The sequence below is a fragment of the Patagioenas fasciata genome, chromosome 2, assembly GCF_037038585.1.
Source record: "Patagioenas fasciata isolate bPatFas1 chromosome 2, bPatFas1.hap1, whole genome shotgun sequence".
In the NCBI taxonomy this organism is placed as follows: Eukaryota; Metazoa; Chordata; class Aves; order Columbiformes; family Columbidae; genus Patagioenas; species Patagioenas fasciata.
The window spans coordinates 141,697,965-141,986,322 of NC_092521.1; the positions used below are offsets into that span (position 1 = coordinate 141,697,965).

General features: G+C 38.9%; 5 protein-coding genes and 1 long non-coding RNA gene across 17 annotated transcripts in view; 2 read left to right on the forward strand and 4 right to left on the reverse strand.

Moving 5' to 3' along the window:
* The first annotated feature begins 19,378 nt into the window (after window positions 1-19,378).
* Window positions 19,379-105,060, forward strand: ICA1 (islet cell autoantigen 1). Of its 6 annotated transcripts, none has more exons than XM_071805105.1 (16): window positions 19,379-19,519; window positions 34,412-34,449; window positions 36,967-37,138; window positions 39,046-39,118; window positions 40,641-40,764; window positions 42,968-43,166; window positions 67,667-67,792; window positions 67,985-68,083; window positions 75,677-75,771; window positions 77,787-77,836; window positions 81,418-81,480; window positions 81,587-81,628; window positions 85,389-85,670; window positions 90,791-90,886; window positions 92,651-92,786; window positions 104,929-105,060. In XM_071805105.1, exons 2-15 carry the CDS (start codon window positions 34,433-34,435, stop codon window positions 92,770-92,772), a joined length of 1,560 nt encoding a protein of 519 aa, XP_071661206.1. In that variant the 5' UTR covers window positions 19,379-19,519; window positions 34,412-34,432; the 3' UTR covers window positions 92,773-92,786; window positions 104,929-105,060. The 6 variants fall into 6 exon arrangements, with proteins under 6 accessions (XP_071661206.1, XP_065688211.1, XP_065688210.1 ...); XM_065832139.2 differs by lacking the exon at window positions 104,929-105,060 and adding an exon at window positions 93,422-93,589; XM_065832138.2 differs by lacking the exon at window positions 104,929-105,060 and having other exon boundaries at window positions 92,651-93,589.
* A 1,324-nt stretch (window positions 105,061-106,384) lies between these two features.
* On the reverse strand, window positions 106,385-163,143 carry GLCCI1 (glucocorticoid induced 1). 4 transcript variants are annotated; one of them, XM_065830629.2, is made up of 8 exons: window positions 162,189-163,143; window positions 142,388-142,539; window positions 133,596-133,682; window positions 126,358-126,471; window positions 123,197-123,349; window positions 116,265-116,475; window positions 110,342-110,462; window positions 106,385-109,296 (listed from the first exon to the last, which is right to left on the reverse strand). In XM_065830629.2, exons 1-8 carry the CDS (start codon window positions 162,643-162,645, stop codon window positions 108,948-108,950), a joined length of 1,644 nt encoding a protein of 547 aa, XP_065686701.1. In that variant the 5' UTR covers window positions 162,646-163,143; the 3' UTR covers window positions 106,385-108,947. The 4 variants fall into 4 exon arrangements, with proteins under 4 accessions (XP_065686701.1, XP_065686700.1, XP_065686704.1 ...); XM_065830628.2 differs by having other exon boundaries at window positions 126,358-126,474; XM_065830632.2 differs by lacking the exon at window positions 110,342-110,462 and having other exon boundaries at window positions 109,072-109,296.
* Window positions 136,892-138,190, reverse strand: LOC139827442 (uncharacterized). Its single transcript, XR_011737980.1, has 3 exons — window positions 137,470-138,190; window positions 137,092-137,156; window positions 136,892-137,002 (listed from the first exon to the last, which is right to left on the reverse strand). It is a non-coding gene; the product is annotated as an uncharacterized lncRNA (long non-coding RNA).
* Window positions 163,144-193,740: 30,597 nt separating the features above from the next.
* UMAD1 (UBAP1-MVB12-associated (UMA) domain containing 1) lies at window positions 193,741-274,159 on the reverse strand. Its single transcript, XM_065831521.2, has 4 exons — window positions 274,075-274,159; window positions 266,150-266,267; window positions 211,230-211,315; window positions 193,741-195,349 (listed from the first exon to the last, which is right to left on the reverse strand). The coding sequence occupies exons 2-4, from the start codon at window positions 266,229-266,231 to the stop codon at window positions 195,092-195,094; spliced, it is 426 nt and encodes a 141-aa protein (XP_065687593.1). The 5' UTR covers window positions 266,232-266,267; window positions 274,075-274,159; the 3' UTR covers window positions 193,741-195,091.
* Window positions 274,160-274,189: 30 nt separating this feature from the next.
* Window positions 274,190-278,111, forward strand: RPA3 (replication protein A3). The gene is made up of 4 exons (XM_065831298.2): window positions 274,190-274,347; window positions 274,567-274,641; window positions 276,958-277,066; window positions 277,564-278,111. The coding sequence occupies exons 1-4, from the start codon at window positions 274,249-274,251 to the stop codon at window positions 277,644-277,646; spliced, it is 366 nt and encodes a 121-aa protein (XP_065687370.1). The 5' UTR covers window positions 274,190-274,248; the 3' UTR covers window positions 277,647-278,111.
* Window positions 278,112-280,148: 2,037 nt separating this feature from the next.
* Window positions 280,149-288,358, reverse strand: part of MIOS (meiosis regulator for oocyte development) — a 13,569-nt gene continuing 5,359 nt past the window's right edge. For 2 of the 4 annotated variants that reach the window (XM_065830993.2, XM_071805109.1), the window contains 7 exons: window positions 288,005-288,174; window positions 286,760-286,825; window positions 286,000-286,158; window positions 285,085-285,237; window positions 283,524-283,728; window positions 282,399-282,528; window positions 280,149-282,165 (listed from right to left, as the gene is read on the reverse strand). In XM_065830993.2, the coding sequence (XP_065687065.1) occupies window positions 282,069-282,165; window positions 282,399-282,528; window positions 283,524-283,728; window positions 285,085-285,237; window positions 286,000-286,158; window positions 286,760-286,825; window positions 288,005-288,174 (980 nt within the window). In that variant the 3' untranslated portion in view covers window positions 280,149-282,068. Of the gene's footprint in view, window positions 282,166-282,398; window positions 282,529-283,523; window positions 283,729-284,029; window positions 284,245-285,084; window positions 285,238-285,999; window positions 286,159-286,759; window positions 286,826-288,004; window positions 288,175-288,358 lie in introns of those variants that run through there. The other 2 variants (XM_071805110.1, XM_065830994.2) reach the window with 2 other exon arrangements.

The following is a 288,358-nucleotide window of genomic DNA, read 5'->3' on the forward strand; positions in this document are numbered from 1 at the left end:
AAGTCTCCATCATTGGAGATACTCAAAACCCAACTGCCTGAGCAACCTGCTCCAGCTGACCCTGCTTTGAGCAGTGGTGTGGGCAAGACAGTCACCAGAGGTGCCTCCCAACCTCAGCCACTCTGATGCTATGAGTTCAAGAATCCTTCTAGACAATAACTGATAGCTACTCTACTGCAAGTAACTGAAAGGTATCAGCATCTGGAATGCTTGCTTCAAAATATATGTTGCTCTGAAGGAACATAGGATGTGCTGACATGGAGACGCAAATAGAAAAACACAACTATGAGCTTCTCTGGGATGCAGAAGGAATTCAAAGCTATTAATTATGAGCTGCTAATGAAGAACACAGTGCTGGATGAATTTCTTCAAAGTTAGTATTTCTGCTTGCTCTAGCCCGATTCTCAAGTGCCCCTGAGTGGAAGGAGCACAACAGAAACTTGGAACGAGAGAACTGCCATATGTTTCTGTGTTTCTTCAACAATGTTCCAGCTTTATGCTGAGTTATACAGGCTTTCTCAGGAAAGTGCTCTCAAGAGAGATTCTTTTTTGGGGTTGGGGAGGGAGGGGATGGCAGGGATAACTTGTGGGGTAGGGTTTTCAAGGGCATCTCTGGGATTTAGGAAACAAATTTACACCAGAAATTGAGAAATGGGTCATCCTTTTCTACAGCTGAAGATGAAAATGCTTAGCACCATATTTATTCCTTATTGCATATGACTCTTGCAGTGAGATCTACAATTTCAACTGTGTAAGACCATGCGTCATATCCTCACACTCCTGGAACAATAATAATCTACTGTGGTCTCAGCACCCCAGGTGCTTCTGTCCAGTAACTCTCTGCTTTAGGAGTCACAGACATCCAGGCCAGCAGCATGTATCAGGTAAGAAACATAAATTCTCTGCTAGAAAATAATAACCAACATGGTGAGGTTGTCAGGTGTCCTAAAATGGTGCAGTTCTGCAACGGCAGATGATGAACTTATTGGGATCTTTGCACAGCATCAGCAAGACTGACTTGCTTCTTACCTTCTTTTTTCACAGCATCTATAGCATCAGCCTGAACCAATACTGTTCTCTAATCTTGGCAAGTTGTCACTGAAAACTACACAAGGTAGGAACTCCATGAAGGGCCACATATTTTGTACCTAGAAATAGGTTCAAATCTTCAGAGTGCCTTGCCTCCATCCTAACAAAAATATCTTTCCTTTCACTTCCATCTGGGAGTCACAGATAGCAAAATGTGAATGACATTTAGTACCCACATCCTAGACTGCCGAGCCCTAGAAGAGCAGGACCCATAAGACCACTTGTTTAGTCCTACTTTATCCAGTCACTGGGATCTATGAACCTCAAATAGAAGATGAGGCAGGAATAAAAACAGCAAAAACAATGCTGTCTGCCAGGTCTGCCTGTCACAGATAGGAGCTTCTTTAACACCATTGCAGAGCTAACAAACAGAAGGGACATTCACGGCATGCACACACTTCTCAGGCCCAACCCCCCCGCCCCCAACTCTTCTCTCTTTGAAAAGCCAGAGCTCTTTGCATCTCTGCCTCACCACAGCTTCAGTGATGCTCAGTTGCTTTGCTTCCACGTTGATATTTCACAGATTCTTAATAGCCCCTTATTAAAACAAAAAGTACAGTTTCATACATGCTAATCAGAAGAGCTTGTTAGCTCAAGGAGTAGGAGGCACAGCCCCACAATGAAGCAATTTTTGCCAAAATACCTCAGTATTCACATTGGCAGGTGAAATATATACTTCAGGACAGGGTAATAACAAAGTCATATTCACTTGCAAGGACATCTGATTATACATGGCATATAATGAATTTTTGTTTAAACATCTGAATGGAGTGCCTCTGTATTAAATGCTATGAAGGGATTAAGCCAAAAGAGTCATGTGGCAGTGAATCAATAAGAAAGATAAAGCACAGTCATTTAGGCCCCAGTTTCCCCCAAACCTTAGATTCAGCTGCTCAGGCTTCATTTACATTACCACATCTTGTGCTTCGGCTATTAACAACATACTACATTGTGACTGGCCTTTTGTGGGGACACAAAAAGAACGAGTGGTCACAAGGAAACCTTTGTGCCTCTTCCACGGTTGCACAGGAGAGCCAGTCCCTGCAGTCCACAGCTGTATGGGGAGTTTCGGAGTTAATAATGCCAGCAGCAGAACACTTTTCAAAGGAAAGTGGAGCAGAAGGGAGGGCAGTTAAAGCTCTGCTCTCTTTCTTTCACATTAGCTACCAAACTAAACAGAGGGAGTTTATGCTCTACCCCCACAAAGGAAACGTACAAACTACTCGCCGTTGGAGAAGTCCTTTCCCTGACACGGAGACTTTCCGTCTGCCCTTGAGAGCTGACAGGCACAGCGCTTTCAGGAATTACCAGCGCTGCAGTGCACCTGCAGCTCCCCCATGATTTTGCTGTGCCCTTGCTCGTGTTGGGAGAATAGGCAGCACACAGGATTTATGCACATCCTTCTGCTGGATTTATTTATGGTATTTTTAAGCACTGGCCATATGCATGGTGCTTAATAAGACATAAGCTGTACCTGAAAGAGATTATTTGTTACATATTCATTCATTTTCTGCCTCAAAAAATCACAAGGGGTATTTTAAAAGGAATAGAAAAAGTCTTATTCACCCTTGAATCAGAGAATCCATCAGCATGCCTAACTAGCCAATTTACACCACTGAATTTGTCCTAAATGTCAAACTTTAGGAATGAACAATCTGGAAAGTTAGAATTGGAAGCTCCAATTTGAGTGTGGTTTTACTAAGGAGAAGCTTACGGTATGTAATAGGAGCTAGGAGCCCCACAGAAGAATTGTTCACAACCTACACGGGGAAAAAAAAAAATAAATAAATAAATTGAGAAACAGCGGATGGTGCTAGAAAAAGAAAATTCTCATGATGCAGAGAGAATTAAAAAGGCTATTTTCAATAAAGCTGGATGTGTCCTGCATGCAGAAAATGCATTTGTAACCAAGAGAAACAGCCAGCAGGTGTCAGCCTTGCTTTGTACAACCAGCCTCTCACTGGTTCGCAAGCAAATTCTTGCAAATTTGTTTGATCTTATTATTAATATTGACAGTAATTTTCTTCTGAGGAGTAACAGTTACACAAGTTAACTGTGTTATCAAAGAAGTCTATATCCAGCAATGTTTATATAGGTTAACATGTTGAAACAGCTGTTACCATAGCAACTGGCGCATCAGATGGATTATAACTCAGTGAATGAGGAGACTGGAACAACTTCCTGATGAGAAATTCAATTAATATGCCAGTATTTGTAGGCAGAAGCTAAACAGCAATTCCTCTGAGTAGGCAGTCACATTTTACATATGATGTTTTTCTCCAAAAGGGAAATGCTGTCCATAATACCTTTATGCTTCCTTCATGTTTATATGTTTATATGCCTGTTTTCAAGGCATTCACTTGAGAAACACATTTATTTTCCTCACACCAAACTCAAACTGGTGAAATGATGTATCAAAAATGCCTGGAATATAACTTTTAATATATGGCTTTATAAAGACAAAGTGCGGTAACACACTCGGTATGCTAAGGATGAAAAAGCCCAGTCCTTCTGCAATTTAGTTTCTGAAAGGGTCCTTATCTCCTGCTGCGCTGCAATTTCCACAGCACTCTGAATTCCCAGGGATGCTGCCAGTCACTCTGAACCTTGTTTGTTTGTTTCTGGTGTTCTTTTCTGGTGATCTTTTAAAGCCACCCCCCAACTTCCCCGTACAAGTCTAACCCACAGGAAGTAGTTGTAGGAAACAGAGCAAAATTGTGTCTAAGGAAGACTCCTGACTCTTCATTTTCTTATCTGCTTTAAGCTACGCCGTAATTTGACATAGGGACCTGTAGTAATTTCTTCTGAGATCCCCAAGTCATTTTTTGGGTTATCCTCATATGAAGGTGTCCTTTGGGTCCCATACTTCAAAACCCTTTAATCTGCTTTAACCACAAAAATCTTCAAATGCTAGTCAATAACCAAGCCATCTTGTTTCCATTTGAGAAAGAATTGTAGTGTATGACTCAGATTATTTCCTTGGTCTCCTACTTTTTTATAACAAATGCATACAATGAATACACACAAACTTCTCAGAAGCCAGTATGAACGTATACTGGAAGGATTTCTCACTTCTAAATTTTCAAGTACGGATTTCCACCTTATCATGTGCTCAAAAGAAGCTTCCCTCTCTCTCATAGGACTTCTACCCAGGACTACACTTATCATTTCCCTTGTTCTCTAGTTATTTTTATTTTCCATTCCTATTTATCTTTAGGCAGACAAATTGATGCATCACACCCTGCATTTGTGGTCAGTTTTGAGGCAAGTACCTTTGGCTGCCCAGCTAAAAATCTACTTGGGCTGTGTCCAGCTTAACACTGTTTTCTACTGATTTATTTATCATTAAAAAAGAGGAAAATTCACTGGTTTCCTCATTTCAAATAAAGCAGAAGAAATTGTAGTAATACACACCCAACAATATTTTTGAGGTCAGCCAACAAGCACTACCATCAAGCAGAGTGATACCTTTGGTCACACAAGGTATGGCCAAAGTAGATGTTCATATAAGCATATACTCAACACAAAGCTTGATACTGTCATGAGTAAATCAGTGTCATTATGTATCTATATGATCTCTGAAAAATGTGTTTTTCTTTGAGTGTGTATATTAGTGCCTTCTTATCACCACAGTTCTGTGAATTTGGAAGGTTTTCTATGCAGCCACAAGTACTAAAAATAGCCTTTCAAATTGATCTGTTAAATTTAATCAGTGGACATTACAGTTAGGTGGGATCAAGGGGCATGTGAGAGACAGGTCAGACTAACCAATAACCCACTGGATTGAGACTCAGCTGGTTGAGACTCGAGAGACTTGCGTTCTATTTTTAGCATTCTCACGTATGATGGGACTACAGTTAAGTAAATTCCTCTCACTATATTTCTGTTTATTTTCTGCTGCCCTTTTTTCTGTCTTGCTCGTTAAGATTATTTAGAGACAGAGATTTCCTTCCATTTTATTTACACTGTGTCTACACAGAAGAGACCATATATTGTCAGGACGTCTGAGCACTCAAGCAATGCAGTTATTCTGCTAACAATTATAACAGCATTATTATTAAATCATGGATACCATTCACTGAAAAAAGTTTTACAATTTTGGACATCCATTCTCATGCTTTATTGATACTTTAATTATTTTTTTACAATGTTATATTAAATATTTCCTGAAATCAGACAATTTTTGTCTGAGTTTCTTTTTCAGTTCCCTTTATGTAATCAAATAACCAGGTTAAAATACAATGAATTTTTAAAGAAACAATTTCAAAATCTAGTCATATTGGGATTTCATGCAGGAAATTGCTGTTTACATATTAGAATGCAGTAAAGTAGTTGTCATATTTTAATGTCAATGCAGCTTCACCACATCCAAATTTACTGACCTTGGAAGTGAAAGATGTTTTTTTTCAAAGACACAAAAACATATGTGAGTTTCTTACTATGCAGGTAATTATCACAGTATCACAGTATGTTTGGGATTGGAAGGGACCTCAAAAGATCATCTAGTCCAATCCCCCTGCTGGAGCAGGAACACCTAGGTGAGGTCGCACAGGAACGTGTCCAGGTGGGTTTTGAATGTCTCCAGGGAAGGAGACTCCACAACCTCCCTGGGCAGCCTGTTCCAGTGCTCTGTCACCCTCACTGAGAAGAAGTTTTTTTCTCAAATTTAAGCGGAACCTCTTGTGTTCCAGCTTGATCCCATTACTCCTTGTCCTATCATTGTTTGCCACTGAGAAGAGCCTGGCTCCATCCTCATGGCACTCACCCTTTATATATTTATAAACATTAATAAGGTCACCCCTCAGTCTCCTCTTCTCCAAACTAAAGAGACCCAGCTCCCTCAGCCTTTCTTCATAAGGGAGGTGCTCCACTCCCTTAATCATCTTTGTTGAACTACGCTGGACCCTCTTCAGCAGTTCCCTGTCCTTCTTGAACACATGTAATTTGATTTCTTCATTATATAAGACCAGAATAGAAAAAAGCTAGATGAAACCAAATATGTGATTCTGGTGAAGATAAATATTTTTCTACGATGTTGGCAACAATACTAATGAATTAGAGGATAAATGTATAAATTCTAAGTACTTTCTGGGCATATTTACACCATGCAGTCCAAAGACTGTGAACACAGAGGCAGCAGCACAGCTAAGTAGCAAAGGAACCAGAGCAGTATCAAGCTGCTATGAAAATTCTGCCTCTGTGTCAACTTCTTTTATGAGCTTGGAGGCAAGGCCATGCCTACAGGATGACAGCACAGTCAGGCATCACCAAGTATCTCTCAACTTGGTGCACTAGACAGAGTTTGCACACAAGCCCAGGTCAGTATGAGACTGGGCATTTCTAGTAAGCTCCATCCTTTCTACATATATCCAAAGAAAGTGGTTTTGCTGGGCTGATGCTATGGAATACCAGCTTAACAAACTGACAATTACTAGCACTTCCTACTGTTTACCAAAAGAAAAATCAGTGTTGCTGTCTTATACTCGCTTGTTCTGATCAGCTGAAAATGCTCGACATAAGGTAACACAGAAGGTCTGGCAAAATTCAGGCATTTGCTAATAGGCCTCTTTAACCAGCTGCTTAGAGATTTTTGCTACATCACTACAGGACAAAGATCTTTCATCATCTGCTGCCATTTCCTGTGCTGTAATTATGAATCTTACATCTTGACATAATCTATGGCTCCATCTCTCGTCACTCTTTTTTTTTTTTTCCAATTAGATGTTTTCCAAGATTTAGTTTCAGAAATTTGCCAGTATTTATGGACCACACTTTTAAACTCGTGTAAAGTTATGTAGGTATGGGGCTTTTTCAATGACACAAACCACAGTAAACCTTTAGATTTGCCCTGGGAGCTGGTTACCTAACTGTTCTTTATGCCTCTGAAAATATCCTCTGGGGCCCTGTGTTTTCTTTTCTAATTACTTAAAACAGTTTGGACCTGAGCCAACAACGTTCATTAAGAGCCACTCTACCAGGTTCTTCATGTACATTTCAAATGTCTTTATAAACACCATTCTAGCAAGGGCAAAGCCAACGTTACAAAATCAGCTTTCCTTTGGACCAGTCACAATCTCCTCTGAATTAAATAATTCCAACCAGAAATGGAATACAGTCAATTATTTTTATAATATTATCATTTTCTATTTTCTCTCTGTGGTACCTTGCATATGAGAATCCAAAGCACTGTAATAAAACTCAGTATTCCTCTATAGCTCTGCAATCTAAAATTTATATGAGATTTACATTTAGGAAACACTGCTACAATTAATGAAGTCCAGAGAAGGTGATGGGAATATTTAAGGAATTCTGACCAAAGTAGATAAATGGGTACTCTTACAGCACAATGTTAATAAAGGTAATAAAGTTAAAAGTGAGTTTTATGGTAAATGGAAAAAAAGGTAAGCTTCTGTTTTAAAGTGCATTTCTTCTCACAAAAACAGACAAACTGGCAGGTGGTGTGATGAAAAGGCTAGAGAAAATCACCAAACATATCACAAGGCTCTTAGATAAGTCACAGAAATAACCTTCTCTCTGCATTGGGTGTGCATCTGACCATATGCAGTGTTCCAAGAAGACTACGGCAGAATCACAGGAGATTCAGAGAAGAAGGAAAGAAATAATGGAGACAAGGAGTTTTACGAAGGGCGACTGAAAATACTGATACTGCTTTTCTTAGAAAGGAAATATACAAAAGAGTTACAGTAAAGGCACTTCAATTCTACCTCCTTGTATTCCTAAACCTGTCTACATACTAGTGATACCAGAGTTATTATAATGATCTAATATGAGTAAGAAACAGGTAGAAGTAAGCCAAATTCATGGTAATGATGAGGGATCGGGGATCAGGCTGACATCTATATGTGACCTGCAACCAGCTCCTGTACAGCTTTTTGCATCTTCCCCTAGCATTGGTCATGGCTGTTAGACACCAGACAACACAAAGGTCCTGTCCAGTAGTGCAATTTCTTTGTTCCTTTAGCTAATGGACACAGTCTATGAAAAAGTGAAAATGGGCATATTTCCAAAGCTATCAAACTGGAGTCGTTAAAATGAGGAAACTGCAGTTACAACATCACTCAAGTCTGACTGATGTTCATTCCTGAAAAACAGAACTTAAAAGTCATTCATAATGCATCCTGCTTCTCTGTTCAGTGCAGTCATTCCTTCCAGCTCTTCATCTCCAAAATGCCTTGGATAAAACCTGCAGGAGCTAAAAATAACAGCATTAGCTCATCACCACACTCTGGTCAATGAGTTGAGTAATGCAGACCTTATGAAAATGTACGTTTAGAGCTCTTTCAGATGAGCCGCATAACACAAGCCATTAAACACAACTCTGTTGATCTAATTTCATTATTTTCAGCAGACTGGAGTTTAGAAATTATGAGCTCCACTAATGAATACCAGCCACAGGGAAAAATAGCAATAATTTACTTGAAAACACCTAAGATGAGATGTTTGTCATTATAGATAAAGCCTTACTATAATGTAAGTCTACATTGATGCAAAATACTCATAACCTACTTTTGTTTGAAGAATCAATGCACTGAAAACTGAATAATTCTTTCACACTGATATACTATTGCTTTCTAGTGATAAGGTTAGAGAATGATATCTTTCTGGAAAAGTATACAAGATAATAAGTTTAAACAAGGCCAGAATAGTAAGTTCATATTTGTCTGCTGAAATAGAAAGAGGACTTTTATACACTATAATTAAATAAGCCATTTTTTTCAGAAGGCATGGAGAGGCCTAGCCATACAAAGCAATCATTTCCTGACCACAAAACAGTATTATTTCTTCTTGGCAACAAAGGCCTTATGGAGTTTCCTTCTTCAGTCACAGAAATTAATTTGTAACAAATGAAAATTCATGTTACAAGGATATACTGTCTCTAATGCCACAACAGAGCACCCAGTCTTGCCTCCCACCCGTGCAAAGTATCAGGACTACTTTCAATCAATTCCTACTGAACCCGAGTATAAGCTTTACCAAAGAAAGACCTACTGCCCTCTTTGTGATTCTCCACACTGCAGCCACACTTGCTTGACACATTAAGGATCACTGAATGTCTTTTGACTGTTTTGTTGTTTGATTTTTCTAGCTTCATGGGTCAAATTCTGGTTTCAGTTAGAAACATATACCTGAAATTCTTAAGTCCATTCATTTCACATTTATAGCAATGTAATAGAAGAATTTGGCACTGATGTGATAAAAGAGAAATAGTAGTGTTTACATATTTCTGCAGCCCTGAAATATATGTATTTTTTATGATAAAGTTTGTTCTGTGCTTTTGAGCAACATAAGGTAAATTTGTGCTATTTTCTCCAAAGGCTATACTCAGTTGACATGACTGTGCCAATGGAAGTAAAATAGTGGCACGACTCAAGTTGGTGGAAAGACATTTAAATGAGTGCTCTTTGGAAACCTGTCTATCGAATCTGACTATACCTGTGTGCTGCATAGCCATTTTAGGATGCATTATGTGGTAGGTGCTCTGCTTCGTATCTTGAGTGTCAGGCAGGGCATAGCAGTGTTCAGAGATTTGGACCATGTCATTGATTCATAGTTGTATTAAACAGGAATAATGTTCCTACACTTAAAGCTATTCGTCATAATTAAGTCATTCTGCAGAATAGATAATAGGCATTTCCCGTATAATATCTGTCCTGAGGTAAGTCTACATATATGCATCTGCTAGTTAAGACACATACATGTTAAACCCCTTTCTCTAGTCTTTCAAGATGCCCCTGTATGGCAGCTTTGCCCTCCTGTATATCAGCTGTTTCCTCCAATTTGGTGGCAACCATGAACTTACTGAGGGTGCTCCACCCCATCATCTGGGCTATTAATGAAGACATTAAATAATGTCAACCCAGGATCAACCTCAGAAGAGCTACACTAGTGGCTACACGAATTTCAAACCACTTTAAACCACTGATTCTTTGAGCTTAGTGATTAAGACAGTTTTCCAGCCACATTGTAAGCCACCCCTCTCTTTAATTTGGCTATACATAAGGATGCTATGGCAGACTTTGATATAAGCTTACTACAGTAAAGGCACGTAAAATCCTTTGTTCTTTCCCAGTTACTAAAAGGGCCAGTTATTTAATCACAGAAAGCTATTAAATTGCTCAGAGATGATTCACCTCTGGCAAATCCATGCTGGTTGTTCCTTATTACATTCTGTTCCTTCAAGTGCCTGGAAATGGCTCCACAATCTTTCTGGAGACTGAGGTCAGGTTGAACAGACTGCACGTCTCTGATAACCTTCGCTGCCCTTCTTGAAGACAGGTGTGATGTTTGCCTGTTCTAAGTCATCAGAAATCTTCCCCAGTCATCACAGCCTCTCCAGGACGACAGATAGCACCCTCTCCATGACACCAGCCAGCACCTCATCCTGTCCGATTAACTGGTGCATGTTCAGTGTGCCTAAGCGGTCCGTAGCCCAGCCTTTCTCTACCATGGGCAGTACCTCCCTCCCCACAGTCTGCGGCAAGCCACAGGTATGTGGGAGGCCTGCAAGCAGATCTTGCCAACAAATACCTATAAATGTATTTAGGATGGTACACATTCTCCTGTAGCTCCCAGAAAAGCCTTATAAAGTTCGGTATAAAACCAATGGGAAGGGAAGAGGTTTTTAATCTATTTGGTTTTATTTGCCATATTTTGTAGTGCATGTTTGGTAAGGCTAAACAGCTCAAGGTCTTCGACACTACTCAACTTAAATATTTGGTTCTGCATTGTTTTCCTGGTTCAAAAGAGAAATGCTAACCTGAGAGATGAGGTTATAGGCATCATAAATGTATCTTGGTTTAGTCTGAGTTACAGTATTAATGTTTGGTTTAGGTCATTTAGATTACATTCATTTTGGTTTTAAGGATCTCAGGACAAAAATATTGCTAAAGGACTGAGCTGAGCTCACTGGGCCTGAGATTAGCATAATTTTAATTGGAAAGGACCATCGAGCGCAACCATTAAATTACATAAACAGAGGACTACCGGAGCTTGAACCAACAGTCACTGAAGTCATCGAAACTTTGGATTAGGCCTGTAGCTCCTGAAAACAATGTTTAAGGGACTCAAACTCTAAATTTTTACTTAGCCACAATGAATCTAATCAGTGAAATTTTTCACTGTGTTATTACTTGCTCATCACTATAATATATACTGTCAAATACAAAAAAAAAAAATAAAAAACACCATAGCTGAGAAATTGTTAACTGTATTTTCAAAAAGGAAAGATAGCACTGGGGTTGTGTTCCTCTGTTAGAGCAGCTAGGTGTGTAAAATGTTTGCCTTTGTACCAATGAGTAGGCTACTTAAATCTTGTATTCTAATATGTAGAAATAGTAAATAACACATTTTTCATTGCTCAGATTGATTGGGAAGGAGAACAGATAGAGCTCTCTTCTTTACATTGCATGGGAACAACATCTTATATGGGAAGTTATTATAAAATGAGCTGTTGGTCTAGACCAGAGGGAAGCAAGACCATAACGTGTCAGAGGAGAGTGTCTCAAAGGCACAGCGTCTTCAAGATGCACAGATTGCACATCACTCATGGATCAAGGCTGTGCTGAAAGGAACAGTCTAGCCCTGAATAATTTATTTTCCAGAATTCAGTCTAATGAATTCTTGTGCTGTAGAGGCAACAGATTAGAAGTAGAGCTGTGAGAATGACATATTTTGCATTTCCAAATGCAAACGAATTTAAAGCTACCAATAATATGTATTATAAGACAAGTTTTATCCTGATGGGAATTGAAATGAATGAATTAGGATCCCCTCCAAAAAGGATGTGATAATGGAAAAGCTGACAGGTCTTTCAGTGCAGCAGCTCAGCACAGTAAACTATTGTGGTACAAATCACTGAACTGATCATGAGAAAATAGCAACTTTTAGTAGGCTTTATCTCTAGAAGTATTAAGATGATCCGCATTTTAGATAACTCAAAATGACAATCAATCTAGTGTGCTTTCATAATAAACAAAAATAATACGATTTCTCAAAAATTATTTGGATATTTTAAGTCTTTTTACTAACGGTACCTGTGGAATTTAAAAGCCTTTTTCAAATCCTGTAATAGAAGAGAAGCTGAATCTCAAGATTTTTTTTTAAAGTATATTTTAAGTAAATGTTGATCTCTCTTCAGTAAGAATGAGCTGAGCCACAGTACATCAACCTAGTAAGCAAAATGGTTTAATTGCCCCAAGATATTTACCTTTGTTAAATGTTCTGAGGATATCAAAACCCTTCTGGCAGAATCAGACTGAAGATAATCTCAGGAGTAACATGCAGGAAACCTACTCATCTTTAGTTATGTGGAATACACATATATGTGATAGAAAAAAAAGAACAGCACAAACAGAAAATATTGAATCTCTGTGAGAGTACAGCTTGTCTCCTGGGACAAACGATCCATGTTGTTCCCAAAAGAGGAAGGGAAAAAATCTTTGCTGAATGAGAGATACAGCAGTATTCTGAAGAATAAATACTTTCTCTATTAAAAAGAACACTCCAACCTTCCTTTTTTCACAGTTCAGCTCAATAATATTCCAATGATGAGGTGAAGTGCTTTTCAAAAGCATAGTATTAAAAGGGTTTGAAATCTAGAATTTTCGATAGTAATTGGTATTTTCGATCACTTTAAAATAGAAAAATTTGCCTTACACTTTGTAAAACAAGTGGTTTGTTTTTCAAATGCAAAGATGTAGTGAAGTTGGACTAAGCAGTATTTTCAGGATACCAGCCTCCACAGCTCTTGTTGGAGCAACCAAAACCAAAATGATTAGTAAATATATTTCCGTCAGACAAGAGATCTCAGGATATTAGAAGGTGAAACTTTACCACCGTTCTGTTCCTCAATTTCAAGCAATGCCACATTTTTTCTATTAGACTGTAAAAACACCATAAAGTCCTTATGTCATAAGGAACTGAAAAAATATCATCTATGTCAACATGGTTATCTTGGGACAGCCAGGTCAGGTTGTCTTGGAAGGTGAAGAGATTATGCAGCACTGAAGGATCTGATTTAACCTGTTGAAATCTCAGAGATTATTTAAACCATATATTCTGTTTTACTTCCATTTTATCACTAAGAATTCTTTGGCACATGTGACAAAGGTTTATCAAACTTCATTTTAGTTTATCTTGAAGCAAATATCAGAATACTTTACCAAACTGAACATGAACATATTTTGGAAAAAACAAAATCTTTTATATTATCTACAGTTTGGATTGTTGAGGGTGCTCAGTAGGAACCTGAGATACCAAGCCATAGTCTTACTTGGTAACAAATATCTATTAAGGATCATACCTTAAAAAAAAAATCAGTAAGTACATATTTTAATAGAGAAGTGTTTACATGACCCATGAGTAGTTGAAAGTAAATCAGTCTCTGCAGTTGCTTGCAATAGTTAATGTTCTACAAGATGTTGTGGCGTAGTAGAATTACTCTCATACTTCTGGGAATAAGCTGTATCTAGACTTCACAGCATAACAGCTGTTAGATTTTTTTAATAGACTTTCATCCTCCTAACATATGAAATGTCCCCAGGAGAGCTCTAAAAATGAGGTGACTCATATTCTTAATGGACAAGAATATTTTAGTATCATTGTGAAAATATTATCTTTTTTAGATTGAACAACTCTCATGAACACACCAAAGGGAACATGGTACCAACCGAGAGCTTCAGCCTATATTTACTCTATTACTGTTTTCTAAAGAATTGAACTTATAAAGAAAAAGAAAAAAAAAAAAAAAGAAAAAGAAAGTGCTGTTTGGTTCATATTGCCACTATGCAAATCTATTAAGTGAAGAACTATTTTGTTGATCTGACCTCTTCCCAAAAATTTGTATTTACTAAACACAGTTTCTGTTAGTACTCTGTTCCCTTTCTATCCCCAACCTTGTGGAAAAGCCAAGAACATCTTAGGAATTTCCAGCCTCTGAAAACATTGGAAGGAAGTTGAGATGGTTCAAGGCAGTTGTAAATCAATGCAAGAACCCTTGGCCAGCTCTGCCATAGGCTTCTTTTGACAAATCATTGTAGCTGTTTGTGTCTCAATTTTTCATTTACAAAGTGGAAGTAATGATCCTTGTCATCTCTCTTCCATTTTGCAGTTTCTTTCCAACCATAAGCCTCTTCGGGAAAGAAATTGCTATTTGCAACATGTATGTATAGTGGCCAAAACTACCGGATTTGGGTTTGTACTAGGATTATTTAATAATACTGTTCCATACTTCAATAAATTCATAGCATACTGGATTGCTTACCCAAGTCCACAGCAGATGAAGATAACCTCAATTCAAGTACACCTGCATTTCAGAATACAACTGATGACTGAAGGTTATGTTTATGCTTAAATTAGTATTTTCAAGTAAACACTTAAAAAGGAGATTTTTTTTTTCTATATTGGTGTTCTCAGATGGAAATTAGTGCAAATTGTCACCATGCCATTTCTCATCTTCCTATGGTCTATGTGACTTTATTAAGGATAAACCTGGTTCTTAAATGCCTCCCTAATTCTCTAGTGAATATCCACAAACATCAACTCCATCTAAACAATGGATTAACTAACACAGCTCTTTTGATTCAAAACGTCAGATATGAAAAATAGATTGTCCCTCCACATGCTCCATCCCTACCATTCAAATGAACAGTATTTGCCAAGAAAGAGTACTTTGTGTGCTCTTTGCAAGACTATCTAAGGAGCTTGATAATAAGGGAGAGAAATAATATAAGGTCGTAGAAAAAAGTACGGTAACAACAATATTGTGACAACCAGACAAGAGGAAAGAGAAGTATTGAACAGCTCACTCCTCATGAATTGCCAAAAAGAGTATATTAACATCCACTCGGATAGCAACATTAAAAGTCAGGACTTTGGACAATATCTAGAGTGAAACCAATCCTGCACACACAAAAACCCAGGCAAGCCCTTGTGCTCACAACTGTTTTAAGTCCACAGAAGTAAAGGAAAGTAGCGAGGAGTAAACATCATGAAAGCTACTATTACAGGCTGACTCCTATTTGGCAAAGTTTTGGTCCTACCTTAATAGTCAGAGGTGCACCACCCCAATCTGGAACACTCTAATTCTAAGCCTGGCTGTCCTTTCTACAGCTTCACTATCCTAGAACATATTCTCCAGCTTTTCAAAGCAAAAACAAATCATTAATTAATTTAATTTCTGAAACTGCCAATAGCCTAAAGCAGATCACTAAGCTGGAATCATGTTTATCAAAGACACAAGTGGCCAAGCAGTCCTTATATTAACATAATTTCCTCACCTGATGATTAGAATAGGCCTATATTTGCCTCTCATTAATCTGCTTGTAGGAATATAACATCCTGCAGAGTCTGGATCGCAGTATGCATTGCCTCCTTCACTTCATAATGTTAATTTCACAAAAGAATATGTTCTACTTTACAGGTCTGTCATGCAAACAATACAAACTAAATGCCTTTTAGTGCTAAATTATGTAACCATAGAAATAAATACCAAAACAGTAGAACACAAACTGAAGAATTAAACAACATTAAACTAGATGGATAATTTTGCTAATTAGTTTGAAAACAGATTAAAGACTGAAAAGCCATTTATAAACTTCAGTGGTGTTCACGACACTGGGAACTGTCTAACAAGAAACATAAAAGACTAGCAGATTGATCGGAGAACACAAAAAAGACTGAAAATATTCATGTAAGGGACTGGATGAAGTTTAAAGAGAGCATAATTTCCATTCCCATGAAGTCCAAATTGTGAACAGAAACTTGAACAGTCAGCAACTGTGTCCATGAAACAGAGCATGAGATGTTTGTACCTCCTTATGTGGACAAGAAACAAGGGGCAAACAAAGCATTATGGGAAGATTTAAAAATATTCTAACGTGTGAAACTTCAGCCATCAATTAATAATAATAATGTTACAGTCCAGGGAAGATGAGAAACCCTCAGTGTTGTTTATGGGATATCTGACACTATGTAAATTTCTGAAGCAACTAATTCACAGATACATCTAAATGAGGAATAGAATTACAGCACATGCAAATCCTGAGGAAATAATACACAAACAGAAAAATTATCATTGTTATTACTTCAACTGACAAACAGATCACTATCACTGGGCTTCCAAAATACTTGAATTTCTAGTTTACTCTCCCCTACTTCTGATGGTTTTCCTTTTTATTTGAATTTCTTTCTTATTACTTAAAGAAACATAATAACCTAGGTTTGGAGGAAAAAAGCCCTCCACACATTTGTTAAGATTATATTCTATAGATAGCACAGAATGTAGGAGAATGTACCAAATTAAGTGTCAAGAGGAGCATATCCTATAGTATGCTGTAGCAGTAATGTGATATAGTAAACACGACTCAAAGATGAGTCTCACTGAGTCAACATATGATTCCGATCTTTATTTGTCCTCACAAATGAAATGCAGCTGGGGCAAAGTGTAACACAGACTCAGACACAGAAAAGATCTTACAAGAGCACTAACATTTATTGCTAGCTCAGTCTTAAAAACCTCTAGGTTTGTGCGATTTAGGGCTGGGAAAGTCAGTTGTCTGCTCATAAAATGTGACATTTCCAACAGTGGTGTGGTTAACAGTTACACCTCAGAGAGCTGTACTTTATGTTTACTTGAATCTTACAGCAATTTTGACGATGTTATCCAAAGAATCTCAGTTTACCAGAGGATACAGATTTCAATAAAATAGCAAAATTGGACTTTTTTTTAAGGTCAGTGGATCAACTGGTTAGTTGATTTAAACAACTGGATAACTTGCTCAAATGGGGAAAAAATGTTAGTGACAAAATGAATGTAGCACCATGCTTCAGGGTGTTTGATGCACCCAGTCAGTTCTGCCAAAGAACTACGCTTGTGAAACATAGTAATACACCTTATATCATGCATCACTTGCAAAAGCTGTTTTATGTAGTTACATTTCTGTATTTCTGCTGCACTAAAAATATCTCCATAGGAGATAACAGAGGTGCTAGAGCAACCAGATGGCACTTGCTTGTATTTATAACATTCACGTCTGGTGATAAACTACATGAAACATGAGAAAAGATTAAGAACTGCCTGCACTAGAGTGAGGAATAGAGGTTTGAAACTATTTTTTTAAGGTTATATAGTAATCTCAGCTAATCCTTTAAGACATTAAGCTGGACAATGCTAGAAGTTGTCTGTAACTTGCAGAATGTTGGCCTCACATAAACTAGAAATGAGCTAACCTCAGTCCCTGATTCCAGGTACATTCATACACACACTTAACTGTTGGCAAAAAAAATTGTTCCATTATTACAATCAAGGTTTATTCAGAACTATTTGCCTGCCTACCTCACCCTGGTACAACTAAGAAAAACAATACTTTTAAATTTACCAAATAAAATGTCCCTTTGTGTCTTGGTTCTGCTCCTGAAACAGTTAAAGTACTTCCTTCACATGCTGTGAGATTTTCTTTTTTTCACCCTCCTCTAGAAGACCTGCACACGTAAATGCCATTAAAAGACAAAATGAGTTCTTCAGGTTCACTTATGAAGAAAAACTACCAAAACCCAATGCCAGACCTGGCTGAAGGGATCCCAGATCCTTATCCACTGCAGAGAGACCTTTTGTCACTTACTAGCACCACTTCCCTTTCGAGAGGTAAGAAGTAACTCCATTAACATTTTTTCCTCTCAAAAATGGTAACATCTTGACAATCAGCTAATATCTCTAATGCAAGTATTTATACCTGAGCCAGTTACTCTCTTGTGGCCAAGAAAACTCATGTCCAGGGAATAATTTCATTGGAAAACAAAATAAATCAGATAATTCATAGTCTTAAATGCACCTTTTTCTCTCTATTTGCTCTAAAAAGAGCTCTAGCTGATCAGCACAGCTTAACGGTGTCTATAGTATAACACCTAAAGGCAAACAAAATATCTAACATCAGACTTTCTGTATGCCCAACTTCCAACAGCTGAAGTGTGTTATACCTTTTTCTGCAAGACTGAGGACCCCATAAAGAGATTTGTCTGCTATGAAAATATTTGCTCACTGTTACTGTATTTAAACACAAAGACTACTCTATTAGGGTTTCTGCAACTCTGGAAAGAAATCCTGTATTTTTTGCCACAAACCCATTCTAGTTCAGCAGTGCACCATCTGCACTAAGTACACCATGCTCAGGTATGACCTGCTGCTTGTGGTCACATCAGTGCCAATTAAGGAAATTATACAACTTCCCAAATCTTACCTGAAATTCCTCAGGCTATACAGCCTTATAATTAAATTAGCCCTTTTGTGTCTCCCAGTGCTCTGGGAGTGCATGCTTAGCTACCTACCCATTAGGATCCCAAGTCTTTTTCAGAGCTACTGTTAAGTCCCCACTGCTGTGAACATCTTGCATTTTGCTCCTAGATGTGCAGCTTCCAGTGAAGTGGTTCAGTTTCGCCTCGCAGAAGCACCAAGACACCGACATGAGCACTTCAGACCTGTGTAAGGTTCAACAAATGCCCCGCTCCTGTCCTCATTTCCACTCCTTCTCTCTTCCCTCTGCATTTTCTAGAGTTCCCTCCAGTTCACTCTTCTTCAGCCCTTTCCTTGGGCCCTATCTAATCGACCTCATCTCCTCCATTCCCGCTGTCATTTTCCACATTGTGCTTAACCTGCTTCTCTTGTCATGCACAGTACAATGAAGCCAATGCTTCCCCGTTTAACTGGGATAACTTTTTCACCTCGTCTTGCTGCTCCCGTATTTCTCCTTTTACCTCCCCCCTAGATGGTTTTCAAATGCCACCTCTGAACTTTCCCCCTCATTTCAAGCTCTGAAATCAGCTTAAAATCCACCTCGAGTACTTAAAAAACAGCTCTCACAAAATCTCAAATGACCCATTTCTGATTTGAGCTCAAAACCGAGACTCTCCTGATCCCCTTCAATATTGACACCTGCCTGCTATGCTACAGGGCCTTTTTCTCTAAGTTTCCACTTCCTTGTTAAGGCAGCCAAAACGTTTTAATATTTCCTTTATGCCCCTCGTGGGACACCTGCCCCAGCAGGCTGGGGCTGAGAAGAGCTTGAGGTTTTGATCGAAGCGGTGAGGGGAGCACCATAAGGGGCAGAAGCCGGGGAGACCTTCTCGCCGCCATCCCCTCAGGCCTCTCTCCGAGCGCGGCCGGGGAAGGAGAAGGAAACGCGGTCCCGGCCGAGGCCAACGCCAGGAAGCCGGCGTCCCCGGTCGGCTCGGACCTGACAGCCACCGCCCTCCCGCCTCGGGGGCTGGGCGGGCGGCGGCGGCTCCGCCCCGCTGCGGGGGCCGCCCGCGCCGGCAGAGGCGGCTCCGTTCGCTGCTGTGACGCCGGCGGCGCTGGAACACCTGGCGGGGCGGTGGCGGTGCCTCCGGCTCAGCCCTCCCCTCCGCCGCGGGCAAGGTGAGTGTGGGATGGAGGGGACCTGCTGGGTTCAGTGCCGGAGCCTGCCGGGGAAAACGGGCTCTGCCAGCAGCTGCTGCGGCCGGTGTCGGGCAGCCCTGGGTGGGCGCCGCCTACCCCGCCGGCTGCTCGCCCGCCTTTTGGGGGGAAGGAGGCGGCGCGGCGGCCGGGCCCGAGGCGCTGGTGCCCGTTAAGGCTTGGCGGCGGGTGCCGCCGGGGTCGGACCTGTCCGGGAGTGAAATTTCCGAGGCACAAGATGGCATCTGCTCCTCCTTTTTGCCTGGTGTTCCCCCTCCCGCCGTGCGGTTATCTCGCCATGATTATTGCATTTATCCGTTTCTGCCTCCCTTCCTCCCGCACATCCTCCCTGGCGCTCTGCCCGCTGGAAGCGGGGAGGATGGGGCGGGAAACGGCCGCTTCTCCTCAGCGGTTCCGGCTCGGGGCTGAGGTGCGGGATGTCCGGCTGCCGTGTGTGTGTGTGGCGGCAGCGGCCCTGGTTTTACCTGAGGGCTCGGGGCCGGCCGCGTTAGAGGCGGGGTAGGGCTGCCTGTGGTGAGACAATGTCAGTCATCAAAGCAGGCAGCGAGGCGTTAACAGCTAGTGAAATTGGAATTAAAAAACAAATAAAAGACCAAAAACTTGTAATTTAAACTTATATTTTGTGAAAGGTTAATCTTGATAATCAGATTTGATCTGCATCCATCCATCTGGCACATGAATGTTGTTTACCTGTTCTAGTCGTTTAAGAAGAAGGGAAAAAAGAGAAGTATTTCAAATGTCAGGTCAGTTTCTAGTGAGCAGAAGGGGTGAAGGGCACCGTGCTCTCTTATTCATTGTGTGCATGTTCAGCACCAAATGTAAATAAGTCTCCTGTTCCACACTGGTTTGTGTAGTGCTGATAGCCTCAAGGTCCTGCATGGACTCCATTAAAACAGTAATTGGCTTTTGCATCAGTTATAATTTATAAATGCAGAACTGAATTGGGTAATCTCAGGGGTACATCCTTTAACCCCCCACCCTAAGGTTACATTGTGTGGCTATTTAAGAAGCTTGGTATTGGAGTTGTTCATTTGTTTGTTTATAATATTCTGCCCCTGTCTGAAAGCCTTGCTTTAAAGCAATGTGACCATTTATTAATTTATTTCCAGGAAGTATCTCTTTATTAGATTTTTTTTCCCCCCCTCATGTTTCATTCTTTTATTGTCTTTCTTTCAGTTTCTGGATGGGTTTTATTTAATTTGGGTCTCAAAAAGCAGCTGTGGCTCTTGTTCCAGATCAGATTTCTTGGAAGTAAACTGTTCTCATGTTTTGCTCTAGCAAGGCTGTTGTTGCAAAGAAAAAAATGTGTTTAATCACTTTTCTTAGGTGTTGGCCAGAAAACAAAAAAAAGACAGGGTGGGTTTTGGAGTCTTCAGTGCAGGCTGTGTTTTGTTATGGTCTTTCATCTGATTTTCCTGGTATTCCCCTCTTTTTCCACTTTGTCTATCAAGAGTTCCCAAGGAGGGAGTGGAAGTACCACTTGACAGTGCTCTCTGCTTGGCACTGATACAGGAGCTGCATTTCTTAGCAGTACGTAGCTTGATGTCCAGGAGCATCTCTTTTAGACATGAGCAATGTTTTATACTGCTCTTTGAGTAGGGTAGCTTATTGGTTTAATCTTAGTACCTTTATGATTTAAGATTTGTGGTAATACCACTGAAGAGGGAATTTAGTATAAAGCCACAGAGGTCTTTTGTGTAGCAAACTGCCATAACTGGTATAACCAGTCACGTTTCTTCCCATGGCAAGCTCTACTGGAAGGTGATGTGGCAGTTAAATGCTACCAAACCTTGGTTTAAATGAGTTTCTGAAGTTTCTTTACTATCAAAACTTCATGGATGAGACATTGTTATTTCCAGAAAGGTTCGAGCAGCAGTATACTCAAGAGTTAGATGCTTGTAACTGGAATTTGCTGCCTTCTCAATGGAGAAAGAATTAAGTGCTTTTTAGGTAATGGTGATTTCTTCAATTGTGTTTGTGGGAGCTGAGATTCAAATAGGCACATTGCTGAAGGTTTGCAGGTTCACGAAGATCAGTTATGACTGTATGGAAGGGGGAAGGTTTCTTGAATATTTTTCTTTCACAGATCATATTATTGTGATGTGGAGGGAATAACAAAGCACAAAGTAAAATTCCTGTTGGACCCTACTACAGGGCTGTTTTTTTTTCCCATTAGCAGAATTTCAAGCCCACCCAGCTTTCCTGTTCTTCTCTGTTATCCATACTCTACAGGGCTGGTAAATTGCACTGATGATTCCCAAGTAACCTTTTCTGGATGAAAAGAATAATAACAGCTCTTTTCACTCTTAAACTGGTGTTGAAAGCTGTTGGTACAAGTTGACAGAAAAAAAAAAGTGCTAATATCTGAGCTAAACTAAAAGGCAAGAGATGTCCTCAAAGACTCTTTTTAATACTTATTTCAAAATCTCCTCCAACAGTGTTGCTCTGAAGTAGTTGATTCTTCAAGATATTTTCCCCCTTCTCAACCATAAAATCACTCTAAAGACAAAATTATGCCACATGATGGAGAAGCATTAAAAATACAAAAGCCCGGAGAGTAAAGAATGTTAAACAAAGAACCAAGCAGTCAAGAACAGCGGAAACATTTTGATCTTTTACTTGTTGCTGGTAACAATAGTCTCACAGCAGTTTTTCCTGTGGCTATTGTTAGCCATGGCAAACCAAGGGACATTTGTCTGGTTATGCAATCACTTGTATCAACCTTGGGAACTGTCTGTTCCGAGTCACTGGAACAGTACTCGGGTCCATCTTGCGAGTAGCTTTGTAGGGATCACTGCTGCTCTAGGAACAGTTGGCTGGGGTGCCAGGATCTGAGAGCAGCAATATAAGAGCTGACTGCACTGTGCATCCGTCAAGAATATACAGCCTGTATTGATTGTGCTGTTTACTCAAAGGGTGGTGAAAGAAGATCACCCTATATTGTTGTTGCTGTGCATGGTAAAAATCTTTTGTTAATCAAATCTCTTATCCGTGGATGTGAAATGATCTCCTGAGGGAATCTAGAGAAAATTATTTTCCTCTGTTCCCTCCCCGGTAGTGTTTCCCTCAGGTATAATAGCATTGCTTCCTGGCTTCTGCATGGATGAAAAAGGAGGAGGGAGGCAGAAACTTTAGAGCGGTGACTGTGTCAGCAAATAGGTTGTGCAAATAAGAGAGCCATTGCTTTGAACTTCTAGAAGATATTTGTTCATGTTTATTACAGTATACATGTGAAAAGAGTTTCATGATTGTTTGGGGTTTTTTTATACTTCCACTGATTTTTCTCATAGGTTCTACAAAGGGAAGGTTTCCTAAGATTAAAACTCTAGGCTGTTTATGGGTAGAATGTGTCACAAAACTCATCTTCATATTGTCTTTCATAATCTATGCACAGCAGGTGTTCCATATGGCATCTTCTTTAATAATATTTGGCTACTAAGTTTAAAAATACTGGTTTTTAAACTAAGAGAACAAATGTGTACTGCAAAACAATTTGATAGTCATTTCAGAGAACTGAAGCAAGTCTGCATTTAGAATGAGATTAAATACTAGATTGCATATATCCACAACTTTGCTCATTTGCAGAGTAAGGTTAGATCTGTCACTCAATTATTTATATTCAAATTATTCTTCCATAGAACACACATAGTAGTTACAATACCTACCTGGTTCTTTCCTAAGGACATTTGCTCAGTCTTCTTCAGAAGTGTAAGTGGAACACTAGAAGTCAAGTAAAAGATGTTATGTGAGGGCAAACTGATACACCGTGCTGTTCTTATATTATTTCACAGTAAGCAGCTGAAAAAATCAGTATAATCTGAAAAAATAATTTAAAATTAATTTTATGTGTAATTAAATACCTGTGTGTTTACATAAAGGATGAAGTTCCCCATACAAGTTAATATATCTAGAAAGGGCTGTTGTTTGCTTATCAATCTTCCAATGGTGAATCTATGAGCATTTATTTGAACTATTTTGTTCTGAGACTACATGTACTATGTCGTGACTACATGTGCCATTCTTATTGGTGTTTTTGAGATAAACCACTGTTCTTAGGAATTTGTCATTCAACTGTTTAAAAGGAAAACAAAACAAAACAACAGCTCCAAGTGTCATTTCAATACATGTTATGATCTAGAAAGGAGATCACTTGCACCTCCAAGTCTGGCTTGATAGTCTTTGGAATAATATGACAGACATATAACCTCAAATAGACATTAAGTTGCTTTTTAGAGAGGAATACTAATAGTTGACTTGGTCCTTGCACTTCGTGGGAGCAAAACCAGGTTTTAAAAAACATGGTGATACAATGCCAAATTTCCACTTCTTCATGTTGTCTAAAACTTACCTCTAACCGCTCAAGTACTGAAAACCAATGCAGTCCAGGTGGACTGACACTCTTAAGTTCTAGGTATAAGTGAGTAATAAATTTCCAATGTGCAAATTTGCTCTGTTTATCTGCCACTGTCTTCTTTTAACTTATACATATCAGAGTTGGGAACAGAAAAATATGAAGACTAAATGACACCATAACAGGGCCCTGGATATCATTCCCTGTTTATACTACACCAGGAAATTAAGTAGAATAATTTCCTGTGTTAATTGTGTATTCTGAAACATTAGAAGCATGGTAATTGTTTTTGGAATAAAGTAACTCTTAACAGTAGCTCTCTGCAGTAGCTATTGGTCATCTACCCTGCACAGAGAGTATTAAAAGACACTGTAAAATTCAGTGAAAGGCAGGTCATTATATACCTAATAATACTACTACTCATTTTGTTGCATGTACTGTTTGCAAACAAGTGCCTAGGTAGTGCAGAAATGACAGAAAGAAGACCCAAATCATCCAAATTTCCTCATTTCCTTATTTACACATTCTTAATCATTTAAGATACCTGCTTGTATTACTGTTTGTTCTCCACACAATTTACCAGCTTGGTAAAGAAGGGAAAAGGGAGTGTTACATTGGTTCAAACTACTTCTTGGAAAACAGACTCAAATTTCTCTGATATTTCAGTTGTTTTGAATATGTTTGGGGTTTTTCTGCACGTCATTTTAATTTTGGTTTTAATTTTTTTTTAATCCTTTGAAGGATCAAGACAAATGAATAAATGAATTTTTTGTTGGGCAGTCTCATTAACCTAAAGAGAGAGGAGAAAAAATGGGAAGAAATTCTATATGGAAATGTTAGTTCCAGTAGTGCTTGCAGCGAAAAAAAGTTGATTCCAGTGATCGTATGGGACGGGGCTGTGTTCCAAGCACAATGTGTTACTCAGTACACTGCTGAATCTTTTTTCCCCAGTAGTTCAACAGACCACCATGAAATCCCAGTTCTAAGAGAAGTGGAGTAGAAAAGCTCTTTCTGCATGATTTAGCCATGTAGTTCAGGTTTTTCTTGCAGAAACCATTGTTTCTGTGTGCTCAGAGCACTGTGTTGAGGCTCTGGTTCAGGTGCTCAGAGTTGCTCTTTGGAAGTTCTATTCACTATCTGTACAAGGGCTTAGTATTGAGAGGCTTATGTGGTAATTTAGGCACCTCAGTTAGATAATTGGGGTCAAACAGCACAAATTTATTTTCCCATCAGCACCTCCCAGGTGTATGAATATAGCAGGAATCTCTCTGTATAACAGATGTTGTTTCACCCTGTGCTTCTTTTCAGAACGTATGAAACTTCTTTCTAAATGTCAGCTCCTAAAATAGGTTGAAAGAGTAATTCTGTTGATACCGGTCCCTTATAAGATTACAGTATTTCTTCTACTGAGAAGCTGTGGATAATCTGTAAGATATACGCTTCACAGGATAAGTAGGAAAGCTGTGGATTTGTCTGAGACAAAGGAATAGACAAAAAGTCTTAGTGGATGGAAGGAACTGCTAATGCAGCAGTTGCAGACCAGTCCTGCCAACTTTTTGAATTGATAAACAACTGCATCAGTGAGTAGTCTAGCAGAATGAAAATACTCCTGGATTTAAAGCTAAGTGTGGATGATTCTGCAGGATTAGAACATCAATGATGAACTATAAGAGCTTTAGAGGAAAAATTAAACCTTGTAATTTGTCATGTTGATATAACTTCAACTCTAGATTCATTTTAGCTGAATTACAGTGGTAGCCATTCATGTAGTGAAGAGTAGAAGTACTTGTAAATCTCTGTGTCATCTTGATGCTAAATACATACAGACCTAGACTTTTCACTCTTTTCTTGCATCAATATGCATAATTCAGATCAATTGGCTGCTCTGTTCTCTTTTGCTTCGGGAAGTCAAAGTGAAACATGAAGCTTCTGGTCTGCATGCTTGTAGACAGACACCAGAGAAGACAGAACTGTGTCCTGCCTCATCCTCATCTTGCAGTGCGACGACTTCTTGCCTTGGAGGCCCATTTACTTGATTCAGTTTGATCACAGCTTCCAGGGAGCAGAGTGGGGGAGACAGGTTGTCAGCCAAGAGCTGTTGGAGGCACAGATGGCATCGATTCCCTCACCTAAGCACATTTTCTTCCCTTCAGAGTGTTTTACATAAATGAAACTATCACTCTTAACTTTTTCAGATAGAACTCCTTAAAATCCTTCTTATTTTACTTAGTAGCACTTTACTGCATTAAAAGTTTATTGGAAAATTATTAATTTTATATAAAACTGTTATATTAAGTAAATCAACTGCAGTGCATGATTCTGCCATATTTGAAAATATAAATTGCAGGATTTTTAGGGTACGGAGAGTCTGTTAGGATTTGAAGAACCACAGAACATATTAGTTGCTTTGAAAGGCCAGTAAACTGAGGGGACAGTGCTATCAGTGAAAGTGCACATTCTTCTGTGTCTTTTTTGATAAGCACGTGACATTCACATAAGGGTTCCTGAACTCTGCTCTGCCTCTCATTCAACTCCCTTTTGTGGTTTCTGGATGTGTCTCAAAAGGATGTGTTGTTCAATCTACTGTCTTCCTATAGAACTATGCTAGGTCATCTTTGGATGTTAAATTTCATCTGTAGATCAACATTTATAGCATTTTTACAAGGATTTCAGCTCATCTCCTGGTTGTGAGAAGTTGTGACTAGATCAACAGTTTGTTTTAAGATACAGTCTTCAGAGTTGAAAAGATAATTGTTTTCTATCTCTGGTTGCTTCCTGCTTTCTTCTGGATCAGTTCACTAAGCTAAGAGCATGGCAAGAGCTGTATAACCAATGCTCAGCCAAGGAGAAATATTTACATTAGGGGAAAATATTTTTTTTTTATTGTTTTCCTCATAACCTAGGAGAGCATTAAGATCTGAACTTCACTTTGCCATATGACACTTTTCATATTAACACTCACTGAAAAAGAAAAATTATCTGAGTGGTACCGATATACAGAATTGTTTATTATCAATTTAGCTGTTGGAGAGAAGGCACTCATACTATCTCTCCAATGAATCATCTTCAGATACTATTCATATAAAGTTGTTCAGCTCTTGGGAAATCAGGCAACTTAGGCTGAAACAAAAAATTATAATACAATAAAGCTAAAAAAGAGAAGCAAGCATCTCCAGATGTTGTACATAGCATGAGCTGGAAGGTAAGCCTAGGGTATGATGGAGTTTAAGTCACTCAAAACACCATGAAAGCATTTTCCTTTTTACACAGAAAAATGCAGATGGTGTATTCAAATGGTCTTTGAAAATATAGAGAATTAGAGGATTTTTCTAGAGGAATAGAGATGCCAATCGCTAATGACAGTGCCCTTCATCAAGTTGCATTCCAGCATCATGACTGATGAAATACCTCAGTAGGTAGACAGGGTGATGCAGTATGCCAGAAATATTTTGAAGTTCTGTGTGCGTTCCGGCTATTTTGACTTCCAGTGGAAATAATCTGTGGGTAAACAGCCTATAATGCAGGTCAGCTCTACCACAGGCACAGAGGTGCCTTAGTTAGCTGTTTTCAGGGCCATCTTGGTTCCATCACGTCTCATGAACGCAGCTGTGTCTGCAGCCAGGCTGGAGCTAGGAACAGTTTGGCTGTATTTCACAATGCCCAGACCAACAGGCTGTGCCAGTCCTCTCTGCTGTCAGCCTGCAAACAGCGAGGTTTGTGGAACATCATGCTAAGGCTTCTTGGAGGCTCCTCAGAGATCCTGCTAGGGATTTTCAAGGTTTTGGCAGGGCTCGTGCCCCCAGGTGGTTCCGTATTGGAGTGGGTATTTCAGCACTGTGGCCCTCTGTGTTTTGAGCGGGCTCATGATGAATAGGGCCAGCTCAGGTTTAATGCTGAAACTGAGATGGCATCTGCCTGTCTCAAAACACCAGGAAGCACTTGCAAAATAACTGGAGCTGTGTGTGGACTTCTTCAGGAAACCTCATATCCAGCACTGTGCAGCAATAAACGTGGATTTGTGTACAGTCAGCGGTATTATAGCACCGCTTTCCCTAACATGCTATACAGCACCTGTATTTCCCCGTATCTAGAGTATCCCTACCTTTTCTTTGCCAAGATAAAAGCTGTCTGTTACAGGGATCACAAGTATTGTGTAAAGCTTTGTCATCAGAGGTAATGGAAAGTTTCTGCTACAAATGCTTTCCAATGGGGTGATGAATACTATCTTTTTTTTTTTTTAATCAGTGTCAGTATAATATTCTTTATTGAAATTTTATTTTAGTCTTAACACATCGGGAAGAAAAAAAGATCAAAAAGTCCCTTACATCAAGCAAATTAAGCTTGTTTTGTATATAAAACTGTATGATAACTTAGGTTAATTTTAAGTTTGACTGCAGTTTTCAGGGAAGGTATTGGTAGACTCTAGTTGGTGTCATCTGCTTCCATTATAGTCATCTTTGGCAAGAGCAATTCTCTTGTTATTTCTGTTCAGGACATTTATATCTTGTTCTTTGAAAGCAAAACAGAGTTCAAAACCTGAAGTAGTCAAAGGTTATGTGCTCAGTCCTGGGTTTCCCTCTGCAGCCTCAGGGTCAGTGTTTTAGGGCTGCAGGGATTCTTCATTACATTGTTACGAAGTCTTCCTTTTAAATCCTAGATACTTCCTTGGGCTGTTTCCAGTCTGCTTTTATTAGCATCTCTCACTTTTTGTGGCTACACTTAAGACTTTGGAATTTCTTTAAAAAAAAACTCACTGCTTTCAGCTATCCCAGATGTTTTCATTCATGTCCTTTGTTACAGCTGAACCAATATCTTACCCTCTTTGATTCCTGGACTTGAGCAGACAGCAACAACACATTAAGTTAGAGATTATAAAAATAAAGAAATTATGACCCTGTTAAGTGACTGCAGGGGCAATTTACATCGTACATGTAGCAATATCTGAAGAATGAAGACTGTTAACGTTAAGTTTCAGCTATGAATGAAACTAAACAATATGACTAAAAGCTGAAAATATTGTGGATAACTCTTAGAAAGAAAACATACTATACTTTTTTTTTGGGGGGGTGTGTGTGTAACCAGAGTGGTCATGGTGCAATGTTGTTTTGCAGTCCACTAACACCATTCTTGTGGAGAGTCTTCTGCATTAAACCAATGGTAGCAGCAAGCTTGCTGCTCTCCAATCTCATCTTCTTTTACATTGTATGAATTTTCACAGAATCACATAGATTGAGAGGAAGTGCTGGAGATTACATAGTCCAGCCTCCTGCTCAACCAGACCCAGTTAGAACAGGTTGCTTGGGGCCATGTCCAGCGCTTGCCTCACCGGGCAGCTTGTTCCAGTGCTTGTCCCCACCATGGTGAAAAATTTCCTGCCTATATTGGAATTTCACATGTTCCTGCTTGTGTGTGGCCACTTGTTCTTCCAGTGTGTGTCTTTGCGAAAAGAGTTTTCCTGTTTGCTCTGCAACTCTTGCTGGGTAGTTGCAGACAGCAATAAGGACTCCTGTTAGCCTGGTGATCTTATAGCTGAGCAAATATATTATGGGATCCAGACCTTGACTGGAGGACTCGTCCCAGTATGCCAGTGTTTTTCATGGATAGAGAGCCCAAAAATGGACACTACTCCAGATGTGTCCCACAAGAAGCTGTAAGTATTCCATGGGACACCATGACAAAGGCATTGCCAAAATCAGCTTACAACATCCATTGCTTGCCCCTCATTCACCAGAGGCAGTCATCTAATAGTATGATAGAAGGTGGTTGGGTTAGTCATGATTTGCCCTTAATAAATCTACACTGGCTCTTCCCACTCACCTTTTTGTCTTTCACGTGACTGGGAATGGTTTCCAGGAGGGTTTTCTCCATGATCCTTCCAGTAACTGAGGGTGAAGTTGATGGGCTTGAAGTTTCCTGATCCTCCTTGTGATGTTTTTTGAAGATGAATATGTTGTTTGTCTTTCTCCAGTCATCAGCCACCTCTTTTGATCACCATAACCTTCAGTAGAACAGAGGAGACATAGTTGCAGTGGCAAAAGCCTGCTCTCTGGGCACTCGAAGATCCACCCCATCTGGTCTCATGGACTTGAGTATGTCCAAATGGCTTAATGTGCAGGTACCTCAAATGGTACCTCTTAACTCTGTCTTTCTGTAATATGGTTAATTACCTGCACCCACAGACCCTGACAGTAGTTTTGAAGAACTAGGGAGCCACAGGACAGACCTTTCAGTGAAAACGAAGGCAAAAATGTACATCTGCATTTCCATATTCTCTCCCATGCTGTAGATCTGTGTCTTCCTTAACCTACTTTTTGCTGCCACTGTTTTTTATAGAGCACTTCTTGTTACAGTTTGCATCCCCTGCTAGGTTCAACCCCAGTGTGCCTTTGGCTTTCCTAACTCCATCCCTGCATACTCAGGCAATGCTTTTGCATTCTCCTGAGTATCCTGTGCCTGCTTCCATCTACTACATGCATTAGTTTTGCATTTGAGTTCATTAAAATTAATCTGTCTTGGCCTTCTGCCACAGATGCTCAGCTTTCTGCCCATAGGAATGGGCTTTTCCTGTGCTTTGATGAAGTTGACCTCAAAGATCACACAGTTGTCCTGAGCATCTCCTGAAAACCCGGTTAAGGATATGACCTATCTAGTAAGACTGGATGTTTCTTGAAAATAAAATCCTAACATTACAAGCTAAAAAAAATGTTTGCAATAGAACTCAGATACAACCATGATAATTCCTGTAATAGCACATAAACTACATCTAGCTCAACTAAATATTCCTTTATTATGTTCCTCTACCTTTGTTTCTGGTTTTAATATCTATGTTAATGTATACTGTTTCCATTTCAGTAGAGCTTAACTGTGATGCTGAAATATAAAATATGAATTAGTTTACAGTGCTGCTTGTTCCTACTGTTTAATTGCTACAGAATCACAGAATGTTAGGGATTGGAAGGGACCTCAAAAGATCGTCTAGTCCAATCCCCCTGCCGGAGCAGGAACACCTAGATGAGGTTACACAGGAAGGCGTCCAGGCGGGATTTGAATGTCTTCAGAGCAGGAGACTCCGCAATCCCCCTGGGCAGCCTGTTCCAGTGTTCTGTCACCCTCACTGAGAAGTTGTTTCTTCTCAAATTTAAGTGGAACCTCTTGTGTTGCAGTTTGAACCCATGACTGCTTGTCCTACCATTGGTTGTCACTGAGAAGAGCCTGGCTCCATCCTCGTGACACTCACCCTTTATATATTTATAAACATTAATAAGGTCACCCCTCAGTCTTCTCTCCTCCAAGCTAAAGAGACCCAGCTCTCTGAGCCTTTCCTCATAATGGAGATGCTCCACTCCCTTAATCATCTTTGTTGCCCTGCGCTGGACTCTCTCCAGCAGTTCCCTGTCCTTCTTGAACTGAGGGGCCCAGAACTGGACACAATATTCCAGATGCGGTCTCACCAGGGCAGAGTAGAGGGGAAGGAGAACCTCTCTTGAGGCGCCCCCCCTTTCTAATGCGCCCCAGGATGTCATTGGCCTTCCTGACCACAAGGGTACAGTGCTGGCTCATGGTCATCCTGCTGTCCACCAGGACCTCCAGGTCCCTTTCCCCTACGCTGCTCTCTAATAGGTCATTCCCCAACTTATACTGGAACCTGGGGTTGTTCCTGCCCAGATGCAAGACTCTACACTTTCCCTTGTTATATTTCATTAAATTTTTCCCTACTCAACTCTCCAGCCTGTCCAGGTCTCACTGGATGGCAGCACAGCCTTCTGGCACGTCAGGCACTCCTCCCAGCTTGGTGTCATCAGCAAACCTGCTGATAGTACACTCTATTCCCTTGTTCAAATCGTTGATGAATATATTGAATAATATAGGCCCCAGTACTGACCCCTGAGGCACTCCACTAGATACAGGCCTCCAACTAGACTCCGCCCCAGTGACCACGACTCTCTGGCTTCTTCCCTTCAGCCAGTCCACCTCTCTACCCAATCATCCAGACCGCACTCCCTCATTTTAGCTGTAAGGATGCTGTGGGAGATTGTGTCAAATGCCTTACTGAAGTCAAGGTAGACCACATCTACTGCCCTGCCATCATCCATCCACCTTGTTACGTCCTCATAAAAGTCAATGAGGTTGGTCAAGCACGACTTCCCCTTGGTGAAGCCATGTAGTCTCCCTGGCATGGTTTTTATCTGCACCACCTAGAACTTTGGGATCTTTCTCTTTCCTGGCATGTTTTGGGTGATACCACATGCCAGAAGCCGTTTCCAGTAGACAGTGTAGGTAAGACTCCACTTCAGTTTCCTTCCATGCTAATCGACCATGCAACACTATCCCAGCAGGTCTTGTAGCCTCAAATACCATCATGTCATACAGCAGGACAGGGAATATATGCCCTCATTTTCATGTTGTGAAAACACTGTCCTAACAGCTGTGATATAGTCCTCCCGTTGAATTAAAAACTCCCTACAAATAGTATCTTAAGGGCATAGGGGTAGGACTTGGAGGAGCGTAACTAAGAAGATCCCAGAGTCAAAATATAAGGTTAGATGTTTAGGAAGAAAGAGCATGAGCTATGTTTGCAAATGAGAACTGTTTCACCATGGCCCCAATACATACATACATACATACATATATATATATATATAGACACACACACACACACACACATATATATATATATGTATATATATATAATGTTTTTAAGGACATTGGTTTCCAGGAGAGTCGGGTGGATGTGTGCAGTGTGTAAGGTCAGTGCCTTAGACTTGTTCCCCATGTGGGTCATTTACACTTTGTTCCACATAATATGCATGTTATTCCATCTAGATAGACTGTTTGCTTCCTGTCAAACCAAGTGTGCTGCTGAATAACTGAGTCATGGATGTGCATACAAGCTAAATCCTGTGTTCTTATCTCACTTGTACACACCCACAGTTGACTTAAGGAGGACCACTATTAAAACAGTGAAGTCAAGCATAAAGGTATTAGAAAAATGGAGTTAATATTGCCTGTGCCTTATGGCTCTGGAAACCATAGCAAAGCCATGACTGATGCTGTCCATTCTGTTTATTGTCTGACCCAATGGTGCTGTAACACAAACAATGTGAAACAGTTCTTTCTTCCTCTGTGGTGTTCAGCTGTTGGCCTTTATATTCAAACTCTGCTCTGCAGACAGAGTTATCAATTTTCTCATGGTCTCTCCTTATGAGCATTTCACAAAAAGTCCAATACGGGAAAATTTCCTGCTCTGATATAATCTTGCAGCATCTCATGGAACTTTGCCAGGAAGTTTCACAGGTACTGACAGCAGAGAGTTTAGAATTGGAAACCTGGGTTTTGGCTCCATTTGGCTTCAAATGGAAGTGCATGTGCTTCACGGCTGGAGGAAGCACTGAGGTTGCTTGCATTCCCTTGTTCGGGTTCCTGCAATCTGTTCAGCCCCTTTGCTGCTCCAGTGCTAACCGTGCTGTCTGTATGCAGCACTGTGCTAGATATGTTTCCAGTGTCACATCCACCCTTTGCAGCCCCTTTTCTCTCTCACCCAGCTTAGTGCCAAAGTTCAGTTTCAACACCATTAGCTTCTGAGCTGCTTTTTCCATTACTGTTTCCTCAATCAACTTCATATCTTGGTGCCGCCTGTCAGTGTGTTCTTTCTGTGCCTGGTCTCATCAAAGGCCGTTTCCTGGCAGCACCATCTGATGAGCTTCTTTTTGGTCTTGTCTATGATCACGCTGCAGTGTCTCCGTTTGCATGCTGGCTGTGTACTGGAGAACAGTGTCCTCTCTGAAAGCAGCAGAGCAGAAGCCGGGTGCTCATTGTTTATAAAAAGTGTCTGGTTTTGCTTGCAAATTTGGCCTGGAAAATGTGTGCTCAGTTACTGGTGGGAAGTGATGTGCATGCCATCTGGTCAGCTCAATGTATAGTGGGAGACCTGAGTGTCCAAACTGCAGACATTAAAAATCTGAAGTCCAAAAGCATACAAATCATATTCTGTCCTCAAGAATTGTGATGTCCCTCATAGAAAAAAAACCTGGTGGTTAAATTTGAAATCCATGACTCAAGACGTGACATAGCTAGTGTTTTTATAAAATAGATCAATGGGACATGCATTAAAAAAGTAGCTGAACTGTGTTGTAGCTAAAACTTTGGGGAAAAAACTTGACTGAGGAAGATGCCTAGCATGGACAATTTTAGCGTGCCTCATCAAAAGTCACTGAATTTATGCCAAGTAAATTTGCTTTTGCCTGGAAAACTTGCTAACATAAAATTGGCAACATCAGCAACACCACTTAAATGTGTTTGTCGTGGATTTAACTGAGAATTGTGTGTAACATGGGGAAAGCATTTGGTCCACAGATTGAAAAGTTTTCTCTTGTAACATGATAAACAAGATGCTACAATATAGTAATTTGCTGCGTGAAAAGGTAGGGGCTTTCTAGTGTCTAACTTGAAAATTATATTTTAAATGTGTTTGTATTAACTGATAATTTCTTATTTTATTTAAGTGTCTGAAGCAAACAGGAAACATGGAAGGTCATAAGTAGTAAGTACCTTGATGATTTTTTCTTATTCTAAAGAGCTGATGGTGTTTGGCGTGTTGATTTGTCACTGCCTAAGTCTATCACACATTATGTTCCGATATGTAGTATTTTATGAAGTCACTGGTAGACATTCTGTTTAAAAAGAATAAAAACTACAAAATGAAAAACTGCCAAAGAATGCAAAAACAAGTGAATTGACTAGATGGAAAAATCTCATATGTTATCAATTTCCTGCTTAACAGAAAGAAGTTTATAGGTGGTCGTCAACTTCAGAATAAAGTACATCCTTCTTTTAGTTATATTTCCTAATTGTTTAACAAAACCCAAATATGTCCATGATTGCTTGACACAAAATACTTTTTAAAAGGTAAAAATCGTCCACTGAATATTTTGGTAATGCGATTTTAAATCTTTTGTTGTCTTAAGCATAAACAGGAGCCAGTAAATTCTTCAAATGACACTAAAAGCTGATTTTTTCTGTAGTGGTAAAAGATTATATTCCTCTTATGTGTTCAGTTGATTTGTCAGCCTCTAATTCAGGAATCTATATTAATCCCAGCATTTTTTTTGTGAACTCATATTAATAACTCATTTTTTTATTCCTTCCACCATGCCCCCAGAATTTCTAGTGACCTCAAGTGAGGTACATATCAAGGCTGGCTGACATCAGATGAATTATGGTGTTTTCTGCACTTGACCACTGAACTCAAAGATCAGCTATTTGTACAGCTGTAGCACAGGATAAAGCACACAACTAGCCACACAGTTCGGGTCTCTATACTGCCTTGTGAGCGGTTAGATTTTTATATATATATATATTTTTTTAGCATTATTATTATTTTTAAGGTAATGCTGGTTTTATTGAACTCTCATATTTTGTCATAATGCAGGGGATCTTGTTATTTTTCTGAGGTTGTAGATTTTTGTCTTTTAAAGGTGCAGCATATACCAGGTCAATATAGGCTTTACTTAACTTGATAGGCTGAGTGCCTAATGGTCTGTTTGTGCAGAATTCCACGTGAAATGTGGTATGTTTTGCATGTGTTATTTATTTTGTGCTGTAGCACCAAAAAGGCCTTGATTTTAACAAAATCCATAAATGAAAGTTTTGGAACTAATATCTGGGTAGAATTAAATGGGCGAATATCTTTGCTTTTAACATTTGGGGAAGAAGCCAAGAAGTGCTGTATATAAGTGCATTTTGAACTTTGTCCTTGCTCACTTCCAGCTTTAATTTCTTACCGTCTCTTTGGCGATTAAGGTGCTGTCTCCTAACTCGCTGATTAAAAACAACTAAAGCAAGTAACAAATACCAGGGAAACAAACTTCCTTTTCAGGTGAAATTGTGTCACTAATAACTATGTAGGGCAGATGTGCCACCCTTTTGGGGAACATATGTACCAATGCCACCTTGTTTCAGAATGGCCTTAGCATTTCATCGCACGTGTATGTATCTGTGTGTCTCAAAAGGTGTGTGTGTTGGATCTGAGGACTTCTTGGGGCAGCATCCCTGAGCTCTGTGTGTTGTGTGAACTGACCACCCTGGGCAGTAATGTACCCCAGTTTGACACTCCAAAAGTGGAGAGTGTCTGTTTTTTTCAAAATAAACTCAGCTTCTTTAATTTTCCTGCAGCATTTAATATAGCAAGTTTTACCAACCTTTTACTTCTAAAAATCTGCAAAATCACTTTAGCTTTCTGTATATGCACATGAGGAAAGGGAATGTACTTTTGCAGAAATAATAATGGAATAACCCTGAATGAGATCAAGATTTCATTGTAAGGCTATATTTCCTATTAAACCATCTTCATATGGTTTAAATATTGTGGAATATGGAGTTTGTCTTTAGATTGCACTTTTTATTTGGTCTGCTAGAGGAATGCAGAAGCATCTGTCAGTGGAAAATAATCCTTGAAGAAAAGATTACCTGTTACGCACCCACAGTTGTCATGTAGTCACTGCATAAAGAAAAATGTGAGCTATCTATCATATCTTGCACATAGCATGCTCAAAAGAAATGTATGTTCTTTGAGTTCTTTGCTATTCAATTGTTAAAAAGGGAGGGCAAGAAGTAGTTAAATTCCCTTCGTAAAATGAACTTGGTGAAATCCTGACACTGCTGAAATTGCATGAGAATTGCTTCCAGGATAAGCAGCTCTGCTAGGTCACTTGAAACTCTCCGATTAGTTATATAAAAATAAAAAGTTCATTCATGGGCTATAAATAATTCCATCGTGCATTGGGAAGAATTCTTCACAGCTGATTATTTAGCAGCACTACATGATAAAGACATTCAAATTGAAAATAGTGTATTCTTTTCTGAAGGAGGATGGGAAATATAGTACTAATTTAATTGCTTTATTATTAATGATAATAAAGAAATGCATGTTAAAAGGTATGTGTCTGCGTGCAAATCCAATATTCTTAATGAAAATATATTAATCTAGAATCTAGAATGTTAGACATATTTTTTTGAGCATCCTGTTGAAGTTTTGTAATTTTGTTTCTTAATATTCTAGCAATTATCCAAGGGAATTTTATGACCAATATGCTCAAAGTCAAGAAAAATCTGTGGTCAATAAAATGCAACAGAAATACTGGAAAACAAAACAGACACTTATAAAAGTTACAGGAAAAAAGGAAGATGAACATGTTGTGGCTTCAGATGCAGATCTGGATGCAAAACTGGAGGTTTGTAATGTCTACATAATGTGTATTCTCTGTTTGTTACTTTTGGAAATGTTTTCATTTCCATCAAGCCTCTAATATGTGTACACACAGTATGTAGTAATGCATATACATTTTTATCATTATTTTCTTGTAATATCTTTTCCAATTTTTGCTAAAAGTGCCTGTGTAAAAATGGGGATTATAGCGACATTTTGTAACACAAAGATTTATGTCCCTCAAAATTTATTTGGAACCTAACATCTCTTGTATTTATTTTCAGGTTTTGGGGCAGGTTTGTTTTGTTTTTTATTACTTGGCAAGGGGGAGCAGGAGATTGTCCTTTGTGCTTAGGCCAGTCGTTCTTATCCTTTGCTTATATCAGTTTAAGATGTTTTAAAATAGCGTTTTGTTGTTTACACAAATGACGTTCTTTATACAGTTAGAAAATATCACATATACCAGAAAAACATGCAATATACCAAGAAGGACCAACGTGCATAGTGTGATCTGCTCTCTGGAGCTTTTGTGCAGATAACTGGGTTTTGTCATGACCAAAGGAGCTTCTGAAAGTCTGTAGAGTATAACCAAGAGAAGGAATCCTGCTGTAGGACAAATACAGTCCCGCTGTCAGTATCCTGTACACCACTGGAGAAAAAAAATATTAAGGTTCTACAAATTGAAGAGCTTGAAAGACTTTGACACAAAGCGAAAGATAGAGAATGGACTTCTGAAGTGTAATGACTGAGTTAAGTGAACAGCTGAGTTTTGTCAGTATTTAGGATTTTCAGTTTGAGTTTTAGCTGAAATACAAGAGGCTGTTTGACAACAAACCTCTGTAGTTCTAGCTATAAAAATTGATAATTTATAACATGATGACTCTAGCTATGGGATCTTCATTAAGGGTTCTAAATGAAGATGCAAAACAAGTTGGAAGGATGGAACAATATTTTATAAATATATACCTGAGTTCTTCCAGGCTTACTGTATTGCAGATTCATCAGGAAGGTTGCTTTCTTAGCTTAGATGGGATTAGAAATAGGGAAACGTCTGTTTACCAGATAAAATACTATAAGCATGTTTTCACTTGAACAGCTTCTCAACCACAAGTCATGCTCTCAGTTTAAAAAACAAGAACCATGTAAATATCCAGGAAGTCAAGTAGATGCAACGTTACTGTGCCAGTAGTCCATTTTGCTTATATTTATGTAATGCTTGATACAGTGGAGTTTATGTTTGAGTTACATGTTGGAGGTTTTAGATAGACAGGCAGAAAGAGTAGTAATTTTTCTGTTTTCTAGAAACAGCCTCCAAACTTAGTCAAGACTGACTTTTTTTTTTCCCCTCCAATTCCTTTGGAAACTGCTGCTTTATAAAGTTGGTTAGAAAAAAAAATAGAGCTATGCCAGTAAAAAATTCAGTTTAAATCCATAATTTTCTGTGTTCGCGTACCCATGCAAGTTTGTTCCACTGGACTGTGCAGTATTAAAAATTCAGTATGCATATTGCCACACATGATAAACGTGATAGACATTTTGGTTACTTCTTGCTCTGCTGTGAATTTTTTAGAAACAAGGATTTGTACATCTTCATATGTATCTGAAGATATCAATTAAAAAAAACCAAACAACATGAGTAGTTTGGTTAACTGTCAGCTACTTAGAATACATCTGCTTCCAAAATTTTTTTTGTCTTTATTTTCCTTTTGTAAGTTAAGATCAGTCTGTAATTTCAGTGAACAACTCAACTGAAAGTAAAGCACAACTGGGAAGGAAAAATTACTTTCAAGCTGGAAAGATTACTCATTGTTCAATAAGAAAATAGGCATTCCTAATAATTTCTAAAAAAAAAAAAATCTTTCTTGTATTTTAATTGTGTTTCTTGCATACGCTCATGGAGTGGTTTTTTTCTTTATTTTGTTTCAATATCAGCTGTTCCATTCGATTCAGAGAACATGTATGGAGTTGCTGAAAGCAATTGAACTATATCAAAAAAGGATTTGTTGTAAGTATGATCAAATACAGTAGTTAAAATGATAGAGGTCTGCGTTACAGAATCATTGAACAAGTGAAAAAGTAAAAATGAAAATGAGGAGCTACTAGTTTCATCAGTTATTAATAAAGGTAACATTCCTTGCAGACAGCTTAAGGCAGACTTGCTTATTTGCTTGAAGATCTCCTAGTTCTTAAGTTTTACATTTGAAATTATGCAGTGATAGGTAGCAATAATCGGGGGAGAAGGTATGCTTTTTGTTTTGTTTTGTTTTTTCACATTACTTGCTTAGCTTGTTTAAATTCATAAGTGTCTTGTCTTAAAAATCCTCTGTTCCAAACTAGTTTATTTTTTCTTTGAAGTCAGTGTTGACTATGAAGAATATTGGGCTCGTTACTAGTTTTAGAATTAAGTGATGCATGCTATTACAATGAATTTGGTAATGCTGACTTGGCTTTAACGGGTCAACAGTAATTAGTGGCAGTCATTAGTAAGAGACAGGGACCTCATCTGGGAAGTTTCAAATAGCAGGTTGCATTAAATGACCCTTAAATGTTCTCTGTTATCAGTGTTGTTTGATTCTCTGCTGCTGTGATTTCCGGCCTGGAAAAGAGAATCCAGTTTTGGAGACTTATTTCAATTTACTTTCTTTGTGTAATGTTATCCATATTTTCTTCAGTCTTTCCTTTTTCTTTTGCCTGTCTAAAGAGAGTTAGAAATAGTGGGAAGAAATTGGTACTGTAGGAGACAGCTGCTTTGGAAGACTAATAGATGAGGCCATGATGAGATGTTTCTGTAAGGATGTGAGGTCATGAAGACTCATGGTCCCTGTTGGGAAGTAGTCAACAAGTCAGTGTAAAAACACTTCTATTTTTCTTCACCTTCTTGTTTAAAAAACAATCAGTTAATTTAGAAATATTAAGAATATTCAAATATTTTAAATACAAATTAAAAAATAGCGTTTGAATCGTGTAGAGTGTCAAAGTTGCAAAGTAATCATGTAAGTAATTTCAAACTGAATGTTCTCTAAATTTAAGTACTGTATCTTTTCATACAAAAAAATCAGTTCTGTAGCCAAGCATGAAAAATAGAGAGCAAGAGAAAAGAAAGTGAACAAGCTTTGGGTAGTGTAACTCAGAATTGCTTGAGTTAAAGTATCCTGCCAAAATCAGCTGAGGCGGTCCCGATGGTAAAAAAATATTGAAAAAGCAAAACAAGACTAAAATTTACTATAATCAAGATTGGGCCCTTTATGTAATCTAAGCAATCTAATTATTTTGTTCAAGAAAGAAATAGCATGTTTTTCCTGATGTCTTTCAGCAATGAAATTTTGTGATTCTCGTTGAGAGAGCACACTCATAAAAAATGTCTCCAGTGGATCAGGTCTTCTTTTTAATAAAAGCAGGAATTCCATGATTTTTTTTCTGTGCTGCTTGGCTTTAGAGTGACTTAGCCTGTTTGATATTAGGCGAGTTTTAAAGCTGTTAGGAACCTATTAAATAACGTGTTTGACCACTCATTTATTTTTCGCTAGTTCTGTCTCAGGAAGAAAATGAATTGGGGAAATTTCTTCGATCACAGGGTTCTCGGGATAAAACGAGAGCAGGAAAAATGATGAAAGCCACAGGAAAGGCCCTCTGCTTTTCTTCTCAGCAAAGGTACATGCCTCAGAATTACTGTCTGATTTACAAAGTACATGATAATGATTCACCATTGGCATAGTTCATTTCATCATTTGAAAAGTGTGAGGAACCAAGTGATGTGGAAGTTATTACTGACCAAACCTGCTGTAGTATTGGCAATAGTACTGGCTTGTTCTGTGTAGTTTTTCCTGATCCTGTTTTGTGTCTTACGGACCTGCTATGTGTGTGTATCTCCAGCTCCTCACTTGTTGCTTGTTCAGCTCAGCAGTTCTAAAGCTGCACAGGCACATCTGCGTGGCCTGATGTAAAGGAGCTGATGTCAGGTCCTTCTCCTGCTTGGTGGCTCTTCTCACTCTGCAGAGAAATGCTACATCAGGCCCATTGTGGAGGTGCTGGGTCCTGGGAAGGCAGGGAAATGGGTAAGGGGATACCATTTTCTGATCTGTGGAGTCTCATGCCCCAAGCAGACAGAGGAGAAGGGAGGAGTCTGAATGCCATTTTCTTCTTTAACCTTACGCCATGAAGTCCCCCAGGAGAAGATCCTAGATCCCCACCAACCTCATGTAGGTTGGGTAGGAGCAAATCAGTAAAAGCTAAGGAATACAGAGGGACACATAAACACACAAACACATGTTGTCTCACTGACTGTGTGTTTGCTTTAGGTGTTTAAAAGTAACAGTACTTGAAGGCATTATGGGTATTATGATGTTTTTTTTAAACTGTATTGGGACTATGAAAGTTTGAAAGTCACCCTCATTTGCAAGGGAAAATGCTGTTCCGTTATATTCTGCAGGATTTTTTGGGGCTTTTAATTACCGTGATACTTTCCAGCTTTAGCTTAACAGTGCAGCTGTTTGGCTCAAAATAAAACATTGCATACAGAGCACCGAGAATTTTATATGTTTATCTTGGGCTAGGGTTTGCTCATTAGCACATCCAGTAACAGCTATGAGTGGGATCTTTAAAACACATGTAAGGCACCTTTGAGCAAAAACTCTGATGATTTGCTTCTTTATAAAGCGTAACTGTTTATAGAAATATCACTGTATGATATGGCTACATAAACTGCATTTTCCTGTGAATGGCTGGGTAAATATTTGTAGAGTGAGAAAAAAAGTGGGGAAAAAAAGCCACAATAAGAAGTTCACATTTATCTCTTACTCAGTGCATTTCTAAGGCATCTTTTTAAATAAACACACATAAAAATAATACCAGTTGTTTGTCCTTCTTCTCTTGAGCCATCCTCAAGCTCACATTGCAGTTGAGACTGCTCTTATTTATATTGCATGCGAATAGCTAGCTCAGTAGCTGGAGATCGAGAAGGCGCAACTTGCTGGTTACTGGAGCTGAAATTAGAAATTCTCTTATGATTAGGGAGACGCTAAGTAACACATTAAACTAACTCTATGCTGGTGTAAAACTGATTGAACCCATTCCAGTGAGGTGGCTGCTGGCAACCAAGAGGAAAGCAGAAGCAGCAGGAAGAAGCAAAGTAAAGTTGGAGTAATGCTCTCTAGTTCTGAGGTCCCATTAGGAACTGAAGTGATGCCACAGGGAGGACAACAGTGTCCCCTGCTGCCTTTCTGAAGTGTAGTTGCTGGAAGAAATATTTAAGAAAATGCCTAAATCCTTCCAAAAGATAAATATCTTTCTAAGGAATTGTTCAGATTCCTTAAAAAAAAAAAAAAAAAAAAGAAAAGAAAAGGAAAAAAATCAGATCATTATCTACTTGACAGATGATATCTTTATTTACATGTACATTTGAAGATTAAAAAGCTAGTGGAAATGCTTTTTCTGAGGCTTAACATGATAATCCTGATACATTTGTGGTATGTACCCAGGAAAAAGGTGCCTCAGGTAGATTTTGAGAGTTGTTAAATGCAGCTTGCAAAGAGGCATGTTAATAGCATGTGTACAAGCAGTTTGGCTGACTAAAATATGTATTCACATTAGAAAAGGCTTCTTTTCCACTCGTGTTAATGAAAGGTCTTGAATAGGAAAGTTGCAAACACAATATTCTTGCAAAATTATGGTATTCATGTGTACCTCAAACCAACTGTCTGAACACACATTATCACTTAAGTGAACTGTTTTGACTGTGTATGTTTTTTTGGTTGCCAGTAAAGTGTCAGTATTTGTATTAATCTGTCTGTGTTTGTGGAACAACTTCTTTAACATGTTCCTCTCCTTCCATTCTTTTCTTTGTGCCTTGCCCCAGACTAGCACTGCGCGCTCCTTTGAGTCGATTACATCAAGAAGTGGAGACTTTCAGATACCAGGCCATCTCAGACACATGGCTGACAGTGAATCGAATGGAACAGTATCGGACTGAATACAGAGGAGCTCTGCTCTGGATGAAAGATGTGTCTCAGGAGCTGGATCCAGATCTTTATAAGCAGATGGAAAAGTTCAGGAAGGTATGAAGTTTCCTGTAGTTTCCTAGAAGGGGATGCCTTATGAATGACCGTGAAGTGTGGTTTTGATTCTTCTGAGGAAGACATAATTCAGCAGCACTAAGGATGCCATTTATCATAACAAATCTTTACCATGTGACAGAACTCCAATTAATCTGATGTGGAAATACCTATCCTTCATAGAGTGGGCTGTAAGGAAAGATACCATCGTAAACAACAAGATTTTTTTCAGTAGTCTACTCAACTTCAGCCTAAATCTTTATAATTTAAATAATATATATTTTTAAAGAAGGTTATCTACTTTTAAATACTTAGCTGTGATACTTAAATGATCATGGAAGAAAACATGTCTGCCGTCAGACAGGGAAGGGAAAATGGATTTTTGCAACTAAAAAGTGCAGAATAACAGAAATGCTGTAGTCTCTGCTGCTAAATTTTTGGGTGCACTTAAAGACGAACATTTTCAAAATGGGCTATTGTTGGATTTTGGGGAGGAGTTGCAAATTTGGAATTGATTTTTAAGTTCCTTGTGCATGACTCTTGGGCAACTGCTAAATTCTAAATTTGTTGAAGAATGCACCCTCCATAAATTGTCTTCATTCATTGTCACTCAAATTTGCTATAACGCTCCTTTCCCAAAGAGCTTCCAAAAATCACAAATCCAAGGTGGTAGTCTGCAGACTTGCTACTAGGTATGAGTATAGAATTTATTTGGACTGGTTCTGACCCATTCAGTTCAGGAATGCTCCCGAGAAATTCACATTTGCTAGTGAGGCTCTAGAGCTTATTTTGTGAAAGTCTATAATGTTCACAGTTCACTGTTTAAAAATCTTGACACTTAGGAGACATTAGGACCTTAGGTATAAAGTGGTGACTTGTGCTTTGACTAAAGGCAGTAAAAGAATTTACAGAAATTGTGTGATAATTGAAAGCAGAGGCCTAATAACAGAAATTATACTCAAGTGTGCATGTATATATGTGTGTGCGTGTAGCTTAGAGATAGGTAATGTACAAAGGAGGATCCCTGTTCATTCATGGCTTAAGAATTCTGTGACTGGAAGTGCTACTTAATTCAGGATTTTAAAAGCCTGAATAAACCATCCTAGCAGGAAAGGACTGGCATGCATCGAGGCTATGCCATTTTTTGTGAACTGAAGTGGTGACAATAGCAATTAAGCAAGGGGCAGAATAAATGAAACCCCAGCTAGTCATCTAATCTTTATTTAATGTGTCAGTACAGGATATTCCTGTAAGTCTTGTGGCACCAGACGTGTATTTTATTATGCCTTGTGGGAAATGTTTATAATGGCAAGTTCTTGCAGGTAAAATAATTGGTATGGTCTTGGCCTCAGCCAATTGCTTATATATAGCGTTTGATTTATTAGAAAAACACTTAAAAAATTGAATGTCAAAATGGATAAAGCAGTACTGGTAATGGTGATACAAAATTGATTTATAGCTTTCTTGCAAAACAAATTGTACAGAAGATATAAATTATATAAATGGAAAGTAATTAAAATGTATGCTTTGTACAGTGAGCTGCTGTGAAATTTCAGCCATTTTGGGTTGCTGTGCTTCAAGGTCAGCAAAAATAAGATTTAAAAAAAAAAAAAACTCACAAAACTTAGTAAAAATGTGGAAATACTAAGTATTGTGAAATATTTCTAGGTCTGAAATGAGTTATATTCTGATGTAAAGAAATAATGAATGTAGATTCTAAAGTCCTGTAGCGTTACCTCAAATAGTTTAAAAAAAAAAAAAGCATGGAGATGGTCTTTTGAACCTTTCTTTCCTCTGACTGTCTGCTAAAAACCTTTCAGATCACATTGTAATGCAAAGTACGAAAAGCTCTATATATTGTAGCCAGCAAAGTAAAGAAATACCCTTGGTATCCACTTCCCTACATATGCGATCTGTGCAACAGCCATATCAAACTGGTCTTTGAAGATTTTAACACTCGTAGGAAGTAAACTTTTTCTTTTTTATTTTGGAAAAACAAAGCATTACAAAAATAAAATCTTCAAGCATAAATAGCTGTTGCTGAACAAGACACAACAGCTTGTTTTTAGTGCTTTACAAATGTAGTAGGCAAACAAAACTAATGGTGGATATCGTAGTCCTAAATAATTAAAGTAATTAAAGGAGAGGAGTTGTCTTTTTGTTCTATTCTTGCTTGCAGATCTTAATTTTGCCATAGTGTGGCAGTGTAATGCTGGGCTTTTAGGACTTACTTTTGGATCTGTAACAGCAGTTTAAGAAGTCATGCTAGTTTTGTGTTGAGGAAGCTATCATAATTACTGATGTAAGGTTTTTGATTCTAAAACATACCATCGCCAGAGGAAGTATTTGATCTGCAGCTGCGTATCTAGTGATACATCAACGAGTAGTTATTGAAGCTGATCACGTCAGAGCACTTGAAAGAAAGTTTTCTTCAGAATTCTGATTATAAAAATCCTAAGTATTACTTCAGTAAACATCTTTTTTATTTCAAGTAAACAGTGCTGGCTTAGTGATCTCTAATGCACCTAGTGCATTAGCAGTATTTATATCACTTGGTTATAGGACTGTTTTTCAAGTGTGTAGCCTTTTATAATGTAATCCTAAATGTATCGTTATGTATACAGACGTGGTACTCGGTTTTGGAGACCAAAGCTAAATCAATCCAGATGGGTTTTTCATTCCCTCAGAATAGCTCAGGCTAAAAGATCAATAGTTTAGTATTTTCAGAGCTGATAAAATCTGAGTTAAAACATTGGCATTTTTGTAGCTCTCTTTCAAAACAATGAGGTACTTGAAAGAATTTTCTAATGCTGTTCTCAAGGCATCAATCTAAATATGCAAGACCCAGCAGTACTACCACTTTCAAAGTGTCCCAGAATACAGCAGAACAAGCTTTTGACGTCGTTATTTGACGATATCCATGTGATTGTAGCTACTGGAATCAAAACAAGGCAACAGGTGAAGTATTTGCTTTTCCCTGCAGATTTCTATAAATGCTATGTACCTTCATTCTTTCTTTTTTTTAAATTTTTTTATGAGCAGTTTTTATGAACACTCCAGTGCTATTCCACATATAGAGGTCTTCCATCCGAAGTTCCAAGTTGGAAGTGTTGCTTGAGAGAATCTGAACAGCAACAATGCTGTGATATTTAAAATAATATGAATGAGTTAATAGTCCTTTACCAAATTCTCCAGCACCGATCAAGTTTTTAAGGTTCTTAAATCCAGACAGTTTTGTCTGTCTGGTGACTGTACACTATAGCATGAGCTCTGCCGTGATGTTGTAAAAATATAGAAGAAATTGCCCAAGTGCTGACAGTCTCCCAGTGTCCTTCCTCCAACTCTGAAAAAGTTGCGCTTCCCCATGCATTTCCTGAGAAGGAAATGCCGATGTGCAGACAGGCTGGGCCACCAGGCAACAACCTCCCTGTGCAGCCTGAAGAACACTCAAGAGGCTCTGCTGTTTGATTTTACTTAGCTAAGCTATCTCAGATGCTTGTACAGTGCAATGTAGACTTTCTCATCAAGCCTTGACATTACAGTGCCACCCGTAATAGGTAAAAAGTGAGAGCCAGAAAAATTATCATGCTGAACTTTAAGCAAACTATAAGTAAAGCTACATCTGTGACATGGCAGAACATATATCATGCTTCATTGCAGAGGAAATGAATCCTTTCTATGTTTGTTTCTCACTTCTATCATTCTTCCAGTCCTCTGCTTCCCCTTCATTCTGAGGCTTGAACCAAAGCCGGATCGTCTTTGTGAATACCCAGTGGCCATGCTGGGATCCCTGAGACAAGCTGTGTTGCAGCTGTGTACTGAGAACTGGGTCCATGGAGGGCTGGGCTCTGTTATTCCCTGTTGTCTGGCCCTCTCTGCTTTACCAAAGCTGCTTTCCTAGGATCTCTGCTTCTGTGTGAACCAAACGAGGCTCAGACGGGAGAAAGAAGAGGTTGAAGCTGTGTAAGGGTGAGAAGTGATGTATGGGCTGATTGCAGCAGAGCTTTGTAAACGCTATGAGATTCATCCGCTTGGAAAACAGTGCAAGTCATGTATCTGTCTCTATGAAACATGGCTATTACAGCAATAAATATCTCAGTTTGTAAAACAGTATGTATTAGATGGGGTACTGTCTGGAAAAAGAGTTGGGTTTTGATCAATATATTTACATAGGATCTGGGAGGGGAACAAGTAGTGTGGTTTGTGTTGGTCCTCCTTCTGGAAGGTTAGAAAGGCCCTACCCAAAGTACAGAGCCCTGAACTATTTCAGTGGTGCTAAGGGAGTAGAATAGATCCTACTACAGGAGAGAATTGTTGGAATATTCCCCAAAAGATCCTAAATGATTGTAGGTCCTTTGACCTTTAGCTGTTACTTTGCATGCAGCTGTTGAGAAACTTGCCAGCTTGCAGCTGAATTGTTTGGGCAGTTTATCTCGAGTTCTTCCTGGTTGTAGTGCACTCTGTATGCTTGAAACAAAATTAATGCCCTTAAATGGCATTTTAAAGATAAATCTGGCAAGAGGAAAGGCAGTGAGAAAAAGGAAGGTTCAACAAGAACTTGTAATGATATAACAATAACTTAAACTGTTATTTTTATAAATGTATTAATGTAGGGAGTGGCTGATCTATGCAAGTGGTCTGTTAAATATCTTCTAAGAAATTAAAGGTAAAGCTTGTGTGGACAGCTGGGGAGTAATTAAGGTCTAAATAAATGCATTGATTAAAAGGTCAGAAGGGAAACATTGAGGTAGGTGTATTTATTGTCAAGATAGTGCTCTGCAAGTGTGGATAAGATACACCTGCTGCAGACTTATGGGGAAGGCTTGGGACCTACAACTCTGTTCCCCTACTGTCCCCCTGCCTACAGGCACTGCCTGGTGGGACTGCATTTTGGCTTGTGTGATGGCGAAGGGGCTGTACGATGTTACCGTGTCATCTGCTACTCTCCTTGTACCCACATCCATTAACATCATCTGAAAACAGCCCTGCAAACCTGGAGGTGCGATAACAATGTGCCGAGGATTTTTTATTTTTTTTTAATCTTCTGTTGCATTCGAAAAATCTTGGAGAGCTGAGAAAATGCAAAAACCTGGGAAAAGAGAAAACAAACAAGTATCATGCTGAACTGTGGTCTTTGAAGAGCAGACTTGCCAGTTGTCATCCTTGTAAACTTAATTTCAGTTCCTGGTTAAAAAAAAGTAAATGTATAGGTGTTTAAGAGGCTATAACAGACTGAAGAGTAAGTAAACAACCCAGGTTTATAAATGCTATTACAGATTTTTTTTTGTTATTTTACATTTATAATCAAGTTATTAGATTAGCACAAAAAACTTGCAGATCTAGATTGTGCCAGTTCCTTATGAGTGATTACTGGAAAAAATGAACTTAACTTTGCTAGAAAAATAAGAACTCTCAGAAACTGAGAGCTGAGAACATTGGCTGAGGGACAGTAAACAAAGTTTCAAAGGATCATAAAATATAAAGATGAAAAATACCTTAAAGATCAACTAAACTCTTTTTCCTGCCAGGACACAATTGCACTTTTGTAATATGTTTTCCAAGTGTTTTTTTACGTCCAATAAATATAATTCAGTTGAGGGTGACACTGTTAGAAGTCTTGTGGTTATTGGTGATGTTCTAGTTCAATTATTAAAAAGTCAACCAAAAGGAAATGTTCTAATGGTAATTACATCTGCAGATGATATTGAGCTGGAAAGTCTTTTGGTCTTCCAAGCAGCAAAGTATACCAACATCTCAACAAAAAATGTCTTTGGCCCTTGCAGCCACAGCGGTGCAATCAATAGACTCTCAGCCACCACAGTTACAAATAACAGTTTTAGTGATTGATGTTTAGAGCCAGCCATGGCTGGCACTGTTTACCAACTTTGTTTTTAAAACAAAAAATAAATAAAAAGGAAAACAAAAAGTTGTAGACAGCATTTGTCTCTTTAAGTGATACTTCCATATTAAATTCCAAGGTAAACTTTGGAAAACTTAAAGCGCATTTGCCTTTAGGTGACGTAACACAGGCTGTTGCATGTGAGAGAGCAGATGATTGTTGTGCTCTGGAAATGTCAGAAAGATCTGTGTAGCTCTAGCAGACCACACGTTAGATATGAGGTGTGTGGCACTAAAATGTGAAAAATAATGCTGGCGTTCACAATACCGATAAGGAATGTGAGGTGGTAAAAATCTATCAGTTTGATAGTCCGTCTTTATCGCTCTTCATTCAAAATCTTCCTTCAATAAAAAAGCTCCCCCAAATCTGTTTGCTGATTTGGATTGCTGCTGCTCATTAGCTGAAGAGGTGAGATTCCAGGAGATCCAATAATACTCACTGCCAGAAAGCTGTGTACTCTAAAATTAGAAAGACAGTGTCACATTGTGCTCTGAGATCCGCATCTTAGTGTAGCAGTGTGATGGCAGAGACAAAGAGATAACAGCATGCTCCTACAACGTGATGATAAGCAACACCTACACATATCATCTTCGTGACATGCCTGTGCCACCAAGAGTATGTTTGGTTTCATTCTGGTAGGGAATAGCAGTAAGAAAATTTTTATGTGTTTCTGTTTTAATATGAAAGCATATGGTCTTGGAAATGTTAAATTTAATTATTTACCTGGAAATTATGGTACTGAAAAACAAAACACACAAAAAAGTGCTCATTACACAAAATTGTAGGTTTTCCTTTGTCATTACTGTCTCTCCTTGTAAAAGCACGTGGAGTTTCAGTGCTGGGCTTTTCTCTGTGCAGTTTCTGCCGTAATGTTTTTTCGAGGTTCTCCAATGTCAAATTCAGTGACATTAAGTGGAGAATCCAAAACATTCCAAGATACTTTACATACAAAATACTCAAGCATTTTAAGACAGTTGTGAAAGATGCACCTTTTCTGAAAACATGACTGTGAGCAGAGATGTTTTTCACAGTGTAAACATTTTTATAGTCTTAAAAGTTTAAATTACCATTTCAAGCACCATTTGTAAGAATCAGGGTAGACAATTAGATAAAATTAATGATTTTCTGAAGCCATTTCATGTATATTGTCACTGATGATTGTTACTGGGTTAAAAGCAAAGTAACAATTTGTGATAGAGATGTCCTTTTAAAAGCATAATAAGCCTGTGCCATTTAAAAATAGAAGCAGGCTTCTTGGAACAGATTACATCATCTTGAAAGGTATTGCTTGTAAGATATAGTTGCTCCCAGAGACTGATGCTTGCCCTTGAGATCTGGTTCATCGTCTGTTCAGTTATTTTTAAGAAAGAAGGGTCTGAGGTGAGATTCGGCAAAGTGAATGTAAAATAGAATAAAATGAAGTGCTAGACTACAAATACAATATATTTTTTAATAAACTTGTTTTGTGTAACCTAGCTGAAATCAAAATAAGGTAGAATTAGTTTAATTGCTGTGTAGTTTCAGACTTCTATTTATTTCAAGAAAAGGCAGGCAGACACATCCAAAAAATTTGTGTTCACATAATTAGCAGAAATTGTAATGTTTCAATAGAGTACAACAAATATATTTTAAAAAATCGGTGATTTAAGTCAGTAGTAATGTTAAGTGCAACTTTAATGTAATAATTGCTATTACCCCGATGTTAAAAAGGGACTCTCAAATATGATGTGACAAATATTAAACTCCAAGAATTTTTCTCATGTCTAATAATTATAGAAATATGTAAGCATTAAATATAGTATTGAAATGTAAAAAAAAAAAACAACAAAACAAAAAAAAACCTGACCACTGTTTTCACTTAATAATTCTGCTGTGTTTTGGTCTTAAAATCATAAAGAAAAGATGATAAAGATGATTGACTAGACAATTCCTGTTGCTCGTATGACGACTCTAACACTGCAAACTGGTCTGTGTGGGCAAAGCCCCTAACCCATGTGGATCATTATGTGAATTCAGAACCTAAATGAAGTGTAAAAATGTAAACAGAATAGGTTGTGAAAGGAGATTTGAGATTTGGAAAATTCCCACAGCCTTAATAATCTGAAAAGGCTAGGAGGATAGCTAAAGAAATATTTTTTAAAAATAAATGAAATACAGATGTGACCAAACTGAGAGAATTCTGCAGGAGAGAAGAATAAACAGGAAGGGGAATACAGCTGTTGGGGAAAACATTGTTTACACAAGAAAACCAAGTTTTTCTATGGTCGCCATTGCCCAGGAATTCTTCTTATACTTTCCTGAAATGCCTGGGCATGTACATAATGTAGTCCATCTGCTTTTACTTCATAAGGCCTTTGCTGTTCAGTGCTACATAGGCTCTGAATGATTACAAAGATGCTATGTTTGATTTTTCTCCTTCACTTAATGAAACGAAATTGAGGATAGGATTTAAAAAAAAAAAAAAGGTACTATTCTAGCCAGAGAAGTGGCTAATATGCGCCATTTCATCTCTGGTTTAGGGATGTTCTACCTGAACTGTGTTTAGATTTAAAATGTTATTTCTTCTGTGATAGCAAACCATGAAGTCTGAAGAGCACTAGAGAAAGATGTGGGATTTTTTCATAAGTACAATCTTTCTGAGTTTGTATCTGGACAAAATATAATAAAATTGTTTTGAGGGAAACAAGGCATACTTATTGATGTATTAAATGCCAACCAGGAAACTTACTAATCATCGTGTATTTATTTTTCTATTTAACAGCATTTTCAGTTCAGGTAATATCATGTAACTTAATTGTGTTCATCACTGGCAAACTGGAGCAATAAAAACCCACAGGATTATGTACAAAAGATGTTGTGTTACAAATTAATGATGATGATTAGTAGGTGCCACTTCATATTCTGTGCCGGAAGAGGTTAAACAGAAAACAAAGTCCAAAACCTCAGTTACAGGATTTGTGAGTTAGCACTGTAGGCAGAGTGGCTTTGCACTCAGGACAGTGAGACCATCTGGGGACTAAATATGGTGGGGACTAACAAGGTCATCATGGTGACCTTGTTACAGGTATCTTTCTCAGAGTGTTTGTGTCACATCCAGATATGATTTGCAGCATATATGTCAGTGGCATTCCCTGGCACTTGGTACATCCACGCATCCCACCACCTTTTACAATGGCCAGAGCATCCTCCAGGCCAGCTTACTGTTTTATGGTGCTTTCACTGGGGAGAATGTTCCTGCACCTGAACTTGAGCTTTTCACATCCCTCTACCTAATTCCAGTTTATTGACTCCCCAAATCTGCCTACTCAGGAGGAACCCCGGGTCAAGTAACAATCTTGCTCAGGCCTTGAAGAATTTAATATGGATGAAAGAAATGAAAAATATAAATGACGTTTTCTAATTAAGAGGACATTCCACATAAAGGATTCAAGAAGACCTGCAAAATATCTTCAGTAAATGAGATAAAATGAACTGTGTAATTACTAGATGAATAAAATCATGGACATGGTAGAGAGATTAGGTTTATGCTATATTACTATTTTCTTTACATCGCCCCTCTGGTCTTTCAGTGTTCAAAGGTAGTAATTACCTGTCTCCATTTCCTTCAGGGGCTCACTGTCTAATTGCTCTCCGCTTGCCAGCATCCCTCCCTGCACCATGTGTGCCAACCATCTTTTGCTCTCAAGTTGTCTAATATGATTAACACAATTGAATTATGATAAACTTAGAGCAATTTCAGCATTTTTCTCTCTAAGTCCAGGTTACTTCTGATTCAGAACTGAACATGATCTTCCAGACCTGAAAGCTCGTATCTTTGCTTTTGCCATTTATTTTGGTCAGCCTGCTTCTTCCTAACAAATCTTTGCAACTAGTTTTGGCAACTTGCAGCCTTTCATCATGTTAACAAAATGTGACTCTGTTTTTAGACTACATACAATTATTTGCATCTGTGCAAAGAACTGTTGGTTTTTATCAACTTCCTCATAGTCATTTAAGGAGAGGAGACATATTAGGTTATCAGGACCAAACTCTTTCCTAAAGAGGGTATAAGTTCATGCACAAAAATGTGCGCCCATTTGCAGCTTAGCATAGTGTATGGCCAAGCGTATTGTGGTAATTACAACTGCGGACTGACAGATGTATGTTCATGACTAGAACTACCTTTGGGGCTTGTAATGTAGAAGTCTATCCCAAAACTCTCTAGTAATGCTACTTAGGTGAATGTTGTCCTGGTTGCACTTTGAGTCTCCTGGTCACAAGAACAGAAAAATCATTGGTAGTTATTTTCTTTGTATGTCCTTGCACCAAGGTCTGTATTAGTGTCAACATGGGCTTTTTTACCTTTCGGCCTGGTAAAGCACACATCCTGAGTCTGACTAATACTGAAACTTGTTACCAGCAGAAAGGTGAGGTGTGTATCTAGGCTTCCTGAAGTAGAAAAAAGCAGTCCTAGCAAGGCTAGAAGCTATGTATTTATTGCCTTCTGATCACTTAGGTTTTCATTTCACATTTGTTCCCTTTCAAAAATAATTTGCATATTGATCCAAGCTGTAAAAATGAATTTAATTACTGTGAGAAACCTTTCCATCTCAGTAGCTTGAGGAGCATGTTATGTTCTGTGCTGGCTGGTAATAAGGAAGTAGCCAGAAGGTGTAAGCTCTGAGGGGTAGAGCTGCTCTCATACACAGTTTATTCCTGTGAAGACCCAACGTGGATGAGGTAGAAGAGGCTGCGTACTCTCTGGCTCTCGGCTGACATATCTGCCTGCATGACAACTCTCTCCTTTGACACCACCTGAAGTTTACCATATTAACCATAAGTAGTTTGTCTTTATGCTGGAGAAAAGTAGAGGAGAAGCCTCATGTGGCCAGCAGTGGTGTCAGCTGGGTTATAGCTGCAGAGGTCGGGCCCTGTCCTGCCTGCAGCGTGGACGCATTTGTTTGGATCTGTTTGATTGCTGCACAAGCAGGAGATAGGGAGGTTGGTAGGTAACATGAAAGGAGCATGACGCTATCTATTTGAAGAGAAGGGGAAGAAGATTTTTGGAAAGGAAGAGCCAGGAGTACACACAGCCCTTTACCTGGGGAAGGTGCACAGCTATGTGGAGATGCTGCTTTTCTGAAAAGTGGTGCCTAAGTGAACTGGTGCAGAACTCTGTGTAAACACTTACTGCGTTTTGAGAATAGCATCTGTCAGTTTAGCTTAGAAATGTATTTCACCCAGATTAAACTCAAGTAAATTAATCTTAATTTGAAATAAATTGTGTGTAAACGTGGTCACCATCTGTTTAATTCAAAATAATTTTTAAAACAGTTTAGTTAAGCTGCAGAAAAGTAATGTATCTCCTCCATTGCTAGAGCTGTGGACTCAGAGGCTCTTGAATCCTTTAAGAAGGGGCAACTTGGTAATTTTTTTTGCTTTGCCTGATACTTATGTTATGCTGTGATCTTAATTTCAGTGATGACTTTGAGACTGCTGCTGCTATTAGCTTCTTAACAGACTTTCCTTCATTTTACAGTAAATAGTGGTTGGAGTTATAAAAGCAATTCACACATTTGAGAGTTGGTTGCATCCTGTATTTAATAGAATGTTTTTAAAAGCTGACGTATTTTCTGTCTATATTCCATTTTATGTTTTATTGCAATGAACTCATTGCTGTTAGAACAATTGGATTCATATTCTGGAACTGCACTGTGCTGCTCTGTTTGTGAAAGCTGTTGTGAGGCTTAAAGCTAAAGATTTTGTTGTCTGTTTTTTGGCTGGATGAACTTGCTGGATTGTGCTGAGAAATATAACTTTGATGAGGGCTGTGTCCAGCTGCTGGGTAAGTGGAAAGGATTCCGCTGCGCTCTCACCAAATGATGTGCTGTGTCTGCCTGCTCTGGGCCATGCTAGCTGGGCAGAAATCAGGAAGGAGGAGGAAAATATCTCCTTAATTCCTAGTAATTCCTTAGAAAAAACTTGAGAGATCTTCTGTTGCTGTTGGGCTGTACCTTTCAACCCCCCCACTTTTTTTTTTCCTCCTTTGAAGGAACCAAATTATTTTTTAATAATGGAGGAGGAAGTCTACTCCTATTGCTGCAGGGCAGCTGTTCAGAAAGTTATTTAACACAAAGAGCAATACTGCTTGCCACAGATTGTTTTCATGTCTCAGAGAAATTTGATTTGGATGTAACAAACTTTTGCTGCTGCAAAGACACGTTTGGATCTGGGTCCTTGCATTACCATAGTATTGGTAGTAGGGAGGAAAAGATGTCAAATTCAAGGCAAAAAAAAAGTTGAACAGACAAGGAAAAAAAACACATTCTCTTGAGACATCTTCAGTTAGAATATGTTGCTGATTGAATAGCAGGAAGATTTTTGGCATATAACTTTAGAGTATCTTTAATTGATGGACTTATTCTGATTATCTAACCCAGTAGTAGGGCTGCTCCAACAATAGTTATTTTTAGCAAACTACCCTCTTAAAAATAAAACAGAGGGGAAAAAAATAGTTATATATACTTCTTCCTAGATGATTCAAGTAGATAATAACACTGTTCAGTGAACCACTCCCCACCTAAATATCACAAGTAAGTTTCACTCAGCAGACAACCCTCTAGGACTTGAATGAGAGGAGTGTTACCTGCGTGCTTGGGCAGTGGATGCTGGAAGATAAACTAGGCCTGTCCAGGCAGATTCTGTAGGTTTTGGCAATCCATTTCCAAAATTCAAACCCCAGGTCTTAATATATTATGTAGACTCCTCTACAAGGGGGTACAAAATTTTATGAAAATAAAGTACGGAGAACTGAGCATTTCTCTGCGCTGCAGTTATAATTGTAGAAATGTTGGAGCATCTCAAAGTTGCCCCTTGCCCTCTCTCCAAATGAACCTGTGTGAAAGCAAATCTTACATGCTGTCACAAGATTACAATACCTGAAGCATTTGTACGTACTTTCTGTTATTTAAACATGTTTGGGTGTAAGCAGTGCTTGAATACACCCTGGCCATTGAAACTGAGCACTCTTAGAGTTATAAAATTATAGAACTCGATGTGCATTTGAATTTTGTTAATGGAAATTCTACCATTACACAGATATTAAAGAGATTACTACCTTGTTGGAAAAATTCATTTGAAGTGTCTGTGTTGCCTTAGACCACAGAACAGAGAGTTCTCCCACCATGAGAAGTCACTGAGCCTGTCTGAATCCAGCATAACAAATTCACAAACCCACCTTGACCTACAAGCGTGCCTCAAGGTTACCTTATTCTTGAGGACAGATATACGAGTTCAAACAAAAATCCACTGTCTGTCCATCATCTGTCTTCATTGGTGGCCAGTGCTCGCAACCGGGGAGCCACATAGAGTGAATAGACAGTGGCATTTTCTTGTAGTATTGTGATCAGCGGAGGCATCGTGGGACATAATGCTTGGGGTTTTTTCTGTAAAATTGTCCAGTTGCTTTTTGAACCGATGCAAATTCTGGCCATCACAGCAAATCGCAGTGGTCCAAGAGGTGCCCTGCTGCCACAGATGTTGTGCAACAATCTGCTGTCCTTGTGGTGAGTTCAAACAACTAATTTGGTATAATGCTCTCTAGTTCCTGTGTTGGCCAAAGTCTGGTCTTTTACAGATTTTGTATGTGTGGTATGATGGACTTCCAACCATACTCCTCCTTAGTAATTTCTTTTTTTCTCGTCTGGAAAATCCTAATCTATCATTCTTTTCACATAAACTAATTTGCATCTTTGATCGGACGTTTAATTCTCTCCTGCTTTTTTGTCCCCATTGCTAAGCCTGAACTGATCTGAACTGCTAATCTGAACATTGCTAAGCCTGAACTGATATATCTTGGCTTTCGGTGGAAGAAAATTACAGAGCAGAAAAAAAAAATCTTCATGTCATTGTACAATATTTGTGGAATCACATGGATAATGTGCGAGGAGGTTCTCATTTTTCCCCATCCCTAAGGAGACACATGAGAGTTGGAAAAGGTACATTATAAAACAGCAGGAATAAACATAGGGCTGGGAGGAAGTGAGGCAGTAGGAAAAAAAGCAAGAGAGAAAGGAGTACAGTAAATGTGTATGTGTTTGCATAAAGGAGAGACAGAATATTCAGTTTCTGTGATAGCCATCACTGAATATATCAAAAGATTGTACAACCAACCTTTGTTTTTTGGAGAGGAAAGAAAGGAAGAATATTCAAGCCAGCCATAACCTTATATCCTCACAGAGGTCAGTGAATTGCTCACATCTGCTGACTGTCAGTGGTTATGAAGTAATCAGTTTTGACCATGGCTTACTCATTACTGCTAGGCTGGAGTTACAGGGCGTGTGAGCCAACAGGCTCAAGGCAGTAAAATTTTTACAGGCCAAATACTGGAAAACTTAAGAGGGAAATGTGGCATAAATGTGATACAAAGAACAAATTTCATAATAAAATCCACAAAGAAGTCATGGTGCATGTCCATGACCTGGCTGTTTGGTAAATATGATATTCGTATAATATCTTTTAGAAAACAATCCTCCATTGGGATTTAAAAATAGCAGTAGTTAACTCAGTATACCTAATAACATCTTTTCTAACCCTGTGTTTTCATATTGCTGTTAAAGAAAAAAAAATACAGCAATGCTCATTATGCACTTCACTCTTTATCATGACATTCTCCTTGTTGCAGGACCATAGACATGGATTTCAAACCAGGATGAAAAAGGCATCTGACCCAAAATACTGAGAGGATAAAGACAGGGCTGGAAATTAGGACACAGCGACACAGGCAGGGATGTGTTTGTGTCCTGAGCACAATGGCCACATCTCCAGTCACTGGAGATAACAAACAACATGACAGTGTGTATCTGGATTTCTAGATTAAGGAGGTCTTTTGTATGTTTAATCGTAATTTTATCTCTTTTGTATATTTAATTCTTTTTCCCTCCTGGACAGCAAATTGCTAATTGCAGCTCTGCAACTTTTGGAAGGTTTCTGCAACAGTTTTTGTGAGGACCATCTGTAAAGATGTAGCTGAGCTGCCAGCCAGTGGCAGGAGTCTCTCAGTACAGTTTGGTGAGCACAGATCACAGTACACACCTCTGGCTTGAAAAAATGGAGTGGCAGAGTACCAAAACGTATAAGATGTAACTTGAAGACTAGAGGAAATTACTAAAGATGAGCTGTTTCTAAGTCAATCTGTCTCATTTAACAAAGAGAAGATCAAGAGTTGGCTTGACCATTGTATGTAAGTTGGTGAGGCTCCTTAATCTGCTCATTAGAAGTTTATCAAGAATCAGGGCTTGGAAGTTTATGCTAGATTAATTCAAATTGTAAACAAGGCACATATTTAAATACTTACAGTTATTATTAGCAATAAAAGATTTTTTTTTTCCTGGATGTCACTTAGGTTAGGATTTATCAAACCTAACTTCACACATCTGCTGTGTAGATGTCTGCACATAAGCTAAGCAACAACAGCTACCTTTATACTCCAGTGGAGAGAAATGGACTCTTTTAGGGTAACAAAAACCAAACTCTGGTCTCAGTTGTTTGTGTTGGCCTGATCCCCACCCACTAAAACAGATCACAGAGTAACAATGTAGATGTCAGCACCTGAACTAGGCACACCTAGTGTGTCTCTCTGGAAGACAGGAGCAATATTTTGTGATGTTAATCTGCTGATTTGTTCTAGCCTTAAACTCTCTAGCCAAATACGTGTCAACTGCCTAGGAACGCTTGTCTATAAAACCTGCAGAGCTTCCTGAAGCTGGACCAGGTATGAATGACCAAGAGGTCAGGAATCCTGCTGTGCACAGGGACAAATAACTGGCAAAAACTGAGCCAAAACAGTGACCACAATTTTGAAGATGGCTACGAGAATAATAATAGGTCTCCTCAAAAAACAGCTGAAGTGGGCCATGCTGTATTAGAAATCACAGGATCAGAGAAAATATATTTTATTTTAAATAGTATAACAAATTGCAATACTTTTAAAAAGTAGTAGTAGTTCAACTAAATCCGATGTCATCTGATATGTTTTTAAAATTGTGAAAACTTAATCCAAAACAAATATACTAAGCTTTCCCAATGAACTGGTTACATTGTTTTCTAGGTGGATAAGGTTTTAAAAGTTGTAATTGCTAATAGATTTAAAGAACAGAACATTATCATCTAACCTTAAAAGATTTTCAGGTTGTTCTTTTCCATTCTGGGAGATGATACTCTAAAGATAAATATATACATATATATATACACGAATGTATATACATAGAGTTTAGGCTCTAAGTAATGCAACTGTGCAAAGTTCCTTCAAGACAGCTTCTTAAAAAGCTCCTAATTTTTATTTTTGAAATTTTAATTTATTCAGTGCCTCAGGGCAGCAGGGCATGTTAGAGGCAGAATTAAGAGCTCTCAGAGTATGATCAGTCTCCTGATGAAAAAATAATTAAGCCCCCAGTTGTTCTATAACATAATACACCATTACAGACACAGATGGGAATAGAACATAAAAACCATTCTACTATTAATTTCATGGACTTGAGAAATTCTGTTGTATTATCAGTTGCATGCTACACACTATTTTAGAGCTGTGTGCTGTGTCAAAGCTATCATGTGTCAGTGTGAAGTGTCCACGTGAAATGTAGTTCTGTCATATAATCCTTTCCTTGCCTGGTACACAAATATTCTCCTGTCTATGGCATCTTTATTAGCCCTTCTTGAGGAGGACAGAAGGAAAAGGGAGATAGCAGTTTAAAATCCTACAGTCTTACCCATGAGAAATCGCAAAAAAGCCCCCCACAAAACTTGGAATTGCATGTAGAAGAATTCAATTTTATCATCCTAGCAGTCAGGATAAGTTTATATTTTTGTTACAAATCAGTATAAGCACAAAAAAAAAAAAACCCTTGAAACTCTCCAAATTCTCAGTTCAGGAGCACAGCTGAAGGCTGAAGTTTGCTTCAGTGTGTTATTTCCAGCCAGCCAGTGGCAGCTCTGACGCTTTTTAGCTGGTAGATGTTGCAGTAAAGGTTGTAGCACACCTACGTGTGTGTGTGCACATGTGTGTGTAGCACAGTGGAGGGTTAGGAGAACTGTGCCACACAGATGAGAGAATGGTGCAGGCTGTTCAAGGTCACGTTTACAAGACAGTGATCTTTAGTTATTTTATTTTGCAAACAAAACAACTGGCTGCTCTAATGTCAATGTTCTGGTGGGACAGACTCCACTATCCCGGGGTCAGGAGTTGCTCACCCCTGTAGTTACCTGGTAGGGGCTTGTTTTCCTAGTGTAGTCCTAATTTAGACCGCTGTCTTTCAAACACTTGGACTTGTGCTCAACTATTCCATAACTCTAGGGCAGACCTGTAATTTATTCAGCACTTTTTGGTGTTGAGGACAATGGGACCCAATCTCATGGAAACCTTCAGGGGCTGCAGTAATACTAATGCTAAATAATAATGAGCAATACTGTTGAAATAAAAGGGAATCATCACATATTCAAACAAAAATATGAATCATCATCAGAGGCTATTATTCTTGTGTATGAATTAAAATTATTACAGCTGTTATTTTGTCTCCCATTTGGATTGCAGAGGTGAATGAAAAATCCTGGTTTTAACTAAATAACCTTATATTTTGAGAAGGAAAACTAAGCATAAGAATGATTCTATCATGCAAATTCAAATAGGGTAGGATTGTGAAAATAGCTAAAATGTAGCTGGTGTAAATGACAAAGTTTGCATAAAAGCTGCCATGTTTGGGGGAATAACATTTCAGTTATAATGGGACTTTTTACTAGTGCTTTTCTGTAGACAGCTTCATCATAGTATAAGGAGAACAGGACATGTTTTAAATATGGGGAGATTTGATTGTTCTGGCTAGAAACAAAAAATACTGCGACTAAACAAAGACATACTAATGTATTATGGCTTTATGATCATTCTGTTTGTAGGAAATTAACATTTCAGATGGAGTTGTTTAGCCAAGAAACATGATAATTCTTGGTCCCAGTAAATATAGTGAAGTACCACTGCTGCTAGACAAATCCATATTAAGCTGCATTTCTCTACATTCTGTTATGGAACAGTATAGCATTGCTTCTGCAGTGGTTCTTTCATTGTTTTGTTTTGTTTTGTTTTTCCTCTTTTTTCCTTTACTGTACCTCTAGCACTCTTGCTCTATTGCTTATGCTCAGTCCCAGGACTGTCATAAATGTGCTGCAGCCTCCAGTAAGGAAATCTAAATAGGCAAATTAGATGTTTCAATTAAATCTAAAATCCCTGGGCAATTATGGCAGGCAATTTGCTAGTAGATATTCACAAATATTGGAATAGCTATTGATTTCATTAGATTATCTTGGTTATCACTGTGTTTCAGTTGCATATTTAGTTTGTTCCTCACCATGAATGTTTCAGCCACTAGAGAACTCGGAAACCTACCGATTTTCCCCTGCTCACACAGAAAGAACTTCAGTTTCAAAGCTGGCACATGGGTTCTTGTTTTGTGGCAGGAAGGCAGATGATACTTCTGTTGCTTTCAAGAGCTAAACAAGTAGACACACAATAGCAGTTAAGTCCTTTATATGAATGGCAGCATAACTGCAAATACGCTTAGTTGAGCTTAATAGGATGAGGTGCATGGGGATGCGTGCACAAGCCCAGATGATCATAATTGAGTCCAAAATTGCAAATTTAAGTAATGTATAATTGGAACTCATTATGCACTTTAGGTTATCTAAATTCATATCTCTTTCAAGAACAGTTCATTTCTTGAACGAATCTGATGTGCATCTGCTCAGCTTCAGAACTAAGAGATATTATTTGGATCTTTTATTCTGTCCAAGTGGTTTTCCTTTTTAGCTAGGAATTTCTCACTTTATAAATTTCATGTCCTAAAACTAATTTTTATGAGTGTTTCTCATCATATCATAAATGAAGACTTTAGTGACCAGGGCTGAAGCAGATGATCAGAAGTATGCTACCTTTTCTTCAACCATTGCTTTTGTGTGTCATTCCTTCAAGTTGATGGAGTGGATATTAATGCATGCAATAAATATTATTCCAACTCAAGGGAACAGTTGAGTCAAAGCAGAGTCTGCAAAATGTAGAACATACTAAGGCACACTGAAATCAGGTTTCGTACTGTGCAAGGCTTTGGAAGTACTTATGTGGCACATGGGATAGTTTCGTTACAGGGATTATCTTGTATAAAACATAACTTTTTCTGTTCTCAGACTACCCAGCATCAATATTGAATTTAAAAAAAGGGGGGGGGGGGGAGGTGAAAGAAAAGAAAAAAAAAAGCAGTAAGTGCTTATATACACTCGTGTAATGGCTGTTACTTGTCATAACACCACTCAAGCTATGAAGTTACTGTAATTTTGTGGGAGCTGAGAATCTAGTTCCTTATGCTTTCTGTGCTACATGCAGAAATGTTGTGAGACACACTATACACCAAATACTTTGTCCTCAAACTACAGCCCACTTCAGTTTGCATTTAATTTTCATGCAGTCTTTACAATTATCAGGTATGCCAGAAGGTGCTACACTTATTTAATGCAGAGATTTGTGCTGATTCCATCTACTGGTAGAGCTTACCCAGAGCCCCCAACATGAAGGTTTCCTATATTCCAGGCTTTTTTCCCTCTTGATTTACTTACCTCCCTCCTTCCAGCCCATACACACGCTGTGCATGCTTTTCAGATCGAGTAAGTGAGAGGTTGGGTGACAAATTAGACTGAAAGCATCTGTTTCTGCTTTTATGCTGGAAATGCTGAGACAAAAATATACTATATGTAAAATGAGTTAATGCATTTATCTGACATAGGTTCATTTTGGAGATGATGCTTCACTAGCTGAATTGTCCCTGAAATTGGGCTACTACTGAGAATAAATTTTCCATGTTACGATAGACTAAAAGAAAGAAATAACACAGTAGTACTGTGGAGGACATAAAGATTCCTTGAAAGTACATGACAAATCTGTACCTTAGTAACTGAACACACCAAACAGGGGCTTTTTAACTGGGTCTGAAGTTTTTTTTAATGTTAGCACTCTTGAAGAGTGAGACTTCTCTTTTTGAATATAGGTTTAGGAACCTGTGTTAGCAAATATTTGCCCTTGCAATCAGGCATACGAGAGTCTAACTTTCAAGTCTCCAGGGTTTACAATTTAACTATTTATTTACTTATTTATTTTAGTATTTTAAAATTATTTCAGTTTTATCTGGCATCTTATACCTTAACAAGTGATTGATTTAATAAGATACTGCTTTACAAATTTGTTTTCTTTATGTGCTGTCTTTAAAACACTCTCTTCTTTATATGTTGTACTTAGATATTTGCATTGAGGAATTAAAAGGAGTTTGCTCTAGGTTGCTGCTTAGAAAAAGAAAATGATGGAGAGTAATAATGTTGAGGTTTTTTATGTCAGTAGTACCATAAGATTTTCTTGTACAGCATAAACCTCATGGCTAGCACCTACTGCTTCAGATGCTTAGGAGCTCTTTCGTTGTAAAATGTCCAAGTTGTGCTTGGATCGGTGCAGTTCTTTTACAGTCAGTAAAATCCTGACACATTCCAGATGGGGATTTTGAAGAAATTTTATGTGTTCAGCTTTAATTAAGTTAAATACATGAATAAAAATTTGCAGGACTGAGACCACAATGAGGTCCTGTTTCTCATGTCTTAGAGAGTAATTGCAGAGAAAGGAGAAGATTAGTATGTATTACATCAGCTTTCCCTTGAGTAGAAAACCAAAGTTCATTCTGATAACTTGTGTAGTATTAAGCAGATTATGCTTTGTAAGCACTAAGGTTTTATACCTAATTCCTGAAGCCACAAGTAATCTTAAAAGATGTCTAATAATAATTTCAATTGAAAATGTACTTATTGACACACACAAAATGCAAAAGGTCATGCTGATGTAGTCTGCGGTGTTCTTTCTCAGATGTCCTGCACTGCTGCTGCAAAATGGAGAGTACAGCTGCTCAACAAACATACAGTATATCAAAAAACCTAAAAGCATCCGTAATTTAATAGTTCTCACAGTATTGTATCTTCTCTGGTTGGCAAGAGAAATGTGCGGCATTTGGTAACACAGCATTAAGCATTTTGAATCATCTATATGATTGTGTCAAACATATGGGTTTTTATTCCACATTGTGTTGTTGATCACCTCTTTTCCTCATGAATCCTTTAGCTTTAAAAAAAAATGCTAGTTACATGTTCAGTTAAAATAAACGCTGACATTGTTTCTTACTGAATATCCCCAGAGACTGTATGCAGGAAGATTACAACTCAAACTTTACAGATTTTTTGGTTTCTGGATTTTTTCTTTCAAGGAGGTGGAGGCATGAGGTAGACCCAAATCCCGGTCTGTTCTATAGAGTCCTTGTGCAGACTTGCAATTGTAGAAATTAATAATTACATTTAGTAGTACTTTTTTCTTGTGGCTGACCATCTCTGACAGAGTATTTATATTACCCAGAACTAACATTCTTTTCTCACTTGGACTATCAGTCTACAAAGCCACAGCGGTTTTTCTTGTGCTTTCACCAGTACTATGATATACTGAATAGAAAAGGGATTCTGATCTCAGATGAAACATTGTAAAATATAGCTTTATATTTAACACACTTCTACTGACATCAGTTGAATTTCTCTGGATTTTCGTGGTTGTAACTGAGATCAGAATTTAGTCTCAAGTCTCACTAGGTTTTTCTAAGTCCTACAACATCTCTTGCTTAAATACCTTTCTGTTGTAGCCATTCTTGCTGTTGAAGAGTGTAGGTAATCTCATGTTTGGATTTCAGTTACAAGTTCCTTTTTGCACAGACCCATGATTTTCTTCACAAGTCTCCTTTTTAGACTGAAATCTGTGCTCTCAGTCACACGCAGCTAAAGCACATAAAGGATTCGAGGAGCTAATGCGGGACAAAGGTGTGTTATCCAGCACGGGATAAAGCTTCCCCACTGCTTCTGCCGCTGCTCCCATCCTCTTCTGTTGGTGCTAAATTTTGGAGGCCTATAAGCTCTTTACCCATCCGCTCTTTGGTCTGGACAGTTGTGTGTGGGATGGGACTGCTGGCATGGATGGCGTGATGCCTCACAGGCTTCTGCCAGGCACAAGCTAAAAGAACTAAGAGTCCCTCGAGGATCCCGAACCAAGAGGCAGCCTCAGCTCATGCCACTGAACTTCGACTGCATAAGGCTTTTCAAAAATTACCGTACTTGGCAGTAGCTGATCCTTGCTTTTTATATCATAGCTTAGCATTTGTCTTGTTTGCCGAAGGAATGGAAGCCACGGCAGAAATTTCCTCCTTCCTCAGGGAGTTCATATCTGTCTCCACCTCAAGAAAATATATCCTAGCTACCCAAGAACTCTTCCAGCTCTGGACACCCCTCTTTGGTCTGAAACTCCTCAGTATGCAACAACAATGCAAGTCATCAGTAAGATGTTGTAGTCTTGTGGTTAGAGCACTGGATCAGGTTAGTAGTTCGAGATCTACCTGCTATTACCAGAACTCAGGATTTGTTCATGTATTGCTTGGTGTAATATGTGGAGTTATCCTGGAAGAGTTCCCCTTTAAATGAAAACACTAACCACAAAGCTGTTTCTTTATCTTAAAGAAAAAAAGAGTAATTTTTTTCTATGCATCATTTTCTCTACAATTAAAATCTCAACTGTGAGACACTGCATTTATCAGGAATTTTGAATTATGGTAGTTTCTTCATTATAAACATATTGAGCCTATGATATGTGCAACCCTATTGTATTATTTATGCAGAGATGATCTGATCAGTGAAAAAAAAAGTTGCCACACATCCAGCAACCCTAGAGTCCCACAATTTGTGCAAATAAGTCATCTGGTAAATTCGTGATGCAGAATTTTTGCCGGTTTTCTACCTAGTTGGAAGTCTCATACTCTGAGTTTTGGAAAATAAGATAGAAATATGGTACCACTAATGTTTTGATTTGCGTTATGAGGTATGTATCTGTCCTTACCACACAAGGAGCACAGGCACTTGCAGCAAGGTTCTGGATTCACTTCTGAAAATCAGGAGCATACAAGTTTGTCAGATCTTGTTTGATTGAGTCTACGTATTCTGAACAAAATCAGTTTACTCTCTGAGTTAGGCAAGTAAAGAAAAGGAAGTTTATTTAATTTGCATTCAGTGAGGTTTTTCCACTACAAAGGTTTTTATGGGTAAATATTTTATTTGTAACTGTGAAAGACTTGTAGGAAAATAATCATGTTTTGTGGTTTGATTGTTTCCCATTTTCTTGGAGAAAACTAAATTTTGTATACAAATTTTACTATGAACAAATTTGTTTTTTTAATACAGTATTAGGGTAGTGTACAAAGCTGTCATAAAGGTGGGAGATCCTGGGTAGAAAATGCCTACATCAGCTTTCCACCCTGATAGCTGATTACGACAACACCAGTATTGTTGTCAAACACGTGCGGTTTGTGTAACAGGCAGTGTCTTGTAAATACTTGACAGATGATAGAAGAATAATTTGAAAAAGTAAAACCCTTTGAAACTGCAATTGTTTGCTCCTAAGAAAAGGAGCCCTTGATATTTTTCTTACAGCAATAAACAGGAAAAGCACTCAATTTTAGTAGGAAAACTTTAGTGAGGAAATTTTTGTAGCAAAGTTATTGAAGTACTATAGTGTCAAAAAGACTTGCAGATTGACTTTAAAGTTAGTCAGTAGAATTTGTTTCCTACTATAAGTACATGGAGATGTCTTTGCCTGTGCGCCTGTGTATTGTATAGTAAACTTTTAATTCCAAATTGGTTGGTCAGTCTTTGGATTGGTATTTGTATAAAAAAGGATATAAAGCTACTGGAAAGTGTCCAGAAGAGGGCCATGAAGTTGATGAAGGGTTTGGAGGGGAAACCATATGAGGAGCAGCTAAAGTCACTGGGTTTGTCCAGCCTGGAGGAGACTGAGGGGAGACCTCATCGTGGTCTACAGCTTCCTCACAAGGGGAGGAGGAGGGGCAGGCGCTGAGCTCTTCTCTCTGGCGACCAACAATAGAACCCAAGGGAATGCAGGAAGAGGTGCCAGAGGAGATTTAGGTTGAATATTGGGAAAAGGGTCTTCCCCCAGAGGGTGCTGGAGCACTGGAACAGGGTTCCCAGGGAGGTGTCACAGCCCCAAGCCTGACAGTGTTCAAGAAGAGACTGGACAACACCCTCAGACACATGGTGTGAACTGTGGGGATGTCCTATGCAGGGACAGAAGTTAGACTCGATGATCTTTGTGGGTCCCTTCCAAGTCAGGACATTCTAGGATTCTCTGAGGTTTTCCAATTATTATCTTCTCTTTAGTACTAATATCCATCTTATAAACAAGAGTTAGAAAACAAAATTTCTTCACCGAATATTTTAGAAAAATAGTAACATAGAAGGTAGTAAGAACCATATTTTAGCATATATCAGCCTACCATACTTTAATTTCAGTGGGTTTGATGCTATAATGAAGTTTTGTATAAAATGTCATTGAATCTGTTTGGTTGCCAGATTTCCCTAAAAAATGTATTCGTTTGCTCTTTCATGAAGCTGGGGTAGAAAAATGGAGAAAAAACAATCTCTACATGAACCATTATCCCTTTGTTTGAAGGTTCAAGCTCAAGTGCGACATGCTAAACTCAACTTTGACAAACTGAAGACTGATGTCTGCCAAAAAGTGGATCTTTTGGGAGCGAGCAGATGCAACCTCCTTTCCAATGTGTTAACAACGTATCAGGTATCTAAAGAAAAAGTTGACCTCCACAAGAAAGATTTCCTGTTAATGTATGTTTTTTTTTCCACAAGGCTACCATCATGGTATTCAATTGTCAGAATATATAACTGGTTTGGAGGGGAGATGTGAAATTTACACTGAAAGCAGATTGGTGTTAAAGCTAACGTAGCATTGAAATTTTATTCTGCCTTACAGACAACACTTCTTCATTTTTGGGAAAAAACTTCGCACACAATGGCAGCCATCCATGAAAGTTTCAAAGGTTATCAGCCATATGAATTCACCATGTTAAAGGTAAAGAACACACAGATATGATCATTTGCCCAGTGATAAAAAATAAAAGACCATGCAAGGATGCAGAAAGCATGCATTCATATTTTGTCTGTATATTGTCTGACAGTTTTATCCCTGTCCTGTCTTTTCATTTAAATACTGGTTTTCTGTTAAATGCACTTCAGGCTTGTAAGATCAAACACCGCATGTAGAGTACAGTGGCTAAGGGACCTTTTTCAAACAAAGACATTATTCAGGGCTGCGCTTAAGTATGTGTTTAAGTGCTGACTGGGATTGTTTATTCCTGAAGAATCATGAAATCCAGCAGAATTAGGGATTTATGTTGCCCTCCAAAATCCCATAAGTGAATTAATACTACTTTGCTGTTGCATCTGTTTTTAAAAACTCACGTTCTTCAAGAAGAGCTTATAGGACTGGAGATGAGTACATGGCTGCTCAGGGCTGCAACACCTCTTTTGAAGTACTTGAGACTTAAGACCCCTTAACTGCTGTGGGAAGCACTATTTTGCTTGACTAGTGGTATTTGCTGATCCTCTGTCATCTTTGAATCTGGAGTATGTGCAATATCTGACTGAACTCTAAGTTCAAAGTTTAGCCAGGTACATAAAAATAAGCACTCAGCATTGTGTATTTTCCTGGTCCTGCCTTCCACTGCATAAGAAGTTGCTTTACCCATTGCAATTTGAGGTTCAAGAGAGGAATGGGAAACAGTGAAAAAATAATTAACTTTCCAGTTATGCCCACAGATATTTTGTCCTGTAGTTATTTTCTACAATGTAATAACTATGTGATCCTGTTTGCATTGGAGAAAAATGACATTTGCCTGGAGGAGGTCTGGTGGAAGGGTTACCAGCAGGAGGGGAGGAACCAACAGCTTGTGGCAAAGCCACTGTTTTCTTGGGGAGACAACCCAGTTTGAGAACAGTTACAAGTTGTAGCCTGAATCCATGAAACACTTGTGCCTGTGACATGTAGAAGTGGAAGCTGGGCTGCGCTATGCTGTATAGCCTGTGGCTACCCCAGAGCTCCTGGAAAAGCGGCACCTGAAGGCATAAAGTTTAATTCAGCCCAGACTACCAAACTTGTCCGTACATGACTATGCTATATATATTTAAAGTTGTTTTCTAGAATGTGGATTGGGACGGAGGAGTTTCTGAACTTGGAAGTACACTATGAGCTTGTGTAGACTCTTACTCCTGCAGCTTGAAACATCACAATAGAACAAACAAGCAAATTTCAGGCTCAGTCTCACCTGACCAGGGGACAAAAAGAAAGCTCATAAACTGTTTCATCTTACCCAGTCTCTGCTGGATCCTGTCTTGCCAGAGCTCTCATTTGCTATGACGTTAACATTACTCTAAGCCTCTTTATTGCATAGCTCACGTCATGGAAGATGGGTTTTAGCCAGAGTTTATGGCCAGATTTGATTTCAGCAAGAGGCAAATGGGCATAGTTATCTTGACATCGCTAGTAACTGTCTACAGACTCACCCATTAAACTCCAAATCAGAACAGAAAATCCCTTACATTTCCCCAGCATTGCCTCCTGTTGCAGCACTTTCTAGTTCACAGCTCGGCGTTAACGCGGCCACCGTCCTGCTCAGGAGCCTGGCTACCATTCTGGTGGGCTGTTCTCTTCATCACTTCCCATAACTTCATAACTTTTGTCTCTGCTTTGATACAAACCAATTTCAGTCTAATTTGTGTAGGTAGGCAATGTTGTTGTTGGATATTTATTTTTCATTCTCTTTTATATCTAAAAATGTGATTATTCGAACAAGATGTGATGTTCAAAAATGCATAGTAACATTTGGACACCTTGGAGATAAATTTGTGCAGAAAATGCACCTGTTCTGGAGTGTGAACTAACTTTGGAGGTATTTCTGGAGGATGACAGAGATTTGGGGATGCTTGTCTTTTGCGCTTCATCCTTTCATTATGATCTAAATTTGAAGTTTGGTTGGGAATCTATGATGAAGAAATGCAAGCTACGTTAAGTCCACATGTGTAAAAAGCTCTCCCTTGAAGCTTAAAGTAACTGTAAAAATGGTTGTGAATATTGTAGTGCATTTAGGATGCAGCCTAACTTTGTTATGAGAATTTCAGCCTTTTCTGTTGCTGGTCTCCTGTGCTGAAAAGATGCCACTTCCTGTTCTTACAGTGATATGTGTGCTGAGAAATGATGCTAACCAGGAGGCAGCTTTATACTACAGAATTTGTTGGAAGTCTGTGCTTTCAGAAAACAGCTGCTTGGGGATAAGACTATATTGCTGCCTTTTACTTTGATAGAGTGTGGGATTATTTTCTATACTGAAGCTCAAGCTTCTCCATGATCTCTCTTCCCCCCAATCAGTAGTTTCTGTTTGTTTACATTAAATGATTGCTAAAGAGATTAAAGCACAATCTAGTGATTGCACCAGGTGAGATTCTGTTGCCTAAGAGAAGAGGTGTCTGCTGCCACGTACGTCACCTCACCTCTGTTTGTCATTTCTGAAGGGTGTGGGACTCCCCTGAGTCCCCTGTCTCTTCTGCTAGACCAGGGTGTGGAGTAACAATAGGTGTTCACAGTTAGGGAACTGATCCCTACCAGTTATATCATATGTTCGTGCCAGAATAATTATATATTAAGAAGGAGCTACAAACTAATTCTACATTGAAATTACATGGTATTATTTTTTATGAAGTATAATAAATGATATACCTGGTGTGGGATAAGTGTAGTTTCTGATGGAGAAATTTCTGGTGTAAAATGTGCCCCGTGAAGATGTCGTGCCTGCTGTTGACTTTATGCATTAAAAATATACCACCAGAATATATAATTGCTTAAAACGTACATAACATATTTCAGTGTGCTCATTTCTACATTTAATCCACCGTTACCTCTTTTAGAATATTTTTCCTGTCTTGTATCTTAAAAGGGATTTTTTTCTCAAAGAAAATTTTGAATTTGATGCTTGCAAATAATTTTTGTCTCTTATGATTCCAGTTCTGATACTAGCAGCTTAATTTTGCTCGTACAAGTGATCCTTTAGAATTAAGCTAAGCATATATGTGTGTAGGATTAGCATTTTATTTTAAAACCAGATTTTTTAAAAACTGTTAGTATTGGACATAGATGTAGATTGTTTTACTGAAAAATTAGAAGGTGCTATGTACTGGAAAATTACTATTTGTATTTTGTAGTATGAATATATCAATATAACAGGTTTACCTCAGGAAAGAGACTCTTAAACACCTCAGGATTGTTTCTGGAAGGAAAACATTGTCTTTAGAGATGTTTGCCAAACTCCCTTAATGAAAAGCAGCCCATTTGTTTTCTTTGCTTCAGGGTATATGCTGAGAGTAGTACAATTGTGCTATTTCAGCTGTATTTCCTAACTGTGAGTTTTATGCTTGATGAAAGATGATTATTAATGTGCTAACAACTCTATGTATCACGATGTAAAAGTATTTGTTACTGTATCCATTGCTGTAATATTAAAGATGATGGGCTGCTGTTGTGGTAAAGCCTTTAAGGTTTCATTGTCTTGAAACTACCATATATCAAATGAATTAAAATTTATTACAGGGACTACTTTTCATGAATTATACCTCTTTCAAATTTCTGTCACCATTTATTTGCCTTAGTTAATGAATATTTTGTTGCATTTTTTACATTTAATGCTGTAAGACCAAACTTCCTGAAGACTGCATATGAGCCTAGAAATAATAATAACCCTCACAGGGGAGTCAAAAGGCATAAATCTCAGTGCATCTCTTTATTTCTTTGCAAAGTGAAATGTTGCTGCCTGTTCTGCTTATGTGGTTTGAGAACTCTGTCCAAACACTGTTGTCTTCTGCTGACCTCTGTTGTAGTCTGTTATCCTTTCTTGCTCCTGTTTGTTGCAGCATGACTTCACTCATAGGCAAGATTGTGTATACATTTCTATCTACAGGGGGTTTTGGGGACTTTGTTGGTTTGATTTTTTTTTTAATGAATCTTCATGAGCAAATAATGAGACTACCTGCTTTTCCTCTTCACTTTCAGCTCTCCCCCCAAAATGAAACTTACTTGTGCATATGTGTCATGATGTGCTGGGATGTGTTGCTGGCTGCTGGAGCTGCCCTTGGCTCTGTTGCTTCTATCCGTTCTCAGTTGAAAGGAAGCATATAAGTTGTTCAAGGCACCTGAGGGGAACTTTGGGCGAGCAGAGCGCATTGTCAACGCTCCGGTGATTTAACCGCAGAGAACAGGTTTTGTATGCAGTCCAGATGACCTTGGCTTAACTTGAAAGCAGCCCAGGTGTGGGTGAAGGAATTTTGTGAGTGAGCAGCAGTCAGCCTAGGAACGGTGCCTGAGCTTGAGCCAGGATTAGCTCTGTGGTGGAGGAACCCCTTGTCAGCCTGGGGTATTTAGTCTGAGTACTGGGAGCAAGCAAAATATCACGGGGTGACTTTTGGTTGTAGAGACAGACAAGATAGGCAGAGTGAATGATGGCGAACTTGCTCTACTAGTGTGCATGGTCTTACCCTGATTTATTTACTGAAAGAGAAATAATGAAGCTAGGAAGAATGCTTTCTAAACATGAGAGGATCCTGCCTGCAGTCACGTGCTGGTGTAGCTCACAACAAAGTCCATGTGAGTCCACACAATCAACCAGACAAGTGCTGTGAAGTTACGCATTTGTCTGCTCTGAGTGAGCAAGGTCAGGGACGCTTCATACACCCAGCTGGAGTGTGCTTGCTTTTGTCTGATCTCAATCTGTTTCTTTGTAACCTCGTTTAATCACTACGCTTTCTAGATGATGGGACTTCTTCTGGGCTTGTGATGTAACCTGGAACAATTAACAATATCAGAGTTTCATTTTTACACATGCTGACAATAGTGATAACGTTACCGTGGCTTTTTGTTTAGAAAACAGTTTACAATGGCTTTTTAACCTTCAGTTTTGCTTCATACCTGTTCTATAGATATTTTTTAAATCTTTTTAGACAGATAGTTCATAATGCACATCGGAATGTGCAGGAGAGAGAGGCAGGAGACAACAACATATTTTAATTCTTTGTTATCTGAATTGGAGGGATATTGTCTAAATAAAATTGCTAAATTGAATTATTGCATTAAAATGTAGCTGGTGAATTTTAATAATTTTTATCATCATGTCCGTTGAAACTGAAACTGTATTTCGAACAATGCTTATTTTTCTAATACTGGAAATAGTAACTGCCATTATTATTATGCTTTCTCCTTCCAAAGAGACTTGTGAACTCCATTTCTATATGCTGTTTTCATAGTTTGATCACAGTCTTTTAAATATGGATTTTCTGAAAAATTCATGGAGGAAGCATCATAAAATGTAGTTCCTTAAAGAAGGATGCTGATTTCTTTGTATTTTTCTTGGTGAAGATGCAGAAAATTTTACTTCTGATAATTTTCTTTAACCTGTGTGATTAGGCAGTACTTAAAGTAGTTCTATTTATTGTCCAAAACGGCTGCATCCTCCTTGGGGCAGGCTCTCTGCTGCTTTACTTAGTGGTAGGCAGGACACCACAACTACGGCACCGTTGTGTCCCGACTACGATGGGCTGTGTGCCCTGCTGTGAAGCTGACCAAGATGGTTCAAGTACCAGAGCAGTACAGTCCCTGTAAGGCAAAGCTCTGCTTTTTCTGCATTGCACTTTTCTGCAAGTATATTGCATATTCTTATGTTTCTGAACTCTAATCCAGGTCTTCTTGGAGTCAATAGAATAATTCCCATTAATTTTAATCATACAAGGAGTGCAATCAAATCAATACCTGGTACAAATGCAGTTAAAGAGTAACGTTAATTCAGAGGTGATCTAGCTGAGGTGGCTAGTGTCCATTATTCAGAATCCAAGAGCTATACTTACAAATGGTTCTAGGTAGTGCTGTTGCAGTTTCAAAAAAAGTGGCAACCACAGAATAAGATAAACTTCTGTAATTCCTCTGTTTATTATTGAGGCTTTTGTGATCCCTCATCTTTTGACACATGATGTCTGCAATGCTCTAGGTGCTTATGACAAATGAATCTGTTGTATTCAATAGAAGAATTAACTTAGTGAGAGGGAAAAAAATACAACCATTAGTTGGGTTTCTAAAACCCTAATGCAGGGGTGTTCAACTCGTTTTCACCAGGGGCCACATCAGCCTCACAGTTGCCTTCAAAGGGCCGAATGTAATTTTAGCTACATTTATACAGTCCTAAAATTACATTTGGCCCTTTGAAGGCCAATGTGGCCCCTGGTGAAAATGAGTGGGACATCCCTGCACTAAAGTGTGCATTTGCTCTTTCAGACAAGTACTGAGGCAAGCACAAACCTGAACGCCCCTTCTGGGGACTCATCTGTCCTGGATAACAGGGCACTGCAAACAAGGCCTGTGACACACCTGGGAGTGCTTTTCATGTAACAGATGGGCTGGGGATTCTTATTCAATAGATGAGATGGACTTAGCTGCCATGTTATTTTCTTTTTTTTACTTTCTGATGAAACATACTACCATTTTGTTAAAACTCCAGATGCAGGAGCCACTAGATTTTTGTGTTTGTTATGTTTTGTACAAAAGGTGGCTTATTCATTTTAACATCAGCTTTCTGGGGGATGAGGGAAAAGGTGGATGAGATGCACCACTATGAATATCAGTGGGACATAAATAATTAGAAGTTGTCAGGACTAGTCACATGAAACATGGTTTTATTTTTCAGAAACTGGGTTAGACTTTGGGAATAGGAACATGATTTCACCTAACTAGCAAAGCCATTTGATAGAGCCAGATATTCACATTGCTAACATCTGTGATTATTTAATTACTATCTTCAGTTATTCAACTTTTCATACAGAAATCATAATTAATACATAACAGGGACAACCAGTAGCATATTTTTCACTTCTCTAATCTCAAAATCATTCTATAATGCTTTATGTGTTGTCTTGTTCACACGTCCAAATTTTGGTTATAAAAATGCTGACCATGAAACTGTACATTGTTCTTTTATAGCATGGTCATTCATATTGTCAAGGGGAGGGTAGGGTTTTGTAATACCACACCCAGCCTCTAATTAATCTTCCAAGATTTTAAGCCTCATTTTCTAATTCAAGATACAAGTAGTACCTTCCCACTGCACTGCAGTTGCCAAGGTTGTATGAATACTTGTCTCATGAAAAAAAAAAAAAAATAGAATAAAGAAGTAGCATATGAGGAACAGATGTAAAGAATGAATTTTCTCTTTTTTTTTTTTTTTAAGGGGAAAAAAAAAAGCAAATCCCCAAAATAGCAAAGAAACATGCTTTTAGTGCCTGCTTTGCACATGGTATAGATGGTTTTACTTAGAAATACTGGAAACAGAATATGAGTTTACAAGTAGCCAAGAGTCACCATCTTGTAAAGTGTGTTCTTGTGACTTAATTTGAATGAGTAACTTCTAACGTCTTTTATTGTGCTCATTTGAGTCAAGTATAGTTTTCATACGGTTCAGAAACATTCTTGCTTGATTTATGTTGGTTCTATAGTCTGGTTGGGCTATAAATGACACACTTTTCTTCCCTGAATCTATTTTGGTTTCTTCTCTTTGTTTGTATTATCGTTGTGATCCAGAGCTTACAAGATCCTGTGAATAAGCTAACAGAAAAAGCAGGAAAGGAGGACATGCAGATTGAGAGAACCAAAACAATACAGGATCAAGAGAGTCAGTAAGTCACATGGCTTATATATTAAAATAAGAAGTATTTTGGGCTATAATCTGCTTTCTGGTTGCTAAAGTCACCGAACATTTATAAATGGAAATATAGACACAGCTAGTCTGATCACACTAGCTAATATTAAGCTTAATACAAGAATTCCTGAAATTCTGTAATGTGTACATGAAAACTAATAAACTTTATGGTGAAATTAAGGGCTTTAATAAGACCCATTAAACCTTTATATGTTTTTCATCTTTCCTAGCCTTCTCTTTATTTTTCAGCTTTTGGTTCATTTTTTCTTTAGTAAAAGAAATGGTAAACAACTACACATGGGAGAAGATGTACGAGCATTGTATTTCTCCCTTCAGCAGCATCTCCTTTCACCTGGGAATAGGATATGGATTCCTGATTGCTTTGAGCAGCGATTAGTTTTTGTAATGTATCCAGCATTGGTTAGTAATCCAATGAAGCAGGAGGTACTTAGCAAAAAGTACATCAAAGTGAGCTGATGCTATCAAGGTTTGAGTTACCTGTAGCTCTGAGGTGAGAGAGACTTATGAATGGGCTGCTATGGGGAGAGACGAAGAGGAGAATGAGATGTGATCCCCTCGCAACGGGACCATCAGGATTCAGTTGTGAGGAGATGCAATGTTGATATAATCCTGCTGCCACCTGTTGTTTTGGCTACCCCTGGTTAAATGAAGCACCCAGCAAAGGATCAGTTGTCAAAAAGCAGAGAACAGCTTGGCTGATAATCAGTGAATTTTGCTCAGCTATTTATAATAATGGGTTTTCAGAGAGTTCGGTTTTCCAGTCCTTTTACTTGTTTAGATTCAGAACTACTAACCAAGATCAGTTTATAAATTGATCAGGTTTGGTGTTGTTCAGATTAGAAAAGATGCGGCCAAGTGCCATTTGCCAGGTCGTTCTTTCCACAGCAGTTCCTTGAATCTGCTGCTTCCCATGTGACAATAATAAAGAATTTCATAAACAATTGTTTTCCTCAATGTTGAATATAGAATTGTAGAATGAATGCATGATTTATGCAAGATGTGTGCATTGGCACGCACCAGCAAATGCATCAGATGCCATATCATGGTTGTACTTGTTTTTATTTATGGATCATCTTTTCCCTTGTTGTCGTAAAACTGAGGGGTAAAACTATGTCACCATTTTGCTGTCTAAAACAAACCATACACAAACATCTAAGATTCTAGAAGAAAACACAAAACAAAGCCTTTAAAAACCTCATGAACTTTCCATTCACAATAAACATTCATTATACTTGAGTTTGGCCTGCATCTAATTTTCCTCTGCTCCCCATAAGGTATGCTCAAGAGCAGGGGAGGTGGCTCCTCCTGTCCTGTCGCTGGAGGAGAGGAGAGATGTGCCTACACAGTCCTCTTCACCACCACATCAACTTCATTCCCTACTGATTGAATGACTATACACAAAATAATAGCACTTAGTGTATATTCTTCATTGAAGAGATTGCCTTTGTATAAGAATTGCATGTAAATCACAGCTTTTTCATCAACACTGCTGATTTGTTGGGGTTTTGTTTGTTTGTTTGTTTGTTTTAATCTGCTGACTTGGGACAAAACTCACCTGACTGTTGATTTTTTTAATTTGTTGCTGTTAGAGAAATGCAAAGTGTTTTGGTGGTTTTGTTAGTTTGGTTTGGGGGTTTTTTTGAACATTTGTACCTCCTTCAGGATAGTTATGAAAAAGCAAATCTGGAAAAGTGAAATACACTATACTTTTCATTAGAATAAAAAGAAGAGTAGTGGGTTTTGATAGCTGATGTTCAATCTAATTTTGGTGTTCAACAGACTTCTGCCAGTGAAACTATGAAAGTTAACAACAAACCAGCATATATAGCAAACACAAGAGTCCATATGAATTACTGTTTATTTGTTATTGATATGATTCTGTAATGATGTGACCAAAACCATAAAAATTAATTCTTATTCTATAGCCTTAGAATTATTTTCTCATTTTTTTTCTTATTCTTTCAAATTAAGGTTGATTTCATTAGAGGAGGAGAGCCATTCCAAGGAATCAAAGTATTCAGGTATTTTATTTCATGTTACCATAACTGTAATGCATGGGGGTTTTCATTTTTGTTTATTTCATATATGTTGACCTTCACCCAGCAAATCTCTGCCAATGCATAAAATTTAAGGCCAGGAAGGAACCTAATCTCTTATATATTGTATCCCCTGTATTTCATTCAGTTACTCTCAGGTCAAATAGCTTGTCTTCCAGAGCGCAATTCTGACATTGGGCATGTCCTCAAGGAAAGGATCAACAGATTAGTAGGTGTCAAGACAAGGAAAGTATGCCACTCAGCTGGCTAGTTCATTCCAGTGGTTAAATGTGTACTCTGTTGAAAACCTGATGAGTTTAGTGGAACTTTTGCCTAAAAGCTAGGCAAAGTCAAATTTCAAGTGGAGGTTCACAGTGCAAGGATGGGAAGCAATGAACGCAAGTGACAGGAAGGGAAATTCTGATTACATACTAGGAAAGAAAGTGTTCATGGTGAGGGTAGCAAAGTGCTGAAAAAAGTGCCCTGAGGGGCTGTGGAATCTTTATCCTCAGAGATGTTCAAGACTTGACAGGACACATCCGTGGGAAACCTGATGTAACTTCATAGCTCACTCTCCTCTGACAAGGGGCTTGGCCAAGATAACCCCCAGAGGTCCTTCCAGCCTGAATAATGCCTTGGCTTATAAATATACCTTTTTCTGCTGAATCAATGGAGAATCCCTTTAATAGCTAGTCTTTCATCCTCCATGAAGGTACATTAAAATCAAGATACCTTTCACATCGTCATTTCAATAGTCTAACCATATTTATGTCTTGAAGACATCGTCTCTAGTCCTATGGTTTTTAAGTTTTTGTTTCCATTCTGCTTTCCAACACCCCTTTTAAAATGTGAATATATGACTGTACGAGACGTTTCTGATGTTGGTCTTACTTGTCATGTTTCTAGAAGGTAAAATCACATTCCTGTTTCTATATCCAAGAAGGATGTCTCATTTTGCTGCAACATCAAGTTAAAAGCTCATATTTGAATTTTTTGTTTATAGAGAGTCAGTTCCTTTTGGTCACAGCTTTCCAGGACTCATTCTTCCTTTCTGCAGCATGGCTTATAGTTCTTATTCCAAGAGATATGACTTAGTTGTGTTAAATTCTCCCAGCTCCAACTACAGAAACTGAATGACTGGCCTGAACAACCACCTCTAATAGTCTGTTAGTTGTTTGCACATTTTTTTTCTAGGGTGATTTTGTGTTTACTTCCAGATGACTGCTAAAGCCATTGAATAGCAATGGATATAACACCAAACCTTTTAGATCTAAACTAGAAACACTTCTGCTTTGCAATTATTTCTCCTAACAACTGGGTTTTGACATCTGTTAGTTGTCATGCTCCTAATACATTCTATATGTTCATTACAGATATTATGCGGTGGTAACTTTTTAGCTGGAAGGCTATGCAAAGTCAAGTTGTTTCCAAACAGATATCTTTACCAAAGAAAGCTCATAGTTTTATTGAAGAATGAAATTAGTTGGATTTTTTTAAACTTGGTCTGCTTTCCATGAAAACACCTTTTATTACAGGAGTCTTTATTATGCATGTTTTCTTTTGCTAAATCCCCTGTTGGTGTGGGATTCAGTTAATGTTTTGCCTACAAGTAATGTTAAGCTACCAGCCCATAGTTAACTACAATTACTTGAGTCATCCTGTTAATTATTGGTTTTGTTTGGGTGGTTTTTGTAATAATGACAGGATGTTAAGACTTTTCCAGTGTTTTGAAGTTTCACCCATTTTGCAATTAATTAGATCAATCATCTTTTTGAGGAGATATTTTACAATTCTTGGATACAAAATATGACTTATATTTTCTTAGATGTTTTCTAGAATCTCGGTTATGGGCTGTAAAATATTTCTCCATTGTCCATAACATAAAAACCTTGTTCAGTCTCTTTCTCCATCGCCCCTAAGAGGAAATGAAGTATTTTGGAATACTCTGCCTGCTCTACTAGATTTTTCCATTTCCATACACTAGGGAGTCTGTGCCATTGCTAAGGTGGGTTTTTTTTAAGTATTCTCTACAGACTAAAGTTAATACAGATGTAGCACTACTAGTGATGGAACTGTGTTTCTTCTTAGCTTTCCTCTTCAACTACTTCTACTTCATAGCTTCCATTTTTTTATCATTTGCTCTGTGTTTTCCTTTAAAATACTATGGGTGTTTTTAAGATTGGCTCCATCATGTTTACCACTGAACCAAGGCAGGCTATCAGCAACAGTTGTGCTTTATTCATTATGGAATTGTGGTCGTCCATATCCCATCTTTTATAAACTTCTCTTTCTTATCTTTTTTTCTCTCGACAATCAGTTTGGGGTTGGGTTTTTCACCCTCCAGCTTTGTGCATTGTCCTAGTAAGGAAGCATCGTGTATATTTGTCCATGCATGTCTATGCCTCTCCTGTCTACATCTATGTAGAGTGTAATCAGAAGTCATCTTAGGTCCTTAAATGTCCAGCTGTTTCTATTGCTGGTGCCACATTTCCATGCCATTGTGCTAGGCAAAGTCTTGTTAAAATAATATGATTAAAACAGTAAGCAAGCTGTTCTGCTTCATTTAGTTCTGAACACACCTTGAAGTTTTGCCTGAAAGGGTTTGGCTGTCAAGTTTTATTCCTCTGTAGAGATTCTTTTGTCTCTATTACAGCCTCAACCTTGAGGCTTCCAGCAGATCTACTTTCCAGTCCTGGCAATACCATGACCAACTCCTTCATTCACCCCTAAAGCTACTGACTTAGTTGTAAAGGAGCTAGATTTCTTCAAGATTTAATGGGGAGCAAAAAGCATGTTCAGGAGGTAACTCATCCCTCCTGTTTTGCTACGTATCTTAAATGTGATTAATCACCTGAGGGAGGTGTCTTTCTCTTCACTGATAGATGGAACCTAGATGACAGTTTTGACTCCCTGTCTAACCTAAGAAACTTGTTCAGAACTTAAGGTACTTATAGTTGGGGCATGGTTGTGTTTCTTCACCTATAACCTCTCCTATAACCCTCAGCTATAGATTTTCCCTCCTACTGGTCCTAGCCCATGTATTTCCCTGCAGGAGAGGTGGTGCTGTTACTTATATCCTAACCTGGGCTGCTTTGATGGAAGACAGTTTCTTTTCCCCATTCACACAGTTGGTGTCATGAGAAAGAATGTTGTCAAGAAAGGTGATTTAGGGAGTGATGAGATCCTTTTAAGAGTGATGAGAGCACTTTTGTGCTCTCTCCTGGCCTGTGTAAACACAAACTTCTAAAGGAGGTGTCTCTGCCTCTGGAGAACGGCAGAGACCTGCCTGATTCTTGCAGTTGCCTCAGTTGGGTGCACTCAGCCTGAAGAAGGGCTAGTGTGGCAGGCAGTGATTCGAAGGAAGATCCCCCCCACCCAGGTTATTATTCAGAAATTTGCTTCACTTCTTAGAAATGCTTGAATCTGGGGTCTTTCATCCATTGTGGCCAGGTTCATTATAAACATGAATACCAACAACCCTTGCATGTTGATCTTACAGTGACATTGTTTATAAGCATGGTCTTGTGCCAAGCTCAATTTGATATGTTTATGAATCTTGATTACAGCTGATGATGGCAAGGATGTCATATCCACGTTACAAGGAAATTGTAACCACAAGCAGAACTCAGGTGAAGAAACTTAAGAAAACTACCTTTAGATGTGTTCATGCCGATTGCAGTACAATACTGCAGATCTTCCTTCATTGCTTTTCTTTTTTCTTTTTTTTTCTTTTAGGTGCCATAGATGACTTATTAGACCTGCAGCCTGAAGGAAATGGTATGAAACATTTGTGCATGTCTGTTTCATCCGCTTTTCAATTACAAGCACCAAGTATAATTTTCATCGTAGATGTTAGTTGTTTTCAGAATCTGAAAGTCTGATCTATTTCTGAATGAAATTATTCACATGCAGTATTTAAACAGTGTTAAAGGAAACTCAACTTTATCTATATGCAGAGGCACTATTCCTCATGTTATGAAGTAAATTTTATGGCGATAAAACACTTTGTAACAGGTGATTCAAGGTTAGCTATACTAGACTGTATTGCATTTGCCCCACTGAGGTTGGTCCCACTGTAAACCTTACCCTTCCTATGACAGGTTCTTCAGTTGTTGTATCAACCCTCAGCAATATGCTAGTAGCCACAAGATTTTATATCAGAAATATATGCAGCAGAAACAAGTGATTTAGTCATCTTAAAAAACTAAAAGAACTGGTGTCTTCTTTCAGCCAGAGAATTAATTAAATCTGCTGTGCTGTTCTCATATACACATGAGAAAGCAATCTTTCATTTCAGGCTGTACTCTTATGCTTTTGTTAGACCAGTTGCAACTCAAGGGGACATGCTGTGTTTTTCTAAAGGGTTCTGTTTTACCACATAACATATTTAACGTTGGGCCAAAAGCTTTATATTGAGTTTTTATAGGCAGTAATAGTTTGTCATTTGCTCTTCACTCATTTATGGAGAATGAGTTAAACAACCTCAACAACAAAAACTGTGGCAACTCAAAAAGCAAGTAGCAAAGCAGCAAAGGAAAAAAATCCCTATGTGCGGTTTACTTGGTCGGACTGAGAGTGTAATTTGGGGTATTTAAGGCACTGCCTTCGTGGTGGGTAAGGAAGGGAGCATTTGCAAACACCTCAACTTTAGATTTGCCACAGGCCATCTCTTGCTCTGGGGGGGAATCACTCATGAAGGCAGAAACAGGGAAAGTTCCTCAGCTGCCTGTGCAGAAGCAGCCCTAATCTGTGGATAGATAAGGTAGTGGTGACTTCTTTTCTGTGGTTAATAAAAGCAGTCAGTGCATATCTGATAATGGATGTTTCTTTTTTGGTTTTCCCCTTACGCAGGTTCAATCCTTGTTGGACCTTCTTAGTGCAGATACAGAGAATGCATACAATTATTGGTCATACAGGTTTAGCTATTTTTTTTTCCTTTAGTCAAATAGTTAAATCAATATGAAAGCAGTTGTGGGGTGGTTACATCAGATAAAGATGGTGATGTTAATGTTACAATATCAGCCATTTAACCAGATTTTACACGCTAGATAGCTTTAGGCTAATGAATGTTGTATTATTTTAAGCTCAGCAGTACAGTTAGAGGTACACTTTTATGTGTGTTTCAGAAGGAAATCTTTATCCTCTGTTTCCAATTTTTTTTGAAATACCAGAAAAATCAGGCATGTTTGCAAAGGAATATGAGCATTGCTAGGGGCTTGTTCAAACAACTACTAAAAAGAGGATAGTGACATTGTTTTTTCAGTGTTTTATTGGGAGTTTGGTTTGTTGTTTTTTGTCATGGACATTTGAAAGGTTAGGGGCAGTATGTACAGACAAAAAATAATTTTTATTGTGAAAATAGGCAGTGGAAACAGAGGAACAGGAAAAGATGCAACAGAAGATTTATGGGTGAAGTGAGAAAGTCCATATCATTCTAGTAATCTAGCAGAGATACCACATGAGTAACATCTTGATAAGCAAGACTGGTTTCGAGATAAACTTAATGCAAACAAGAGTACGACTTACTGCTGCACCACCCTGTCCTCCCCTGCCTGGGATGCATTGTCCCCGCAGGAAGATCAGAAAGACTGATGAGACTAGAAATGTGTCACTTCTCTGATGTGTCGTGGTCAGACACACTACAGCAAGACTTAACCTGCCCTTCAGATGTAAAGCTATACATTGTACTTTCTCCCGCAGTACAAATGGGACGACTGCAGTGGAACACCCAGATGAAGCAGAGCTTTGCTCTGAGCTGTGCTGCTGCAAAGCCTTTGTTCCATTAGAGTAAATGTCACTTGTGGTTAGGTGCAGTGGTGGCGGTATGCCTGAGCAGAGCTGTTGCTGCTAATGCTCTCTGCATCTTGCCCTGTAAGCCTTCTCAGTTCATGAAGAAGCCTCCTGAAAGCAGCTTTGAGATGGTGATGCCCCATAGAGATCAGAGTTCTCAAATGCCTTTGAAATAGCAGGTGTCTGTCCCCTACAGAAGGACTTATTTCTGCCTCACCTGCTGAATAGTAGAGACCTGGGGGAATTAGGTGCTTGGACAACCATAACATTCTTTGCTGTTTATCTGAAGATGGGAAAGAAGCCTGAAAATTCATGAGAACAAATTGTTTTCTGTGGTATTTTAGTTGTAGTCTAGTGGGAACATCAGGAGAATTGACTTGTTTGTGATGTTTCTATTTCTAATTTTTGGGTCCTGTCACAGAGTACAGAGGTATATAAAAATGTGAATTAGAAAGGAGCTGAATGTCAGAGCTGACTTCAGTAATGAATAAAATCCTTAAATTATGTGTTGGTTTATTTGTTTCTTAGTGCGTAGGTGTGTATGTTGAGTCATCGGCCTATTTTAAAACACAGGTTTGTGCTTTTTTTTCTTCTCTGACTCAACTTCAGCCATTTCATTATAAATTATTACAGCTATTAAAAAAGGAACTTCCCGGAAAAGGCTGTTGCATTTAAACAAAATGGCCTGTTGCAAACGGTTTGCTACTATGAATCTTTTATCCCAACACAAAAGGGTTAAAAACATCTTTGCAAGTTCTATGCAGCTCTGCTCAGCTGATCTCTATGAACTTTGGAAAACTGAAGTTGCTTCTGTGCCTTACCACAAGTCTGGAACAAGCATAATTAAGATAAACTGATCTGGGTTTCAATAACGTAACATTATCAATGTTGTTAGCCACCATTTTTGTCCTCAGCATACTCCCACAGTGGAGCTCTAAATGTTTCCAAGTAAGATAACACTTGGGCTTCCTTCTACAGTTCTTTCACTCTCCAAATATTTTGTAAGCTAGAGAAAAGGATTACTATCCTGGTTACATTTCTAAAAATAGGAAAAATTGGTTTTAAGAAGTAATGGCTTGAGTCACCTAAGAGCTTCTTCAGCTGCAGTTCTGGTGCCAGAAAAACTAGCAAGGGCAATCAGAAATAAAGTGGCCTCAGTCATTTCTCAGCAGCCTAACAGAGGAAAAAATGGCTACTACAGGATTGATGGCAGTACAGAAATCTCACTCTGTGTAGAATAACCTGTTCTCATGTGGAAATACTCCAGTAATTCAAGCATTGGTCATAAAGGTCATCTTAAGTATGTTCTCATGAACATTCTAGAATAATCCCCAACTCTTATTTATTTTCAATTTATACCATTCTGATTGTTTTTGACAGTTTTATATAATGTTTCAAAAAGCAACATAAAAGTAGCCTTGTTCAATATTTTAAATTTTAGACTATGGTATTCATTGTGGTGTGGTGTTTAATATATATATATATATTTTAAGCATGCTTATTGTTTTTTAATGATAAATTAGTCTTAACAGCCATGAGGTTATCTAAAATAACCAAGGAATTATTTGTTGCATAAGCTACAAGCCCAAATGTCCAAGAGGATTTGGTCTAAAAGAGAAAACAACAAATATTCACACAAAAATATTCCATCTCACTTAACATACAAAACATAGTTTGGATGTCTTAAAGAGGTTCCTTCTTTGTTTGTCTAAAAATGATTTATCTTGCCTCTCTTGTTCTGAGACAGCTTCAAAGGATCAGTTTGTGAGGTCCTTGGAGTCAGAATCTGGTGATAAGGATGACATGGTATTGCTGAATGAGATCCTTAATGCCTCCTCCCTGGACGAGGGGGAATTCAGCAAAGAGTGGACAGCTGTCTTTGGCCAGGTTGCGCTTGCTGATCTCAGCACGAACTCTTCAGCTGGAGATGTGGAGAACACAGCATCATCTGTGGCACCGACACCATCAGGCTACTTGCCCTCACAGCTGTTAGACCAAAACATGAATGACTTGCAGTCGTCTTTACATGGTGAGAGCTCCTTGTTTTGTTAGTGTTTTAGTTTTAGGCATCAGAGTATGGCTTTCTGCTACATGGAAGTGTGGTGACAGCTCATGTTGTGCCATAGCTGCAGAAACCCTGAGCAGAGTGTGGCCTTGAGAAAAACGTGTGAGTAACATATCTGTTTTTCTAGCCCTGTCCATTCAGTGTTTGTGAATTAAGCACCTTAAAACCTGTAGTCAAAATTACTGTCTTGAATATTTTCAGTGAGCTTTCCGAAACATCCTGTAGGCCTTTGAGACATTTTTTTTTTTTCTGTAACAGAGTTTGAGTGGGTTTCACTGTTTGAATCACAACTACTGTCTCTATTAAGGGTCCAAAGAACTAAAAATACTTACTGTATTTTGCCTGGGGATACTATTTTTAAACAACTTGGTGAAAATCAATCACTTTTTTTGTTTGTTTGTTTGTTTTTTTTTCCCGAGGCATCCCATACTATTGAGTGTAGGAATATGGATAAGGTGTTATAGAATGGGTTGTCTCATCCTAGCAACCATACAGGTGTATTGCTCTTGCAGGCTGGTTATTTACTGATGCAGATAACAGCTCTTTCTTTCCCATTTCTTCTATGCAGTTCATTTCCTTGGGTTTTCCAAGGGAGGGGAGAAAGGGAAAGAGGGGAACTGGAGCAGAGCTTTCCTGCTACACTTTGGCCTTGAGGAAGGGAAGGAGGAAGGCTAGCTGGTGCTAAGAAGCCAACAGAAAGCACCTTCCTCCTCTTCACAGTCTGGCTAGATATCTTCTAGGGCTTTGCAAGCTGACAGAGGAGTTTGTTTTTTTGGACTCTGTCCCACGTCATTCAAATCTCACTTGGGGAAGAGTGATGTAGGAAAGGCTAGCAGACTGATTCCCTCACAAAGACTACTTCTTGGAACCCATGCAGCTGGTACAATCATGCATGATACAAAATGACCTGTGACATTTTGGCAAGAATAAGAAAGACAAATTTATAATTAGTACAGTTGCCACCACTGACTTAGATGCTTAGATGGAAACTGGGGGAGGGACATTTGCACTTATGCACAGTTCTAGATGTACTTTTATGATGAGGTACATATATGAATATGATTGATAGAGTGAAGAGGGACTTGGAAGAGTGTAGGATTTGGCCTTATAAAATATGAGCTAAAAAATGATGCTGTTTAGTCATTGCATTGTCAAATTAAAGTTTGTGACCAGAAGTGGACATGGTATCTATTGAAAGGGAAAGAAGGAACAGCATAAAACACCCTTCTTGATACAGAGGTATAAACAGATTTTAAGCAAATTACTGAAAATATCAACAGAAATATTATGGGATTGATTTTTTTTTTCAGAGTTTTTACATGTTTTAAATGTAAACGTGTTTTTGAAGGAAAAAATATTTTTGAGGTGTAAATGGCAAACAGGGCTGGGTATCCTTTCTGAGACTGCTGCTATTGCTCTCATTTGCACAAGACATTGGCATTGGCTGTGAGAAAAATGAGAACTTGGGTACATTGCATTCAAGGAACACCAGAAATGCAAAATCTGTTCCAGTCAACATGGTAACCCAAAATCTTTGTGAATAAGAAAAATAATAAATATATATTGGAAGAATAAAATATGTTGGTGTTTTCAAATGGATGGTTTTGACAGAAGATCACAATAATTGATCTACTGGCATTTGAAAAGTCAGAGGTAATCAGCTGAATGATTGTATCTGATAATCAGCATGTTCCCAGTTGACTCTAGTTCCCAAGTTAAATGCATTATTTAAATTATCTTTCACAGGCTATTAAGTTTTTTGTTTCTTTTTTTTTTTTTGACAGAATGTGAAATTCCATCCATTTTATATCTTGTGAAATCTCAAATTTAATCTTAAAGTGCATTTCATTTCACAGTCCTTCTTTCATGATTTGACCTTGTCACTAAATTTGGAAACAGACTCTAAAAAAATACTAACTGCAGTGCAAACAAATCTAAACATGCAAGTTGAAAACATCAGAGTATATGAATTATTGATAATTTTACTGATGACTTGTGATACATATCCTACATATTTTTTCCCCTAATTGGTAGGATTGCTTAATAATTATACAGTGTGAGGTGCTACACTGGAGCCTCGATGTTGCATACTTCCTGTGTGAATTTGACCTTAAGACCATAAAGATTCTTAAAACTCACATGCTTAACTTTAAGCACATTAACTTTTCTATTAACTTCAGTGGGATTACTTACTTATTTTATGTTAAGCACACTCATAAATCTTTGGGGCTTTGTTTTCTCTCTGCCTCAGATCTTAATCTGTAAAACAGGCACAATGCTATGCAGGTTATAAACTGTTACGGTCAGGAATTCCCAGCTCGGAGTTTTCCCTGGCTGTATTTATGGGCAGGATCTAGCACAATGGGACTTTGAATTGCTATAGGACTACCAGGTGCTGGTTCAAAACAGATATAAATGTACATATATATATATATATATATATATGTATATATATATATATATATATATATTAGAAACAAAGCATGCTCCCAACAAATCCTTTAGATTCCCCTCCAGATACAGCTTTGTAGTTTGGTTCCCTTTCCAGTTTTTCACAGAGAGTGTTGGATTTCTCTTTAGTGATGTTTCTGGTCTCATTTAATTACTTATTTGGACCAGTAAGGGCTCCTCTTTATCTTAACCTTCATGTGCCTCTATTCTAGTTGGCAAGGAAATGTACAGCTTACTGTTTCCATTTCTAAATTTAATTGTGGTGACATTTGTGAAGAAGCTAGCTGAAAAGTGAGCTGTTTGGTTTTCCTTGCTGTCTCGGCTATAATCTTTTGTCGATTCACATAACAAAACCATCCTGTGAGCAGGTGAAGCAAAACAGGCATAGGGCCAACAACTGCTTTCAAATTGCTGGACTGCAGCTTGTTGTTGAAAGGCAAAGTTTTTCTCCGTAGCTCACTGTGAATGGACACTAAAAACGTAATTCATGAAAGTATTTCATACAAATTCTGTGTCAGTCTTTCCCAGCACCTTCGTAGGTGTGTAGATTCGTGATGAAAGCATCACACATTTTGTGATACATTTTATGGTTGGATGTTTTTGTTATTGTTAGGTTCTTTGGATTTTCTAAGTGGTGCTTGAGCTACCTGTGGTTTAAGAAACAGAAACAGACCACAGCGTCTCTCACGGCCATACTGCTTCCCAAGCCTGAGCCCAGGGCTCAGAAGGAGAGCTCCAAAGGAGTTAACTGGTCTGTGGTGTTTTGGTTTGTGGTCTGCCAGTCACATCAGTGTAAATGAGCATCAGTGAGGTCTTGGGCAGCCAACTCCTGATCTCACTGAAGTCAGTGGGACTTGCACAGAAAGTTTCCAGGCAGCACTCCCATTCATTTCCATGAAATTAGGATTTGGCCCTGTTTGCTTAAGCTGCTCCATTTATCCATTGCTGTCCATTGACATATTAAAACACTTTCTCGCAATACATCTCCAAACAGACGAACGTATTGCAGTTTTCTACAGTTGTGTGTTACATCCTCTGCCATTCTTCTCTTTTGTAACACAAGTAGAGAAAACACCTGGAAAAATATGTCATTCTGAAGTGGTGATGCCATACTTTGTATTATTTATGATTCAAATTTGCTTCTTTGAAAGATTAAACTCTAAAATCTCATTTTCAAGGGGCACAGGCTAGCTCATAAGCTTTTATCGCCGTCACCTATAACAAACATATGTGAGCCCTCTGCATCCATATTTTGAAGAAGTTTTTGGTTTGTTTCCTTAGAGATACAGAGGATGTTTGTGGCTTTAAATTTCCTTCCTAATTCATGTGACTTTATAGAAACATTTTTCTTGCCTCCTTTTAATAACACAGCTTGGGCTTCAGAACTTTTATAGTCAAGGTAAGATCAGAGAGTGATGAGAATAATCTGTTAGAGAGGGGAAGGGTTTGTGCGACTTACGTGGCTGTTGCTGTAGCTGTCAGGACACTGGGTACCAGTGTCTGACAGAGGTCTCAGATGAGGAGAAAGTAAGGGGAGAAGTACAAAGAGAGCAGAAAGGGATGTGAGAGCATGAACTTGTAGAAATAAAAGAGAAAGAATAAGGAAACACTCGCTGTGTGCACAGATGAATATCCTGTTTACGATGCTGCAGAATTAGATGTACAAGATCCCAGAGATTATGGATAATTGTTCAGGCCACAATTAAAGGAGATACTATTGAAATGAGAAATATCATCTCCAGCCCTCTAAATGTGATAAAGCGTAAGAATATTTTTAAGTATCTTAAGCCAGGGACAAAAATGCTCCATTTTTTCTAATATGTTTCCGTGGTACACCACCCTAGTTCATTTTGCCAGCCTAGCTCATCTGTCTTCATTAACTGTATTTGTGATTACAGTTTCGTGGCTATGGAATATGCATGTAAAAACAAAAAATTGTGAATAACCAGTTTTACTTTTTCCTGCATACTTACTCTCTCCCTACTGAGAAGATCCTTTCAAGTGAAGAACAAGAAAATACTACATTAAAAACTAGTTTTAAGTTAACTCAAAGTAGCACATCTTGAGTTTAATTCTTCAAAGTGTTTTGCAATAAATTATTTTTTTCAGAATTAATAATTTCAAAATTAATTTTAAAAATAAAAGTCTCTAAATACATTTTTTCCGGAACAGCTGATGTAATGAGAGTCCTTGGAACAGTAAAAGTAAAGAAAGGTGGAAAAAATGTTTAGTATGTATTATATTTTTGCCCAAATGTAAGTGATACTCCCTACAGCTATGCTTGACTTGATTACTGTACTGGTCTTTCTATGAACAAGTATTAACTGTGATTGGATGAAAGAAACAAGAACAATCTTTTTTAGCCAGGTTAAAGGTTTGAAAAGGGTGCAGTCGCCTGAATCCAGAGATGATGAAACTGATATTCTCACAGATATTGTCTTCTTGAGGATGTTGCTTGTCTGCAGCATTTGACTGTGGATTTCTTGTGTATGAGGAAAGATACAAATGGCCATAACCATAAATATAATGTTCTGCTCCATCATCTGGTGTGAGCATCATTCTGCCAGACAGCAGGATGTTGCAGTTAACAAAGTAATTCTTCAGATTAATGCTGCTGTATCATTGAATTTTAGGATGGGCAGCTAATGGTGTGAGCCCCCCATCTATACCACAACCAGCACAGAAACCAAACAGCCCGAATGTGAACACTAACAAGACGCCTGTGAAGGGTAATACAGTCATGTATTTTTTCAGTTACTTTGCTTTCCTTTTTAGCTGCAACTCTTTCTCGATCATAATATAACCTATTTTTGTAGTAGTCACATCTCAAGAATCACGTGCTCACTAATGAATTACTGTTTCAGCATTATGTGTATGATGTGCGTGTGCGCATGTGGGTTTTCGGTAGGCTTCAGTACTAGTACTATGTCAAAGGAGTAATTTACTATATAATGAGGGATCTGAAGCTACACTTTCTTTTACTACTTTGAGTCACACAAAATAGCAACTGCATGCACTTTTTTATGAGCTAAACAGTGTTTTGGAGCTCTAGGAGGACATTGTGGCTAAAATGCAGGCTACTGGTAAGGCAGAAGAGCCCTAGCTGCAAATTATGTTGATAATATACATGATATCAGGAATCATCTGCTTGAAACTTAATTTGCTTCTTGCACCTGAGCCAAGAGTGTGTAGTCCTACCATCTACTGAGACAAAGCCCTGCTGATTTTGACTAGGATTTTCTGGATAAGTGAACCAGAAATGTCTTGAATCCTTATTGCCAGTTTGTAGCCTATTCTGTGCATTTGTACTCAAACAGAAGCTACATCAAAGGTGTTCAGTGCAGAAGAAAGGAGTGATGTGCATTCCTTCCCCTGCTTTGTAGGATAAAAAGGCTGACATGTTTCAGCCCAGCAGAAAAAGAGTGTTAAGATGTTTTGGGAACTGTTTTAGAAATGAGTGTGATGCCACAGCTACAGTACCTTCACCAGAAAAAGGAACAGCCTTCAGCTACTTTAAAATATGTGCTTCTGAAAGCGGTAGGTACCCCAGCCTTGCAGACACCAAGATGACAGTCATGCCTGGCAGAGCCTATTTTGTCCATAAATTCCTTGCTTCACAAAGAATGCTTTCGTGCGACGTTTTTTCTCTGAGTGGAGGAGCATATCTTATTTCACTATCAATATAATACACGTTAAGCATAGGGTCACAGAAACAATGCAAGTGGTGATGTCCCTTCTTCATAGCAACCAAAGTCACCTCCTCTTTAACTTGAACATGTGTCGTTTTGGAATAATAAGGTGGGAGACCTCCACACCATCTGTATGTATGTCAATATAGACTCATAGATGTAATAGTCCAGCTGCTGTTGGAACATATTCTTGGTTCACACTTTTTTATATCCATCAAAAAATATATACTACTACTAGAAGCTGTACTTGGGACTGGCTACCAAATGTACTGCCCCTCTCTCCAGCCTATATCTTCCCATTAAAACTTCATTCCAGAGGACTAATGACCTTGTGTGGTGATATACAAGGGGGACAGGACAGTCATATGAACTGGATTTAGGCAAAGGAATTCAGTCCTGTTAGAGATGTTGGAAGTAAAATTTGCCTTTGCTTTCCTTTTACTTTTCTGTAGGCATGCAGACACACACACACAAGTAAAATACCTTTCATGAAACAAGGCTAAACAGAGCAAGATTGTTTCTATTTTTAATTAAAGTGTTCCTGTACTTATCATGGCAGGAGCCATATAAAATACACAGGCAGACAGATGTAAAACATTCATTCTTACTAAAGTTCCATATTCTGTTAAAGGTAGTGTTTTAAAACGCCATCACTCATTCTGATTTTCTTGTCAGAAGTGCCTTTAGTAATAATTTAAACAATAGCATGGCGTTTGTTTGACCTCACTCAAACATTCAGTCAGTTTTGTTTTAAAATATCTGACAAGTCTGCACTTTTTCTTTCTTTCTTTTTTTTCTTTCCAGAACCTACAAAGAATCCAAAAGACTTGACTGCCTGGTTCAGTCTTTTTGCTGACCTTGACCCGTTATCCAATCCTGATGCTGTTGGGAAAACCGATAAAGAACATGAATTGCTTAATGCATGAGTCAGCTGCCTATGGTAACTCACATTCTTCCATTCATCAACAATATTTTGGGGTTTAAAAAAAACTAAATGAAAATGAGTATGCTGTTGTGAAAGTATAAAGTATGTGCCATAATAATAAAACTAAAGGGAATAAATCCCCTTTTATATAGGTACAGTTATTTGCTCTTGTTTTGTATAAAGAGTTCGCATTTATTTTCTACGTGGATTTACAAAAATTAGATTAAGAATTGGGGCAGATTTCTTGCCAAATTAGATTATCTGCTGAAACACTCTCTTTGCCTGAGGTGATGTGGAGCTAACACTGGAGTGAAATACAAATTGCAAACCTATTTTTTTATGATGTTTCTTGAGTAAATTAAAAAAAAATCATGTAACTGAGGAGGCTGCATGAGTCAAACATCTATCATGGAGAGATATATACATATATATGTTACTGCTATGTTAAGATGTCAACTAGATTTGTTTTATTAGTACTCACAGTGAAAAAGCTGTGCTGGGGTTAATTATTGAAGAAATACGTTTGGGTCTGTGCAGCCATGGAAATTGTGCCCTTTCTGATTTAACTTATTAGACTAACTGCACTACATAAACAGAAGTCATGCCCAGCAGGCTTCTTTTCTAAGGTTTTTTTTCCATTGCACCAACAGAATTTGCACCTGTTTGCAGAAGTTTCCTGCAACTGATGCTTTACCATGCCTTCAAAACATTCGTATTTCTGTTTGGAGTATTTTTCTTCCAGTTTATTTCTGAAGCATGTGTTATTTTGAGCTTGTTGTGACGTTAACTCTTTAATAAAATGATTTTGACAAAAAAGACCTTTTATTCCCAGGAGAATGCTGTTGTGCTGTTGAATTGGTATGTAACAAGCATCTGAAGATAAAACATAAGACCAGTTTTTAGGCAGGATGTAATAATTCACACTGGTTCTGAACAGTAATTCAGTAGGACAGTAAGAAAACTCAAACTCACTCAGTGTCCCTTTGCCTCACTCTCCTTTTACAGCAAAGGAAGGGAAAAAGGTGGTGTTGGGAACCACTTAAGATCACAAGTTTTATGTACTGGATAGGACATGTTTTGAAATGTACTATATTTGCCCTTTTTTTAATTCAGTTGATTTTCCTGTTACATTGGTGAAGCTTTTTAATATCAGTTACCTGTACACTCAGTTAGTTAATCATTGCTTCATGCTCTATTAGATAACAAAATACTTGCATTGGAAACCTGGAAATAACTGCATAAATATAGAAGTTAACTGAGTTAATCTTCTTCTTCTTCTTGAATGTAGCAGAACATCATTTGATGGCTGCACTGAGCAGCATTAATGTGCATTTGGTACCTCCTGGCTAAAAAGCTATGTGCTATCAGTGGATGGGTTGTTGGACTGAATGGGGTGCATCTGGCTGAACCCTCAGCAAGCTTTAAACACCTCTGTTCAAAATCCCACCCCACAGCTTGGAAGTGTCAAGGTACCTCAATTTTTGCCATAGAAGTTCTTCAGATGTTTAGCAGTATATTTTCACATGTAACTGGAAAGGACAGTCTGGTCTTCTCCTTGTGCAGTACCCAGGTCCCCAGCACTGAGGCTGGTAACCACGACATGGAAGCTGATGTAGGTGCCCAGCTGCTCCTGAACATAAAACTTGATTCCTTCTGCAGTATTTCCTATAGTTTGGTACTGGCAGCTCCTTGCTCAATAATCCGTCTTTTGTGAGATGTGTAACCTTCTTGAGCATTAGGGGGGGGAGCCTGAACTCCTGACTTTGGGCTGCAGTCTCCGGCAGTAAATAAGATATCTACAAAGTGGATTAACTGGCAAATACCTAAGGTTTGCACAGGGGTGTACTTACACTTATGAGTGCTAGTTTGCGTTGATAACACAGAATGTTTGCCCCATCAAATCCTCTTCACCTCACACTGTAATGACCTGCAATGCCAAAAATGTTAGGAGCTCGAGGGATGGCCAAGCTGCTTTCCAGCCCAACTTGGTTACCACTGAAATAATTTAACAGATTCTTGCAACTTTAAGCAAGTCTGTAGTTGCTAAACTTGCTCTGGATTACATTTGTCTTGATAGCTGCTAAAACACTTGTGGATAATCGACTCTAACTTTTTTAGTAGCTGAAGCAATTAGGCTAAAAGCAAAGATGAGGTTGTATTAAATTCAAAACAGCTAAATAAGTGTTCTTTAAGACTCAAAAAAAAAAAAAAAGTGTTTGTTTTTTAGTCACAGATTCTAGACTTCCAGCATATTTTTTTGAAACAAAAAAAAGCTCCTGTCTTGGTTGGGACAATTAAAGGCATTGCAAAAGCTCAGCTAAAGCTGTCCTGAATCCTCATCATGTTTTTAGGTAGCAAACCATCTGAATGATCATTCCTTTTATACAAGGCAAATCACAGCTGCAGGGTTCCTTCCCCTCCCAACTGCACTACCAATCAGTTCATATTAAGCATTGGTTTATTGTAATTATTGAAATTAACATTAGTTTTGAATTCTTAGTCTTTAGCCTATGCAATTTTTTCACACTTTCAAATTAAAAAAGGAGCCAGAGATATTTAAAATATAATTAATTTTGCTTCAAGAAAAGCAATTGAAATCCTTATACACAATGCATTATTATCATGAATGTTTATTGAAGGTGAAAACTAGAGCAAGAAAGCCAACCTGCAAATAGGCTTTTTTTTCAGGTAAAAAACTTAATTACAGAGTTGCAAACAATATTTCCCTACTCCTAATGAAGTGTGTGGCATGTGCTTCTCTGCAGCTTGGGCTGCAGAGTCATTCCACACCCCAGTGCCATTGTGAGAGGATTTTCTGTGGTGTGTGCACAGGCTCAGCAGTAGTTGGGACAACAGGGTAGTAGAAATTACTGACTGATTGTTCTACACACGTAGTGTTCATCTTGATTTAACAGGCTTCATTCCAGTTGCATATTCTGGTTTAGTAGTGGATTGTTTTAAAATAAAAACAGCTGCAGAACCCCTGTGGCAGATGAAAACTGTGGTAATTGATTAACTGTCTTTATCTGGAAGTTTACTAAAAGTTGATGTAATTGATTTTGATGAGTCGAGGTTTCTACAAATCGAAGAACAGCTGCTTCAGGGGAGTTGGAGAGTGCACCTTGGGATCTGAACAGCTCATGGAGAAAAAACTAACAAGTAACTTCTTTTCTGGATGCCTTAAGTCATCAGAATTTACTTTCAACATAGTAAAATATGACTTACCTGATTCTCTTCTGCTGTTTCCATATCCAACATTGCATGGGCATGACGTTGATGTACTTCGAAACAGAACCACTTGGCCACAAGCAGCCACCTGCCTTCCCCCAGCACCCTTCTATAAATCGGTGCCTTTCAAAGGTTGGGGGCTGCATGTCCTAGAAAAAACAGCACCAACTGAGCAACAAGGTGTGAGTGGAGAAGCAGCACCAGCTTTGCTCTGAGTGGGACTAGCAGCTGGCCTATCATCCCTGACAGCTCCAGGATCTGAGTCTGGAAGGGCTCCCAGGTGCTGCATTGTGCTGGGTTTTCCTGAGGCCTTTGCCACTACCATCTGCCACCATGTCCCATTATGGTGCCAGGGGACACTGGAAGAGCACCACTGAGGAGTGAATGCTGGTTGTACTGTCCATGCTCACTGCTGAGACTGTGTGGGGTGAAATAGCCCCAGGGCAAAGGAAGACAGAGCTGGAAGGTTGTAGCTTCTCTCAGTGCAGGTCTCGAAGATGATCACTCAGAGTAGCAGCAAAACATTGACATGGCAAAGGTGCAGCTGTCTGTGTTGGGTCTCTCCTTACATACATACTCAGGCTCTGGCCAACACGCAGTTACTGCTTCCACCACCTGTGCCCAGCACCCACCTGCTTTCTCCTCCCTGTCAGAGAGGCACTGGGGCAGGGATGAGCTGGGCAGTGTGGGGAGGCCCCACCATTCTGCGGGCTGGGCAGCCTGTGGCCACGCTTCCTCATTTCCATAGCAAGGACTATGTGCAGGAGTTGGATTTCTGCCACAGTGAGCCATGGCCAGCCAGGGACCTAGTGTATTTCTAGGGTTTTTTTTAGCACTATGGATGTGTAAGTTACCTCAAGCTCAGCCCTCTTTGCAACCCCATCACACTACCTCATCTAGCATTTTCTGTAAATCCCCTTCTGGTTAGCCTACTTTTACAATTTCTGCTCCTTGTAAATGTCTTATTTTTAAACAAGCCACCATATGGGAAGGCAGGAAGCAGAGCAACAGCTCAGCTTGCCACCAGCCGAGCAGCAGAGGGTTCGCCTCAGCCGAGAAGCAGAAATGCTGGGACAGTCTAGCGCTGCGTTGGCAAACGCTCTACAAAAGAGCTGCTTCCCACTGCTGGGGCTGCCGTCCTCCCTCGGCATCTGCTCGGTGCACAGAGCCCGGCTGCGATGCCACACAGCAAGTGAGACCGATGCCATGCGAATGCTGTCCCGTGACAGTCAACAGGGGCATGGTGGCCAAGCAGGCCCCACAGGTTGAGCAGGTTTGGCCCTGAGCAGCCATCCGGCCTCCAGCTCCCAGGCAGCCTGGCTGTGCAGTCAATCAGCCCATTACCCAGGTGCTCATTAACAGTGCTCTCCTAAGCATAAAATGGACTTTTCCCTTCATTGACTGACTGGAAACCAGTATAATCTTCCCTTTAAGTAACACAAGTTATTTGCCTGCACGGGAGCCCACCATGTTAGTCCTGCTGGGGCAGGTCCACGGGAGGGACATGAAAATGGTCACAGGGCTGGAACACCTCTGCTGTGAGGACAGGGCTTGTTCACCCTGGAGAAGAGAACGCTCCAGAGGGACCTTATTGTAGCCTTTCAGTATACAAAGAGAGTGTACAAGAAAGAACGGAGAAAGACTTTTTACCAGGGCCTGAGGGAAAGGGGCAACAGTTTGAACTGAAAGAGGGTAGGATTTAGACTGCATATAAAAAATAAATATTTTATGATGAAGGTGCTGAGACACTAGAACAGGCAGCTGAGGGAAGCTGTGAATGCCCCATCCCTGGAAGTGTTGAAGGTCAGGCTGGATGGGGCTTTGAGCAGCCTGATCCACTGGAAGGTGTCCCTGCCCATGGCAGGGGGGTTGGAATTAGGTGATCTTTAAGGTCCCTTCTGACCCAAATCATTCTGTCTTTGATGAAGTGAGGTGGCTGCCATTTGCCAGGGAGCAGTGTACAACTCTCATCAACTTTTAACTTCTTGTTCTACCATAGCAAAAGCTTGACGTGCCCAACTTTGTAATTAATCCATAGTGAAAGGCTGTGAAGTTTTGGCTGCTATCAATCAGAAAACAAACAAACAAACAATTTTTTTAAAAAAAAAGGGAAGGAAAAAAAGTAGATAAGGGATTTTAGAAGTGACTTCAGACCTACCTAAGCTGTTAAAGAAGTTATAGCCAGCATTCTCTTAAACAAAAGTATTTTATCTAGCCAAAAAACCTACTCTGTAGGGTGTTTCTTTTATTTTGGGCTGCCACAGTTACTATGGCAGCAGAAAAGGCCCCAGGACAGGTGCTGGAAGCCATATGCTTCAGCAACAGCCTGGAGAGAAGGGAAAAAATTTAAAAGATCTACACAATGAAATTATCCACCCTGTCTGCACCTAGGTGGGTGGATAACAGCTGGCTGCAGGAAACAAGCATGCTGAATGTAACAGGAGCAGGATCTGACACGGGGAAAAACCCAAACCCCTACTATTATTCTAAGTGTAATCCTCAGAATAAACCCTTGACACATAAAACACAGAAATTAAAATAATGGGCCACTGAAGTAGCTGCTTTGCTGTTACAGCTGCTTATTTTCCCAGACTGTTCGAGCAGCCTGTGTGGGCCTCCACAGCCATCGCTTATCTCTGCCTTGAACTTGAGTACCAGAGTTTCAGAACACCGAAGTCTGACAACAGAGAGCAACCCCCACCACTGCAGAGCAGGAGTTTGATTTGATTTTTAGAAGACAACAGAGATTTTGAACAATGAGATGAACCCTGGAGAGATATTTCTGATCTGCGGTTCAGCTGGGTCTTGGGCTGATCTGACATTTCTGCAAGGTTATCCCTGGATTTGGTGACAGCAGCCAGGGCTCTAAAGGAGGCAGTGACACAATCCAAGGTTTTTTCCCCTAAAATCCCAGCCTACACCAGTAAGTCACAGAAGCCTGCCTAGGGCTCAGGTCTGTGAGCATCCCAAATCCATCTAGACGTGGGCCAACACCCCACAGTGTCCTAGCTGGCTCTTTCCAACTGAAAGGAGAGCCTGTGATGGCACTGAGCTGGCTGAAAACCTGACAGAAAAAAACCCACAAAACACCAGCAATGGCAGCAACACTACCAGAGCCCTTGGGCCATGCCTGGGGTCACCCCCCTACTTGTCACCAAACCACAGCCATCCACACACTGCTGTCACTGCTCTTCACGTAGGGAAACAACAAATAGAAAAAGCCTTAATCAAATGAATCTTGCTTTTCTCCACCCTTAGCCACCCCTCCCACACTGAGATCTTTGCAGCTTATGCTTTCATTTTTAAGAGAAGCGATCTGGGTAGGAGAGCTCTTGGCTTCACCAGCCTTTGCCACACATACTAGTTATTATTGCTGCACTTCAAAGGTTGGATAGACCTCAGAGAGCACAGGTCCACCGCACAGCTCCCAGCTGAAGCTGTGGGAACATTGCCAAAGCAAACAGAGGCATTCAGTAAGAAAGCCGGCACTGACGCTGCTTCAAGCCCCTCCTCTTGCCCCCACCCAGTTCAACAGCCCGTCCTGTCAGCACATAATACATGCAATCACTGAAAAGCCATAATGGATCATTTTCCTACTTGAGATCTGCAGGAGCAGATTGAACTGTCTGTCCTAGGGTGGTTTTTAAAGGACAGCACAGTTTGCCTGTAAGTGGTTTGGGTTCCTTCTCCATTGCCCATAAATACATGAAGTATTTAATGGAGCAGCTTAACTGAGGTTAAGGTACGTAATGCTATTTTATTTGATGGTTGTTAACCAAGGGAAAAAAGCAAAGTGTTTTAAGATACAGGAAAATGCTTTTTTGACCTCAAAATAAGTCCTCCTGTAGTGTAGCATCACCACAACAAAACAAGCTCCTTTCCACAGGGACAACTGCCAAAATGAAGCAAGTGCCTCTCCGCAGTAAAGACTTAATCCAATGTACACACCATCAGCATCCACAAAAATCTCTATCATGTTGCTGGAGTTTCTGCACCGGGGCACATGGATTTAAAAAAACAAAACAAAACCACAACAAAAAACACACAAAAAAGAAATAGCACCTGACCCACAGCAGTGTCAAGTAGCTTGGGGCCAGCCTTACCATGACTCATGGGTGCATGATGGTTCCTGTCCCTTGAAACAACACTGTGGAGGTGTCTGCCTTAAAACCTGATGGCTGCAGGAGACCAGTTCACATCCTCCTTTGTTTGCAACAAGGAGGAGGAAACCTCTCCAGGTCATCAGTGCTGGTGGAAAGGAGACTCCTACACAGGAGGGGCAGGCAGAGTCTGTGCTTATCGGGCTGGGAAACAGAGACTCCCACAATGGTGAAGGTTGGGAGGTGGTGACTTCTGGCACTAGGAAGACGACTCCTGCTCCACCTGCAGATCTGCTTCCACAGAGCAGGGACAGTGCCCTGGTAGCAAGCGAGGGGGCTGGGAGATGTGTCCCACAAAGCCCCTGCACCTGTCCAGCCTGGGCCAAGCAGTGGCACCAGGAGCAAGCAGCAACTACCAGCAGTAGACAACTCCTTGCTGCCAACCCCACCGGTCATCTAGGGGGGTTTGCAGCTTGCCAGGCACTTGGATCTGGTATGTTATTGAGACACTGCTAAGGCCTGTCCAGTCAACTGATAGTGTGGCTGTCCAGGTTTGGCAAACAAAGGGTTCAGGAGGATTGCAGATTGACCCTGGAGATGCAAAAATAGGGGCTCACCCCAGATGAGCAAAGTGCTGAGACAAGAGCACTGTGGGGAGCTCTCACAGTGGTTCTGGGAGATCAGGGTGGCACGCTGAAGGGGCTGTACAGGAACGCACACAACCTGGAGAGCGAAGAAGGAGGCCTAGGGACCTGCAAGCACTTGCAGGGCTACCATCTCACTGGGATCAGAGTTGTGGTGGGACAGCTCATTCAGCTGGAGCACTGCCACGGCTGGATAAGGGATCTTTAGGTAGGGTTAGCCAGGATGGTGAGGATGGGTAGCTTTTTGTGGGAGTACTGGGGAAGGCATGGCTGCCTTGGGATGATATTGGGATCCATGGTGACCTAGCTGAGAGCTCACAGGTCAGGATTACAGAGCAGACCAACACGGGCACCATTGCAGTGAATGTCTACTACAGACCACCTAATCACAAGGGAGTAGATGAGCCCTTCTTCAGACAACTGGAAAAAGCCTCACATGCATGTACCCTGTTCCCTGGGGGCCTTGAACCACCCTGAGGTCTGCTGGAAGGACAACAGAGCAGGAGACAAGCAATACAGGGGGTTTCTGTAGGAACCTAATAACTTCCTGACACAGTCAGCCAAGGAGCTGGTGAGGGGAGATGCTCAGGTAGATCTCTTACCTACAAAGAACCGGTCAGGAACACAAAGGCTGGATGCAACCTTGGCTGAAGATACCACAAGACAGTAAAGTTTAGGATGCTGAGAGGAAGAGGGAAAAATCAAATAGCAGGATCACAACCATGGACTTTAGGAGCATGGACTTTGTTCCCTTCAGGGACCTGCTCGGAAGAATTCCATGGGACACAGCCCTGGAAAGGAATCCTGGTTGATTTTTAAGGATCACCTGCTCCAAGCTCAATCCTTCCTCTCTACTGAGCACTGTAAAAGGCTCAGCAGGGAATCTTGTCTATGTCGATCAAAACCTGAAATGAGGAGGGGGACTGGTGTCAAAAAATATGGAGCCAGACTTTTCTCAGGGAACTGCAATACAGAAAATTCCATTTAAATGTACCAACTTACTTTTTGTTTGTTTGTTTTTACCTGTGAGTGTGCTCAAGCAGTAGAACAGGTTGCCTAGGGAGGTTGTGTAGTCTCTGACCCTGGAGAGACTCCAAACCCAACTGGACACTGCCTGAGCAACCTGCCCCAGCTGACAAATACAACTCTTTTGATCAAAAGTGTTACATCAACAAACTGACTTTCCACATCCACAATATTCTGACAACTGTATTCAACAGTCCCTAATCGTGAATGCACATAGATCTTCAGACATTTAGTTTCCCTCAGTGCATTCCCGCGGTTACCACAGCACAGCTATGCAAGTACCAAAGACCCCAGGCTGCTGGGATGCCCCACACTGAAGTACTCACAGCATCCCCAAACAAGTTTTATTTTCCTGATTGTCTAGGTTGTTGTCCAGTCTAGTAGGTACATCTTCTCGCTTACTGATACAAAACCAAATCATGCTACAGGTGCTGCATTCAACAGCCTTTCAGTTACTTAGGATGATACCAAAGAGAGACAGATTGCAATCTATAGATGGCCTGATTTGGAGAACGTATGACATTTATATAGGTTTATGCTTCTCTCGAGTATTAATGCATCCAGTGTCTTCCCAACCCAAAGAGCATCCTGTATGTACAAATATCCACATATAAGATTGCCTTCCAAATCAGGTACAGTAAGGTCTAGGCTGTCTTTGCTTTCCTACTGCTTACAGGGTAAAAGCCCTGTTACCATCCACCATTGCACCCAACTTCATTTTGTGAACAAGAGCCCCTGACTGAGGTGGCAGTCCTTAACATACCCCACCCAAAATGAAACCATGCAGTGAAAGCCTACAGCATGGTACCACCTCTGTGGTGTCATACGGCTACACCTGAAACTCTTTGTTTTTTCAATGACTGAAACACTGCATGTTTTTCAGCATTCTCAGTAGGTACAATGAATTAGAATCCAAAGGAATCACAAAAGCAGAATCAAGCTGCTTTTTAACTTTTATTTTATGTCCTAAGAATAATGTTTAGTTTCCAAAGGCAGAACCCTTACTTTTTTGATGTTTCACAAAAATTAGTTCTTCCTTCCCAGTGTAATAAGCCCAGAGATACCACCAATCTTATGAAAAAGGAGGATGTTACTCCCCGAGAAAACTCTGTATCGTTGAGGTAGAAATTCTTATCCAAACAAAAATCAGAAAGGAATAATTACATCACCCGGTGTTTTGGCACCAAAGCTTAACAGGGAGTCTAGTTTCTCTTAGCTTTCTCCTCCTTGGAGGAAGAACCTCCTTCCACAAAAATCTCAAGAGCTCTCAGACCTCATCTCCTGTAGTAAGCAGTTAAGACACCCAGAATTAGTTACCACGACTGCTATGCCTGGCAGTCTGGATTTAGATAATTCTATTTACTTACAGCTTATTTGGAGAAATAAAAACAAGGGTACAAGAAATAGATTATCATGGGTATTACTGAACATACGTTGCCCTGAGCAAACCCTGTTGCTCAACCAACAGCTGTACAAATCACTGCAGAGTTTAACCAGTCATTTCACTATGCACATACACACATACAAAATTTTAAAACTCCAGGAATTATTTTTCTAGAGGCATAATTATTAGTCTAATTGTGCTTCATTAACAAGCTCAGTCTCTAATTCAAGGGGAAAAAAAAATTACACAACTTCCTCTTCTCCCAGGTTTCCAGCTCCTCTGCATCTGAACTTCCAGGCTACAGCTCAAGGCAGCCAATTTAACATGAGAACTTGTTACAACCTGAAATAAAATTTCACATTCTTCTTAAAAAAGGGGCTCATCTTTCTATCCAGCTTCATCTGACTGCTATTCTTGTTGTCAATTTAATTAGCCATTTAATTTGCACGTTCACTCACTTCAGCATGGCCTTTACCAAGGAAGCGCTCTACCTCCTCAATCAGTGTTTTCCTATCAGCCCCACTTGAGTGACAAATTATTTCTGTGACCTCTTGCACTACAAAAAGCCACCACCTACTCTCCATTTTCTTGCCCTCTCTCCAGAATTATGGGGTTACTGAGAAGGTGTCAGAAATCAAAACAACTATAAAGCTACTCGAGCATCTCTGCTTCACTGCAGGCTTCATTCATGTGCAACACAAACCTAAAATTTTCAGAAGTCAGAAATTAACTTCAAAGACCTGCTCCAGACAGTTTAAAAAAAGTGTTAATTCCCTAGTTAAAAATATTGCAGCATGCTATTTTTTTTAGCGAGGTGACAACAGTTAAGGTGCTTAAAAAACCCTATCTCTTTGAAGTCAACTGAAATCTAAACAGCCAAAAGTAATTATGAGCTAGTAAGGCTTATAAAAAGATCTTATTTGAGCACATCTTTTGTAAACTAATCTCATTTTAAACATAACAATACTTGAAAAAAACCCCACCTTCACAAGTACCTAATTATTTTTAGTGCTACAATAAGTCCACATTCCTAGTGTGAATTTATCTAGCTTCATTTTCTTACTGCTCGAGCTTAGTATTCCATGTCTGTTAAATGTAAGTAGCTCATTACAAAGTATTTCCTATGTAGGTATTTACTAGCTGGAATTAAGTCACTCTCAACTGTTAAAAGTTAAACATGTTGCGCTCCTACAAAACACTGCTGTGTGTTTTTTCCAGTACCTCACTCCTTCCTATAGCTCTGCCTTGAGCCTTCTCCAGCCTTTCAGTTTCTCTTGAACTAGATCGTTTTCCAGGACCGGTTACACTAATGCAAACAGAGACAAGATACACATATTTTAACTGCAGGACAGTCTTTGATCAAACAACTTCCTTTAGCCAAGCACAAACTATGAATGCCTCTACGTGCACATCCCAGAAATGGATGTACTTTCCCAGCTTTCACTCACTTTTTCCTTGCATTTAGGTTTTGGAAACACACCACAGGAACTATGGTTATTTCCTCTCATTTGTGTAGCTTCAAATTTGTGTTAGCATGGTTATATTTTGCAAAGCAAGCCAGCCTGTTTTACAACAGAAATGGATTTCCACTAGTCATCTGTCATCTTCAAGCTGCTTGGATTTTACCTCAAGTAACAGACGAAGGTGTCAATCCATACCATGGAGTAAGGCCAGGAGCTGGTTTGCTAAGCCTCAGTGGTCTTTGCTTGCAACTGCAATGTCAGCCAATGTCTCTAACCCATTCCATTTCTTGTGTTTATTTTGTATTACTCCAGGCTTATGTTTAAATGCTGTGAAGATATGGAGTCTCAACCCTTGGGCCAATATCTGGCCCTTCCCAAGAGCTGCTTTGTCAGGAAGCCATAAATCATTTCCCTGACAGCACCCTGCTTCCTAAAAGCCGCAGGTCCTGTCTGCTGCCGCTCCCTGCAGCGCAGGTAGCCAAAGGCTCCCCTTACACAGCCGTCCCAGCTCTGAAGAGCCCACCTTCCTGAGCCACAATTGCTACAAAATGTGGCGTTGAAGTAAAGGAAGATCTTTTAGTCACAGAGTAAGGCCATACGGCAGAATTATTTCACTAGCTCTCTACTCGTGGCCATTTCCGGATGGCTCGTTTTGGTGTTGAGGAAGAAACTCGTGGTGAATGACACCGCGCACACAACTTCAAAGCGCGGCTTGTGTGGAAGCGGCACGTTACCACAGCTGTAACTAACCAGGCACAGCCTTGGCTCACAAGGACGGTGAAAACGGTCCCCGTGGTACACGTTGCGTCACGTCCTCTCAGGGCGAGCTACATGCTTTTGTTGAAGGAATTTTTGAGGAGGCTGCCCTCCCATGCAAGGACAGCCCACAGCTGCCACAGCCAAATCCACGCGGAGGACAAGGCGGTCACAAAGCTGCTCCTCGCAAGCCCTACAAACCCATGATGAAATGCTGAAACCAAGACCTTTCTGACTGAAGGACATCAGGCATCTTGATAATAGGGTGGGATCTACACCCTCCGAGGCTCCAGACTTCCAGCTTAACTTTCCATTAACCTTTTGAACAGAGTCATAGCAAAATATTGTAATCTTTGGGATGCTGAAAGCTTAAATTTCCACTTACTGATAATAAGCATTAAACCATACTTGCTGGTTATTGCCATAGTGATCTTCAGTAAACACTGATTTTGGAGGATTTACATGTATTTAAATATTATTCTTCTTCCTTCCTCCCTCCCCCTCACCCCCCATCTGGAAAGAATTATTCTGCAAATCAAATGACAATCACTTGACTCATACAAAACATGAAACCAAGACTGTCAGTAGATTTATACCACATCCTTTGGGGGTTTAGTTTAGTTTCACATAGTGAAACATCTAATGGCTTTCATAATTTTCAACAGAGACCTTGAAATTAGCCATACCACAAACACAGCAGCTGATAGAGTTTCCAACAATACTTAACTGATTTTTGTCTATGCTCTGAAGAAAGAAAAACCTCATTATATGCAATATGCTATTTTTAAGCATATTTAAGCATTCAGCTATTTTTACTTTTTTTTCCCCTTCCTAAAACATGTTATGCAAACATCAATAGACAAGAGACTATCTTATTATAGACGACATAGCCCACTAGTCATAAAGATACACGGCTGACATTATTCTAGATGTAAATTTGGAACAATATTAAATTTTAATCTCATTCTATGGTGCTTCATGCAGTTTCCAAAACAAATAAATGAACCACTGCTTTTGTGTGTTTTCCTCACTTTTTTTTTTAACTATAGTTTTTATTTAAATAAGACACAGTAACTTCTATACTGAAAAAAATACAAAACAAAAGCCACACATTTTCTTGTGTAAAGCAATATATGGCATGATAACTTGAATACTGTTCAGCACAGCGGCTAGAAATAACAGTACAACTATGTACAAAACTTTAAACAATATTTGACAATTTTCTACAGCTGGATGTAGAATACAATTGAGATAAACAACTGCTGGGAAATTTACATGGCAAAGCATTAGCTTCAACACATTTGGTTCAAAACCTTCAAATCTGCTAAGAACATATGTGCAATTTAATTAATATTTAGTTTCTCATGGAAAAAAAAATTGAGAGAACACATAATGGCATTGCAAATATTGCAGAGAGTTCATCACTGATCTAAAACCCACTCATCATATCCCCCGGTAACCTAACACCAATAATCGAGACTACGATTTCTTATCTGGACATAACCAGAGCATAAAAAGGTCAAACTGCAATGTTAACCTAGAAAGAAAAATATTAAAAGGAATCGATACTTACATCACGAGTATTTTCTCCCCTTTATCTTCAGTCTACAAAATATATAGTGTTTTCACCTAGGCCTGAGATTAGTAGGGTAAAAGATGGCTGTTGTGTTTCAAGAAGGTTTGTCACATGAAAATGGCTGGAGACAGACCTCTCTCTCCTATGTTTTCTGCTAGGGGAGTCAAAACCTGTGGATGTCACTCATAGGCTGCAAATTCCACCTCGTAAGACATTATTAACAAAACCTCAGTAATCAAAAGGAAACAATGCTTTATCTCCAAAGAAAGTACATACTCAGTGAGTAGTTATTGGTGGCTCACTCTCACCCCCCTCCAATCTCACCTTCCAAAGAGAAAAAACCATAATGGAGCAAGTTTAAATGCTCAGTAGCTGCAGGCTACTAATCTCTTCAATTCCTGGAAAAGGTGAACCTTATTCTCTCAGGAACAGACAGCAAAAATGTAGTTCCACTGAGCTGAAAGCGATGGAGCAAGAACATCAAGTTTATTTTGCCTTTGGGGTCCTCTTTGTATCACAGGAAATTATCTCTGAAAGCAACGCTCTTGTTCCAGTACAATAGAAGAGCACCACTGACGCGTTCTTGCCGTGTACTATTTTGAGAAAGTGTCCAGCCTGCAAAACCAGGATTATTTTACAAGGATTGGTTTTTATTCACACAAAAGGAGGGGGGAAAACACACTTTTACACACACAACTTAAGTAACTGAAAGTTATGGGAGAAGCTTTAAGTAACACAAACTTAAAACTATTGTTTTCCCTACCCTGTTTTTAGAACACCTACTTGTTACTTTTGGACTTTAATCCAAACACATTTACTTACTACATAAATAAAATGCTGCTCCTCTAACGCTGCTTGACAAAATCTGAAAACCTATTTCCAACCAGCAAACGAATTAACATTTCCAAAAGAGAAACTAAACATTAATTTGACTTTTAGACGGTAACAGTAGCATTTCACATTCTTAACTGCCAACAAAAACATGAGAGGAAATCCCCAACACCCCCCTGTGAAACCTGAAAGAATTTCTGTCCTTGAACAAAAACATTCTTGTCTTTCAAAATCCTCTCACACAACGTGGAATGTTTCTCATGTACAGCCTAGTACTGAACACTTTATTTGCAACAGTTTAACAGTCATCAACTGAGTAACACCTGAAACCCTTAAATGCCACATTTTTACATATATAGAAATGACAGTAAATGCAACAGTTGTTTTACTTGTAAGCACATGACAAAGTGATATACATCACAGATTTGCTGGTTCTCCTCATGTTCACCCATGTCCAGGGTCATCGCTCACCTGGATCTGAATGCACTTATTCCAAGAAAGTGGAATGTAATGAGGAAATATTAATGCATAAAATAAGGAAAGGCAAAAGAGTGATGTTCCCTCTTTAGCTTTGTAGCTGTAAAATATTTTATAATCCCAATATGATATACATTCCAAGTTACCTGAGTTTACACTTCGAGAGAAGTACCTGAAGCTAGGCCATAGGGTGGGCACTGTGCAACTGTTGTGGCCTTTTTTTTTTTCTTTTTTGCATTGTGTGTATTACAGAAGTTAGAAACAGAAACACCTGGATCAATTGTAAACATAATCCTGAAGTACAGTATTTTCCATAGGACACAACACAGCAAGACATCTTCTATTCAGACAGGCAACTTTTTTTTATATATATATATATAGAGAGAGCTTATTTATACTGTAGAATTTGAAACAGAACACAGGACACAGTACTAATCTGGTCAAACGCACTATGAAATGCATAGTCTCCACTTAAAATGCTTAATGATATATGGATTCTGCAGGCATTACTGCTTCCTCACAAGAAATGCTGAACATGAATTCTGTCCCTGCCAAGAACAGTGCTGAGATATTTTTCTGAACGTTGCTAAGTATTCCATGTTGTTCTGAAAGGTTGCCACCTCATGCAGATGTATCTGGACTATCACCTCCTCAATCCTTGTTTCAGGGCAGAGGCCTGCTCCACCTTGGTCTAGATTAACACGTAGCTCTGAGGAGAGGAACTGTCTTCAGTCTGAATTTCTTGCAGAAGCAGCTGCTGCTGTTGGGACGGTTGCTGTACCAGGACCTCTGTAGAGTCCATTGTGCTGGTGTCATCTGACAGAGAGGAGATAGAGACCCGAGACGAAAGCTGCTCAACAGTCAGGGTGCTCAAAGCTGTGCTTTGACCAGAGTTTGGAGAGTTCTTCAGCGTCAGGTCAGAAGCGGGAAGGAGGGGGCCCAGAAGTTTTACAGGACAGAAAGCTGATCCGGTTGGGATGAAATTAACCTTGTTTTTGTCAGGACATGAAAAGAGAGGGGCTGAGACAGGCTGACGAGACCTACAGACAAGAAAAAAGATTATATACCCGGGCAACCAGGATGTTTTATACATCATGAACTTCGTGGTTCTACACATTGCTAAAATGTGAATGACAAGGAATGGGATTAACTGGACGGAGGGGCAAACATCTTCCATATTGGTAGTCAGCTAACTGATCCACAGCATCAAAAACAGTGCCGTTAGAAAAATGACTTGATAGTTACTGGATAAACATGCAACTTCCAGCAAGAAAAGTCTTCAGTACAAATGCACATGGAAAAAATGCTGCGGGAATTTAGAATGGCACAAACTCTTCTTCAATAAAAACAATGCAGCAACACCACATTTAGTTATATTAAATCCCTTTGAGAACCTCCATGAAATAGACTTCTCCTTTCCCATATGTAATTTGTCTGGAGGCTTCCTCCACAACCCAACATTGCTCCTGCATCTAGCAGGCAATAAATGCTGTTAGCACAAGAAATGTGCCCTCCTTAAGTCTCTCATCCACAGGAGCTAAGCATGTAACTGTGACAGCATGTGCTCCAATGCTGCTGGGTCTATGGGAAAAGACATGATGTCCAAAAGTTTAATTTCCAACTTATTGCTCAGCAAAAACATTGAGCAAAGTCTATGCCATAAGCGTACTACTGTCTGAAAACGCTGCACAAGGGTTTCACACCATTCCATAACCTATACTTGAAACTGACAAATGATTATGACAAGGAGAGTTTTTGTTTTAAGCCATGAACATTTCAAGGTAATGAAAAAAAATGTATGGAAAGAGTTTTACAAATGCTTAGGAAATTAAATGTACCTTATCTTTTCTGCTTGGATTTTTGTTGCCTTTTATAAATGCACAAAAAGAGTTCAAGCATAAAAGACTCCATTTCCTCTTCAAACCAACGTGAACACTTCAACTTCTCTTCTGTACAAACTCTAAGAATAGTTTGCTCCTGAAAAACTCATCAGCTGGAATAGTTTATTCATCTGCAGTTGAATAGGCTTCAGTAAACAGGTTTACTGCTTTGCAGATACCAGCTGATATAAAAGGCATTACTTACGACATTTCCTCAAAGACCTTCACTCGCTCACATCCCTCTGGGGGCTCTCGTTTGAACATGTAGCTGTTGTTTGGTTTGGGAGATGAGGCATACTTGGGCAACGGTGAGCTACTCCCACTGTCTGAAAATTTAAAGCAGTTATATTACTAGAGATTGAGAGTGCTTTTTAATTAAATTCGATTTCCAAACAAGATGCCCTTTTTCACAATTTAGCCACCATGCTGGTTTGCTTCTACCACAATGCTTCCTTTATCGCAGGCTATTTCTAACACCCTTGTATAGCACATTTCTTCTGAATAAAAGCTTCAGTGCAGCAGTAATCTATCATATAACAAAACATAACAGGATATTTTTATCCAGAACACTGTAATCAGAACAAAGCAGAGCTGGGATCCTGGAAACAAATACATTCTTTATTATGTATTTCAAAACCCATAAATGAACAAGGTAATATGCATAACACATGCAGAATAATTATGAGTGGTAATGATAATATGCCTTTTCACTGTATAAACACAGTTACTGAAAATGTGTGTATACAGCATGTATCTTATTTTAAAACACAATTATTCACTGGAATATTGACCTTAGTCTCAAAAGTTGTAAAGAAACAAAGCACACTTCTAATACAGGTACTGATACCTCATCATTACAATGTGCTACATTATTTGCTTCACAATTGTGAAGTCATTTTTGCATCCAAAATGTAATTTACACAAGTCAATTCTCTCTTCACAACTAACTATACGCTATAAGCATTCTTCACAGCTGTACCTGTTTGCATGTATTTTACAAGTTACTACCAGACATACTTAGAACTGAAGGTGTGAAGTTCAAGAACAAAAGGCAGATTTCTTTGTACTTCTTGGAAAATGCAAGAGATGAGACTGCACTCCAGTAATGACAGAAGCACAACAGTTTGAAAAATTAACACTACGAAAGGACTTTAAGCACTCATCTTGACAACATGATATTTAATGCATTAAGGAAACAACATAGGTACAAAAATAATTACAGAAAACTAGCTTTCTGCAGTGGTTTCTACCTTTTCAAAGACCAACACCTATCTCAGGCTTGTATTAGTGGCTTCCTATTCTCTGCTTGGGCTCACAATTAAAAAAAAAAATAAAATAAAGTTGCAAGGTTAAAGAGGATCCCCCAACTCACAAACACACCTGATTTGAAGAGAAATAACTGCTCTTGCTTTAGCTCCTTTCAAATCTTTCCACTGATGTGGGGTACTCCACCATTTTAAACTCAGATACCTTTGTTTATTCTGCTGTTATTCATGTCTGCCTTCTCAGCAACAGTGGAAAACCAACCAAAGCTTCAAGCACTGTGGTCTAGATGCACTGAAGCACATAAGGTTGTCTTTAACAGCTTGCAAACAGTAACTACATAAACATTTGTATAACCATGACTCAAATACAAAGGCTAATCATTAGAGGTTTTGAAACATCTCTGCTTCCTCTTGCAAGAAGACACACATCAACTCAAATGTCGCACTTCCCTTCAGAGATTTACTATGAAAAAGAGGAGGAAAAAAACCAGCTGAAGTGAACCTCAGTAGTGTATTGATTATTCAGCTCCTTCCTGCTGTAGAGTGAACACAGAACTTCTATTTACAGAATTTTAGGTGTTAACTGTATGAAGGCTGGAGAAGCTTAGAGACAATACAGATATTTGCCAAGCTGGGAGCATGATGGTCCTATTGGCATCTTTCCACTGTTGGCCCACACAGCTCATTCCAAACACAGAAATCATTAACAGAACCCAGACAGTTTGTTTCCTCCTTCTAATATTTAAAATAGAAGATCCAAGTTTCTATTTAAAAACCCAGAGAAATAAAATGTGCTACTGTTCCTTCCACCAAATAGTGGAAAACTGCAACAGTACATCCAAGGAAAAAACTGAACCAAATTCAAAGTTCAGTCAGTTCTTGGAAGATTGAGAGCCTTGTCCAGCCAGTTCAATTTTCAATCAAGTTTTCAGTTTATTTAGCACTGTCTGTCTGAAACTTTCTATATGAGACAGCTGTTAAATGAGTAAAAAAATAAATACATATATTTTATAATTCAACCATTCTGTTTCTCTCTTCACCCCCTCTGCTTTTAAAGCCTACTAAGTTGCTAGCTTTTCACTTTGACCCAGCAGAGCCCACACTACTATTTGAAAATGTGTGTGGTTATGAGGAGGATCCCACGTCCGAGCTCGGTGCCAGCCCTGCGCGTACAGCAGCGGTGAGAGAGCGGAATGGTGCTGGGGAAACAGGCCGCCAGCTGAAGTGGTGAGAGGTGGAATTTACAGCTTAAGCCAGTCTCCGCTTGTGTATCCTGTAAACTCTTTAAGTGCTAAACTGTCACATTATTAATTCTTAATGATGCTGCAAGTGTGTATTCTCAAACTGAGCTATTTACACTTGTTTTTTATTTTACTTTCTTGGAGACTGCAATGCCTGAGCCTTCCCATCAGAGGACACGTCTGCATCTCCCAGGCTTCCACCAGCAGGGTGTGCTCCGCTGGCACGTCCCGACCAACTCACCCAATTTCATTAGGATGACAACGACTGAAGATTAACAGATGCAACCTTTAAAGTGAGTTTTGTTACCATAAGCACATAGCAGACAATATGGAGCCTTATTACACAGAATTTCTAAACATAAATATTCAAAATGGATATATTCTGTTATCTAGAGTAAGGTTGTATAACTGAACACTAAAAGTACTATTTTAACCAGAAGACCTAATACCACAAGTTTTAGTTTGCGTATATTACAGCAAGCAAAGAGGCAAACAAAAAAAGAATCTCTAAAGAAAGGTTTTGAGTGATAAAACTTAAAGGAAACAGGAAATTTTGCCAGTGAACCTTGGGATTTGTTTTGATGGGTTCAAAAATGCCTTTGTTTGTTACAACTATCCAAAGAGTTCATATACTATTTTCATTTTAAAACCTATTAATCAGATGCTCAGAAGTTAAACAGTATCTTCAGTTCATCTTCATGAACATGTTGCTTGTAACAGCCTGCTAGCAACAGCAGGAATACACAAAGCTACACAAAAGCACCCAAATCAAAATCCCTGAAAAACAGATTATGGTCTCTGTTTTTGTAAGAAAAAAACAATAACAACAACAAATTTAATCTGCTTATACCTTAGGATGCTTTTGAACATTACTTCTGTCACTGCTGCTATGTATGTTACGCAGCACTCTGACTTATAGTTTCATGGACCAGAGTATCATAAAACAGATCTAGTGAAACTGGTACCTGTAATGCAGCAAGTAACTTACTTTGCAATAGGCTGATATTTGAAAACAAAATCATAAAGCCAGGTGCCATTAAAATACCTTCTGCCTCACCCTTCCCTCACTGCTCCAATCTATGCCGTTTAGTATCCCTGCTCCGTTCGGAGCACTATTGTGGGCCTCTTCTGAAACTTAGCTTCCACTTTCTTTTGAAAAGTTCAATAGATTTAGCAGCTTCTTGCAGAAATGTAAACCAAACAGCTGATAGAGTCCAAAGAGCAGCTGTGAGGGCCTCAGGCCAAAGCAGAGCTTTGCACAAGAAATAAAAGATGCTTTAGAAATGTAAAGCAGTGCTGTGTCTGTACAGAGCGCTGGCTCCTCTCACTGCTCATGTCTCTCAGTCAAACTACTAACCTTTCTTTCCTATTCAGCAACACACTCAGGAGCATTCATAAAGCTGACAATTATATTTTTGTAATGGTAAAATCAAGTTGTTCCTGTAGAGAAGAAACTACAACCTCAACTTGAGGAAAGTAACAGAAAAATAGCTTGGCTTTAAAATGTCTCTGTTTCGGTTACACATAAATGCATTTTTCAAAACTTAACAGGCGTCATCGCAAACTCATGATGGTTTCATTCCAGCATCACAAAAACCTTTAAAATTAAGGTGCAAAACACTTGGTGAGTTTATTTTATAAAGTAGTTAACATCCCCAACAGATGTTAATAAACTGTCTCTCAAAACTTGCTGTTCCCTTACAATTTCTACCTATATCCCTCATCTCAAGATAACATTCTTATTCAGAACAACTGGCCTATGGGATCTTAATGCTCAGAGCATAAAAGGTCCCTTTTTGACTATACTTTTAAAACCTCTGAAGAAATTACTTTCTGCCGAAAAACTGCTATACATTTTTCTAGTTTGTATCTTGTTCTTAAACAACAAAAGTTGTGATGAGGAGTTCAAGCTTTTCTCTTTCATAAGCACAGTATTAAGTATCTAGCTTAGAAATGCAATTATATTAACTTCACAAAGCTGGCTGTTAATCACTATCACCTCGACACTACTACTAAAGCAGACTTTTGATACAAACTTAGCATTAAAGCCAGTCTCAAAACCAAAATCCACAAATAAGTACCTACTCGCTGGGAAGTTCAGCAAAAAATTTTACTTCAATTAGCTGCTTAAAAAAATCCAAGACAAGATGAAATCTTTGAAAAGCATTAAGGTTAGATGCACTATTTCAAACTGTCTTCACTCGCTACTGCAAATAAAATACAACTGAAAACTGAGTACTAAGTGCAGAAGGAATTATTCTACTAATTTCCTCATTTTTAAACTGGTATTTGTTACCAGGACATGTGTGAACAAATTTACCCATCAAGATGCTTCCCTGTGTGCTAGCACTTTACTGGATGTCTCTATAGTGACTGAGCATTGACAAAAACATTACAGTTCATACGCATACTTTTAATACAAGAAAAGGAGGGTGGAGGGAGCTAATATCTCTGTTATTTTTGGAGCGTGGCCAACCATCATGTTGGGCTAAGTCTTTTACTTTGATGTGGTTAACTCACACACACGGACACATCCACCTCCAGTTCAGAATTTGGGCAGGTGGATATGTTTTCTGCTACTTCCTTTTAAACCCAAGATGGGAAAGCAATACTTTTCAGAAACCAAGGAAAGCTAGTACTTCTCCCGCTGCCTTCCCCAATCTTATTCCCAAATTATTTTACTAATTATTAAACAGACTATTTACAGAAAAAGCTTAAGCTCACTTATAACCTCAAAATACTGCTGTCTTTAGCTCATTAGTAAATCTAACCAAAATCTTTTTTCATTTCCTCTGTGAAACTTACTAGTCTTAGCTTGCAGGTTTTACCCAAACCCTGTGTCCCCCCAAACTAAAGTCTGTGTTTCCAGCTAGCTGACCAGAAGCCCAAGAATAATTTCATTAGTAAACAGCTGTCCAAAAAAAAAAAAAAAAAAAAAAAAAATCAGTCTTTTCACACTGGTGCCTCTATTTTCACACTATATGTACTGTCAGTAATTCCTAATCACTGAAACTCCAGATTACTCCTTCTACAGAACCAAGTGACATTTTACAGACCTTGGGAAAAAAAAAAAAAAAAGAGCAGGATATTGACATATAAACACATATATTATTCAGAAATTTTGGGTTATTATAAAATATACACAGACCAGTAATTACTTTCCATCAGATTGTTCAAACTTTGAGCTCCTCACCAAATAGCTTCAAGTGGAATGTAAGAGTTCCGAAGCAGAGTACTTTTAAAAGCAGCCAAAACTTCATCATCACCATTCTGACCAGCAAGTAACTCACCCATGATGAATACATCGTCTACCAGAAGCCTTCTTGAAACCTTTTTTAAACATAAACATGATACAGTCTGAATATTTCACATTAGAATCTTCATAAATAGTGAAGACTTTGCTGTGCTCCTCTGACGTATTTATGGAAGATGTTTGTGAAGTTTCACAAACAAGAGGGAAAAAGATATGTAAACAAACAAAACCAATTTTAAGATAAATCCTCAAGCCCTCCACAACAATCAAACAAAAACAAAAACTGATGTAATGAGTAAAATGAAGGTAGTTGTAAAAGCAGGACATCACATGCCTCCCATAGGTAAATGCAGGCCATTCTACTCTCACCTTTATCACGGTCATAGAGCAAATCTTCTGTAGAGCAAGGACTCCCATCCTGAGACTCAGGAGGGCAAAAGGGAGAAACACATGGTGAATGACTGCTGCAGCTGCTGCTGCGCTCCTGGACAGATGGAGTCTGTGTGTCAATGCTCCGTGTGCTACTGCTACGATAGTGAGCAGGTAATGGGGCCCTTCGACCATCAGGGATATCTAGAGGCTGCAAGAAAAACAAGCAAGTCAGGTTACAGAGAAAAGATCAAACTCCTAAGCAATGGTAGCCTGTAGCACACATAACAGAAGTAGTGAAGCAAGCAGTTTTTGAAAGAACAACTTTTACAGAAGCAAATAATGTAATGTACAGTGGACACAACATATATTTAATTATGCTGAAGGCTGAGACAACGTGCAGATGTTCCAAGACAACTGCATTCTCTTAACGCAAAGTTAACACCAGAACACACTTCAACGCGTGCTAGTATTATTTTTTTGTATGTTTTATGATAGCTTAAAAAAAGAAAACCACCTCAACAAATAGATCTCTAATTATACTTTGTAACACCATTTTCAATAAAGGTCACTGTTGTTATGAGGGAAAAACAAGTATCCTGACAGAGATCACATTTGGATAAAAGGGAAAGTAGAACATGTCAAATGCAATTGCATACTATTGCCACAACAACCACCTGAATTACAATTACAAATGAAACCATCCAAGTTTTGCTAGCAAGTCATAATGCCCTAGCGCACCTCCGCATTCCATCCTTTACTTCTGTAGTTGACCTCTGACCAAATGGCAACTTCGCAGATGATGCACAGGCTTATCCAAGGTTCACAAGCCTTGTCTTGAACCAAAGCTACGACGCACTGCCTGCTCCTATCAGCCCAGTTGGCACTGACCTGGGTGACGTTGCGTCCCATTCCACAGTACACTGCATAGACATGTTCACAGTAGTACACTGGCATACTCTACTTGTCTTTCCCAGTGGAAAATTAGTTTTATCATAAAGACAGTGCTGCTTTCAATGTAAAAAATGAAATGAGAATTACAGTTCTGCTTAAAAGTGAAGGGGAAAAAATGCCTGCATAACTTACATATCATTTTTATCCTCACTTTAGTGAGGATTGTATTCAAGCTCAAATGTCCTAGCTACAAAAAAATTAATGTATTTTCCCTTCTGACTTCAAGTGAACATTTTTTTCTTATTTTATTGCTTTCCTCTTCTTCATACATTAAAAAATTATAATAGCCTGTTCCAGAGCCTAAAATGCAATGCAACACACTCTTGCGAGCAATGAGGGCATGAAACCTATTGGCTGAGTATCGCATTCCCCCCTTTTCAGCAGCAGTGTATCCAGAAAATCACCTCATACTATACAACGAGGCAGACACAGCAAAGCGAGATGATCTTCTTCTTATGAGCTGTCCAGTTAATACGATTTCACATTTCAATTAAGAGCAAAGAAACACACTATAAAGAGAACACTACAGCTGTTACATCAAACGCTGATGTTTGGACACCGTTGTGTGGTCTGTTCAACAGCTCAGTTCACACTGCGTATGCGTTACAACATGACTACGTGTTGCTATTCCCATCACCCCAACAGGCCATGACTCATCCCCTGCCCAAGACAGACCTGAAGCATTGTATCATCTGTTACACAGGCAAAAGAGAGGTAGAAAACAAGACCAAAGCTGTAGAAAGAAAACAGTCTCATAATTAACATAACTACAATGCAGAAGAGCATTTTTATTTCTGTCTCTGCCAGAAAAATTCTATGTGATGCCAGGAAGTCATCTGAACCAACCTCTCACTCTTATGCTCTCTTCCGGATGGCCAGTCTGTACAGGACTGATTTGCACAACTCTTCAACATTCACAGATGCAGAAAGCAACTATGGGAGCTACACTTTAAACTCCCAAAGTAGCATGCAGTATCCCGAATCACATTACGTAATAGAAGCCTGATGGATTTGTGTTTCTCCATCACAAAGTGCAGATAATATCATCTTTCTTCTCACACAGAGGTGTGATGAAAAGAGAACAAAATTTCAGACACTTTCCTATTACATAGAAGCAAAAACCCAAGGAAGAAATTCAGATTTCTGACTTCAAAGCAAGGTTTAATAGTGAGCATTAGAACACCTATCTTATGAGGAGGAAACAAAACCAAACAGGTGCTCATTAAGTGCACACACTATGCTCTATATAACAGGTAAAGCAAGGATTCCTGGGAAGGGGGAAAAAGCCAGTAAGTGATCACATAATTAAAGACTTTAGGATAACACACATGTTCTTCCACACCTGGAGGAACAACACAGTCTGATGTAGTCAGGAAGTATAGCCCAAATCACATATTTTAGCCTCCACTGAATTAAAATTTGAGGTACAAAAAGTTATCCATATTTTTAGACATTCCTATAAATATACATACAAACAGAGAAAGCTAAATATTTATTACTCTTTCCAAGTAAAATAATTTTTAAGGCATAGAAAATGCCTGCAAATATTTCAGATTCTGTGCTTCTGTATTTATCTTTCCCTGATTATTCAAGCCAAGTTTTGACAAGTGCAAAAAAATTGATGAAAATATCAACTAAAAGTATTTCACTTTTTAAAAACCTTATGTATTAAACTTGATTAACATAAAAAAAATGCTTTAGAAGTTATTTTCCATGAGTCACACATAAACTATTCTAAAAACCTTAGAATACAAGCAATAGTGTAACTAATTTGGTACAGCTGCTATTAGTTTTCATAACACCCAATGCATGGAAAATGACTAGAAACTACTGCACTTTATGTACTGTGGTTGTTTTGGGGGTTTTTGTTTGTTTTGTTTTGTTTTTCCAAGAGTGTCCAGTCATGTGCTAACCTTATGGCAAATGCATTGTGACAGGACACCCACCAACCCGTATGGGACAGTGTGTTTTCGGACACAGTCACACATGGCCCTTCGCTCCCTGCAAAGGTATGGACATGCTCAATTTGACTACAGCATGCATTTCTCAAGACACTAAAAACTGACCACATTGTCTTCAGTATCAATCTTTTCACTGGATAAAGCCAAGAACACCCTATTCAGTAGCATTAGGAACACTACTGTGATATAATATACCAATGGGAACCTTAAAGATAATCTGCTCTTTATAAGCTTTACATCTATTTAGAAAGCAACTTCTTGAAATCAAAGCATTCAATGCTTTTTATTTAAAAACTGTTCTCTAGACTGGAACACAAAGGCAGGCACAGGAAAGAGCTTCCTTCTAGCGTAATTAAGTCACCAATGCATTAGGTAAGATGCAAACGCGAAAAAAGAATGTATCCTGGGAAGGAGCACTTGTAAGAAACCAGACTTTTCAGATGAAGAATATGAAGATTTAAGTAAGGATCCTCTGCATCTGTACAAACTAGAAAAAAAAAGTCCTTTTATTACAGGATTAAGTTTTCCAACAGGTACCTAAAACCATCTTGCTATCTATTTCCAGAAGCATTATGAATCAAGTAAGAGACACATTCATAATTTTTCTTATATTGTGTTATAGTCCATCAGGATTGCTTCATTTCTAATTACTTCTGTATACTTGTATACTGTAATTATTTTTTCCCTAATAGGAGACCTATGAATGCGTTCGTGTCCTGCAACAGGGCACTTTTCATTATTTTTGCAATGTATTCTGTAAGAAGGGAACTTCTTACCACCCACTCCCTACAACGACTCCATCATCTTACTGTCTCAAACTCTCCAATGTTTGTGTTGTGGAGTCACAACGGGAGAAAGAACAAAAGCCCATCACAACCTCACAAAAAGCTGATTCCCTCTTACAAGTTATGGTGGGAGTAGAGGCAAAAATCACGATTTCCTAGAAAGCTACTCAACAAATTATACAACAGGAAGGAAAATGTATCCAGGATCTTTGAATAAATGCATTGGAAATTAAAGTTTATTAATAAATCTGAGGAGAAAGAGGTGACTAAAAATTGAGTCAAAAAGCCAACTTTAACTTAGTTCTATTAAAAAAATAACACCTTCAGCCACCTAAGCAAGAAAAAATACAAACATTCATGGCTAAACAGAAAGGAATGAAATATTCAGAATGTTCTGACTACTTACAATGCAATCCCTCTAAAGTTTATTATCAGATTATTAAAAGGTAATGACACAACATTACTGTATCATCAACTAGTTTTGTGAAACACAAAAATAACAAGAGTAATGTCTACAATAATTTTTACTACGTAATTGTACAATTGTACAATTCCTATTATGATTACAATACTATGTTAAAAAAGGCAAAGAAGAGTCTTTCAAAGAACAGAACTAAGCATGAGAGAAGAAAGAAGACATACTCCAAATCATTTAATAAGCAGGGTTACAAAAATTGAAATCAGCAAAAGGGAAAACAGAGTATGTAACATCAGACACTACAAAACCAAAAAACAAGTTTAAAAAATAAATCAATTTGTGTATCTGAAGAGTAAGTAGGGAAGCATGAAACTGGGAGGAAAGTTTGATTGGTTAACCACTGTGAGCTCAATTAAAAAAGTAATTCAAGTAATATCCATAAAACTGTTTAACCATATTTTTATGCTATGGATGACCTAGTCTGATTTCAATATATGAACTAAGAAACAGTTTGTTAAAACAAAAAATAAAAAAACAAAACCAAGTTTATACTGAAGAGAGACTAATAGAAAAATATTTGAGAACACTAGACTAAAATTTCAGAAGAGAACTAAAATGCATTTTATTTTACTTGCAACAGTCCAAATGTGGTTATCAAACTGACACAGAAGAAATCAGAAAGCTATTAATGTAGCACCTAAATTTTGGGATGATAATAATAATAGTGAGCAGCACCTATAATAAAGGTAATATTCCTTCTCAGTGTTTTTAGCAGGTTGTATGCTATTCCCGAATTCTTTCCTGCCAAATGAATACAGCTTCACAATAGGGCACAAAGTGTTTCGTGCAGCTGGACAGATCTATTCATATGAAAATTAAGATTTGAACATACACTGTTAAAACTGTGAAGTAAACATGGCAACAGGTTAAAAGAAACCTGCTGAAAATCTAGAAGCACACCAAACTTACAAGCCAGTCTACAGAATAATGTAGCCTTCACACATCACCCAACGCAACCAACTAAAATAGCTATTTTAAAATACTTTCTAAAAACACAGAATGTTACAGCATGAACGAATGGCAGAAAACTGAAAGAAAAATAAATTGTTTCACAAGCAGTGAATCTAATGAAGCTTGGTTTCCTATGGTTTATCTTTCGTTCAGTAATTCCTAACCTTTAACCTGACTGCCCCACCTCCCCCAGGCTAAAAATATGTGAAATTGTTGTATTAGGAGAAAGTTCACCAGCAGTAAGATGGAGTAAATTACTCCGTTATCATCTTCCATAAGTGAGCCAGGAGATCTAGTGAGCTCACGGAGAGCACTAGGAGTGCTGCTTTAGGTCCCCTTAGACCAGACTTCACAGCAACAAACAGTTACATAGCAGGAAACAATCCTCTGCCCACAAAGACCGACGTGACTTCGAGGGCAGCGTCTAATTTATGACTTTCTTTTGTGTCTGAAGACTCTCCACAGCTAGATGTTTGGAGGAAGGGTTCGCTATTGCCTTGGTTGCGCAAACTGCTGAGCACCTCTGGCCCCAGTCCAACAATGCACTTAAGTATGTGCTTAACTGTTTGGCTGGACCAGAGCCAGTACATTGAGTAACTTACGAGACCGAGTTCTGCATCCCAAGTAAGAAGCTGTTAAAGCCCAAGGACAATATTTATGAAGATGATTTGTCTGATAAATAAATGAAATGTCCTCTAACCATCAGAGATTACAACTCCAGCCATAGCAGCACTAACGGTGGCACTGTAATACATACGTTTTTATAATCTCTTTGGAGATGGTGCAATAAGGTTTATTGACTTGGGCTGTCTATTTCGGTTTGCATGTTATTTTCTTTATTCCCCTGTTACAACACACCCCCCTTATAAAGGGATGAGACAGCCTAAGGAAAGCAAAGTTAGCATAAAACATCCACAACTACAGTATTTCATTCTTAAGGCTGCTTTGTCCACACAACTAAGTCTCTGGAGAAGGCAAGACTATTCAAAAGCTTTTGAAGTTTACTGCCCAAATGAAGAACTAAATATATTAGGTTTCGAAGTCTTAAACCTCTGATTCAAGTTTTATAGCTTGACTTGTGCGTTGAATTGCTTTTACATGACCATTCACAAAAAAAAAAAAAAAAACACACAAAACAAATCCTACATCTTCAAGAAGATTAGAAAAAACAGAGTAGTTTATCCCACAACAGAACATTTTCATTGGCTATTTAGGAAACAGTGGCTGTAAACCAAAGATTTCGCATTTTAAATGTCATCTAAGTACTCTAGTGCTCCCCAATGACAATTCCACTGCACCAGTTCTCCCACATAAGGAAAGCTGTTTGTCAGTATTTCCCATACAGAGATCTCCCAAGACAGATCACAGCGGTTTCATGGAAGAAAAACCGTTCACATTCAGTTTATGGAAGAAAAGCATTAAAACCAAAAAGCAGAGCATAGCACAGAAAACTTAAGTCTTGCCTAAGAAAAAGGATGCAAAATGGAGCAAATAAACTACTCTCCTGATCTCCACTTACTTACTACTGTAGCCTGAAGTATCTGAATTTTCAAGCACTTGCATTTTACACAAAAATTTTCAAGTTCCCTACAGAAAGTGCATTCTAAACATGTTTGGCCAGAGCCCTTAAAAAATAAAAACCACCCACCCTAAACCACTGAAGCAAAATTTTCAAATAAACAGTTCTTTGAAGAAAATTATTTATAATTTCAGCCACAAGGAGGGTTTTTCACAAGGAAGGTTTCCCATGTGTTTATAGATTACAAAGGAAAAACAACCATAAACATGTTAATATATGCTTACCTTGGATACTTCTTCTTTTCCACTGTTTTCCTTAATGAATACTTTTTCGAGTTCGGGGCTTATTCCTTCTACATTACACGGCACACGTGAAACAGTTGATTTTGGCACTGAAATGTTTGACAACGGCATAGGGACTGATCTGGAAATACAAGCCTAGAAAGTAGAGAACAACATGATTTGAAGTTGGAAAACAGAATAAAGACAGGAGTCTGAGATCAGTACTAAAAAACCTGAAAAGTAAGAAAATATGTATTAATTTTGCCAAGTAAAGATCATCTTCTAGATGGCAAACTTAAATAAAAATAAATGCTTGCATAAATCAAAAGCCACTAAAATCACCTCTACTTAACTCAAAGTTTTCTATAATAAAGCATTCTACTACTTCACTTATCAGTAAGTAGGCAGGTATATGTACTTTCCAGATGTATAGATTACAGTACACCCAGTGGGGCAGGGGGAGTACACAGGGCGCTGATGCTGATGGTTTAACTGGGATCCAAAAGGCATTTCCCAACATTCCTACAGCTTAACCACTCAACTGAAATATTCACTTAATGCACTTTTATTCTCTTTTAGTTGGCTTCAGTGAACAAAAAAGAAGGCATCCATTCTGAACCTTTACTTTCATTAGTACATAGCTTTTTCAGAACTTTGTATCAAAGGTCTTAAAAGAAATAATTTGGAGTTTAAGCATGGAAATAAATACAGGTATGGTTTTCAGAAAAAGCTGTTGGGGTGAAGCTCTGTTACCAACAGGAACCATTCACAAGAGTGCACACACACCTTGCACAGTCAAGCTCAGAAGCTTTACCTTGGCAGCAGCTACAAAGCACAGATGCACCTACCATGCCAGCCATGAGCAATGTTTTCTTCTTGTTCACAGAATCACAGGATGCTTAAGACAAAATGTTCTTGACAAACGAACCTTGCACAACATGCAACTCCAAAGGCGCATGTCAGTTGTGTTGAGGTGTTCTCTGACTCTGACACACTACCTGCAGGACGGCTTCCCACAATGGTGAGAAGAACTGAGAACTTCACCGGCCTCATCAGAGAACGCCTTCTCAAGTAATCAAAATGTTGCACAAGCCACGACAAAGTGAGCCCCAAGTACTAAAGAACGTTCCTTCAAAGCATGTCCTAGGTGCATTATAGTCTGTGCCAAAGACAGGTTTTACTGTGACTATCAAGAGTGGCACAGGTACCTGCAACAGCTTCCTCTAAGATGGAAAGCAAAACCCTTTTCTGTACTAGGTGTAGTGGGATCCTTTATTATAGAGGCCTAAGAGTTTCAGGAAGAATATCAATTTCTGATACGTCTTCATCACAAGATTAGGTTTTAACCAAACAGAAGGACTGTAAAGGATCAGCCATCACGGTCAACCTGTTCTTTCTAAAACACTAGCTATTTTAAAAAGCAGTCAGGAAATACGATGACAGAACCAACATTTCAGGAGTTCAAGTAGTGGCCTGTTGCTAACATGAGGACCAAGTTAAGGATCCACTGTAGGGTTACATTTAATCAGGACTCCAATGTCTGCACTGTCAAATGCTACGAGATTAACTGTTTTCTGCAAGTGGCTTCAGGCTCACAAAGTCATTGACTGAACCTTGCCTGAGCTTTAAAACTCATCCTTGGCTTTCAATTTGACTGGTAGTCTGCAGTGGCTAGAACAGACACTGTATTGGGCATCCTCGATTGTATCCTGCTGAGAATCTGTTTCATGGCCAAGTAATTTGGTCAGGTAATTAATCCAAAGCTATTCTTGATATACATCAGCATTTTTATAATAGGAGAAATACCGATATACTCTGAGCACAGGGAAATTTTTCTAAGCTGGTAAAACATGAAAACGACCTAAAGCAAAAAACTGTCTTAGTCAGGCTAGCGTTAAAATGATCAGTTATATTAAAATTTGCCTAAACTCACATATCACTTTGAAAAGTAGGTTACGTGACAAGACAACAGAAAAGAGAAGGCATCAGACTGGGAGCCTGAGCTTAACCTCTTAGAGCAGAGAATATCAAATCCATAGACTGATGGCTGGAGAGAAGCCCTGTCATCACAAAGCCCATCGGTACAGAACATGAGCTTAGTCATCAACATAATATGGATCTAAGATTCTGCATCCTAAAGATGTCTGACTGAGGTTTTACAGTAAGTCACGGTGTCTAGAACAAGCAAAGGCTCGTGATGATAGCAATTTTTTCCATTTAGTATGATGGAAACTCTCAAAATATGCTGTAACAACTGCAGTGTAACGCAGCACTGCAACCACAAACTCTCATGCTAGAAGACAGGATCCTATATTGACAATGATTCTGACTACCATAACCACCAACAGGTATGACCCAGACAAAACCATGAAGAAAAAGACTTTTATCCTGCAGTGTAACAGATCCCCTAGTCACCAGGGATGGCGTACTGTGAAAAGAAACATCTTTGATTTCAGCTAAAATCAAATTCAAGGTGAATTACAACTTTCTTCTTAGAAAGTAAATACCACAATATTGTTTTTCTTGACATCACGTGGAAATTGCCTCTCTGGCAAACTGACCAATAAGTGCAGTATCGGGAAGGTTCCTAAGATGGGACAAGGGAGTGATAGTTTCCCTCGAATCTTTGGTGATCCAGTTTTGCTGTCTTTTACTGATGAATACACGGTAAGGTGAACTACAGGTCTGTTTGTAACAAGCCAGTTAGTGTTCTGCTTGCTGCTCAAAGACTGATCAATTGTTGGGCTGCCAATCCAGACTGTTTACACCCTTGGTACTTTTTTTTTTTTACCAGCTCAGATGAAATTGGGTTGTGAAACTGATAAGCAAATACCTTTCAGGCAAGCAGGGACTTTTGATAAGTGTACCACAAAAATTAGTCTTGGAAGGAAGTATGTATTCCTGGAAACAGCATCTTATCTAGCCATGCTCAGAATTTTTACAGCATCTTAATATATTTTAGTTGCTATCCTGCTGCAATTCTTTTTTTCATTATATAACAACTATGAGATAAATTTCAGTGAAGATGCAATGGTATCAGGTTATTAAGCATTTCAGTGTACCACGTAAGAAAACAAACAGAAGAAGTACAGGAATAAACAGAAGGCTATTCACCCCACCCTGATAAGGTAGGAGGCTGTTGATGCAAGCAACTATCTACTTACCTGAGTCTGACTGATTGCTATGTGGTTGCCATGGAGAGGTGACTGACGTTCTTTCTCTTTACTGTGACGACTACTCTGCTTACTGCGCTGAAGCTGCTGCCTCAGTTTGGCAATCTGCTGGAAAGAAGTTCAGGTGAAGTGATAATGAGTTACTGAATGGATACCTGCCCAAATCTTCCCGTATAAAGTGAATCACAGACATTCTAAGTCCTCTTTGGAGGATTTTACAAGCATATGGGATTGTCTTCCCTTGAAGCACGAGCATTAAAGCTTCTTCCTGCTTATGAGATACTTTCTCCAAAATATCTGCCCTAATTGCCAACCTGAATATAACAGCAGGCTTAGTTTAGAGTACTAAACTTTCCAATTTACAAACAAGCACCATAATAACTAATGCGAACAGAAGTAGTCATATGACAATATGCAGCAGTTTCTGGCCTGTAACTGGTTTAAACTGGGGACTATAAAGCCTACAGTTTAATTCATTTGACCTTAAGCCAAACCAAAGTTTTCCAGTGATAATTCCGCATAAAAGCAAAGAGCCTTCACAAACAACTGGCAATCAATATGCATTACTCATCTTGGAGAACTTATTTAATACATTTAATAGCATTTCCCTGCAGGCTAAATTATCTGAGATTCCTTCAGGCAGATGGAATTATCTTTTCTGCGGTCTGCTGCAAAGATGTCTAATCAAAAGTTACATATTTTAAAGGTCAAATGCAACTAAAGCCATTATCCATTTGACCTGCTCCTTAACAGAAACTAAAGAATTTCATCTGGGAATTCCTCCACTTATTTATTCCTCCTGGATAATTCCTACATAAAAGAGAGTATTTATCTCAATAAGCATTGTCGGAGAAGTTTAGACTATGTGCAAATTCACTCAACATGTACAGATACTGCCCTAAGATCGGGTAATTTTTTCCTCTGTGCGGAAGTCCCACTTTCCTGCACACTCAGCACACACAGCACTGCCCCATTTCATTTTTAACTCAGCTAGCAGATACAATTTTTAAAAACCCAAAGGGTAAGTAAGGAGAACTGAATGCACATGAAATTAATATTTCAAAGAACTTCATCAGCTGGAACATAACCTTTCTTTCTGAATGACAGCTTACAAGTACATGCACTCTGAGGTTAACTCCAAGTAGTCAAATATATCACTAGTGCTCTTGCAAAGCAACTCTGTGGTAGAGAATCACTTCACATCACTCTTCACAGTGCCAGAGATGACAGTGCTTGGTGAAGAGGTTTGGATGGAGCTTTGCTGTCGAGTTTTCTTTGTGATTTTTCTGGTACCACTCACAAAAGAAGGATCTACTTTAAGGTTTTATATCAAGTCTTGCCACAGCTTGTTACCCATATTCAGAGAACCGCTACTCAGAAATAGCTGAATACTTTGATCTTTCAACAACAGACAAACAGTTCAGATTTCCAAAACGGTCTGTGTGTATAGTACATCAAGACAGAGCCTGAATACAACTGAGCTTCTAACACAGACAAGTTAGATTTATAGAACCAGGAGACTAATCTCTTGATGAAAGGTGTAACTCAGGCATCACGCTGGAAGAAACTTTGAAGGATTCTGAAGAGATACTTCATCCCTACAAAAACCAAACAAACAGAACACTCACAAAACAAAGCAAGAAAATTATCCAGAATTTCCCTATTCTCCCTGTAGCAATAGTGGCAATTAGGAAACCTAGCTACACAGAAGGATGAATAAGCAAGCAGGTAAGTATACAAAAATTTATGTCTTGCATTAGAATGTGGGAGAACAGGGATAAATCTTCATCTTCCCCTTTAAAAACTTAAGAACAGAAGAGAAAAACAATGTCTACAAGAATAATCAAAAAGCAGGGAGAGTGTTGTATATAAATCTTCCATTTCTGCTGCCTGTCAATGCTGCGCATTTCCTCCCAGTTCAAAAGTTAAATACCCTAATTTTTTTTTTTAAATGAAATCTAGATTTCTGAGCTTTCCTTGGGAGCATGCTATTAAAAAAAGATATATACAATTCCACCTCAGAGATCAGGCTGACTGATTTCTGTCACAAACAGCTTGCAAATCTTCGAGAATATAGCGTCTCAGTGTAAAATTTAGACAGTGAAAACATTAAATGGGAGAGTGCTGATAGGCTGGTATGTCTCCATAGGCCAACCAAAACCTGGAAGCTCTGATATCCTGAAAGGAATCACGGAGCCCTAGAATCTGAAGTTCTCTGTCACCTCACACGTATGTATGTGCAATTTGGCAGCCAGTAGGTTCTTGACAGTTACAGAAGGAAAAGGCTTCTTGGGTGGAAAAAGAAAGATTAAAACTTTATGAAAAATCTGACCTTGTATCTGGAGCTGACAGGATCACTAAACATGCAGTGCAGTGAAGAAATACAATAGATAAGTCTTCTCATAATTTGTCTTTAGCCCTGAATTTGAAGTACCATAGCTTTCCATGATGTGGTAGATACCATCACACACACAAAAAATAAAGTAACAATGGACACATAAACAGGAATCTGCCATTTCTTATTCATCCTCCAGACATGGGAGAGAGAGAGTTTCCAGCACAGACAACCCAGCTTCAGAGCAGCCACACTAAGCAGGCAGTGGCACCTAGTCCATGGACAGAAGAATCCTCAAAACCAAATGATGCTCCATCTTTCCACCAATGGGAGTCCAGTGAGTCTACCATATACTAAAGCTGATCTTGAAATCCCAATAGTTTTTTTTTTTTTTCTTCTACAAGACTATCTTTTTATTGCCAATTATTTTCCATCTCAAACTCAAAGCCACAACTACTTCGAAGAACAGGGAGCTGCGCTAGCTTCCTGGAAGTTTACCTTCACCTTCTTCCTAAGCAGCAGAGAAGCACAATCAGAGCACCAAACATAACCAAAATGAGCTGCAGACAGGTATGAGGTACACTACTCCCAGGAAAGCAGATATAACTTGTGAAGTGAGGAAGGAGTATGAAACATATGCCTTCATGGCACCTGTTTTACCAAGTACATCAAAGAAGCAGCAGATCCTGTCTCTTAGGCGCTTAACTGATGCAAGTAATATCAGCTAGGGAGTTTGCTCTGCAAAGAAAATGGGGCCAAGTGGCTGGTATCAGGAAAACATGTACTTGAAGATCCAACCATTACAATGGTGTAAATACACTCTGACATTGGACCCTTCTGGGCAGCAATAGAGATATTTCGGTTTGGAATGTAAGGCAGGAAAAGAATAGTGTGCTATGCAGCAGGAAAAAACAAAAATGCAGTAAAAAAACATTCAGTTTTACTGGGGCAGCTAAAAAACAGAAAGGGTTTAGGACATCATTTTCCTCATGTGCCCAGAAACAGATCACATCTCACCATTCCTGTCCAAGTGCTCATTAATATTTACCAGCTAACAGGTTGCATTTCTACAATTCAGGCTGCACAACATAGTAACTTCTATTGCTGAACAAGTCACAAACTCCTTATTAATGAGAGTGAGCTCTAACTCATTCATGAACCATTTGCTAACAAACAAGTTAATCAGTAGGTCAAAGAGTAGAACAAGCATTAGAAATTCACCCTAAACCTTTGAACACAATCTTTCTATTGGTATACGAAAGTGCACCTAAAAAGTGCAAGCTCTCATATTTGATTCTCTTTTATTCCAAAGTCCTTTTCAAGTCTCTGTTAGAGCAAAAGGGACCTTGCAACAGGAGTTTGCTGGTGTCAGTGTAACCGACGCAGCATACAGAAGTGCTTAAGGGAAGAGAAAAATCAGTTGTCTGAAACACTTACATCTTTAAAAACCCACATGAACTGAAAACTACATGTTTCAAATTTTGGGTTCTTCCAGCTCTGGATAAATTCCAGTTCCAGTTCATGGTAAACTATAACTAAAATTGTCCCTGTTCAACTTCAACAGAATTTCAAAGTAACTATTCCAGTTGAAAGGGGAAAAAACACCAGTGGTTCAAACCACTACTTGGTTTGTGTCCAGTACAAAGACTCTGATAGCAATCTTTATTTTAATAGATACGCGTCTAGATGGGAGATAATGTTAAAGCACCCTGGCATTATCTTACAAGTTATATTCAAGACTTCATAAAAACAAGCAGTAGAACCCTTCAGAATAAAAAAAGAAGTTGTGAAGGTGGTAAAAAAAAAAAAAAGGTACACTTTATCATTACAAAGTTCATATTGGGAGCTGAGGAGTTTTGAATTTTTTTAACAGATCCACTACAAGAAAGCAAGCATTGCCTATTTCACTCCTAGACAGATTCAGTCCTGACACCCAACTATTTCAGTTCAAGGACAAAATAATTTTCAACTACCCAAAGTTTTTTTATGCAGTAATACAAAATTCATTTGCTTCCTTGGGATCTTAAGTCTCTACATTCATTTTTAGTTTTTTTTTTAAATGCAAGTCTTTTAAAAAGAGTTCCCAGTTGTGTTAAATAAATGCATTTAATTGTAATAGTATTCAAACTAAGCGAGGAAAAAACATTTTTTTTAAACTTAAAAGCACATTGAATCTTCTATCAAAACCAATTAAAACTATGCACACAAGTATTTGGCTGGTTTACAGTATCAACATAACAAAAAATACATGCTAGAAATCATTCCATTGTTGGAGCAAGAAAACATGAATCCAAACTGCTAAGACAAGCCAAGGAAACTGTAAACAGCTACCTACTTGTTTACTGTCAAATGATATGGGAAACAACTGAAAATGCTGAGCAGAACTACTGTTACCTGTGTTACTCATAACAAATGCGGTTGCCCAGGAGAGGTGATTCTTTTATTTCCATTACTTAAGCTCTTGCTTTCAGTTGCCTACACCTTTGTCAAATTTTCTCTGAAGTCCACCATGGAATATTGATCTCTCCTATCCCCTTCTCATCAGAGATTTCCGCACAGGTATTAGAGTTGTTTTACAAACGGGATTAAAATGAAAGGGGGATGGAAATAATTTCCCCATTTTATGCGCTAATACACATTATTGTAGCTTTTTACCTGGGAAACTGTTGTTCAAAGCTTTGGAAGAAAAAGCCAAACGTTTGTCTGAGGATCCTTTGTGGTGGGAACATGCCCCTCTATTCCTTTGGAAAAGTCTTTGCATTTGGCAAAGTTTTAGCAAAAATTTCAGTCTGGACGTGTTCAAGGAAGATGTTTGGAACTGGTAGCAGCATTTGCTAGCAATTCTGTCTCTAGTGGGCTTTACAGTTTGAATAGAATTGCCCCAGAGAGTTTCTCCTTCCTGAAACTGCCAGTTACTGTGGCACAAAGAAACTGAGTGGAGATATTCTTGGTATTGAACCAACTCAACTCCCACCACACAGGCATTAAGTAGCCAGAGAGAGAAGCTGCAACCAGGACTTACAGGTGAGGGAAAAAAAAGGGGATAAAATAGAAGCCAAACAATGGAGAGACAGAACAGACAAGGAGATGGAAGGTAAGAGCTCAAGTAAAGGAAGACAGATGAGAATTGGCTGGATAAAGCATGCAGAACAACATGGGAACTATGAACCAAGGGAAAACAGGCTTGAGAAGCTGAAGAAAGGAAAACAGAGGAAGGGGAAGAACTATGAGTTGGAGAAGACAAGGACAGATTTTGGGATGAACAACCATTGTAAAATTTGTATCGAAATAATTCCCTTCCACACACCCCATTTTTCCATTACTGTGTTCTATCAGAAAGGAACCGTGAAATCCATTGGCCACACATTTCTTGTATTTCTTTTGTGGTTTAGTCCATAACGAGGATGGCAGCCTAGCACAATGGATCACTGTTATCAAATGGCAGAAACTCGCTTACATGCTGAAGGTTTTGCTATCACTGACAGTCACAGCCCTGCGGTGAAGAAAAGCTGCTTGTTGCAGAACTTGATCGGGAACTGCCAGAAGATGAAGGATGGTCTCTCAGAAAGAGCAAGCAAGCATTATCCTGGAAATATAGATGCTATTCCTTCCCCTGCTACAATTCCTTTGTGCTGGTAGGTAATGTTTAGGCCGAAACTTTTAAGACAAAATTCCTGCACTGATTTCCGGGAATTTAATCTGTGATTCTGAGTGCTTGCTCACAGCTGCAGACGAAAGCACCCAGACAGCTGAAGACCTATGTACTAATAAATCAGCTTTGATGGCTTTCATAACAGGTACTCAACGAGACGGGGAATAGACAACTCTCTGGATTGACCTTCTCTTTGGCCCAGGTCCTCAGCTTTAAACATAAGGCTACTGCCACCACTGGAATACAAGATTATTCTGTATTTGCCACATCTGATTTTAAAATTCAGGTTACATTACTGCTTTTGACAACTATTCCTCCTATCAATGACAGTCTGGAAGAAGAGTATAGGTTGCCAGTAACATCATCTCCTTGGACAACCTACACAGTTCTTCTTGTTTTTTGAATGTCCTATTAAACACGGAAAGAGGAGAGGGGATGCAAAAAGCTCAAAGCATCAGGGGAAAGTCCCATACCATGAGAATATGCTGCAAGATTCATTTATTAAAAAGAAAGGTGTAGGTCTTGAAGAGAAGTTGCACCCTTCCTGACAGGGGCATGAGGCTGACTGCAGGCCAGTTATTAGGCAGCAGACAGAGCTAGAGTTACATGAACTCTGAACAGAATAGAGTTTACTGGGACAAAAATTGAAATATCGTCATTTTGGCTGAAATGGAGACCATTTTACTGTATCTATTTTCTCATGATGCAAATACACTTCACTTGTGGTGAGTTCCTTCTAGTTGCAATTGTAGTCTGCAGCAGAATACATATGATTAAAAGAGCTTTGCATGTAATCACACCATTACTCTATCAACATTTACCCTCCTTTTTAATTTCTGGAAGTGATGTTTTCTCTATCTCCACCCTTAAACTTGAATGAAATTTCCAAACAAGAATATGCTAACGTAGCAACTTAAACTTTGCCTCTTTTAGGAGAGCAGCAGTTAAGAACAGAAAGGTAGCTAAGGTAACTCTGAGTAAAAAATTAGTAAGCAACAAGCAGGTTCCTCAGTACACATGCTGGCCACTTGGTCACAGCCAACACTGTAGTAGGAAGCAAGGAAATCCAACAGGCATAAAATAACAACCAGTCTTGAAACAACTCTTAGGTTTAAGTAGAACTTGTTTCAAAAGCAACAGAGGGGAGGGAAAGGGTGTAGTTTCCTGAACTTCAGATAGGGATTAAAAAATGTCTTGGGCATAATCAAAACTTAAAAGTCTCCACTGTGCAAAGCTTCTCACCTCTTTTAGTTGATCAGCACTTCCCCATGATGCTGAGCGCTGATGTGATCTCTTTTCTGCTCCTTCTTCAGCCCAACAGCTAGGCGTCTAGAGGGGAAAAAAATAAAAAGAAAATATACTGTACTGAATTCTCCAGGTAAGAAAAACTTTCGGCACAAATAATTGATTTACTCTTTCTGCAGTGTAAGAGTTCAGGCGTTATACATGAGGAATAAATTTCAGAATCTGATATGTAGCAGTAATAGTCTCAATACATAAAAACAATTTAGAAAATGAAGGCTCTGCAAATGTGCATTTACAAAGGCTGAGGACAATGCAAATCACTAAAGAAGGAAACAGAGGCCTGACAACCACAAAAAAAACCCTTACCTGGCTACTCTCATGTGCACTTTGGCATCCATTTCTAGTTTTCACTCAGTCGACAGTTTAGAAAACAATGAGATTAAAAAAAATATACAGACTCAGACCAAAAGCCAGGATTCACTTCTCCCACTTGTCTTGCTTAATTACTGGGCCATATAATCAACTCCTTCTTGGTAACTCTGACCTGATACAGAGTTTGATACACCTCTTATTACTTTTGGCACCAACCTACACGAGCATAACAGTGGAGAGTGGGCCTTTTCTAGCCTTGTCTGCAAGCTCAAAAGTTCAGGGACTGTCCTTGGATGTAGGAGCTATAAAGTTAAATGCCAAAGACTGAGAGGGGTCTGGAGGCCAGATCTCCCAATTCCTCTGTTTATTCACCAAAAAACTATTACAAAAATTGAGGGTATCCACCAGCATTTCTGAATAAGGGTCACCAGCTGTCAGAGGAGAAATAAGAACATCTAAAGTCCAAGGAAAGTTCAAGGTATGAACCGTATAAATCTCAAGGCTACAAACACCTATATAAATTAATGAAAAGAAATAACAAAGGGGTTTCTTTCAGCAATTCCTACTAGTATTAGCTCAATCTTTCACAATAAGGCATCAAGAAATAAACCAATACCACTGAAAGCGATGAGAATTTAGCAGTGAGGTTTTTCAAGGAAGGGACCAATGCTGATACTTCTCCAAGAAAACAGGACCCCAGCCCAGCAGGACAGGTAGGATCTGGGATCCACCTCCCTGCAGAACTTCCTTCTCATGCATGGAAACCCTGCTCCTCCACAGCTTTCCTAACTCTTGCTTCCTCTCTAGGGTCTAGAAACTTCCGTAACACGCACACACATGGCAGACACTGTTATGTTCTGGGAGGAGGCCGAGCATCACCTTGGAGAACACCACAAAACCACTATCTACAGCTCCTTACCCTTGCTGCCCTGCAAAGGGAGGTGGGAGCCCCTTGTGTGGCCAGGCCACTCAAGCCAAGCACACCAGGCCAGGCCTGGAACCATGAGGCACTGACATGCAGCTTCAGACCACAGGCTATACCTTCATAACTATAGTATTGTATGGCCTACAGCCCAGCACCTAATTCCTAAGTGTCAATATTTAATGCGCTAAGCCATTTTGTGTCTTCTGCCAGCCCTGCACTTCCCATGGTTCTGGTGAGGCTTTTTCTCCATTATTTTTACACCACCAGGAACACTTCCACCAAAGACCCAGCAAGCTGTGTGGGCAATTAGAAAGCAAAACAGAAAACATCAGTAACAAGGTTTTTGCTGCATGTTCCTAGGAAAGAAAAAACAAGTCTTTATAAAAGTTAAGAGTTCTGTGTATTTATTATATGACTCTCTTTGTGTAGGCTCTGGGGAATACGCCGGAAGATAATGTGGTTAGGAAATAAAATCAGTAAAAAGAGTAAAGAGTTAACACAGCTATTTAAAACTATGAGGAAAACATGGGAGTCTCTCAGCCAGGCAACCCATGACTCTCGTCACCCAAAGCAGAGCCCCTGCCACACACATGCTACCTGTGTGTGCATCATCTCTGTCTGCATTTTACCAGAGCCACAATCGAAATAATTACTTGTTCTTGCAGATCGGGTACTTACCACCTCCCTGAAATTTGTGTGAAAGACACTGTATTGCTTTTAATACTTTTTTTTTTTTTTTTTAATGCTGAGGTGGTTTACAGATTTCTAAAGAACTGGAGAAAATGAGGGAAATTTGCTCCTTTTTCAAAATCATAGGCTTTCATCCTCTATCTCAATTTATTTTCCAATTAAAATTGTTCTTCTGTTATTTTACTATGTTTTAGGTACAGCTGGAACCATACTCTCATACAAAACCAGAAAAACATCAATGCAAAGGGAATTATTTGAAAATTTATCTTCCAAAGAGGGTATTCTGAATACAACACTGCTCCATAGCTTGGGAGACAATTCCAGGATGAAGGTATAATAGAAACAGGCAGCTCAGGTACTTAAATATTTACCTGTAGTGCAGGAGGGTGTACCACAGATCACTACAAGCTTATAGGCTTTCAACTACAGCTTAATAAACAGAACAGAAAAGACATCAAGCACCTAAAAAGCCTAAGTGAGTTTCTCAATAAAGTACACTGTTAAAAAACGTAGAAAGCAAGAGCTTGCTTGTATTTTTAATAAGCATAGATACTGATCCAGACAGTAAGAACAAAGCCAAACAACTTAATCAACACTGTTGACTGTTAGTAGAGAGAGGTGGGAATCCCTATATTGCAGTTGACTTAATCAGAAAAAAAAAATATAAAACATCCATTCACCTAATACTGAATTTTGTCCTTTCTCAAATATGCTTTGACACTCTCTTCCATTCAAATACCACCTCCCTTGAGACAAAGATTACTCTAGTAAATTGAGTCAAGGCACAGACTTTAAAAATATACATACAAGTATCAGTATACAGGGGCCAGACTGTGTCCCTCAATTTTATTTGCAGTTATTAGACTACAAATACTATATGATGTTCCTAGCACAGTACTCAAGTCAGGCAATGTTATATTAACGTGCTATTTTTACTCAGATGGAAAATAAAAGAAAAAAGGTTAAAAAATACAACAGAAGCAGTTTCTATAATATTACAGCAAGCCAGTCTTCTTCAAACCCTAGAAATTGCTGCTTATAATACATTGTAACCCATATTATATGAAGACAAGTTTTGGATCTGTAACCCCAAATTCTCATATTCCAGCAAAAGATTAAAAAAAAGGGGGGGGGGGAGGAGGAGAGAAACCAAACAAAACCCACAAAACAAAAACCCCAAACAAACCCCACACTTGTTACATTCAAACAGAAATTTCACTTTTTTAAGTTTAGCCCATATATGGGCACGTGGTTATCTTACTTGAATGTTGTAATTTACATCACAAATAAGATGGGGGTGTACACCACATTTCATGAAAATGGTTTTCCCATCTTTATTTACCACTTTCACAAAAGAAGATTATCCGTGGAAGCCTCCATTTGAAGCTGCAAGTGTATCTCCCATGTGTCAAACATACTAAAAAATAATGAAAGTAAAAAAGTAACTCAAAATGTATTTGAAGAAAAATTTCTCAGTCATAACAAACAAAACCATAGTTGCTGTACCTCAAGTCAGAAACACAGTAGGAGAGGTCACAGGCACTATCTGTGAAGCTGGTAATATTTCAGAGCTGAAACAAATTTACAGCATCACTTAAGTATGAACCGAACTTCATGAAACGGAAGGATTATTCCTGCAAGTCTATATTAAGAAACAAAGATTTAAAGCACTTTAAGAGGAGAACCTTGAAAACACTAAGTTAACACATAATGTGGCTTCAGAAGGAGAATCACTGATATTTCAAAACATGAAGGTTCGTGGTCCCAGGCCCAGTTGACACAATGCTTAAAGCATGCACACGGGATAGGACATGCTGAGAACACCACATCTGGCTGCTCTCCTCAGTCTTAATGTAAATCACAACCACCATTGTTCTAACTCACCCAGCCTTGTAGAGATTAGCATTTCTTCCAACGTGTTTGGTAATTCTGCCTTGCTTTTCCAGCTATGTCAGGAATATACACCTACATTCTTTCCACTTCATTTAGATCAAAATGACTGCATGGAGTACCAACCCACCTAAACCTAAAATAAGACTGAATTACTCTAAATATCTCACATTTTATTGCCAGCCCTTCACTCTAATTACTATACCTAGCCTGCATTCCAGATTAACTACATTGGGGGATGGGTGCAAAGATTAAGAACACAAGTCTTACTTTTACAGGGGAAGCAATAATGTTTTTGAAAAACTTTCACATTCAAAAGAAACGCAACAACACCACTAGCAGACAAAGTCTGATGAGTCTTCAGATGTTTTCTAAAGCATTCAAAGGCCCTCTAGAAATTTTATAAAAGCAGCCTAAAGACCTAGAAAATAAATTTGACTATAGGTGACCCCTCCTCTTAAACATCAGACAGGTTAAGAGAAGTCAGAATGACAAACTCATAGTTACATGACATCTCTCCCTCCTTGTCCTTTCCCCTAACACATGTCATTAAAGCATCCCATGAAAACAATGGTTAACTAATACACCAGTAATAAAGCTTCAGGTAATTGAGCCTCCTGGTTTATTATGTTAATTTTTAAGCAACAAAATCTCTACCCAAAAGGAAACAAAACATTATTCAGATGACTAATAAGAGATAGCTACACTAAAGCCTTGACCTACACACAAGAACAAAAATGTATTTTAGCCAAGCATTCCAGTTTAATAACTTCGTATTATTTTTAAGATTAGAAAAGTAAAAATTCTGACAGGCACTCTGCAAACTTCCTTCATTTCCGTTTGTGCAGTTTGTAATTGCCATATACAATGAAAAAGGCATATCCAGTCATATTGGAGTCCAGCTTAAGAATTCGGGGTGGGGAGAGCGGGAAATCATTGAATCATATTCCACTCATTTTTGGTCATCTGCTCTTTTCTTTGTATTGTTCAGATTGAGAAAGATTCCACAGCTGATCTTTAACTTGCAATATTTTTGTTATGACATCAATATCATATGTTTAGCCCTAATATCTCCTTTTTAATTTTATGAAAATATTTAAATTTATTTAGCTACTGCTGAATAATTATATAAATAAACTATAGTGATTATCCAAATGTTTCTGAAGATCCTGAGGTCAGGCATAACCATTTCAACATTGTATTATTCCTCAAGCTAGAAAAGCATAAATTCTTACATGTATAGCATGAAAGAGAAGTATACAAAAATTGCTCAGTGCTTCCAACAGAGATGGAAAAAATGGAGAAGGAAGCTATACTGAGTTTTAAATGGCCTTAAAGAGAGTTCAGATTTTACTGAAAAGGAGAGGGAAGTAGGACAGTGGAGGAAATTGGGAAGGGGATCAAAGTATATCAACATATATAACTTCCCATAATAGTAAGTTTCCCTGCATTTCCAAAATACTTAAAACACCACTAAATAAAATGGCATACCTTTGATTATCCGAAACTTGCTGCTTCTCAAAGGTCAACTAGTTGCATGCATATGCACACATACACACACAAGTATAAATGCATGCAGAATTCTGAGATCTGAAATTGTACAAATATCACAGTGCACAGTGTCATAGCACATTTTTCCAAAAGCAAACATAACAACCTCACTTCTTTTCAGTGCTTTCAGTCAAAACACTCAAGACACACATATACGAACTAGTTATTACCCTCCAAGATGCAACAGGAACTAAAACACACACACAAAAAATTGTTTCCTCTATTTAAATAATACCTTTCTTTTTTAATCCTGGTTTAATTTTAGACAAGGAAGAAATATTTTGTTCATGAGCACTACACAGGTTCAAAGAACTTAACTGAGAAACAAGAATTTGTAATAAAACTCATTAAAGGTTCATCTGATCACAGCAAAGATCAGAATCTGACTTTTGGTTGTGTTTTTTTTTAAATCCAAGAATTCTAAGAAACCTGGAACAGCCATAATCACCACCTACATGAAACTGCAAAAAATTAGGATTTTAAATTAATGTTTAATTAGGGACAATCAGTATCCTTGAAAGAGAAATAACTATTCCACCTACAATGTAAGTTATACTGACAGCATTGTTCATGAGTTTAGAAGTAAAACAATTAATTCTCCAATGCAACATGCTCATACCAAAAAAACACTTTATTGATTTTCATTATCTTGGTTTTATTTATTTTCTTTGTTACCATCTTCCACTCTGCTAAACTACCAAGTGGTATTATTTTTAGCTGCTATAATCTATATGAACTTCCATGAACTAAACTGTTACGTAGCCAAACATGAAGTAGTGGAAGTATTTGTGCTGGTACTCAGGTAAAGAGGAAAGTTTTAATTTAATTTAACTTGCCATTCATGCATCCTATCAACAACCTGGATCTCATATTTAGTTCTTGAAATTAGCTATACTTCAAACTACATAGAACTCAAACAACAAAAAAATCCCATACAACCGAAGCGTAAGTCAATATTTTATGATCAAGTTAATCTACAAGCCTCTCTAGTGAATATTTTATTTTAAAAAAATGGAACTCACTGTGCCGATCGCATTTTACATATTCATATAGTTCCAGGTAGTCAAGACATTTTTTTCAACTCAAACTAAACATTGCTAAATGCTTGATTTTTGCATAACTTACATTAAAAGACAGCTAAGATATCCCCACAAATCCAAACCATGAAACTTCCCTGCCCTTCTCCCTTTGAAAAAAATACTTCACCTTGTACTGACAACAGTACTTCCTTTCCCCTCCATTAAATTGGATTATGCTGAAAAGGTAAAACTTTTTTTTTCCTCCCTGAGCTTTGTTTCTGAATGAGGCGAAGGACGGCAGCCAACAGGTCAAATAACCTGAACACTTACTTGAGCTCACTAGGAAAGCAATTTTCCTGCCAAATGCTTGGAGCTCAAATATTTATAGAACAAGTTTGTTTCTCTTTTCTGTAACTGGTGAAAAGGTTTGTTTGTGAATGTTTAAATATTCTAAATTTTCTATTCATAAGGGTATTTACAAAGTTTGATACGGATGTATGTTTTAAGAGAGAGGGGTTAAGAAATACAGTAACTACAAAGCATGCTACTGAACATCTCTTGAAATTACAGCTTCAAAACAGATGACCGTCAAGCCATAAAACTATGAAAGGAAGTTACCTTGGAAGTAAATCCGGGATTAAGATCTTTTTAGGTAGAACTTTTATGACAGTAAAGACAACTGCTTGCTCTTCCTTTTTGCTAAAACTGGCTGGCTGGTTTCAAAATGAATGAGTAGGATATGAAGACAGCATTTTCTTAAAGGTTCCCACCACAGTTTTTAAATGTCTCCAGGAACAATTTAAATTATCACATTCCCAAATTCATTAAACGGGATTCCTAGAACATACAGACAGATGATCTTTCTTTTCTAAGCATTCTATGCTTATTCTTTCCCCATCAGAGGACCTCCTGTGTGGCATTACGGTATATTTTAGAGATGTGGAAAATTATTTATACATTCTAACTTGTCTTGAGAAACTTAGTATTACATAAAAGACTAAAACCTAGAATCAGTGTAAAGAGCTGCTGCATTTGCTCTATCCAATGGTAGCAGAATGGGAGACAAGTATATGGCAAGTCAACGGAAAACAAACAAAACTTACACCTACAAGTGAAGCTATGACAGAAAATCCTTGATATTTTAATGGTATCATATGCATTGTGACAACATAAGCTTCCATTAAAATGGTTCTTAATGGCAAAAGAGAGTTACAAGCAAAAGGTAGGATGACAGAAGTACCATTTTTCTTCACAGGACACCCATGACAGCAATGGATAGAATCATGGCACCAGACATGGAAAACCAATTTAAAAGCCATCCCTACGTGGCCTGTAGATTGAAAATATAACCAAAGACAGACAGTTTCCTCACGTTTCCAATTTAGTTTAGAACACAAGCTCAGATGACTTACTCTACACCCAGATAACACTATCGAAAAACCCAGAATGCACTACCTTGCTAATAATTTGGGATTTTTTAGAACTACGTATTTTATACCTGTTGGATAGGGATCAACCTTATAGACAACAAGCTCCAGCATGAGGATGAATCAGGCAAGAAAAACCATTCAGCTTTGTAGCCAGAGAGCACGAGAGCCCTATGAATGCCACAGTAGGCCCCTGCCAGGCGTTCCTGCTCAGGACAGAGCCCTGAGGAGGAGCCAAGGGTAATAACCTCAGTAGCCTTCCCTTTGTAGCTGGTGGTAAGGTTCTCATTCCGATGCCCGGCTTCAAGAGACATCTCTTGCACAGAGCATTTTTGTTTGTCTTTCTTGCTACCAAGCAGCAGAGGGAACATCTCAAGCCCACATTACTTACTCCCCACTGCTGCTTCTGGATTTCCCTTCTAGTGACAAACAGATCAATTCTTTTAACAGCAGCCTCTCTCCTTCTCCTCCCCCACAAACACACTTTTTAAGACATACAGACTTATTACTACAATTTAGTAAAATCTTTAGTTTGTCAGCCACTACTATTACGGAATCTTTGGGTTTTTTAAATAACAGGATAATTTTGCATATAGCAGCTTCAAAATATACCAGATACAAGCCTGAGATTGAAATCTACTTATTTAGCCTCAACAGAACTGCCCACATACAGAAAATTATTTTTAACGACTGTTTTCTAAAAGCGTAAAAATATTCTCTGTCACATATGTTACTAAATTGACACTGATTAAAAAGCAGTACTGTACCCTATTTTTAGGGCTTTATTATTTATTAAAAAATTAAGTGAATCCACATTTCTTTGGAGCTAAGATTCCAGAACAGGTGATAACAGTATTTATCAGGAAGACATCAATTATACGAAATATCTCTGTTGTCTTGTTTTACAGCTTTTACCTGAGTAGATTTATCTTTCATACATGAAGGGTAGTGTACGTGGGGATCACGTGGCCACTGTCCTGTGAGGTAAGGTCCTGTAATTGTGTCCAAAGAAGAAGTTCGCCTTATGGTACCAGAAGTTCTGATTTGCTGGGATTTTGGCCTGTCCACTGTAGAAAATCAGAACAAAATCAACAAAAAAGTCAGGCTAAATTTGATGTGAAGTGTTAAAAGCTAGCTATGACACACAATGGCAAGAACATGTCAGAAACCTTTGTCTAAACGCCAAGCTGAAAAGAGTGCTATCACATGAAAGCAAATAACATTAGACAAGGGAGGAAAAAAAATACAAAAGGGAAAACTTAACAGTTACAAAAAACAGCACTGAACACAAGTGTTCAGATCTACAAAGAACAAGGCTACTTATGTGATATGTTTTCATCAACTAAAAACATCAAGCAAACTTAAATCCAGTGATGATGCAACTCAGGAAAGTCAGACATACAGAAACAGAATACATAATGTAGTAACAGTATAGTTTGTTGTTTGATTTGTTGTTGTTGTTTTGGTTTTTGCCCCCCACACCCCCCTTTAAGTCAGCTTGCTTAGCTTTCTAAATACTAAAACACAAACCATGACAAAAATTATGATTCTTAATCAGATGTACAACTGACTTCTTGCTCTTCTGTATGCCATTCCATATTATTTGCAAGACCCCAATACAGGCCTTAGGCAAGCTGAAAGCTGCCATGGTTGCTGTCATCCATCACAGGGCCTGCCAGCTCTGAGTCCACCCTGTGCTTCTCTCCCCATACACTTGCATTTCATTTGGAAAGCAGAGACTACGGTGATTCACGAGACTGTTCTTTCTCACAATAAAGCTTTACAGTGTGTTGGATCATCCTGCTTTGTCCTTTAGGCAAAATTACTTCATATACTCATTTTCTAGACTCTACATAAGCCAACCAGTGCCCCATATTACAGCTGCTCTCTATCTTGCTCACCTCAACCACTAGAAGTTTGCAAGCAAGATTAATTTCAAGGCAAGCGCATGTTATGCACTGATGCAGGCCACCAAAATCCTCGCTCACCACTCGAAACATAAGAATGGATCTGCTACCGCATTTCTGAGCCCAAACGTGGCCATCAGCCTCCACACACATTTTCTCTTTGCATATCATCTAGAATTGCTGGATCTCAAAATGCAGACTCCACAACTGATGCTTTATATAGCATTAAGCACAATGATTAGGGTACAGCTTGCACTAGTATAGCATGCTTATAGTACAATGTATGTACACGGTAATGTTAAACCAGACCATTCCAGAGAAATGTAGAGCTCCTGAAACACTTCATTAGCAACTCATTTTAGGTGAAGAGCTCTAAATAATGTCGTGAATTGGAAGCAGGACAGTGTATTATGCTGCCTCTATATTATATAATTGTTTTGACTGCCTTATCTATAAATCAAATCCCTACAATTTTAAAGAGTCCTCATAGGATTACAATTGTGACAAATTTGCATTTTAAGAAATGTTTTTGAGCTATTAAAAGAGGCCTGAAATCCAAAAAAAAGGGTGAGAAATTCTAAACGTGAAACCAGTATTTCCATTCGTGCTGAAACGCAAGTGTACCTCAAAGGTGCATACCTAACAAAGCATTCACCCAACCTTCACTGTCACGCTATGGCACTGTGCTACTCTCTCTCGGGTAGCCTGAGTTTTGAAAATTTCTCCGAAAGCTGTTTGTTACATATCTATTACATGCAAAAAACTGCCAGGAATTAGTTACATATGTAAGTAGTTAAGTGTGTTCACATAAACTGGCATGACAATGTCTGAAGGTGAGGAATAAGAGCTGTGTTTTTGTAAATTTTACATTTAAATAAGTCTTGCTGCAAAGTAAATGAGAAAACACAAGCCTAAAACACACAAATAATACATATACAACCAGAGAATGAACTAAAGCCTGTGTGCTGTTCTACACCCAGGGGAAATGCAACAGCAATCCCAACATTAAAAACTCACATAATTCCACTACAACTGAATGGAAACACCACCAAAAGTTACTGCATTTATATTTTTCCATTATAATCTGGGAAGTCAACTGTAGGACACTATGAAACCTAAAGCCAGGAAGAGGAAAGTTCAAGATGCAGTCTTCTAAGTCCATGCTACTCTTCAGTGTTTCTTTGAATTACAGGAAACAGAGAACACTACTGCTCAACTGCATAAACTAACCCAAATTAACACTGATTTAATACCAACTCTACTCCATTGCTGTCCGCACTTCTTCCATCTACTTTGAGATGGCATGCACAGATGCGTGAACCCATCCAGTGAAGTGATTCACCAAGCTAAACATACAGAAAACTCAAACACACCCCAAAAATGTAATAAAAACTGGTTTCCCCCATTACAGGCAGAGTCGGCATAATGTAATGGGCAGAAACAACCACAGGAGAGCCAGGAGGAACAATGGGTCTGCAGCAGCGCTGGTCTACTCAACAACAGTGTTGGCTCTGATCCTTTTATGACATATATCCTTAGATCATTAAGCATGAAATTTGAAGTAACTTCTACAAATTAGCAGTTGACAAACTGTCTTGTACATTAATGTACCTAAACATGACTGGATGCCACGGAGAGTAAAGTTGAACAGGACTACAATAGTGGTGTCTCAGATCAGCTTAAATTGTTTTCTAAATATTAAAACTGCTCTCAGGATTTATTTCTTGTTTTTGCTTTTTTCTCACCTCATTATAAGTCTAGCTTCTCACTACTCTAGGGAGCTACTAGAGAACTTTCACTTATCCCCAGACTTTGATTACCAATGGGATTTCGATGCTACTATTATGAATAGCCTTCTCCAGTCGAAATTTAAAAAAAGGCAGCAGCAAGTACCATCCAGTATCTGAAGCACTTCAAAGCTCCTGAAGTCAGGCAACAGACTTCAGCATTCAGAAAGGCTTCATCAATATTCAGACATGTCTAAAATTACAGACTGATTTTACCCAAGTTTCAGACTATACCTCATCTGACAACATCCAAGTATATGAACAAATTTTACTGCAGTAAGTCAGAACAATTGTCTTCCTCAGCGATGTGAGTGACACCTCACAAGGAACTCAGCTCTACTTCCAGAACAAGTGAAGTTAAGGAACACAGCACTTAAGAAGCATAATCTTACCTTAAAAAGTTAGCTAGACATTACAAAAGTGGGATGTATTCTCTTAGGAAGGCAAAATACCTTAAAATATGCCACGAAATTTAATGCTATGTATTATGGGGCTTCTACTACACATTTCTAGTTCTAAATGATGTTACACAAAATGACACAAGGGGCCACCTGAATACTATAGTTTGTGAAATTCAGTGTGATCCTACCTCCGAGCAGGAATCAACTAAAAAAACCTGCATGAAATCACAAAGTGATGGTTCTGCATGCTGCATTGAAAGTCAAAAGAATTCTAGTTATACCACCTAGACTGACTGAAAAGAAGTTTCCATTTCTCTGCCAGCAAAATGCAATTTAGTAAGAGACTAACACATGACAGCTCTTTTGAAAAGGACATAGGACTCAAATAAAACCATCTGCTACAGCTCTAAAATGAAGAGATTTCCTTCCCATCCAACATAGAGGCAGCTAACCTGCATGTAATCTCAAAGCCATGTTCACAGTCCATTTTAGCTTAAATAATGCCTTCTGCCATGCGTGCAATGAGGAAAATCACCTGCAGCAGAAGAGCAAGATTGACAGCTAGTATTGGTACCATTATAAAATCTGCTTCAGCTATACCCAGCAGAGTTCATCTGTCAGCATCTTTTCTCCCCACCGCTCAGCAGTTGGCAGATGCAGTTCAAATTTGGTCAAAACTTTTCCACTCATATCCTCGCATGGATATATCCAGCTTAAAAAGACTAGAATTATCCTAAGAACTTCTCAGATGACACAGATTCCTCTCAAGTAAAAAACATTAAATGAAAGTAAGATTCATTCTTCCCTAAAACTAGGAGTATTACTATTGTCATCTCATTACCAATGTCAGCTAACTCCGACACGCTCATGCCTAAAGGTTAGACAACATTCTTGCAGTAATATCTCTTATCTTTTCTTGAAAGTTCATCTATAACTTGAACTGCTTACCCAAGACAGCCAAGTCATGACCGTGAAATATCGGTACTAAATTCCACAATAGTTTCATGAGATGTGGAGTATTAGCAACTGAACTGAGGAGAAACAACAAGACCCTCTGATTTACCTTCAGAGCTACTAGTAAAATGAGTCCCAAGCTTAGGTCTGATCTGATCCTGAGGAATTTCAGATTTTTCCTAGGAAATTAATACTAATGTCAAAACAATTTTGTCCAAATATACTAAAGAGTATATTTGAAGGACTCTCATTGATGGATATCCTAGTCTGCCTATGACTCTTTTCAAGAGCCCCGAAGTCAGGGTTCAAGTAGTCTAGTCTTAGGGCAACAAATATGATTAAGGGAGTGGAGCATCTCCCGTATGAGGAAAGGTTGAGGGAGCTGGGTCTCTTTAGCTTGGAGGAGACTGAAGGGTGACCTCATTAATGTTTACAGATATATAAAGGGTGAGTGTCACGAGGATGGAGCCAGGCTCTTCTCAGTGACAACCAATGATAGGACAAGGGGTAACGGGTACAAACTGGAACACAAAAGGTTCCACTTAAATTTGAGAAGAAACTTCTTCTCAGTGAGGGTGACAGAGCACTGTAACAGGCTGCCCAGGGGGGTTGTGGAGTCTCCTACTCCGGAGTTATTTAAGACCCGCCTGGACGCCTTCCTGTGTAACCTCATCTGGGTGTTCCTGCTCCGGCAGGGGGACTGGACTAGATGATCTTTCGAGGACCCTTCCAATCCCTAACATTCTGTGATTCTGTGAAGGAGATGGACCTTTCATTACAAAGGAGTATCTGATATTTTTACAACAACCTACAGAACCAGTAATTCAGAAGTGACTGTGTGAATGCCTCTTAAATAATGAAGTACATGGGAACACAGCATGGGAAATCAAAGTAGAAACAGAAACCTGAATATTAAGGAATTGTGACTCACAGAGGCTACTAAGAGTGATGACCCAAAGCTTCAGTCATGGTGACCACAGCAGCGGCTGCTGATGACTGTGCCACGTGTCTAGTTAGTTACACCTTCTACAAGCATGAAAAGGGATAATGCTGCTCTTGTTTGCTTTGGACAATGATTCTTGAGTACTACAACAGTAGACTTACAGATACAAGAGGAAGACCAGTCTGAAGAGTCTGGTCAAGGGGGCTTTTTTCCTTTTTATGTTTTAAGCAAGTATATAGCAATACTGTACTCATTCCTGAATGTCTATTTGATTGGCTTCTCCTGTTCCAGTTATGTAGTTAGAAGGACAAACTGGTGCACATTTGCAGGATTTCTCTCTATGATATTGCGAGGAAAAAGATTGAATAATGGGGATTTAGAGACCACTCAAAAAAAAAAAGGGGGGGGGGGGTGGCATTTCAATCTTCATTCTCAAGAAGGCTTTTCTCTCGTAACCGGAGCCAAAATCTCTCAAGAAAAGGATTAACAAGGGATTTGGGGTCCCTAGAAGTTTTACTCCACAGGACAGATGTATTGGCTAAAAAGACATTTCCAAGTTGCCAATGACTGACAGACTTGTTTCTGACCCAATCCGCGAACTGGCTGAACGACTGCATTAACAGTTCAGAGTGGTGTAGAACAAAGAGGATACTGTTTGCCACGTACTGTTCATGCAAAATAACAAAAATTAGGATTTTAAATAGCAACTTAAAAAATACAACACCCTAATATGTAATTGGACAGAAAAAACATTAAATCATTGCAGTCTTCCTTCTATAATTTCAAATTAAAGAGTTTAACCTCTTTAATTGCTTAAAACAAAGCAAAACACTAGCTTTTTCAAACATTTAAAACGCAGTACACTGTTTTGCTACCAAATGGATATTTAGAAGATACAATAAGAGCATCATTTTAAGTTACCTTTTGATATATCTCTAAAAATACCATACATTCAGCTCCAAAAAAGTTTACCTTTATTATGCAGACCACATTGGTTTTGATTCAGCTGTAACAACTTCAGAAATTATTCCCAAGTTTCTATTTTCAGAAACCGAGACAGAGGATGACTAAAAATGAAGGGGGATGACATTCTGAAGCAATTAAACACACTGATATAATCCATGCTAATTTCTTCTTGTTATCCATAACATTGAACCAATAATAATAAAAAAATAAAAAGGCACAGAACAGCACCATAATCTAACCAACGTTACAACAACCGAACTGAAGAAGTAGAAAGTCCACTTTATGAGATGTGAGATCTTTCCAGAGATCCAGGTACATGAATTATGTGCTTTTCTACAGAGGAGGTGAAAAAAACAAATAAACACCACCCCCCACCCCCAAAACCCATAAAACAAACAAAAAAACCCCACAAAACAAAACAAAGCGGAGGGGGGTGGGGAACCAGTCTTCCACATAGGCCATTTTACAGTTTGGTACTTAGGGCAAATTCAGTTTTGTACTTGATAAGGCTTACAAGAATTCAAACAGCAAGTTGATCAATGCAAGAGGTAGCTTATACTAGGGGGGGACAAAACCAAATCAAACCAAACAAAACCCCAGCTTGCTCTTTCATAGGAAAGTTGTAGACAAAGACCCACATAAGGGTTTTGGAAATCAACCATATTGAGTTATCTTTTATAGCCCTGACTAAGCCACCTAGAAAGGGAAGAGGTCTTCTGTTTAGTCACTGAATCTAACAGGTAGACCAAGGCATTTCCTTCCATCAAGGAGGTTTTTATGCATGATTCTTCAAGACACAGAGCTCTGCTCCCCTCACTGAACAATGCTCAGAGCCAAGATACAGACACCCTGAGGAAGAGGAACAGATGGATCAAACTGTAGGCATATGAATTTCATTTGACCTACAGCTGACTCAAAATCCTGGTTGTGTATATATTTATGTTGAAACATGGTCTCTGCCTCATGTCCCTATTCCACTCAACTACAGGTCAAGTAAAGTGTGACTACACATATCTTTCAGAAGTAAGATTTTGGTCACAGTAAAGCTCCACTGTTTAAAATCAACATTATCCTTGGAGATCAAGCATAGAAAGAATGCTCTAATCTCAGTAAGAAAAGTAAACAAACTATAAGGAAAAAAGTTTTGGCCCTCTAAAGCTAAGTTATTCTTGTAATAGAGATTACTGCTGGCATGTATAGAACCTGTATACGGAAGACTAATCACTTAAATATCACAAAAGCCTGCTTTGTTCAACATATTCACACTCCAATAGGGCATCAGGTAGGTAAAACACTCATTTCAGACCCATCAGGTTTTTACATTTTTCACATTTTTACAATATATTTTTCTGTGTAAGCCTATCACCTCAAACTTACATGCTATGCATATGCCTAAAATTTAGTATCATTTAATAAAGTACCTCAAAAATGTTCCTACTTTTAAAAGTTAAAACAAAATTGATTTAGAGCTCAGCAGCAAAGTACTTGGGAAAAAGAGTACGTTGATACACACAACCAGCCATAAACTGTTGTGCATTTCTGCAGCTACAGAGAAGTTTCTTCATTTTAGTTCATTAATGTAGATCTGTCGAATGATAAATTTATCCAATATTGAGAAATTAACTGGGAACCAAAAAGGGCACTAAAGTTGTTTCTTTTCTTCCAGTGTATTAATAATTAAAATATTAAATGGAATTACAATCACATGCAATTAATTCACTAACTAAAGATAATACCACATTCGTTGAATAGACTTTTTGACTCTGAAGGGGTTTTTTTTCATTATAATAATACAATCTAACAAAATGTGGTAGAAAAGTGAGGGGTTTGTATACCTTTAATTCCACTTTCCATCAAAATGCAGCTAGACATACTCTGAATTAAAAAAAAAAAATCCACAAAGAACTTTAATCAATGCATAGTAGGTTATACAATGCCACTGTAATGATCACCAGTGATCAGAGATAGGAATTCCCCCAGCCAGAGCTAAATATACTAAACAAGATTAAAACTTTTTTTTTTTTTCTGAAAAAAATATTGAAAAACAGAAAAATAAATCCAGGTTAAAACTGATTGCTTAAATAAGGCTGCTCAACTTTGCTGATAAATAATCATCGTTTCATTATCACTTAAGTCATAGAAACAAGTGACTAGACACAAATAAGGAGCCCAGTTCTCAACCATCACTGACAAAACACACAAACTTAAGAACAGATTACCCACTCAGTCTTACAGCACCTGGGTATTTTGCCCCCACAATTCCTACTGGGAAAAAGCTGCAGCAAGATTTTTTTTCAGATGGTTTCATGCCTGCTTATAGCTTTCCACATAAACATGTACATTGTCAAACCAATCCACCCATTCATGTCCTATCACTAACTTGCTGTTCTTCCTTCTCACCTCTGTCCCCTTCACTGCTCACATGGACTCAAGAAAAAGCAATTGTATTTTTAATCAGATTATTTTTTTATCATCACGTGGTTGAAACTCAGAACCTAGAGTCCTTCTCTGAGTCTGCTGCGGTTTAATTTTTACCTTTCTTATACCGGGGAGCAGCAAAGCTCTGGGCAGGATCACAGATGATGCCTCAGCAGGCCCCTGAGCAGCAGGTTGCTCATTTCTGGAAGACATGACCTGTGCCCAGTACTACTTCACTCTCTTCATGCTGGCAGTTTACACATCCCACCACCATCCAACTCCACTCCCCAGCATTTTTCAAACTGCATGTACCCACCTAGAGGAAAAGATGTGCTGCTCAAGTACAACCTCATACACGTGAACCTGCATTTTTGGCTTTTAAATCTCACTTTTAAAATTTGTTTCAGTTCCCAAGGTCCTTCAAATCTCAGTGCATAATCTTCCAGCATACTAATTAAACCTCCCAAAATTAATCAACGGTTTCATCACCCTAATTTTAAAATTTGCCTAAGCAGATAACATCTAGTTCCTGTCTAGAAAATCAGTTCTCTTATCAAAACCACCATGTTAGCATGACACAATTTGAAAAGCTCATCTTGCACTTTAACATTTCTCCCTGCTTTCCACCATCCTTTAGAATTTATTCTGAAGTTCTACCTATGGCCAAAGAGAGACCAAGGATTTCTATATTTTAGAACTGGACTCAAAATTTTTCACATTTTAAAAACATCACTATGATATCTGCTATACTTGGGCATCAATTCTCAAATGGTGTCACCTCCTGTTCAGAAGATTGCCTTAGAAAGTGGAAGGCAAGTGTGAACTTCTGAGTGAGCTTTTCTAGAACCCTGAAATGGAGATCACTTAATTGACTTTATTCAAATCTGGGATACGTATTTATCAAAGTCATGGAAATTTCTGATTCCAGATTACCCTCTCCCTTTTGTTTTTATTTTCTTTGTACCTTCCTGAGTTAAAAATCACTGCCCTTATTGAAAACGGATTACTTACACTTTGCTCTGGTAAGGACAAAGCATTGAATAAACACCTGTGCTACTTCCTTTGAGATTTTCACTACTATTCCTGGGAGCTGATTTTGAAGCCAGATATTCCACCAAATCAATCTCAGGTCATCCTAATCTCTTTTTTCTTGGTACAAATTGGCTGCAACTCCTTTTTCCTTATTTTTCTATTTGTGTGTTTATATTGTTGGTCTTAAAGTGTGCAAAGACCAAGACTGATTTTTAACACTTCCTGATTAATAACATGACATTGTTTTCTCCGTTATTCCTGCTGTTTCTTGCAGGATCTCCACTTTTTCCTAGCAGCCTTTAGGAGTTAAGTGACCATGCAATCAGATGCTTGAGTTTTTCCAATGTTTGAAAGATTCCAAATACTCATAACATTTTTTATGAAAACAGATGCTCTTCAGATTTTCAACTATTTCCTATCTGAAAATTTACTCCAGACTTAACAAATTATTTAGAATTTAATTCTGTGTAAGATCTTTTATTTTGCTGTATTTGCATGTAAAAAGGCCTCACTGTAGAAAACACCTCCAAACATTCACTGTATATACAGTACCAGCACACCCTGCTTCTCCCAGATCTTGTCAGACCTCCTATCTTCAATGCGGTCAAACTGAGATTCTACTACAATTCTCACAATCAAAAGATTGCCCCACATACTCCAACTTTGTATTAAAGGCTACATGCACCACTAAATAAAATCGAGAGACTCCATCTTAATAGGCTAGATCCTTCTTTGGAAGAAATCAAGGCAAATGCATACAACAATTTCACAAAATTGATATTTTAAACAATATACAGACTGCACACTTCAGTACAAGACTCTGTTTGAATGTATGACTAGCTCTGTTCCTACAGTAATGCCCAAAGGTTATTTGGATCTTCTGTGCAGACGACTTGTTGGATATGCATCTTGTGTCATTTCACATATGAAGACTACTGACACTTCTTTGTATGAACACTTCTCAAATGCACATTACTTTTTAGAACATGCATGACTTAATTACATTTTTGCCCATGAGATATTTTTCTCTTCCAGGTTAGAATTCTCTCTTGTTCCCCTTGAAAAGAACATGAAGTATTTAAAATGTATTTTATGGTTTCTTTGTGGGGGAAGAAAACACTACAAAGAACATTACTCAGGGTAGGGTATCAGATACAACAAAGGAGCCACTGAAGGTAAAATACCAGAGAAATCAGAATATAAGAGAAAGTATGTGTAAGGGTATTCCACTATCAATTACCACAATTAAGCAAACACAGTGATCAGTTAAGAATGAAAATTTTAAGGCCTTGAACTGAAACCTACTTCTGTGAATACAGCTTCTCCTGTAACCTGGAAACATCTCAACTAATGTGTAAACCTAAGTCTTACTCTGCATTCTTCAGCATTCAACTGATATTTTTAGAGTCACACTGTTCAAAGTCTGTTCTGGGACACTTGGCATAAATCTGGGTTTAATTTTTAGTGTGCTAGCCAACTCTCCATTACTTTGAAAACAGAAAGTAAAGGTATCACATATAACAGGAAGACTTTACATAAGGCATACTGGATATGGAGGTGCAACACCTAGCTGCAGAGAGTCAACACTGCAAAGCCGCTTGGGTTTTGCAATGTACTTTCCAGGGTTCCAGACTCCCGTAAAACTGATAAGCTGACACGTGGCGCTGAATTTAAGCTGACTCTGTGTGCGAGACCTGCACCCACCAAACCCTTCCAGAGCACAACGGCACCACAGTTATACCTGCTATAATCATCAGCCTCTTCTAGTCCTACCAGGCCAATGAGCGCTGCCGTGATGTGCAGAAGGAGTAGTCCTTCCATGTTGTGTGCCTCAGAGGCCCAAGTTCTGGTAACACAGTGCAAAATTGTCCAAGGTTTATCCAGCAACATTTCTGATCCAGCATGCATAGAGTGCTCCATCTAATGAAAGCACCTGTACTGTTAGCCTTGGAAGCTTTATGTTCACAAAGCCAGGCGTTTATATCTGTGCTTAGGTGACCCGCTCCCAAACAGTCAATGGTCAACTGCATGTCATACTTTGAAGAAGTGGACTTTGTATTTATGGTCTAACCTCTGCAGACTAGGATTAATAGAATTAGATAGTAATGGAGTACTGAATAACCAGAATTTGTTGTTTTCTGGTAAGAACACATTATTTCCAAGTCACAGATTGGCTTCCAAATGCTGACAGATGTCAACAAATTATTAACATTTTGAACTTTTTTAGTACTGCAGCCTAAGCACCTATACTGCTTAGTTTTTTTCTAACCATGATGCCTTTAAAAAAGATGTAGATATACAGGTAACCCAGCTAGCCAACCTTCACAAAGTATTTCTATCAGAACTCCAATAAGCACTGTACACTGAAACATCACAGATTAGAAAGTACAGGAGATAGCAATACCCATTTTGCCATATGTTTAACTGGTTCACAAGTGGTTACTGTTACAGAAAAAATTTCTAAAAGACAGATTTATACTTACTAAAACAATATTAGAATTAATTTAGCTACAAAAATGAATTTCAAGTTTGCAGTATTAACACCAGTGATCTTGGAATGATCAGTCAAGCCAACTGGATATTAGTGTTAATTCCTGAAATTCAGAAGTGTCACTGCTTAATGACTGGTGGTGAGAATGTGAGAAAGACAGATGAAGCTAACCTTGTTCAAATAGGCAACTTGCACTGTTCGAGAAACGGGACACTTAAATTATTATTCCAGTTTAAACTATATTTCAAGACACAGTGAGAAGAAAATATTCTATAGTAGATTTTAGATTATTCAAAAACCATGACAGAACTATCATACCCTTCTTAATCACCACTCATACGAGTGAAACACAAGACACATTCTTCCTAAAGAGGAAAAAAAACTGTGTAGTTCAGGTAAAACTAGTTTCAGGTCGTGCAAAACAACTGCATATAAGAACCAGTGTTTTTAATCACTCATTTGTATTTGATTCAGAGAATAACAACCATTACAAACTTAACATTAACAACAGTGAAAGTTAAATCCTTATAAACACCAGTGTCTGTCACGATTTATCATTAGGGCTCATACACCACTAAATAAAAAGGTCTAACCAATACAGTATCTTGCATTAAGGTTTCAAAACTCAAGCTCATAACACTTTATAACCTACTGGGAAGTATATACTGTTTCCAAAGCATCAGTATCACGGAATCACAGAATGTTAGGGATTGCAAGGGACCTCGAAAGATCATCTAGTCCAGTCCCTCCGCTGGAGCAGGAACACCTAGATGAGGTTACATAGGAAGGCGTCCAGGCAGGTTTTGAAGTATGTATTATAGAAAACTAATTAAGACAGCTACTACTACAGAAAATGAAAACTTTCCAGCAAAACCATCTTTCACTGACTCAACACCAACTGGTTAGGTTAATCCCTCTTTACAAATCGTTTGTGCAGAAAACTTATTGCTTGAGTGAAGGCACCCACACCTTCTGAGTTTTCACCCCCATTAGAGAAATTCAATCTGTTTTTAACGGGGTGATAGTCAATAGTTTGGTAGGATACGGCAGCAGTAGTTAATAAGAAGTTGTGCAGATACCAAAGAGCAGGGAAGGTGCAGAAGAGACACAACAGGACCAGGGCAGAGGCAGTTTGACAAGGCCAGAGGCAGTTTGACAAGGCCAGAGGGCACCACTTGGCTCAGCTGGGCTGCCTGCTCCAAGATAAGCTCTCAGTAGCTACATGCCCTCTTCTGTCCTACTAGCAACAAAGACGTAGTCTGAACAGAGTCATCACTAGATGGTCCAAGTGGACCACATCAGGGAACAGCTCTGGTCCTAAGTCCATATTCACACAGCTGGGAGAGCAGGAAAGGGTTCCCTAGAGAACGTGTATGTCAGTTTCAACCATGGGCGAGATCCCAGCTTCAGAAAAACAGGAGTTGGAGAGACTGACTGGCCATTCAAAAGGACTGGTATTACACACTGTATCACCATGCTTTGTGCAGTAGCCATACTACACAAGTCTCCCTTTCAGTACCCATCAGCTATTTTCAAGCTCTGCTTTAGGATCTAATTTCTGATTCAAAAATAGTAATAATACAAATTAATGGTGGTGAACTTCAGGGTCAAATCAGGAGGGGAAAAAATGAAGGATAACTGAAGAACAATCTAAATACACACTCATAATGTAAGAATTAAATTATTAAGTACAACCACCTATTTTCCTTCAATCTATTCTCTGATTCTCTTCATTTTACAATTGCCCACACCTTAAAAATGGTGACATGAAGGAAAAGGGGATAATCTGAGGCTGAAAAGCACCTGAGGATGCATCCATTCTAATGATGGGATGTAAATATTATTTTACTTGGCTAAAAATGCCCTAAGCCATTGTTTAGGTATTGCATATTTACAAAGGAAGTGGCACTGAGAGAGCTCAATGCATTTAAATATTAACATTAAAACAAGATGAAAGTCATTAACACAGTTAACTACCTCAAGACCTGAGCAAAATTTTCCAGTTAAGTATCTTTACTACAAGGTCTTTTTTTTTCTCAATACAAGATACTTATCAAAAAAATGCAAGTCAATGTTTAAGCTCGTTAATATTAACAACTTTGCTTGAACATACGCTAACACCATGAAGATCTAACTGTTGTGTCACATGTTGGCAATGCATTTCTCTACTGAAGATATTGCCAACCTATTTATACAGGAACTTTCACTTTTCCCTGTGGAAAACAACAAACCTCAACTATTACCTTATTCAGATGATTACTCAACTGATGAAGTCTCATTTAAAAAGTACTTCAAATATTCACTTGAACTGAAACACTGAGGAGCATATACTTTATTTCCAAGAGGTTTCGCATTGTTGCAACTACAGTTTTCAAGTCCAGTTTGAATTGAAACTTCAGGATTACTGCATCAGTTATTTTTTATGATAGTATCTATAGTAGTAGCATAAACTCCATTTTAAAAATAACTAGCTTATCACTGTGAATTTTAGCAATATAGCCAAGCTCAACAACTCATTATGTGCCAGCCTATACTTAGCAAACATTGACTTTTTTTAAGATTCTGCAATACAATCACTTGATCTACCCTCCCTGATTTAAGACAGATTTTAAGAACCTCCATTCACCCCATCATCGTGGGAAAGAGAAGGACAAAACACAGGAACGATGAATTTCAGAAACCAAATTTCAGTATTAGCCACTGTTTTGCTTTGCATGAATATTGGCAAGTAACTTCAGTTTGGCCAAATACAACATGTTAATACTTGCTTATATCCAAAGAATAAGAACTAAAGGTAGTGACTATATATGTGTGTGTCTATATATATATATATACGTGTGTGTATATATATATATAGAGATATATATACGCTACAAGTTATTTCTCCATGTGACAGGGAAGTGCTTCCTTAATAGCTAATGCCTTGCTATGATATCATTCAAGTTCAATAGAGAAAACACCATTCTATTTTTCTCTCCTGCAGTTATTTTAACACCTGAAAGAAGCTCAATTAGTTTGCCTCACGAAACACATTCATTAAGGACATATAATATACTATTCTCATACAAGTTATGTTACAACATTTCACTAAAAAGCCTTTGAGTTCAAAACAACTGGTTCAGATTTAGCCAGTGTCTTTTATTTCACCATCTTATATTTCAATGAAAGCTATTTTGGGAAGAGAGAGGGACAAAGCTGGAGCAAAACTGGTTTTGCCATACAATTATGGGAATACTGCTATTATTCAGGCATCAGGAAATAGGAAGCGTCACAAAAATTACTTCCTTACCTACATTTGTTAGAAATAAATGAAAGATCTTCTTGATCTCTAGTATAAACGATTATGATGCCAAAATACTGGATGGCTTGAATCCAGGATATTAAAATAGTCCTGCCTTTTGAAGTCTGATTTTTTTTTTAAATGCTGATATCCCCTACAAGTCTAGAGATCAGCAATATTGTCTGTCTTACTCCACTCCTCACTCCACTCACGTAACAGATATACACACTTATTACTCAGAATCGGGCTACGCAGTTGTTTTGCGTATTTTTAAACTCCTTTCTCCTACTACTGTTGGCACTGCTTCAGGAGTTATTTTGGGAAGCAAAAGATATTGGGAACCTTTTACAGCCAAATTGATTATAATATTTGTCAGATGTCTTTAAAACTAACCTTTGCCTCCAAAATTTGATATGGAAAAAAGGTTCGTATTATCAACAATGTTAAGTGAAAGTTAGAAAAATATGAAGCATAATATTACAGCATCACCAAAGTTAACAGTAAACAAATCAAAGCATTTGATGAAAGAAATAGTGGCCCTGAATCATATAGAAGTCATTTACACCCTCCTTGCATACAAAACATCACATACCAAGTGAAGAAACAAACTAAACAGGAAACCCACTCTCTTATATTTATACAAGCTACTTTACATATTAACAGAAACTACTGATTTTATCCAGGTAAGGAAGAAAACAACCTGGGTTTTTTCTGTAAAACATAAGTGCTCACAAGCAAGCAATTTTTTTTGCTTGACCAGTTCAAGGGATTTTTTTCATTATTATTGAAATGTTCTTTGTCATAAACCTGGCAGCTTCACATTCTGTTGGCGTTACACTTATGCAACCAGAGATGTATCAGATATATTCCCTCTAAGAAAACCATGTGTTGTTACATTCAGCCAGACACTTTCTGCATTGACAACTCTCCAAAACATAAATACAGGCTATGAAAACGTATCTACTAGTAAACAACAAACATGTTTAAGAAAAGACAACAGAAGACTCACACATTGCAGGTTTATCCTACAATATCAGAAGTTTTTTCCCCTTTTTTTAGCACCTTGAAATTAGTACATAGCATTCATGACTTCCCATACATTCAGTATCAGTAGTAATCAAATATAAGTACAGGCATTGATGCTTTCTTAAGAACTACAAAGCCCCAAATTTGCTTAAATATCATCAATTTCTTAAAGTTTCAGTTCTAAACACACAGCAGTTTGCTGCAGAACAAACATTTAGAGCGCCCTAGAAGGAAGGGAACGAAAAGATGATGACGGAAGAAGAAACAGAGCATGCTGCTTTCATTCATGTAGCAGTGATGTCAATGTCTGCAATGGTAGTTGCTCTGACCTGTAGAGGCTCAAAGCTGATTCCTGTTTTCACAGAAATCTCCTTTATAAAAAGAACCTCTGGCAAATCACTAAAATGCCCACAACAAAACAGCTTAGTAGTATAGTCAGTTCAAGAAACCTAAACTGGAAAAGGCTGAAAGGAGGTAGGGAAAGGGCAGGTGTCTCAAGAAGAGAAAAACATCTATCAGAATCATAAGCAGTCTCCATCATGAGCATATTCACAGTACAATCCAAGTCAGGCTGCTGAGCCAAAAACAAACAGATCTGCACTGGTGAGGAAAACAACAGGATTATACACAGAACCTGAGCTCGAATTTTACAGCAGAGTGAAATAGTTTTGAAAAACTAAAAAAAAAAAACCCCAAAACTTAATCAAGTTGCTTCCCCAAGACTTGCATACTGATAACAACTATAAATAGCTGGAGTAGCACATTGTTTAACAAACTGCTGCAAGATGGTCTATGTTTGAAAACAGAACAGTTTTTTCTTCCAAGTCCTCCATTATTACTGCAGCAGTCCTCTGGTTCAGCAATTTTCTCTATACTACTACCACACTAAAGACTACAAACATCATCTTTAGCATCCATACATCACATCCTAAAATGGTAAGAACGAGCAGAGAAACAAAGACAAAATCCTGCCCCGCAGCATTCAATTATATTCCAGATTGTGTAAAAACAGCTCTAGATTTTGTGGGGTTTTTTGGTAACCTTGTTTCATTTGCAAGACCACAGAAATAGGGAGTCTTATTACCCTCGCCTGCTAGAAAATGGTGCCTGTATTTCGGCAAAATAAAGCTGTTGACGTGTGCAACTGTGGTCATTATTAGGGCGATCACGTTGTTTTCATTCATTCATTCAGGATTTGCTAGAGGATGTCAGCTTCTGCAGCAGCAGCTGGCTTGACCTGGAGGATGGGGAACAAATTCCTCGCAGCGCATACAGATTACAGGGTGCATTTCTTGACGGACCATTTATGATTTTATACATCACACTCACTAAACCAAATCAAGCCATATATGCTGCTAACGCAGTTCACTGTGAGGCAAGCTCCAACAAGTTCAATGACGGAAAAGTCACTCTACTAATTTATAGTCTGATTTATTAAGGCTAAAATAGCCCACAGATGAAGACAACTGAAACCACTTTCTAAAATTAAGATTCCCCCTCCAATAAAAAATTCATACGTAATAATGAAATACTTCTCAGCTTTCCAGTATTTTTCCATGCTTGCAGGTAACTGCCCACATTCCTCCCCCTCTGGTACACCTTAAGCGCAGACCTTTAATACACTGCACCACTACAATGTTTTCCTCCGGGTTCCCACAATTAAATAATTTACAGTATTAATCATCAGCACCACCACTATCCATATGCACCAACTTTTTTGTTTTGTCTACTTTCTCATTAGCATTCTCCAAATGTTAAAGGAGGGAAAAAATGAAATATACATTTAGTATATCATCCAGTTGTAAAAATATGATCTTTAACATTTTAAACAGGGCTTGAATGAAGCAAAACCACTGAAGCCCAGTTCCATTTTCAAGCATGCAAAAACTTCTGCATAAATAGATGATGCTTTGGAGAATAAGTTATAAAGTATCTCTGATCAGATTATAACACAACAAATTTGGTCATCTGCATAAGCACAAATACTGTATAAGGTAAATTATCTTCTTGCGTAACTGGCAGTGACGTTTTGCTCATTTGCAAAATGTTGCCCATGTCCTAGGACTGTTCTGACCACAGAGATTTGCCAAAGTTACACATACTACTGATTGCAAGGTTTTACTACACATTAAAACTGAAAGTGGGGGTGGGGAGAAGGTAGCAAATTCCACTGCTACAAAACACGTTGGCAACCAACACGGACCACAATTTGCCACAGAAATGAAACACAGCAAGACTTAAGGAAGGGACAGAACAAGTGAGGGGTATTGAACCACATAAAATGTTCTCAGAAAGAGATGATGTGCGATACCTGATAGCTACAGCAGGATAACATAAAAAGTGCATTTAGTCTGATTCATTCAACTGCTACAGTGATGGGGGAAGGGGGGAGGGAGGGGGAGGTAAGATGGCCACTGCCACTTTTAACACATTCAATAATTTAACAGACAACCTGACGCAGGTTAAGTTGGACTTGCTGGAAATCAATTTTAAATTTTAAACTTTACAGGCCTATTTTGGCTACACTGGGTTTGTTTTTGTTTGGTTTTGGGTTTGTTTTGTTTTTTTTTTTTTTTTTTTTTTACAGTCTCAAGGATTCAGTATTAGCTATTACAAGAACGCAGACTGTATTACTTGTTTTTAAGCATCTCAACATGGGAATTTCCTTTCTGTTCTGGAGTCTGTGCTTGGAAACATTACATGTTTAAACTTAAGATATACTAGAAATGTAAGCCTCTAAGAAACCAAGCTCTGCAGAAAGGAAGCCCGTTTGAGGCTCGGTTTTAACACACAGTTAAGAACTTGGTTGTGACAGCCCTGATATACATCTAAACCACTAACAACCCGTACCAATAAAATTACACCTGTAGACAGGGAAAAGGGTTAATTTTAGCCTCGTCCCTCTATGGCACACACCCACTTGCACAGCCCGTGCACAGGGGCAGGAGGGAGCGGGAGCGCTGTCGCTGGACCCCCGGCCGCTCCCCTCCGCAGCGGGGCCGGGCTGGGCCGGGAGCCGGCGGGGGTGTCGGGCTCGCCCCCGCCCCGCAGGGAAGCACTGCGGCCGGTGCTGGCAGGCGGCGCGGGGGAAGGACCCGGCTGTTTTTCCCAAGCTGGATCTCCACCTCGCCCGAGGAGGAGGATGACACTTAAGGGCTCGCCCCCCTCCCCAGTGGGAGGCGGCGGTACAAGGTGGTTTCAGCCGCTCCACTGCCCTCCCGGCAGGGCAAACGCAGCCACGGCACCTGCCCCGCTCCCTTGCTGAAGGTGTTTTAAGGCTCACCCTCACCTCCTCCCGCCCCGCTCTCTGAGACTCCAGGGGCTGCTCTTGCCGGTCCGGCACCCCCCCGGGGCTCCCACCCCCGCTGGCCCGGGGAGAGGACAGGGCGTAACCCACACCGGTGACTGGGGAGGGGAGGACCGGCGATGCCCGGGGGCAGGTCGGCACTGGCGCGGCCAGCACTCTCGGGGGCCAGGGAAGCGGGACGCCGGCTTTGTCCCGGTGCTTTACCTCTGTACACAGGGGAACCGGGGCTCCGTCTCTCAGGTGAGCTGCTTCTCCTGCTGCCGCCGCCGCTCTCCGGCGAGCGCCGCTGCCTGCCCTTCACCCTGCCCGGCTCCGCCGCGCCGCCTCCCGCCGCCAACGGCGGCGTCGCGCTGGGTGGCGGGGGGCTGCCTCCGCCGCGACCCCCGCCACCGCCCCCCAGACCGGTATTGCTGCCCACCGAGGCAGAGGGGGAGCGGGTCGGGCTGTGCTGGTTGCCCCGCAGGAGCTGGTACGGGACGGTCGCTCGGATGGGCTGCAGCAGCCGGCTGGTCCCCGCTGCGCCTCCCCCGGCGCCGTTACCGGGGCCCCCGGCCGTTCCGCCGCCGGCAGTGGGGGACCCAGCGGCCCCGCGCCTCATCCTCTGCGGCGGGGGCTGGTGGTGGGACGGGGGGGTCTGCGAGGAGCTGGACGAGGAGGACATGCCGGGGATACGCGGGACCCGGCGGGTCACTCGCTCCGGCGGCTGCGGGGGGACCGAGCTCGGCCCCCGGCGCCCCGCATGCACCGGCCGCGGCGGGAGAAGGAGGAGGAAGGGCGGAGGAAGGAGGGAGGAGGCGGGGCAGGACGGGACAAGCGCTTCACGGCCCAAGGGAGTCTCCGCGCCGTCTGCCCAGCTGCCCCCGGCGCTTCCTATCGGCGACGGCGGCTGCTCCCACGCCAGGCTCCGGCCATCCCTGCCCGCCCAAGCGTCGTGGGCACCGGGGGCGCTGCCGAGCCCCGCGGCCGCTCACATCGTACAGCGCTGCCGGCTCGGGGCGGTCGGTGGCCGGGCGCGATGAGGGCGCACACAGCCGGAGGGGGTGAGATGGAGAAGGGGGGAGGCGCTCGCAGCTTGTTCCTGCCCCCGCCAGCGCCGGGGAGCCTCGGCCAGCACCATCCGCACTCCGCGCCGCCCTGCCTCCGAATGGCAACGCTCACCCCCGACGCCCGGCCGCGACGGGCAGGGGCGGCAGGCACGCGCGCCCATTGGGCGCCGCCGCCGCGACAGCTCGGGTTCCATTGCCCAGCGGTGCCGTCGCTCTCTGTTTTCAACCAATAGGAGGGCGGCGCAGCGCGGCGGGGCGGGCCAGGCGGCGGGGGAGGCGGGCGGAGGGAAGTGGGATGTGGCAGCCGCGGGAGGGGCGGGGCGGTGCTGGCGGGGCGGGAGGGGTCGCGCGGGTCTCCCCGCCGGCACGTGGCGCGGGCGCCCCGCGGAGGCGGTGGAGCGGAGCGGGGCGGGGGGTGGGGCCCGGTCCCTGGCCTTCGGAGCCCTCGGAAGCGGCCGGGCCGGGACCGCTGGGATCATCGAGCTCTTCCCTCAGGGTAACGGGTGGTTTCTCCCCGCAAAGCTGCCTCCGCCCGGGCCGTTCCGCACAGGGGTACGCAAGCGGCCGGTAAAGATGGCCTCCTCCGCAGGTTCCCGGGGGAGACGCTGCGGTGGGATGCCGGAGCCCGCGGAGTGTATTGAGGAGGAGTGTGAGGGGAGGGCAGCAGCCCCCGGGGCTGTTCAGTGAGGTACTGAGGTGCGCTCTGGAGTTTAAAGTTGACTGTGGGAAGATGCTGATTCAGTGCGAACTAACGAGGGGGTGCTCTGAACCAAGTCCCGCGGTACCCCCGGTCCCAGGAGGCTCCACCCACTTCCTCGGCTCCCGGGCACGGAAAGCTCAGAAATCGAGTCGAAGTTACCTGCCATGAAGTGTATTCTCATCCATCACATGTGACTGTCAAGCCTTTACAATAATTTTACTAAAAGATCAAGATGTTCTTAAAATTCTATTTCATCATTTCATGTAAGTGTATATGGAATTTATAGGATTTTTTTTTTTTGTAGTGTATATCCAAATCTGCACTTCAGCGAATGTCAAGAGGAAAATAAAAAGTTTTACAGTGATACTAAGAAAAGTGCTTTTCTTTTAGGAGAAGGAGCTCCCACTAGATGAACTGATAACATGAGACAGTGAGACAGAAATAAAGATGAATAGCTTTGTAGCTAAGAAAATAAATGTCTGTAAGATCCAAAAGATAAGTTGAGCAGGGTCCATCACAAGAGCAGTGTTTATGTTAGATCTGGACAAATAGGGTGCTAATGGAGGTGAAGGAAAAATACAGTGAGTTTTGCTTTGTGGAGGAAGTGTGATGGCCTCTCACATTCAAAGTGCAGGCTTGAAGAGAACAAAAAGGACATAGAATATAGATAGAAGTAGAATGGCTCAGGTATAACAAGCTGTATTCTACTGTGTAAGATACTGCCTTGTAGTCAATCAAGCAGAAGTGTCACAGAATTAAACTATCTCCCTTGTACTCTTTTTTTATTAGATGAGAAACAATCATGATTCTCTTGTAGCACACTGCAGATTTCTATACTTCATACTTATAAAGCTGTCTGTACCTATCCTTATCCCCTGGTAGCCCAGGAACCAGTCAACAGTCCCAATGAGAAACTGTATTCTGGGAAAATACATCTATTCATGGGCTGTTAATGAGACTTTGTTTGCACTAGCACCATGTGATGCGGTCACCGCGGTTATGTTACAGAGAGGGTTGGAATAATACACCTCACATCCACATGAACACGTGCTCAGGCAACAAAGCCACTTGTATAAATTAATTTTAAGAAAAATGACCAACCATATATTCTTCTGGTAGTCCAGTTTTGTTTGGTTGGTTTTTTGTTTTGTTTTGTTTTTCTGCTAGCATGAGCTAAATTTGTTTGTATTACTGTTGTAGAGACTTTCCCCCCAAGGATTTTGCACTGTGCTTAATCACAGCTTATGAAGTCTATCTAGTTTATTTTTTCTGCTTCACTGCACTGGGATCAAAATGGCTGGAAAGCATTCACCTGTAGAAGTAGTCTGCCCACACTAATATCACTAGTGTTTTAAACAGTAAGCACATTTTCCTGTATCTGTAACTTTGATAGATAACATTGCTGATAGAATAATGTTTTATAGATTGAAATTCATTTGGTGTCAGCTGAGAGAGAAGATGCATCTTTGACTGGAACAATGGCTGATATGTTGCAGCTATTGCCAGTGCTCAGGGTTACATCAGATTAAGATGAACTAGTATAACTCTTGAATTTAACTGTTTAGACACTATTCTACAATCCTTGCAAATGCTTCCATCACATTCTCCCCCATCAAAACACGAGATATTTGAATACTAAGGATAGATTCATAAAAACAAAGTAAACGTGACATGGAGAAAACCCCACATGCCCCCAAACAAAACCAACTCCGCAATCCATAGGACACAGCGGTGTCAAATACCAGTAGCAAGTCTTCCTTCCCAAGCGAACTGAGGACCATGTTGTCACCTTGCAGTCCGAACCGAACTGACACATCATCTGCATTGCCTTCAAAGCAAGTGAGGAAGAAAAGATCCACTGGGGCTGTTTCCAGCCAAACTGTGACCAGACACAACAAGAGCTGTTACAGGGGAGACTTTGCTCCCCCAAAATTTACTTCCATCATCATTAGAATGAACATACATAGTATAACAACCTCGCACCACGTGCCCAGGAAACAGTTATTTCAGAAGAGATGAAGAAAGTATTTTTCCATATTTTAAAGTGGTATGCCAACTGCTGAATTTTTCATTATGTTTTTGGTCTAGGTTTCTGAGTGCTTCCCTCAGGTAATAGCATTGCCCTGTAATACTCAGCAGAAGATGTAACAAGAAAAATGGAACAAACTGAGATTCTGTCAGAATCTTCATATCTTTCAAAACCCCATGTTTGCCTTAAAATACCTTGAGACAACTTTTCAAAAGCCCCATAAGAGGCATTTCTTGCTTCTCATTTCCATTTTAAGAAACTACCTTGTCAGATGGCATGTGCTTAAGGGAGTTTACACTGGAAGTAATGGGTATTTCTGAAACCTAAATCCTTTCGGAGACACGGGGATCCTTAGCACAGCTTCTGGGAGAGGGATCCTGAAAACAGTGGAAATTATACATCACAGCAGGAGCATGGGGGCAAGCGGATGAGCTCCAGGAGTGGGGCAACAACAGGCAAGTATGGAGCAAAGCTACACACATCTCTCCTACTGTTATCAATTACGAATGGGTTCATTTCTCATGGGCAGAAAGAGGTTTATTTGAGTGACATGAGCCATGGAAACCAAGACAGTTTAGGCAGTCACTAGACATGGTGCAATCCTAATCCTTCGTTTGTCCCTACTTGAAGGTTTTAGAGAGGAAAAACTTCAAATTTGGACATACCTTTTGTTTCTAGGCACTTAGCTGGGCAGAAGGCCATCAGTCCTCTGCTTTCAGTATAGCTATCTGCTCATTGCATTATTTTTATTTCTCTCTTATCTCCCTCTGTCTGTTTTGTTTGCTGCCCTTTGCTCATTCCACTTAGAAACAAGTAATTTGTGACTGTGTCTGAGATTTTCACACAGGACCTATCACAAAATAGTAATGAGAAAGTGTGCATTTATCTTCACATATCTTTGGACCCACTCCCTGTATTTCACGTATTTGTAAAGAATATACAATTGGGAATATTACATTTGGGAAGAGAGAAATAACAAGATGAAGTACTTATGTCCCAGTAATATTCTGAATCAGATGACCAGAAAGCATTAGCTGCTGCTGAAGACTAGAACAACCCCAAGCAATCTAAGGTGCAGGTCTCAAATGATAAAACTGGGTCTAAAATAGGCTTGTGGCTGTGCACTTGCAGCATCCCTAGGCAGGAATGGGAGGCCACCTGTAGTTATGCCCACCTTGTGAAATGCTACTTTGTGCTACTGAGTAGCTGTGCTGAAGCAGGAGTGGAAAATTTTCCTAGAAAATGTCTTTCTCAAGGCTCGTTTGTTTAGCTTTTGGCTTGTTTTGCCTTTAAAAAAGTTCTAGCTAGAACAAGCAAGTCATAGGAAAATATATGGAATTATTTTTACTACAAGTTCTTTTTGACAGCTGGACACTGCATTTATCAGTCACACTCCATCTTCTCACAGCTCCCAAATGTTCAGTGGCACAGATATGATCTCCTCAGATCACTCTCTGTCCACAGGCTTCTTGGGACTTACCTTGTTGTAGCACCTTTGCATTCTGCAGGGCTGCTGATACCAAGTCATTATCCCCACTTCTGGTGTTGTTGATACCAGGGAAGAGGTTGAAGTTGAGAAGTCTGGGTGAAATGCAGAGGAGTGAGAAATCAGACAAGATATTATTAAAATAATGATAATGAAAGTGTTTGGGAATGGGGTAGGAAGGCAGGATTCAGGCACAGAGAAAAAAGGAGAGCAGGAGCCAAAATGGGGCAGGTAGAAGGAGGCAGGCAACATTCAGTGCCACTCACAGCACTTTCAACTCATGGTGACTTGCAAGTCTCTACATGCCCAAGTTGTCTTCCAACAACAAAAGGAAACCCACTCCTGAGGACTTACCTTCACACTGCCGATCATCCAGTTTAGGGGCAAACGTGGTCAAGTGTTAGATTTCCTTTCCTCATGTCTTTGTCCTCCTGGAGGTGAGGAAAAGGCATTATGTAAAGGAATGTTAGACCTATGGAGTCAAACACTATTCATACTAGGCCAAATTAGTATTTACGGATACACACAAATGGGAAAATTTCAGAATGAAGTTTAGCATCAAATTTCAGAAAAAAAGTATTACAGTGCTGTCTTTTTAGTCAAATGATACTTGTTACTTTATTTCATTCAGCATACAGGATTGTCGCTATGAGCAAGTTCCACGTAATGAATGAGCCAGGAAACTACAGAATAAGAACCCGTAAGATTTTCCCTTAAGAAAATTGGATTCCACTTCGGATAATTGTCCTTTTTTCCTGTCTGCCAGAAGCTTTTTTTGTGATACTGAATAACTCACTTAAACCAGAACCTGCCCATTAACCATTACTTTTGTTACAACAAAATCTTATCTCATCTGGAATCAGACCTGCTGCTACATCCTCTTCTCTTCTTCAGGAAAATAGGCCAACCACTTGGGACTTTTGAATTATGTATTCCTTAGGCATTTGTTTTAACATAAAGGCAAACATTCAACTCACAGCTAAACCCACCAACTCTTCTTCTTTCCAGGCTTCTCATTCTGTCTGAAGTTTTTCTTTCTATCCATTGATACAGCTATTTCCATTCAATGCTTTTCTTTAGCCAGCGTCAGCCGTGTCAGACCGTACACCATGAGAAGCTGAGTTTTCTCCCGCCTGCAGCCCTGCCCTATGTTACTGTTTTGAGTTTAGTCACTTGGCTCAGTCACTGTCTCCATTCCATTCCCCAGTTCATCATCTGGGAAAAAAAAAATCTGCTTGGTACAGCTGGGACTAAGCCCAAGTGCTTTGACAGGGGTAGCTGAGGGCTTTTGCAGGTTTGTTTTCCCTTTATTCCATTTCTAGGCAATCAGTATGAGGACACTTTATTTCTGGGGTTACTGAATACCAAAGTGAAGCTGATTCATACGGTGCACTAAATTAATGATACCATGTAAAATGGTAAATCTTCTGATAACCTGAGGTGTCAGAAATTAATGGACACTTGTAGTGTTTTTTACTTTTTCTCTTGCCAGTATCTTATCTGTAAAATATCAATAATAATCACTAAATAATGCAACACTTCATTTTGCAAAGACATCATAAAAATAATTCTTCATATTTATAAAACACCCTCATGCTACATCATAAAACCATTTGTGAAGAAACACATTATGTTTTCAGAGTAGCTTAGGTACTCTATGGTGTCTACAGCAATAGTACCTTGAATGGAAAAGATAGAAACAATAAGCAAATACCAGACACAATTTGAATATATTGTTATATTTATTACTAATCATACCAAATATAATTAATGAAAGGAAAGGCACCATTTCCTGTGAGCAGTTACCTTAGTTAGGAAAGCTCAAACATGCTGTATAGTACTTTGATTTATATAGCAATTTACTTTTTAAATGAGCATTGTCTCTTAATGGGGTAGATTTGAAGCCATTATGATCTATCAAAACAGTTATAAGTGTCTGATAGTGGAGTCCCTGACATCTCTCCATTAAGATTTCTTGATTTGGTCTATATCTGTTTTGTTTTTTCTGTTGTTTTTGATCTGCATTAGCCACGAATGCCCCTATTGGTTCCCTATCCGTCAGGTTTATGCTCGTGTTTATTAACATTTAGACAATACTGATTTAAAAGGCAAATCTGAGGGTTTGTGAACTCCAACATCCGCTTCAGAGAGTCTTTCTCTGGATTTCTTTTACCTATCTATTTATCCTACTTTATTTTTTCTTACAAATAAAGCCTTGTTCACCACCATCTTTCTTCCTAGGCACAACAAACAGCACCAAACTTTATTTGGAGCTTGTCACCACTATTCCTTTACCAGCTAAATGGGCTGCTGTTGAGTGACACAGTGGACTCCACAACCACTACTGGGAAGTAAATATGTTGTCCCTACGTCTTCAAAGCAGGAGAATATTCTCTCATTAAATAGATTTTGCAGCCTGGTAAGACGAAGAATTAAATAAATGTTTTAGAATGCCAGATTGTTTAAAGAATTTTAGGTTTTGCTACTTTGTAAGTGACATACTCTTGATAAAAATGTTCCATTTTGAGAGCTTCTGTGGATGCAACAGGTTATGAGGCCAGAGCAGACCCACGGCACTGAGACAAAATGCTGGAAATAATTTTTATTTCAAGGCAGGTAATATATCCATCTGTAAAACAAATATTTACTTGTAAATGTGGTTTGTTGGTGTGACAGCTATAAAACAACCTTTAACAGTTCGCCCCATGCTAATTTACATACAATAAAAGTGCATTTACATAACACCAAGGAATAAACCTGTAAAAACAAGTGTGCAGTTAGCTTAAAACTGTACCGTTGAGCTGGCACGATATTTAAGTGAAATATATGATGCATTTCTGTTTTAAGTGCATGTTTCCTTGAGTTTGTGGGTTCATGTCATGGCCTTAATTGCATTTAAAAGCAGGTTTATGGGTGTGAATTTCCTTTGTAGCTTTTACATCCCAAACTAAAATTGAATCCAAAACTTAGGCGTCATTAGAAGAGAGACAAAGGAAAGGTAACTACTCGTAGTTCTCAGCAGCTGGAGGTGGAAACCTTATTCCATGAGTCATTTAATACCAAATAAACAAAGCACTGGAGTATAAATTGTAAGGCATAATTTTTTGTTGTTGTTCATCGGCAAAGGGAGGGTGACTTGACTTACTGGACCTTTTGCTTTTTAAAGTTCTGTAGTAGTAGAAAGCATGGTCAATATTATGGATATAGTTTTTCCTTATTTGTCCTTGTAATTTTGGTTCTTGCTGTAATGGTAATATAGCAAAGGCATGAGTAATTTTAGCCCCTACACCGTGAGGTTAAACTTTTATTTGCAAGATCGAGCCCTCAAGAGTTGCTGAAATTCAGGATCCTCTTAGAAAGTGACCGTCACGTAATTACATGTTGTTTTAATTACAGTTCCATAAAAGGTTGTGCATGCCCAGCTATCACAGGTCCTACTATTTAATGCTGCACTTTAGTGACAAAACTCTGAGGAAGGCAGCTCAGTAAGTTGTGTCTGCTGCTCTTGGTTTCCTGTGGAATCCAGGAGACTGATAGAAGGCAACAAATAACCCCTTTGCATCAGGACAGTAGGAGCATTTTCGTAATCACACATAGTTATGGAATCACCACCAGTCAGAGCTGTTATAGTCTTGCTTGTTACCAAGAATAGCATTATTACAACATTTATTACTCTAAAGAATAATCTGAGATGTATGAGTCCTGGGAAAGAAAAGCGTTATTTGGCAAATCTATCTGTATGTGTTGTTTGTTCAGAAAGAGAGTTCTTTCTTTGAGGGATCAGGACAGTTCCAGTGAAGTACGTCTTCAGATACTTCATAGTCTTAAATGACAAAAAGCCCACACATTACCTGAAGAAATTCTTTCCAAGCTTGTCATCTGCGAACTTGGAATGACCGGCCAAGTAGACATGGGTGCACATAATTTACCTGACGCTTGAGATGTTAGGTAACCACTACTGGTGGAGATAGAACTGCTACATTCAAATAAACAGCTGAAATTAGTGTCATAATGAAAAAGCTGAAGTCTTTGATGTAACTCTTCAGTTATTACAAGGCCAGGATGAGATGTCTCAAGGGGAAGAGCTTTTCCTGCAGTACTGAGTTACAGGTTTGGTTCTTCCAGCAGACAGAGTATCTCTATTGTGAGAGAGGGAATGTTGAACAGAAAGTGTAGTTAGAAAAAGAATATGTGAGATAACGCATCATAAGAAGTATGGAGAAAGGGAGTAGGAAGTGCAGGTAATCATGCAAGTGTAGAAACAGCTGTATCACTTAATTTTGGAATGGAGAAGAGTGAAAAAAATATTTTTTTGTGATTTCTTAGCTCACGAGTGGACAGAAGACAGCTCTGACCTCAGAAGTGGAGGTAGGTGGGAAGGGAATGGAAGAAGCAGCAGCTCTTTACCTTAAAAATGTTACCTCAGAAGGTTTGGAAGCTAACTAATAAAACCACCTCAAAGCTCCCCAAGGAAATTGTGTGTTTTGTTCTACAAGCTACGTAAGTGATCTGTAGAGTTGATCTGGAGGGCACAAGAGCTGACACAGACTACTCCCCATACCAAGCCTCTGAGGTCAGGAGAGTCAGCTCCTCTGTTTGTGTATATGGCGGCAGTTCTGCCAAATACTTCTCGGATACATCAGCTTTATCAGTGAGAAGGATCTGGGCTGCCATGCAAAGATAATCCTCCCAGTGGTGTGTCAGGCTTGAGGAAGGGTGTGATTATCATTCCAGAGGAGTGTAACGTGAACCTGTGCCTCCCATGCAGCCCAGTGGTGGCAGATCAGGGAGGCTTCTGCTCTTTCTTTCTTCCTTTCTCTCTCTCTCTCTCTTTCTTCTTCCTTTCTTTCAGCAAACAACTTAGCTTCATAGTAACACCTTTCATTATGCACATTTAAGACGTCCAAAGCATGAACCAACACCCGCCCCCGGCACAGTGGTCCTTGGAAGTGGAATGGATCTCCAGCAAGACCATCAGCAGAGTACTAGGTAGATGGGTTTCCCATCTTGGGGTACTTGGATGGCTGCTGGCTCTGATTAACATCTCACAATGACAGGTTTTCTGGGAAAACAGTCTAGTGGAGTTTTTCACCAGACTGAAGCAGCTCTGCTAAACCTAGTGTTTCAAGACATCTCTACCAGCCACAGCCTGGGACACACAAAGCTCCAGGCCTATGTAAGGGTGATATTGCGCTTCCACACCTTTGATTGAACAGGTCTTAAAGATGGATGGTGCCTGTTCTATCACTGCAGGGAAGCAGGCCCTCATCTAATGAAGCCAGGTGTCTGATCCCACAGGTCTCCTGAACTCCTGTGTGACCTTCTTTTTTCATGGGAAGGACAAGCACAGCAAACACTAGATGGGAGAATGGTGATCCTTTATCCACATCAGGCTGTGTTTATTTATGGGTCATAATCCAGGAAGACAATATATGTGTTTGGGGTTTTGTTCTGGTTTTGGTGGTCCAGTAGCAATGACAGAGTTGAGTCTGGAATTTAATACATAAAAAAATACAGAAAACTAAGGCCGACAAAACTTAAGATTGAACAAATAACTACAGCATGACAACAGCAAGTTATCATGATCTTTTAAAACCAGATACATTTCTACACCTAAGCCTCTTTCCTCACTGCAAACTGCAGAAAGGAAGGAGCAGAGGCAGCTGCAGCCACCTCAGCTTTGGAGATGGAGCTCCCAATAGTCAGTCCTGCAAGAAAACACCTGGCTGGGCTTAACAAACATTATTTTCTAGAATGTTCCCCAAGCTCCATTGGCAGGGAAATATTTCTGCCTTATAAGGAAGAACATAAAGAGGCAGTTCTCAAACAGCACATGGTTTGACTTACAAAAGCTTTCCTTAAGGGCAGAATTAATTATATATCATACAGATCTATTATATATTCGGTTTATACAATTATAAAGCATTATGGTTAATTAGTTGTGGTGCAGACTCCTGAAGCAGAATCTGGTTAGAGAATAAGCAAAACACTCAGTCAGCTGCGACAGTGGTTAACAGCTTGCACTTTCACATCACCTTTCACACTGAACTCGAACTGATTTATCACTTACGCAATCCACTGGGCTTGACTTTTATATTTTTGGGGTTTGTCTTGGTTTTATATAAAATTATAATATGCTGATCTGAAATGGCCTGGCATTCCCACACCTTTAGAAACACATTTCGAAATACTCCCAACTTTAATTCAACTGCTTTTACCGTTTATCATCACAACACCTGACTTACCTGGTGGTTAATCATGATCCTGTTATGTCTGGCATTGTATGTACACAGAACATAAGTACTTGTCCATCCCCTTTTCCTCTCCTGACATATGTATCTCTGACTGCCAGCACTGGGAATCTCTATCTGCCTCACTATCCTAAAAATAGGGGTGAAATCCTAATTGTGAAAATATTTTTGTTATATTGAAGTGTGCAATACTGCATAGGTTTGCTTTTCAAACTATCTTTTTACATTATTTTAATGCGATGAAATGACCTGATATGCCACAGTATTAATGCCTCAACTAATCTGACATCTTCAAACTTAGTTACATTTTTGCCATCGTATTATTTAGCATTTGAGTCTTATTGTTGTGTATATGCTGCTACAGGTGTCTGGGGAGAAAAAGTTGTTTTGAAAATCTCATTAGTGTAACGAGAATACAGCTAAAAAAAAAATAAAATCAGTATTTCTTGTTTTGTCATGGCATGTTGTACTGGCTACAGTGCTCACACAAAAGGCAGTTCTTAAAATATCTTTTAATATTTATAAGAGAAATTGAAGTAAAAAAAAAAAAAGAAAAAGGGAGGAAGAGTGAAGTTAGGGCATGTATTTAGTGTAGACTAGGTATCTGTATTGTGAAATGTAGCACATAACATATTTTCAAATATACAAATAAATTAAAAAGAGCACTCCCCACTGAAAATGCCACAACCAGTTCTGTTTCCTGCGTGCATCATGGAAGTAGTGGGATTTGAGATAACTTTGAAGGAAGGTTGCGTAGGTTTTTTAACAGTCTATTTTGGGGATAGTTTTCTAGAAGAAAGCCTGAAAGACATGTATGAAAGAACTTCTGAGAGAAAGACATATTTGGGCAATAGAAAATGGCACATCAGCTTGGAACAAAAAACGGCACAGTAAAATGCAAGATAAGATTATAGATGAGTGCCCAGGGGATGCTCCTAACTTATATTCAAAATGGCAGTAAAGAGGAATGCCAGTAAAGGATACAAAGATAGGCTGATAAAATCATAGAAAGAATTCAGGAAGGTCATCTTCAATGTTTTAGGCTCAAGGGGAAACCAGGTATATGTAATGAAAAGTGGAGAACTTGCATTGTAGACATGACAGTTGCATTGATGCAATCACAATAAATCACCTAAGAAAACACATTGATAGAATATTAAGAGGCAAAAATAGATCCTCGTGAGATACCTGTTGAAAGAGAAAGCTAGGATGGAGCTATTCCATGGCTGAAAGAAAGATTAAGGAATTTGCAATTATTTGAAAAAGAAAATGAGAAAAGACGACAAGTCAAGAGAGAACAAGATTTCTGAGCCACAGTATGGTCAATAATGTCACAGACTGTGGAGACGGAAGAGTCTTGAGATTCAGTCACATCATTAATAGTGACCTCGGAGGAGCTGAGCGGAACGTAGACAACCGAAATTAAAGATGACTTGGGAAAAAGTGAAGTTGGCAAAAAAACATCCAAGGTAACTGTTTCAGGCAATGCATTATTTTATTGCAGAAGTTGTGGACAGGAAGAAAATTCAGCAGAAATGCAAGAGCAAAATGAGGTCAAATGTAGGATTTTAAAAAATCTGGGTGAGACAGACTATCTTCTATGTATGTTGGAATGGTAACAAAGAGTTAAGAAAAACAAAGAAGAATTAAAAAAACCCCCAAAAAATAGAAAATTACAGGATTACTGGTAAAGGAGGAGGGGTAAAATGAAAATCTGTTAAGAATTGCCAGGATAAGGGATTGGGAGAGCGAGAAAATAGTAAGAGGGTGAATGAAAAGGTAAAGAATGTTGATTTGTTGATTAGGTCTTCTCTTGAAAAAGAAAGAACTGATAACATGGTTAAGAAGATGGCAGAAGTGTGTGAAGTTGATTTCAGGAGAGCATTATTTAAATTAAATATTTGTATTTTACAAAGCAAATATATTTTTAGATTATAAACATGGAGAAGTCATTACTTAATTTGAAATAATGTCACAAATATGTAAAAAGTAAAAAACTTTTTTCATTCTCATGTCTGAAGTATAGATAATAATAAGAATCTCAGACAGTGACAAAAAGTTTAAATATTATCAGGAATTTCTGTGGGAACTGCTCATTTTTCAAGCAACTATCAGAGAGCAAATTTTTGTCTTCTGCCACTCAGGAGATATATTTTGTGCAGATGAAAACAATGACATTTTCAAAAATGTTACTATCTAGTATGTAATAACATTTGAGTTAAAGAGATTTAGAAAAATATTAGGAGTCCTATTCCTGTGTTTTATGCAAGTGGAAGTCCACTTTTGCCATTAGTGTTTTGCCAGCTCCTAGGCATTTTCCTGCTTTTTCAAAAGCCCTATGATAAATAGCCCATAACTGCTGTGTGAATGTCATTTCATGCATCATTATTATTATTCTTACATACCTATAAAATAAGCTTCTTGCTGCTTAATTTTAGCAGTGACAGAGATCAGACACATGGGGGTAGAAAAGATTTAGAAGCGCAGCTTGCCCATCCAAAAGTCCGAAAATCTGTAATATTCCATCCAGTGGAAGTTTAAGTCCCCAAGGAAAGCAGCTTTTCTTCAAGTGGCACACTTTCCAAAGAAGGGTTCTCAGTTACAAATTCCCATTGAACAGTTTCTTAAATTTACATGTCAGTATTTTATTGCTATTTTCCATATATACCAGTTAGCTATGCTAAATGACACTAAAAACATCCCACTTTATTATGTGCAAGAGAAGAATTTTAATTCCTATTAGTTTCATAGAAACACCCAAGAACTTAAATAGCTCTACAAGGGTCTTACATACAAGTCACTATGTAAAGAATAACTGTAAAGTTTATGAGAACAAAGATCTCATTGGTTTCACTTATACAATAGTGTTTTAAGTGATGTATTTAGGCACTGTAATATATACAGTAGCATGATCACTGATCCAGGCGTTGGGAGGCATCACTGTGACACCTGAGCACCGTGTTGTTACACACCTCTCACTTTTAGAAGTTTATAATAGGCAGGTAGGTCTTTTTTGTGTATCGGGCTTGTTAAGTGTGCCTGTAGACCAAGACCGTATTTCTGAAGATGGTTTAGTGTTTGGGAAGTCCCTGCTGTGCCCAGAGCCAGCACGTCCCATCCACATCCCTCAGCGTGGGCGCCTGGAGCCGCTGGCACCAATAACAGCTCCACAGCCACGGAAATAAAAAATAACTTTACTTCCCTCCCACCTCCTTTCTATCCCAGTGCAGAGGGAAGCAAAGGCTATTTAGTTCTGAAACTAGTGAGAATTCAGGTAATAACTGCGTTTAGGAATAACTTCTGAAGATGGACGTATTTCAGGCAGTTCCTACCTGCCCCTTAATTATAGCTTGCAGTGCTTCACTCCCTGGAGCAGCTTTACGCACTTGGTAGAAAACTACTGGGCTGAGCCTACGTATAAACTAAAACCTAACATGTTCAAAAAGTAGCATACATTAAAAGTACAGAACAAGCTGCTTAAGGCATTTAGGCTTGTCTTGAAAACACCATTTTCTTTCAAGATGTGTAGCACACCCACAAGCACACAGCAGTAGCTCCAAAAACCATAATCTCCAACATTCTAGCTTTCATGGGTGTGTTTTAATTAAAAAGATTATGTGGAACAAGGCAACCTGAATCTTTGGAAGAAAAACATTGATTATAGAAGTACACTATTATGAATTCATATAGATTCAGAGAGAAAAAGGAGTACTTATAGTAATTAAATGATAGAATTTTAAGAAAACAAATGAAGTAATTCTGTTATGTAGCAGCAGTTTGGAAAGATAAACCTTGATTTTGATCTACCGTTATCACAAAAACAGTGATATGTCGATAGAACAACAATGTAATAAGGTTGTTCTGATACAGTCCATAGCTTATCTAAGGAAGAAACTTCTACGAGAAAGACAGGAGTCAGAATTACCAGTTAAGGTTGTAGCAAGGTAGGTGTCAGTCTCTTCTCCCAAGTAAACAAGTGATAGAATGAGAGGAAACAGCCTCAAGTTGTGCCAGGGGAAGTTTAGATTGGATATTAGGAAAAATTTCTTCACCGTAAGGGTTGTCAGGCGTTGGAACAGGCTGCCAGGGAAGTGGTTGAGTCACCATCCCTGGAGGTGTTTAAAAGCTGTGCAGGCGTGGTGCTCAGGGGCATGGTTAGGATGTGGACTTGGCAGTGCTAGGTTTTTGGTTGGACCCTATGATGATCTCGAGAGTCTCTTCCAACCGAAATGATTCTGTGATTCTATAGTTTCTGGAAAGAGCAGGGAGCCAGCAAGGATTCCTCTCAGTGGAACAACTCACCCCACAGTTCCTGCCGACGTAGCACTGATCTGCCACCTTTTGCAATGGGAATTAACCCAAAAATTCTTTCCTACCTCTCTGGCAGTAGCTTTTACCCTGATAAGAGCAGCTGCATGTCACCTGTTATCAAGAGAATGGTTCCTGGCTAAGAGACTTGTGTTACTCCTTTCTGGTTTTAAGTTTTAATTTTCACCTGCTGTGGAGAGATAAAATGAATTCCAGTTTAGCTTGATGGTCCTGCCTGCACGGGTGTGCTGTAAGAATGCCACTGTGGTGTCCAGCTGGGTGAATGTTTTAGACGTCTATAGTAATTATCAAAAGTACTGGTTTTAGTTCCTCCCCCCACTTTAATCTGGATAAGATTTGCCAAATAGTTTCAGCTGACTTTTTTCCCTAGATAAATAAAGCTAGAAGAGGAAAAAGAAAGGCTTGTGCCTCCTTTGATGCAATGCCGGGCACTTGGGCATGAGTGCTGGTTATCCAAGTACCTTTCTCTTCATGATGCTTTTAATTTCCTACCTGAAATAGTCCTCTAATTATCATGTTATTATCTTTTCCTAGGTGGGTTTCTAAGTCCCTGCTCCTGATACTGATGGATTTTGTGTATGTAATTAAACACCCAGGGTGGAGGAGCACCTCAGCAAGCAGGGCAGGGGGATGGTTAGCAGGAGCTCCAGGTCATCACCCTGAAGGTGTCCAGCTGCAGGCTCTTCTGCCCTCCTTGCCTGGGGATGGGAGGCAGGAGCCAGTGCCTTCCCTTCTTTGCGTTCCCTCTTTCCATCCCTTTGCTCCTTTAGCAGAGAAAACAATACTGAGGTCCACAAGTAAGGAGCTTGCATCCTACAGGGATGGGCACGCTCTCCGACTGACCTAAAATGTATTATGCATTTTATATAAAAGTAGTGTGGAAGAGTTGCAGCAGGAGAGACTGAGGGAGCTTCAGCTCCAAACATCCTGTCTCCTAAAGGGCTGAAGGATCCCTCCAGATTTAACCCGGGTTCTCACATCTCACTGAGTGAAGTGGCACCACCACACAGCTGCTCAGCAGGTGGAACACTTGACTCCAAATTTCTGTGAATTGAGCCAATTCCTCTTGTTCTAGCTATCTCTAAGTATAATAGCTAACTTCCTGTCAAATGGAACAATTTATTCAAATCCGGACTTTTTTGGAAGTTTGTTTTCAACAGGAAAAATGGAAAAAAAATTATTTGGGGTTGGTCAAAATGATTCTTTTTTATTTTTTTTTTTGGTTTGGCAGCTGAAATCATTTGCACAGTCCTAGTTCCACTGTTATCACTCAATGGTTTCTATAAATATGACAATTAATTTGCACTCTAAAAAGAATTAGTACAGGAAAAAAAAAACCCTAGGAACAAAAGTATACCTAGATGATTTCTCTCTGTGTTGCTACCAGCCACGTCAGTCAAATTAGGCCATCTGTAACATCCCTGTAATCTACAACTTTTAAATTCCCATCCAGCTACACCTATACCACTCCTTTGTTTTCAGTGCCATGAGAAAGGATTAACTGAAGAAGGAATCGAGTCTTCAAAGTTAATTAAAACATTGTTGACAATGACCAGGAAGGTGTACTTAGAAGCTCTAGGTAAAGAAATTTAGATGCTCAATGAGGGGCAGTTGTGCCCAGGCTTTCAAGCTCCTGATCTGTGGAACTAAAAATGCTTCTGGTTTCTTGCAGCCATGAACCTGCCAGCTGAACGCCGGGTGAAGCGTAGTTGCTTCGGCTTCCCTTCGATGCTCCTGTCGTCTCCTTTTGGAGGCCCTGTCTTCTTTGTCTGGTGCTGCTACATCTTTCATAAGATCAATAATCTTCCTCGGGTTTAGCAGCTTCATAAATTCTGATTAAGCTCCATGACAGTGGCTGTGTATTAAGAATAATAGGCAAGAAGAGGACTTCAGTGTCTCAGTCCGTGAGGCGTGATAATTTCTTCCTTAGGCAAACTGTTACTGATTTGATCTTGGGTTTTCTCAGCGTGGCCTCTGTAAATAAAGTGCTAGCACACCGTACACTTATTGTATGGCTCCTCTTCCCTGCTGGACAATTCTTCCTGATGAAAACATTAACTGTTCCATGGCTGCTAATGTGTTTAATTAAGGCGTGTGTGGCCAAGTCTTCAGTGAGAAAACCTGATGTGCTTACAAGAATTAATATAGTAAGAAACCACAAAAGTAAAATCAGGAGCATAACATCAGAATGGTCTCTAGCACTGCCTTTCAACCAAACTCTGGTGTGTGAGTTTCTGCACGACATTAAAATTCAATTAAGTATTTTGGGGAAAAAAGCCGGGCACTGACAGGATACGTCATCTGACCACAGGAAGCTGTGCTGACAAAAATTCATAAAGTGGAAATTGGAAACCCTTACTCTGAAGCTTTCCTGTATTAACAGTTTAATGTCCAACTATGTAATATATAATTTATGAGAATTCTCTAATGTGATCCAGCCTCACATGTTTTGCAATTTGTTATTCGTATTTAGAAGGAAGACCAAACTTGCTGATTTCTGAAGGCATTTTAAATAATATTAAATATATACATCTCATGGTAATTTTTTGTAGACTCCACTTTGCAAACCTCTATTTTCATTCCTCACTAGAGGGCTTGTTTGGGCTCAGTTCTTGCAGAAACACAGATAAAATTATATTGTTGCTTCACTGTTTTTTAAGAAAGTGTCATCTAAATGCAGTTCTAGAAGGATTCCTGTTGTAAACTTTTGGGATTTGATCTAGCCAGAAACATTCACAAATCCTATTTCCATATGTGGAATGTTTTGTTTTCTATAGTCTTGTATATACTTCACATTTTAAAAGTGAATTTCTTTATTGCTTATAGACGTTTTCTGTCTACAGTAGTACTTCTTTCTGGTTTTTGTGTATTTAAATGCTTTCATTTCTGCCACTGTTTCTGGAATGGATTATGTGGAAGAACATTCTGTAAAACTTCTTTGCAAATCCCATTTTAGTTTTTAATATCTGATGCCAGATATGATTATCCACTCCATTGGGAGCCCTCAAGAGATATGGCAGATGCCAAAAGTACCATATTTGGGAGCAAACCTACAGCGGAACAAGAAAAAAAAAATCATTAAAGCGCTTTATTTTGGAAGGAATCTGAGGCTTTTAAGCGATAGAAAGGCAAGAGAGAGGCCACAAAGTATGAAAATATTGACAAGGTAGTACCTTACTGTTTGAGAATATTCAGGAACTCAAGAGAAAGGAGCAGTCAGGGAGGCCTCTGGTCGCTGGCACAGTAAAGGTGACCGTGTCCTTCAGAGTGGTAACTTCTGCAGCTAGATTGGAAAGCAGATATCCACAGCCTTGGGGAATAGCTGGCGGCAGGATAAATATGCCCCAGAAACAAAGCTAGGGGAAATTGAATCCAGAAACAGGGAAACCAAAATTAAACGGAAAACAGTCTGATAAGGAAAAGTGAGAGAATAATCAGAGCATGGAGACTAAGAGAGAGATTTTTAAAAGTTATTTCAAGATGCAAAAGGATCTTCCACTATTTTCTATTTGCATTTTAAATAGTTAGATATCTTGGACTCAAGGTATCTAGAAGAGGACTAACCTGCTCCAAGTCAGTTCAAAGGTGACATAGAAGAGTGTTCAAAACAGGTTTGTTAATAAAGTAAACTTCACTTAAGTTTACTTTAAACTTTCCCATATTTTTGCTCAAAGAACTGTCCAAGATTGCTGTATTGAAAAATAGAGGGGGGTAGAAAGCTCAGTTTTGAGATACTTAATATTGCATGTGTATGTATGTTCATGTTGCTTTTTTAATTTTTAAATAATAACACTCCCATTGATTGCATGGGTCTTTCACACAGCAAGAAGGAATTTTAAAATATTTTTAAAATTAACTGTACAAGCCTAAGTACTTATGGCTGCTTTATAATCACATTAGAAGACAGCGACTCTCAGCCTGAGAGTATTCTTACAGGTCCCAGTGTGACAACAGGCAGAAAGTGCCAATAAGGTCTACAACAAATCTATGGACAAAGACCAGAACCTAAATCTGTTGAGCACACCATTAACTTCAGTGCCCTGCTACTCACAAGCACTTGGTGCCTGGTGTTTGAACACAGTGTTGCTTTGTCTTCACGAAACAGCTTTGCCAGTTATGCCATGCTGAAAAATAAAATAAATTTCCTTCTTTGTCCTTTGTAATGATTCCTGTGTTTCTATCCTAACCTAGCTTGCGTTGCTGTAAGTGTGCAACAAGGTCTAATTACATAGAAGCCAAGATGAAACTGGAGGAGGCCAGTAACCATGGAGATTAGTGATCAATAGTATAATACTATTTGTTTATAAATTATCCATAACCCATATATCCTTTTGCAAAAGGCAAATAGGCAAGTGAGATTCAGGCAGCTTGTTCAATTTACTAATATTTTCTAAAATCAAATAGGATTATGCTTTCTATGGGTGACTACCTTCCCACTGATACTGTTATTTTCAAATTGTTTGATACACTATGGATTAGGGGAGATGTCTGTGTTTGGAGGATAAATACAAAGCTTCTCAATGTAGGAGTCATATAAAGGAATGATATAAATGTAGGAGTCATGTAAAGCTACATCTGAAGGCCGTACAGTGAAAAGTGCTTCTTCCTTTGACCACAACTCTTTGTAGGCGCTACCAGGCCCTGTTACAGCTCGTGGTGTGATTGGGAAAAGGTTAGGAAAACATGTGCACCATACACAAAACACAATTCACATTCCTATTTCTTTTTCCAGTTAAAAAATCATCATAAAAAAGCTCACTAATGGTGGCGATCACAATTTGAAGGCTATCTCTGATAACGATTGTGAAGAACCTGGAGGAGGTTTCAAAATCTTCTTGTTGCTTTTTCTTTTGGATAGATTAAGACATTTTCAGACAAAGCATTGTTTATCTTCCTCCTTACTTTTAAAGAAGCAACTAATCAGTTTTACTGAGAATATTTTCCGCTAGAAAGTCAATAATAATAAAAATTTAAACTCTTCACATGCTTTACTGTTCTGGCAACTTTCTACTTGGAAGAAAAAGATGATTTTTTTTCATTAATATCTATTTCAACATTTTGTTGTAGTTTGTTTTCAAAATTACTGTGCCAAAAGTGAATATTAAAAGTGGAAAATGTTTTTTTACAATATTTTACAGTTTTAAGTAATGTGAACCCAGAAGTGACCTGGTTTATGTTTCATTCTATGATTCGTTTGTTTTCTTTCAATCGGGAATAATCATTTTTAAAAACTTCCAAAAAATACAAAATTTGTTTCCCCAGCAGTTACTTGTATAAAAAGCAAGAACACAGAGAATTAAGAGCCATTTAAGAATAATTTTTTGTAGTGTTTTAGTGTATCCAGAGAGTGAATGGATCTAGGAAACTGGATGATATTCTGGAATAAAAATATAGTTATCTGATCTGCATCAAGAAGATAAGAGGATAACTGATTTTATGATAAATCCCACTTTTGTAGCAATTACATAATAATTATATAATTGCCGTGACAAATCCCCATTTTGTGACTTCACAAGAACATTCAGCATCTCTGCAGCTCAAGTCCACTTGCCAAGCTCTTGCAGTAAAGTCTTATTTAAATACCAGGCGTGCATATATACTGGCATTTCAGCTTGGGTGTCCAACTCCAGATTATTGCAATTTACTGTGTCCCATTTGAACCATGGAGCCATCTCACAGCAAGCTGGTTTCCTTCTGAATGCAACTAAACCAGAAGATGTGCTTTGGAGTCCAGGGGACATTCAGCCTGTGGGACAAGAGCAACAGTGGTCTGTGGGACTACGGTGGGTTCTTGGATTCCCTGATGGAGGGCATGGGAACAGAAATTAGCCTTGAAGATATTAAGGCCTACCCGTGAGAAAGATGGGAGTAACAGAGTATCCAGAGATGTTAAGGATGTACCCCTGAGAGAGAAGGGAGTAAAAGAGTAACATTGATGACAGCAAAAATATCCCATGAGATGTTACTGCTGTAACTTGTAACCAATAGTGAAGAGACACATGAATTGGTAAAACTGTATAAAAATGCACTTGTGGCAATAAATGGCATCTACTACTTTCATCCTGGAAGAACTTCGTCTATGTCATTTGTCCGTCTCAACCACGACAGTGGTCTAATTGGGATGCTTTCAAGAGCATGTATTAAACCCTGAGCCTTGGCTTACCTTTTTACGAATCCACTCCTCCTGGACTGCACTACTTGCTGTAGTATGGACAAGGCTAAAGAGAAGTGTCACTGCTCTGGGTATTAACAAAGCATAGTACCCAGAGTGGCATTTTAAATCAATGTCTGTTTAAGAGGATGGGTAGGACTCAGGATTTTCTGAAAAGCTCCTGTCCTGCACAGATGTGACCACCATGTACACATTTCAAACCCAGCTATTCCATTACTCGCTGCTCCCACTGCATCCTCCCACAGTGGATTAAGAAACTGTGGTTACACCATGTCTGCCCTGAGACAGCTGACAACTTGCCCTAGTAAGCAGCAGATTGATTCTGATTTTTTGATTGATTTTGATTTTTTGATGGCTTTTGAAGTGCCTAATGGAGTTGGTCCCAGCGGTATTTGAGTTTGTGTGGGTGCCTGCTGCCGAGGAGCGGTACTGCCACAGCGCCCGTCCGCCTGAGGCACCGAGGTTGTCACTGTGGGGAACCCAAGCGTGTAGGACTTGTTTGCCCGTGCCATCAGGCTTAGTTCAGCCTTCACCTCGAGCAACGCCTGGAAACATTTGTTTTCCAGTGGTATTTTATTTTCACTATGAGCAGAATGTACTTGACTTATCGTTCTCAGATTATCTTTTTTCCCTCAAAAGCTTCTGTTTGTCATGCCCAGTCTCTAAAGGCAGAACACATACCATGAAACAGAGGAGGAAGGCAAGGGTTTAACCCTGAGGGTCAAGAGCCCCTTGTGAAAGCCATCAGACTGCTGCTGAATGTGAACTTTGCAGGCCTGGATCTCTGATGGTCCAGATGGGGATCTGCTGAAAGGCACCACAGCTCCTCCTCTACCCACACACATTCTTTCCAAATGAAGGCAACGTGGGGAAAAAATACCAGATGCCACGACCTCGTCTTGATGTGCACCTAGGATACAATTTGGGTGTGTATCTGAGGCACAAAATAAGTCTTTCTGACCCCTGAATTAGATGTATAATTGCTAGCAACTGTGAAGTAGTAGTGAGTGTCCATGAGAAGCAGGGTTCAGATCCATCAGGAGCTTGGAAATGGGAGCAACAACTACTCACAGGAGCAAAATTTTGCCTTCATAAGAAAAAAACAGCTGCTGGCTCCCAATTGATCTCCTTGCTTCCACTGAGATCAATGATCACTTTGTCTCCAGGAACAGCAGGTGAACCCAGCGAGGGGCTGCAGGCTCCAACCTCCATCAGCGAGGCAGGCAATTAACTGAACGTGCTGGGCTCCGCAGCGCAGCTCCTGCCTCGGCTGCCTGTGAGGAACCCTGCGGTCACAGCCACTTTGCTGAGCTTCTGGAAATACTCCAGATGCAAACTCCCCCCAAAGCAGCAGAATTCCCATGCTTAGCTTTGCAATCTTAAACACTCTTTCAGATCAGCATTAAATGGCTGAAATTGTCTAGATTTGAAAAAGAAAAACAAACCTAGGACAACATGAACTCAGCTCTTGCCTCAAAATCCATCATGCTGGCTCGAACTGCTGCCCCACCTGGGCTATCAACAGCACCAGGGTTCAACTGTCTCCCCAGACTGAGAGTTGAAACCATCATGAAAAAGATACAGGAGACTGTACAGGGAAATTTCTCAGATATTTGCTAGGAGCAGAGAAAAGGTGAGACAGAGGTGCCCGAAAATGGAGATGGGATGCAACTGTTGACCAGAACACAGAAGGTGCAGATGGGCTCCTTGGCAGGCATCACGCACACAAACAGCACGTTTTAAAAAAAGCATGGAGGGCAGGCACGTTTTAATAGACTGTCTCCCTGTTCTTTTTTTAATCTTACTTCAAAGGAGAGGTCACCAAAATTCCTTTTCCCTGAGCCTCATTCTTGGAAATATCTAAGTCATTTAGATTAAAAAAAAAAAAAAAAAAAGCAGGAAAAATGTAGACTACAAAAATTCAGCTGGACATGATCCCATACCAAGAGGGATCACTGTTCTTGATCAGATTCTGCCAGCGCTTTCATGATGAGGATTTTTTCCACATATGATACTTCAAATCAATCACTGGGAGAGGGATAGAGAAGGGAAGGCAGCAACCAAAATAATAAACAATTTGGTGCCTGCTAGGGAATGTGTCCTTCTGTAAATGACAAGAAAAATATAATAATGTGTTTTCTTTTATGTTCATGAAATCAAGTATTTTCACACTAAGTCAGTATTAACATTTTTAAAAAGCTTTAAAACATACAACCAGATTTTGTAGTTAAGATGGGAAAACATTTTAAATTGGAAATGTGAATTTAATCGCCTCAATTACACGTAAAATTTTTAAATACTTGACCTGATTGCTGCCAACTGCAATTTCCTATAATAAGGAATTATGAGGATAGAGAGTAGTTCTTAAAGGCACATGGATCACATGAAACCAGAAAGACTGAGGGCTAGAAACTGGAACTTCATCAATGTATATAGCCATTTCATCCCTTCACAAAAGTTACAACTGGAAAATTTCAACTTCTGCTGTTTATGGGGCATTAAAAAAATATTCTTTTATTTTTCTTCCTTTTTTTTTTTTCTTCACATTAACCTGCTGGTAACCATGTTATTAACCATGTTATTAACAGCAGATATGGTAAAGCGACACAGGTTTCCAGCCAGAAGAGTCATGCAAAGCATCTGACATCTGAATTAAAGGACATAAGAAAATTATGCTGGAGGAACCGAAGACTAATCTCACACAATGTACCTCTTCATGAATAAACATTTTTTATATCTATCTATACCTGCATATATACACACAAACATACATCTGCATGTACTTGAGGCTTATGACGGATTTCTGTTATCCAGACTTTTACACTGATTTTGCTATAGCCTTTAGCACAAATCCTGCTCTCAGTTGTCATGATGTAAATTATAATAACTTTGCCAAAACCCAAGTTTGTGCAAAAAATATCTCTAGGCTGAGGACAAGATGTAGGTACCAAGTGGCAACTGAGCTTCGCGAAAGTTGTGTGACCTCACGTGGCCATTTTCTCACACGTTTGGAGAAAGAAGAAGATTTAAAAAATGCTGGTTGCTGGGCTACAACTAAGCAGTATATTCTGAATTCCACCTCAATCTATTTCAGAAAGTGGTCATTATAAATTAACTTCCTCTACGTCTCTCTACTGTGAACTGCACCTAGAGAATGAAGTATTGTTTTTATCTGACTTTGTCCTTAAATGCTGCATATTCTAATTTCCTCCTCCGTCCATGGCTGGCAACAGACCAGTTCTTTCATTATACCTGGAGCAAAGAAACAGTTCACCGAACCTTTCCCAGATCACATTTTCAGGACGTAAAAACTTCAAACAAATCAAAATACTTATTTAAAAGTAATGAATTCCCGTTTGTGATAGAGCCTTCCACTGCTGACAACAGGCCCGATCTCTGCAGGAATAATTCATCAGGAGAGAAGCAGGACAAAAAGGCTGAGATAGATAAATTTGTCCCGTTTCCAGGACCTTTGCTGGAGCCGTCCCTGGCAGCAGCAGCCGTCACACTTGGATCCCCACGGAGACGGCGAAAGACAGAGAGGAGAAGCCAGAGGGTGGTTCTCATCTTAACGCCGGCCAAAGGGCTCCTCTTTCCCCCATCTCCTGCGAGCAGATGGAAAGTAGGATGACTGGGATTGTAATTAAGCACATCAACACGGAGAGAGCAGAGAGAAGATTTGTATCTGAGAAATTCCCCTCTCGGGCCTTCTGGCCCCGCCTGAGCCATTAGGCATTTAGGAAAGGCACCTACCAGTCCAGGCTGGATGTATCTGGGACAAAAGGTTCAAGGGAGGAAATTCTCAGATAAGAATCATCCCTTTTCTCTGTTTACCCCAAATTTCATCATCTTAGTAATGTAATAAACACTGTAGAAAAGGCTTTCCCTAGGTCAGAGAAGTGTAAGATCAATAGATACACACTGGGGGGAAAAGGTAAACAGAGTAAGCCAAGTGTTGCCAAGTTACCATGTACTCAAAAACATTCTGTCAGCTATTAAAAAGTAGATACTCAGTGTTTTAAAAAATACAAGTAAAGTGCCATGCTGCCATCTCACCTTTTTTTTTTTTTTTTTTTTTTTTTTTAATGAAAAGCAGAGGATATTCTCATTTCTGATGCCACCAGTACTCTACATTAAATCCCATTGTGAGGATGCCTTCTCTCCTCTTCTAACACTCTGGCAATGCCTACACTCATCCAGTTTGCTGAGATGGTTTTCACAGGTTATCTGTTCAGATACCTGTTTCAGAATAAGTCCTAAAAGAGAGTGGACTGTTCTCTTGGAGACTGATAAATTACTGGGTCATGATTTCCAGGATAAAGTGATATATCAGAAGCAAATGGTATTCCAAAGGAGAACTTTTTCAGCATTATCTTCATAGTTTTTTCCTTTGGGGAAGCAGAATATTAGTTTGTGTATGATTCAAAGTTTGAAGCAAGATGAGGCAGTAGGTGCCAGAAAGGCCTTTTTCAGTTAATTGCAATTTATCTAAAACCACAAAAAACTATTTGTAAATTTCCAAGTGAGATTTTATCCTTCACTTGAATTACCTCATTTGTTTAAGAAGGATGTACTAGTTGGCTTTTATTCTTCCTAACAGTTATTCTTATTTTGGAGAAAATAAATAATCTTTGTACAGCAAGGTTGCTGTGGCAGTGGAGACACTACAAACATCTTTCCTACTCTGTGCCATGAGTTAAATTACAACAGGAGTTAAACTACCTCAAAAGATAGAGAATATGTTAACTCTGTATGTCCAGTTTTAGCCATAACTAGACTAAGATTGGGAAGTAGTATCTGCAAGTACTGTAATGCTACTTGAAATAAAATTTAGCAATCCTTTCTGGGATAAATTTAATGCATATGTTCTATTCCAGCCTATTATGCAGAGGGAGAAGTGTTAATGTTTTTTATTTGAGAGACAACTGAAGGACAATTAACTAAACTGCCAAAGACATAGAAGTCAAATAACAACAAAAAGATGCTTTCAATTGGTTGGTAAGAGAATGTTAAGTCTTTGACAAAAACCCTGTCTAAATGTATAATAGTCAAAATCAGAGTTGCAGGAATCTAAAAATGTCTTTAAGAGCAGAATACGCCAAGCAGATGCACCAGTAGTTTCTAAAAACAGTTGAAAAGGGAAATTACAGTACAGTTTCCAAAATATCACACATTGCTTAATTTTCTTAAGGAAAACAGACAAATAGCAGATTTCTCTTCAGAAACAGAGTGACACAGTGGTCAGACTGAAGTCCCAAGGTGTTTTTTAGCTCTCACAAGTACCAGTTGCTTTAAATGTGTAATTCCTTCCTCACTGTGATGGTCCATTTCACCTGAGTCTCTGCTTTCTGAGTCCATCTGCTTCAGAGTTCTTTTCCGGTGAGGTTTAGATGGATGCCCAGAGCTGCCCTTGGAGAAAAGCTACGTGAACATTTGGACGTGAGTGGCTACTCCCACCATAACGCTGAGATCCAGTGGGATGAGGGATGTTTATAATTGAGGCTCATCTTTTTTTTGTTTGCTTGTGAGCAGTTTCTTTTATGTTCTGTTATTGAAGTGCATGTGTCGACTGACTTAAGAGGACAGCCTTGTAAATGAGATCTTTGATCTCAAGAGTTTATTTTATCTTTGCAGCAAGGAAAAGTGAATTGAATTGGCTGGCAGAACTAAGCCCTCTCTTGTCTCTGTTCTACAGCTGCTGCATCCTTCTAGGGTCATCATAACTTCCACTACTAGATACTCTCTTTTGCAACAGAAGTGAAACAAAGGCTCCTCCAACATCTCATCATAATGTGCAGTACAACAGTTAAAGCTTTACAGATCTTGGGTTATTGTATGAACCATGCAGCATACTCAGACTGTTTTGCTTCTGTAAAAGGGATGTATTTGACCAACCATAGAGCTCATTGGAAAGTAAACTTCTACAGAACAGTCACTGTCTTTTTTTGGTAAAACAGTCTAGAAAAACTATAGCATGGGAGGCTGCAGGTTGAATACAAATATCTGCTCTGAGATGTTGAAACGAGTATGTGATCCATCATCACCCTCCCATTATTTATGTTTATGTACAGGGGCTTTAGGACTAGGGATTGTTGTGCAATCTACTACATGTTCTATGTTTTCATTACAGCCAACATTAGCTACTACAGAAATGATGTTCAATGTAAACTGCCTTACATGCCACCCCCCTTAGTCTGATGTAATTCTACTATATATTTTTCTTCCTGTAAAACCAGAAGAAATAGCGAACACATGAGAACTCTGCCATTTCATAGTAGATAGATAGCTGTAAAACCTAATGATTTTTAATGGTCTCAAAGTAATTGCATGTAGAATAGCCAAGCTTAGTCAAGATCTGTAGCACTCACAATAAAAGCAGAAAACTCTCCATTAATATGTTTTAGAAAATAAAGTTTAAAATGTTATTTTTCAGGAGTTCTCTTGAATGTTTAAAATAATTCATGCATGGAGGAAAAAAAAATCTGCGCACAGAGTTTCTTGCTAGGGGCTGCATCCACAGAGGTCAAAATAGTGCTTGGCATCTTACTGCTTTTTAGATCATTTGGCTGGCCCAGCAGCATGTGCAAGAGAATTAAACCAGTCTTACTTATTAGCATCATGTAGGGCAAAGAGAAACATCACATACCTGTACATAGAACTTAAAACGTGTGCTCCAGAACTAAAGAAAGAGTGAGATGCCCTGCCTAGATCAAATTTACTTCTTACACTCCTGGCATCTGAATTGACAAAAATCTCAGTTTCCTTCTATGGGCTGTAACGCTTCCAAGTTACCTGACTGTCAGCACAATGGGAACAAGGTAGTGACTTTTCTCCCCTTCCAGTAAGCATGAATACTTAAATTTCTTCTTTTGGATGGACGTGATTCAGACAGAAGTACAGCTAATAAAGTGTCTATGGGAAGAAACACGTTTTGTGGAATGAAGCCCAGATTTGTTTTCAGGAAACAGTCCCACCTCTACAAAAGATGTTGAAAAGAAAGAGGTAGTTCTCTAGGAGACTCAAAAGACATACATTTCTAACTGGTAAAGAAAGAACATGGTCTCAATGGAGGGTACAGGGAGATCAATAACTTTCCTGAGTTTAAGGAATTTGACATATTTATGGGAAGAAATCAGGCCTAACATACCTGTTTCTAACTTAGTGAGCTCATTACAGAATGCCAAGCTTAACACTGATGAAGAGCGGCAGCACGGCGGATGGGCTGAACAAACCCAATTTGGCTTATTAAACCTTCTTCTTCCTGCGACACCGAGCAGGAGCCTACCTTTGGATTTTAAGGAGGATTTTCTGCCTCTGTTGCTGTAACAGACACTGCCCGGCTTCTCAAGGAAATCTGGTTAATCTGGAATTGCCCTGTCATCAGTAGAAGAGTTGCAGTTACCTAAGATGGGAAGGACTTACTTCTGTGAGTTGCATTTCTGGTTCCTCTCCATACTCACCAGACTGAGGAGAGAAAACCCAAAGTAAGATGAATTATTATTATTGTGTCAGAACACAAGGGTGGTGGTGGGGAGCAGAGGAGAGCAGTTTCTCTAGTGCAAGTTTTCTGCTATTGTTCAGAACAACCCACTCATCCTGCCCAGGAGGCCACTTTCATGCTTTTGTGAACGTAACAGGTTCCCCAGCTAAAAATGTAATAAACCCTGTGTTATTTTGAGATACTGTAATGACCACTGTGAATATGCTCTTTGCCTTTTTCTTTTATTTGCTGTAGGGTCAAAACCTCTCAGATGTGACCACACAAGTGTGTATTCGCCAGCTGAAGTATCAGGGTTTGGATGATACTTTACAGAAAACATCAGAGGCTGGATCTGTAACCACCTCCTTGACTGACCTGCCGAACGCGGCATTGCCTGGTTCCACTTCTGAATCTGCCACCGGGGAGCTGTCTGTAGGGACCAGCTCCCGGTCAGCCTTCTGCTGGGCTGCTCTGGAAGCAATTATTCTTTGATTTACCTCTGACCATGTGGGCTTTGCTCCCCTTTCTCTGCATTTAAAATTAGACTTTTTCAGAGCCTGTATTTACCACTTTTCCAGAGGAAATAAGAAGTGTCTTGTTACGTTTGATTTATTAGAAAGTTCCATACGCTATCACACAACGCTGAGTACGGCTCTCACAAGGAAAATGTAGAGAACTGCAAGTGAAACTCATAATCTCCCATGAACCAAAATTACTCCAAATCAACTATTTACTAAAGGAGTGCAGGCATAGTAATATGTCCACGAATGGCAGTGGCAAAGCTCCCATTTACAGCACGTCACTGGCACAGGATCACACCTGAGCCTTTCAGTATTAGTTCTGGAGTTGACAACCTGTTGTAATTCTGATATTAACGACATCAGCTATGAAACATCTTTCAGTTCTGTCTAGACAATTTACATACATATGCATAACACAAAGCAAACAGTTCTGTTCAGGTTCTCATTTTTATATACAGAAAGGCCGGCCAGGGAAGTTTACAATTTTGATATCAATATTTATTATATTCTAATAGTATTAATTTTTTTAAAAAATTAACCAAACTCCTTTATCGGTGGTCACGTTTGAATGCCTAGATATAGAAACATACAGTATTTGTTGACAGTGGCAGATACAAATATAGTTACATATATTCTATGCAATAATCACTTAGTGTGTGATGTTAAACATACCTTACACAAGCAATTCACATTTTATATGAACTAAGACTCTTTGAAATCTTCCCTTTTCTGAAGATTTTGTGCCATCTTCATGTTATTCGTAGGCAAACAGTAAAATCTATAACTCTTACTAATTTATAACAGTTTATTTTTTTCTTATCCCAGTGGGAAGATATTCACCTTTGCTGTCTGGATACCATTAGGCTTCAATCCACATTTTATGGATGATGTCAAGCAAGGGACAAGCTGGAGCCCCAGCCCTGGCTGAAGGGAGGGCAGTCAGAAGACACATTCCCAGTACCTTGCTCATTACTAACACTCTTGCTAGGTGTAAATTTTACCCTTTACAGAACATGATTAAGGATGACGGCCACATTTCTCATCGTGGTTGAATACAACCTCCTCCCTACTCTCCTCTGCCTCTTCTTTTCTTTTGAAAGGATCCCTGCAAGTGTAACAGAGTGAAATTCCGACAAGATGTAATTATTTTAGATAGATTATGTAACTTTAAGCAAAAAATGAATACAAAAAATCCCATGCCAAGTCAGCTAGCAAAGAAAGAACAAGTACTGTGAGTTTGTTTGGCCTTCAACAGTGTTTTGCAGTTCTGCTTCTTGACCTGCTGAGCTGCAGAAATATTTCAGATTCAAAATGGACAACTCAAATGGAAACATGCTGTTTGCAGAATGATTAACTTTTTAACAATTAAATAGAAAACAGTCATGAAAATTAAATGTAGTTCTTCAGGTATGTGTTAACTAGAAAACTCAGCACACAATTCTAAACAACTTGGTAGCATTCACTCTTCCAAGAGCTCATTCATAGTCCTTCCCAGACACACTGTCCTCAGAGCAGCGTCATGGATGCCACCTAAACCACCACGAGTCACAAACATGGCACACACAACACATCAGACGAAAGTCTGATATATTTGATTAGAAGGACCTTGATTTTTAAGTGACACTGAAAAGATTTCCAGATTGCATGCCCAAGTTCAAGCTCCTATGAACTCTTAATGTTCACATCTATAGTAAACAATATAGGTAAAGACAAGCAATAACTCTCACACATAAAAAACCAACTCGCTGTTATTCAGCATTTTATTTATTGGACTGCAGCACAGATACTTTCTCTGAAACAATAACTTCAAAACATTTATGAACATAGCTGTCAAAAATACTAAATACATACATTTAAAAATATCTAAAATATGAATATTTAACAACATAAGACGTATTCACAAAACAATTTCTCCACCATTTACAGTATTTACCTCAAATACTGTAAGAAGGTGCACATCTGAAAATACATGTATTTTAAGCTATCACAGGGCATAGAAAATATATGAAAATATACACTAACATTTGGCACAATATAAATATTCTACCCCGAGACAGAAAACAAGTGTAGTCCTTTGTGTGACGCAGGTCATTATTCATCACAAATCATGATGTTACATCAGAGAGCTGTTGCTCATTCAACAGCAGCTCTGGTTTTACTCGGGGAAAACACGCTCAAAGCTTGTGAGCAGGGGACACAGCGCTCTGTGAGAATGCATGTTTAGCTACTTAGCCATTTAATTTAGCTGCATAAGAAACAATGTAATGTTTTCCTGTTGTTAAACATTGCCATCTGTATCTCTGGCACACAAATTAAAAAAAGAAGGGTGTGACCATTAAAAGTACGTGTCCTGAGATTTCCTTCTTCAGGGGGCAAAGAGGTTAAAATGGAAAAGCTGATCTGTGTATAAATCAGGAACACATGTGGTAATGAGAACAAACAGCAGCCAACAGGCAGGACTTCTCCAGGCACAAAATGAATGAGATGGACAAAAATACCATCTACTGGAAAGGGAGTAGAGCGGCTGAGCTTCACTTTGAAATCAGTAAGTTTAACCAGCTCTATTAAGTCTTCATAATTATTTTAAGTCTTCATAATTACCTCTGAGTTTTAAAACTTGGTTTAACTGAAAAGCTGTCTGACCAGTAGTGCAAAAGCACTGTTGCTTTAGCATTAATACTGGCTTCTATCTGCAGAAAATCAGAGGTGATCTTAAGGAAACACGTGTTATAGGATTTATGTGTTTAGTATCTGAGTGAAAAAACAGTGCAGACGTGCGCAGACTTCATCTTGAAGTTATGAAATGTTTGTGTCTGCAGCCTACCTACTGGAAGTAGATACCAACAGCCCGTCTCCTACTCAGGCTGGAACAGCTTTGCTTGATTTCTTTGGAGATAAACAGAATATTTAACGGAGTAAGTCAGAGTTCACTTAAAGCTACAAAATATAACACAGTTGTGAATAATAATCCTTTGATGCAATGCATCTGATACACCAGCGGCAGGGCCCCAAAATATTAAGTTGATTAAAATAAGTCTTTATCTTCGCCTTAAGACTTGTTCCTTGACACAGACAGAAAAAATAAATAAAACATTATGGATCACAAAGCACTGAATTTTCAAGTGTAAAGTCGTACCAAAATCTTGATAAATTATCATTGATGTCATAGGTGAGCAATCGGTCAGGAACGTCATTACGGGTGCCCTGTACTGCTAACACATGTGGTGCTAGGGCAAAGGGGACGTCACTCAGAAGATCTGACATGAAAGGGCTGCTTTCCAAATTTTGGCTCCTTTCATTTCCCACCTCTGCACTTGATACAGTCAATGACGATCGGTGCCCTGTATTTATCTAAAGAGAGAAGAACAACGGAAATTTAGACACTACAAATCAGGCAGCTAAAGCTTTGTACTCAAAAACATCGTGACCCACTAATAAGGGAAAACAAATATTCAGATCTAAACCAGCAATTCTTAGTACATGTCGATATAATTCTTTGGGTCAGGTTGACTTGAATTAAGGCTAAAGGAACAATAGATTGTTTTGAATGATTAATGCGATTTCTCCACGTAATGCTACTCCACGTTTATGAAACCCATAATGCTGATGGGACTTTTTGCCATTATGTCCATTCTTGTTCATGGGAAATTACTTCACACAACTTTCATAAACTGATGAAGCTCCGTTTTTTGTTCCTCTGGTGCCTGTTCAGAAGTTGTCCAAAAGCATGACTTTGGTGATTAAAAACCAGTCCTTTCCCAGTTATTTCAAAGTAGTACTGATATTGCTTTCCAATTTGAAATGGAATTGCATCACTGGCTGGTGAGGTCTATTATATACGGCAATATACGCATGGCCAAGTACGCGCTTTATAGAAAAACACATTTAACAAGCCAGGTAAAAGGCACTACATCCTTCTCAAAGGAAGGACTGGATTTGACTTGAACACAACCTGAGCACTAGTCATTCCTTACACAACCCATCATTTCCTGATAAGCAAACATTAAACCTTCCATATAAACTGTTGACAGTGGAACAGATAATCTTGCCAATCTAGGTCGGCTCAGAGTCAGTGCTTGTGTTAGGTGATAGAGGAACCTCGCTCCTCCACAAGCGGCTGGGACAGAAGGGGTTAGTGCTGCTGCACACTCTGACATGGACCCTCATTTGAAGCTTTTGTTTATACTCATGATGACCAGAAATCTGAAGCTTAAGATGAACTTCCCAAGATCCGTTACTATTATGTCACAGGATAATAATGTAAAATTTCTCTTAGGTTAACAAGTTTTATTAAAAGGAATGGTTGCTAGATATAACTACTAACTTTATCGGTCATAATCCAGTGCAAAAGCTGATCTCCAAAGAGGCAAGGGAGGGAAGGACTTTCCTACTGAGCTGCTGGGATTCACTTCCCAGCACAAATCCTATTTGATTTTTTTCCCTTCTCTTTCAGATCACCTTCTGGCTAATTGCTATGAAACATTTTATTTTAAAGGTATCAAAAAGGAAAGAGTAATCCCATCTTTGTCTGTTCTTCTAGGCTACTTCAGAGCCTTTTGGAGATAAAGTACGTTGGTGGGTTTCTGCTGCTTTAACAATGTCTCTAAGTTATTGTGATATTGATATGTCTGTGCTACATAATTCCTACAGCTACAGTTTACAGATGCTTCTTCTTGTTCCTTATTTTCCCCAGCTTTCCTTTTCTCAGTTCTCTACCCTTATGAGTAGCTAACAACTCTGCTCTGATCAGCACAGTTATCTTCAAGTCAAAGATCGGCAGCTCTCACTTAAAAAGGGATCTTAGCTTCTACAGCTGCTAACTGGTAACACTTAGAGGGAAGTCTTCCCTCTTGCCATGGCCAAATAGGCTCAAGGTATGCATCACAACAAAATTCATAAACATCTGCTGCTGCACACATACTCTCTTGCTAAAAACACTGCCAAACACAGAGACCATTTATTTATGTTAAAGATATTTATCTGGAAAAAACCCGAACACTATAATACTTCAAATAAGTACTTAAATTTGTAGCTGCTGTAAACATCAAAACTTCCCTTAATTTATACTCTACATAAATTTGTTACATTCCCTCTTCAAAGAAATAACCTGTGGAGCATTTATTGGGGTGCTGGTATTTGCTTGTATTACATCAGTCCCATACTCCGGAGAGGAGAAATGAGACAGAAAGCCCCAAATGAAAAAGAGGAAAAGGTTCCATCTAGGCAATGTTAAACAAGATCTTCAAAGACCCTTTTGCCTCCCCCTACTCCCACATTGCTGTCCTTACTCCTACTCCCCCTACTCCTCACTTGCTGTCCTATTCCCATAGCTCAGATGATAATCAGAAATCCCTAGAATCTAATGTTTATTTTATCTAGCAAATTATACTTTTATGAATACCTGTTTATATCTTAATTGTCCCACAAGCTGGATCAACTCAATTTATAATGTAAATTAGACTATCACATGGAAAAAACAAACTTCAAAGAGGAAAGAAAAAATTGGAGAGAGCACAAAGCATCTTGAACCTTCTTTTTTTCCTCCAGAAACCTTACATTTGTTAGAAAGGTGCCAAATGGGCAGCCTCTGAAATTAAAACCCTCTCTGCACACAATAGATACAGTGTATTGATAATGTTAGAGCAAGAAACAGCTTTTCTTAATTTGCAGTCCCACTCCATGTTTCAAAGCAAGACTGCAGTAACAAAGGATGAATTACATCAGAATTATTTTACTGTTAAGCATCATTTTACCATGCTCAATCTCTGCATACTGTCAGTGAGGTTCTTAATAGTCAAAACAGTATCGTAAATAAAGCCTGAAATGGCTCGGAGCAATATAGTACAGAAAAGTCAGGAACAAAGAGAAGTGCCAGGTCAGTATAATAAATGCCATAATCTGATCTCAGATGGAAAGGTCTTTGCGTCCCAGTTTACCCAACCCCTCAAGAGAAGGTCTTGAGTCCCATATGACAAGATCAGTTTACAGCATAAATGAGAAAAGGACTCAAGATTTCCTATTTACATTTCAAACATAAACCACTACTGTCTCTCCCATGCAAATGGCCATTTTTCACTATCTTGAAGTGTTCACGGTGACTTTTTCATTTATAACAAATCACATTGTACTTTACTATTATTGGACTGACATCCCACCAAAATATGCAATGGGAAAAACACAAAACCTGGGGAGGACAATTCTTTAATGCAGTATACAAAACCCAAACATGGTAGAAAAACACTGGTCAAGTTAACTTGGAAAACACTGTAATATTTGCAGTTTAACTCCTTGAATATTGTGGAGCCCATCCCTTTATCTAGTACACAGTGTGTCATATATGTTATGGCATATATTATATTATATTATCTATTAGGTATCCAAGCACGAAGAAAAAAGTTCCTGACCTGAAAAATTCATGTTGCAAGACGTGATTTCTCAGTTCTGCCTAATGTAGTCATTACAGGTAAGCATTGCCCTTGGTTACGCAGAATTGTTCCTGAGCACTCTTGCAGTGATATTCAGGTATCAGCCTCATATGCAAGATCTTATGACGCTACATATATTTTTGTGCTTCCAAATCATAAAGACATCCTTTAAATGGGCTAGGACATGTTTCACTCATTTGTTGGAGAATCCACATCAGTGAAATGACCTTGATGAAGCCAGCCTGACCAGCAGAGTTTTATAGCGATGGTGGTAACATAATGAAGAACTGGACACTCCAGTAGAGAACATCCATCACCACCAGTGCTGAGACTGCCCAAGCTGGTTACAATGCAAAGCCCAGCACAAAGCTCTGTGATGCAATCAAAGTCAAGGTTATGAAATGGCTTATGTTTTCAGACATGCATTCTTCAAGCATATATAGAACTGCAAGTCCTAGAGAATTTGATATCCCACATTAGTCACACTGGTTTCTACTTAAATGCCTAACTTATTTATCCAGAATACAATCTATTCACAGCATATTCTTTGGACATTAGCTAAACAAAGCACTGCCAAATGCTATGACACACAATCCAGCTATGAGAAATATTAATTGAATGCACTTAGAAGATCGTCAAACAATTGGCATTTCACCAGACACCGGGGAGTCAAAAAATTAGTTAAAATTACGGAAGGTACGGTAATCAAATTTAATTCAAACAAGCAAAGTGTTTTCTCCATTCTTGGTTTGCAACCCAAATGAATAGAGATAGAATAAATAATATGTAAACATATAGGGTAGCTGGTCACCAGATACTAATTGTGCTCTGACAGAAAGGGTGTTATATGTTATTTCAAAACTAAGAAAATACAAAATTATCCTCTAAAGTAAATTCTTCTTTTTCGCTCTTTAAAAAAAAATGTTTCTCAGCTGCCTTCAAAAGCACCTCATTTGCTGCATCTCTGTGTACTAACCATAAAGTCTGCCAAGAGTCTCATAAGGAAGAAGAAAATGCATAGTTTACAATGTACGGAGAAGCTGGATTTACAGCACTCTGAAGGAGAATCAAAGATCAGTGCTAGTATTATTATAATCCAAACTATTGAACAAGGTTTTCTAACAGAAAAGTGATCCATTTAAAGAAATTTGTACTTTCTCTAAAAAAAATTCCCAGAAGCAGACCTATTTTCCTTAAAAAGACAGCCTTGAGAAACAAACAATACAGTCAGTCTTCCAGAATATTCAGTAAATATCCTGCGATATCATAATTATGACAGAGACCTACAATACTACTGGTGATAGAAGAATATTATCTTTATTTCAAGCAATTTAGTGGTATTACAGTAAATACTGTATCATAATGTATCTCAGAATTCATTTAGCAGTTGCGTCTGATGTATCTGGAAATGGAAATTGTCTTAGTGGATTGTTCCTCCCATTGTAGCTGATGCTTTTTAGGGTATTCACAGGACCTTTTTAGAAAATGTGTAGGAATTCCAGAGTGAGCATCTCCATTGATGACAATGATTCACTTTTCAAATAAGAACAGTAATAGCAAAGAGGAACACAGGGGGAAAGAAAAATTCTTCACGAGGCACTCTGAATGTTTAGCACTTTGTATTCAAAAATTTCAGCTAGGAGAAAAGGATCAGTAAAACCTTGCTGGAGAGAGGAAAAGCATACATTACATTACAGTTTTTAAATGTCACAAAAACCCAATCCAAAACATAATCAACAAAATACCTCCACGCCAATAAGTATGTGACTTATTTCCTTATAGAACTGTAAGACGGGAGGAAACCCACCCGGACACGCACAATACAGATGGCCTGAGATGGTTAAGAAAACCTCACGTGAATCAGGAAAGCTGCTGTTCTTTCAAGGCTTATTTAAGAGTTTAGTCAGGATCCCCTCCAGGGATCCAAGAAAAAAGTTATTCCTACTTGGGAGAACACAAGCAGATGGAAGAAGAAGTGCTGGAGACCTTGCAGTAGCTCGTTGCCGTATCCAAATGGCTTCTGTTGGATTTAATTCTGTTTAACAGAAATGCAGTGAATGGGATCGCAATACCAGCCTGACACTGGTGTTGTCGGTGGTTGCGGCAGGACAGACTTCCACACTGAAAGCTCCAGGCTAAGATCAAGTCCTGGAGAGGCTTTTAGAAGCAACAATGGCTGTCACTGGAAATCAGCTTTTCCATTTGCTTTGGGCTCTTGTTTCCCAGGCTCTTATGACTCTCATTCTGTTACGCAGCAGTGATAACTCTTTCTTAAAGAGCTGCTACTACCTGTACAAATTTTGTGTGATCAGTAGGCAGCATGCTTTTTCTCCATTTTCTCTATTGCTGTTCAGAGTAAAATAGAACCAGATTTTAAACCAGCCATTTAAGTATACTTTTACTGGTTTGTGACATACATTGTAGATATTTTTCATTTTCCACTTTAAAGCCTGCTTTCCAGCCTTTCCTTAGACTAGAATGGAATCAAGGTCAGGTTAATGTTGCTGAAATCTTAAATTAAAAAAAATTCTAAAGAAACTGTGAAAAGTACCTGCGACATTCTACAGTTTTTTATTATAGCAAAGCTGCCCACAGTGTATCCTGGCCTGCAAAGAACAGTAGGGGAATCTTTGCTAAACTGCACTTTTATTATCAATAATGATGTACATTTGTACATTCTTATTGGCATTAAAGCAATTAAAAAATTCAGAACTAGCTTTTTCTCTAACGTAGGAACAATTTGCTAGTTTAAATGCAGAATGGACTTTCTGTAATTAGTACAAGCTCCTTGTTCTCTCAAACAGCTGAAACTGTTCCCCTGCAGAGGGGAAGAACTGTGAGGTTGCCATTTGTACTCCAGATACTCTGAATGTTCCACGCTTAAAGTGTTTTAGCTTAATTGTCCTAGTAAATGCTAGAGATGCCTGTGAGTTTCATCTACGAAACACTTGTAAAATGCAATTCTACCCTGAAAAGTATTCTTAAGTACCACAAAAGATTGCATATCTAGCGTCTACATCAACTATCTCCTTTGCTTATCTGAGAAGAAGAAAAATAAATTTCTTCATTAATAATTTTGCAAACTCAAACCAGAACAAGCTTAAGGTTCTGTTTTTATTCAATCCCCTATAACAACAATTCGGCACAGGAAGTATTTGGAGGGGGGTTGGTGATAAATTTAGCAAATATATTGAACTTAATATAACCAAAATTGTATAATGATATTTCTGTTCCTAATTCCTACTTTTATTCCTTTATACCTAATTCCTATTACTTATTTCATTCAATAATTGTTTAAAGACAGAGAACCGTTACATCTTAAATGTGGGCCTCTATAATGACAAACTATAAAATTGTGAACAAAGAGGGAGAAGATGCAACATGAAGGAAGACTGCAGAACTAAGAGAAAGCAAAAATAAGGAAGCAGAAAAGGATTCTAAATCTTTATTAAAAATGCTAAGTCTTAATTTCCCACCATAACTAAAATAATTATACTCTTTCCTTCTATCCCAACCAATTTTGGCACTTCTGAACGTGATAATTGCAGAGCTGTATCAGCTTTTATGCCCCCTCAGCAGCAGGTTCCTGTTCCTGCCGCTTCTCTGGGCCTCTCTGGAGGCCCCCGAGCTTTGAGCACTGTCCTCACAGGTGAATTTGGGACAACGTTCCCCTCTGCAATATGAATATCATGATAAGAATTATCTAAGAAGAAAGAGAGAGATGCGAGTTCAGTAAAGAACAATTTATCTAGTTCCTCTGTTCCTTCAAAGTACTATGCAAGCTATTCAGAGCAAAGATCTCATACATTAGAACAAGCAACACGAACAACATGCAGCACGTTGTGCTTCTGCCAGTGCCAAGAAATGTTACTAACTAGGCCAGATTTTTTTTTTCTGTAGCACGTTTGTTGAAAGATTAAAAAGTTCATGAAAAATATTATGGTAAGTAAACTGCAAGGCAGAAGAACTGTAATTGAAAATACTGGCAGCTCTAGACACCCAGCAGTGCATTCATAGCCACAAATGAGAAGTGAAGGACAAGTCAATATATTGCAAAATGAACAGAGAAGTCTGAAAAATGCTGATAATGGATTTGCTCTGTAACTCCAGTGTCATCCCAAAGCACAAAGTACTCACATTTATTTTGCTGCTACCTTGATTCCTGATGTAATACAAACCTCAGACATTAACTATTAAAATTCAGTTATCTATTGAAGCAACTTTGAACCATGAAGGAGTTCTTTGTATGTGGGGCAATAATTTTTAACTAACTAGGATGCAAATGTTACGCACCCCCCTAGAAAACACTCTTTTAACAGATCTGGAATCAGGAGGAAAGACTATATTTTAACTTTTCAATATAATTTTCAAAGTAATTTTTCTATAAAACTTTACTTGCACATTGAAATAAACAGCATTTAAATAATCAGTTTTAATTTAGCAGCTACATTTGGTCCATGTAGTTGGTGACAACAAGATTTGAGTTCCTTTCTACTGCTGCAAGCAAAAAAATATCCTGACTACTTTTTGTGAAGCTGATGTTCTGCATAAGAGAAGCTCAGACAAACCGGGCGTCTGCCTCCATGTCTCTATTTCTTGTTCCCAACCCCTGCTATTGCAGAAGCTCCAACATGGTAACCTGCTATGGCAAGAAAAAGGTCAAAGCTTCTCTGAGCTGGTAGCTGTCCAAGGAGCAGAACCTCTAAAAAAGAGGAATAATACTTCATTCTCTCATTATTCTGCTAAGTGTATGAAAATCCAAGGACTTGAATGGGAAAGGAAGCTGTTTACTTAAGAACTTAGACAATTAACCATAAAAGACTAGTAAGAAAATCTCTAGCAAACATAATTTAAACAAAAAATAAAGTCAGGTTTTCAGTAAATTGGAACAACTGAGAAAAGCTGCATAAATCAGTAGTTTATTGTTTTGAGAAGAAAAGGAAACACCTCCTTGAATAATTTCAGGTATTCAGCAACAGCTGTGAAATGTCTCCCTAGAACGTTAATATCAATGAAAGGAAAAAGACCAAGGGATAACAATTTCCATCTACAATAAGAGGAAGGGAAAAGGAAATGATCCTGGATTTGGTTTTCATAAAAAAGCTGTTTAACTAGAGTGAACAGAAAAGAACTACTTGTCTGAACCCAGGTGGATCTTCCTCCGGTGATTCCTGCGAACAGCAGCCTCAGTGGTGCTCGCACAACTTTTGTTTGCTAACTAAACCCCCGTATCTTCCTAACAGTCTCTCTCCTCAGTCTTATAAAACATAAAGAGATTCTCTGGCAGATGTGTGAATAAAAATTGCTGTATCAAGTGTTTCTTCAGAGGGTTTTATCCTGCTGCTTAAAACCCAAGCATGTGGCAAGACTGGCAATATGTCCTATTTACAAATTTAAAACATTCTAATGCTGAGAAAATGAATTAGGCAAGCATCTCCTAACACAGCTTTCTGCCTGCTCTCTCCAGAGAGATTCCAGTCAGTAACACAAAGGAAGGATGGAAATTTACTTTGAGTTTCTCCACACACCATGTGTAGCTGGAGCATTTGTCAACATCACCTTCAGCAAACAGGTTACCAGAAGCCGGACTTTGTAAAGCTTCGATCTGCCTACAGTAACAAGATTGAGTTGTCCTCAGCAACTACTGCTCAGGCTTCTGAGATGCAGGAATAAAAGCATGATGACTCTTAAAGCAGTAAAGGGCCAAATAACTAATTAAGTAAATAAAAGACAACAAATACGGTGATCACTTTAAATTAAGGTGGCCTCCAAAGCCCCCTGGTTCTCTAGAGAAGAAAGATAATTGGATCATAATGAAAAGGAAGAAGGGTACCTTTTGGCTTTTAAAACAGATTTGTTTTTATCAAGGAGGACCCCTAATTACATAACAACACTAGAACAATATTCTTAACACTTGCAATACTGTGGAAGCAAAGAAATTTGTAAGCAAATAATTTCCATTTTATTTCATATTTTTAAAAAGTGCTTTAGAACAAAATTTGACAATGTGCTGCCCAGTACACAGTCTTTCCCGAGTCTGATACGACTGAGGAGTGGTGAAGTTTGGGGGATTTTTTCAAGGCAGAATTGACAGCAGTAGCACATTGTGGTGAAAGGATCACACCACACTGATGGGAAGTACAGAAAAATATATTCCTGTCTTATCAATATTAGCATTTTGGACTGAAACAAGGCAGTTTTCATGTCATGTTTCCATTAAAACAGCCCACTGCTGTTTGTGGTGATTTTTTGTGGGTTTTTTGCCCCTAGAAAGTGGCAGTGAAACTAACCTAAAGACATTGTTATTTTCCTTACTTGGTGTTTCGAGTAGTTATTATTAATAATAAACTGCCCTATATTACAGTCTTTCAGCCACCATTTCACGCTAATGCATCATGCTGTAAATATCACTTTGGCATCAGGCTATATTGGCACACAGTCTCATCAAGTGATGTATGATCTACATTGCATTTTAGATCAATTTTAACATTTGGAAAGCCCAGAAGGGTTGCTCCCAGAGGCAGGATGACTGACCAATCAATTTGTTGACAGCAGCAAAGTGAAGCAGCATTACTGGCTTTTAGTCCAACACATGTGTTCGAGCAAGATACAGGATAATCGGTAGTTTTATCTGGGGATTAAGCTAGTCAGAAGAACCCAAAATTAGAGAAAGGTTAAAAAATGTGACGGGAACATCTAAACACTCAATTTGAGCATCTCCTGCTACTAATAACCATCCAATGCAACTGCATAAGCATGCAATTAAGTCAGGCATATAGTGAGTCTCTGCCCAAACTCTGTGTTTCTGGATACATGTGCCTTGGTCAGTATTGGAAGTATGCGTTCCTTTACCAAAGCCTGGCTCTCAAACTGAAGATGGTGCCAGTCAGGCCACTTTTACTATTTTATGAACTTTTTACATGTGGGTACGTACATTGCCATTTATAGGCACTAAACCATCCCATGCTTGTGTGTTACTCCTTCCCTACAGGAGGCGGTTTTGTCTTCTGCGGCTCAAACCTCAGCAATGATACAGACGGACCACAGCACTGACTTCACCAGCAGGAAGGGATGCTCTAAGCCATTTGTTGTGTTTACGTGTATTTGCTACCCAGACAGAACATTCAAGTCCCATCTTAAAAGACTGCAACGCCTCCTCAGTTCTTGTTGTAATGAATTCTCAGCCAGAGTTGAACAAAGCGTTTTACAGTATCTCACACTTGCATAGTGTGAAAGTGCTTTGTAAGAGAGCGCTGCATTACTTTTGAAAATGAACCGTTTTCTAAGTTCAGAGAGGAAGTCGGTGACAACCACATTAATTCACATCTCTCAATTCCCACTCCAGTTCCCTATATCTAAAATTATAATGCTTCTCTTTAAGAAAAAGACAATGGACATTGCATTCTTGGTGTTACTGAGATTACTAAGTATCTGAAATAACCCCAGCTGTGTATCATGCTACACAGATAGTAAGTTCAACTATTCACTTCAGAATTGAGAAAAACCCTATGAGGTGATAGCTTTACAAGACACCCCCAGGTCTTTTATACATATATACATATATATATATATATATATGCCTGTATATATACACACACACATATATTTTATATATATATATATATATAATACCCTCCCCCCGCAAGTTGCCCAAATGTTGAGGACAGACAAAAGTCCACTGGTCCATACACTCTGGCAATCTACCTAGTAAGAAAAGACCTCTTAAATACTTTGGTCGATTATCAAACAGATAGCAATATGAACATTATCATATAATGAAGCTTTATAAAGTAAATATGCTGTTGCATAGTAATAGTTGTAATATGTAATAGTTGATTTTTTTAGCTGACTGGCTATTTACCTTTGTTCTCAATAAGATCACAACCGTATCCTGTGCCTTTCTTATATGTCAGCTCTACTTCATAAGCACTTTCAATCTGTGGCTGCACATGGATTCCCCCAAAGAACTGTCAGCTATTTACTACACATGCAAAGGATGGAGGGAGCTAAGAAAGACGATGTCCGTTGCAGCCAACACTAAAACCTAGTCATCCTTCTTTAAAGGTAACGTTAAAACTTCACTCCCCATAGCTTACGATCACACACAATAAATAGCCCAGTAAAACATCAGACCTTTCTTCTGACAGTACCGGTGTTCAGACAAAAGTACGTGCTTGATGACCTGCTGCAGACAGTCTTATTCCAGTCCCTTCTAAGAGTGGATAATTTAATTAAGTGATTATTGCCTACATACCCAATTAAGAAGAGAGAAAATATGGACCAATGTGCTTTAAGAGCTTTATATTGAAAAAGAAGATCTTAGACTTAAAATGACATATGACAAAGCCATTAATCTACCCAGGCCATGACTAGAATTCTACCTTATGAAAGCTTAAAACAAAAATCCCCATCTAAGCAGAAACATTTTCTATGGACATTATATTTTGTCAAAATGAAGCAAACTAATCACAATTGTTAGCCAATAATTTTGAAATATAAACTACGTTTTCTAAAGAAACTATAAGGCATTTAAAATGATGTAGTAAATCTAGGCCAGAACACCCTTCTCGAGATTTTTTAATATGGGACCCTCTGAACCATAAACTAAGAGTAGGGTGACGGGACAGAGACACGATCAGTAATATCTCCTTTTCCGGTAACTTGTAGAAATACTCCAGACAGTGGAGCTTTAGTAAAAAATAGGCAACAACAGATCTGGAAGAAAGACATTTTTATTTATTTTTTTTTCTTTAATGAAGATAAAGTAATATCAGAATTATTCACGCCCTGGAATTAGATCAGGCATTCTGCTGAAAAGGATATCTTAAAGGTTTATCAACTTCAGCAATACTTGCTAAATTCTCTAAGAGAAGTAAAAAGAAAATGAAATTTATTTATTCCCTCACTATTAAATTGTGCACTAACAACTTCTGTTATCTCTTCCTTCGTATTTTATATCTTATAGTATTTCCTTCTTTCCAATTGACTAATGACCCCTCACCAGACAATGGGAAACTCGTTTACATCTCTTCAGAATCCTTACATAGCCGCTTTACAAAGGATCAACTTAATGAGGATATTATCTGCCTATTGTGATACAAAAATATTTTTTAAAATTTATTTAGATACTTGCTCAAAACAGTGCACACCAGTATCTATATGCAGAAAACCACAGATAATTTTAAATTTACTTTAGGAAAGCTGGGCTTTCTATCAGCTATGTTCTCAGTTTTTAGTAGCAATTTATGAAAAGAAAGGGCAGAAGAACCATCACAGAACTACTGCAATTCATAAAGAGAACTATGTCCTATGAAGATAAGTATCACAGCAAGGTAGATAATTAAGCATGGCTATAACAACAACATATAAATTAGATAATTATGGATTAAGCAATCCCTTGGGGGATTCCCTCTTGCCCTAGAAAACATATAACAAGCTCCTTAGATAGAAGGCAATAGCTATTAAGTATCTGAGGGAGAAACAGAACTATAAAGAAAAACAAACAAAAAAGAACACACAGCAAGAGAAAAATCTTAATTACAATCAAAAGACGGTGCTCATTTTTGGTGGTTTATTTTAATACACTTACTGGTACAGTTTTCACCCATTAAATCTGCTGACATCTGTTGGCTAAAGAGCACACGTCAGATTATCAAGAAGTGCAATATCAAATAAACCCGAGCTGCTTCTTAAGGTGACAGTAGGGAGATACAAAACACTGCAGCTATTACCAGAAATGTAATTTTTTGTTGTTGTTGTTTCTTACATCAATTTAATAATCCCAGGTGTCCTGGACACCAGACATACAATAATCTTCATAAATCCTAATTCACAGCCATACCATCTGTCAAAAATATTTTTTATGTCTCCTAATAGATATGCTACATAATTGCTCTCACAGTAGGGCAAAAATACGTGGTTGTGCTAATTTGCTTTACCAGTGGAATAGCTCATTACCAAAAATAACCCCACCATACTAGCACTCTTCATATACCAAAACTAACCGTTCCATTCTGTTATTTTCTCTAACCTAAGTTCCCCGTGAAAGCAGATAAAGATTGAATTATCTGGAAATTGTACTATAATAATGGAAAACTCACAAGCATGAAAAAATAAAACCGTAATATCTCTTTCTATTATGATGATGTTGTAGTTAAAATTAGAAGCTTTGTATTTCAGTGTCCAAAGAGACTAATATAAGTTCTCGGCCCTGCAGAGCACTAAGCAGTTTGGCCACAATCCAGAAAAGCACTTAAATGTGCGTATGACTTTTAGTCCATGAGCCTGGAGCAACTTCAGCAGGATTGTACGTGCCTGATGAGGCCCAGAGCATCCACATCTCCTGGGACTGACTCGGCATCAGACAGTGACCCTCCCAAACCTGTGCCCATACTCGTGGAGATGGAGACGATGCTCCACATTGGTCCGGTCAAAGCAGGAGTTTCTGTTCCCACTCTCTGCAGCAGAAGATGAAATGTTTGGACTAAGGTTGGCCTTCTGAGAAGACCCTTCCTCCTGTAAGTTTCTAAATATCTGCGGTTCCTCTGACATGCACACAATATCAAAACCTCTTAAAGTAACACAGACTGCAGGTATGGTAGTTGGTACAAGAGGTTCTGTTACACATTGCTAGTTGCAGCAAGATGATCTTGGTGTAAGCTTGTATTTGTGCATTGGTTTAAATGATTGCGCAAAACTATACAAAAATAGGTACTTGGCAATTCAGTAGCTGCACAGCAAACAAATCCAATAGTACCTAAGAAAATGGGAAATTCCAAAGATGACGACAGTGACCAAAAATACTCCAGAAGATAGTTTCTTCAAAAAATCTTAAGTCAGTCTCATTTCCCTTTTGAATAAGGAAGTGACCCACGAACAAAGTATTACTTCATTCTTCTTTAAATCACAATTCTAAAAGCATTTCCCATGTTCCACAAAGTCTACATCTATTAAATTGTAAAATCGATTATATTCAAAAATAAAAGCATTTTTCCAGCAGTTGAAAGATGCAGCTGAAGAACTAAATGCTCTTCTATTCAACTCTGCATGACAAATATCTGATACTGCTTTGCAGTCTAACAGGTATCTTTTAACATACTGTACTGCATTCATGAAGCATTCTTGTTTTATGGGTAACAAGTTTATTATTTCAATTAATGTTCTATTTCTCAGTGATACACGGAATATATAATACAAAATACAATGCTTTTCCAATTTTGCTGAATTGGTAGATTTCTCCCACAAAGCATACTCACAACTGCAAATAGGAATACTGCTTTCCTAATGGCCAGAATTATCCATTTAATTCCCATGATCCTCAGTTACTCTATTTAATTTGAGAAATGGAGAACTTATTCGAGTGAATGTGAAGTCCAAACACGCAAATGCAGAGACTGGAATTAATAACTTTGATACTACTAGTGCCGTACCTGTGCTATCTTAATTTAACTGAGGCTGTCACAAGCCAGTTCATACAAGTATTTTTGTGACATACAAGTCTTCTAATATAAATATTAGAATAAATCTTCGGCTTATTTTCACTGTCATATCTGCTATTTTATTTTGAAAAAAATTGCTGCTTTCCTCTAACTCATTAACACTTAAAATCTACACAAGTTCCTATTTTATTGGAATTCCACAGAACTGAACAAATCACTGATGCTACAATAACTGGCAGCTCACAATACCTAGCGAGACCATCACATTAAGGGAAACTCTGTCCATGCAGTAGGTAACCACAACACTAATGTTTTATACTGCCTCAAATTGTAAGACTTCAGTTGCAAAACACCCCGGCTCAGAAGTCAGACTAAAATTTTGTGATTAATTGTAACTAATTCATACTTTCACGTTATCAGAAGGCAAATCATTATTTATGATGAATTTAAAATTCCTGTATCAGACAGAGTTTTTAATTTGAAATTAAAAAAGGAGACTACAGATCACACACACATGTTGACCACTCTTAAAGACGCAGCATTATCTCACACACCTTTGATATAACAAGGGACTCAGCAATAATAAATATTAAAATAGAACTGAGAAGAGAGACACTGGCAGAGACACAGTTAGTTTCAAGGCTGGGTGTGAGAAAGTATAGGTTAAGCAAAAAAACCAAACACCACCACAACAGCACAAAAAGTCCACAGAAAACCTCTCACAGTTATCTAGCAAATATCTAAAACTATATGGCCGTGCAAAACAGGCTCATACCCATTCCAAAAACATTTTCAGAGGGGGTGGGGAAGAAAACATGTGTACATCATATGCAGAAATATTCTGAAAAGCCCTCTTTGGTATACACGGATTAAATATTAAATAAACCAGATGAAGAAAAAGAAGTCCAGATTTATACCCACACTGTACTGAAACAGAAAGTAAGTCTATTATGCTCACACATTTACAAGAAGTTACTTATAATGGTAGCTGTGGAAATAATGACTTATGCAAATGTTTGACATTTTCCATCACTACTCACCATGCTAATGTTTCTGTGCAATTCATTAACATTCTAGCTAAAGTTTCATGCTCGTATGTCTCAAGCATAAAAATAAGATATTCAGCAATACCACACAGCCCAGCCTTCTTACTCGTTCTTTTTCAAATCAGTATCAGTGGCCTTGATAATACTGCCATCTAATTACTAGCAATGCTTCTTTTATGATGGATGACAAGGAAGGCTGAGCAGGCACTCAGTTTATGGAAGATGTGAATGTGTTGAAACTTTCTCCGGCAGGACATTCATGCTTCCTAAATGAGCTGCTATGGAAGCTCATCATGTGTGTGTAAGGAAATAAGTCTCCTACCTCTTGAGGTTGGTTGTACATTGGTCTGGTCTCTGGAAATGAAGTTTTATCCTTTGACTCTCTTCTTTGATCATCAATTGTGTCACCTGGTAAAGTAAAAAAAACAAACAAAACACACCACCTATTAAATCACTTAAATCCTTCATATTTTATACGGAATAAGAAAATTTACTGAGTCTTCTTAAAATCAAATTATACAATTCCCTGGGAAAGGGGTTACTCTGTTGCCACATTTATATTTCACAATTTTGAACACAAGAAAAGAGAAAAATATTGAAAAGTGGTCTGCAAAACCTGGAAATAAATCTGTGGCAGTTAGTTAAAGGGAAAAATTCAGAGGAAAAGAAAGAGAAGGAAAAAAGGCAGGGCCCCTATTTCTGCACACTTTAGGACCATTAAGTTCTAATCATGGCAGTGTGTCAAACAAAGGCAACATAGCAGTTCAAATATCTGCTGCGCAGGCAATACCAGGTGCACACTCCCGTCACGTCCCAGTCCTGCACCGGGCTAGGAGGACATGAGCACCACTACTTCATCCTCATTTGCAACCTCCTTTCCATACAAAGGATATCTGTGCATGAGAGCTGAAAGAGAGATGCAGCATGTTGAGGGAAGTTGCTTGGCATTGACTGTACCAGGACAATAACCCCTTGGCGGGCTGGGCACTAACCTCCCATTGCACAGAGCTGGCTGCCTCTGCCCAGGATTTTACTGAGGAGACATGATTCAGTTTATCCCAAAAGCTGCAGCTGATACCAATCTAAGATGAACAGATCACAGCAATAGACACAGAGTATTTAAACTGATTTTAAAGGCAGAAGGTACATTATTCATTTTATTTAAAAGGTAGAAGTAGTAAAAACAAAACAAAACAAAAACAACCTTTGTTTCCCAGTTATTGTAAGGCAAGTATCCACCTCACCTATCTCTTCTCCAGTCTTCTTTGTCGGTAAGAGTGTGTTCAGGAAGTTATAAAGATTTTGTGAATTACCTCCTTCTGCTCTTAGTGCTACTCAGCAGTCAGTTTGTAAGAAGAGACAGCTTAGAAAGATGAAAGATTTATCACATAATTTTGGTTTTATTTTTTATTTTAACTGATACCGCTTTCTGTAACAGAGTACTTTGAAAGTCTGTATTCTTAAAGAGCCATTCAGCGACAATTCTAAATGAGAGGGTTCAAGTTACTGTCGTCTAACTCCTTTGTGAGACCTGTGTTTTTGACTTTCCTGTTCTATTTTCTCCAAAGGTTTAGTTAGAGCCAGTGCACCTGGCAGAATCCACTTTCTGCCCATGGCCCGGTCGCCTGGAAGCCAGTGACACCCAGGCCCAGGCATCCTTGCTCCACGCTGTCACCAGCCCCCAGGGACTGACTGGTTGGGCTCCCCGGGCACAACACAATATTTGGTAAAGTATCTTATGAAAACAAGCAGTAATATTTAGTCACTGGGTGTGCTTTTTAATACCCAAGTATTATTCCTAACAGTGTATTTTGAGAATCATCAATAATGCCTATTAATTCCGTTAATATCTAAACTTTTCAAGTCTTTTGGGGAGCTGAAAAATGCTTCTCAGTAAACTAGTAATTCTCTACCTACAATACTCCAAAGCACTTGTATTCACATAACCTCTTAAAGAAAAAAGGGGAGGGAGAGACCAAAGGAGATGGAGTGTCAGTTCATCTTCAGTTCCACCCCACAATACTGCAATAAACCAATTTGTAAGCACCTATAAGATAAGGAGGTAAGTAACAGCCAAGAAAATAAATAATGTTAAACCATTAGTTTGCATTTGTAATGAAGAGGTCTGCAAAGAAAACCTGTTAGAGGTCTCGTAAATGCATTCTGCAATGAAGACTGCAAAAACTTGGAGAAGCATGAAAACGCTCAACAGATATATGAAGGGGACAGTAAGATGCATTTTTGGTACACTTGGTGTGGATGAGAGTGTAAACAAGTTTAAATGGTACCCAAGTTAGGCTGGATCAGTTTCCAGGAGTAAGGCTATTTAAGCACATGAAACGACTTCCTAAGGAAATAGTCTCTCTAAATAGTGGTCCGTCCATCTCCAAAATATTTCAGAGGTAGACTGAAGAAACATCTGTCATGAATGGTTTCAATCCTGCCAAGCCAAGGACGATCAATGACCTTTTGTGTTCACTCCTAGTCCTGCATTCCGTGAAGGATGGGGGAAGAAAGACTCCACAGGATACCCCTCCCTGAAATCAGGATCTGTCAAGGGATCTCCCGCTGGCTGCAGGGAGACTTGTGCCGATGAGAGCGGACTGCAGCGAGCCAGACAAAGACTCATCCAATGTGTAAGGGAGGAGCTGTGCAGCCAGCCAGTGGCAAGGGACAGCTGACTGAGTCAGTGAGATGACTCATTCTGGGTAAAGTTGGGTGTATGCATCAACATACTGAAAGAAAGTTACACTGCAGATTAAAGAAACACAGGAACCAACTTTATTTTTTCCCCTTGTCTTTACATGCCATTCCTGAGAAAAGTTTTTATATCCAAAAAAACAAAAGTTCAAATTGATGTGTGCTAATGCTATGCAGAATATACTTCTTTTCTTGTGGTTAGTTTTCCTTAAGATGAAAAGAATTCTTTGTTTGAAATCAAGACCAAAAGGTCAAAAATGTAAAAATGTTCACAGGAAAGAAAGAATAAGACCAGCTCATTTGGAGAGAAATGAAATTTCTTGACTTAGAACTTTTGACACCCAACTCCCAGAGGTTATAAGTTCTTAAGGAGGCCAAAATGTAGCAATATCTATAGTTGTTTCACAACTTCAATTGCTTTTGTAAAATGAACTTTAATGCAGAGCTCTTCTTTGCTGGAAAAAAAAAAAGAGGGCAAATGGGAAACAAATGGGAAAACCCCAATATCCTCTAAAATTTTCAGGCATATGGTCCTGCAAGTTAAGCCATGAATCTTTGTACAGACTGTTATTATTTGAGTTAAAGAAGTTAAAACAGTTATAAGCAGCTGCATACTAAGCTGCCCAGGATGTCCACTCTGATAGAATAGTTTTCTAGAGAAATCAATATTTTCAGTGCACTTCTTTGACTGATTCTTACCTCAAATATCCAAACATCCTTATTTCTGCTAGCCCAAATAATCAATGAACTTTCACATAGCTCCCCAGCTCCACCAGTTCCTAATCTTAATCAAGCTTGTTATCCCATTCTGTTTAGCCACCCCTAATTTTTTTTTTTTGTACAGCTAGTTTCCCATTGGCCTCAATTCTAACCTCTTTCCTTAACTACAAGTCATAGTTTCTCTTCCCTCTTCAGACGCAGCCTCTCAAATGCTTCCCTCTGATCTGGCTTTTCCCCTTCTCCTCTGCGACCCTGCAGTCTCCTCTTCCCATCTACCTCCATGCTAGGAAGATGGATGAAGGTAAACACCAAACAGACAGACATCCCATGAGAGCACAGATCTTTGGGAGCAGGAACTAATGCCAGTTCTTTTGAGCACTTTATGTGTTCTAGTTTTTTTTTTGGGGGGGAGGAGAAAAAAAAAGAAAATTTCACCAAAAAAAATCAACGAAAACCAAAAAGTAACCCACAAAAAACTAACCTGCTCCCTCCAAACACCTTGGAAAAAATCTCAAACCCAAATAATTCCCCTTACACAATCCTGATGCAAATAGGTATCCAATTATAATTCTGCCAAACTAAGCAAGTGAAACCCGGGTCAGCAAAAATCAAGACCTTAGTAGGCAGGACTAACAGCTCCCCATCACCACTCCCCAAGAAAAGTCTTTCATCAGAACTGAACTGCAAATATGTTCATAGATAAGACCAGAGGGACCACTGTAATCATCTAGCCTAACCTCCTCTATAAATATAGGCCACGGATTTGTTTGAACTGGAGCAAGTTTAAAGCTGCATTTTAATTAAGATATAATAGACAAAATTATTCATTTTATGAAACAATTAGATTCTGATTCATCTATCCCTCAGTTTAAAAGCATTCTGCAAAATTTTAGTAATAAAACTTTAAAAAAAAATTAAGTCATGTATCTAAAAATGTGATATACTATTTAGAGACTATAAGAATTAGAAATGAAGGGTGCTCCATGCACTTTAATACAGCTTAAACATCAGCAACATAATCTGATATATGCAGGACATCGCTAGGAAAATCTATCAGGAAAAAAAATCATGCTTATTGCTGTAAAATATTCCCTTACTTATCGATGGAAAAACATCTTCAAGTTTGAAAAGAGAGCAGTAGACATATTTATTCTACTGTCCAGATGAACCCATATTTCAAATCCTCATTCTTGGGAGGCTGTTTTAAGTTATATTAAGCCTCTTTCAGGCCCAAACGAACAGCACTGCACTCAAAGGTCAGACCTACATTTCTCCTTTCACCAAGCTGGTGTTGGATTTACAGCAATATTCGCTAAGTTCCACTGATATCTTCTTTTTCCACAAACTGCAGCCAAGTGTTGTGCAGGAAAGAAATACCCAATCCAGTCTTCAGTATGTACCACCTCTGTCCCTCTGCAGACCTCAGAATTTTTGGTTTCTTTAGAAATCTGCATTCAGCTGCCTATCTGGACCTCAGCGAACTCTCGTATAGAAAAGTTCAACCACAAGCTTGGCTTCTACTCAACAAGGAAGTGGGGTTTCTATTTATACTCTTTCCTCTTCCAGCATTCTGTTATCCTCAGGCTGTGCAGTCTCTTGATCAACACACAGCATCCAGAAGGCTACCCTCAGTTTAAAAAATTACAAACAATTGTAAATACATGTCGGAGTCTTCTGTCACTTAAACTGCCATTTTTCCTGGTCTGTGCAAGAATTCTGTCAGGCAGTGAGGCATGTGCAACACGGCAAGCAGTAACCATCTACCAAATAATGGATTTTCAAACGTCACCTTCAGTTTCAAAAGGAAGACAGCTACTTTCCACTATACGTCAGCTAGGTGCTTAACTCTTTGTTGCCTGTCATTATCTTCTTTGCCCTACATGTAAATGGCAAGAACAAATAGTATTCTGGCTTCTACTTGGAAGCCAAAGGACAAAAAGTTTTAAGAGAGGATTAGTAGGATCTGAAAACAGGAGAGGAGGAGTGTGGAAGCATCAAATTTTTATTGCAAATTTTTGCCCCTCTTTCTTACTCATAAATCTTCCCCTCTCTCTCCGAGGTAAAGACGACAGGCCAGCCACACCAATTTTATGTCACCCTGCTCCAGAACAAACTACCAGAACTTCAAGCTTCAGTCCATTGATAGTGGCCACACTTTCAATCTAGCGAGGTATTGAAGAACTGTAATTCCCTCTCCCCGCTGAGCATCTGAGTCTCAGGACTCCCTAAAATCCCACTTCCATGTGAAGGGACAGTATCACTATTCTGAGTTCTGTCCTTCTCACAGCCTCATTCAAATACCCTCCAGCTCCTTCAGCAAGGATGAAATGTGCTGCTGCTCAGCCTCTCCCCAGCCCTGCTTGTTTCTCCAGTCAGGGTCTCGCAGCTTCCATTTGCTTCCAGCACCACTGCAAATGTACTAGCAAATATTTCTTTTCCTTTCTTTGCACGCACAACAGATGAGCAATCAGCAACAGATGTCAAGCGGCTGCTGCTCTCCTCACTGCTATGTCCATCTTCAAGCCTCATCTCTGTTGCCCTGGTTCTTTTGAAGAAGAGTCCATGGCTACATTTAGTGGTAAAGAAGAGCACTGAGTTGTCAATCCAGAATCTCAGTCAAATATATTTGCAGCTGGGGGCTGCAGTGGGGCAGCACCAGGGAACACTGACGGCAGTATCCAGAACAAGAAATTGTGCTGGCTTTATGGGATCAGGAAAATTAATAAAAGATATAGGGAAGATCTTTAGAAGTTTTTGCTAATGAGCATAGAATCACAGAACAGTTTGGGTTGGAAAGGACCTTTGAAGATTACCTAGTCCAGCTCCCCCCTGAATGTACTGTACACAGTTATGGCAAAACATAATAAACAGTAAATGATTCAACACTTCCCATTGGTGATTAAGAGATTGCTCAATGATCCATCTGAATCAAAAAAGGCACTGGCCAAGTGCTGCCCTCTTCAACTGGAGAGACAGAACACTGACGGATACGTGGTTCTTCCCTTTTCTAAAAGCGGGACTACAATTCTGTATAGCATTAGTGCTATAAAACCTACACATTAATCCTCATCACCTTCCATGTACACATGACCAAGACATAATAGCCTTATAAGAATATATATAGTTGGCAAAACAATGAAGTCATCCTAGTTTCAGGTCACCTCATCCTGGTTTCATATTAAAGCTTTTCGTATCAACAGCAGTTTCATTTCAGCAAGCTAATAATACCCCTTAAAAATCCAATATATCAGCAAAAAAAGATTCTCCACAGCTGCAACTTTCAGCAAAACAAGAGTTTAAGAGTTTATGCTGCATAAGGGTGAACAAGAAGGAAGCCTGTGTAAGCCCCTGCTAAGGCAGAGGCCTGTGTTAGCCTAAGCAGGCACATGGTAAGTCTTTGGCAGCCTTATATTGAGTTCTGACAGTGTTTTTATAGCTGGGTATTAAAGGGTTCTACAAATAAATCTTTGATTGGGAGTAGAACTTACCAGTATCTTCTCTAATTGCACTGATGAACCACGAAAAAAAATCTATGTAAGCCCTGCAAAGTGAGAACCCTGAAAGAATGATTTCTTCAAACTTGTAAAAGGGAGGGGGGAAAGTGTAACTGCTTAAATATCACACAGTATCACAGTATCACAGTATCACAGTATGTTTGGGATTGGAAGGGACCTCAAAAGATCATCTAGTCCAATCCCCCTGCTGGAGCAGGAACGCCTAGGTGAGGTCGCACAGGAATGTGTCCAGGCGGGCTTTGAATGTCTCCAGGGAAGGAGACTCCACAACCTCCCTGGGTAGCCTGTTCCAGTGCTCTGTTACCCTCACTGAGAAGAAGCTCTTTCTCAAATTTAAGTGGAACCTCTTGTGTTCCAGCTTGATCCCATTGCCCCTTGTCCTATCATTGTTTGCCACTGAGAAGAGCCTGACTCCATCCTCATGGCACTCACCCTTTATATATTTATAAACATTAATAAGGTCACCCCTCAGTCTCCTCTTCTCCAAACTAAAGAGCCCCAGCTCCCTCAGCCTTTCTTCATAAGGGAGATGCTCCACTCCCTTAATCATCTTTGTTGCCCTACGCTGGACCCTCTCCAGCAGTTCCCTGTCCTTCTTGAACTGAGGGGCATCATTCTGAGTGGTTTTGCATTTACAGACATGAAGCAACAAAATTCAGTCCTTTCCCAATCAAGAGGAATAGCAAATCCAACTACAGCACATGCCACTGAAGATTAGCCACCCAGTTTCATTTTGGTATCCCACCCTTCTGCAGGTGATATTAATGTAGTCTTCATTTTCCTAAACAATTCTGTCAGGGTCTTCTCAACCCACATCCCACTATCCAGATCACAGCACAACCACAGACTAAAAACTCTACTACAAAACCTTATTTTTTCCCCCAACGAAGACTTCTAGAAAGATGGCAACAGAAAAACAATCTGAGAGGATTAGAGGCTCCTGCAGGGTTTCAGCATCCTGGATCTACATACTTTCAAGTTTGCGAACAGCTTCCTATTTCTGTGCTTTTTTGTATTTCCAACTTCTTAAAAGTTTGACTTCTTTCAAAGCTTTCTTGGATCCTAAAACAAAGGACCCTTAGAGTTTAAATTCAACTCCATCTCCAACCACTTGACTGAGGCTAAATCATTCCCACTCCCCCAACCCACATTTACATGGCTTTCCTTTAAGAGGTGGCCAACTTCTACAGAAAGCTGATGAATCAAAAGCCAAAGTTTCATAGCAAAATTTTGGTTGGAAGGAATCCCTGGAGGTCACACTAGTCTAACCTCCAGTTCAGCGCAGGGCTAACTTCAAAATTAAACTGTGTTCATCAGGTGCTTTTCCAGCTGAATTCTGAAAGTCTCCAAAGATGGAGATTCCACAGCCTCTCTCAGCTCTCAGTTACATCTGTCCCTCTACTATTTGCTACCTCCAGGTCCCAGAAAGCTGTAGAATTCATTCATCCACGAGCCAGGATCCCCTATGATTAAACTTTATTTTACTTTGGTTTTAACTCACAGTATTTTCATGTCAAACAGAAAGAAATGCTGAGGTTCAGTCTCATTCTGTTTTACTGATAAATCCATGATGTATCAGATGTGAGAGATCCATGCAAGTACTTTCCCCTCCATTATATGCACATACCAGCCTTTCTAAGTAGCCCACAAAACCACTGAATGCCCTCACCACAGCACATCTTTCAGTAGATCTCACTTTTCCATCTTGCTATTTGGAAATCCCATCCTAGAGTTCACTACCCTAGATGGTGCCGCACCTTTCTTATCTAGGTTTGGAATCAGAATAAACAAGCGATATGATTTATCAGCTACTCAGTACATCCTTAGTACTGAAGCAACCAACATAGCACAGATCCATGTAAGAGTTTATGACATGTTCCATCATTTTACAAGGAAGAAGTTGAAAACAAAAGCTACACAAGAGAAGTGTATGTCACCTAAGCCTTCTGACCCAACAACCACGCTTATCTGGGTGTGTGTGCCCATGCCTCAGGGAGAACCTCAAAACTATTCACTCTTCCTTTGTTCGACTGATAGTACTCTGCGGATAAGCATATCTATTATATGTCAGCATTTACCATGAACATTGTCCCTAAAAAAAATATCTGCAAAACTGCCTGGAAGCCATAGATTAGATGCCATAGGCCAGTCTCTACAGGCATTAAGTCACAGTTCTTGACATTCCTAGAGGCCTAGAGAACCTTTAAATTGTCCTGTCGTTCACTTTATCTGTCAGTTAAGCCCCTCCTCTTCATATCAAAACAAATGCAACCTTCTAAGCCCAAGTGAACCATACATTTCTGAAGAACTAAACGATTCATTCTGGTTTTTTGAACAAGTTTTAGAAGCTGATTACTTTTTTTTTTTAGCTTTATTGTTTACATAATCACTGGGTGTCAGCTTATTGTCATGGTCACTTGGACCAGTTCAATCATTCCATAGAATAAGTACATTATTTTAAAGTCAAGAATAAAACAAGAAGTCCCTCACATTTTTAAATGTTTAGAGAAGTTTAGTGTTAATTTATAAAATCTCTTTTTTTTCCACTTCACTCTCAAATCTGCTTCCTGGTAGTGAAAGATTCTGCACTTGGCATGATCCAGCTTTGCTGTGTGGATTGTCTGGTATGAAACCAGCACAAACGAAGCAGCAGTTGGAAAGCTACATTTCCTTCCATGGTTATAGTCTCCCACTAGATCCCTTCTGCTTTTCCAAAGGAGGGAAGACAATATTATTTGCCTTTATTTTTTCTGTTTTTCTTGCCTTTGTCTGCTCTACCTTTGATGAGAATGTGACAGTCATCTTCATAATCCTTCTTGCATTTTCTTATTTTGCTTGGAAGGATGATAAAAAGTTTAATCTCAATACAATAAAAGTCTTTACCTCTTCAGTTCCTGACGAGTGGTAAAAGGTTTTGGGGAAACATTGGTACCAACAACAAACTCAGCTGAAGACAATAACGCAGCTCACACAGAGCGCTGCTGGCGAGCAGCCTGCCCTTAAACACATTTTAGCAGTATCATTTTCTTGTCATTAGTTCAACTAACCTATAAAACCTATCTCAGATTACAGGATCAACAGACAAGTTTGCAGTATGAAATTAAGATTATTTCACTATCCTCATTTAACTATGAGATTAGGACTCCCCTCCTCCTGTTTTATTTGTGGCATGGTTCTAAAGGCAATTCTGTCCAGTGTGAAAATAGCACACTGAAGCCCACTTTGACGAGGACAGAAGAGCATTTTCCTAGGACTTAAAGATCCGCAGTGTGGTCTGCCTGCTCAAGCTCTCAGTTACGCTGCGTAACTTGCAAGTAGGTAGGTCCAGCATGCATTAAAATTATTTGCCTGTCAAAAACGGAGATGCTCATGGCCTGATTTTTGCATATGAAACTTGCTACATAAATGCAAATTATTTCAGAAAACAAATAATGCAAATTTAAGCTGGTTTCCTAAGGAAACAGATTTACATGACACATCTTCCGTCAGTGATAACACAAGCAAACATTGTCAAACATAGTTGAAACTGGCACAGAGATAGAAGACTCAGAGATGTTTCCAGAATATAATCATCTGCAGCTGGGTAGTAAAAAGAGACCAGCAGTAATGACCCTGCTGAAGGAAAAACCCATTGCACTCTGTTCTTCTTGGCCCGCTAGCAGGTCAATTGCTGTGGTTGGTCACTGGGAATGAAGGCAAGGGAGGCCACCAGAATAACGCAGGGAAATAACCAGGGCTGTCGGAGCATGGCTGAAGGACTAGGAGATCCTCAAGGAGGACCCTGAGAAACTGAACTTCATAATTTCTCCTATTCCAGGAAACGCTGTGTTTTATTCTATCTTGATAGCATTTCAGATATGTTTAAACAAGAAATATTTTTTACATCATGAAGAAGAGGGGAAAACTGCACAGAAAAGAAGTGTACATCAGTCAGTCTCCACACATATAGGGCCACTTACATCTTTTTCCCAGTAGTTGCTGTGGGATGCACCGTGATGAGATGACCATATACAACCTCATCCCAATAACCAGCCTTGGGGTGTGAGCAGCTGCCTACAACATTCATGTTAGTTATTAAGAACTCTTTTTTGCCACATCTTCTAGAAACTCTGAAAGTACCAGAAAACTGAGTGAATACTTTGTGGGAGAAGAATCAACATATAAGACAGAACAATAATTTTAGGTAACTTTATAATTATAAGAAATCTGCTCCAAAGCAATAATCATTTCATACTTAAACTGCTACCATCATCTCAGAGGTACAGGAGCCCCCACTCAATTCTGAAACAAAATTAAGCAGAATTAATTTAAAACATAAACACCACACAAAAAGTTGTATAGATACACTGACACAGCTTACACGTGTCTGTGTGACATACAGCCACCAATACGCCTGATGCAGAATATTAAATCACAATACCTAAGCTTCCATCAGAAGGCTTACAAATACTGCTGCTCAAAAAGCTTCACTCCTCGCATTGTTCTGGAAGTTATTTTCTAGACAGCAGTCTGGCAGTCTTATGCCACTGTGACTATATAATATCAATTCAGAGCAGAAAACCTTATGCTACATCCACTGCTGCTTTTTCATTTCTGACACATGCTTGCAGAGTATTTCTGAACATAACGTACTTCGTTGTCCTCTAAAAAGAAGTATAAACTATCTGCCTGGATTTTATGTAGTAACAGCTACAAGTTTATAAAACATACCTAAATTGTTACACAAAGGTTCTGAATATCAAAAAAAAAATCCAACCCTACATCCAAAAGCAATCTCAACAATTTATTCAATAAAACAAAGGAAATATCTCTGCTGCCATAACTCCTCAAAAACATTACTTTTGGTTTACACTGTTAATTTCATTGTACTACTACCATCTTCTGATCTACCTCAGTCTTAGGAATCTAAAACCAAAAAACAAACAAAACAGGTTAAGAAGTAAGCAGTCTCCTCAAAAAATAAAACATAAATCCATTCAACCTGTCCTCAGAAATGGCAAAACCCAGCCCAGTAGCTAATCTTCGGATCAGTCCTCTCTCATGAATAACCAGCTCCACATAGATGATTACAGGACTACATAATTTTATTTATTTATTTATTTATTAGGGCACATAGGTCAATAATGTGGATTAACTAGGATTACATGTTATTTTCTGATTACTTTTGTACTTTAAGATGGTTTAGTATTTCTAGGAACTGTATTTTAAAGCCAGCTTTGTAGAAGAAACTACACTATGGAACTTCTTGTTTACTTCTAGCTTGTGTGTAAACAACATGGAAACGTTCACTTGAACATATAATCGCAAGATTGCTTGATTTTAAAGGCAATGAAATAAAGAGCATTAAATATTCACAGATTTTTACTATTTCTGGCTTAAGTACATGAACACATTTTAACCACTGTGTGGACCTTCAATTGCATTTTCACATTACACAAGCATAGTAGTTGAGATCTATTAGAATTCTTTAAACATATACGAATAGGAGGGCAGAAGTTTTTTTTTTTTTTGGAAAACAGAGATGAATGGGGATTTCTGAAGAGAGAAATTTAGTTTACAAAGTCTAAAAAACCCTTGCCACATTAAAAAATCCATTTACAAAGACATAAAGGCAACAGATGTGAAAGTACAGTTGATACGTTTTTGGCTGCAACTTCCAATGAAATGTCCAAACATTTGCGTGTACACCAAAAAAGTTACATTAACACTGCTCACAAAGCAGAGAGAGAAAACAAATAATAATTGTGCAGTACTTGAATAATTAATTAATAATTGTGCAGTACTTGAGTAATTAGTTTAAAAAAAAATCTGCCAAGAGTTTTTACTGTATTCTTATCATATATGGAGAAAATGAAGAAAGGTCACAGTTGGCTGTAACTTTTATCACCAGCTGTTAGTGGTGTGGAACTGTCTGAGGGCTTACGATCACGTATGCCAAGTTATGCCAGTCCCTTCCCTAAACTGTACAAAGAAACGGCATTTTCCAGCTGAAACCAGAACACTTCCATTTGTCAAAAGACCCACGCGGGATCATGCCAGCTTCAAGAGCACAAAGGCAGATGGGCAGTTTTTGAAAAAAGAACATTTCTGGTTTCCTGAGATGGGGACCAGCCACCTCCCCAGAGGCCCAGGGAGCCAGGGGGGTGATCTGTAGTGGGTTTCAAACTCCACAGGCAGGGTTCCAAGGGAACTTCGGCTTTACAGGCACTTGATAGCCTTGGTGTTGTGTCAGCTACGTGTCGAGGTTTGACTGCGGGGTGACAATAAAACCCTGGCAGATGTACTGCTAACCCCCTCTCCCCACTTTCCACCTTCAGCCCCTCACTCTCCCCACTTCCCACTCAGGACAGGTGATTGGGAGGAAAAGGACAGAGAGAAGAGAGTTGGAAAAATTAAAAATGTTTTACTAATGCTACCAATAAAACCAGAGAAAATAATACAAAATATACAAAACTAATCTTGAAAGTCCTGGCAACTGCTGTGGCAGATGTAGGGTTGGCACCCGAAGTCCTGGACTGGACCCTGTAGCCAACTGAAACTGGATTCAGTCTGTCACTAGGCCTCAGTTTGCAGGGACAACTAGCAAGGTCCTCTCCTAATGTCAACCATAAGGAAAAGGGCTGAGATCCTCATGATCTCCAACTTTTATATGAAGCATCATATGAATGGGAATACTTAGTTGGTCAGTTTTTGGTCACCAGTTTTTTGTTGCCCCTCTCGCGAGATGTGCATCCTGTCTTATCACTGACCTCGCATTCCACTGCTATGTTTATCAAAACATGTATCTGGCTTTCAGGAGAGTGCATTTAATAAGAAGGCTTTAGTGGACAGGCAAATTCACTAAAAGAGAAACTTGTTTTCAACAAAACCAGGACACTACGTTAACAGGGGCTACCAGATCTTCTAAGAAAAACTTCCAGTTGTTCACAGATGAAGGATCACTCACTGTCTCAGGCTTTTGAGCTTGCAACATTCAGCATACCAGAAATAAAAAGGTTTCTGAATTCCCCCAAATCCAACAGGCACATTGTCCCAGAAGCCAAAGGACAAAATTTCCCAGGTTCTGTGGCTCCTTACTCACTCTCAATGGCAGGTTCCCAGACAGGTCCGCCCTGCACATGTAATTTTTCTGCAGAACATTTTCATGCAATAACACGAATAGAATAGAGTAAGTAGCTGTTTCAAAACGCAACACACCAAAAACAGCCAAGGCCACCTACAAAAACAAACCGCGCACATCTGGTAACTCCCTTCTGGCTACTATTTGAAGAACTGTCAGTCAACCTGTAGTGTGAACACTATTACCTAAGGGTGAGTTTTCACAACATGGTTGAGTCAGGCTAACAGCTTGGTGCTGCCAAAAGGAGCAGCCCTGCCTCTCCTCCCAGCCCTGGCGCTCCTGTTGGTTCCTTTGTGGTGGCTCCCAGAGTCTCCTGAGATCTTGTGAGCCACCTGAGCTCACTGAATTGGTTAGAAAAGATAAATATACACTCCCTTTCTTGCTGGCTTAGTTTGCTGCCAGTTTAGTGAGCTAAATCAAAGATGTCAAATGAGCCCCAGAGCTGGCACAAGGGTGATGGAAAGTAATTCTGCTTCCAGAAGCAAGAAGCAGGATGAGTCCTTCATTAGCCAGTTAAGTGGCTCAGCTGTCCTGTGGAAACATACCCCACCATACCACCAGTCTTGTTTTCCATCGCGACAAAACAGAAGGCAGTACTTCAGATCTAAAGGTAGCCTCTACTCAGGACATTATAAACGTCAACATGGAAAGTTTCAAAGGTGTGCTAGCGCTCACATATCAAAAGCATGATTAAATTCTTAAACATACCAAAACTCCCAGACAATTTATTATACTAGGAAATGCTCCTTTTTGTGATTATCAGGAGGCTACAGGAAAACAGAGATTAACATGTATTTTTAGTTTGCTTCCTTTTTTTTTCATAAGCAGTTAACAGTGCAACTTGTTTTCTGTCTTTGGCTTTCTCCTCATGAGAAACTTGTATCCATTTCTGTGAGCCCCAGCGAATCAAACAAGTGACACCCACTACACAAAGTTGAATTGCTGTGTTCAAGGAGCTGACTCTGGAAGCAAACAGCATTAGTCTGGATGACAGCTCTTTCAGGACTTCTGTAAATTGGCTTTAAGAATTACTATTGGCAAAGTAATTTTATGGAAAAATCTGAAATTTTACTTGGTCAGTAAAAATAATCCATCCAAGTATTTAACTTCATGTGGGTATATTAGTAAAAAAGTAGGTAAGGAAGTGCAATTTTTATGAATTCTGTTTAAGATGCACTTACATGAACCATGAAGACGACGAATTTTGCAAAAATGAGACCTGAAACAATCATATTCTTTCTCATTTCTAGCCATATTCCTAACAACTCTGTTTTGAGCTCAGCACTCACAGAAAAGGACAGACCAACAACGTCAATATCCTGTGCCCCTATAAAACAAGCCAACAAACCAATCCATCCCACACACAAAGGGCTGTGTTACCAGATACCTATTAAACTGGTTGAAAACTGGCAGATTAAATTCTAGGTCACAAAGACCTGAACTCTTGTATCTGATAGGCGGCCTCTACAGCAGATTAATGGTTTTCACAAAACAAGAGAGAATTCAGTTTCCATGATGCAATTACTGCTTTACGTGTGCTCTACTTGGGGAATGAGTCCTATATTCGGAACCTGAAATTCTCACACTATGACCTGCCCACAGTCATTACGCAGCCTGATGTGCAGAGAAACCAGAAGGAAAAGAAATGCAGGGCCACAAATATGAAATGACACCCCTTTCTTCCTCAAAGAACACAGCCTCTGTCTAGAAAAGAGCTTTCATATTCCTTTGAGAAGATGTAAGGACTGTAGGCTTGGTGCTTAGAGGTCTACACACCCAGGCACCGCAGCAGGAAGGGACCATCTGTGGTTCCATCAGACCAATTCACTGCTGCCAAAATGAGGGACCCTTTTTTCCTCTGTGCTCCAAACTGTTTGCTCCTGCCATTCCTCTCATTCATTCTGAGGCTGTCTGGCTCCTCAGGGGGTCTGCTCAGCTCCCTGGTTCAGAAGAACTGTTTCAGCTGCCTGAATCTGATCTCACCTCAGTAAGCAGATCCGGCTTCTGATCAGGTATCTGAATAGTGCGGAGTGATGAGACACTAAGAAGCAATTCAGCAGCTCACCAATGCCAGAGGACACGTTCCCATCCACACCTCCCATTTCTGTCTTCCCTCTGAACTTACCTGGCTCCATCACTCAACCCCTTTGAGTCAATTCGCCTCACTGCAAAAGCACAGCATTAACGCAGAAGAAAGTTCAGAAAATTATATTGCAAGAGTGTAGGGTCTGCAGCAGGATGAGGTAACCGACTGTCCCTCAGGAGGTGTGGGGGCAAAAGATCAGCCCAGCTACACACAGAGCTAGCCTAAGACAAGGTGATTTTCTCAACAGAGCAACTATTTCTGCATCCAGTATGATCGATAATCTTTAATCGATGCGTGGAAGAAGGGTACATCGTGTGAGATCACACGAAGTGATCTAAACACTCACCACCACTAGGAGGGGAATTCCAGCCCTGCCACTGCAGTGACTCTGATCAACATCAGACTTTCTGCTTATTAACCCAGCAGAAACATGCCCACCTCTTTTTCTGGGAATTAAGCCAGTTCACAAAGAAGTCCAGCAAACACCAGAGCTGGGTCAAAACAAGTTTCATCAAAGTGGAGGAAAGCATCACCTTTGCTTTTGGGTGGCAGTAAGCTGACAAAAATCAGATTATCCTCTCCCGCAAAACCGCTGCTTGCCAAACAACTCTTGGATAAATATGATCAGACATGTGAGAAGACAGCATGCAGGATTTTGCCTTTGAGATATCCCACACTACTTAACTTTACAGCTCTTATAGTTAGAAAACATTCTGTCACTTTACTGTCCTGCCCCAAAGCGATTAATCAGGAATGAAGGCCTCAAAAACAGTCAGTCTCAAACTTTCTATGTAACTTGAAGGTTAGGAGACTGTTCTGTTGTAAATTTGTTAAAACTCAGGCATGCTGTACAAATGCACAGAATGCTTTGGGGATAATTTATTGGGGAAAGGGGAACAGGTGCAACATGGACCCCTAAGTCAGGAGATTGGGCTCCTCATGCAGCCATTTCTAACAGGCTTCCCCAAAAGGTGACCAGGAGGCACCTCTGTTAAACACCTGCTGCGTATCCAGGGAAGTATCTTTCCATCCAGCGACTAAAATGGAAGAATTGCTCCCAAATGAAGACATCTGAAGTCAAACACTCCTGCAGGGTGACCTAATCCATGATTTTTGTACTCTTCTTCAACCTGAAGGGTAGACCAAACCTAGGCAGCTGTTCTGAAAGGTTGTGATCAGGAGAAAACTTCCGCTACAGCAAGAAGAATTTCAGCTATGGGATGTGAGCATGCCTCTAGGAACATCCCAGGAACCAAAGAGACTTGGGGAGGAAGAAAATGCTCTGGCAGAAGAGACACCCCGGCCCCCTCTAGTTACCTGAGGTCCATCCCATATTGCAGCCACCCTGCACGTGTTTTGTTTTAAGCATGAGTGCAGGTGAAAAGATGCCTCTCGTGAAGGAATGAGATGGAACAGGGGACTCTGCTTTAACTATGGAAAGATCCAAGCCAGAAGCACCAGGGAACAGGAGACAAAGCTTCATCTGGACTTCAGTGTGTATGTTGAATGAAGGTGTAGGAGAGGGATTCTGAGTCGGCCTTGCTTGAATTGGTTTCTAAATTATTAAAAAAATAACCTGACTACAAGTGTCTTCTGACAGTTATAGTTGCAATCAAAAGAAATGAAAATAAAATACATCTTAGAATAAATCTCTCTCAATTACTGTCCCAGAATCCCAAACTACAAGCTCAGGACAGACCACAGAAACATGACTGCTGCATTAATATTCAGTCCAGCCTATCCAAAAGGTTGTCACAAGAGGTCTCGGATTTAAGAAAGGGGCTCTCAGTTGCACACATGCAGTAATGACTTTCTTTCACCATCTTATTTCTAATGCATGGGTGTCAGGTGAGTAAATCCAAAGCTCCCCAGCAGCACATCAGAGAACGGAGTTCAGAAAAACAACCTGACCACCTTTTGATCTACCACGTGTGAGTTTAAAGTATCCCAGCCCTACCAACACTCTCAGTGTTCCCAGGGGTCCAGCAGGAAAACAGGATTATTTTCTTATCTCAATCCACATGGCATGGATTTATTTACCTGTATTAACCTGAGACCAGGCTGTTCTCATCTGAGGTCTGCATTACCTACCATCCTCCTAGCTTGCTTCCCACAGAATTAGATGTCATTTGTGCTAATCGGTGCTAAGTGAACCAGAAACGAGAGAATGGCAGGGATCCAGCTGACTCATTAATACCAGTGTAACGGATTAACCCTTTTACATTGTCTTCCCACCCCTCCCAATTAGTCAGCATCAAAGAGGTTTGAGACTGCACACATTGGAAACATAAAATGGGACAAACTGTTTGAAAACAAAGGAGAACATCTAGGAGCAACATCATATTCTGACACAAGGACCGCTATCTTCATATGAATTGGGAACAGTATATTTTTAATGTTAATCTCAACTTTATGTAAAAGGCAGTAAGAAAATGGAATAGCCTGCCTGCAGATAGTGAAACATTCTGATCTGTATAATGAATCCATCACAAACTTGTCACACATATGAAAATGTATAGTTCAGCACAAAACATACAACTAGCTGCCCGAAGTTCAAAACAGTTATTAACTGTGATTATAAAATTACTACAAAATGTTAAAACTCAACTTTTTTTTTTTAAACATATGGGCAGCACTTTCTGATTTGTGATGCAAAACAAGTTATTTTTGGCTTAGTCAAACACTGCTATTTAGAAAAATCACTTCTACAACAAACTGTCAGTCTGAGGTTTTACATTATATGAGATGGAACACTTATTTCCACAATACTTCCCTGCTTTGAAAAGTTTTTCTAAATGTGTAACTGCCATAACTGCCACCAAAGATCAACGATTACTTTCGGTGCCTCCAGTAGCCTTCTATTCCATTTGAGAAAATACAAGTGCCTTTATTTCTTAAAATAAGTGTATGTGTGAATGTGTGATGTGTAACGCCTCTCAGACGATTTAAGAAAGAGACCTCAACTACATTTGTAACAAAGTTCTGGGAAAAGTGGGGCATTTCTCATTATGCAGTTATATGCACACACTTCATCAAAACCTGGATTATTGCATTGTCTAAACTTGAATGCTAATGCTGAAGACTTAAACCCTATTTTATGCAATATATGTAAGAACATCTCTATAGATAAAATGCTTAATCATGTAGTAAATTCTTGCCTGTATAAACGCTTCTCATCCTTTAAAAAAATCAGTTACAGTTAGTGAATAGTCTGCTTTCAAGAAATCCAGCATTTATATTTGCTTCACATAGTCTGTCTCAATTATACTACAGCTGTCTCACAGGGCATGGCTGGCCATCTCCTTCAGGAACAACCACCACAGAATCTGAAGTTCTTGATTAAAAAGCAAATGGTTTTGTGAGCCAAGCTGAAACTACCGCAGCTGCTCCATTTCACAAACCAAGCGCCATTCAGCTGGGAAGAATGGCACTGACTCTGAATTGTTCTTCCTGAGAGTTTTCACAATAAAAACAAACCACACTACTTCCAAATTTTCAAAGACTTTAAAAAAAAAAAAAAGTCTTCGCTATTCTGGAAACAAGTGTTTTCTTTTTGCTCTGAGCTTTTGATTTCTATGTCAGTGTTCCTTACAAATACAAACTAAAAGCAACCCCTCCCCCAAGCATGCACACACACCACGCCGGTTCCTGCAGCTACTTTTAATGACCATCTACAACAAGTCTGCAGATGTATTAAATAGGAACCGCAATGCTTAACGTTAAAAAACAAAAAAACTCAACAAATCAAGATCCTGCTAATCAGCTGACTGCTACAGAAGCTGTTAAATAACATATTCAGTGACAGGACAACTTATTAGTGATTATTGATACTTATTATTGATATACATAAACATAATTATTAAAAAATTCTAATTTCCTTCATCAAGACAAAATATCAATCAAATCCTGATCACCTGCTCTCCAAGACCATACATTTCCCTGTCTCATATCTATCTCATATACATATGAAACAAGACAATCTCATTACAGTCAAAGTAAAAAATATAAGTCATAATATGTAATTTGGATGAAAGTCAGTTTAGTACAACTTGCAGTGCACAACTTCTGGATGTGTTGCCTCACTTTTTTTTGTTAAGCACAACAAAATGTAGGTGTTCCTACTAATAAAAAACATAAAGACACCCAAAATATACCCACAAAAATGCTGAAACAGAACCCAAACTATTGAGTGCGTTTCCTACAACATCCTAATAACACTTTCTCAGTGGTCAGGCTTGCTTGAGTCCAGGAAACACTTCAAAAATAGTGAGTGGCTAGTCAGATTTTTGGGTTTTAGTTATTTGGCTACATTAAATCGATTTTATGTCTTAGCCAGAAATAAATTGCAGGTAGCTGAAAACACCGCCCATTTTATTCAAATCAAAATAATCAGGAGTTTTCCTTAAGTTAATGTTGATTGATGCAAAAATGAGAACCAACTCCTAAAAGGTGTTTAAATTCACTTATTTCCCAGTAACAAAAAAAAAAAAAAAGAAAAGAAAAAAAGAAAAAAAAAGCTGAGCTCCACTTAGGAATTTTCTTAAAATATTGCCTGTAGCTTCCCTATCAACATTTCATTTATTTTGCCTTTATCCCTATTGTACCTGAGCTAGCTTAGAAACACCGGGTTAAGTAAAGACCAGGCATTATCCCATGCTTAAGAATATTACAATTTTTAGCATATAGAAAGAAGAAAAAGCAAAAACTTAGTCTACCTTAGTTTTCATTCTGCCTTTAGGAGTTGGAAAAGGTTTGATTTTGTGTTGCCAATTAAGGAGGACTGGTTTCAAGCTACATGTATCACTGCAGTGTTTCAGAATGATCACAAGCAAATTTTATGTCTTTGTTGCTTTTTTAATGTAGTCTGAGAGTAATAACTCAGGATTAACAACACCTTATATCTTTTGAGTATTTTTAAAAAATATTTCAGTATTTTAATAATAAACCAATTGATGTATTTGGCTTCACAAGTCAATACACTCCATATGAAAAGGTTTGTAAATTGTTTTAAAAGGCTTGTTTTCAGTCTCTTCTATAAACAACAACAACAACAAAAAAGACACTGTGAAAGACAAAGTGAATGCTTATCTGCAAAAAATAATTGCTGAATTCAGTGGCAAGACTCCTTTCATTCTGAAGACCTTATATTCCACAGTACAGAACAGATTTGTTTGGGGTTTTGTTTGCTTCCTTTTTTCTCTAGATAAGTTCTGACTCTAAGAAAAACAAGTATTTATAATGGTCTTACCACAGCTCCTGTCACAAAGTTATGGTGCCACTTTCACGTTTTTTGTTTTGTTTTTAAATTGTTTGAGACAGTTAAATTCAGCACAACTTCTGAACTTCTTTAAGTAAAAGTACGAGTTTCATTTCAGAAGGTACTCCTTGTAACTGCCAAACAGCATGTTCACATTGCTAAGACTGCATATAAAATAGTGTTAAGTATTGAAAATTCATACTTCTAGGAGCAAAGGCTAACAGTTTGAATCTACAGTTGATTTTTAGTCTAGTATAAACATTTATCCAAATAAATGAATGCTGCTCTACTTCTGATTTTCAGTTCTGTCACTTGAGAAGAGAGGGACGATGCAGGCTGTCTGGGGGCCAGGCAAAGTAGCAAAAACAAGGCTTTAATTCCTTATGCCACCCACCGAATCCAGGTCAATGGACCTGATGTGCTGGTGTTCCCCAGCCCTTCCGACAATATGAAAATGTTTCTGAAATTCAGGTCCTCTGAGAATTATATGCACTAAAATCCAGTCAAGAAATAGTGTTTAAAATTTTCCCCAAAGTACAGTTTCCAGCAATTTTCATGCCAAATTAAGAACAAGAAAAGCAAACCAATCCATGTTCAGTATGACACACGTGACAACCCTTCTTTCAGTCTGGTCTTCTAACAGGAACAAGAAACTCTTTTAAACCAAACGACACAAAAATATAAGTCTCAAAAATTATTACGTCTTCACAGATTTCGTGACCAAGGCAGCTGTGCAGACAGAAATTAAACTTCCAACTGTAGAAAAAACTTCAGCCAGATTTTGCACTAAATCATGAGAAAACCCCTTGGGAGTCAGGACTACACTAGTTGCAACCCTCTCACAAACAGCAGTATAATTCTCACTCTCAATAACTATTTTTGTGTGTGTTTTCAGGACAACTAAGATGCAAGGAGCAGGACGGGAAGAAGGATGGAATGAGAGGACATACATTTTGAGCCTATCTTAACTTTTTTTTTTAGTTTCTGCAGAAAGCCACTTTTCATTGTATTAGATCTCCTAATAATGCCTATTTGACACAAGCTCTAGGTTCCCTGTTTCCTCCAGGTCCTCCAGTTATTGTATGAAGATGCCCTCTGCAACTACCTGAAAGGAGGGTGTAGCACGGAGGGTGTTGGTCTCTCCTCCCAAGTAGCAAGTGACAGGACAAGAGGGAAGGGCCTCAAGTTGTGCCAGGGAATACTGAGATTGGATATTAGGAAAAATTTCTTCACGGAAAGGGTTGCCAGGCACTGGAAAAGACTGCTCACGGAACTGGCTGTTTCCCTGTTTTGAATCCTCATTTTCAGTCACAGATGGGCCAAGGTCTTGTATCAGCAGGAAAATATCTCACTGGAGTTCATCAGGGGAGAGGGTGCAGGGGGAAAACCATTGCAAGTTTTTAATGAAAAATCCATTTGATGTGCGCATGTGCACACTCCCATGTCACTATTTTCTTATGGCAACTGAATATTTCTAGATGGGGAGAATGAGAAACTTAAAATCTTTAATAATCTAGTTAAAGTTTCATCAGGAACATTATCTAGTCTGGAGGTTTTGAATTACAAGAAATGCAGAATCAGCTTTAGGATGCACGTTAAATAACGTTATTTTAATCATAACAGACTGTTATGAAACTCCTTTTGTAGTTTGTACTTTTGATAACACTTTCCAGTTCACTCAGATGGAAGATCCACTACTACAGCAATGTTAGTAAGATACATCAGGTAATATTCCGTAAGAGCTCAAAAGAAAGCTAGTGAGGAACATGCAAACTAAGGTCAAAATCACAGTAAAACCTCAAAACCTTTTTGAAGCAACATTTTCAAACATACATTTTTCATATATAACTGCTTCAAAAGGCAGCTAAACTTAGACATTTAGACATGTAAAACAAAGCTAACCACAATCAATATACTTTCACGAATACCATAATGCGCTATGCATATACAGCAGTCATTGTGTGCGTCATTTAGCTGGTCTGAAAGTTTGTACTGGGTATCACAAAGCTATAAAGTACCTTTTCTGAAATCCCAACTATTTAGGATTGACAGAGATTTTGTGACAAAGTGCAAGGCAGAGCCTGCAAAGTCTAGATCATAAATAAGATCACCATCAGAAATAAGCAGACCTCAGAGTATTTCAAGGGGCAAGAGGGAGTGTTTGGATTCAGTTCCCACTGATAAAACACCCTGGCAGTAATGGAATCAACTGGATACCATCATAACCTTTGTTAGGAAGTAAATCTTGATAAACGTTTTAAACAAGCTGGATACATTGTCATTTACTATGAAAAGCAGTAAAAACCCAAGCATTTCCCTCCCACTCAGTATTACTATATTTTAAGGTTGAGTCCTGACTGAAATAATCCAGGATTAAAACCATTTAAATCACATGAACCCTTTGTTCTCAATCATCTGCACTTCCATTAATTTGGAAGTGGCAGTGCTGATACTGATACTTCAAACAGTATAATACCACCAGATTCAAAAGCTACAACACATTTTCCATTACAAAAATGTTTTATAGAAGTCCTTTCCTTTGCAAGCAATTGAAAGAAAGAGAAAATTTCAAGAGCTGATAGATTAGCTTCAGTACTACCGCACTAATATTATCATCAATAAATGGATATATATGGCAAAGCAACACCAGTTTCTTCTTATCGCAATGGAAAATTTTCCATACTGAATAACATTTATCCTGTCCTTCTCTTATAAATTATCTTCTACCAGGGATTGCAACATTCAGGACATGGGGGAACAACACAGAGCAAGGGCTGTGTAGAAAGTCAGGCTGTGTTTTATGGCTTGTATTTTTTTCATGAAAATGTTAAGATGATAGAGTTTGGGTTGGTTGGTTTGTTTGTTTTTCCACACCATATTTACTGGTGGAATGTTGTTCTGAAAAGGTAGGTCTACAAATAGGCCCTGAGTGTGGAAACCAAAGAGCTGGAAGATAAGACTGAGAGACTGAACTCACTGATACACAGGGCAGCAGAGGAAAGCAAAAGCATATTGCCTTTGTAACAATAGAGCACGCGTGTGAAGAGCTCAGTCTCTGCTACGCGAGTCACTGTCCTGGACAGGTTTCCACTTTCAAATGTCACAAAGACACCCATCACCCAGTTGCACAGTGATCTCCTTTCTCTAGATTGGTGGCCAAGTGGCTTCTGCACACTTTCGTTCATACTTCTCACTAAATTTGCACTGTTTCAGAGGATTGGCAAGGGCTGATCTTACCACTTGCACATTGCAGATGTTAGAAAGGTGAAGTAACTAGTACAGAGAATCAACAAAACACTGTCTGCAAGCTCCCATTTAACTAAAACATTTGTTTAGTGATCAGTTTATGGTTTAAGTCTCTTCGGGCTAATGAAGCAATGTAAACATGAAGCTACTGGTTTTGAAAGGACTAAATGTTTCAAAAAGTATTAATTATCTATGATTCCCCAGAAAAGTGTAAAATATTGCTGGTTTGGCCCATGTAAAAGTTAAGGCAAACAGGAATCAGCATTTGGGAAGATCACGTTCCTGTGGACTATCGGACACTGCTAAAATCAGCTTCTCTTTACACCAACGCTTGTCTTTGAAAGCTATAGTCAGTAGGACAAAAAAAGCCACCCCTTGATTCAATATCTTTTGTCTTATTTTGTTCTTAATGAAGCTCTTCTATGCATCTTATCTTTCTCATTACTACCCTCCATCTTCGCTCAAATATTTGTTCAACAGCAGCAGAACTTCTTTGCATTTTTACTGCAACCCGAAACACATGACCTCTGAGCAGCATCTCGAGCTGATTTTACAGAGTATTTACTAGAAGTAACATGATTCTGTTTCTTATAAATTATGTACCATGCAGTCAGTCCCAGCCTGCAGTTTTGAAACAGCTAAGTCAAGGTAAGACCTCACTAAATGAGTTGGTCCTTCAAACTGTCTCTGCTGTTCATCTGACACTTTGGCAAGACAGTTCACTTTATTAAGCAGGCACAAAACCTCAAATCATGGCGGGGGGGGAGGTCAGACTTGTTTTTCACCAGCTTAGTGAAATGAATCAAATCACCAAGAAATCAGCCAAGTGACGATGCTGACTCAGGTGCAGGGAGACAGGCCAGCCCTTCTCAGCAACAGGGATTGTTCCATGAACTCATCCATCCTCTCGGCACCTTGAGCAGAAGGCTCTTGGACAAAGCCCCATGAGCTTATTCTTCCAGTATTTATAAATTATCCCTCTCTTTTTTGAAACAGAAGGATCACGTAAGAATGGCACTTGAAGTTGGTACTAGGCTGTGCCTCAAAAAGGGTGTGTATGGGAACACTGATGGACATTTATTGCAGATTAACTAAAAATTAGCAATTCACTGAGCTCTAAAATGTCATCACTTATCACACATAAGGCAACACTGTTCACTGCACAAAGTTTTCATACAATAATATACCAATCGAAAAGCACCATGTCTTTGGCACTGGAATTCAGCCATTTTATATTAAATTTTTGTGACGGATATGTCCGGTGGCATATATGAGGGGTTGTTTTCAAATTCTTCCTCTTGCTTCGAAATTATCCCTCAGTAGAATGTTCCTTTAAATTTTTTTGCAGCAGAAGCTCCTGGCATTTTAAAGTTGCAATGGCAGAGTAGTATCCCCACAGAGAAAAAAACTATTAGAGCTCTGCTGAAAATGAAGTAGGGGAATTAAAAAAAAAATCATTTTATGCATGTCCAATAGAATCCAAATTACTTTTTACAATTGCAGCCTGGGATTTAGTATGAAATGTCACGTTGTGCATACCCTAAATTTCATTTGCATCTGACTCAATAATTCCTCATGATATCAGTACATTTTCAGCCTCTTATTATCAAGTGTTTTGGGGCACTTGCAATTTCCAAGATGTTACCACTGCTCTCCAGTATTACACTTAAAGTACTTCTAGAGTGGACAAATGTCTTATAACATTGCAGAAGAAAAAAACAGTTGTAAACATGCAAACCAAAGGCAAACCAGTGATGTTAAACATTAACTGTTGGACAGGGTTTGTACATGCATATCTGCCTGCAGCACCACTAGATCAAGCCTATTGCACTCCATGTCTGGCTGTTGCACCAGATTGCCGTGACTAATGAACACTGTGTTGCTGCACTGGCCCAGAAGCAGATATAAAAAACATCAGAAAACCCCAGCAACTCAGACTATATATATATATATATATATATATATATTTATGTTTTGTTTTTTTTTTTTTCCCATGCTCTGAGAAGGATCACTTTACTTAATTTCCAGCAAGTACATATTCCTCTTGGCGACATTCCTCTGTGGGTAAAAGAGGAGATGCAGAGTCAAGTTGGTCTCCCCCCCCTCCCTGCTCCCTCCTTATCCACTGTTTCTGGAATCAATTTCCATTAGCCTTCATCTCTCTGTTTTCCATAAGGCTCAATATTTTCTTTCTTCCTTTCTTTTATTTTTTTTCTTGGGAAGGAAAAGAGAAGAGGGAAGGATTTGTGTGGTTTGTTGGGTTTTTGTTTGTTTTTTTTCCAAATAACCAGAGGAGTAATACCAAGTAATACGTGCTTTTTAACAGGATTTTCAAAACTCAAGTAAACAAGAGTAAAGAGCAGCACCATCAAAACCCATGGTATCACTAGCCAGCTCAGCACATCTATTAAAAATCTGCTAAATATCTATTTGGCATCAGCCTTTCTCAGTATAACCCCAATTCAAAAGAATTGCTAAGCAGATTCCCCCATGCTCTGGGGAGCTACATGGAAAGTTGTACCTTTCCCAACAGCCCTGACATGTGATGTTTGGCAAAGCTGTGGAGAACTAAGCCAGAAATTCCAGATAACAGAACATTTCCAGATAATGTTATTTCTTCCCTTAATTGTGTTACCCTTAAAATACCCTTGTATCCTCCTATGGGGTTTGATCCTGGTCCTATGAAAAGTAATTAACTTCAGTGATCCAGGATCAAACCTCCTATAGAAGGAGAAAGATTCTACTGTCTATATACTAAAAATAAGCTTGTCACAGGTATCCACATGGTTCCTTACCAGGAATGCAATGAAGGTATCTAAATTGGAGCGTAGTGAGTTTACATGATCATCGAAGCTTTCTAAGGGCAGTTCAAGGTATTTAAGTGCTAAATGTTTTATCATAAGATTTGACTTTGTTGCAAGATCTTGAGGTCTTGATTACTTTATAACTGTTTGCTTTCTGCATCTCACACAATGCTGCTTTACTTCTCTGTTTATCCAACTTGGATCACTTCTATTATTCTAGTGCTGAGGAAAAGGAAGGGAAGAAACATTAATCACATCCTTACTAGCTAACTTTGAACTAATAATCTGCGTTTTTTTACAGTTTGAATCATCATGACTATGCCAAGGTTATCAAGCTTACAATTACATTATATATGTTATTTACCACAACATACAGAATTAGCCATGCTATTGGGTATGTGCTTGTTTTATATAGAATAGCATCATTCATACACTATTTAAAAAACATAAAATCTAACAATGATTAAAATGTACAGAGACAGATTTGTTTGCAAGAACTATGAAGTCAGTCCCTACTGTTTTTTTAATTCATGACTTATGATCTATTAATTGCCTCAGTTTTGTGATTCTTTGTGTAGTCTTTATGCTGTGGAAACAGATGATGTTTCTTTGTTAAATGTTTTGCTGTTTCCTGTTGTGAGAAATTAATTGACTGTTACTATTCAAGTCCTAACAAACAGCATTTCTACTGTCCTTTGCTAATTATGCTATGCCTGCGTTTTACATAGCATTTCACACTACATTTGTTTTTCTACTTTATATTTTAGGGCAGATTATTTGTAAGAATGTGCACTTATGTTCATATTATCTTGACCTAACAGACCAGATCTGATTGCTTTTTAAATGTATGCGAATAATTGCCTTGGAAACAACACACAAATACAAGTGCTGCATTTAGTGTGAATGCAAGAAAGTTAAATTGGGCTGGCACTTTAAATAAGCTCAGCTTGCCAGTCTAAGTTCATGTTTTGCTTTGGGCCTGGTAACAATACAATGGACCTATCTTTGGAATAATAACAATTATGTCTACTTATCTCACTGAAAAACAAGGCCTGACCTGCTGGAGAACTCAAGTTGCAGATTGTGTTAAATGTAAAATGATGGTCAAGGAGAAGTGAAGGGTGAAATATCCAGGATGACCTCTTCATGTTTGCACACGTGCTCTTAGAGAGCTACCAGAATAAAACAAATGTCTGTCTGTTAGAGTATGGACAAATAACAAGTGACTTAAAAATAACTGTAGCAGTGGTTTGGTGTAGCTGTAAAGGTCTAAGAACTCAGGCAGGACAAAGTCTATAAGCAAAGGTAACAGATCTTAGATCAGCTAGAGCAGACACAAATATTAAACTTTATTTCACAGAAGTCCTTTAAGCCTGAAACTAGAACCAATTAAGCTTTGAAAAGAGAATATGAATGCAAAATGACTTGTCTGGAGTTCACTACAGGTTTGCAAGTAGTTTCTAAGTAGTATCTGTTATTTTCTCTGACGGACTTTAAAAATTGTGGCCTCAAGAAAGATCTTTGTTTTACAGTAATTCTAAATCCCCATCCCCTATCAACTTCTCCCACCCACAAAAGTCTGGGTCCCTGTCACTTTTCCTCCCACCCTCATTAGCTTTTCCTCTCTTTTCAAAAGCACCAACTCTTCTCTTTGCAGGATGGTTGATTTTGCCTACATTTTGAGCAACTGTCTCGGATGTGATCTGTCTGAGGAGCAGCAGCAGCAGCTTTCATTTTCTCACCTGAAGAAGGGCTGCAGTCTCCAAAAAGCTAGTCTGGTTTATCTAACGATACTCATGGTTAACAGGAGATATTACCTTTATAAAAGGTATGGCTACTTATATGCCTATAAAAGTTGTCCTGACTAAAGGCATTTTACCAAACAAACATAAAAAAGTATGTAAAACAAAACCTAAAGGAATAAAAAAAATAATTCCGAAAGATGAACTCTATACCAGGTACTGAGAGATAGGTTAACTCACAGTTACAACTGTTCAACATACCCTTTGAGAAGCAGTGAAGAAATACACAAGCTTTCAATAAAACATGTAAGTATGTTCTCATATACTGTGGTTTAGGGAGAGAAAATCTGAACTAAAAATTCAAAGGCTAATCTGCTTTTGAAACACGAGGCAAATTCAATTAAATTCCTGCAATTTTAAGTTCAAAGACATTAAAGCAATGCATCCATAACGTAAGGCAAAGATCATTTTTAAGCACAGAGAGCAAAGTACAGTTGCATCTGAAACACTTATATTTTAAAATAGCCTGTTGTCATTAATTAGAGCCGTTAATATGATGTGTATGGATAAACAGTTAACACAGTGCAATCAAGCCTTAACTTCTGCATTTCCTGAGTTCGGTTCTCAGTTCCATAACTGACACCATCTGGCCAAAACCTCACATCCAGTCTCGCGTGCTAATGGCAGTGAGGGTGTCTGACACCGGTGGGGCAGCTTGAGCAGTTCCCAGCCCCTCAGACCAGCCAGCAGAAGAAACCATACTGACGTTTTTCATCTCTTTTAAAAGCAAAATCTTAGGCCTGTTTGCCCTAGAAAATACTATGACTACGACTTGGAGAAAAATTAGTAACAACTAGCATAACTGAGTTTCCTGTACTTTAAAAGGTAGTAATGGCCTTAACATAATGGCTGCTTAGAAAATAACGTTCACAGGTAACAATTCAGTCTGAAAAGCCCGTACTTGAAGCTCAAGTATGTGCCAGGCTGGGCATGATAATCCAAAGCACCATGCGATGGACAGGTCTGAAATCTTCTGCTGAGATGACAGCCAGGTTGAGAAAAATAGTTTTAAATCCGTGATGGCTGGCGACTCACCGCATCACTTCATACAGTCACTCTATTATTAAGTCTGTACGTAATGCGCAAAAATCTGTAGTCATCACCACTTGCTACAAGTTGTCCCTGTGCATGACACAAGCATCATTTTAGCTACAACCATGAAGATTTGCTCCAGAAAACTCAATTACCAAATTATTGTTAATGCCAAAATAATTCTGAGCTTCTTTTCTGACTACACCTCACTGCTACCCTTTCCACATTAGCTCCTTACTCTGCATAAGCCTTCACCATTTGTACTGCTGCTGTTTTTCTTTCCCATTGTACCCATGAAGGTAACACCAGTTGCTCTCCCTGATGAACTCTCAGGTGCCATCAGCCACGTGTGGGGAAAATTACAAAACAAAATTCATGAGAGTTTTCAAGACAATTCCTCAAATTTTTCTCCCTGTAACACATACACCAGGTTGCCATTTAGCAACAACCACCCCAACTTCATTTTTTAAAAAGAAAAAACCCTCCACAATCTTTTGTATTTTTCTTGATTGGCACAACTCTTATCTGTCTTTCAGATGACAAATTCTTGGGACCAGGACTGTCTGTGATACACACACACTTTCCATAACACTGTTCATAAAGTTGGCTACCAGACAAAACACAGTTATTACCAAACAGGAATTGCTACTATGCAACGATTTTGTTTAAATTAGAGACGAAATATAGCTTTCATTACAAAGACTAAAGGGATGGGATGAAAAAGAGAAAAAGTAACTGAAGCTGCAGTTTTCTGAACGCTATGTAGAACTTTTTAAATTCCATCCCTAAAGTGAAAAATATCTTGCTTTGGCTTTTAATATGTCCATGTCCAAAGGAGAAATGAAGGCAGTTTATTACCTTGTATTTCCCTCTAACAGACTGTTTCTTTTCAAGCTATAGTCCCTGTACTAACACAATAAAATCCTCCACCCTTCCTCTTCCTCCCAAAAAAGTGTTTTGCTTCAGCAAGGACTTCAGAACTAGATGCTCAGAAAATAATCCAATGTCCCTTCCTCTAATGATCAGCCAGCAGGAGTGTTCAGGCACAGGGTCATCACTCCTCCACTACACCCAGCACTATTGCATTAAACTGTAATTTAGTTGATCTACTTCTTGGAGTAATTTATTACATTCTGAGTTCTGTGGGTAGTGATAGGGCCATAAATGAAGCTATAAAAAACAAACTCTTATCAGCTAGACATCTATTTCTATTACATGAAAGTTTGGTAAATATGAAGATTTATTACTTGAGTAATGCTCTATGAGAACATTGTTTATGCAGTGAAGTGGAGGTGATTTTTCTTCAATTCTGTAGTATCCTTTGCTTGTTATTTGCGCAGTGTTTGAAAGTTGAACTGGTTTTCTAATGTAGATGTATTCCTCAAAGTGCGGTTTAATTCTTGACAAACTAATATAGTCTTTTAAAGCATGTCTGATCAAGATTGAAACTACGGGGTCAGTACCTGCATGCTTTGTTTTAGGTTAGTGAGCAGTGGAAATCGATTGGAAATTCTACCTGCCATGCACCCAGTCCCATGCTCTGTGATCAGAGCTTTGTGATTACTGGAATTTCATATATAGAACTAGATTGAAGCCCAAAGCTTTATATCAATCAATTAAAACTGCATATTCTATATATGTCAAATAGATAAAAAATAAATCTGGTTTTTCAGTTTTAAAGAACAAATTATTTTTGCTCTGTGTTTAACAGAACTTTTTGGTAAAAACAGATTTTTAAACAGTCCGTCAATTAACAGGATGTTGCCATCAACTTACTTGACAAATCAGACAATCTTTCTCTTCTTAAAAACTCCTATAATATTGATTTTAGTTTCTTCAAAACATCCCTATAATCATTGTAAAGAGAAGTATAACATCATGGGTATGAAAAGTGCACAAAAACATACATCTTCATTGACATTTGTGTGATTTTAAGCAAAGCTGCAAAGTACAAATACATGATGAAAAACTGCACAGAGCTGACTCCATGCAGTAAGTTTCATAAATAGAAAATTAAAATTATAATGAAATAACTCCACTAGTACAACAGAGCAGCAACTCTTCAATAGGTGAGATGGAGAGGACCCTCTCAAATACATACTTTAATCTTACATCTGCACTAACTTTGGTTACCTTGAAATCTGTTGTACATATGGTGTAAGAAAGTAGGTAGTTTTACTAGGGTTTTCATACACATAGCTCCCTAATTTTCTAAGACTTTCTATGAAGCAGTATGTCCTGGTTTTAAACTGCTAAGTGTAACTGCTTGAAATCTTTACAGTAAACCAGCTTAAGAAAAAAAGAGTTCTGCAGGTTAAGAATGTACTAATCTTTACCCAGTTCAGTGATACTCTATTGCAACAATAAAGTGAGGGAAGAAAAAAAAAAGATACTGCATGGAAAATACCATTACTTAGTCATACACAAACTGACAAAATGAACCATAAATTAATGACTCAGGACTTCTCAGTCAGTATGATTTTTTTAATGGAGGAAAAATTCTGGTTTCATACCAAGAATCTTGCAGCTGCTTAAAATTTATTTCTTACTAAGAAATCAAGGTTCATATTTGCCTTAAACTGTGCCAGGACAGAATTTTGTGCCTACAGAGAATTCCGATCAAGCCTACAATGGACTCAGAAACCCCTCAGAGATGTGCATACAGGTGTAGCATGGTCTCTACCTCCTTGCCCCTTTAACCTGATTGATCTAGCTGTGTAATACAAAAACAATGAAATTGAGTAGGAGCAGCAAGCCAGACCATTAAAGAGAGCTAACTACTGAATAACTATGTTAGTGGAATCAATACAGTCATGATACACTAACTCAAACTGATTTTTCATTTATGTTAAATATATTGTTCATTTAATTCTAAGATATATTTCTAATTACTTTTTCCTATGTTGAGTTTTAAAAGCGACCAGTTTCCAGAAAAAAGAGCTACAAATGAAAACAAGGCTCCCTTGCATTGCCTACGCACATTTTCTGATCCACGTTTGTGAAAACCAGCAACATTTATAGTCTACAACTACCTGAAAGGAGGTTGTAGCATGGAGGGTGTTGGTCTCTTCTCCTGAGTAGCAAGTGATAGGATGAGAGGAAATGGCCTCAAGTTGCACCAGGGGAGGCTTAGATTGGACCCCATCCCTGGAGGTGTTTGAAACATGTTTAGACAAGGTTCTTAAGAACATGGTTTAGTGCTAGAGTTAGGGTATGGTTGGACTTGATGATCCTGAGGGTCTCTTCCAACCAAAATGATTCTATGACTTTATGATTATATGATTTTCTATGAAAATTCAAGCACTGGTTATAATAATTTTGTGAGCAGCACTAGATTTTCCTCATTGCATGTTTATTTACAAAAATACAATAAGTATAATACATATATGCCCTGCAGGTTTACCGCGAGGACTGGTTTCCCAGTCAATGTGAGCAGCAGTAAGCGCGAGCTGCAGCTGGGCCGGGCTGTGCTGTCACCCCCTCTCTCCAGCCGCACCCTGGCCCAGCCAGACTTTGCCGTCACCTTCAGGCCACACTCAGCCCAGCCCTGGGAGTCGATGAGATCCCTGATCCAACTCATGTGCAGCCACACCAGGAATGTTGGCACGTGGAATGTATGTGGCTGCCACTTTTCAGGGGATACACACACAGGCACATAAAAAGCAACCATGGAACCATGGGCTAGCAAAAACTGCCTGCTAGCTAATCCCAAAACAGTATTCAAGACAGCATATGTCATGGATAATAGTAAATGCTATATATACATTTAAGTAAATTGCCACTTTTTGCTATTTGGCAGATGATTTTCTTTATAATTCTGTATATCAGACCTACAATCTTTTTACATAAAGTTTAACATTGCATGCACAAAAATCTTATTTAAAAAAAACTCAGGTCTCTCTTGTTTGCCTCATTTGAAATTAATAAGCTGAAGTCTAGATTCTAGATGTCCTCTTCTCGTAAAGTACCAAAAGTGTCCTTAATTGGCACACTTGAAAGAAAATTCCCATTTAATCTATTACATAGTCTGTAATGGGTCACGAAGCTATCCATGTTATTGCTGATATAAGTGTTGAGCCTTTACTGGAAAAAAATGCACTGTAGCCAAGTCTCTACATATTCAAACAACAGACAGCTACTAAGTTTAATGTTATACAGAGATTTAGACTTCAATAAACTGGTAAGACAGAAATCAGAATTTTCAACATTCAATTACTTGTTTTCAAGAGTACACCACATGGATGTATGATTAAAAGCCAAAATAGATCTTAATCATACAGCAACACACTACAATGACTCATTGAATACAAATGTCAACAAGCAATCTCAGTAAAGTTGGTTTATTTTTAGTTTGTTATTTAGGAGTGGTTGAACACAAAAGTGAAAGAAAAAGATCATGGATGAGGTTCTTTGCTAGCGAAACACGCTTATCACAGGATGTAGTGGAGAACTAACGTGGTTTACCATATAAATTTACAATTAAAAAAAATCTTAAAACTCAGTAATCGAGATAAAAGTCTAAGAAGGAAACAAATAGTGGTAAGAGTCTGGACTCCCCAATACCTACTAGGATGGTAAATGTGGTCCTTAATAACAAACAAACAAACAGTGAAGAATCAGACAAGATCTTTAATAAACACAGATTGAACCATTACAAACTGTACAACCATTCACTAGAGCAGATTTGTGCTATTTGTCAAATAACATCTCTCTTTAGCAAACAAAGAAAAAAAAAAAAAATTAACCCCCCAAAAAGTCTTTCAAAATGTTCCATATCTGCAATTTTAGTGGCTCTCTTCAAGTCAGCAGCTGTCCAGAAATACTGTGGTAAAAATCAAATGTAAATATACCTGACAACTATTTATGACATGTTGTATACAATTTTAACTCTTTTACCTTTAAAGTTGACATCTACAGGACTTTCCAGTTGATGGAAAACTTCTCATAAGACTTCTTCATCAAGCCCTCCCAACCTGGCCAATTTTGCTATGTTATGTTAAACAAAAGGGGGGAAAAAAAACCACTGCCCTCCCTCCAACTTGATTTTATTTTTTTTTCTGTCAGCTACTAATATGAAACACTTTCAGACCAAGATAAAATGGAAATTTAACAGTTAATAGTGTTAAAAATAAATGTTTAAAAGCATGGCGGCACCTATGGCTAAATATTCCTAGGTATCCCCAAACAGCTTGTATTTTGAACACTGCAGACACATCTGTAACAACCAAGCACAGTTGTACCCCAGTATCAGAATTGCACAGCAGGACAAGCTCAGTCTTTTCAACTTCTCTCAGCAAAGAAGTTTTCATATCCACTTTTTAAGGAAGTCCTAAACATATTCTTGAGGGGAAGTGAACAACTCATTTTACTGGCATTTCCATGCTATTCTGGACAGTGTATTTATCTAAAGAGTGAGCCAAAACTGTTGAAAACATTACCATAAAACCAGCAGATTTCGGGTAAGCAAATATGAAGAACAGGAAAAGATATACAGATATACTGCTGTGTAAGGTACTGTAGTGTACCTGGATAATGTGCAAGATCTACCATTAAAAACAGAGATATAAAATGAGGTAGAACCCACATAGAAGTATTTTTCTCATTTCTTCTGTTTACTAATGCATAGAAAAAGAAATGGTATGTGCTAAAAAATCAAATTATGTCTGATCATTTCATCAATGGTAAGACACAACATAAAACAAAAAAAATCTCAAAAAGTGCAACTCTGCTTTCAGTTTCTTAAGATGGGACAGGTAAGGAAGAAAGTTTATCATGACATATGCGTTTTAAGAATGATAAACTGTTAAAATTGTTGGAGTTAAATACTAACCTTTAAGGAAAGCTACCAATTTCAATTAAAATGCTTGACTAAAAATAGTCACTCCTGGGAACATTATATGGGTTGACAACAGATTTAAGTGAATTTATTAAACTAACAGGCTTGGAACAAGACTGATGCCCCAAAAAAAGGCGTTTAATAGGACTTCCTTCTCTTGAATACGCTTAAAGATTGTAAAACATATGACCTTTAGTTCAAATACAGCCTTCTTGTGTTACATTTTACTGGACTGAAACTGTAAAGAAAGTTACAGTATAAATTCTGTAGCAGCCATTAGCCATAAATTGAGTGGGTTTTGGGTTTTTTTAAGTTCTATTGATCTCTTGAACTTAAAGAACCACCTGATCTCAATAGCCTTTTAAACCACCTGGTTTCCAGACAGGAATGAGTAACACACTTGCCCTTGAGACCCAGGATGTGCCTGTTTAGACATATGCTGACAGATGAGCTCCTTTGCCAAACCTTCTGCAGTGGTAGAAGTCAGGCAGGTCCAGCCTGGGCAATGCAGCTCCATGGCCATGTCACTAGCACCAGGGTAATCAAGGCTTTGCTCTCAGCAGGTCGTCAGCCCAGAAACCATTCAATGCTGTTGCGTTTTTAGAAGTAGAGATGTCCCACATCCAGACAACCTGCCAAATTCAGGCAAAATAAACTGGAATCTGTCTGGCCTCATCCATACAGACAAACCCAGACACAATGGAGATATAACTTGAAGTTAAATCAATCGCAAAAGCCACAGGCCATCCAGGCAGAAAGGCTTAAGAAAATCCACAGCTGTGGATTCTCTTTCCTGCAAAGTTTTGCTGAGGCAAATGTATAGCAGCAAAAAGTTAAACGTAGAGTTATGGCCTCTCTCTTTGTTCAAGAGTACAAGGAACAACCCACCAGTCCACATGGTGATTCTGACACACAGGAGTGGCAACAAGGTTTTGTACTCTGAGATGCAAAAAGGCCAGCCTAGCCAAACGCTTTGCTGGTTTGCTCCTTCCAAATTTTGGTGTTCATCCCCCCCTGGTGGATTACACACAGAGAGGGGAAACTTTGCTTCACCTAGAACAGCTCCACCTAGAAAGTCCTCCTCTAGAATCAACACAACTCCATTTGTTTTCCACTTCTCAGTAAATCCTCACCTCAGATGCACCAACAGGCATAACCAGCAAGGCCACCTAGAGTGAGTGGATTATGAGACACCAGCGTGGCCAGCAAGTGGCCAAACAGGCAAGTGTAGCTCTCTTGCTCTGGAACCCACTTAGAAAATACAATTACTTTAACACATATACGCAGATGTCTCTGCACTTACGTGCTGTGGCACTGGAAGACAGAAACGGAGTTCTGTTTGTACTTGGATAGGACTGAATGGAGCAAGGTATGAAAGAATATCTGTAATTAGTATAGTCATGTGAAACTGGGATCAGCAACACATGAGAGTATACAGACCCAGAATTCCTAACAGACTCTCTTACCTTCTTTGAAAGACACCAAAATACCATACTGCTACCACTGTCCAAATGCCACAGAACACTTCATCAACCAAAGCGCATAGTGACAAGTCAATCAACTCTTCTTGGCTGATACTCAAGCTTTGGTCAGCAGAGCCAACAGTTCACTATGCCAGACATACACTCAACTTCTAAACCTACTCAACATAATCCATCTCATCAGTTGTTGCAGCTCCCTCATTTTTATACTGAGCTTTTTTTTTTTATTATTATTATTATTATTATTATTTTGCCTTCAGATGCCATCCAAAGATTTCAGGAAATGGGCAGTTGTTTGTCATTTGCTCTGCTCTTACTCAGCAATTTCCAAAAATCTACTTTCAAAGTGTGGGTGGCACACTTCAGAATAAGTCTCAACTACAGGTATATCTTAATTTACAGTAGAAATAGCTACCTGCTTCTATTCTGTATTTTCTAGGCCACCAAATTCTAGCAATGCTTACACACCAGAAGGACATACAGCAATGTAGATAGATGGACGAACTCCTTCAATATCAAACCAGATCTACCATCTGTACTGTTTCATTCTCACAAGTCACAATGATGAACAGATAAACTAAAAGATATGTCTCCTCCCCAGTCTGAATTAGTACAAGCCAGAACTTGCCACTGTAAACTTCCAGGGTGACAATTGCTCTCTTCAGCACTTGGGAATTCTTAACTATGTACATTTTACTAAAAATAAACTTGAAGGTACTATCTATAGGCAATATTAAATGCTTTATCTCAATGTGCCAAGTATACAAACCTGTTTAACTTCACAAAAACTTCACTTAATCATATCAAGACTTCGCAACTCTTAGTGAAAGCTAACTTAGACAATATGGAGGAAGTAGAAAAAAGAAGAGTCTGCATATAGAGCAGAAATACAGATGATGACTAGTATCTTTTGAGACTTAAAAATTTTTTTTCAGCCTTTTAAAATATTCTAACTTCTGCTAGGTCATGCTAATAATCAGCCATCTTCATACTAGCACTGGGATAAGTTTTCAAACCTCCCTAAACCTGAATTGACTGTGGGACACTGCACATGTACTTAACTCAATGTGAAAAACCTACCTTCACTCCCCTTGCGAAAAAGTTCAGATATAAAAATGATGGGTTTTTTTAATGTATCAAGGTACTGTAGTAAGTGCCTTAAGCATGGCAGTAATACTACCTAAACTACAGTTGGAAATACCCCAGAATCCACCAGTAGAATACACTTAGACCGCATAACTATCCTATTTAAAATTTCAACTTCTTCACCTATAAATGGTTCTAAGTTAGAAATAGTGTAAGATTATTTTTATCTAATTAGTTTCCACTTGAAGAAAAAAACTAAAAAGAATGAAATATATAGGTTTTTTCCTTTTAATGCAGAAATGTACTACTTAGTTCTCAAAATAGTTTTTAATGTTTCTAGCACAAGAATACATTGCATTATTGCTTTCATCACTATTATTTGCAACAGTTAAATTCTTTACCTCTCTGAAAAACGATGAACAAAACATGCACAAAATATTTGGATAAGATGGGCTTATTTTGTTGTTGTTTTTCTCAAGTATGGCCACCACGCTGTGTCGTACCTTTGGATTTTTAAAATAGAAATATAACACTCAGGTTTTATTACATCATACAGATTTTTGAAGAGTTGGTAAGGCATATGACAAAAATAAATGTGGAGAGGAAATAAAGGTATTTTCTAGAACTATTTATAGTAATCCAGTCATGCTGAACTGATTCTATTTCCTCCTATATTGAAAACACACAGGCAGCGGCATACAAAAGACATGTCATCAACTTTCAGCTTACATCCAACACAAAAAATAACAAGTAAACATACTCATAAGTGGACTAACATTGTTTTCAGTTTACATAGGGAGGAAAATTTTACTGTGGTCAAATCTTGAAACCAACAATTTGTATAGATAATCATACATCTCTGTGAAATATATTCACTTATAAGAACTCCTAAAAATTAGGTTCATTTTCTTAAGAACTAAGTTTTCACATTGGTACTGTATTTTAATGAAAGCACTTGGACAAAAGTAAATTGTTGGCAATATGAAGTTGTTTTTTGATTTTTTTTTAATTAAAAGAAGCTGTAAAGCATAATTATAACCTAAAGTTTCCCCCAAGTGTCTGGAAACCAGCCAAGAGCTATTGGTTTCTGTAAGATATAAGTCATATTAACATCAGAAGCTGAATTCTGAAGGGACAGCTAATACTTTGCATCATGTGTTTGGTAAGTTATGCTTTTTCTGTCTGTCTGCCTCTTCACTTTAAAATTTGGTAGCTTTGAGGTCAAAAGGGCACTCTAATTTACATGGACAAATGAACCTGTGGACAGTCACCTGAAATCAGTTAGTTCAAAGGTAAATTAAAGACATATTTGCTCCCTCTCACATTTCCTCTCATGTTCTAAGGCATTCACAGAGGATTTAATTGCAGTGGTTCCATCATATGCAATGTTTAATGTCCTGAAATTCCCCTTTGTCAGAAGGGCATGATCCTGGAAGATCCTGAAATACCTGAAGTGAAGAATATCAGGATACAAGAATTAAATGGTGTTATGAGATTGGACCAGATATTCAACCTTTGTCAGCCTTTTGCTGCTCTGTTACTTGGCTATTTGAGGATCTCCAGTGGAAGATCTCACAGAACAAGGCAAGAACCACAGAGCTCTGCTTCACTTCATTAACTCCACATTTAGCTTTGAATCATTTCAACTTGAATACTATGGTGAATTTATCTCCAATGCACACACTTACTTTAATTGAGGCTATTCCTTCAACTCACTGTTCAGAAAATAATTCATTGGCAATAGAAAACCATATACATATGACTTGCTAGAAATATTTCGTTCAGAAGCAGGTGGTGGACATGCAGCAACATTTTAGCAGTGTTCCATAAGGATCAACTCCATAGTCTAGTATTTCCTCTACACTGGGTAACCAGGGAGAAGAAGGCAACAATTGATCCTCCCATGCTAAAATAGGGACACAGCTTAAGGGGAAAAAGGTAACCAGACATCAGCTTACAATAAACTAAATATAAAAAACCCTCCCCCCTCCACAATGCTGTTTATTCAAACAGTATTTATTTAATCTATCTACCTCAAAGTTTACATCAAGATCTAAACCATCCAAGCATTTTCATCATGACTAAAACATGGATTATGCTCAGCAGCAAGAAAACCTCAACTGTTTCACCAACAAAAATAATTGTACATAAAGCCACCTTGGGAAATTAGGAAGGCCATATATATGACCCCAAACAAACACATCACTAAGGTTTCAAGGGAATCTACAAACCTTTCCTGAGCTTCTGCACCACAATTCTTAGAAGAGTCTATCATGACCAGGTTTGGAGCATATAGTAACATTCCACAAATAAGATATTTCCATTTGAGAAGAAAAAATACTTTGTATTAGTTAGTATCCCATTAGAATGTGGGGAGCGTAAGAATACAGAAAGCTCTTCCTTTGGATATCTTTTTGTCCATCCAGTGTACTAGCTGAGATTCTTGTATCTGTCTTTTGTTAATAAATACATCAGAAGCTAGGAACATCTAAAAGTAGACAGGATTTTAACAACTGGCAACAGTAAACACACTCTGGGATATCTCTGCCCCTGGCTGACGAGCATTTCAGCATGTTTCTAAAGCAGTGAGGGACACGTTTCTTACCCTGATTACCTACACATTGTACTTCACAACTAGGTTTCATACAAATCATTCCATTTATATTTCAGAATATGATTTCCCAGTTAGAGACGGTGGTGTTTTGTAGGGAAGAAAGAAGGACAAGAACCACGTTACATTACGCTTTGGCGTAATGATGATTTCTGGGAGCAGTTTATATGGCTTTTATCTATTTAGTTATCTTAAAGAACGTATTCAAAATCCTGACTTCTCAAAAACTGCCTTCTTTTTTATTTTAACACCAGTTCTGCTCTTTTGGGTGGTTTGACAGTAATAAAAAGCAGCCCAGACATACTCGCATAGTAAAACTAAAAGTCAAACAACACCCCCATAGTATACACACTGTGATCTTCTGCTTGCAGCATGTCAGCATAGCACATGGTTCAATGCTCTCAAAAGGGGCAGAATACACCAGACGCCTGAAACACAGTATCAGCAGACCGGCCCTTAACACTCCAGGTATCATCACATCAGAGCACTTATGCTACTTTAAGTCACACAGGCAACAAAATTAATTGTTGGTTGCTCTCCAGTTGGCAAAGGTAAGGGAGGGTATATACATGAGGAAAGTCATCAGTAGTAGAATGGAAAAAGAAGTTTCAAAGCAAGAGCCTCTGAGAATGTGTTCATTTGCGCCCCATGTTAAGCCTGATCTTCAGCATCGAGATCAAAAGTGCCCCAAACATGTTCTCACCAGAAATGTCTTAACTTCATAATTCATTCTCTGCACAAGAAGTTCATTGACTTTAGGTACAGAATGTCAGCAAACAGATGGCTTATGCAGCCAGGAATGTGCTGAAGACTTAAAGAAATATAAACCCAGAGGAATCAGAAGTTTCACTGGACCCAAGTTGAAAAAAAGAGAGAAGTAGTAGAGAAGACCCCTCACACGTATCACACCTCCTGAAATAAGAACACAGGTAGAGCAAGACAGCCACCCTTAGCTTTCCATCTGATTCATCAAATAGAGTGTACAAAATGAAGCATTTCTTGCTCAAGACTAGCTGTTAAGAAGATCAGTGCGTAAGACGTGCAGCTGGAAGATACCTGCTGACATTAAGTAGGTATGAGCCTGTATTACTTAACCAGTAAAAGTTATCACAAGAATACTGGAGGGGAGGTGGGTCTTTAAAAACTAATAATAAAAAAAAAATTTGCCTTTTTGTTTTCAAACAGAAGACTGCAAAAAAAAAAAAAAAAAAACTGCAAGAAAAATTAGCTTGGGCTATTATGATAAGCACTGGACCAACACTATTGCACTATGGCCCTGATCAACTTTAAACCTACTTCCACACCAGTACTGTGTGCTGCAGGCTTTTAAAAGCCATATGCAGGCAAATAAAATTGATAAAACTTTTTATAATCTGAAGTTCTCTATAATTTCTTCTAATCAATCAAACCTGGAATCAGAATGTGCCGGATACCTTTTACCATTGTTTTACATCAAAGAAGATCCCATTTCTTTTAGCAGTCAGTGCTGTCAGCCCCAGCCCCCGGCGGGGGGGCTGGGTCACTAAGAGGGGACACACACAAACAAAACACACCCCACCCACCACACAGCTAGACCTGCAACACCCCTCTGGCAAGAGAGCAGGGCTTCCTTCAATCAACTTTTGACAGATGATGAATGCATTTTTGGCTGTGACAAGTTGAATATCACCCGAAAGTAAGATCCTCAATTATTTTTCTTAGAAATCCCCCCCTTCTTTCCTATTATAGTTTCTTAATACTCCTAAAAAGGTAATTGAGTCTAATAGCAAAGACCTACAAGTATAGAATTTGACTGCTCTTTAATACTATTTAAAATGAAAAGCATATTATGACAAACCACGACTCATTATCTTCACACAGCACACATATTTTGCTATCAAAAAGATTAGAATGGGTATGATGCCTGCAAAGGCATACTCAAAACAATTATCTAAAAAAGCAGCTGTCTCAGAAGCCACAAAAAGCATTAGGGTTCTAAATTCATTAGCTGTCGCTTCTGCACATGAACACAAGTGTCCTGGATCCGATCGGGAAGCAGCTGAACTCCCGCCTCCCCCACAACACACTCCAGGCACAACGGGCACCTTTTCCCTGGAAACTAAAGCCAGGGAAAGCAGAGCAGATCTCGCTTTTCCTCTCACCTTCTAACCGGCCCAGTCAAGAGGCAGCGGACCTGACATCTGGGCCCCATAGTCTGAAGGTACTGAAGCTCCTGCCTCCCGTGGGGAGCCCTCCCGCTCAGCTACACTTTAATTTGCATGGGGCACCTTTCTCCCCTTTCTTTTGAAGCGGGGCCTGGTTCATGCAGAAAGGAAAGGGTGCCTGGGACAGAGGTAAAACAAATCCAAAAGAGTTGGAGCCTGATGCCTAAGAGCTGGCAATACACTCTTGTCTCTTCACACTGTTTTGGGGGGTGTTGTTTTTTGGGTCTTTTTTGTTTGGTTTGGTTTTTTAAATTTAGCCATTTCAGTTTAAGGGAAGAAGCACAAACCCACAACACACACACAGGGTAGGGAGCAGAGACCTGTATCCCAGCCTCCTTACTCCCAGGTCACTGCAGTTCAATGATTAATGCAGTATCAGAGAAGCTCCTACATCTTGCATTATTGAAGTAGAAGCACAGTGGAGCCAACATAAACAGTGGAGGTCCTCCCAAATGGACTATTTCAGACTTTAATGCTAGACGATGTGCATCTGACTGCGCTAAGCCTATGCAGAACTAGATTTGAGGTCTCCTGCTTCTCAGATGAATGCCTGAATAAGCACAAGTACACATCAAACATATTTCAAGAAGAACACACTGTAACTTCAGCTTTTGGTTTTGAATCAAGTGGACCGATGTGCTTGATGTACGGTGCCTTGATTCAGACACTTCAGCTCCAGAGCATACCAAGAATTCAAGCTTAATGCCGGTCTCTGCTTTTGCCAGTGGGTCATTTTAGGCAAATATGCTCAAAGCACATTTTATAGACGGAATTTCAAAGCTGGTTAATGCTACTTCTTGGTTCACTCTCTCCTAGTTTTTTAAGAACACAATACACAAGTTGGGAACTACTACTGGTTCCTTCTCCAGTCTCACCTCTGATTCACACAGGGGTAAAGTAGGAATAAATTCTCTTAAGAGTTGATAGATCCAGCTGAAGGTTATATTCAACTGGAGTCAATATATTAAGTTTTGTTTAAATCTAAAGAAAGCTCTTTGTGCATCTCTTCATAACAGTGCTGACATAACTTGTGGGTTAGTAAAGGAAAACAGTTCTAGCAAAAAAAATACCTCCCCCCTAATTTTCTCTCCTAATGAAGGGCACATTCGTATGTGTATTTAATATCCATCTTTTAAAGATAATATTGGCTGCTTTCTGCTATCATAGCTTTGCTAATGCTTTTGTAAATCAAATCTTCCTTAGTCATGGCCTTCCTTTTGCAAGATCTAAAGATGAAATTGTTCAGAAGAAATTATGTAGGCAAGTTCCCATTGAAAAAACAAAATGATGAAAAAAGAGCCATACATTCCCATTCCCCCCTCTCAAAAAAATGAAGTTTCATACAAACTGAAAGAAGGATAAAAATTAATCCTGTGGGTTTTAAATTGTTCTTCTCCCTTATTCACCCTGGAACAGGAAAACTACGAGCTTAAACTTCTGAACAACTGCAGTATATTGCTAATCTAGACAGGTCTCAATGGAAATAGATTTAGAATGATACAGTCTAACTGAATTTTTCATTATTGTTACAGGAAAGGCCTGGGACTTTAGATCATTTTAAGGAAGTTTGCCCATTTTAACTGAAAAAAGAGTATATTGTACATGTTTAATGGTGGTCACATGCTCAAAGACCTCATCATTAATCTGGGAGTAATTGAAAGAGGGAAAAAACCCCAGAAAACCCCACGAAAACAAGTGAACCTCATCATTGACAAGTTAATACTACCAACTGTGAGAGCTCTCTCTCTAGTTTTTGCATTCTTATAGACAAAATACAAAATCCATATTGACCTAATCCATATTCCCCTACTCCCCTAACTTCACTTAGACACCCTGACAAAAACAAGAAGGAAATGGGAAGACTGCAAACATACATCTGCTGAGTGGATTTGAAGTCCCATGTTTATCTCAGCTGCTGGAAAAACATTCACACTGTATCAATATTCCTGAGTTAAACTCACTTTAGCTTTTGAATGATTTTCTGTCCACCATCATTTTTGCCCTACACACAGTTTTTGTAGCAAATAACCATGCATAAATTTAGGAATTGAGATACAGAATTAAGACTGTGATTACACCTTGTGATGTACATGGTTAACTGTAAAAACAGCAAAGTGTGCATTAGTTGTTAAAGAAACTAACTGTACAAATGAAGTAGCCCTCTAATTATATGAGGTCTTTGCATTCCTCTTTATTTTTTACTATCAAGTAGAAGGGCATGCACATGACAATGGAAGCATCACTAGAATAATTTGCTAAAAGGTATAAAAAGCACAGTGAAGTGATCATGGTCACAAAACCAGATTACTGTATGATCTTCCCAGCAAGCCATGGTTAATGTTGTGAGCAAATGTTTATTTTTGACTAGGGAAGACAGAAAAATTTCAGATCTGACTCTATGCAGCCCTCGTTTGTGGGGGAAAAGCAGCATGAAAAAGCTGGAAATCATTAAGCTGTGTGAGCAGAGATCTGAAATCACATAACATCTTTGAGAACCACCAAAGATGTGTTATGGCAGAAGCAGATGAAATACCACTGAAGTTCAAAACAACTGACTGGATAAATCACCTGTATCTTTTAATTTCTTCGGCCCTTACTGAAAGGTACTCAACCTAGCACATAAAGAAAAAGCAGCTCTCTCGACAGAGATAGGGAGACGTGTGTGTAAAATCAGCTCAACATAACATTTTCTTCAGAGAAAATTAACTTTGATTAACATCTGTAGAAGTCTGAATGACTCCAACCAGACAGGCAGGGATTGCCTGGGCTAATGACCAGAGCTCTCTTTTCAAGGAATGATTGAACTATGCTGTACATTGCTGAAAGCGGGACTTCAGCCTGAATTTATCACTTGCCAGAAGAGCAACTTGCACTCCTGCAACACATTTTCCACCTCTTGTTTTTCAGTTAGCCCTAGCTGTAAGTTCACCTTACACAGGAAAATCAGACTTGGGCTAAAAATACATTATCATATCTTGAACTATCAAAGCAAAGAAGCTTTTAATTCTGAAAGAGATTTAATGACCAGCATATTCTGGGAAACAAAGTTTACAACCAGCACTTGAAAATCCTTACTTTTACACTACATTTTACTATTTTTACTTGGTTTTACAATAAGCAATCAGTATTCTTCTTTCTTATATTCTAACTGCAAATTGCTTTAAGAATAGTGTATGGACCAGTAGAGTAAGGCACTACTATCAGGGAGTAAACTGTAATACTACGTATGGGAGTAAAATTGTCAGAACCCAGGTGTCAAAAGTGATCACACCCTACTACAAACAAAGGTTAAAGAATACTATGTCGACCTATGTAAATACATCAGTGTGGAATAGTCATGTCTAAGAAATGCCCTCAGCTTTTCTGAGGAAAAATTTCTAGCAAAAACAAGATTTTCTTACTTAAGCATATTCTACTTCCACCAAGAGTTAAAATCAGTAGGACCAAACCTCTCAGGAGCAGTTTGGAGACCTGGACATGTAGAAAGTGCCTATTTATTATACATCAAGTCAGAAGGCAGTTAATATGAAAAACAGGAACGCAAATCCAACCAATATTTTCTTAGAGGGCTGGCAGCAAACTGTCAGATGCACGTGTGACCTCAAAACAACCTTTTGCCAGATGCCTCTTTAACCTCATACAATTACATCAACTTCTAAAAAGACCGGTACATTTTACCATTTTCCCCCTTTGGTTATGCAAATTAAGGAGATGTGCTCAAAAGACAGATTGAAAATATTTAGTTCTGTGTGTTTTTCTCCGTCTTAAAGCCTCAAAATAAAGCTGCCTAATACAGCAGAATGTACTTTAACTTCTTTTTTCTCCCCAGAATTAAAACTGGTGTAGAAGTTATACAAGAAATCTTCATCTTTCTTTTTTCCTCCCTTGGGTCAGTGTTTAAAACCAGGTAACTTTTTGAGATAGCTCTGAATTAAGGGGCCATGACAACATTCAGCCAAAGTAATCAATAAATCACTTTTAATACTATTTACTATATTTAAGTAAATAACTTTTTTTTTCATAAAAAGCATGTCATAAATCTTATGTTGCAATCAATAGAGGCCAATACAATGATTCATCTTATTCAGATTAAAAAATGTTAGCCTGTATGCTAACATTTTTAAAAGGGCATTTTTGCTAATTAAAAAATAATCAAATGCATAGCAAAGAAGCATCATTAATGTGTTTCAGGGGCTCAAGCGTTAGAAAGCAAAAAAAAAGAGAAATGGGGAAATGTAATAGACTGAGAAGTAAGTAGGTCATGTGTAGTAAGGTGCTAAAAATACTAACATCTGATTTGTGCCTGAGAGAAGTATTTTTAAAATCCAGATTTGCACAAGTAAATGAAGAATTGAAAAGTCCTTTGTCAGAAAACACATGCTTTGATGAAGCATTAAAAAAGATTCCCTGCATTGTACAGAATTCAGGAAAAAATATTTCCTTTAAGAAATATACCTCCTTATACAGCAAAACAATGAATTTCAGTTGTTCTGTAACCCAGTTCCTTTAATCTGCATAAGAGATGCTGACTGAGTTCACTCAACCAAATCACTACTGGCTTTCAGAATACAATCAACACATGCTTTTCAACAGTATTAATATAGCATGAAGCTTGTGCTCCTAATTATTCATGTTTTTGCATTCTGTTTTTTCCCCCTGCTGTAAAATATGCAAATTTACTTCTTTGTGTTATTTAGGTCCCACATGGGCCTCAACAGATCTGTTTGGAAGGAATTACAAGCCAACATCTAGATACACGCTGTCAACATTTCAAGCTTCATTATTTTTATTAGGTTGGAATGCCATTATAGATTTGATATTAGGCTTTAAAGAGCTTTTTATAAATCTGTCAAAAACCTACAGTCTAATAAAATGGTGTACTGATAATTACTACTGCTCCACTTTGTGTGTGCCTGTGTGCGTGCATGGGAGAGAAAAGCCCTACAACCCCTGAATACAAGAGAAATCCCCATCTGGCGGTACTATTGAAAAACGCAGTTTGTTTTTGTGCAAAATTAGTACCCAAGAGGATTAGTTTGACTTCATTACTGAATGAAGGGTAGCCATTACCTCCTTATGCAACTAACGATCGCTGAGAGGACTGTGTCTTTGAATTATACATCCTCCCTTTTCTAGCCAACTCTGACTGTAAAATTCAGTGCCCAAATGAGCTACTAATGATTTTTAAGTATAAAGCCCAGAAAGCAGCAATTCAAGAAAAAGGTCACTTAATACAGTGATGTTCTGGTGTGTATCGGAAGCGTTCACTTACAGTGGCATAGATTGACATATCTAAAGTACTCGTTAGACAAAAAATATTTAAAGATTTCTCCAAATCTCATATTATTATAAAGTTAGTATAAAATACTTGTATACTTAAACAACATAATGAAATGGTAGCTTGGTTAGTAGAAGACTACACAAGCACTTACTGATATATTAAAAAAATATGTAATATAAGCCCATTGATACAGAAAGTGAAAGGACACTGAGACACCGCTTTTTTCCAACTGGCAGAAAGCTTTGTGCATTTCTTTAATGTAATAGTATATTTTAAAACGCTGCAGCAGCCCATCCTTCCTTACTAGCACCACTAAAAGCTCCTTAAATATTAATGAAAAAAAAACAATTTAGAGATTTACAGGAATCTACTACACATTACTACTGCCTCCTAGAAAACAAACAGCAGCAGCAGCAACACTAAGATTTTACAAATCTCTTGATGCATTTAATTTTTGAAGTGTGTATGCAGAGTGGAGAAACCAAAAACCTATTTGAATTGCAGTAAAAAACTCATATGCAGTAGTCCTTTGATTTGAGAGGATCAAAATATTAAATTTTCCTTTCATAACGTGCTCACTCTTGAAGATTTTGAAACCACATTTCTCTCAGAAGCAAACATTTAAGAAGTTCTTAAAAACATATGTAGAGATATGTATTACCAAGATTAGTGTGTAAACAAATAGGTCTTTATATCATGTTGGGTGACAGCGGGGGTGTCCGTTAATTCAAATATGCGATTTATCCAAATCTTCCTTCCACAATAAAAGGTACCTCAAAGACTATCTGCACGCAAAATAAATTCATGTCAAAACTGAAACTGGAATTGAAGAGGAAGCAATACATGTAAAATTGCTCTTCAGAAAAACAGCGTCAAGATTTCCAGAACTAAAGACTGACTAGTTTTGATCATTTTACTTTTTCATATCTCCAGCATAGAAGACTTCCTGATTTGTGAAAGATGTTATTTCGCAATGTAACTGCAGCTAACAGAGGGAAACTTTCAGTTGGCTGTAAATCAATCTTTCCAGTCTCATAGCTGAGCGAGGATGCTCCTGTCTACAGACAATGATGATTCCATATTAAGGAATTACAATACTGAATTAACTCAGTAATACATGTACTGAACACAGCCAAGTAGGGTTAAAGTATTTCATTTAAGATAAAGCCAAAGTTTGAGTGTCTTGCAGAGATTAGCTTAAGATAGTAAGCTATACCTGACCACCAACATTTTGAGATAAGACTATCTGTTATCATCCATCATAATTTATTAAACTCATGTACTCCTTTTGCATCCCATTATGCTGCTGACTTTGTCACAACATGCAGCAGTGATGATTTCTACAACATCTTGCTTCTCACAAAAAACTTCCTGAACTTTCCACCTTTTTTCTCATATCAGTTCTCTTCTACTTTCTTAATAATGAAGAAATTTTTGCCTTATACTGTATTTCATCTCACAGGATGAAAAAAAGCAGTTCCCACTTTGTTTTCTGTGAGGTTTTAAATGTTGGTGCAAGTCTGGCCACATTTGTTCTGTGGAGCTCCTTCTCTTCAGACATCACCATTGAAACAGAGGCACATGTTGGTTAATTTGAGAGATCCAGGACTCACTTAAATATCACAAGTCCTTCTCCTTATTAGGAAGAGATTTCAAAACACTTAATTTCTTATGTCTATGACTATTTATATTCTCTTGAGAGGAAACATAACAGGCAAAAATCATACTTGTTCCAATAGTGAGAAGCATAACAAGCAAGTGTTCATCCAAAATTTGTTTACTATTTCTATATGGCCTCCAAGCATCTAGGAAAGCACAGTAAGGAAAACGGAGGTTTACAGAACAGGAGTGTATCTTCATTATAAAAATCCTGCCAACCCTTTTCACCATGGCCATACCCTCACTACATCTGTGACAGTCACACCATGCAGATGAGAATCCCATGCCTGCCCATTTTTCCTTGGGGGCTTACTCTTGGAACTGGAAAAAAATCTACACCAAAATTGTTGGATGTCAGAAAACAACCTTCAGGTGACAGTCAAATGCTCTCTATAAGTCAATAATAATACTCCCTACCACCTGGTAGAGACCCACACCTGAGGTTAAGAGCAGAGCTCTGACATAATAGCCATTAGTCAGTTTGAAAATTCATGTTAATTTGTATCTAAAAAAATGAAACAGGAAGCTGTCATAAGTTCAAAGAAAAATCAGAAGTTTACAGATCAGGCTTATCAGCAGCAGCAACTGAGCTGCTTCTCCAAGCCATTTACTCCATTCCAATTCATGACATAAAAAGATCCCTGAAAGAAAACAAAACAAAACCCAACAACTCTTAAATCCATGAAACAGATTGGTCTTTAAAACGCAATTTAAAAGTAAACAAAGTAGACTTGAACTCGGGCATGGCCAAAGGCTCAGATCAAGAGCTCCCCAGAGAACCATGCTGTCTCCAGATGCCACCAAACAGCAAGACGACCACCCTGGCTGTACAGGCCCGACGTCACCACCGGGCTCAGCAACAGCTTCCCCAGCCCCAGGGGTTTAGCTGTCCATATGCATGGCCAGCACTGAGCACATGCATCAGGATCTGGGCAAAAAGTTGGAGGAGAAGCCTCATCTCAGGTCCTTGGTCCTTGCCCAAGCCATCCCACAGGGATGCCTGTGGCTGTTCATGCACCTCGGTGACCCCAACCCACTGATTTGACCACCTGGCCTGGCCTCAGCTCTGCCCCCTCCCTGAGGACTTCTTCTGAGGACTCTCCACCAACTTTGGTCACCATCACCAGGCCTGCTCTGCTGTCCTTGCTTAGGCAACAAGGGACCACAGCCCTCGTAGGCAAGTTCTCTACCCAAGCCCCCGGCCTCTCAGTGCCCTCACTCAGCTGCAGATTCTCCTGCCTGGCAAAGACACCAGCACTTGCTGCTCCCTCACCCTGGCTTACATCAAAATTTCTGGAAAAGTAATTAAAACCCTGCACGTCAGCATCTGAAGCTAAACCTGAAAACAAAAACAACATTCAGCAGTACTTTTTAAAGAGCACATACAGAACAATATTCTGTGATAAGTGTTTTTTCTTCATTTGTTTGTTTGTTTGCTTTATTTTGTTTTAAAATAAGGGTGATGAGACACTGGGACTGGTTGCCCAGAGAAGTTGTGGATGCCCCATCAGTGGAAGTGTTGAAAGTCAAGTTGAACAGGACTTTGAACAATGTAAGAGATGTCCCTGCCCATGACAGGCAGGTTGGACTAGATGATCTTCAAAGGCCCCTTCCAACCCAAACTATTCTGTGGTTCTGTGATACTTTCATTGTCTTCAAGCAAAAAACACTCACCGACCACCCTAGTGAAAACATCTGCACCATGTGGATGTTTGTAGAGTTTCTGACCTTCTTGCTAAACACACATGGGAAGCAGCATTGCTGTCTCAGGTTTTCAGTTCCTGATCTGAGACTGAGATTAGGACTACAAGTCGCATGCATCTTTGAGATCTGATGGGAGATATTTAGCTGTGTGCCAAACCAAAATGCTAGCTCTAACCTGTCTTCTCTTTGGCTAGCAACAGTAAGAATGGATGGTAGGCTGGAACTTATTTTATATAAAAAAAGCCACAAACCATGAAAAATTTCTTAAAAATGACTACTCTTCAAAATCTCTAAACTAAATGGAAACTTACTTGTTTTCTGAATTTTGGCAAATTTGTGATAATCAGGCAACTCCCTGAAACATTTTTCATATTTCTGCAATTGTTTCACTCATCAAAACCAACCACATGTGTTTGCGTGTATTTCATAAGTCTCTTCCCTTTTCAAAATAATAGTTCTGCTTGTTACAGAACAAGTGCCACTTTTACAGCTTCATGAACAGATGAGATGACCAGTATCTGGAAAATAAGTGAACTAGTAGGTAGATGTAAAAATGCTTTAGTCCCTGGTAGAAAATTACATTTTATATTTATTTTGTGGAGAGTGAATTACAAATTATATTTTCTTGACTCCCACACATGCAGTGTTTGCCCCAAAAGATAAAATAGAGAATATCTTTCAGCTACTATGCTGCAAAGTTGTTTTCGTTGCTTCAAGAGTTTTCATGAGTCACCTTTTTAGTCAAAGAATAGATATTCAGATATTGAAATTCCAAATGCATTGCTATTCAACAAGCAAAAGTAGATTTAAATTATTGTAATATATAACAGGAGTTGGAGGAGTTGTGAAAAAAAAGCAGAAAACAAACAAAGATCCTCAAGATTTGAAAGGGTGATAGTTCTGGTGGTTCTTTCTCAACTAAGTTTTGAACTGTCTTCCCTTTTTTTCAAGTAGCAGATGATACAGAAAGAGATTAAAATAATTAAATATTCTTAGGAAAATCACAGTCCAATTATCTACATTTAACTGTGATGCTCAGTACTCTCACTACATTACTGAATAGGTAATGGACATTCTTTCTTCATAAGGCTCATTCAGACTTCCAGTAAGGCTCCTGACTGTCCTTATCAGTGCTGCACAGTGTGAACAATCCTGCAAGGGACTTGTGACAGACAAGCTCTCCTGACCACAACAGTGAGAATCAGAAGCAAGCGTCCCCTGAGGATGCATTTTTCCTCTTCTTTCTCCAGGAAAGAAAAGCAAAACACTTCCTCCCATGTCCACAGAGTATCAGCAGACCAGGGTTTTTGTTCTTACATACTTTCAATGACAGACTGGGTGTAGAAACCAACATTAGAAATTAAATTCTCGCTCCCTTCAAGAGTGTCCAGTGCCTACAGCAGTATTCACACCAAAGGTCCTATAATCCTATTGAGAGCTGTTAGAGACATTGAGTATTGGTATTCTAGAATATCTTATACCTAAATTCAAAAAAGCTTCAGAACCTCCCATGTGAATAATAAAAAGATAACTAGCAGAATAGCTAGGTATTGTGGTTTGGTTTTGCCTTTGTTTTGGACTGCTATTATTCCTAGGCAAACAAAACTTCTAGGTAAGTATCTGCTCAAGTGCTGACCTATAATTCTGCAATGAAATCCATCTAGCAAGATAGTGATGTGCTCCACTGACAAGGGTGACAGCAGAGTAAAAGTTAGTTAGTAGGAAATTACAGTCCATTTCATTGCAGGTTGCTAAATTAACTTCCATCCAAGCAAAAAATCTTAATAAATAGAAATAAAACAAGAGAAGATTCAAGGAAAATTGATAGTTCTTAAATTTCTATTTAACAGACCAAATTAATATGAATTTATATGAACAAAGTTTTAACAGTCACTGACAGCATTTAAGGAAAAAGGAATGACGTTAAATTGAATGCAGAATTAGGCCCAGCAATTGTGAAACATACGCAACTTTTGGGTGCAGAACTCAAACTCTCTGCTTATTACAGAATTTCAAACTCTAAATGATCTCCAGACTTTTTTTGGGACAATGATGTGTCTCCTTCGACTCTCCCACAATGCAAGTGCTGGAGTGATTTGATGTGACCATCAAAACCAGTGCAGTGGAAGGTAACCATGAAACATGACAACACAGAGTCACAGATGTGAAGGCAGATTTGTTTCAATAGAGAACTATTACAAAGAACTAAGTTCTCCTCAGAAAGAGTTCCAATAGTCTCTCATATTGTTAGATTTTTATAATCTAGAGGCTTTCGTGACTTGAAAATGCTCAAGAAGTAACACCTACAGAAACACAGTAAGATTCCTGGTAAGAACAAGTCAGTAAATCAGAGCAGCAGAAGCGGAATATTGATGATGACAGATTTACAAGGAGGAAAACACAAATTTTCAAGAGGAAAAAGAAAAGAATCAGTTACAGCATGACAGCAATAAATTCTTTATCTTCTGCATGCTTGAGCCATCCTATAAGCCTGTGAAAGAGCTTGACTAAAGCTCCAAGTTTAGCCAGTCCACAGATGAGTACACTTCAGATTAGTTTTTGAATAACAAAAAGACTTGGAAGACCTTAAGCTGGTTAATTTTCATCAAACTAAGAAAAAGCCAGATTCTGAGACAGAACACTGACATTTGCCATGTGATTAAAAATATACAGATGCTTCTTGGCTTCCAATATAAAAAGACTTTCAGAGTAACACCAAAAGGAAGGATCTTGAAAAACAAAGTCATCTAACGACTGCAATAAGATATTCTCTTCCCACAACTCTAATCATAAAGCTAGAAGCCTAAATTTCGAGCATTCTTGTTTTGTAAGGACATAACTTCTTGCTCGCAATATGAGAGGAAGACAAGAAACTACATTTTCAGTGCTCTTGAATAAGAGTTCGTACCTATGGAAATAAAACTTCAGCTATTTAGTCCAAATGATGAGACTAGGAATATTAATTCCTTCAGGAAAGTAAGAATTCCAAACAATTTTTATCATGGCTTCTCTTCACATTTCATTTGGTCTAAGCACTTCAAATAAATTTTCACATTCCAAAGATGATAAGAATCACTCCATACAGAAGCGCCACTTACCCACAATGACAAATCCATCTGCCTCTCTCTCTGGTACTGTAACCTTCTTTGAATCTTGACTTTTTCGAAAGAAGCTGAACATAACCTCTTTTTTTTTTTTTTCCTTCTGAGTCGTTATCTAAAATGAAGAAAAAACATGTTACATAAATATAAAATATCAGAATTTACCATAAGAAGTTCACACTATGCCAAAGGCCACATGCATGATATTACAGCTTAGTCTTTATTACCAGATTGGAAACATCGTGCATTTGTATGTTAGACAGATTACCTTGTGATGTAACAATTGACTTCAATATGCAAAAAGAGAATGAAGTATAAAAGACGTTTCCATAAAGTTTTGAATCGACTGGAAGCATTAAAAAAAAGCAAAGCAACAAACAAAAAACGCACAACTTCAACCTTTCTGAAGGAAAGTGAAAGAAGGAAACACCTTTCAGCATTTATCCAGCACACTTCCATATTTTTGTGCTACTCTGAATTGTTGTTTCACCAACTTTCTCAGCAGAGTTAGTTATAAAACATCTAAACTTCAAAGCCCAAAACATGATCCTATAAAATGTGCAGCTTTATAATGCAGGAATACCTGAATGAAGCAAACTATACAAGAGATTTTCAGTTTTAAGTGTCTGTGCATCAATTTAAAAGACCAACCCACCCACTCCTACAACATTAGCATCATATCTACTTTCATTTTTCCCATTTGCAATCTTGGAGACAGATTAACACTTGGGTGAATTTGATTACCAGTTACCACTGATTCCCTTAATAGAAACTGCGACAAAATCATGTATTACAAATTTTTTTCACAACAATGATTCAATAAAAGAATCTTCCAAAGCAGCTAATATCCGAGTTCACAGCAGCTACAACAAAATAAGGAAACTAGAGGGATAAAAACATCAAGTGCAAAAGATGATGGCCAGTATGTATTCTCTCTGCAGACTGGTATATTACATATGGAAGCAACTCTGAATAGCTTAGAAAGGACAAATTCATATTAAAAACTTCATGAGCACTAGCCAGAAGATAGGCAACTGGGCCAGCTTTTGCAAAATTATGTCCTATGAACCACCCCATAAGCATGAACACATCCAATCTTCTAACCAAACTAATCATTCTGAACTTTAAGACATAGACTCAAGGAAGCTTCTCTTCTTCCAAGAAAAGTTATAAGAAAAGCCTCTTGTGCGTCACTCTTGTGAAGTACAACCAACAGAACTATACAAAGCACATATCCACAAGTTCAGGTTACCGAGAGGACTGCCCGTGTACCACCAACCTACTTTCTATTTTCTACCCAGCTGGCACCAGTGAATGCAGGAGCTGAGAGTGTCCCCAGCTTCCTCCCGCCACAGCGCTGGGACAACAAGCAAAGAGCAGCAGCCGCCTGCTGTCCCTGAGGGCCAAACTCAGACCACTGGACCACACCAGCCCATGGAGCAGCCTGTGGTCTGGCTGAAACATGCTGTGTGCCAAACAGAGGAAGATTTCAATAAACTATAATGTCAATGTAAAATCAGTAAAAAACAGAATAATGTAATTTCAAGTTCGAAGTAGAGTTTGAGGAGCAGAATCCTGATTTACTTTGCAGACACCAATATTTAAAGAAGGGACTGACAAACTGATAGCAATGACTAACATACACCTCCAACAGAGGAAAGGAGTCCAGTCTAAAGAAAAAAGGTGCACAGTGTCAAGTTTCAATAACATTATTTCACAGTAAATTTAACAAATAAGAATATTTAGAGGCTGGCAAAAAGAAGAGTGCTACCATGCAGTGTTTGGATTAAAAAATAAATAAATATATATATAGAAATCCTGCATTAATTATTTGCTAGAAAATCTCACTTCCCACCCAAATATTCACGGTACCATAAGCAAGATTTTTTTTTTCCCCCTAGTCAGTGACAGACACCAATTAACTGCACAATCAGCACTGAGTATTCACCAGATATAAACTGCCTCAACTCTGCTTTTAAAAGCAATACCAAGCTCTTCCATACTTGATTTCACAGAAAGTCCTATATGAAGTGTAAGCACTGGCTTTCAGGAATAGTATATAAATAGAACATGGCAAAAGTGGCAACCATTCAAACTGTGGCCTGATACTTGAGACTTAAAGACTGAATATACTGCAGGCTGGCCAGTTATTGCTTGCTTATGCTGATGCAGTACAGTTTCTAGCAACCAAACAAATGACATCAATGTACACAAGAACAGAACAAACCACCAAGTCCCAGATATGCAGTAATTAAAAGAAAATGTTACTTATCTGCATTTTGTTCCTTTTTGCTTGTTTTCCTATCTTACCATGTGAAATACTGATATTTCCAGTTCTGTGGAGATTACACAGTAGAAACTCCTAATTACCTCATTTATTCCTTACCTTCCCCCACACCCAGGCTCAACACATGGCGCCAGCAGCATATTCCTTTTTCAGCCCTCAGGGAATAAGTCTTCTCCTGCTACCAATTAGGGTTGTCAGTCCCATAGCTCAAGTGGTAAAAACCTGTGCTGTAATGCTCAAGAGTCAGGTTTCTGCTCCGATGATGTATGAAGGAGAGGCAGTTGTGGAACAGTTTAAAACGCAATTTTACCTTCATCTTAAGCGTTCAACAACAAGAAGCAAAACCAAGCTGATGTGTAAAATCTTACAAGTAGCTTTGGTAAAGGCTCAGATTCCAGTCAGCCACTTCAGGTGCCAGAGCTGAAGTCGCTCCAATCACATTTTTTTCTCTTTGAGTTCTGCATTATTGTACAGTTTTCGGCTTTATCACATCCTTTCTTGCAAAGAGGAAAGCATCTTAATCAGTATATACATGGCACAAAAGAGTTTTACAGGAAACCATGCATTTGTTGTCTTTTAAATCCTGCATATTTAACATAGCTAAACTTCACTGCTTGAAAGACAACATATATTTTAATTCAGAGTAGATTAACAATCAGTACAATTTGATCTAGCCAAATTAATGTTACAAACACTTTCACATACTAGGTTTCTTCCTTTCCTTGATAGAAGGCAGCCTGAGTATCCCATTTTCTCTAAAAGCCACAAAATCCACTTATCTATATACATGACACTTGATCTTTACTTCGTAGTTTTCACTTTCTGAAGTAGCTTTAACTTAATTCCACTGCCAGCAGTATTGCTCAAACAGAAAACAAAACAAGCAAAACAAAACCCCACATATCCTTTTGCTTGAAGCAGAGAAACAAACAAAGCAAACAAAAGTATCCTCTAAGTTCCAGCCTCAAATTGTTAGGCTGTTAAAACCAGGGGACCAGCAGTAACAAAATAGCATATGCTGTGTTTTGTTATTATGAATGTCACGGAAGTGGTAGGAATTCACGTATTAAAAAGGTCTTAACACGCTTAAAGAGGACGTTTCCTTCTCTCGTGTTCACCACTTAGAAACAAAACTTGTACTTGCAGATCTTACAGGTCTGAGTAATCACTGTGGAGGAAGGCGATTGCCAGCTATTACTTGCAACAGTTCAGTACCTTTGAACATAATACTACATTTTAAATAAATAACAAAGAATGACTAAAAAAATAGAAGAGGGGCACAGAAACAAAAAGTAGACCTGTATACGATATGGCATAGGTAAAGGAAAAGCTGTAGGCAGGCAATGCTGGGACGTCTGTGGTATTTGCTCTCTGAAGAATTTTATCAACCATGGTACTTCAAAAGTAAACATAAATCTCTTCAGCAAGGGGAAATGCAACCACTAAATTTCTTGAATTACATGTTAAAAACAGAACAAAGCCCCTGTCCAACAAAGAAACACAGAGTTGAATGGAAACACTCGTGCTCTTGAAGATAAGAACACAGGTTAAGCACTTGCAGGATCAGGCTGGAGTTTTACTACTTGTAGATAAGATGAGGTTTCATTTAACGAAAGCTGAGAACAACCAGTTTCTGCACAAGTTTCATCTCAGAGTAAAAATTAAATTTGAAGTTTGTGGACCTGGATGCATGGTCACACAGACCAAGGGAAAAAAAGCACCTAGTTGTGAGGGTTTTTTTTAAAGCTGTCAGCACAAAAATCACAGAAAATATACGCGCCATTCAGAGGCAGCCCCACGTTCCTGTGGCAATTTCTCCTACAAAGCACAGCACTTTTCCCTTCCAGATGGGATTAATTTCATTTCTATAGGAGACCTGAAATTGAATTCACTGCCTAAAGATAAAAATCTCCCTTGGTAGGAATATGCAATTCTCTTCTCCTCATGTTTCCTCCTCACCAAAAAGTGAACACAATTTTTTCTTTCTCCAATCTCAGTCACTGATAGTAAAGAATAATGCTTTTGGCACCGCTTCAGTCATTAGCAAGTAACACAGTGCAAACTATAGCAATCCTGTGAAGCTGCAAGAAATATTTTGTCTTTCTGTGAGGCTCTGAGAACATACGTGGGATGGGACAAAGATGAGTTACAGAGCTGCACAAAGGGGTTAATTTATTCCTCCTGCAGTTTGTCAGTCTCCTTTGACAAGAAGTATGGGCGACCTTTAAGCCAAACCAATATGTTACATTCAATAAATTTTTTCTATACAATGAAGATCGTAGCATTTTAGCATTGCTATTCAGCTTTTGCATATTCACAAGTGATAGGTGGAGAAAGGTAATTTAATATTAAAACCACTGAAAATGCAAACTAAGATAAAGAGAGGATGCCCAGGACTACAGCAAAGCAGAATTGCAGTGGCACTGCCAGTAATTACATAAATGATGAAATGCAGTCAGAACAAGACACAAAACCGATCTTAAAGAAAGAACCAGCATAATTTCACATTGAGCAGTTTAAGCTATGTAATCTATGGAAGTGGAAAAAAGAGAGCAGCACGGCAATTCTCTCTTCCATAGCATCTGCTGTGGTTCACCAAAGCAGCAGCAATCAGAAAAAGAGCAAGATGTTTACAATGCTGTACAACCTTGCTTATGACATGAAAACAAACTATTTAAGAGTCAAGAACCTGCACATCGAAAACATTTCTCTGTGACACCAAAAGAACAGTTTAAAAGCTTTTGGCATAGTGTAAGTTACTATTTGAAGAAAAAAAAATACAATTGATTTTTTTAATCTGGCATTAACATTAGTCACATTTCTCTAGTTTGTGCTTCTTGAAAGCAGAAAAAAAGGAAAATAAGTGTCAAGAAGCAGAAATACAAAAAAAAAAAACACAAACAAAACAAAACACCCACACATATAACAAAACACTGACAAACACTTCTTTTACAAAATTTAAGGGAAGCAGGAATACCAGTTCTCTTTTAACTGCAAACCTTAAACAGCAAATAAGCATGATACAGACATATATTTGTAAGAACTTCTAGTGTTTTTAACAGCTGACCCTTCAAGTGTGGCAGACAAAATAGCCCTGGAAGAACCACTTTGCAGCAGCCTGCTGCATCTGGCTCCAACTCTTAGGTTTATGATTTCTTTAAAATCTCCAAAGATATCCTAAGGAGATGAGCATATTCTTTTGCAAATAAACTACTCAAAAGGTGAATGGCACAGTGACACTGAGGAGATGACAATCAGCTTCCCCCCCATCGAAGATATAACCCCACAGCACTCTCTGGCCATGTGCTCCTTCTGCACAGCTTTCAGCAGCAGATTGCTTCCCTGGCAAGCTGGTTCAGCTTCCTGAGTCACCACAACATGAACCCAGCCAACTAACAAAAACAACTCGGTGCTCCTTAGCAAGCTGAACCTGCAGCTGGTTAGAAGAGACAGCACATGCATAGGCAGTGTCGGGTTTGCCCTTTTAAGCCAGGGCAGAGTTAGATTTTCTCAAGTATTTCCTTAAACACTTGTCTTTGAAATGGAAACGAAACCACAGAACCATAGAAGGGGTGAGGGGGTTGGAAGTGACCTCCGAAGGTCATCTTGTCCTACCCCCTGCTCAAGCAGAGCCACCTAGATCTGGTTGCCAAGGGCCACGTCCAGATGGCTTTTGAGTATCTCCAAGGTTGGAGGCTCCACAACCTCCCTGGGAAACCTGTGCCAGTGCTTGGTCACGCTCACAGGGAAAAAGTGTTTCCTAATGTTCAAACAGAACCTCTTGTGTTCCAGTTTGTGCCCATTGCCACTGAAAAAAACCTGGCTCCATTCTCTTTGCACCCTTGCTTCAGGTATTTATACATGTTAATAACATCCCTCTTGAGCGCTCTATTCTTTAGGCTAAACAGTCCCAACTCTCTCAGCCCTTCCTCATATGTGACACACTTCAGTCCCTTCATCATCTTTGTGGCTTTTCCCTGGACTCCCTCCAGTAAGTCCACACCTCTCTTGCACCCAGAACTTGGACCGAGCACTTGAGCCTCACCAGTGCTGAGCAGTAGGGAAGGATCACCTGCATCAGCTTGCTGGCAACACTACAGCTAATGCACTCCAGGACAGCATTAGCCACCCTTGCTGCAAGAGCAATCAGGAGGAACCTCTCCACGTTAGGGACCTTTGGGGACGACCTACAGAAAAAGGTAAGATGTGTGGTAAGAACACCATGTCCAGATACTAGCTCTGTCTCACATCCATCAGTTGCTCTAACCCTAGAGTGCAAGCTCTTTAATGGTGAAATGAAATCAAACAAATAGAACAGAAAAGAACAGTTCAGTTGGAACAGACCTGCAATGATCACCCAGTCCAACTGTCTGACTAATGCAGGTATGAATAAAAGCTAAAGCATGTTATGAAAGGCATTGTACAAATGCATCTTAAACACTGACAGGCTTGGGACACTGACCACCTCCCTGGGAAGCCTGTTCCAGTGTTTGACCACCATCTCAGTAAAGAAATGCCTCCTAATATAGAACAGAATCATATAACCATTTCAGTTGGAAGAGACCCTCAGGACCATTGAGTCCAACCATAACTATAGCACTAAACCATGACCCTAACTCCAGGGATGGTGACTCCACCACTTCCCTGGGCAGCCTGTTCCTAATACCCAATCTAAACCTCCCCTGGTGCAACTTGAGGCCATTTCCTCTTGTCCTATCACTATCCAGTCTAAACCTCACCCGGCACAGTTCTGAGCCATTCCCACGTGTCCTGTCACTGGACACCAGGGAGGAGACTTCAGCACCTCCCCAGGGTCACAGAATCACAGAATGTTATGGATTGGAAGGGACCTCAAAAGATTATCCAGTCCAATCCCCCTGCCGGAGCAGAAACACCTAGATGAGGTTACACAGGAATGTGTCCAAGCGGGTTTTGAATGTCTCCAGAGTAGGAGACTCCACAACCTCCCTGGGCAGCCTGTTCCAGTGCTCTGTTACCCTGAGAAGAAGTTTCTTCTCAAATTTAAGCAGAAAATCCTGTGATCCAGTTTGTACCGACTGCCCCTTGTCCTACCGTTGGTTGTCACTGAGAAGAGCCTGGCTCCATCCTCGTGGCACTCATCCTTCACATATTTGTAAACTTTAATGAGGTCACCCCTAAGTCTCCTCTTCTCCAAGCTAAAGAGACCCAGGTTCCTCAGCCTTTCCTCATAAGGGAGATGCTCCACTCCCTTAACCATTTTCATTGCCATGCGCTGGACCCTCTCCAGCAGTTCCCCGTCCTTCTTGAACTGAGGGGCCCAGAACTGGACACAATATTCCAGATGTGGTCTCACCAGGGCAGAGTAGAGAGGAAGGAGAACCTCTCTAGTCCTAGCCCTCCTTTTCTCCAAGTTAGACAAACCCAAAGCCCTCTGCTACTCCCCACAGGACATTTTTTCCAGCCCTTTCACCGTTAGGTGAGGGGAAACAAAGGGTGATTTAGGAAAAAATTATTCGAGTACAAAACACACATCGGATAGGGGTGGAAGGGGCCGGACGGGCCGCGGAGCGGAGGCCGGCGGGGGGCTCAGCCCCGGGGCTGAGCCCCTCGCCGGCCTCCCCTCCGCAGCGACACCCGCCGCGCTGTCACCCACCGGCCCGCCCGGCTCCGCCGCCACCGCCGCTCGCTAACCGCCACCTCTGCTTCCGGGTCGCGTCAGGCGAATAGGAAGTCCCGCCCCGCCGCTTCCCCCATCCGCCGCAACCGCCCCCGTTGCCATGGTAACGGCGCCCCTCCCCTCCGCCCAACGGCGGGAAACCACGCCGCCATGGGGGACATCCATGAGGTGCCGCGGCGCCGCATCGCCACTGCTCACCTGGCCCAGAACATCGGGCGGCCCGTCTGCTTCGTGGGCCGCGTCGAGAAGGTCCGCGGTCTGTTCGGGGGGGTTCTCGGGGCGGAGCGTCGTGTTGTCGCCCTGCGAAGGGCCTGGGGGGGCTGTCGCCTTCTCACGGCCGGGCCTGAGGGAGCGCGGCGGCTCCCGCCGGGCCCAGAGCGGCCGGATCGCGGGGGGAAGCGCCGCTGCGCGGTTGTGGCTGAGGCGGCTGAAGCCGTAAGGCTCAGAGCGGCCTAATGTCTGTTGTAGGTTCATCCGACGGGAAAGCTTTTCGTGCTTTCGGATGGGGAAGGGAAACATACGACTGTGGAGCTGAGCGAGCCGGTGAGTTAACGAACACTTTGGAAATATTTTATGTTGCCCCTTGTGAAAGGCTGAGGGAGCTGTGTCGCTTTAGCTTGGAGAAGAGGAGACTGAGGGGTGACCTCATTAGTATTTATAAATGTGTAAAGCGTGAGTGTCACGAGGATGGAGCCAGGCTCTTCTGGGTGACAACCAATGACAGGACAAGGGGTGATGGGTTCAAACTGGAACAGACGAGTTTCCACTTAAATTTGAGAAGAAACTTCTTCTCAGTGAGGGTGACAGAGCACTGGAACAGGCTGCCCAGGGAGGTTGTGGAGTCTCCTTCTCTGGAGACATTCAAAACTCACCTGGACACCTTCCTGTGTAACCTCATCTAGGTGTTCCTGCTCCGGCAGGGGGATTGGATTATGTGATCTTCCGAGGTCCCTTCCAATCCCTAACGTACTGGAGGTTTTGTCCCTTCTGAAGCTTGTGCGTGCCTTGCATCTACTGAGTTCTCAGTCTGGAAAAAAAAGAATCCCTGGTTTCTCCCTTTTCCACCATCATCTCTGCTTCTTACATCTCCCAGCTAATTTGCAGTCTCCATATTCATGAACTGCCTTGGTCTTCGTCAATTTTCAGCTGATATCGAGATCACATTCCTTGTCAGACACATGCCTGTCTGGCTACTTCGGCTTCCTCTATTCATTGTTTAAAGTGTAATATATTCCACTGTATATCTTTATTTTAATGTGACTTTTTCCTCTCTTACTGCTTTTATCTTGGTATGACTAACAGAATGTTTTGTGAAAATAATGCAAAAACCCCAAGAATAGGGTGTTCTCAAGGTTTTTTTGAGTTGACATTTCTGTATCCTCTTAGAACACTTGTCATAGAATTGCAGTAAACTTCATAGTTAGCTTGAAGCATTCTTTCTTAGAAAATAAAAATCAAGAAATTAATATAATAGGTATAAGATACACTTACAGTTACTGCACAAAAATTATTGTTTCCCTTGTTATCACATACCACCAAAGGAATAGTAACACCCTGGCATTCTCTTCTGTCTGTAAATATCCTCTAGCAAATATTGTAATTAAAGGATTCTTTTCTTTGTGATGGCTAATGCTCAAGCTTAACTGAGCATGTATGTAGTCTTTATGTCTTTTCCTCTGAATGAGTTGTTAAATGCTGAGAAATCTCTCCATTTCCATATGAAATAATTCCACATGGTACTTCCTAACTTTCAAGACAAGTGTCTCTCCTTAATGAAAAATGCAGTTTGATTTGGCAAAGAGTTTTGTTTTACAATTGTTAAGCTTGCTGACTTGACATTCGAACTGCAGCAAAATGTCTGTCCTGGAAGTTCTGCCTCCTAACTCTTTCTTGAGTTCATAAAAAGGTTTCCTGCCTTGGGTTGTTAAAACTTCAGGTGTAAGCATCTGACCGATAATTCCACAACATTCCCCAACAGACTAGTTGGTCGACTTTTGTAAATGCTTAGCTGCAGTGTTGGGCACTTAAGTCTGTTCCACTGCTGTAGGAGAAACTGGTGTGTGCAGAAAAATCATGCAAGGTTCATCTCTGTGGTTTGTATCATGTAATTGGAGGAACTTATAGATTTGCTAATCAAAATGCTTTCTTTCTTCCCTTTAATAAATTTCTCTGTGTGTGTGTAGTTCTTCCTTTCAACAGAGAAACCCAAAATTATTGGGGAGAGGGAATCTATTGCTGTGTTCCAGAAGACTTCCTAGAAAGTTAAGAGTTAGGTATTGGAAGAACATTACTGAACCGTTACTACACTCTTATAATTAGTATCTTCAAAAAGAAAACATGTTTCAGCTATATAATTTTGGAGTAAAATAAAATTTGTAGCTTTTTTTTTCCATGTTCAACCAGAGGCTTGTTATTCTCAGTGTCTTTGCATTCTGAACACTTACTGGCATATTATTTAAGAAATAATTTCCAGTTATACCTCCTGAATCTGGAATACTGGAACTGTTCTCTGGTATGCATGATACCTCCACAGCTCTTACAGAGTTCTACAATTTACTCATGTTTGAATGCAGTGCATTGAAATCTGGGTTCCTCTGCTCTCTGTGCCTTAGATGAAATTCTGTTCAGTGGTTCAGTGACAGAGTTTTATATACTTGTAAACTAATATCTTCCCTATAATGCCTCTTTATATATTTTTTTTGTATCAGTACTGTACTGGCTGTTACAAAAACTGTAACTCTGGAGCAGAATATGTCATGAACAAACCATCAGTTGTAGAGAGTTCCTAGCTTAAGTGCTGTGCAGTAGATACAGCAGCTAATTTAGTGATACTAATTTCATATTTGGTATGTTTTCTAGTTAGATGAACAGATCTCAGGAGTTGTTGAAGTAGTGGGGAGAGTCACAAATCAGGCAACCATCATGTGTATGTCATATGTCCAGTTCAGAGAAGATAAAAGTCCATTTGGTAAGTAAGAGTATACATTATTACACATTCATTTTGAGTTCTTAACTGTTCTTCAATAAGTAAGAAAGGAGAGCCTGATTGTCTTTTCTTATGGACAAGTTCTTTCTTCAAGCTGCCAGATACAAAGTAGAATGTAGAAAAGGAGAGTGACATGGGAGAAATTCTGTACAAAATATACTATTTTATGGTCAAACCGTGGGGACTGACTCAAAGCTGGAGCCAGTCTAGATCGTTGCTATGGTCTGATCATTCTTCTACTCCAGACCGTATGATTCTTGCCTTGCACTGGACCTGGTGCAATTGTGCAGCTAGCAGGCTGGAAAATAACCCTCCAGAAAGCAAACAATGAGAGCGTGGCTGCCTTGGGAAAGCTGGGGAGGATGAGGGAGACCTGGGAATGCTCAGCTCTACTGCTTTAAAATAAGCAGTGCTTTAATGCTGTCATTTGTGGGGAATTTAGCTTACGTATCATAACCATTTTCTTTGCCATCTTTCAGATCTGGAACTCTACAATGAAGCACTAAAAATTATTCATGAATTCCCTGAATACTTCCCGTTCGGTACTGGGGAGAAAAACTGATCTTTCTTAGCATATATTTAGAGCTTCAGAGGGGACAACAGTACTGTAACTTTTGTACCTGACAGTGTGATAACAGTTGCATTTACTTCCAACAAATGAAAAGCTGCTGTTATATGTGCCATGTATTGCCAGTGAAGAATGTTTTATTTGAAAATGTATTTATTCAGCAAGAAGGAAAACGCTTCTGTGGATATCTCACTCTGTGTATGTATTTAACCCTTTGCATCCCTGAGGAGCGTTCTCTTGCAGGATTGGACTTGCTAGAAGCTGAAGTTTTCTAGGCATCTTGTTGGTAGAGGTTCTAAGATACTTTACAGGAAACTTGTATTGATGACATTTGGTGGGGTTATGCTGTGAAGAATTTTTTTTTTTCATTTGCTTTGATACAAATTTATTGAACATGGGGAGTATTTTCCATCTTGAAAATGGCCTCTTATCCAATAAAAAAGATCTGACTACATTTAACTATTTGTGTCAGTGTTTTATCTTGGAGTGTGATTTTTGGTGATACATGGTGAAACCTGTTCTATTTTACCTGACACGGGTAATTTTAACACAAGATACTTGCCTTTTGGCACGGATGTTAAACACTTGGAAGATGTCTAGTTAGGCTTGGGGATTTCAAGTGCTGTTGAGTTCTCATCACAGCCTTCATTCTTGGTAGGAGTCTAAGCAGAAGTACCAGATTCAGCCAGCTTGTCGTGATGACTTTAATCATACAAACTTCCACAGTTCCCAGTTTTGTTACTATCCAGGCTACTTGCAGCATGTAGCAAAATTCTTAGATCTCCAAAGGTAACACAGTCAAAGTAAAATCTAACTTTGAAAATGTTATCTGTGAATTAATAAATAAAATACTTCAAAGTATTTTAAGTAAACCTTAGCCATGTTCATTAACCTTTCACACAAACATGTTTCAGGTTTAATATGTAGATTAAGTCCCTTATTAAGATTGCTAGCTTGTGCTTATTTATAGACATCTCTGTTTTCAGTCAAGGAAATTATGTCTTGAAGTCTTATTTATCAAAGCTACTACAAACTGGGTAGGTGATAAAGTTAACAGATCACCTATTTTTTTCCCCCCTCTCTACTTAGAAGACAATGACAAAGTTACTGCCACTGGGAAGGAGGAGGGTTTCTGAAGTACGAGTCAGTCTCCTACAGCAAACAAGAACACGAGATTCATGTGGTGCAATACCGTGCTCACTCCTGTAGTGCTATCACTGCTGTATTTTAGTGCTCAGTAGAATATAATGTCATTCTTGATAACTGCATGCAATAGCAAGCATTTAAAAGTCTTTTGTACTATTCTACTTTAGAAAATTGGTATTTTGTGAATGCATACTGTCAAATGTTATATACAGCTAGTCACTGAGACCATCCAGGCCTGATTTAACAGGCCACCACTAGATGGCTATAGTAGCACTTCACCCCCATACAGAGACCATCCTTGGACAGGGGCTCCTCTGTGTAAATGTTTCAGGACATCTGAGTGGGAAATAGTGCAGTTTCCCTTTGTCAGCAAAGACTCTTCTTGTTTGTGCGGTCCTGGAGGAATGATACATAAGGTTTCTACTATGCGCTTTTCATTCATCTGCTTCTCTATAGCCTCTTAATGTTTGTGAATAAATGGCCTACCTTGGCTATACTAACAAGACAGCAATGCAAGGAAGTGTAAAATATTTTTGATATTAAAATAATGCTCAGGTCATATGCCAAGAGGCAGCTGAAGGCTGCCTGCCTTGTTGCAGGGGCTGCTAGGAATGGAATACTTCATGGAATACTGTTCTCAAGTTGGAGAACTATGTTTTGTGAAACAGTTCTTAAATTATCAGTCTATTTTAGCTGACCAGCAGGGTAAACTGTAAAAAATTCTGAAACAGAGGTGAAGGGGAGTCTGGTCACCACCATCAGACCTGCTCTGCTGTCCTTGCTGGAGCATGCACAAATGCACAACTCATGTTGTACACATTGGCAAGCAGCCTATGCATACAAAGAGAAAGTATGTGTGCTTAATCAGGGAAGGGAGGCAAGGCTGGAGCATGTAATGAAATGAAAATCATGAGGTATAATCAGTATGAACCACAGGGTGAAAACATTTAGCATGGAAGGCTACCTTCATCTAGTTAACTCTATCGGGGTTGAGCAGATATGAGAAAACAGTAAAAGTAGCTGCAGCCAATAAAATGGCTGTAGCTATACTTCTTGTTAGAAGACAAATCACCCCCAAAATCACAGCTTTATTAATTTAAAAGCAAAACAAGGACAAAAAAAACCCCTCATCATTAAAAAAAATACACCTCTTGCTTTGTGAATTTTGCAAATAGCGTAATTACTGGCCTGAAAGCCTGATTAACAATTACAACAACCAAAATTGGTATTATACTGTGGCAGAATATGTACATATTCATAATCCAAAACATTTCAAAGACATGCCACGGATCAAAGTAAGCATCTAATTTAATGAAATTACAGAATTTGACACAAACAGATATAGTCAAGTTGAAAATGTTATAAATGGGTTTTATTTACATATGAAAATGAAACATTGTAAGTTAGTAGTTGCATTCACCTGGACATGGAGTTTATCAGGAAAATTTTCTAAATGTTGTTACTACAGAGGAATAAAAATATTTCCTTGACACTTACAAAACCTGATTTCCATAAAGCAAAACTTTTATTGCTTGTTATTTATATAAATACGGTATCATACATTAAACCCCAGTTTACATTTATAAATGGAGAACACTCTGAATAGCTCTTCAACAGCAACATAAAGTGTGCAAAAATACTGGAAAGATAAATAAATATTCTGACAAGAAAAAAAAGTAACTGCTCTCCCATGCCTACAAATATCAAGTACCTCTTAGATTTTCAACTTTAAAAAGATCTTTGTCTATTAGGTAAGAATTTTAGATCAGAATAAATGTAGCAGATGTATTACAACACTAATGCTAAACCAGAAAATATAACCCAAAGTCCTGAATGTAATTATGTACATCTACAGAAAACGTTTCCACATTCTATCTTGTTGCAACTACACCAGAGTACTTAGAACTAGTGGTATTTTACAATATATTCTCTTAAAATAGCAATTTTCACAGTCCTGGCAATACGGTACCAGATTATTGCTAGCATTCCATTTAGTATTTCATAGCATGCAAGCATTAAGTAACTCATATACTGTTTCTAGTAGTAAATAAACACACACCAAGTAAACTGATGTTATTATCACATACCTTAAAACAGGTGTGGGGGTTTTTTTCCCTAATTTGTGTGAATTTTGTTGCCTACAAAGTGAAGGACAACAATACCAATTAGCTCCTAGCACAGTATTAGCAAAATATCATTGACTCCCAAGTTAATAAATCGTCCTGATTCCACCTGGTAACATAGCTAGAACTACTTCTGGTCAATGACCTAAAATTGTGCGGCCTTTTGGGAGCTGACTAGTGGCCACTGGTGACCAGAAGCAGGATTTAGATAGGTTGATTTCCCACCTCTCAGCATATTTCTGCAGTACAGGGAAATGCTGATTATCCAAAAGTCTTCAAATGTTTTGTAGTCAAAACTCAGCATGTAGTTTAAAACTTCAATATTTACAAGTCTCCAGTCCTTGAGATTTCAGATCTTCACAGTACTATGTAAAAAATTAATCAATCAAATGAAACCTCCTATAGTTTCCCTGCACTTTGCACTGAAACAATTACATGACTTTTCAGGGTACTCCCCTAGGATATAGACATTGCTAGGAGACAAAATCCCCAAATTCTTTAGCATTAAAATTCACATCATTTAGTTATGTGGGCAAATTAAAAACCTTGAATAGCAATGATATTGCTTTACTATTAACAAAACTTGGGAAAATAAATTTTTCTTTAAAATAAAAATCTTTAGAATACATTTAACAGTGGCGCTTTGAATGATCTTAGAAGGAAATGATCATTTGCATACAAAAAAGTGTGATCAAGCAATGAAAAGAGGAACCCTCAGCAACACTTTGCGATCTGCTGAAAAACACTTTCTAGGTGTTTACTCTGAAGGCGCACTTTCACAGCATATAAACACTGCTTTGTTTGGAAAAATAAAAGGGCTGATCAGCACTACCCTGGAAAAAATATTAAAAGTTCTTTGGATTTTTTAGGAAATCTCAAACTTTTAGGAAATCCAAAGACTCCACAATTCAAGGAGTGCTTTTGAACTGAACGGCTTCAACCATCTGAACAAGGACCACGTTCCATACCCAGAGGCTCATTTCAGGAATACCCGTTTCTACCAAGCACAGTCATACACACATCATTTTGCTAATTGTATCACAATTTATTTTTTCACAGTCAGTAAGTCACAAATGACCTTTATCTAAAATACACGCTTGGACTATGATGGACATCCATGAGAGAGCCTCACATTTTCAAACGATATTTATGCTTGGACAGTCTCTGCTGGAATGAGATTCCCTGTTGTATCCAGCTGCATACACTTACAGGAGCAGGCAGAAACCGGACACTCAGTATGGTCCCTAGATAACAATAGCAGAAAAAAAGAAAAAAACAGGTAAAAGCAAACAAGAATTTTGTAACCTATACATTTAAGTAAATGCAGAGACATAGTATCTCAAAAAAGTTCAGCATCATAGTTGTTTTGCATATGCCCTAAACTGACAAAGCATAACGACAGATACAGCAAAGCAGGCATGTCCTACTCAGTGCAGCAGACACATGTCAAGTAAGAAAGATTTCAACATCAACTTACCTGAACCAGCTAAGCATATGCCCAGCATGTCCACCATGCCTGCAGTTGTGACACCAAGTAAACCAGTTGTTGAACTGGGCTAACTTCTTGTCTTTGCTAAGATCCACTTTTTCATCTGATTTGGATCCTCCTGTGCAGAGGCAAACCCACCCCCACAAATATGCTTGTAAATAATTATGCTTCATTTATATTTCAGTCCCAGTAATGCTACTAGAACAAATTTGACATTAGGATCATGTGAAAAAGTGGCCTGATTTTCAAAGAGAAGTCAGTAAAATGATTAAACAAAGAAGAACTGGTGGAAAGCCAAAACAAGAATTATATTGCTGAGCTGTTGTTTCACATCTGACGGACACAGACAGAATCTCTTTCAACAGTGATTTACATTTCAGCAATTGATTTATGTTCCAGTGAATTATGGGCCTATTTTACTGCATATGAAATGTTCTGTTTTAAAAATAAAAATAAATATATAAAAAATATATGTATCAGTGAAAGAGAGATGACAACTGCACAGCTGTGCAGGGCTCTATAACAAGATTGACTTTAAAATATGTACAAAATTAGTTTCACTTAGACCTTGTATAACACTGAGCTCAAGATGTTTAGAACCAAGGCGTTCCAATCATATTATCTCTTAGCTGTGACAGCATGACCCATACACTTTTATAATGACAGAAAGTTTACCACATTACATTTATTCTCTCTTCCTCTTCCAGCTAAAAATAAATTCATTTACATTCTAAGATTTCTCTAGAATTCATCTCAACAATCTCATTTCCCATTTCTTACAGTTTTAAGGCTCACAATGCTGACCACCACAGTGCTTGAACCTTTTCATCTGTTTAACCATGTAATTTCACTGGCAATTCACTGGGAACATGGTCAGAACCAAGCAATTGTGCATATGGTCTGACACCAAGGAACTCAGACATAGGTTTCATCATAAAATCAAACGTGATGTAAACAAGTGTTCTAGTCTCCCTCCTTCACAATGATGAGAATGAATATTTACAGTATGAATATAAACAGAAAAAAGTGCAAGAGAAGGTCTTCCAACAGGAACTGCTAATTAGGCCACTAACTAATACCCTAGCTGAATAACTAAAATCCACTATGTTGCACCTGGACAGCTGGAAACTGGTGTTCCCATATTTATCAAGCAAAGCGCACAGCGAGGAAGGGGTTTACGGCAACCAGGACAGCTCGTAACCTTCGACTTAGTTGGTGAACCGCTAACTCCATATTGGCTAAAACCTCGGCCCTGATGAGGAATAGCTGAACAGCTGTAGGAGATTGATTTTCCACAGAAATTGCAACTCACAAACACCTAAAGAGAACAAACAAATGATTATTTTTTTTGCTTTTTTTTTTTTCTGAACTGTAAGTGAATTTGTTCAAGCTAACAAATGCTTATTTACTGGATATTCTAGACAGTGCCCTGGAAAGCCAAGGCCACTCATGACTGAGCTACTAACAACTTGGCTTATATGTTTGGCATGCAGTGCTGAGAAGTAGGCCTTAAAGATGCTCCCTTGCCTCAAAAGCACATAAAAATATTCACAATTGCTAAGACTTGGAAAGGTATTATTTAAGATAATACAAAGCTATAATTGCAGTAATGAAAGAAATGAAATTTACTTAATTAAATCTGGTCTTTTCCTCCTTACAGTCAGACGATGCACTCGAGAGTCCCCAACATGAGGATTTTCCTGTGCCACAAGTTGTGACTTGATACCAATGAGCACATATTTTAAACTCTTCAGGGGTTTGTTATGTTGATCACATAAAGAAGGAGCAGTAAACTCAACTTCCTCCTGCTTGGAGCAATATGGATGCAGTTCTCCTAAAACAGCCATGACAGATACACAAATTCCAAAACAGCAAACCTTAGACACCAATGGGCTGTGAAATGCACATACTTAGCAGATGTGAGAGAACGGAACGTGCTGTGGTAACACCATGGTAGCTAAAATGCCACCAGATGTTAAGCGCTTGTACAGGGAGTCAGTTGTGGGTTTAGCTTATGTTCAGAACTGATAATGAAAGTTGCTGCTGTTTGCTTTTAGTTTAGGATCAAGGGCTTCAAAGTAGCTTTGAGGTTTGCTTCAATTAAAACAGAGCCAATTTGAACTGGTTCTTGGTTCAATTCCCTAGTTTCAGCATCATCCTTACCATGATGCAGAATTCAGCTGGTTGATACATCTCTGATTTTGTGTTTCAGTGTTCAAGATAAAAAAACAGCTGACTGAGGGGAAAAAAAAAAAAACAAAACCACACAGTTGCCCTAGAAAAAGTGTTGAAAAGTTACAGTTTCTGAAAGACAACCTGTTATTTGAAAGAAAAAGGTTTAAGAAAAATTAAAAAAAACCCAAACAAACAAACAAACAACACACCACACACTTTAATAAAAATGGTAGGGAACTGACTTCCTAGATTAGATATGAAGAAATATAGTTTTGTTTACCATATTTCTGTACTCTCTATCAAGACAGTTTTAAAGTCCTTTCTCAAAAATTATTTTGAAAAAAGCATGGCTACTGTTTTAAGGCGGCCTTAGTTGAAGTCTTTCTTTCACATTTGAATCTTCACAAAAGCCAAGGTGCGGCCAGCAACTTTTTTCTCTAGAAGTACATGCCACTTTCCTTTCTGGATTTGTCACAGTTCATACAAGAATTACATTTACCTGGGCTAAAGGTTTTGAACTGGGGTCCAGCTTACTCCTATGGATGTCAAATTCTGCACGTTTATGCCAAAACCTCCAAGCATCTAAAAGGTTCCTGTAGTTCTCAATCCAGTACTGAACCCTCTCATCCTTAAGTACATCTGATGGAGAACCCTAAAGCAAGCAGGAAAAAATGTCAAACACAGGCTGAAGATACACAATACATATTACTCACTTTCTCAAAAGACTTTACAAAGCGTACTACAAGATATGAGAAATGATGCAGTCTAACTTGTCTAGGAAAACAAAAAATCCGTTCAACTGAAATGTGAGTTTGCTAAAAGTTTTTTTCAGTCTGCCTCTCTGGTTGAAAATACCCGTGCTGCCGTGTCCACTAAAACGTGGTGTCTGTCAGACGAAGGATAATAAAATTCTGTCACATATCAGAGTCTACGTCATTGTTATGATTACATATGCAGTTAAACACAGTGCTGGTAATAGCTGCAACTGTGTAAGGGTTAAGACAAGGCCATCATAAAAAACCAAAACTGATACCTACAGACAAAGAAAAACACCCCTCACTTCAGTTCTCTTCCAAAATCTCGAAACAAAAAATAACGTTTCGAACCTATCAGGAAAAACACTAGCAACAGGCAGGGGAATGGGTATTCCAATTCAGCTAGTGAAAGGGACTTTTTTTTCATTTTGCCTCTTTCTCCTACAATCTCCTAAAGCTATTTCAACCAGAGACAGTGAAGATTCACATTTGTAGTTAACATTGAATGCTTCAGATGATTCCACAAAACAGGGATGATATACATTGTCACAAATTATTATGGAAAATACATTTTACCTCACAAGATTCAATATTATACTGCTAAAGAAACAATGTTTAATTGCCTTCTATAGAGATGTATTTTTGAGTGAAACACCAACCTGTAGCATGCAATAGCTTGCTGTCTGGACATCTCCAGTTCTGTCAACATAACTTTCCATCAAGTCCACTCCATCTTTCGTCAACCCTGTTAGCAGTATTCCCTCCAAATTCCCAGCATCCTTCATTTCATTCGTCAGCTTTTCAATAAATCTGTTCAACTATTAAAAAAAAAAATTAAAAAAAACCAAACAACACTGAACTTTTGCTTTGTTTATCCCTTCCTAACTTGTTTATGTTGGCCTGTGTCAAAACTTTTAACAATTGAATGGCTTCCTTTAACAGTGTCTTTTGCTAACAGAATACAGTTTGCAGAATGCTATAAAGGAAAAGCTATATGGCTATATCCACTATATTGCAGGAATTCAAATATTTATCAACAAACTTCAAGCCTCTTGATATGAAGTACAAAGAGGGAGGTTATGTATTCTTTAAATACTTCAGTTAATTTAAAAAAACATTCTCGCTCTAAAACCAAACCTTAATTCAAGAGAAGGTAAGTATATGGAAATAAATAGAAACCCAGTAAGACAGCTAATGCAATAACATTTAACAAACCAGCATCTCATCAATATTAAAAAAGACAAAATCAACCTGAAGGCACAAACTGATGACCAGATCATACCATATCTTATATCCTATTGTGATGAGAGAAAACAAGTCACTCTTCACTCATTTCTTCCAGCGTTCACCCCTCCACTCCAGAGTTTCTTCCACCAAAAAAGCTTTACAGTTTGCTTAAAGGTTCAACCACAGACTTACCTGAGTATCATTAAGGAACTTGCAAGCAAACGCCACTCTGTCTCGTACAGCTACGTTGTTTTCATACTTTGGAGAGAAAAACGGGAATACTAGCATCACACACAAGCTTCTGCTTTTTCAATACACTGCTTGTGAAAATCAGAACTTTTGTGCTATTGTATAACTAATACTACAAATTCAATAACGGAAAAATAAAATAACTAGTCTAACCACCTGATTCTTTCCTAAAATCATAACTAAAAGTTTAAAAACAAACAAATAAACACCAAAAAAACCCTCAAACACTTAAGAAAAGAATCCTTGACTAGATTCATTCTGGTACTTAGCTTTTTCACATAAATTTCAACAGGCTTCTTTACAGTAAAAACTAAAATACAATACTTAATTGTCTGTTAGTTTCCAATTCATCAACAAAAAACAACTATAAAAGTATTACATAATATACAGAGAACATGAGCATTCTCTCATGCCAGTGTAAAAAAAAGACTTTGGTTTCTGTCCTCTGAGATTCTTCCCTTATTCTTATTTAAAACCCTAAAAGCATTGTGTTATGACAATTTTGGCTTTAACAGGTTGAGGAAAATGACCCTGTTGCATTACAGGAGTCCTCCCTTGAGTTGAGTAATTCCTACTGAATCAAGTACTTCTGTTGTTCGCTAATCAAGGACCAAGTATGTTACCCCTCTAAAGGCTCAAAGTATCTCACAATTAAAGATTTAGTTTGCTCATCAAATAGCAAGTTTATAACAATTTCAGAAGACATGAAACTATTGTTTACTGTTTTAACACAGTAAAATTATTTTAACAAGTCAACAAGGAACAATACAATTCAATGCAAATATAGCTTGATGAAAGTTCTGCAAGCTCCCCTGCACTAACTGTTTCATGCATTTCTATTATTAAGCGCTCTCTCCATTTTTCTTCCTGCTTTAATTATTTTGATAATGCTTTTCTAATGGTTTAAGAATTCCACACTAAAAAAAAATACCTCTTTGTGGACTATACTGGATATTTTGGCTGCCTATGCATGTTTTTATGTACTTTGTCTGCTAACACAATACTCACTAATATGAAATGTCTATTTAGGAGGAAAAAAAAAAAAAACGTATTGGGCACCATCAGAAGAAAATAATACATTCTAATCTGATTAATTAATGGAGTATATAGCACTTCTCCTACATATGTGTATATATATTAAAATTCCTTTAAGTAATAGGTAGGTGTATATAAGAGAAATTTACTCACCAAAACACCATCATATGAACCAGACTCACTTGTCAGGAAAGCAAACATAGCACACAAGTAGGGATTGTTCAACTGCAGCCTCAGAGTACTGCACATTTCTCTCCAAAGTGAGTTCTTCTCATCTGTGTAGCCTGACAGAGCCATTGCCACTACATTAAGGTTCAGATCACCTGTGTTATTAAAAACAATCAATGAAACAAAATTCAGTTTAAGGACTTAAAAAAATCCAATTAAAACTGCAACTTAAAGCATCAGTTTGAAGCAGAATGTTTTGTCAGAATGCAAGACAAAATGGAGTGTAACTAATGCTAGCTAAAATAAACATGCATACACTAGTGTTTTTTAGTTTCTACT

Bases quoted from the DNA above. Each gene is read 5' to 3' on its own strand.
- GLCCI1 (XM_065830628.2), bottom strand. From the start codon at position 162,645: ATGTCCTCCTCGTCCAGCTCCTCGCAGACCCCCCCGTCCCACCACCAG. The intron at 123,350-126,357 runs GTAAGTAGATAG...TCTACTTTCTAG, and splicing joins TAGCAATCAGTCAGACTCAG to GCTTGTATTTCCAGATCAGT. The intron at 110,463-116,264 runs GTGAGAGTAGAA...TTAAATTTTCAG, and splicing joins GCTCTATGACCGTGATAAAG to ACAGTGGGAGTAGCTCACCG.
- RPA3 (XM_065831298.2), top strand. From the start codon at position 274,249: ATGGGGGACATCCATGAGGTGCCGCGGCGCCGCATCGCCACTGCTCAC. The intron at 274,348-274,566 runs GTCCGCGGTCTG...TGTCTGTTGTAG, and splicing joins TCGTGGGCCGCGTCGAGAAG to GTTCATCCGACGGGAAAGCT. The intron at 274,642-276,957 runs GTGAGTTAACGA...TATGTTTTCTAG, and splicing joins CTGTGGAGCTGAGCGAGCCG to TTAGATGAACAGATCTCAGG.
- ICA1 (XM_071805105.1), top strand. The intron at 39,119-40,640 runs GTAAGTATGATC...ATTTTTCGCTAG, and splicing joins ATATCAAAAAAGGATTTGTT to TTCTGTCTCAGGAAGAAAAT. The intron at 85,671-90,790 runs GTGAGAGCTCCT...ATTGAATTTTAG, and splicing joins CTTGCAGTCGTCTTTACATG to GATGGGCAGCTAATGGTGTG.
- UMAD1 (XM_065831521.2), bottom strand. From the start codon at position 266,231: ATGTTCAGCTTCTTTCGAAAAAGTCAAGATTCAAAGAAGGTTACAGTA. The intron at 211,316-266,149 runs GTAAGTGGCGCT...TTACTTTACCAG, and splicing joins AGATGGATTTGTCATTGTGG to GTGACACAATTGATGATCAA. The intron at 195,350-211,229 runs GTAGGAGACTTA...TTCTCTCTTTAG, and splicing joins TGTACAACCAACCTCAAGAG to ATAAATACAGGGCACCGATC.